The sequence below is a fragment of the Parasteatoda tepidariorum genome, chromosome 2, assembly GCF_982258835.1.
Source record: "Parasteatoda tepidariorum strain Cologne lab strain chromosome 2, Ptep-v5.0, whole genome shotgun sequence".
Taxonomy (NCBI): Eukaryota; Metazoa; Arthropoda; class Arachnida; order Araneae; family Theridiidae; genus Parasteatoda; species Parasteatoda tepidariorum.
This window is the reverse complement of record NC_141756.1, coordinates 64,753,536-65,004,299: the sequence shown is the minus strand read 5'-3', so window position 1 is coordinate 65,004,299 and position 250,764 is coordinate 64,753,536. Positions and strand designations below refer to the sequence as shown.

At 30.3% G+C, this 250,764-nt stretch overlaps 5 protein-coding genes across 7 annotated transcripts; 2 read left to right on the top strand and 3 right to left on the bottom strand.

Moving 5' to 3' along the window:
* Positions 1-12,508: 12,508 nt before the first annotated feature.
* Positions 12,509-14,378, top strand: LOC107451943 (solute carrier family 35 member G1-like). The gene has a single exon (XM_021145315.4). The coding sequence runs from the start codon at positions 12,526-12,528 to the stop codon at positions 13,495-13,497; it is 972 nt and encodes a 323-aa protein (XP_021000974.3). The 5' UTR covers positions 12,509-12,525; the 3' UTR covers positions 13,498-14,378.
* A 25,606-nt stretch (positions 14,379-39,984) lies between these two features.
* On the bottom strand, positions 39,985-141,200 carry LOC107446482 (uncharacterized). 2 transcript variants are annotated; one of them, XM_087157438.1, is made up of 27 exons: positions 140,981-141,200; positions 85,053-85,404; positions 83,380-83,508; positions 82,045-82,166; positions 79,704-79,997; positions 77,591-77,839; positions 75,736-76,128; positions 74,126-74,223; positions 72,791-73,186; positions 70,510-70,783; positions 68,176-68,437; positions 66,458-66,699; positions 64,187-64,387; positions 62,716-63,341; positions 60,657-60,872; positions 59,049-59,319; positions 57,831-58,175; positions 54,891-55,242; positions 53,540-53,855; positions 52,521-52,855; positions 51,299-51,807; positions 49,780-50,043; positions 47,500-47,784; positions 46,167-46,363; positions 45,200-45,501; positions 43,200-43,437; positions 39,985-41,048 (listed from the first exon to the last, which is right to left on the bottom strand). In XM_087157438.1, the coding sequence occupies exons 2-27, from the start codon at positions 85,396-85,398 to the stop codon at positions 41,042-41,044; spliced, it is 7,269 nt and encodes a 2,422-aa protein (XP_087013564.1). In that variant the 5' UTR covers positions 85,399-85,404; positions 140,981-141,200; the 3' UTR covers positions 39,985-41,041. The 2 variants fall into 2 exon arrangements, with proteins under 2 accessions (XP_087013564.1, XP_087013566.1); XM_087157440.1 differs by having other exon boundaries at positions 40,908-41,048; positions 45,227-45,501.
* LOC147815817 (uncharacterized) lies at positions 99,010-107,699 on the bottom strand. The gene is made up of 4 exons (XM_087156596.1): positions 107,349-107,699; positions 105,191-106,070; positions 102,519-105,028; positions 99,010-99,024 (listed from the first exon to the last, which is right to left on the bottom strand). The coding sequence occupies exons 1-4, from the start codon at positions 107,697-107,699 to the stop codon at positions 99,010-99,012; spliced, it is 3,756 nt and encodes a 1,251-aa protein (XP_087012722.1).
* Positions 141,201-190,147: 48,947 nt separating the features above from the next.
* Positions 190,148-227,550, top strand: LOC107455750 (somatomedin-B and thrombospondin type-1 domain-containing protein). The gene is made up of 4 exons (XM_087157437.1): positions 190,148-190,843; positions 216,623-216,817; positions 223,330-223,450; positions 225,613-227,550. Exons 1-4 carry the CDS (start codon positions 190,594-190,596, stop codon positions 225,890-225,892), a joined length of 846 nt encoding a protein of 281 aa, XP_087013563.1. The 5' UTR covers positions 190,148-190,593; the 3' UTR covers positions 225,893-227,550.
* A 6,891-nt stretch (positions 227,551-234,441) lies between these two features.
* Positions 234,442-247,256, bottom strand: LOC107455762 (flotillin-2). 2 transcript variants are annotated; one of them, XM_016073451.5, is made up of 10 exons: positions 247,163-247,256; positions 246,807-246,922; positions 246,414-246,495; positions 243,208-243,422; positions 241,950-242,182; positions 240,163-240,282; positions 239,394-239,608; positions 237,462-237,645; positions 236,227-236,373; positions 234,442-235,648 (listed from the first exon to the last, which is right to left on the bottom strand). In XM_016073451.5, the coding sequence occupies exons 2-10, from the start codon at positions 246,853-246,855 to the stop codon at positions 235,619-235,621; spliced, it is 1,275 nt and encodes a 424-aa protein (XP_015928937.1). In that variant the 5' UTR covers positions 246,856-246,922; positions 247,163-247,256; the 3' UTR covers positions 234,442-235,618. The 2 variants fall into 2 exon arrangements, with proteins under 2 accessions (XP_015928937.1, XP_015928936.1); XM_016073450.5 differs by having other exon boundaries at positions 247,043-247,245.
* Positions 247,257-250,764: the final 3,508 nt, after the last annotated feature.

Here is a 250,764-nt window from a genome sequence, read left to right as displayed (position 1 = left end):
GTACAAACGCACATACATTCTACATATATTTTATGAGCACACTAATATACATTGTATACAGTGGTGCATATGCATGTGTTCAATTACTTATATAGGCATCTACGTTCACAAGTACATGCATACATAAATTTTTATACTATATACAGTATATGCATATACAGAGCGCAAAGGAATAAGCGGACAACCCTGAATAACTTTTGATTCAATAATCGGATTTTCACGTTCGAGAGTGGTCTTAAGTTTGCACTCCTTGATGTTAATTTTAATTTTTGCGTATTTCGCCATATTTCAGGAACTTAAGCAAAATTGAAAAATTTTCGGTCACAATTATAAAATTCGTTTATCCAAAGATAATTCCATGAAAAAATAATAACTTTTTGTAAATATTATTTTTCATTATATGCATGTTACAATGTTATGCAATTAGCATGTTATGCAAGGTGCATGTTACATTTTTCATGGGTGAAAATTCTCTTGTTGGTTGTTGTGGGGAAGTTTGAAGAGAGAGCAACAGTTCGGCAACTGTCCACATCGTCTGACATGGAATGAATTAAAGTGACATTTCTGCCTTCGTTATTAAAAGGTAGAGCCCTAAAAAAGGGGGTTCGGTGCATGGCCATTGTTTAATGGAGTGTGTGCTATGTAATAGCAATGTGTGTATATGAAACGTACCTCTGTATGTGCACATATACAGTGCGCAAAATAAAAAAACGGACCTGAAAATGAATAACTTTTGATTTAATAATCGGATCTTCAAGTTTTAGGACTCTATCTTAATAGGTCAAAGCGGTGACCTCAAATATGTTAATTAATAAGTGCAGACGATATTTTAAGTTACGAAATTAGACACAAAAACGTACTTTCTCTGAATAAACATACCTTTCTTTTTGACAGATTCGGATTTCTAACCCCCAAAATACCCGCAATCTGAGAAGTATGGTCCCAATAGTTTGGTCAGGAGAGCGCTTCAAAGTTTGGACTCCTTCATGTTAATTTGACTTTTTTCGTTTTTCACTATATCTCAAGAACTTTGAAAGATTCGAAAGGTTTTTGCATACAATTATAAATTATGTTTATCCAAAGATAATTTCATGCAAAAAATAATTTTCAGTAAATATTTATTATTTTATTTAATAATGTTTAAAAAATTTTTTTAACCATAAGATATACAAAGTTATGTATTATTCAAAGGAATATAATTTTACAAGGCAAAATACAAAAATTGACAAAAGAAGAAAAATTGAATTTTAAATACCTAACCCTTGTTCCAGAGAAAAATCCAGTTTTATACCTGACTTTTTTCGAAATTCAATTTCTCAGGAACTATTCAACCGATTTAGCTCAAAATTTGTATTTTGCCATGCAAAATTATATTCTTTAAAATGATACAAAAAATTGTATAGCTTACAATTCAAAATTTTTTCAATCATTATTAAATAAAATAACAAAAAATAATAAATGTTTAGTGAAAGTTGTTTTTTGCATGAAATTATCTTTGAATAAACGAACTTTATAATTGTGTGCAAAAATTTTCGATTCGCTTAAAAAGTAATCGACATGTAGCAAAATACGCAAAACGTAAAATTAACATTTAGAAGTCCAAACTTTGAACCACTCTCCTGACCAAACTATTGTGACCATATTTCCCAAATTGCTGCAACCCCTTATATTTTCGGGATCAGATATCCGATTCCGTCAAAAAAAGGTATATTTATTCAGAGAAAGTACGTTTTTGTCGTCTGATTTCGTAACTTAAAATATCGTCTGAACTTAAAAATTAGCATATTTGAAGTCACCCCATCGAGTCATTGAGATTGAGTCCTAGTACATGAAAATCCAATCCTTAGATCAAAAGTTATTCAGTGTGGTCATATTTTTTGGCTCACTGAGCATTCAACTTAACTACTTATGCAAATACAAAGCACCTACGGACGTTTCTACATAGAACATGTCTCCGTATGTAAGTACGTATTTAAATACAGCGTTCGTAAATGTGTTTAAGTATTTTCAATGTGCTTTCGCGTGTATGCACATATAGTCATAAATACGTGTACATACAGTACCCTTGTACATATAATGCGTGTATATATTTTTGTACGTACATTGAATATACGTTTGTATACATAATGTGCGTATAATCAATGTATATATGTATTTATATGCTTATATTCAATATACATGCTATGTGCTCTAAGTTATCATGTTGGAATTTCAAGTTTAAAAACTTAACCTTCAATGATATCTAAACAGATACAGTTGTGATGAGAGCATCGTACGCAATACTGCATCAAACGTCATATTAGAATTCGAGATTATAGAGAAGATAAAGAAGAAGCCTTTTTGCAAAAATGTGCATACATGTGCAATTAATTGAATTCTGAACATTTCAGGTTGATATTCGGGTTTAACACAGAGGATTACCGGTTCGACTGTATCGGCTCTTTGGTACTAGTTTATAGATTGGTTTCACCACAGAATCTTTGGTATTTGATTCTATTTCATAGACTGGGCAATTATAATACCATTTGTTACATTCATTAACGATATAGATTATTCAATTATGGTATATCTGCTTTGCATCAGTTAACTAATGGTTACTTTACCCATAATATTGTATATTTTTATATGCAAAGTACCTAATTCGTAAGGGTATACCTGTTTTATATCATTTGATATTGGTTATTATAACTATAAAAAACTTTTTGTTATTATATATTAACTGAAAATGTTAGGAATGACTGCATTCATTAAACAATTTTTAAAAAAAATATTTTTAATATCATTGTCTTTCCTACATTCATAATATCATACATTTTAAATGTACGAGGGGCTGGTATAGCTTGGATGGTAGGGCGTTTGGCACATGTCCCAGAGGTCGTGAGCCCCGACGACCGAAAATTTCCCGCGCTCAAATGGTAACTGGTGTGCGCTAAAACTGTCAAGGTCACAAAACCCTCCTAGTTTCCATAACAAATCAACACCTCTGGGGGTACTGAATCGGAGATTAATCGTGTTCTGATTCTGGTCACAATTATGATGAGGATGGATGGATGGATGGTGTGTGAATCGGTCCTAGTTGTAAAACGGGGTGTGACGTATGTATGATGTCTCCAGATCATCTGCAGTAATGGTTCCCAGACATTTTCCAACTGCCCATTATGCAGGTCTAGTTTGGCGTAAATAAAAAGTACCGTTATACATTAAATTTAATTTAAATTAACCGTTGCACTTTGATCATTTTGACAAAATAAGAAGATATTAAATATTACTTTTCATTATTATACAAAAAAATTGCTTTAACACTTTTGCTATTGTCAAGAAAAAAAAATTTCATAGAAATTTTATAGACAAAGAGAGGAACACTGACTCTCTTTCTTCTCAGAACAAAAAAGAATCTATTTTTTTATTAATAAAATCGTTAGTAAAAAAAGTAACTATTGCATTTCAATCCATATTTTTACTTAAAATATCACTAAACTTTTTTGCAACAAAGGAACTCACGCTTATTAAAAGGGCTATTTTTTCCCCGGAATAATAAAGCAAATTGATTAAAAAAAGAAAGAGAGCCATAAATAATAGTTCGAGCTATGGTGTCATACAATAATTGAAGTGATGTCACAAAAGCAAATTACATTGTCAACAAAAATCTCATGACAAGGTAAATACTAGCTGAGCTTACAAAACCCTGTGGGAAGAAACCTTATAATTATCTAGATCTAAGGTAACTTTCCTCTTAAGGTTTAAATGAAAAGGTTTTTATAGTTTATTAGATTTATAGTTTAACAATTTATAGTTGAGTATATTAGTTTGCTAGCTGGGAAATTAACATGTGGTTTCAGATGATTTCAGGAATACTAATTTAGTGACGTAATACACGCTCATGCTACCACTTTTACGCTGGTCATTTTATTTTATTTCATAGCCGGAGTTAAATTGCCAATGCAGTTCTGAGTTTACTGTTGCTAATGTTCAACTCCCAAGCCTTGTAATTTTGAACCCAATCCAGAAGACAAGGGAACTCCTGGATCAAGTATTGAGAAAAAAGATTTTTTTCATAGAAGTAACCTACATTTGCGCTATATGGGAAAACCACGAAGACCTCCCTAAGTTAGCCAGATAGCAAAAAAACTAACTCATGATCTGTCTACCACTAATGATATATATATCGTCCTATTACGTCAGCTCTGTGGTCGGTGCAAGTCGGCGGAGGATTTCTTATCGAGAAGCCATCGCTGGGATTCGAACAAGGGGCACCTCACTGGGAGTAGAGAGCTCTATCCCCTGAGCCACAACGGCTCTAGTGTTCATCATTGAGTTCATCTGATATAGACAATAAAAATCCATTAAATTTTTAAAATGCGTGCAATAAATTCTTTATTTTGATTAAATATAACGGGCGAGCTAGTTAAGTATCGTGAGTATTAAAAATAAGCTTATAGTACAAATAAAAACTACACACAACTATTCACAAAGGCGATGTCAGTACACTTAGGCATGCCTCTTGCTCTGGGTCCTATTGTCTAATAAAGTGTCAGTTTGAAATGGTTTGATGTTGATATTGGTTTCAGTAGTCGTATATGTTGCTTCGGTTTAATTACAAAGTCATTTTCAAAAATATCTGCTTCTGTAAAAAATTAACCTGATTTCCACCATAAACCTTTTCAGCAACTGAGCATTTTAATTTGCCCTCATAGACAATTCGTAAACCCAATTAAACTGTTGGCAAGAACAGTGTCCAATCTCTGGAAGTATGGCTAATGATTGCTGTTATTAAAGTACGATGCCATCGTTCTATCGCTCCAGTAGCCTGTGTTTGATGGTAAGTTGTACGTGATATATGAATTCCAAACATGTTTGCTAAAGAGTGGAATAAATCACTTCAAAATCAGCTTCCACAATCAGTAGTGACTGTCTAAGGTACCCAGTACATGGATATCCAACGACTATATAAAGCTCGGGCAATTGTTACTGTTTAGTATCAACTATTGGAATAGTTTCTGGCTACCAAGAAAAGCGATCATACAGACTATACAATGTATAAAACCATTTGATGACAGCATAGGTTAGGTATACGCATCAAATCGATGCTTATATAATTAAAACGTTCATTTGGAAGTTCAGTTTGATTTTGAGAGTGGCGCGAAAAAAAGACGGGCAACCTTGAATAACCTTTAATCTAATAATCGGATTTTTACGTTTCAGGACTCACTTAGTGGCTGAGAGGGGACCTTAAGTATGTTAATGTAGGGGATAACCACAATCTGGGAAATATGGTCCTAATAGATTGGTTAGGAAAGCGCTTTAAAGTTTAGAGTCCTTACCGCTAATTTTACTATTTACGCATTTCGCCATATCTCTAGAATTCTCTAAAGAATTGAAACATTTTTACACACAATTGTAAAATTCGTTTTTATTAAGATAATTTCATGCAAAAAATTACTTTTGGCAAATATGTATTATTTTATTTAACAATAGTAAAAAAAATTGAATTGCAATATTATTTTAAAAAATGTAATTTTACATTGCAAAATACAAAATTTGAGTTAAATCGATCGGATAGTTCCTGAGAAATCAAATTTTTAAAAGAAGTCGTATTTTTAAATGGCTTTTATTATGAGAGCAAACGTGGACATATTGTTATCGCTCTTCTTTCTGACACTTGTTTTCAAAGATATCTCACATAAATATAACACATTGGTGCAAATTTTCTTGGAATTTCTTTTCTTTTGGGGGTAACAGAAAGTTGAACCCTAATTCATCAGATGAATAACCAAGTTTAAAAGACGCTAATAATGTGGATGATATTATCATACCCTCAATTAAATTAATGTCACATTGGCAATGCCACTGACGTGTAATATGATTGTGAAAGTTCTGATTTTACATGTTCTAGTTTCAAACAAAAGTTATTTAATAATAATGTTTCAGGTAAGATGATAATAAATTAATTTCGTAAAAAATAATACTGCAACCTAATTGTTTAAGTGACTTCGAATCGGATTACATGACTCTATTATATAGTAAAATGTATTTGGTTTACGTTGAACTATAACATTGTTCAAATCTGCTGTTACCTAATTAAGATGTGAAGTTTAGTAAGAAGTTGGATATTAATGGAAGTCCAAACCTTCTTTAACACATGATTACAGGACACTATGGTTTAATCTAAATGATTGAATTATTTCGTTTAACACCATATTAAGGTTTAAGCCATTTTCACTATATTACGGTTAACGACCCGACTATTATAGTTCGCTTTTATGCAAATTTTCATGAGAATGAGGCTGTCTGATCATTATTTATTAAATATTGACTAATAACGTTTGAGAAAATTTTATACATACGGTAAAAAATTAAACTTAGAGAAAAAGTGAAGTAATAACTGAAAACACGTACCACGCGCATTAAGTTGTTATCACCAAGTTAATAACGTGCTGTACACATCGGCAGGCGATTATCACAGAAATCAAAAACACTTTTGAAGTTCTTATCATAGATATATAGAAAAGATCACTCCATTTTTTTTAAAGCATCGAGCACTAAACTCCTCGTAAGGGAGTTATACTCACTAGCGCAAATAGTTTTTTTTTTTAAAAAAAGGCAAACATTAAGCATGAAACTGTTAAATGTAGTGATACAATTTTAACTTAACAATTGATCAAATTTTCTGTTATCTCACATTTTTAAAAACTGATCCATAATGACCCATATTATTGTGCAAATTTATTGTAATTTTTGTAACTAAGAAAACAAATTTTACTGAAAAAAATTACGGTTCAAGGCACTACTGTTATAATTAAATTTTGAAAAAAAAAAGTTTTGGGAGAAAGAGGAGGTCTAACCTCAATTTATAAAATAATAGATAGTAATGTTTGGGAAAATTTCATGCATAAACCAAAGTTAGATAAGAAGGGACTTAATAGCTGACATTAGAACGACGTACCACGTACTTCCTGGTTTTAGAGCAGAATTTCTAATGGTGTGCTGTACACGTCATCAGGCAAGTATTACGAAAATCAAAAACACTTTTGAAGTGAAGTTCATATTATAGATACAGAGAAGATCACCCCGATTCTTATAAAGCATGGGACACTAAACTCTTCAAAGAAAGTTATAGTCGATTGATTTGAACTTCGTGTCAGTGGAAATAGTTAAAAAAAAGTATATTGACCAGTAACAGATAGTGAAACTGCTAAATGTGTTAATACAATTTTAACTTATTAAGCAATGTTTCAATTATCTCTCATTGTTAAAGATTGACGCATGAGTCACATTCTAGTGAAAACTTCATGTTAACTTTGTAACTTAGAAAAGAAACTTAGAGCTCTAATACATAAATTTCTGAAAACCACGTATCACTATAAATAATTGTAGTAATTGGTCAAAAATGATAAAAAAAAGTTATATACTACATGAAGCAGTTGCGATTCTGATCGTCTAAAACCTTTTCCGTGAATCATGCAAAACTAAAAATGTTTTTCATTAATAATATTAGAAGAAAAAATTCATTTCATGCTTATTTTTGTTATTTCATACCTTGTTACTTTGTTTAGAAGTTTTGATGGAAATGAAAAAAACCCAACTTATTTTTGATATTGGAAGGCTCAATTTGCGAAGCGATTGTAACCCATGACGTGGCCATTGTGTTAAAAAAGAAGAAAACATTTTTACATTTTTTTTTTGTTGCTCTTACTACATCAACAACAACAAAAAATCACATTACATTATAGATGCCTTGCTACTTCAAAAAATGGTAAGTAATTGAATGGTGGTAATTGAAATATGTATTAAAAACTGTGCGTGTGTTTCTTCTAAATTTTGTAGTGAACCGTATTTGGCAACTAATAAAAAAGTACGATTTGAATATTTTAAAAATTTAAAAAGTTGCAAGCAATTTTCTAAGCAGTTTTTTACTTTTTAAAAAATAAAGCTCAATAAGGGTTTTTTCACTAATTTCATTTTGATTTATTAACAAGTGATAATCCGGTCGACAAAGTTTGATGGTATTAGAATGGTATGTGAAAGAAAAGAGACTTTTATGGGGAAATGATCTCCAACAATGACGGTGTCATTTACAATAAATATTATTTCATAGTATAAAATGGAATTTATGGAAAACACCTTACCATTTTAAGCTCTCTGTTAAAGAGAAAAAAACTACTAAGAAAACTGCTTGAAATTTTATAAATTTTCTTAGATATTCAAATCGGACTTTTTTTTTTATTAGGTGCTAAATACGATTCACTATAAAATTAAGAAGGAAAAAAAATCGAAATTTCTTTCGCTCATGCGCAGTATAAAAGATTTACTTAAATTACTCATATCTGGTGCAGTTTTTATCAGATTTTTCTCATATGTTTAAAGGAATAATTTTGTAATAAATTTCAAATTGATTCAAGAGTTTTGTTCAATTTTATTTAAATATTTTCAAATTTATAGCAAGAAACGTAAGGTAAAAAAATTAGTTTTTAATGAAAAAGAAAAATAAAAAGAACGTCCATATCTCCATAAATATTTAAGCTACGATTACGAAAATTTGTGCAATTTTATTCCATAAAGTATCCAAAATCGTAGTTATCAGTTACAAATTTATTACTAGATTTTGTGGCATAGGGTGTTCAAAAACATTATTTTCCGTTTGTAATTTATTGTCGGTACCTCAAATTTAAAAAAGTTTTAAACACTTCATTGATATGCATGAGAAATTGCGCGATCTAAACATTTCTAAATTTATAAACTGATTCTTTCAACATTTTTTTGAGAAATATAAAAAAATAATTTAATTTCGAAGTGTTTCCATTATTTTGTCCATTGTCATTCTTCCATTATATTGTTAAAGCAATCGTTAATTGCATGCAACATTATTTGCATGCAATTAAAAATGTTCTTTCCATAATTTTTTTTAAAAAAAACAATAATTTTAATTTTTGACACTTCTGTTTACAAATTTGCTTAAAAAATTTATATGTAACGATTTTAATTAATTCAAAATTAAAATTCTTTTGAACTAGTGCATTTTATGTGTCTATATTCAACAATATTTAATGAAAATGTATTTTTTTTTATGTATGCAACATATTTTTGAAAGAAATTTGAGTAAAATTTGTCTAAATATTTTTCGCTACTAAAATTCTTATAAATTTTAAATTGCCTCCAAAAATTTAAAAACAATTGCTTTTTCAGTTAGTTAATTAAAATGCATTTTAACATTTTAATTCTCAACAATAAATTAAAATTGCAAGTGATTGCGTAATTGTTAACCGACGCTTAGGAGCATCGAAAGAGATCCAAAAAAATGGCGAGTTATTGAAAAATAATTCAGCCGAAAATAAAGCTAACCTAGTGTTATTAACATTAAATAATCTGTATGTAGATACAGGACTAAGGAATTCATTGGAAATTAAAGAAAACCTAATAACGTATGTGCCAATGTTTAATGTGGTTGTTGAGTTCGAGATTATTTGAGTAGTTTTTGAGTTTCCTGTTCTGGCAGCCTCTTTTTGCTTTTATATATGTTACCGGCAAAGTATGAAATCCGGCATTGTATAGAATGCCTAGGCATTGTATAGAATGCCTAAAACTAGCCGGCAAAAGTATGAAATGATTTAAATTTCACACATTGCCTAGGCATTCTATAGAATGCCAAATGAGAAACCGGCAAAGTATGAAATAAACGTTCTGATGAGATCATTATGTAAATGATGCGCATGTTACTGTGAATGACCGAAATCGGTGGTTGTTGACTTTCACCGGTGAATGTTGACAACCACATAGTCGCTCTGCTGAATGTCTAAAATATTTATTACATCCTATTTGATATTAATTTATTCGTGGATATAATTACATTTATTCGATATTTCAATTCTTACTGACGATAGATTAGAAGAAACATCAGTGTAGGGCAGAGGTCGCCAAACTTTTTTGATCATCGACCCCTATATAATTTTTCGAAATCTCCATCGACCCCCACAAAAGTAATTTTCTGTTAATTAAAATAAAACTCTATTAAATACTGTGTTTGTACATTTATTTTATGATTTTAAACATTTATTAAAGTAATAGTACATTGTGTAACAATAGTTTTATGAAAAATATATTAATATTGAAATTTAAATATCTTATTATTAAATAATAAGTAATTATGCATAAGTAGATATAATAAGTAAAGTAACTAAAGATTTACTGCTTCTTGATCAATGAGATGGGTGTGCCTGGTGTTTTTTTGTAAGGTTCGCTATACTGGGTTCAAAATTGGTCAATTTTAATTTTCGTCAAAATTTGTCAATTTTGAAATTTTCGTAAAAAAATACTAAGTGTGCTATAGTTTTGTCGCGGGCTGTACTAATCCATATTATTAATGTTTACCTTCTTTTTTGTGCATTGATAATTAAAATTGATATCTAAACTAAGCGAATGGTTTTATCGAAACAATAACTAATTATCCAAAACTATAAAAGTTTTAATAATGGCACTGCTAATATTCAACACAGTTTGCAAAAATAGCTGAAACTGCGTATGATATTTGCATTTGTAACGTCAATGCTTGTCACACGTGACATTTGGACAAGCGCACATATGCATATGACTTATAAACTGCGCTGAGTTCGTGCCACTGCGCGGTAGTACGTATACTTGTTTCACCCCAATAAATATAAGTTCATTAATTTATGTTTTATAAAGAAACTGATATTGAGTCAATTATAAAAAAAAATCAAATTTTACATACTTAATTAGGTATGTGTGATTTGCGTATTGAGAACTGTTTTTTTTTCCGACCCACAATCGACCCTTCCGATTCAGATCGACCCCCATTCTCCCCCCTGTCTCAGATCGACCCCCGCTTTTGTTAAATAGACCCCTGGGGGTCTATATAGACCACTTTGGCGACCTCTGGTGTAGGGTATACCGGGCAAATGTATACCGGGCAATGGCACATGACCTTAAAAAAACATCAGTGTAGGGTTTACCGGGCAGTGGCACTTGACCTTAAAAAAACATCAGTGTAGGGTATACCGGGCAAATATATATTGGGCATTAGCACTTAACTAGACCTAGTATGACTAGACCTTTGGTAAATGTCCGAAATATATACTAGGTCTAGTTAAGTGTCACTGCCCGATATACATTTACCCAGTATACCCTACACTGATGTTTTTTTAAGGTTCAGAGCCACTGCCCGGTATACACTACACTGATATTTTTTTATGGTCAAGTGCCATTGCCCGGTGTATATTTGCCCGATACTCCTAACACTGATGTTTCTTCTTATCTATCGTCAGTAAGTATTAAAATATCGAATAAATTATATCCACGAAGTAATTATATCCACGAATAAATGTAATTATATCCACGAATAAATGTAATTATATCCTCGAATAAATTAATATCAAATCGGATGTAATAAATATTTCGGGCATTCACCAAAGCGACTATGTGATTGTCAACATTCACCGGTGAAAGTCAGCAACCACCGATTTGGATCATTCACAGTAACATGCACATCATTTACATAATGATCTCATCAGGACGTTTATTTCATACTTTGCATTAATAGCATTTGTCATTCTATAGAATGCCTAGGCATTACATACAATGCCTAGGGAAAGTATGTAATAATTCTCACATTTCATACTTAGCCTAAAAACATCCGGCATTCTATACAATGCCCAGGCATTCTATACAATACCGGCGTTTCATATTTTGCCGGTAACATATATATTTTGACGGAAATAAAGTTAAGTTTCAGTTTGTTCCATGTGATACTTTCAGTCTAATTTACTCTCAACAAACCCCATTAGTGGTCGAAGAAAGAATAGTTAAAAATAAATTTTGAAACTCACATGTCGTATAACATTGAATTAGTTTTACACTAGTGTTGGAATAAAAAGTTAAGCGTTACATTTATTGAGAATAGAAATATTTGGATTAGTTTTTTATATATTGAATGAAAATAAATTAACTGATTTATTCCCCAGCAACTATTTCACCTTGGTTCCAGTGTGACTCAATATTGGCTCAATATAGGTCCTATAAGAACATGCACCTAGGGATCCATATCGGGATGTCTAGTTCCTAGAGTTGCCTATATGGGCTGAATAAAAATATCGGGTGAATCTGACAATTCTATATAGGGCTAACATTGGTTGTAAAGTGACTGTAAAATATCGGGTAAGTTGGACAATTCTATATAGGGCCAATATCAGGAAATAACAGTTTTTTAAACCCATATTGAGACAAGATTCGTGAATAATAGTCCTATGAGGCTCAAGTTATTTTGCTGTTAGGGTCAATTTAAAGAGTGATTAGGAAAGATTAAAAATGATTAAATTTCTGATATAAAGGGAATTTACAAGCGTGGAAATATGTATGTATAATACATCGCAATTGCCTATAATGGCATCACAATTTAGCATCTTTATTTGTTCAAGAACAAAATCAGAACATGATATGCAATTTTTAATACATCATATGCAACATCATTGTGTTTTAATATATTTTCCATATTTCAGATGTTCGTTGGTTGACATGAATTTTCGAAAGAAGAAATCTTTTCCTGTTCCGACTTTGGTGCAAAGTGAAGAACAATCAGTAACAGTTACAAAATGTGATTTCTCCATTTTCAAAGGACTCTTTTTGGGAGGGTCGTCAGGTTTGTTTTTCGCTTCTACTGCTTTGCTGGTCAAATACATGTTCAACATTCCCACTCCGCAACTGGTGCTTATCCGCTTTATCGGAATTTTTCTCTTTTCATTACCGGAAGCTGTTAAATTCCAAGGCAATGTTTTCGGACAAAAACATGAAAGACTTACAATTTTTGTCCGATGCATTTTGGGAGCAACCCATATTTTTCTCAGTTACACGTCATTCCGTTTTCTACCTCTTGGAGAAGCCTCAGTCATCATTTTAAGTTATCCTGCATTCGTAGCTTTATTTGCTAAACTACTTCTGAAAGAACCTTGCGGAATCTCTCAAGGTTTGATACTTATCCTCACCATCGTCGGAATATGCTTCGTTGTAAAACTCCTCGCCATTTTCGAAGGAAAAACGATTGCTTATTCCAAAGAAACTACTTACGGCCTCCTCGCCGGTGTTGGGTCAGTGCTTTTAAATACGTTTCAAATAATATTTATTCGAAAGTTGAAGGACGTTCCTCATGCTGTTATGATGTTCAATTTAGGGTGGATAGGAGTCCTAGAAGCAGTTATTGTAATAGCAATTACCGGAACAATCAAATGGCATGACTGTGGAATACAGGGATTTCTAATTATCCTCTTAGCTGTGTTTAACTATGCGAGCCAAATCTTACTAATTCTAGCCTTGCAAGGTGAGTTTGCTGCTCCAGTAACTATTATGAGAGCGAGTATGGATATAATGTTATCGTTCTTCTTTCAGACTTTTATATTTAAGGATATCCCAGATAAATATAGCATCATCGGTGCAGCAATTATTGGAATTTCCTTCGTTTTGAGTGGAATTAAAAAATGGCTTTCTAGGTAATCGTTTGACTACCTAAAAATTAACTTATGGCCTTCTCGCCGGTGTTGGGTCAGTGCTTTTAAATACGTTTCAAATAATAATTATTCGAAAGCTGAAGGACATTCATCATGTTGTTGTGATGTTCAATTTAGGATGGATAGGAATCCTAGTAACAGTTATTATAATAGCAATTACCGGAAAAATCAAATGGCATGACTGTGGAATACAGGGATTTCTAATTATCCTCTTAGCTGTGTTTAACTATGCGAGCCAAATCTTACTAATTCTAGCCTTGCAAGGTGAGTTTGCTGCTCCAGTAACTATTATGAGAGCGAGTATGGATATAATGTTATCGTTCTTCTTTCAGACTTTTATATTTAAGGATATCCCAGATAAATATAGCATCATCGGTTCAACAATTATTGGAATTTCCTTTGTTTTGAGTGGAATTAAAAAATGGATTTCTAGATAATCGTTTGACTACCTAAGAAATTAGCTTATTGCCTCCTAGCTGGTATTGAGTCGATAACTTTAAATGCGAGTCAAATAATTATTATTCGAAGGTTGAAGGTCGTTCATCATGTATTTATGGTGTTCAATTTTGGATTCTGTTATCCTAAAAACAGTTATTATAATAGAAGTTAGCGGATGTATAATGGCATGACTGTAGAATACAGGGATTTTTAATTATGCGCTTAGCTGTCATTAACTATGGAAACCAAATCTTAATGACTCAAGCTTTGCAAGGTGAATTAGCAGCTCTAGTGACTATTATGAGACCATTATGTGGCTATGATGTTATCGTTCGTCTTCCAGATATTTTTCAGAATATTCACCTATAAGGTTGTCATCTATATGATAAGTTTAATTCATTGTCGGGCAATACGAATATAAAAGCGAAACGTGGAAATATTAAAAAATAATGTATTGTAATTGAATGTTTTAAGTAAGTATATAGTATTTTTGACTCAAATAAGTCAAAACTTGATTGGCATAAATTCCCAAATTCGGTTTTAAAGTCAATAAAATCACATCATTTCAATAGTTAACATAGTTAGTATATTCATCAAAATGCATTCTTTGATATAAAATCTTCAAAAATGTCAGATTTTACAGCGTTTTTAAGATTTTGCTTTGTTCTGGTGTTGATAAATTTTGTAATAAAAAATTTGACCACTTTTCCACTAGCTGGAGCTCTCAAATCCCTGCTGGAGTTTTATGCTTGATAAAAAAAACAAATTCCAATAGTTTCTTAACCATTACAAGAGCTATTTATCGCGGTATTATTGATATCGTTATTCTGATTTTCTACTATTTTCAGAATAACTAAAGTTTCAATTGGAGCTCTGTGCTGCATGGCCGCAATATAGGTTTCAATCTTTTTCTGAACAAACCCACTTTATTTCCAGATTCAATTTATCATCACTCGAAATTCAGACCATTTTCTGGAGTGCCAAGGCTATCTGGAGTGCCAAAATATTAGCTGGCACTTTGTATCGGATGATAATTCATATCGAAATTGTTTTCTACACGTTGCAAACAAAATGTATAGTCCGGAAACAAAAACAAGAAAAAAATAATGTAATAAATTATAAAGTTTTCAAAAACTGACTTAAAAGAGAGGAAATAATCCTGTTTTTAGCACACCTAAAATCAAAAACGTTAGGCACATCATTTTTGCTATTAGCTTCTGTTCCTTAAGAAAATCCATCCATGTCTTTTGAAGGAGACGCGTTTTATGTTTTATATACCTTTTCGTTTTAGGTGTGACAAAAAAGAATTATTTTTTCTTTTTTAGGCCCCCTTAAAAACGTCATTTTTTTTAGTTCTTATTTAATTATATTTATTTTAAAACTATAGTTCTGTTCTTTGAGCTTATTTCATTGCAAAAATAATTCTAAAACATTTCAAAATTAAATGTTTATAATTTATGATGTATCAGATTGATCCTCATCTATATTTTTCAAAAAAAAAATTGAAGCATCATAAAAATGATAGCAATATTTATTTTAGTAATGAGTTATAAATAAATGTTTTTGGAACTAGTAAACAAGCTTCATGACATAGCAGTAACCGAAAAAACATAATCAAGCCTCATGACATAGCAGTAACCGAAAATTAAATTAACAGAATATGTAGAATAACAAAATGAAATTAAGACTCAAGTAAATAAATGAAATAAAATGAAAAAAATTAAGTTTTCAATTTAAGAATGAAATAATTGAAATAAAAGAATAAAATAAAAATTCCATCAAATAAATAAAATATGTAGAATAATAAAACAAAAATTTTAAAAATTACGTTTATCAAGTTGACTAACAAAAGAGAAAAAAAAAATTTTATTTTTGTCGAATCTAAAACAAAAAACTTAAACCTATAATTATTAATAATTATAAATCTTAACCGATTCTGAAGAAAGGAAAATGAAGAGCTTTTCCAGGCTCAACCTCTTCGGGACTATACGTAATCATGGGACAGGGTGATTTCTTCCCGTTAAGCCTAATTTAATTTAAAAATTCATATAAAATCATTACTGCAATTAAATACACTGAAAATTTCAGTATATTATCATTGACAGTACCTGAATATACCGTAATAAAATGTCTGCTATAGTTATAAAAGTAAACAAATAAAAAATAATTTAAAAACTGACCTAAAACATACAAAAAACTATCTATTGAGCCCCAAACTGCAAACTACATATCTAAACTAATAAACATTCTGTCTTTTTTTCCACTAAGTCAAAATATAAGCAAAAGCCCAGAGCACAATCTTGCACGTACACAATCCTTTTGAAAGATCAGAACATGCACAATTGTTAACATGATTAAATACAACGGATAAAAGAATAATAAATAACTGGAACCAAAAGCACATATTGAAGGTCAGTTAGAAATCACAATGGAATTCAACTGCCATCTAATTTTGTTTAAAAATTGAAATAAAACTTTCCAAATTGAAATCACGCATGAGCTATGAAGAAAGTATCTCGCCATCATGTGATTACGGTCCTTAAAGGGCTAAGAGCACAAAATGTTACGATAATGAGAGATGGTTCCAAGAATAGTAACAATACGATACTTGTTCAGTAGCGTAAAACGTTAAATAATATTTTAGGAAATGTGCGAAACTTAATAGAAGTACTTTAAGAGTAATGTTCCAGATAGAGCTACTTATTAATACCACAATTTCTATACTATTTCTTGAAAAAGATAGTTTTATTTACTTGGACAGAAAAGCATTTAATATCTTTTCGAAAATTACAATTTTTAAAACATTTCATTATTATTATCATTAATTGCACTCCTGAAGGGCAAGGTAACTACATTTTAAATATAACACACAGATAGAACATTTTGATTAAGAAATAATGTAATACTTTATTATTGTAATACTTTATTATTGTAATACGTAATTCTTACGTAAATTATTACGTCAAATTATAATTTACGTCAAATTATTCATTTACTTGGACAGAAAAGCATTTAAATCTTTTCGAAAATTGCAATTTTTGAAGCATTTTATTATTATAATTATTATTAATTATACTCCTGAAGGGCAAGGTAACTACATTTTAAATGTAACACCCAATTAGAACATTTTGGTTAAAAAATAACGTAACACTTGATTATTGTAATAAGTAATTATTACATAAATTATTACGTCAAATTATTACGTAATACGTAATAATTTGATTTACTTGCACCACTAATCTCAAGATCTCTACTAGGCATCTGGATGCAATGCTTCAAGCTTGGGGTCAGTTTTGGCGTAGAACGAGTTAAGAGAAAACACAGGATACCTAAAAATTCTAGCACTAACGCTGTACTGAACATTCGTTAAAAAATGCGTGACCCAAAAATAAAAGCAGGAGAAGGAACGAGGACACAAAAAGACCCTCTGATTTATTTAAATAAAATGGAAACAATAGCAAATAAAATAACAAATAAAAATTATGCACTATAAGCAGGGATGCATTATCAACATGCTGATTTTGGGTTGTAAGCAGAGATTAAAATAAGGTATGTAAGTATCATGACATTTTGATCGTGAATTTTGATTTTAAAAAAATTATTAATAATAATAAAAAGCCATCGTGTCAATCGCGGTATCTTCAAGAATTGCTGTTATGATTGCTTACAATCTAGACTTACATGAATTATTTAAATCTAAGAGAAACAGTTATCAATCATTGAAATTTCTTTAATTTGCATTATCAACTAATTACTTTAATTTATCAATTATTAATAAATTTACAAAAATGAATGAAAGAAGTTAAAACTCCTTTTTTGGATTTTATATTTTAATATAATTTCCATAATATAAAAGATTTCCTAGTAACTGTTAGACTGTTTTTTGAAATTAAAAAACATCAAAACATAGTTTTGCTTGTGATTGGAGTATCATAAGAAGGTCTATAAATAGAACACCGATTTTCCATCGGCGTCTATGTGTTTAAAGTTTACTTATGAAAAGTAAAGTATAAACTTCAAAATGCTAAGTATTCAAGTTCAACTATCGTTAAACTTTTCACCTTAAAATGAGTACTAAATTCAACAGCAGTTTAAATTTATAATGAATAATGGCAAAATATAGCGTAAGTGCATAACAAAGAAAAAGTGAATTTTGAAACTGAAGTGGTCTATGTTAAAAAGGGTATGTAACAATTTCATGAAATAAGTTTTTTGTTGATTTTGGAATATCATTCACAGATTATCAAATACCGAATAATTTTCTAGACTGCCTAAAGAAAAGAATCTAACAATTTGAAAGCAATTAAAACAATCTTTCCACAATTGAGCCAGTTATATATTTGTTTTAATTGCAAATTTGTAACATTGACCGCTTCAGTTGAAGGAATATGATAAGCCACATTTTCAAATTGTTGATTAGAAAGTTTTTGGTAAAAATTACCGCGATTTTCGTACAATTGTATTGTGCTATTATCTGGTGGAGTTTTCTAGAAACTTGTAAAGTACCTATATGAAAAAACACTTTGAAACAGTTTAATGGAAAAATATTTCACCTGGAAATAGAATGTAGCTTATCAGTATTGCTTAAAGTTCACCTTATTTAAAATTTCATCGCCCTAATAGAACACAACACAAAAATTTAATTGAAGGTATTTTAATATTTATGGTCCCATCTGTCAATCGTATGATACTTAAAGTACATTTTCCTTCGTTATTTGCATTGCAGACTGATACGAAAACATTTAGAAGTGCAATGCAATACTGGTCTGTATTTTTAATTAAAAAAATCTTTTTTACATATTTTTATGATTCATGATTAATAGATAATTTATAAATGAAGAAAAGATTACCTTTGTTTTGTCAAATTTATTCCAGGTGAACTGTTTTTGCTGTCGAATTCTACACTTTAAAACAAAAATATTTTGCTTCAAATGTTACAACTTTTCCATACTTTAGATTTATATACTTCATGCTAAAGAAATGTGCACAAAAACCCATAGTTTCGTAAAAAATTATTCATGTTTCCACTGAATCATCATATATCATTATACACATCATTATATATTTTATTAGTTTGTTTTGTTTATTTGATACAGCATACATTTGCAGGCTTGTGTGTTTATTTGATACAGCATGCATTTGCAGGCTTGTGTGTTCAATTAAGGCTTATAAGCCTTTGTCAAGTAGAAGGGTACACAATACGAGAAGAACAGGACAAAGATTCATCCTCGGCAGAGTTCGAACCCTCTACTTCCAAGTTTGGTGGGTGATACAGCTCGACCAGGGAAGCCCCTTATTTATTTATTTCATTATGGTTGTAAATGTATGTATGTAGGCTCGTGAGTTCATTAAAGTGCTGCTTATAAGTTGGGAACTGATAGAACAAGTTAGAGAAGGATGTCGCAAAGTTTCACAATTGGGATAGTCTGGCTGGTAAGGCGTGAGTTCGATCCTCGCCAGCCGAAGATTCCCTGTGTACAAGATGGTAACTGGCACACGTTCAATGTCCTCCAAGTTCCCATAACAAATCAATATCTTTGGGGGTACTGAATCGGAGATTCGTGCTCTGATTCAGGTCAAAATTGCGATCTGCTGATGAATGGATGGTATGTGAGTGTGTCCTCCTTGTATAACAGGATGTGTGCATATGTATGTTGTCTTTGGATCGTCCTCAGGGATGTTTCCCAGACCATCGCCAATAACCCATTGTGCAGCTCTAGTAGGACGTGAATAAAAAGATATCTAGTACTGCAAAGTTAAAATCAGGATCACCATGAATTCGAACCCCCAACTTTAAGGCTACAGAGTTTAAAGTGAATGGTGTGACCGGTCAGAAAGGGAGGCCCCAATAGCATAGACAAGTCTAATGATATATATGGATCAAGTCCTTAGGCTTGCCTTCTTAATCTCAAAAATTGCTTTGAAATGAAACGTTTAATCAGTGGTTCTCACAAGAAAAATTTCAATGGCATTCGTAAATAGTTACAAAAATTCAAACTCGTATATAATAAATAAACAGATTAAGCTCAAAAGCTGCAAAAAATTGGTGTATATCTCTTTAAATGCTTACCTGAATCCACTTCTAAGCCTCTGGCAGATGCTAAGAATGTAAAAATGACCTTCGTGTCCGAAGGCTATTAATCTTCTAACAATCAATCTGAAGCACAGAAATATCGATTCCGTTTTCCACCGCAATCTGTACTTATATTCGAGATGCCAATCGCGTTACTTTTAGATTTGACAAGAATTTATTCTATTTATTTGAGTACTTAAATGGACTGATCGTAAGCCGTACTTCCCAGTAGATCAACGAAGTCAGGCATCACTGGCTGCGGTCAGTGAGAGGATGAGTGACCACCCATGCTCAGCCTGTGAAAGGCTGGTGTATTCACGGCATCAGTACTCGTTAAGTGTACTCGAATATTAGAAGAATCGAGGATTTGAACGGAGTCGTGCATATATATATATATGACACCGATGAATCGTTAGATTTCGTGAGATAACGCATAGGCCAAGTGACGTGGTCATTGCCTGAACATGATGAAAGGCAAGTAGCCATCAGTGAGATGTTTCTGTTTTTTTGCTTAAGCGGAAATTGTGTGTAAATGTGGGTAGGTGTAAGGATGTGACAATTTTTGCAAAAAGGGACAATTGTGTTTGGAAGCTCCCGTGGTCATACGGTGAATAAACTTGCTGGATTTGTTGGTGTCTTGATGCGTATTGTTCAGCGAGTCTACATGCAGTGGTGTAATACACGTCGTCACGAAAGAAGACGTCAGAATTGTGGTCGGAAAATGATTCTGCATGAAAAAGACCGGAGACGTATTACACGACTTGTCAAGCAAAATCGTGTCCAAACCTGACAGGAAGTGCTTCAGTTTGTTAATGAAGATCCATCCCAACCATAAGTGAGAGAACATTGAGGCGCACTTGCGTACAATGAACATTTGGAGCACCTGGTAAGAGTCCATTGCCCACATGAGCACATAAAGATGCACAACTTCAGTGGTCTTAAATTCACCGAACGTAAACAGTTGCTGACTGGTGGAATTTAATATTGTCTAACGAATCAAGTTTTTGCCTTTATTTAAACGACGCACGTCGTCCAATGCACCGAATACCAGATGAAGCATTTCATTCTGACTGAGTACAAGGTCAGGTTCACGCCGGAGGTTGGTCTGTCATGTTTGTTTTCTTATTATTATTATTATTATGGATTAGGCCCCCTCTTAGGTGGCTACTAACATGAACCAACGTGCTTTTTTGAACATTCTGGATGATCAAGTATTGCCTTTCAGTCAACATCTTCATGAAAAGTATGCCCTTATGTTTCAAGATGACAACAGCAAAGTTCATTGGGCTGGAAGAATATGTGATTGGTTTTTGAACACTCAGACACTCAATTACAAGTCGACTGGCCTGTAAAATCACCTGATTTAAACTCAATTTAAAATTTGTGGGACATCTTAGAACAATGGGTAAAACACCGAAATCGACATCCGCGCAATTTGGTGGGTTTGCGTGATCAAATCCTCAGCGAGTGGCTTAAACTGGACACGACGCACCTGCAAAACCTTGTTTTGTGTAATATAATATTCGCAATTCATTCTATTTATTCATTCTTATTCACTTATCTATTTCATTCTTTTATATTCACAAGTTTAAACATGCGTATAAATATTTGATGATTCTTAATTTTCTCGTCCGCAGTGGACTGATCGTTAAGACACGGTTCCCAGCAGATCACAAAAGTCAAGCATCACTGGCTACGGTCAGTGTGCGGGTGGATGACCACTTGGATCAGTCTGCGTAGGGACCGAGGGTGTGCGGTATTGGTCCTCGTTAAACTGTGCTACCGTAAAGTGCTCGACTTCGCGCGCACGTCGTCGGGCTACCGAAGCGGGGGTGCCATCCCCTCCGCAGAGGATCAAAATTGTGATGGCATGTCTTCGGATCATCCTCCGGGATGTTTCCCAGACCGTCGCCAATAGCCCATTGTGCAGCTCCAGTGCGACGTAAATTAACAACAACAACAACTTAATTTTCTCAGTAGTTTTTTTTTTTTTTTTTTTTTTTTTTTTTTTTTTTTTTTTACTTTTATAAACTTATTGCGAATTTATCTTCTTATTCACCTAGACAGGACATAAACTCTCGGTGATGAACATTTGTTTATTTTAACTATTTCTGATCTTATATATTTTCCGTTTTGTTAACTTTATTTGTTTTGTTAAATCTATTGTGGGCGCTGTAGAAGAATTATTACAGTATCTTCAATTCTTCCCAATACAAGACTCGAATTTTCGTGAAACTTTATTTTGTGCTAACCATATATGGCAGTACTTTTACTTTCGTTACTTGTACCGCCGGTACAAGCAAAAAGTACGTACTTTTACTTGTACTTCATTACCTTTTAAATTTAGTACTTTTACTTGTACTTTCGTTAATTTTTTAGGGAAAAGTACAAGTATATGTAACGGAAATGTCGAATGAAATCGTTACTTTTTTCTGAAACTCGGTAAGCTTTCTAAAAAAAAAAAGATTAAATTAAAAATAAATGCTTATGTTTTTTTTAATTTATAAAATTAATGTGCAATATATATGTATTCACTGCTAACTTCGTGTTTAAATACCTTGACCTTTGAAAATTGTCACTCCTGAAAGGGAAAAGTCTCTTTTGAACTGCGAAAGGTTTTGCGATGTGAAATCGCAGTACGATTTATTGTTTGCTGCAGGTCTGGTACTTAGCATCAAATTTAATTGGTCGAAAGAATAAGCTAGGGAGGAGGCTACAAAAAAAGTTGGAAAGAATTGTCCAAGCTGAACACCCTGCTATAACTAAATACGTAACAGAAAAAACCCCCAGGGAATTTAAATTTTCTAAAGCAGAAAACATCATGCCAATCACCAGCGACAGAAGAATTTATGGCATACATGAGCTCAAATGTCGAAACGGAAAGCATATAAATTTTGAATCGATATCCAATCGCAAAAAAATTATATGTGAAATATAATACTACAGTACCTTCTAGTGTTCCCGTGGAGCCCTTATTCAGCGTGGCTAAGCACGTTCTGAGAAATTCTCGCAGCAGACTCAGTGACACCACTTTCGAAATGCAATTATTTTGCAAAATGAATAAAAATATTAATTAGCAAGTCATTTTCATTAATTTTCGAGTTTTATGCATTTATTTAATACATTTTAAATAAAAAATGTTGGATTTTGTTACTACGTTTTTCAATTTTCTTTTTGAACTCACTAATTTTTGTCTTAATACATTTTTTACTAAATACGTTTTTACCTAGTGCATTTTTTACTAAAATTATGTTTATGCCCGACCTTGTCAAACAAAGCCCAGTCAAATCTCTAAGAACTTCATAACTATTTGTGCTATTGAAAACTATTATAATTACTATTTTAACTCTTGAAAACTCGAGGGTATTAATTTAGCCGCTGATACTAAAATTCGTTTACAAATTTTAATTATTCCGTTAGGCAGAAATTTTCGGAAAATGATTTTCTCGCATGACTTCAGCATTAGGCATTGTTACAAATAAAATTGTAGACTGTTCTGTCTCAACTTATTCTGCACATGCAATTATTTTTTACTAGCTCAAAGATCACAAAGCTATATGAAACCCCGTGTTTGCTTTGCTTATGTTTGTGCTTTTAAAACGCGTTTCTATAGAATAAAACAATTTTAAATCAATGGTGATTTGAATAAATAAAAATAAAAAACTAAAAATTAAAATCAATAGTTAAAATTTCTTTTTCGTGCAAATCCAAAAAAATTTGATATTAAAATTATATTTGATTTTAAAATTGCACTATACGATTATATTATAAAATTATATTATAATATTCATCCGAATTTAAAAATAAATTAATGTCCACAACTTTCAAAATTAAAAATAATTAAATAAATAACAACAATTTTGCAAAAACGTTAAAGAGCATAAGAATAATATTCAATAAAATTATAGGTTACTTTGAATTTTCGATTTCCTAGAAATGTACTTTTAAATCATTTCTTTTTTTGTTTAGTACTTGTACTTTTACTTGTACTTTTTACACGTTCCTTTTTAAAATAAGAACTTTTTACTTCTTACTCGTTACTTTTTTTAAAAATACTTGTACTTTTACTCGTTACTTTTTAAAAGTAACGTTGCCATATATGATCATAAACCAATAAAATTGGGTCTGCTGCTCAACGACGGTTATAAAATAAACCTTATGTTTCACACAGCTATCGCTATTGTATTTCTGCGATCTTGAAGGGAAAAAAAATCTCAGTAGATTTTAATAAAAAACACCTCATGGGGAATATGAAATGGATTGGCTCTGAATCCCCTTTTGTACGCGAAAAAGGAGGAAGTGTTAAGGCGTGAGACATTCTGATTGTCCACAAAGTGTTATGACATTCTGTTTGGCCATGTCACAAAAAATGAAATCTTAAAGAATAACAAACAGTTGTGAAAAAAATATCCCCCAGAGGGTTTTATTTACTTATATTATAATACAATACACTCAAATTTACCATACAATATAATACCATTAATACTATACACTATTTACATTACATATGCGTTTCCTTTGTTTGTTTGTTTGTTTTTTGCTGATAAATCCAATGGTGCTTCTGGATTAAATGGATACTGTCTTTTTCCTACAGTGTTTCACAACTACTCGTAAATCCAATGCCTTCAAAGATTCCGAAAAATTGCTTAAAAAGTATCAGATGTATCCCATTCTTGATCCTCCTTTGGTGCAATGAGTGAAAAATCCACGTTAAAACACACGCATAGGGGCTCTTGAGATTCAACCAACACTTGAGGCATATCAAAGACTATTGATTCAACCAACACTTGAGGCATATTCAACACTTCTGATTAAACCAACACTTGAGGCATATCCAACACTTCTGTTTCATCACAAGGCACTTGGACTTCATTCAACACTTGAAGTTCCTCATCCCCTTGAGGTTCGTCACATGAAGGTTCGTCATTCCCTTGAGTTATATCCGACGCTTGGTCTTACAATCACCGTAACTTACAGTTACAGACCAGGCTTCGACCGCAATCGATGCGAGTCTACGTAACGTTTAGCTTAGCATACACCCCACCCCCACGGATGCTACCGCATTGCAACGTAAAAGCCAAGCTTCAGCTATGGAAGCTACTGCCAGCGTAGCCTCGTATCGACTACAGTTGAAGCTCGGTCTGCAACCTGTAAGTGAAGGGGGCTGTGGAGCCTGGAGTTGATGATCGGCTTGTACGTTACAATTCTGTAACACCCGTGATAGAGGTGGTGGATGCTCGACTCAAGCATTACGTAGCCTCGCAAAGATTTCAACAGGCTGAGCAAACAGCAAGCAATCAATGCGAGGCTACGCAACGTTTGAGCTTAGCATTCACCCCCTCCCCCACAGACGCAACAGCGTTGCAACGTACAAGCTGAGCTTCTTCTCCGGGCGCTACAATCACCGTAACTTACAGTTACAGACCAGGCTTCGACCGCAATCGATGCGAGTCTACGTAACGTTTAGCTTAGCATACACCCCACCCCCACGGATGCTACCGCATTGCAACGTAAAAGCCAAGCTTCAGCTATGGAAGCAACAGCCAGCGTAGCCTCGTATCGACTACAGTTGAAGCTCGGCCTGCAACCTGTAAGTGAAGGGGGCTGTGGAGCCTGGAGTTGATGATCGGCTTGTACGTTACAATTCTGTAACACCCGTGGTAGAGGTGGTGGATGCTCGACTCAAGCATTACGTAGCCTCGCAAAGATTTCAACAGGCTGAGCAAACAGCAAGCAATTAATGCGAGGCTACGCAACGTTTGAGCTTAGCATTCACCCCCTCCCCCACAGACGCAACAGCGTTGCAACGTACAAGCTGAGCTTCTTCTCCGGGCGCTACAATCACCGTAACTTACAGTTACAGACCAGGCTTCGACCGCAATCGATGCGAGTCTACGTAACGTTTAGCTTAGCATACACCCCACCCCCACGGATGCTACCGCATTGCAACGTAAAAGCCAAGCTTCAGCTATGGAAGCAACAGCCAGCGTAGCCTCGTATCGACTACAGTTGAAGCTCGGTCTGCAACCTGTAAGTGAAGGGGGCTGTGGAGCCTGGAGTTGATGATCGGCTTGTACGTTACAATTCTGTAACACCCGTGATAGAGGTGGTGGATGCTCGACTCAAGCATTACGTAGCCTCGCAAAGATTTCAACAGGCTGAGCAAACAGCAAGCAATCAATGCGAGGCTACGCAACGTTTGAGCTTAGCATTCACCCCCTCCCCCACAGACGCAACAGCGTTGCAACGTACAAGCTGAGCTTCTTCTCCGGGCGCTACAATCACCGTAACTTACAGTTACAGACCAGGCTTCGACCGCAATCGATGCGAGTCTACGTAACGTTTAGCTTAGCATACACCCCACCCCCACGGATGCTACCGCATTGCAACGTAAAAGCCAAGCTTCAGCTATGGAAGCAACAGCCAGCGTAGCCTCGTATTGACTACAGTTGAAGCTCGGTCTGCAACCTGTAAGTGAAGGGGGCTGTGGAGCCTGGAGTTGATGATCGGCTTGTACGTTACAATTCTGTAACACCCGTGATAGAGGTGGTGGATGCTCGACTCAAGCATTACGTAGCCTCGCAAAGATTTCAACAGGCTGAGCAAACAGCAAGCAATCAATGCGAGGCTACGCAACGTTTGAGCTTAGCATTCACCCCCTCCCCCACAGACGCAACAGCGTTGCAACGTACAAGCTGAGCTTCTTCTCCGGGCGCTACAATCACCGTAACTTACAGTTACAGACCAGGCTTCGACCGCAATCGATGCGAGTCTACGTAACGTTTAGCTTAGCATACACCCCACCCCCACGGATGCTACCGCATTGCAACGTAAAAGCCAAGCTTCAGCTATGGAAGCTACTGCCAGCGTAGCCTCGTATCGACTACAGTTGAAGCTCGGTCTGCAACCTGTAAGTGAAGGGGGCTGTGGAGCCTGGAGTTGATGATCGGCTTGTACGTTACAATTCTGTAACACCCGTGATAGAGGTGGTGGATGCTCGACTCAAGCATTACGTAGCCTCGCAAAGATTTCAACAGGCTGAGCAAACAGCAAGCAATCAATGCGAGGCTACGCAACGTTTGAGCTTAGCATTCACCCCCTCCCCCACAGACGCAACAGCGTTGCAACGTACAAGCTGAGCTTCTTCTCCGGGCGCTACAATCACCGTAACTTACAGTTACAGACCAGGCTTCGACCGCAATCGATGCGAGTCTACGTAACGTTTAGCTTAGCATACACCCCACCCCCACGGATGCTACCGCATTGCAACGTAAAAGCCAAGCTTCAGCTATGGAAGCAACAGCCAGCGTAGCCTCGTATCGACTACAGTTGAAGCTCGGCCTGCAACCTGTAAGTGAAGGGGGCTGTGGAGCCTGGAGTTGATGATCGGCTTGTACGTTACAATTCTGTAACACCCGTGGTATAGGTGGTGGATGCTCGACTCAAGCATTACGTAGCCTCGCAAAGATTTCAACAGGCTGAGCAAACAGCAAGCAATCAATGCGAGGCTACGCAACGTTTGAGCTTAGCATTCACCCCCTCCCCCACAGACGCAACAGCGTTGCAACGTACAAGCTGAGCTTCTTCTCCGGGCGCTACAATCACCGTAACTTACAGTTACAGACCAGGCTTCGACCGCAATCGATGCGAGTCTACGTAACGTTTAGCTTAGCATACACCCCACCCCCACGGATGCTACCGCATTGCAACGTAAAAGCCAAGCTTCAGCTATGGAAGCAACAGCCAGCGTAGCCTCGTATCGACTACAGTTGAAGCTCGGTCTGCAACCTGTAAGTGAAGGGGGCTGTGGAGCCTGGAGTTGATGATCGGCTTGTACGTTACAATTCTGTAACACCCGTGATAGAGGTGGTGGATGCTCGACTCAAGCATTACGTAGCCTCGCAAAGATTTCAACAGGCTGAGCAAACAGCAAGCAATCAATGCGAGGCTACGCAACGTTTGAGCTTAGCATTCACCCCCTCCCCCACAGACGCAACAGCGTTGCAACGTACAAGCTGAGCTTCTTCTCCGGGCGCTACAATCACCGTAACTTACAGTTACAGACCAGGCTTCGACCGCAATCGATGCGAGTCTACGTAACGTTTAGCTTAGCATACACCCCACCCCCACGGATGCTACCGCATTGCAACGTAAAAGCCAAGCTTCAGCTATGGAAGCAACAGCCAGCGTAGCCTCGTATCGACTACAGTTGAAGCTCGGCCTGCAACCTGTAAGTGAAGGGGGCTGTGGAGCCTGGAGTTGATGATCGGCTTGTACGTTACAATTCTGTAACACCCGTGGTAGAGGTGGTGGATGCTCGACTCAAGCATTACGTAGCCTCGCAGAGACTTCGACAGGCTGAGCAAACAGCAAGCAATCAATGCGATTCTACGCAACATTTGAGCTTAGCATTCACCCCCTCCCCCACAGACGCTACAGCGTTGCAGCGTACAAGCCGAGCTTCTTCTCCGGGCGCTACAGTCACCGTAACTTACAGTTACAGACCAGGGATCAACCGCAATCGATGCGAGACTACGTAACGTTTAGCTGAGCATACACCCCCCACGGATGCTACAGCATTGCAACGTAAAAGCCAAGCTTCAGCTATGGAAGCAACAGCCAGCGTAGCCTCGTATCGACTACAGTTGAAGCTCGGCCTGCAACCTGTAAGTGAAGGGGGCTGTGGAGCCTGGAGTTGATGATCGGCTTGTACGTTACAATTCTGTAACACCCGTGGTAGAGGTGGTGGATGCTCGACTCAAGCATTACGTAGCCTCGCAGAGACTTCGACAGGCTGAGCAAACAGCAAGCAATCAATGCGATTCTACGCAACATTTGAGCTTAGCATTCACCCCCTCCCCCACAGACGCTACAGCGTTGCAGCGTACAAGCCGAGCTTCTTCTCCGGGCGCTACAGTCACCGTAACTTACAGTTACAGACCAGGGATCAACCGCAATCGATGCGAGACTACGTAAAGTTTAGCTGAGCATACCACCCCCACGGATGCTACAGCATTGCAACGTAAAAGCCAAGCTTCAGCTATGGAAGCAACAGCCAGCGTAGCCTCGTATCGACTACAGTTGAAGCTCGGCCTGCAACCTGTAAGTGAAGGGGGCTGTGGAGCCTGGAGTTGATGATCGGCTTGTACGTTACAATTCTGTAACACCCGTGGTAGAGGTGGTGGATGCTCGACTCAAGCATTACGTAGCCTCGCAGAGACTTCGACAGGCTGAGCAAACAGCAAGCAATCAATGCGATTCTACGCAACATTTGAGCTTAGCATTCACCCCCTCCCCCACAGACGCTACAGCGTTGCAGCGTACAAGCCGAGCTTCTTCTCCGGGCGCTACAGTCACCGTAACTTACAGTTACAGACCAGGGATCAACCGCAATCGATGCGAGACTACGTAACGTTTAGCTTAGCATACACCCCACCCCCACGGATGCTACAGCATTGCAACGTAAAAGCCAAGCTTCAGCTATGGAAGCAACAGCCAGCGTAGCCTCGTATCGACTACAGTTGAAGCTCGGCCTGCAACCTGTAAGTGAAGGGGGCTGTGGAGCCTGGAGTTGATGATCGGCTTGTACGTTACAATTCTGTAACACCCGTGGTAGAGGTGGTGGATGCTCGACTCAAGCATTACGTAGCCTCGCAGAGACTTCGACAGGCTGAGCAAACAGCAAGCAATCAATGCGATTCTACGCAACATTTGAGCTTAGCATTCACCCCCTCCCCCACAGACGCTACAGCGTTGCAGCGTACAAGCCGAGCTTCTTCTCCGGGCGCTACAGTCACTGTAACTTACAGTTACAGACCAGGGATCAACCGCAATCGATGCGAGACTACGTAACGTTTAGCTTAGCATACACCCCACCCCCACGGATGCTACAGCATTGCAACGTAAAAGCCAAGCTTCAGCTATGGAAGCAACAGCCAGCGTAGCCTCGTATCGACTACAGTTGAAGCTCGGCCTGTAACTGTAAGTGAAGGGGGCTGTGGAGCCCGGAGTTGATGATCGGCTTGTACGTTACAATTCTGTAACACCCGTGGTAGAGGTGGTGGATGCTCGACTCAAGCATTACGTAGCCTCGCAAAGACTTCAACAGGCTGAGCAAACAGCAAGCAATCAATGCGAAGCTACGCAACGTTTGAGCAGAGATTTTACCACCTTCTCCACAGACGCAACAGCATTGCAACGTACAAGCCGAAGATCTACTCCGGGTGCTACAGTCACCGAAACTTACAGTTACAGACCGAGCTTCAACCGCAATCAGCGCGAGGCTACGTAAAGTTTGATCTGAGCATCCACCACCTCTACCTCAACCCTCCACCTCATCCTCCCTTGACAGAAACTTTCCCATCTATTTGAAAACGCCTACTTCGATGGATTCCCCATTGAACAGTTGACTTGCTACTTGTGACTGCGACATTATCCTCGTCCTGGCTCCTTTTCTTTAACCCATTTTGTCATGGAAACGAAATTGGTTTCATCTATGGAGCTAAAATTCCAAAAATAAATATAAGAATGTGTTTAGTTCATCGTTACATAAAGCTCGGCTGCTATTTTTTTTCTTATTATTTTAAAAATCTAAAATGTTTCATTCGTGTGGTTTTTTCCTTCCAGCTGCTGTCTGCAGCTTATTTTGAAAGGTGATATTTTAGGATAATTTTGCTTCCCATAAAATAAATAATATAATTTCTGAGTTCAAATCTGCTCCATTTCATAACATATTAGTAATATTGAGTTATTCTGATAAGTTTGATGCGTACAATTGTTTTAGATACTTATAGAGAGATTGTTTAAAAAGGTAATATGGTTGCTATATTTAGAAAAAAACGCAATCTTTTTTCAGTTCAAATTTGGCTTAATACTATAAGGGGCTCCTTCTCTGAAAGAGTGGTCCCAATTGTTAAGTAATCAAATTTAGGATAATTTTAAAAGTCAAATTGTTGGATAGAATATTATTTAATATTCTGAGTAACATTATTGAATTTGATATTATGTATTATTGAATATAATATTATGTATTATTGAATATAATATTATGTAGTATTGAATGCAATATTATGTATTATTGATTATAATAATATTTTATGTAATATTATGTATTATTGAATATAATATTCTATGTAATGTTATTGAATATTTCATTAGTTCTTGTATTAGCAGTAATTAAATTATTGCGCATCATGCTGGCTGTTCATACCAAAAAAATTTTCATAGCTTATTTATCAAGCATATAATAATTCGTTAATGTGTCTACTTCTCTATTTGGTTAAAGCTTAAACAGAAAATAAGCATAAGATGCTCGTATATAGCTTATCATGCTTATGCTATATAGACTAGCTTTTTAGCACTTCATGCAGGTTAGCATTGTGAAGCATATAATCTTGCAGACATAAGATTGTAGTCATAACAATACATAGCAGAAACTAGCTCATTCCTGTTGTTACTATTGCTATTTCTAGCACGACACTTTTGACTTGGGAATCCTTAAATTTTATTATTATTAATAATTACCCAATTTATGATCTGTTATGTTATCTGATTTTAAATTTTTATTCTATTATTTTAAACTCTGTTTACTATGCAATTTAAACTTCATTACCTGGTCACTTGATTACCCGATGTCTGCCATATTTTGAAGATAACTGTACTTCGTGTAACTATTTGTGACATGTCATTTAAATCGACTATGATATTGATATGTGATCTTGATTCAATATAAAATGATGGAGTGTTTGGGAAATTTTAATCATGCCCACTATACAACAGAGTTGTTGGGGAAATATGAAAATGATCCCATTATAAAACACTCTTTTTATGCTGGAACATTAATTTGTGACACCTACTTTTTTGCTAAAGAGTTTGTTGTAAGATAATTAATTAGATTTGAAATTTTGAGCCTATTTCATTTGTGAAAACCTTTTTTTTTTTTGCTCTTTTTATTTTAATCAAGCGACTCAGGGGATAGAACACAGGTGATAGGATGGATCATTTAGCCTGGATACCGGACATAGATTCCCTCCGTCAAAAAATTTGGTGGGTTCATTTGACAACTTTTTAATCATTTTTAAGAGGTACTTATTAAGTACTTATTTCCAGTTCTGTTTTCATGGTACGATTAAAACTAGTCAATTTATATCAGTAACTGCAAATACTGTATTGTAAAAATGTGCATTTCTTATTTAATTTTATTTCTTTTTAAATCAATGTTGTTTGGTTAAAGCCATGCAAAAATGCAGGATACTTTTAATGAAATACTGAGCGATAGAATTGCACGTTTTTCAGAAATGATATCGACCCTACTAGCCCATAACTAGGAATTGGGCATATAAAAATCAATGACTGGTTAGTTCAATTGCCTTATATGTAAGTTTTTTTTAATATGAAATATTATAACTTTCGGCCCGTGATCGAACTAATTTATAAGTGAACTAATTATAGGACATACTGGCTATAATTAAGCAAAATGAGAACTTTTTTCAGCTAAAAGCACTTAATTGGTTATAAAGATTCTTAATTTGCACTGCGAAATAAATTAAAGAAAAAATCTTTCAAGTAAGGAATATAGTGCAATTTAAAAATGTGTTCTAATACTGGGACACCAAGGCCGTAGAGGTTAAGTTTTCTTTATTCTATTAAGTGACTTTTATTAATAAGCTGTGAAGAAAAGACGCTTAATTTACAAAAAAGGTAAACGAAAATAAATAAAAATATCATTAAAATAATACTACTTACAATTTTCATGCGAACTTCAATGTTGCCTTCAGTCAAGAATTTTTTTGAGAAGAAATGACAAAGCATTTAATCAATCGAAGTAACAATTGCTTATGGCATATTGTTAAAATAAAAGTTTACATTGTTAAAGCATACGAAAAATGTTACAGCTTGTTTCGATATTTTATGTAAGAATAAATTTTATCGTGTTAGCAACAATGTGTATAATTGTTTTTTTACATTGTTTATTTAATAGTTAATTTAATATAAAAATGGTTTGGGTTAGTCGATTAAAAACAAGATAAATAAAAAAAAGAAAAGGTATGGAAACGGTCAAATACCGCGAGAATACATCGGCACAAAAATCGAAAAATGCACTCGTAATATCATATCAAATGAGAAATTCAATTACAGAGCTTATCCTTTAGATCTCCTCCCTCCCCGGGGGGGGGGGGTTGAGTGGAGTCAACTTCAATATCTTAAAAATAAGCCCCTGTTTTTTTGTCTTTTTTTTTATAGTAGATTAAAATTTTCCGAAAAAGGACGAACCCCGATTTGACTTGCAAAATGTTCTTAGATATCATTATTGTTTTATTTTGCATTATGAGAGGCGTTACAGACCCACCCATTTTTGTATTTATTACTGTCAATGTTTAACTCTGCAGTCTTCTGATTTTGAATCCAGCCACGAAGACAAGTGAACTTCTAGATCAAGCATTGGGATTAACTTGCCTTTCTTATTGCCAATTTCCTCTGGCTTTTTTTTAAAAAAACTCGTCTTTGCATAGCATGCAGAGGAAAGCCACGAGAAAGTCCCACTGTTAGACCAATGGCAAAAGCATTCTAACCCCAAGACTCTGTACGACCACTAGGAATATTTAAAGTGCATTCAAACTGAATTAAAAAAAACACAAAAGCAATAAATTCGGAGATGAGAACGAGACACTAACTGCCAAAATTTTTGCAAGTAAATACATTCCACCAATCAGGTTTACAATCGCATCTCTACTTTTGCTTAGACGAATTTTTCGCATATTGTGTACACGATCCCTTTTGACAGCTTTGTGGTCGGTGCCAGCAGGGAGCGAAACCAGCTAAGGATACTTTTCTGCTCGGTTTTCGGTGCAAACCGGGTGCATTATACAGAAGCATCACCAAAAGATCAAAATTTTCGACGAGTTCCGGGTACCCGAACTTATTTATATTTCATGTAGCTATAAATTACTAAACTTATTTAGTTTTATAAAAAAAAGCTATTAAATTATAAATACCTTTGAAACGACGTTCATTCTAGTAGCTGTCGATTACATCAGAACCAATATAATATGACATCCTAACCAAACGTGAAGAACTTAAAAATGCAATTCAATAGTTTAAAATTTTTTTATAAGTCTATAGTTCGTGATTCGAATTAATTTTCAATAAACTATAGATTCCATATCAACATCACCTTACCTGCACGAGTTTCAGTTACTGCAACTGATTGTGTGGAGAGGATATTTCCAAACAGATAAATTTGCTTCCAATAAAAAAATATATTTAAAAAGAACTCAATTTTTTGGAAATGCCAATTTGGCTTTGATTGACTTAATTATTAATATTTGTTTTTCTTGTGTTCTTACATACGTAAAAGTTAGTATTTAGTTAGAGTATAGCTAGAAAAGGTACATTTTTCAAATTTTTATTTAGATTTAAGTTTCGAAATTTGTATATTGTTGATAAGGTAATCAGTGTTTTTAAAGCTTAGATTTTATTCTAATTTTTAAAGTTTTATTGCTTCTCAAACACCTGTTGTTGCACCAAACAAGTTGAGCTTAATAGTCTCAAAATACAGCGGATAATAACTCTGAAATATAGGTGGTAAAGAGAAAATGCAGCGCTCTCTAGTAAAGAAGACACCAACTTTTCTGGTATAAAATTGCATTGACGAGAAAGGATATTTCATGAAGAGCTTACTGTTTTCTTTCACAAATAAATCTTTATTTATTAATAATGTAAGGTGTTCCTTCCCAAAAAAGTCGTCCCAGTCTTTAAGTAATGAAATGGACAAAAAGTTTAGAAGTCGAAATGTTAGATTGAATATAATTTAATATTACATTAAATCTAATATTATTCGCATTCAAGTTATTTGTAGCACGTAAGGACCTCTTACTAGCACATTATGCCGTTCCTATTTAAAATGTCTTCATAGCCTATTAAATTAAGAAGTATTAAAACGATCAATTATTCATTAAAGTACCTATTCACTCATGTTTGGAAAATCGTGTCCAACAAATTAGCAATTCATACTGACGCATAGAGCGTTATGCAATATCCGCCTAAGCTGCTTGCAAAACATATTACGGTGGCAAGCATTAAAAAGCATACAATAGCACGTTAATGTGTCTCCATGCCTTGGAAGAAGCGCTAACAGCAAATTAGCATAAGATACTTGTATGTACCCGGATGCTACTTGACGGGGGTTGGACGGAGTTAAGTTTTGATAAGATACTTGTATATAACTTATCGTGCTATTGCTATGGTAACTCGATATGCAGAATTTGATGCTAGCTAGCAATGTGCAGTATATAATAGCTTGAATACCTTGCTGACATAGCAAGGTATAGCAAGAAACGAGCCTGTTACGGTTGCTGGTACTAGCATGAATTTTGACTTGGGAATCCTAAAATTTTATTATTAACTATCCAATTTATGATCTGTTTTCTTATCTGATATCAATTTTTTTCTATTATTTTAAACTCTGTTTACTATGTAATTAGTATTTCATTACCTCAGATCCGATGTCTGCCATATGACGAAGACAACTGTACTTAGTGGAACTATTTGCAATTGTTACTATGATATGTGATTTTAGCCCACTATAAGACAACGGAGTGTTTGGAAAATTTTAATGAAGCCCATTATAAGACAGTGTTGTTGAGGCAACATAAATGAGGTCGATGGTCGTATTATAAAACACTCGTTCTGTTGGAGCATTAATTTGTGATATCTACTATTTTGTTTTAGACTTCGGTGTAAAATAATTAATTGGATGTGCACTTTTGGGCCAGTTGTCATGGCAAAAAGTTATGCATTTTTTGGATTTTAGATTAACACCACGGTGGTGGCCTAGCTGGGTCGTTTGACTGGGGAGCCGGACTTGGGAGGTTCAGGAAATTCGGTGAGTTCACTGGATTACTTTTTAAGCATTTTTATGAGGAAATGATTAAATGCGTATGTCTTTACTTTTATACTTCCCGAGTAAGTATAAAAGTTAAACTATGTATGTAACTGCAAATGTTGTAATGCAAAAATTTAAATTTCTTAATTTTTTAGGAAATCCACATTGTTTGGATAAGGCCATGTATAAATTCAAGATACGTTTAATGCAAAGCTGAGCGATACAATTGCAAGTTTTTCAGAAATGTTATATATACTGATATTGACATTTACGTTCCATAACTATGAATTGGGCACGAAGGAAATCAATGACGGGTTAGATACACTGATCTATACAAGTTTCTTTAATATTAAATGTTATAACATTCGGCTAATGATCGATTGATCTAATTGTTGGACACACAAGCTATAATTAAACAAAATGACAGCTTTTTTTCTTTTCAGTTAAAAGTACTGAATTAGTCATTAAGAGACTTAATTTGTACTACATAAAAATTTTTAGATCCAAGAAACTACATATAATAATATTTTAAAAATAACAAGTAGATAAAAGCCGTTTTACTTATTTTGTATGTTGCCATCAATTGAGCGGGTCTCTATTTTTGAACAACGTTATTAGTAGAACGCTAGATTTCGCAGTTAAAAAGATATATATATATAAAATTAAGGAATATACTAATAATAATATAATATACTAAGAATAATATAAAAATGAACAAAGTCCTAATACCTTGACCTCAAGATCGAAAGAGTGAAGTTGTTTATATTACATTCAAATAGTTTTAATAGTATGCTGTGAAGAAAAATCATGTAATTACAACAACAAAAAACTAACATAATTAAAACTATCAGTAAAAGGAAATCACTTACAATTTTCTTGCGAACTTCATTGTCGATTACTATCAAGAAATCCGATGACTAAATGAAAGAGCCGTTAAGATTTAAAAACAAATATTGTCTATATCACTATTAAAATACATGGTTACATTGTTAAAGCATACGAATACTGATACAACTTATTTTGACATTTTAAACAAAAACGAATTCTGGTTGAAAAAAAAGAAGCAACAATGCTTGTTCGTGTTCTTTCACTGTTTAAATAATAGTTAATTTAGCAATAAAATGTGTTGAGGTAGTTGAGTAAAGACAAGGTACAAAAAAAAATATGGAAATGATAAAATACCACAAGAAATACACATCGACTCAAAAATTTAAAAATACACTCGTTAAAATCATTTAAAATGAGGAATTCAAATGCACAGAACGTTCTCCCAATCTCTACCCCGGAGGTAGTGTGGGGTCAACTTCAGAATCTTAAAATTATACCCCTGTTTTTCATTGCAGATTTGAATTTGCTAGAAAAAAACAGAGGTGACTTGCAAAATAAGTAAAAGAATACAAAATATTTAATTCTACGAGTATAATAACAGAACTTTCTTTGAAAAAAACGCGCAAAGCAGCAGAAATTTTCAAAAGAAAAAATAATTGAAGCAATAAAGAAAAAAGAAAAACAATGAAAATAAAAATATGGCCACCGAAGCCGACATCTTCAGGGGGTACCAGCTCCGGAAGCCATAGAACAAAACCTTTTCTGTTTAATTTTTTTAACTCTAAACAACTGAGAAAAACAATGCGAAATTAAAGTCTTAACTGAGCAGCCCCAGTTAAGCATTATATTAATCTGTTTCGCAATACTTAACCTTCCCTATCATTTTTTTCTTCTACTGCGCATTTTAATAGAGGGCGTTGTTTTCTTTTATTTCAAATGTGTCTTTTACATTGAGTGAGTTTCAGAAAATTGCTGTTTGACCAATTTAATGTGAGTTTTCGGTTTTTCATTCTTGTATTATATTTTCAAGATTATTTACGAAATTTCTCTTCTGATTAGATTTTATGTATTGCTTGTATTTTTCCAGGACTTTTGCAAAGCCTTCGGGGTGTTATTTCCATATATGGCAGTACTTTTACTTTCGCTACTTGTACCGCCGGTACAACTAAAAAGTACGCACTTTTACTTGTACTTCGCTACTTTTTAAATTTAGTACTTTTACTTGTACTTTCAGTACTCTTTTAGGGAAAAAGTGCAAGTATTTGTAACGGAAATGTCGAATGAAATCGTTACTTTTTTCTAAAACTCGGTAAGCTTTCTAAAAATAAGAAAAAAATAAAAAATAAATATTTTTTTAAAAAATACTTATGTTTTTTTAAAAAATACTTATGTTTTTTTAATTTTTAAAATTAATGCGCAATATATATGCATCCACAGCTAACTTCGTGTTCAAATACCTTGACCTTTAAAAATTGTCATTCCTGAAAGGGAAAAGACGGCTCTTTTGAACTGCGAAAGGTTTCGCGATGTGAAATCGCAGGACGATTTATTGTTTGCTGCAGGTCTGGTACTTTGCATCAAATTTAATTGGTTTGAAGAAAAAGCTAGGGAGGAGGCTACAAAAAAAATTGGAAAGAATTGTCCAAGCTGAACACCCTGCTATAACTAATAAAGTAACAGAAAAAAAACCCAGGGAATCTTAATTTTCTAAAGCTGAAAACATCATGCCAATCACCAACGACAGAAGAATTTATGGCATACATGAGCTCAAATGTCGAAATGGAAAGCATATCAATTTTGAATCGATATCCAATCGTAAAAGAATTATACGTGAAATATAATACTGCAGTACCTTCTAGTGCTCCCGTGGAGCGCTTATTCATCGTGGCTAAGCACGTTCTAAGAAATTCTCGCAGCAGACTCAGTGACACCACTTTCGAAATGCAATTATTTTGTAAAATGAATAAAAAATATTAATTAGCAAGTTATTTTCAGTCATTTTCGAGTTTTATGCATTTATTCCATACATTTTAAATAAAAAATGTTGGATTTTGTTATTACGTTTTTCAATTTTCTTTTTGAACTCACTAATAATACATTTTTGTCTTAATACATTTTTGTCTTAATACATTTTTTACTAAATACATTTTTACCTAGTACATTTTTTACTAAAATTATATTTATGCCCGACCTTGTCAAACAAAGCCCAGTCAAATCTCTAAGAACTTCAGAACTATTTGTGCTATTGAAAACTATTATAATTACTATTTTAACTCTTGAAAACTCGAAGGTATTAATTTAGTCGCTGATACTAAAATTCGTTTACAAATTTTAATTATTCCGTTAGGCAGAAATTTTCGGAAAATGATTTTCTCGCATGACTTCAGCATTAACCATTGTTACAAATAAAATTGTAGACTGTTCTGTCTCAACTTATACTGCACATGCAATTATTTTTTACTAGCTCAAGATCACAAAGCTATATGAAACACCGTGTTTGCTTTGTTTATGTTTGTGCTTTCAAAACGCGTTTCTATAGAGTAAAACAATTTCGAATCAATGGTAATTTATATAAATAAAAATAATAAACTAAAAATTAAAATCAATAGATAGAATTTCTTTTTCGTGCAAATCCATAAAAAGTTTGATATTAAAATTATATTTGATTTGAAAATTATATTATACGATTATATTATAAAATTATATTATAATATTCTTCCGAATTTAAAAATAAATTAATGTCCATAGCTTTCAAAATTAAAAATAATTAGATAAATAACAACAATTTTGCAAAAACATTAAAGAACGTAAGAATATTATTCAGTAAAATTTTAGGCTACTTTGAATTTTCGATTTCCTAGAAATGTACTTTTAAATCACTACTTTTTTTGTTTAGTACTTGTACTTTTACTTGTACTTTTTACTCGTTCCTTTTTAAAATAAGAACTTTTTACTTTTTACTCGTTACTTTTTTTAAAAATACTTGTACTTTTACTCGTTACTTTTTAAAAGTAACGTTGCCATGTATGGTGCTAACACATTTTTGTGTATAGATTTGAACTCACAGGTTGCAAATAAAGATATAATTACAACTAAAGTTTAATAAAATAAACTTTATTTCTATTACATATAAAATATATAATTTACAACGATTCCCAAAATGTATTTTCAAACTATGTACATTTTAAAAATACTTCACACACTCAATGAAACAGTGAACATTAAATAACACGTGATTTGTAAAAGTGACATACAAATCAAATCATCATTTTTAAGACATTAGTTAAACATTCATACAAAAATATTGAAAGTAATTCTAGTTCCTTTAAATATACTAAAATTACTAATATAATTCATGTAATAAAAAAAGCTATTGCGTATCGCATTATTTCCATGATAAAAAATGATTTAAAAAACAATAACATTCAACAATTAAAAACTAGAATGAAAATATTCAGTTTTAATAGACTTTACTATAGAGGAAAGGTTCTATCTTATAATTAAAAATCATTTAATTAAATTTGTTAAAATAAAAAATGGAGGAATAATAGTTGGTTCTAAGTCACAACTGCACAAAAAATTTTAACAGTGAACCTTATCACAAATTAGAACGTTAACTTTCTTAAATGTTTTATAAGTTTCAGAAATAAATCGTAATTATTAAAATAGAAATAGAAACCAATCTTATAGTAAAAATCTATTTAGAAAAAGCCTATTTCCTTCTGTCTCGACAAAATGTATAGAAAAAAATTTCTGAAGTCTTTTAAAACGAATTGCAAAAATGATTCTAGATAAATCTGTTACAAAAACAAGGAATTATTATGATTGAAGTACAATTTCAAAACCAAAATCATCACAAATGAAACCAAGAATTAATAATATAGTTAAATTTCTATATATCCAAAAACAAAATATTTATTTACAAAAACATTTTCTACAATTAGAAATCTCAATATTTAACAAGGATATAACATTTAGAAACATATAAAACATAACATCTAAATTCCCTGATACCTGCTCAGGAATTCGATTGCGATAATTTTCGAGAAAAATAATCATTTTTAAAGGATATATTTTACAGAGAAAAGGAATTCGACTGTCACGCTATATCAAATGAAACTTTGTACATCTAAGTTGCCCACCAAAATTATGACCTAAGAAAAATTTTAAACTCATGATGAAGATTTTACAGTTTTGTAATGCACAAAATATTGCACGTTAACAAGCATTTTGACTCGTTGTGATTTCATCCAAGTTTGTATCGTGGTAGCTTGTAACCTTTAAAACTGTATAATATATTGGCCGCATTCAAGATCTGTAAAATTTTAAAAAAAAATTTATGAGTAACGATGCATAAATTAATAATTATTAACGAATACGCAATAGGATGTTCCGCATAATTTTATACAGTGTGTACGCTTTTTTTATACAGTGTGTTTCGTATAATCTTCGTTTTTATTTTTAGTGTGTTCCGCATAATCATTTCTCTTATTCTATAATGTTTTCAGTATAATCTTCGTTCTTATTATACAATGTGTTCCGCATAATCATTATTGTTATTATACGGTGTGTTCCATAATAACTACCCTTAAAATTTTTTGGAATAGTTTTAAAAAATGAAATGAAATGAAATTAATATACACGTAATATCTGATAAATTACTGAGGAAAGTGGAATAATATAAAACCAAATTGATTGCTGAAAGAAACAGAAGTTGAAAAGAAATTATAAGAAACACCCTGTTTCATCAGGAAATCAAACTGGCTATTGGCATTTTTAAACCAGACTTTCCTCACTAGTGATTTAAGAGATTAGTGTTTTTTCTTCCTTGTTAAAATATTAATATAATTCAAATTTTTTTTAAATCATATAAAAATATTCATATCATAAGAAACGTTATACAGGAAGTAGTATTTAAGGGAGGACAACAGAGGAGAAGAGAATGGCATCAAAATCTGACAAATAGCAAAACGATTCAGCGTTGCACCAGGAAGGTTGCACCTTCACAAAATGAAATAAAAGTTCCTCCACTTTTTATGAAACGATTTTGGTCAAATTTACGGATAACGAGAATCTCCCGTTTTGGCACTTTTGCACTAAATTATATGACCCGAAATATGCTGCCTGTAACGCTGTGTATTCGTCAGACAAAACCGAATTGCAGGTGCGAGCTTTTATAACCTAGCAACTAGATGCAAAAATGAATAAAGGGGGTAAAACAATAGAAGAACGAAAATCATTCAATGAATCAGCGTATTAGTAAATCGGTGAAGTAGCGAATCAGTTTATAAAAATTGAAAAAGTTTCAAGTTTATAACTTTTGATACGGCAGTAGAACACGATTTGTTATATTTACGCTTACGCCGGCCAGGTGGCCGAGCGATTAGCGTGCTTGACTGCGAAGCCATAGGCTGCGGGTTCGAATCCCGCTCTGGGCATGGATATTACTCTCTCTCTTTGCGTTGTCCTCTGTTGTGTGTGTGTATGATGTGTGAATGTGGCCCACCCTATAAACGGGTTTGTGGCAGTGTGGCGTGGGCAATGTTGCTCGCCTCCGTGACTTTGGTTCACAGGTGCCCACTGGGTAACGCGAATTGAGCAACAATTCTGGCATAGTATAGGCAAGGATTCAAATTCAGTGCCTGCCATTGGAAAAAAAATATTTACGCTTACATTTATTTGTTTACTTGCTATTAAATTTACTTACTGTGAAATTTACCTATTATTTAGTTACTGACCACCTTTAGCGACAAAGATGGTCACCTTTCAAAACTATTTTATAGAAAATATAAATTTTAATGGTAACCATACCAGTAACCAAGCCGAAAGCACAGCACAACTGTATTTAAATATTCTAATGCTCCAACCCCTCCTCAAATTCAAACACCTTAATTAGTTTTAAACAATATGTCGACCAATTCTTTTTCACCATCTACTTATTTCCTACGATTTTTTCTACAAAGAAATACTTCGATTTCAACTTTAACTATTTTTAAGAGATATCCACGATATTGTCTTCTTCTTTATGTATTGAATTTTAGTGATAATTTAAAATATGTCCGACAAATATTTAAATCATGCAGACCACCATACATATGAGTTTGGGACATTTTATCATAGTAGGAAGTAGAAGTATTAAAATTATTTCCATCTCTGTGGTGAGATAAGATAGAAAATTTGTGTCTCTATTGTGTGAAAATTCAATATGCGACATCATATCACTATTTATATTAAGAATTTCAGCTGATAGATAACACATATTAAATATAATAAATAGTACTCATAACGTTATTAGTTAGTTTCAGAAAAAAATTTCTATTCAAAGGCTCCAAAAAGGACATAAATCATATTACTTGAACGCATGGCGAGCCAGAATTTTTTTAAATTACTCTTCGTGTCTTAGGATTGTTTTTAAATTAAACTTTAGAGCTTACAGGTAGTAAGAGAATAAAGAAATATTTTTTACCCAGTGTTGTTTTGTCCTAATTCTTCTAGAACTAAGCTACTTCCTCCAAGCCTGAGAGACGGTGGTTGAAATTGACTGCCACCATCATACATATCCAGAGGGTATAGGTCTGTAGCTTGAACTTGGGTGGATCCAGAGCCACTGTCACTTGTGTTGCCATCCTCTGATGCAATAAGAGCCATTCTAGATGATGGAGCCCTATCTGCTAGCTTGCTACCCAGACCAGACACGCGAGGTCCTGTAACAGTTTCTTTAGATTAAACATTATGTTATTTATACAACTTAATATTCGAAATCAAATGAAAAGTCAATATTTATTTTTTCGAAAATTCATTTATAATATAGTATTAATTTTGAAAGAATATTGTTGAGGGACATAATTATTAATTATGTTCCTCATCAAAACCATAATTATATCAAAATTATCTTTTACATAATTATCAAAATTATCTTTGTTTTCAATGTAAGTTTTAACGTCGGATGGTACGCAATGACAGCTCAAACGAGTCTTGGCGTCGCGATATCCTCCACGATGTCAAATCAGTGATTGTATGTATGTCTTGACATTGTGATATCTTTCACAACGAAAGCTCAGTGATTGTATGCGTAAGCCTTGGTACACAACGGCAGCGCAGCGATTACGGCACTGAGTTGTTGGTGTGTTGGATATTGGATCACTCGTGTTGGAAATTGGATCTATCGACGGAGGGGAGATGATGCCTACCCAGATTCTGATGGGTACCAACTAAGCTAGCTACTGTAAAATTACAAAGGAAGCTACTGTAGCTAATGTAGGTTTTGAAATTTGGGAGCCTTAATCGCTAAGATCGTCTTAGTCAACAAATGGTTATTGTGAGAATGCCTTGATTCACTTAATTAGTTTTAACCATTTCTAATTATTTCTGCAAAACTTTTTTTGCTTCAAATTCGCTTTTTTTATTTTTTAAGATCACTGAAAACATTCTCAGGCCTTTACTAATTTAATTAAGATACATGAACGCGTAATAAAATTTCCTACACAAACAGAAAATCGGCTCAGTTAAGCCATAATATAGGGCAAATTTGATCGTAATTTTAATAAAATGTTGAATGTTAAGTTTAACCATAATTTGTGCACCGAAATTGAGAATTAAGTACGGTCTTATGGTTCGACTTAGCGTTATAACGTTGCAACAAATGTGAACAATATCAGTACGCTCAAAAATTTCCAAACATTCCACCGTTATATTTAAGTTTTATGCATTTCTTTAATTTGAACATTTTAAAATTCTTAAATGTAATTACTTATGAGAGACAAAATCAAAAGTTTGATATAAAAGCAAAACATTATAAGAAAAATCGAACGGGTAACCCGATGCATTGATAGTGCATACCATATTCAGAAGAAAATATTTCCATAATCAGATTGTGCAATCCTTATTCAGAAAAAAAAATTGATCCCAAAAATAAATCTATCTCAAAAGTTGCATTTTATAAACTAAGGTTTTTCCGTTAAATATATAGGTAAAGTTCGTAAAATAACTAAAAGATTTTTATCCTTAGTTTGTTTAATAGAAACTTTATAAAGTCATTGAAGATCATATCGTAATTTTTATACGCTTTGTTTTGATTCTAGCTTTGCCTTGAGAGCAGTTTTGCGAAATTAATTTCTATGTCTGAGTGTTACAACAAAATTGTTAATTATTAATCCTGATTACACATATTCATTAAAAAAGCTCTTCTGTAATTAAGTTATATTTTGTCTTGACGTTTCATCAATTTCGATTATTTATCAGTAAAGCTTACTCTTAAGTTGAAATTTTTACAAATTTAGCCTATTTTTAATCTTTAATTTTTATCAATTTTTTTGCTGCCAAGCTAACAATTGACTATCAATATATTTTAGCTTGACATTTGACTTATCAAAATTTTATTATTATTTAATTATCTTTATGATTTTATGATATAGATTTATTTGACCTAATATGATACAATTTAATTTAGCTTGTTTTTACTCTAACCTGTATGGTAGTTAGATCCGGTCATACCAGGAATTGGCGCTGGTCTTGTCAGAGTGCCATACACATTTTGTGCCACTGGCATTGATGCTGTCTGCTGTAGTTTAGCTTTATTTTCTTCGTCTTTGGTAAGTTTGTTGTAAATGTACACTTTTCTTAGATACATGCAGAGCATAACTATAGACGCGCAGATCAAATTGGCAGCTGATATAGTAAGATCTCGGTACTTGTGGATGATCTGCGTCGATAAAATTGTCCACGTGACCCACACAAGGGAAATAAGGAAGCAGCAGGTGAAAATCCATCTAGAAACAAAACATTAAGGAAAATATTAATTAATAGTTCAGAAATTGAAATAAAATCATTCAATCGCAATAATATGAGTAATATATTGGGTTTTTAAAACTACTGGAAAAAAAATCAAAAATAAGCTTTTCTCTTATTGGGTATACTATAGCCTACGTCACAGGTTGTGTTATTCCTACTAAATTTAATCCATGAACGGCATTTTCTGCGAGCCTAACTTCAAGCCACAAATAAACAAACGAAGTGTTTGATCGTTTAAATAGCTGCTCGCCAGATTTTATTGCATTATAAAGAAAAGTAATTGATATTCGATTTTTGATTAATAATTGATTTATGTGGATAGTGGCATTTATGTGGATAGTGGCATAGAATTTAGCATTGCGTCATGGTAAATGTTATTCCTACTAAGTGGAAGTAGTTGTGTTTTTTTAATATTATACCCAATTACCACCCTTCATATATCTCTCCGAAAAGTGGTGATTGCTTTGAAAGATTTTAAATAGGTATCTAAGTCACATAAATTTTTTAAGAGATGTTAGAATAGTCATGAAAACTGATAGCTGCACCTCATTACTGTAAGCGTTACATGTTTGACGTGTTTCCTATAAATATTTGTTAACACGATAAAAATAAGTATTAATAGTAGAAAATGTTCATTCATAACCTAGATTCTTTGTTGTTATCCTTGCTGGACCATGTAAGTATAGAGAAAAGCATTGTTATGGCGAGCATCAGCATGACATAGACCAAAGATATGACAAGTTCATCTTCAAATGTAGTCGCTGGATGGCATCTCCATTCCCCAGCATGTAGTCCCGTAGTCGGAGGGATTAAAATAAGCCAAGCTGCCGATAGAATCACCTGTAAATAAATAAAAAAAAAAAACAATGTCTCCAGAACATTTAGTTTGCACAAGCAAATTTTGTGGTAAAATTAATTATACTGAAAAAAATTCAAGTTTCATGTTTCATAATATGGGTCATACGATCATCTAGCGCTATCTATGTCCGAAAACCATGAGAGTTGCTTAAAACGAACAATCTCAAGAAAACTAAAACAAAAACTACGTTTGAAAAAAACTTCCTTTGCTTGACTGTTAGAATTGGAAATGGTCGGCATGTTATGAGGATCTAAAACACGAAAGATAAATACGAAAAAAGAAAAGAAAAATCACAATAGCTTATTAAAAATAGAATGGTAAATGGGGAGATTAATAAGAGAAAAACAAAGGATAATCATGGCAGCTAAACAGGAAATCGAAAAGAAAAATCAAGGGATATATCGAGCAAGAGATATCAGGATTTCGATTACTTATCAACTGCTGCAGTATTTTTATTTGAAGGCGTTGGTATAATTTAATTTTGATAACACCACATTTGCTTCTACTCTTGACACAATAGCTCACCATGATGTTGTTTCTTTATCTACACTGATTTTCTAGTAAATGATCTTAATTCTTTCCCGTCCTACATTGTGTATTGAAATTTTCATCCCTCTGATTTGCCTTTTTCTGCCACTCTCAACCCCTCGGCTACCGTGGTTTTCTCTCTTTTTAATTCTTTTTCTTTCTTTTACCATTGTACCTTTCCCTTTTTTTCAATTCTGTTTCGTTTTCATCAATTCCTTGTCCAGAAGAAAAGCGTCATCTTTCGGACACTTCAAAAATGTGCCCAATTTTTTCATTCTTACTAAGAAGCAAAAGAAGTTTTAATTTTAAATACGGATATTAGTTATAGGCAGAATATTTGTTAAAAACTATTAAATACTCGTTAACTCGAATAGTACTCGTATAAAACATATATAAACAATTCCTTCTTAACACTGAAATTGAAATTCCTTTAAGACATATAAAAAGAGATTATTTTTTAGGACTTTAAAAATAATAACCAATTACAATCAATAACTACATTCACTCATACAACAATAGAGCAAAAGCGAGTGTTTCTGGAAGACCAGTTATCTCGTCCGTCTCGATGAAAAAGTTAAAAATAACTTGCCTGTATTATAACAAGTCCCACAGCAACCACTAGCAAGGCAGCAGGATTCGTCATATGGTAAACATCACCGAAGAAATGGTTTCCTCTGTATCCCATCATCCTCCAAATATTCATCACTTTCACCAGCATTCCGGAGAATATTATTGCGTATGAAAGTCCCAAGCCAAACCTTCGAACACCACAAGTTCCTTCAGTGGGAGTTAAGATAAAAGCGAAATTGACAGCGTATAAAAGAAGCAGACCAAAAAGAATCATGTAACCCAAAACTGTAGTCCCTACTGTTACCTGAAAATACAAAGACTTATTATCTTCAACATGCATAAACATCCGCCAAAATCCAGCAACAGATATGCTTTGGAAACAAACTTTCTTGGATTTAAGAATTACACTGAAAATAAAAAATTGCATTATGTACTCAACGAACTGAAATGTTTATACATGCCCTGTGAGGCAGAATTTTTATTTAACATATTTTTCATACTTCTTGCATTATTTAGTATTAATTTAGGTCGAAAGAAGTGGAAAATATTATTGTTCAAAACAGAATACCATTTTCCTTGCCAGAGGACAAACTAGATGGCGCCACTGGATATAGAGCTCTCTCTAGGAACAACAATTTTTGAGAGCTTTTGTGTTACTGGCTAAGGAGAGAGCGTGTTGTTGTTTTTTGCAGTGTTGTTTCGTTAATATACACCTGTTAACTAATTGGAAAGAGTATTTTTTCTTGAGTATGTGGTCATTTCTTTTAATATTTATTTAGATACGAACCGACCCGGGTAGAAGAACCAGGTAAGAAACCTTTTATTGATACCTGTTCTATTGAAGTAGAAAAAGAATTAAGTTTTCTTTTTTGACAATTATATTTAACATATTAATAATTTATGGTATGGAAATACAGAATGAACGATGTCTCTTTCTACATTAAAGATCTTTCAAACACATTCACTTTAAAACAATAATTTTTCAAATTTGCACTTTTTTAGATCTAAGAGAAACAATTATTCCTCATTGAAATTTCCTTAATTTGCAAAATCTTGTATTAATACATTTTTTAATATGAATGAAAGAAATTTTTTAACTATTTTTTTAATAGTTTAGTACAATTATGATTGCGATATAAATAACAATATAAATTAACAATATAAATAATGTTAGTGTGAATTTAGTAAAACTGCCTGAAAAAATAATGGTTTTTGATCACTTTAATAGCCCTAACTTGTCAATTTTTAAAATTATTTCATACGTGAAAATTTTGATAATATCTCTTTCTATATTTTAATTCTTCTAACTACAACTGATTATAATTACTTTCATGATTGAAATTTCTCGTAATAAATTAATGGTGAAATTTGAGGTCAATATGCGTAGTTAAATGTTACAAGAAAGCATTAGGAATAAAATTCATCCTGAAAAAATTTAAACATATACTATATAAAAAAAAAAGGTCAGATACATGGAGAAAAATAATATTTTAAGAAAACTGTAATTTTGTGCATTAAAAAATTTACATAGATTATTGAGATTTCTTTAGATATAGATAATTGTTAAAAAGAACGCTAACTTTGCGTATTAAAGAATTTACATATATTATTAAGATTGTTTCAGATACACAGATAAAAGTAATTGTTTTTTAAAAAGAGTAACATCGTGTCTTAAAGAATTTACATAAATTATTGAGATTGCTTTCCCAGCATAATTTTCTATTTTTTTTTATCGTGTCCATGGACAATTAAATGGCCTCGTGTGCCTTCAAAACTGCATCCGCTAGCTCCAATACATCATTACTGTAGAGGATCTCACCAAGTTCTGAAGCCAGTGGCATCATACCCAGTTGTAAAACATATGGGGTAAGGGTTGGACAATCGAGAATGTGATCCGGGGTAGGTTGGATATTGGTGCAGTTCTTGCAGGGAATATATGTTCTTATTTTGTCAGGAAGAATTTTCATCCCTTTAAAGTGGTTTGTTCTTAGTCTTGTAATTAGAGATCAAAATTGCACTGTCCATGGAAAAGGAGGGTTGCCAGAGCCTCGAAAGGTTGGACTTCTACCTGTTGGTCCGCTGAAAGTATTTTATTTCCCTTCTACCACCCACTGGAAAACCAGTGAAGGCATTCCCCTATCCGCCACCTGGGGAAGCGCTCTCTAGGGGTTACACTGTATTAATTCTATTAATTTTCTGTTAATAGTGGGAAGTTGCAATTTTAAAACGTTGAAGTGTTTCTGTAACACTTAACAGGTTCGGAAACTGAAGAAAAAAAACATTTAAAATATTACTATACCTGAAATGAGATGAGGAAATAGGCGGCACATATAATAACGAGTAGAACACCGAGTAGCGAGACGGCAGTGACGATAACTCCCCATAAGGTTCTAAAATTGGCATAGAGGGATGGTTTTGTCTGATTCAATTCTTCCGGATCTATAACCAGCTGCTCCAAACACTTATCACAATCTCTCTTGCAAGTGGAATCCACTTTAACTCCCCCTATGAACTCCACATCTTCTAACTTGAGTGCAAGCTCCTCATCTTTCCACAAGCCAATCTACGAACATTAATTAAAATCTTTACATAAGGGAACATGTGCTAATAACATTGTCTACCACCAAGTATCATTAAGTATTTCACAGTAATAGAAGGTTCAGTAACAGCAAATTTGAGGTGTAATCCATTAGTTGATATAATCCATTTTTATGTAAATAAATTTTATAATTTTCTATTATAGGGTAAGCCAACCAGTGAAGGAGCACCACCCAGTGAAGGAACATTTTATATATATTGATTAAAAATAAGAATTTGAAACTTTTTCTTTAGATTGATTGGTAACAATAGCTTACTGCCAAACAATAGGAAGTCATCTAGTAATGTTTTGGATTACCTGGTCAAATAGACTTCTCTGGTAAAATTTTTAAACTTGTTATTATCTCTGCAACACCTTGTTTCTTTGAAAAAATTATAAGGTGTGTGTTTGTATTTATATGTTTGAAATGGAATTAATTGCATATAATAGTTTTATTTTTCTCACTGTGAAAAAGAGAACTTAAAATATAGTTATTGAAGTTACGTTTTATTTTTTTAAGGATCATAGTATAATAAAGTACAGAGATAAGGGGGGTGTTTATTCACTGGTTTACCAAACGATGAAAAACCAGTGAAGGAACAAGTGGTCTTTTACTGGGTTTTTTTTCTAAGTTAATGAAAATAAAAGATAAACTTTAATTTTCTTGTACCTTTAGTGATGTTCCGCATCAAAAGTATGTTAAAAATACGAAAAACAACTTCCAACCAGTGAGGAAACAGGCATGTTCCTTTACTGGACATAGATTTCCCAGTGAATGAACAGTATGTGTTAATATGTTGACACTTTAATTTTCAATTCATCATTACAAAAAAAAGTTAACAATTTCCAAGTATTTATATGTTATTATCTCAAGAATAGGCTTGTTTTTAAATATTTGTACAGCTTATAAATTCATAAAGAGCATTAAAAAAATAACCAAAATTAAGTGTTCCTTTACTGGGTGTTCATTCACTGGTAAGAGCTGTTCCTTCACTTTGTCTTCTTGCTACTTGTTATTTGAACCTCCAAAACTTTAAAACAATATTACGTAAGTTCTCTAAAAAAATTTTACATAATTTGCAATTAGTAACAAATATGTTGACACTGTCATTTAACTAAAATTACGAATTTTGAAATTGATATGATTTTTAAAAGGCAAGCGAAGTTTAAGTGTTCCTTCACTGGTTAGTTTACCCTATATAAAAACTTTAACGAAGTAACAAAATTATTGAAAACTAACCTGTTGATATACGTGATGAATTTTGGCTTTCCGTAACTGAAATATCTGATATCCCATGGACATTTTCAGGGGTCCGCAATCACCATCTGCACAGTTCAGAGGAGGGCCTTTCATGAACTTCCTCATTTCTCGCCACAGAATTTGTCGCGCGTCTGCCCCACAATCATCTAAATTGGTGGCAGCGTCCCCGTGGACGCAGTACCTTCTCAAATAATCGTGAAGAGATTCAGCTACACCAGTAACGGCTACAACAGTATGGTAGACGAATGTGTCCAGATTGAGTGGTTTCTGTGACAAGCTCTCTGTACCTGTGCATGGCAGGGGGAACAGTTTCTCCAACGAGGATATGCTTTGTGGAAGATGGCATCTAAAATGGTGCTGCCAGAACTCATCGAACCATAAATCTGGTATGGATTCGTGCTTGTTCAGACTGAAAGTGGTATAGTATTCTAGAAAGCCAGGTACTTCATATGTTTCTGGACGAATGAGAATATAATCGATATCGATACCTGCATTAAAAAAAGAAACAAGATTATTTTGTTATAGGAATTCTAATACAAGATGTTTGGTTTTAAAATCGGCTCAACCCATATTTTTTCGAAATTTTACATTTTGGATTTTTTTAATACGTATTCAACGTAATTGTTTACGGTTTTAAAAAAACAACTGCTATATGTAGTTTTTATTTTTAAAATTTTATTTTGCAAAATTTATTTTCCACAATTTCAAAACGCAAGAACAATAATATAAAAATAAAAAAGCGTCTTTATATTAGTACTATAAACTTGTATTAATCCTACAATAAGAACAAGCATATTAGCTATAGTTAAAAATAGATGCCAAGTTTGATATTTTAAAATTAATTTGAGGAATTTCTTTATTTTGAAGAATTTTGATATTTTAAAGCTAATTTTCGAGTTTTTTTTAGTTAATTTACAAATTTTTGAAATTCTGAAGCTAATTTACATATTTTATTTTTCATATTTAAACTAATCCATAGAGTTTGATATTTTGAATCTAACTAACAGAGTTTCGATATTTTGAAGCTAATTAACAAAATCTTGATATTTTGACTAATCTATAGAATATATATGACTAATGTACAGAATTTTGGTATTTGAGAACAATCTGCAGAGTTTCGAAATTTTGGAGCTGATCTGTAAGATTTTTTATATTTTGAAGCAGATCTAGAGAATATTAATTGATTTTAAAAAGTTTATACCTTGCAGTATTCTGGCAACACTTCGGCCATCTTTCTGTGATTCCATACCAATCCACACAAAGTGTTCCACAAGATCTGTTCTTTTGGCAGCTTCCAAAACCTTCTGGACCAGCTGGTGCTCCTCCAGCAACAAAACAATCACCTTCGATTCCTGCCGAGTGTCCAGCTCCTGTAGAAGGAGAGCAGCGATATCCACAATGTCCATATCTGGTTTTATAACGAGACCTTCTGAAATGCAGATCTTCTTCTCTTTTGACACTTGAATGAAATTCCAGAAAATGTTTCGATCCGATTCAGAGTCGGAGTGAATGAGCGACACAAACCTCCAGTTAAATCTAAGAACAAAATCATCATTTTAAAAATAGCTTCTACATTAATTGACGAACTCACTGTTATTTATTAACTCAAACTAAACCTTATAAACTGTTAATATCATTTAAACTTTGCAAACTAATAAGCTAAAAAACACTTTTTAAATACATGCACACTTTAGAGTGGTTGGAAATAATACACATTGATCCTAAAATATCCAAATCGAGCCTAAACAAAGACTTAAAATGATTTCCAGCTTTTAGTAATTGTTAGTTTTTTTACATGGAACATTGCCAAATGAAAAGTTCTTTTAATTTTTTTTAAATGTTGCGGATGTAAACCTGAGTATTTTGATTTAAATGTATATTTTATGAAAGCAAAGATATTTTATAGCAAGGAAAGCAAAGATATATTGCTCTTGGATAGAGCTGACAAAAAAACCTCAATAGAAGAGGAATCATTAGCCAGCGGGCTTAACATGCGAAGTTTTTTGAGTATCTCTCTTAATATAACACACATTTGGGTTAGTTTTCATTCAAAAAGTCCTATATGAATTCGAATTCGTCGCAATACATGATCCAGTCTGCGTTAAGCTTAAATGTTAATGTATCCACAAATCAAATATAAACTGGCTGTTTAAAGATGGCGATAATAAAAAAAATTATGAATCAATCCTCAAAATTTTGCACACCGGTGAATTTTATTACTTTTTGAGAACATCCACGAGGACACGGACTTCGGGGTTGAGATTGGAGTCGCTTGCAGATCGGGGATTTCTTCGTCTTTGCCATTCGGGAGAATCTGTCAGTGTCGCTGCAGGAGTGGAGATTTGTGGAATGAGAGCTGACTCAAACAGTGGAGACAAGTCATCAGCTACTTGAGGATCATATGTAACAGCAGCTATCATTGCTCTTGACTTCAGATTAGCTTCACTGTACGGAAGAGAGCCATCGCTGGCTATGAAGCTGAAAATTTGCTCTTCGGCTTTTTGTCTGCGCCCACAGTGGTCAAATACAAGAGCACCTGAAAAAGGGTAAAGAAAATTATATTATTTTTGTCAAAAAGACAGATTTTAAAACTGTGGTAAAAATTATTAGTTTTAGCTTTGATTCTCTTTTACAGTGCTTTGTAATTTAATTGCGAAGCACAGCAAAATAATTTTTAAATTCTAAATATAACATGGAATCTATGGAAACAAATGGATCAATGGATCCCGTCCTACGTCGATATCCATGGAAACGAGTTGGCTGACACTCTTGCAAAGGGACTAGACCATCCAGTCCCCTCCACCTCAGAGCTTACATACCTTGAACTTTCCGCAAGGAAAAAGGCCCAGAACAAACAAAAGTGGCTGCTTCCTCCTATTCACTACTGGTATAAAGCAAAAAGACCAGGACTCTCTCTATCTCTTCCTGGTGACAGGCAGACCAACACTTGCTTATCCGGACTGGTCAGTGGACACCTGAAAAGTCTTACATTTTCTGCTAATCAAAAGATCTTTCCTATTTGCCCTAAATGCCAACAAAACCAGGCATCACTTGAGAATATCTTCAACTGTTTAGGGCAGGACTGGAACCATATTCATTCCTTTCCTCGTTTAGTTTCGGACTTCCTATATGTCAACGGGTTTATTGATCTGGTCTGATGGATTCAGACCACATGGGAATTAACAACAACAACATGGAAACAAATTCAATTCAAGTTACAGACCTTTCCTTGTGACCTCGAAATTCGGATTTATCATGATTTGCTTTTATCGTGGTTACGGAGGAGTGTGGAAGAGCTAAGAAATCGTGCAACGTCAACAAGCTGTTTCTATTTAAAAAAACGTATAATTATAAGCCAATGAGTTACATATGAAATTCACTGGTTTTTGGAGGATTTTAATGCCTCTTTTGATCTGTCCAGACATCGAGGATGGTCATTACGGAAAAACTTATGGAGTTACAACTTATACTGTTAGGAAAATATTCTCAAATATGCTCGTTGAAAAAGTTTCCAAATAACCGAGCTACAAAAATCGACTCTCCAAATCTTTAAATTATAAAATTTATTTACCTAGTTGTATTTGCGGAAGAATAGTTTCGTTGGCATTGATTTTATTGAGGGCGTAGCTTAGTGCCATAAGATTCTGAAAAGAGGTCTCTTCCACAGCACGGCTGCAAGTGAAGAAATTGTCTCCTGGTTGATGAATCGGTAACATGACACCAATCACGAACTCTTGGTTTGCTGGGATCTTCATGAAAGGCATGGACATCAGCGTTGCTGCATCCTGCTTCTTGGAGCAGATTTCGCTGTCATTGCAGAATGATTGAATTTCTGAGAGTGGCACCAGGTCACCCTTTTCGTTGTAGCCGCTGGTCATTGATGTATTGATGGCTAGCCCATGATCTTCATGGAAGAGACCAATCTATTGAAGAAAAAAAAGAGAATATTTAAAAATTTAACAATGGAATTTTGTATTTATTTTTAAAGTTTATGAACTGCGCCCCCCAAAATACTATTTTTATCAATGTAAAATAGGTCAAAGCTCCCCGAATACTGATGCATGATCAGTATTGCAATGCAACTGAGATATTGGGTCATCAGAGAATAATGAAGAACCAATCAGAACCAATAGCGGAATTATATTCATTGTTTGAAGATTAAAATTTTCCTCTTTCTTACTTTATAACGAATTTTGTTTCTTCAAAAAATAAACTTTTATGAATAAAATATTTTCTGATTGAACTATGGAGTTGATCGTGAAGTTTAATAAAAACTGTGCCAGAATCATTTATATTGCTCTATAACTTAGACGGTATTGAGAAATCTAGATAAGATAATTTAAATTAAGTGTAGATTTTGATGTCACAAGAGCTCAAATCTACAAAACTGTCGCTAAGCCCTTACGGCATAACGTAACCTAGTAAACTGATTAAACGGTGTCATAAGATAGGCGTGAGGCAAAAAAAAGCAGAAAAAAAGATCACTAGGGCATTCCCTGTGGTAGTGCGTCCTGTGCTTTCCTTTAAAAAAAATAACCTATGAAGAGATAATTAAACTGTTCTTTAAAACTCCCACATTTGACACAAAAGATAGTCAAACGACATTTTGTTAACTAAAGGTCATTTACTATGAATCTGATTATATTACTCGGAACGATTTTTTATCAGTATTTATTGAATCTAATTGAGGTAATAAACCCTCCAATAAGATTTCATATATATGTATTTAATAATAAGATAATGCGTCTTTTTATTATAAATATATAAGAAATCTTCTTAAAACTTAATAAATAAGTTATAATAATCTCACTTATAATTTATGAATCGTTCTTGCCAGGTTCCTAAAATTTAGACAGCAAGTGTTAAAGACAACTTTAGCCTCAAATCCTAAAAATTCATTGAATTTTAACTAATCCATTCATTTGAGACCTGTGATGAAACTAGTTTCTCGCAAAGGATTAGCAGTAATAGATTAACAGATAAAACTGTTGAAATTTACATTGCAGGCATTTTTTTATTTTCAATTATTTAAAAATAGCACCAATGTTTGCACGGTTATAGTCCTATTTGAGGAAAAGCAAGTTTCACTGAGAGTTTATTATGAGTTCTTTTATAATTATGAATCTTTGTTAGGTAAGCACTAGTAAAACCAAGGATTAACGTATAGGATCAACGTCACCGAATTAGTATATTGAAAGCTATCTGAAACCATGGATTCATTAAGAGTGGTAGACATTTAAAAATCAAAGCAATCAGAATTTTTGGTAATTTTGCCAAAATTTTTAAAATGTTAAAAACCTCACCACGAAAGATCTGAAACAAAGTGCATATGAACTTTTAAATCATTTGTATGTTGTGGGGTGGAAAATAAGTTTAAATGAATAAAAAATAATACATTAAAACAAAGACATTACAACCACAAAAATAAATTTTTACAAAAAGCGTTTAAAGTTGGTAGCCCTGTTAATATATATAGAAGAAGTTTGGATTGTGAACTACTTGGTTGGCAAGTATTTTATGAGACAAGCAAAACTTTTAAAGGTATTTTAATTTGATAAAGGACTGATAATTCACTATAAAAATTCGATCTCAATTTTAAGAAAAACATTTATAAGCATTTATAAATTCATGAGTCAAACATGATGCTTTTTTTTTATCTGGAATCGTAATTTTTTGAGCAATTAAAAAATAGTTATATTCTTATAAATATTTTTAAAAAAATTTGAAAATAAACTTTTCATACTATCATAAATTCCTGAGAACTTTTTACCCAAATGCCTGTGGAAATATGAATTTGAACTAAGCTCAGCATTGTGACAGCCCATAGAGGGCCAAGGGGCCTAATGTGCCCATCTCAGTTTTCTTGACCTTGGGCTCTGGGGTGCAAGAGAAGATGTCCCGATTTTATGGTTAGCCGAACGCGAAACTCTCAATGTTTCGTCCCCAAACATGCTTGGTAAGTCTGTTTAAGCTAAGAACTCCTCCCGCCACAAAGTCTGAAGACGTCTGGTGCTATGTAAAAAAAAATGGCGCATTTGAGGGAGGGTAGCTTCACTCTAGAACTAACACAATAGATCGAAGAAAAAGATTCCCTTTCTCACGCCGACCCGAACCGAAGTCACTCCAAAACAGTGATCCCGCACCCCTACTTGAAATAGTCATACCTCGTTACCATACCTGTGGCAACGCACCTGTGGTGGTGACCGCCATAGGTCCAGATGAATATCTGGAGGAGTTCTTATTTTAGACAAACTACACTCATTTTATCAACCCGCAGAAGGGATAAAGGGTTGAGTCAACCTTCCCCAGCCCGAGGATCGAAACAAGGACCAGTGACAAAGAGTGCTAAGAGCTAAGAAATACGAATGATTTATGATTAATGTCAAAAATGGATTCATATTTTTAATTGTAAAAAATAAGCGTTAAATTTAATACAAAAATATATCTTTTAGTGTCTGATCTGCAAAATCAAACTACGTGAGAAACACTGTTAAATAAATCATGTACTCACATTCATGAATGCTCGGACGTCGCCAACGTCTTTGAAGTTGTAGATTCCCAGTTCACCTTTCACATAATTTTTTGCACCAAATACTACAGGCACTCCATCAAGTCCATTGAATCGAACTTTTCTAGCATGGCTGAAAAGCTTATGCCTTACCAACAGTTTGTTTTTCATCATGGAACACCAGTTATTCTTTATTGGACACAACTCTCTCTGGACACCATCCAAACCCAGTGCCAAAGTGAAGAGTGCATTGACAGTGTTGGCGACAGTCTTGTCTTGTATAAATCCAACTTGGTGTAATGTTCGGTGTTGATTGGTCGAACAAGCGCCACCTCTGCAGCTAAACACCTAAATGATAATGTGGAACTTAATGGCTAGGTTGAAAAGTGGAAATTTAAAATCTAAATTATTGAATGCAATCATTGTCATTATGACCAATAACAGAAAGTATCAAATGCATGGGCAGAAAATAAGTAAATCGAAGGCATGATTTAAGAGCTTGTATGCTGATAATGTGAAATTATAATCTTCGAAACTACTTTTAAGTTCGTTGAAATTATGAACCTCGAAATTACTCTAATGTCAGTAACTGTTAGGCTTCGAAAGTTGGCGAAACAAACCATTTACTTTTCTGCAAAATAATAATTTTGATTATTTTGAAATTTAGTGCTTTGAACACAATGACTAATTATTAAATATGGATTAGTACCAACTTTTACAGCTTTAAAATGATGCCGATACTATAGATTATTGGTAAAAAAAACTGATATTTTCGTATCGGATTTTTATTAAACTAAACTTTTAAATAATAGGGTGGCAAATATTTATAATGTTAAAATTCGTTAAAGCTTTTTGATTCACTGGTTTTTTATGGACCCTTACTAAATTTTATACATCAAAAATTTAAATCCATATTGACGCATTCGAAAATAACATAACTCTCACAGACTTAAAAAAAAATAAGTAAAGAAATAAACGAAAACTACATAATTAACTGAAAGTTTAGTTAGATTTGCTATAGATAAGTTAAATACAAGAACTTTATATTTATTAATGGCTGTAACTAATAAAATGTTTTTAAAAAACTATACTCAGATATTATTTTTGTCAAAAGTAATTCCTGTGCGCTTTTGATGCAATTTTTTCCAACCCGTCATTTTGAACAGGATCGTGGAGATTGGTTAGCATGAAGATATCCTTTATTCTTAGAATATACCATACCTGTTCCCAATATTCTTTTAACCAATGATCTTGGCCACTTTCTTTTATATTTAACGAGGTGAAGTAATCTTTGAAGACAGGTATTTCTTCAGATGGAGGTCTCACGACAACGGCCCCCACGGACTGATCTGGGAACATTTGGAAAGGCTCCAGGCTGTCATAGGCCACCCATACAAAATCACCCATGCTGGATCTACCAACATGCTGAAGTCTCTTTACAGCGCTCATTAGGGCGCTTATCAAAGTGGGAGGCAAAAACAGAATAACCACCCTAAAAATAAAATAATTCCATAACTATTTTTATTACTGAAATGTGTAACTTAAAGCTCTCAGAAAAATCGGTGCTAAGTTGAACAATAATATACATATATTGGACTACAATATCCAGTAAATTTTTTGCAATCAAAATAATATTATTAAGTTGAGCCATGTATCCATTAAAATTGAACCCTGATATCATGTAATCAATTTGAATATTATTTAATTTAAGCGATAATACGGTAAGTTGGCACAGTTTCAAAATTATAGCAAATTTTCACGATATTGTGATTGAAAGTAACCCAAAATCTTTAACAGTGTATAAATAATGTTAAGATTCAGAAACCGAAAATTACGGGCTATTTTTGCTTTCAATTTTCGAAATGATTCATAGGAATTTTTATATTATTCTATGGAAATAATATAAATATCAATTTTCTATAGAGCTAAAAAATATGTTCATTAAGTTGCACCACTGCGATACCCATATTTATTAAAATAGTTACACTGTAAAAAATATTTCCCTACTTCAGCTTTAAATACCTCCTACAATCGATGGTAACTATTATTATTAAGTTTTACTCAAATTACCCCAATGATAACCGATAAATGTCTCGATGCATATCATCTTTTATTGTAAACCTGACAAAGAAATTGACAATGGATGAAATATTTAATATCTTCTTAGTTAATATCTTGTACTTTTAAACAAAATCTTGTTATTTAATATCTTGTAGGTTGAAATGTCCCCAAAATAATTTTGATGATAGGAAAAACACTTTATGTCCTTGAAAACATTTATAGTACAGATTTTCATGCATCGTGACTTTCACATGAAAAAATAGTTTAGTTTTAAAAATTAGATGGTGTTTATTGATAATTCATGCTTCCTAAAATATACCCCGTGAAAGACCCAACACTCTACAATTCAAATTAACCATACTAATAAAATAAAGATAAGAGTATATTTAAATTGTACTATTAATTTTAAAATAACTTAAATTATAAATTATAAATGTATGCATAAATTTATGTACGGCTTTTTTTTTATTAAAGGACACAGTTCATTTCTGAATAAATTTTAGTAAAAACTTTCGCTTTTTGTGTTTAAAGGTACTCAAAATTTGCATTCACGTAAATCTAAAGCAGATAAAAACTTTAATAAATACAGAGCGTCTCATATTAATTGATATTAATTTACGTAAAAACTCATTTTATAATCATTTCATGTTTAAATATTTTAAACATGACTTTGAATTAATAGTAAATTGATAAAAATAATTATCATTGACTACTAAAAAAATAACATTAGAAACAAGGTAAGATCATAATGAAATTTTAAAAACTTACTTTGCACCAGCATTTTGTTTTATTTTTAGTCTATGTGCAATAATATCCATAGTGGAAGCAACACTTTCCTCTTCAGTTCCAATACTTTCTTCAAGGGCTAATTCAATGCCATGCTCCTCAATTTGGCGCTTGAATTCCGTTACACCGGCAAGTCCAAACAGAGTGTCTTCATTTCCCTTATTGTAAACAACAGAAACAAACTTCCAATGATAGTGTCTAGAAACAAAATCGAACTCATTATTGTCAAACGAAGAGGGTATTTTTTTTTTGTTGAACAAAGTTAAAATAAGATATTTGTCAAATTACGTCATTTGCCTGCCATTAATCCTGCCATTTGTTCCATTGATGAAGGTGAACCTATGTGACACCGTTACAAGTTTCAGTTTCTTATAAATGTTAATATTTGCCATTTTAAACTTAGTTTTTATTTAATTTTATAAAAAGACACTTTTTAGCGAATAATTTGAGTTTATTGCAGCTATTCATGAATGTTAAGTTATGATTTACCTCTTTTTATCCAATGCGATTTATGAAAATGGTGCGAAATATCAATGGGAATAAAAATATTAATCTTTCAATAGAAATGGTACAAACGACATTTGATTGACTTATTCCACTCTGTGAAACAGCCTCTTGCTTGGAGATCTCTGTTTGACTCTCTTGACCTCTCTCTGTAACATCTCTATCCAAAAAATTCCTCACAGCAAATTAGTATATATAGTTTAAAATTGTAGTTTTACCTTGTGTTTTAGACCGGTAAATGAACTGTAGCTTTTCTATTTTCCTTAGTTTAAAAAAAAAACTTTAAAAAAAAACGTAGGTCACGTGACAAAATTTTTTGCGTTAATGCTAAAATCAAAAGAATGTTTTTGACTCGGATGTCTCAGAAAGTGACGAACTGCATTTAACGTGATTTGTTCCAAGTGTGTTCTTTTTCTTAAATTTCTGATTCAATTTACGTATTTAAATGTTTTTCTAACAGGCAAAGAGAGATAGAAGCTTTCAAATTAGAAAAGTATGTCTGAATTGGTTATTAACTCAAGGTTTTAAATGCAAGGTTTTAATCAATGCAAGGTTAATGTTTTAAATGCAAGGTTAAAATGCAAGGTTTTAATCAACTATATCAAATACAAAAGAAAATCAGCAATGCCAAATGCAAAAAAATAATCAAGTGAGATATTTATAGCAAGAATCGGCAATTTTTCTCTACATAGTTTAGAAAAAAAATGTTATAGCCATTTTCTTGAATTATATTTGGTATTAAAAATTCCAAGTCAAAATGTTTTTTTGAGTAATTCGATTATTTAATTTAAGATAAAAAAATTTAAAAATTAAAAAAAATGGAATGAAGCCATTTCCAAAAGGATGGGTTTAGTTTTATTTAAACTGATATTATAAACTGATTATTATATAACTGACTTTATTATAAACTGATTCTCAAAATCACTCATTTAAACGTATGACTGACTCGCTAATTTTCTATCCTCAGTAATCTCTTCTTTTATTCACTCGCTATATCAGATAAATTTTTGGTAGTAACAATTGCATGATATTAAATGATTTTAATAGTTGTCAGTGTTCTTTCTCCTCAGACTGTGACAGAAATTGAAGCAAATCACTTGACTACCATGATGGAGGCAATTAATTGCTACAATATTGTGGTTGTTAATGGCAACACATTTACACTATTTTTTTATAGATGAAACGCATTCCAAATGGTTTCTATGAGCAATCTTATTTATAGTTTATAAATTTTCAATAGACTGGCAATTAAAATGACGACAACAAAAATAAACTACAGATATACATATTCTATAGACATACAAAATAAATGTAAGCTTAAAAGCTTTGCCATTCATAACGCACATGTGATTACCTCTTTTAAATAATTCGCTTTTTAAACAAACATTTCATAACGTTAAGCAGAAATTTAACATAACTTTATAAGTAAAATAAAAAAAAAAAATAAAAAAAACACGGAAAAATATATAAAGCTATTGATTTACGTTTGAGCATATAGTAGTTTGAATTAAATAATACAAAAAGTTTCTTTTCATACCTTAAGATATAAACCATAGATGAAATTATAACATCACTAGGCATCTTCATTTTCAAAAGATGGTGATACTTCTTTACGTCCCCAAATTCTGGAGCGATTGCTGTCGATGCAACAGTAGTCATTTGCAATGGTTGGGTCAAATCTGCCAGTGGATGCACGATGTCTCCCGCATCATCTACCAAGAAACCCACAACGTCATCTGGTGCAGGTAATTGCTGTTTCTCAGCTATTGTTCCTGTTAAGAAATTCGAAACATCCATGGCAGCCTTCTCTCTGCTATTGCAAGTGTCAAACACGACAAGTCCCAGATCAATGCCCGGCAGAATGGTGGGATCCGAGTTAATGATTTTCAATGCCCACTGAAGTGCCTGGAAATTTTGAAATCCTCGGTTGACTCTGATTGGACCACAAGTTAAGGGATTAGACGTTGATTCGTGGATACCTTGAGCAACAGCAATGTAGATTCCTTGAGTGGATGGAATCGTAAGATAGTTTGGAGATGCTTGTTGGCAACGATAACAGTCTTTGATGCAAGTGGATAGAATGGATTCCATGGGTACTTCACCGCTAGGGGTATAAGCCATCATGTCAGCTAGTTTCGTATATTGTCCTTCGAAAGAGCCAACCTAAAACATTTGTTCATAGTTACTATAAAAAAATACTGTAAAAAATTACTGTAAAAAAATAAACTCGTGGTTTCAGATAACTTTAGGAATACAACTTAGGTGATATAATCTGCTCATGCTACGACGTTGATATCGATCATTGTGTTTCTCTGAGATAGTGAATAAAAAAATAATTAAATATTAAAGTGTCTGCAATAAACTTCTTTTTTTATTAAATAGAGCTATAAACTAGCAAAGATATTGTGCATAAAATATTTGGATAAAGTTTAGGATCTGTAGTTTAATTTAAAACAATGGCTAAACTGCCAACCAATGAGAAAATTCCATTTTCAAGCAGCTTTTCTGAATGACATAATTGAAAGTTTCTAAAGAATTTTGGCATCGGGGGCTAAAATTGTCCCTTGTGACCGCTGTCCAAATTTCAGGACGATAGAACAAACGGTTAAGTTCTAAAACTGACACAAACACAAGCAAACTCTTCATTTTGTAATTATAGATTAATGAAATTAACGTATCATTTATTTATCATTTTGTAATTATAGATTAATGAAATTAACATTTAAATAATCAAGAGAAAACATTCAACAAATTAGTATAAAATAAGATCAGATAATTAACAAATAAGAATACAAGAGATAAACTTTTTGAAGCCGTTAATGCGCACAGTGCGTAGAAAACACTCGATTTTGAACGCTGATCTGCAGATAAACTAGGTAATGCACACATTAACGGTTTTCGAGCTTTTGTAGTAACGGATATTATAATTTAAACTTGAACTAACTTTTATGCGAATGCAGTTTTGATTTAAAATAAGATTATCATGTTATTGATGTAAGTATTCTTACCTTAAGGTAGTTTATATCTCCTCCTGTAACCTTTCTGTAGTTGTATACTTCTATGGGAGTGGCACCAAATCTCCTCTCATTAAATTGAAATGCCTGTCCCGGATGATCTAGGCGAGGTGACTTACTCGTAGCGATATGTTCTCCAACTAAGCGTAAAAGATGTGGATGTCTGATCATTTCAGAACATACTCCAAATTCAATCTAAATAGAACAAAAGGGGGGTAATTAGCAACCAAAGGGGTGACTACATTTTCGTGGACCATCTTAAAAAGATTTTATTTCTGAAACGAATTTTTTTGGGGGGGAATTTTTATTCATGAATGAGTATTATCGAAATCAGAGATCTTTATATAGAATATAGAGTTCTCCATATTCAGAAAACAACGAGTATTTTGCTATAAGAATTTTTAAGTTCAAAAATAAACCAATTCCTGTTACCCAGAAGGTTTGAAATGTGTTCAAGAATTAAAAAAGTAGTTTTGTGATGAAAACGCGAAAATGAAAAAAATGCAAATTGTAAGTCTCCTGGAGAAAGATGTCAATATGGGTGTGGCCACCATGGAGGGCGATGCAAGTTTCTTGACGTCGTGGAAAGCTTTGCACAACGGTATTCAACAGTTGTTGGAGCAATTTGTTCCATTCCTCTGTCAATGCACGGATGAGGGTGTCCTTGTTCATTACCCTGCATTCTTAATTTGCAACACACCTCCCCAAAGCATCCCACATATTTTCAATAAGCCTCAGTACTGGCCATACGAGGCGTTGGATATCATTGCCCTGTACACACTTCTTGGCAGTGACTGTTCGATAACCTGTTACGCTTTGTCGTCCATAAAACAAATTTATCCCCAGCAGCAACACGGAACAAGTGAACATGAGGCCCAAAATATCTTTAATATAGCGTTGGCCAGTCATAGTCCCAGTTAGGCAGGCCGAGCAGTTCACGTGCCTGATCTTCAAAGCCAATGGTGCGGGTTTGAATCCCACTCAGGGTATGGATGTTTCTCTTCGTATGTTGTTGTGTGTGTGGCCCACCCTGTATCTGTGGCAATGTGTCGTGGGTAATGTTGCTCGCCTCCCTGACTTTGGTCACAAGGTGCTCATCTGCAAAATCGTCAATTGATACCCGTTAAACTTTATTTTAAAAAACAACGCTAAATAAGTGACAAATCCTTTATATCTCTTATCAGCGTTGTTACGTGCTAAACCAATTCGACAATCCAAACTTTGCAAACGCAAAACAAGTCTTATTGTATCTCGCAATTATGCTAATTTTCACATTTTCCTACCTTTCCGTAGTTGCTATCGTTGCTAGTATCATCTGTCCTTAGCAATTATCCTGCAGTGTATATATTGTGCTATTAAAGTAAAGCCTTATCGCAACAGACCGTTGTGGGCCAGGAAAATCATAAAGGTTAAGGCTCTACAATTTCGAGACTAACGGCATGATTTAGCAATGTGGTCAGCACTGCTTATCTTCCCAGACAAGTAGGTACCCAATGATCTGATGCTGGGTGGGCTTCAAGCAGCACGGAGAGTCGATCCCCAGTTCTTCACAATGACAATTCAGTGCCTTAACTACTGAGCCATCCCGTCTTTTATCTAGTGGAATTTCCAAACTCTTAAAAAGAGTCTGGGCAAAAGTTAATGCAAAACTGTCGCCTTTCGAAAAATCTCGACTCATCACTAATAGATCTAAGCCTTTCATATAACTAAAAAAAATATAAATTTTAAAGTGTTCAAAAATATATCGTAAAACAGTTTTATTATTCAAAACACAGATTGCGTCCGAAAAAAAATTAAACCGTAAGAAAATTTGATTAAAAAGTTATTGTCACTTGCGTTAAATTTATTCTATTATTGGCATCTGTTTCTCTCATTTTGAAACTCAAATTTTCCTCAATAAAAATAAACACTTTGTACATTTTAAATGAACAAAAAAGTTTATTTAAAACATGTGAAATTTACATGAAATCCTGTAATCAGTATGTAAATACACCTTTATTTTGAATCAAACTATAAATGCTTTTACTAAAATAGAAACAAATCTGAAAGATATACGTTCTGAATCTATAAACGCGATAATTACCCAACATTTTAGTCTGAGAAATAAGCACAAAAATTAAAGTTATAAGATGCATTGCATAATATTCTAAGCAAATTCAAATTTAACTGAAGTTCCCATAGATAATTCTTAGCTCAAGTTAACAATAATTCGTTTTCTTTTTTAAAAATTTTAAAAAAAGTTTGAAACAAAGTAATTGCAAGTACCTGGCAAAGTTGGTTTCTTGTGTCAGCTATACCTGCCACAACTGCTATAAGAGCCTGTATCGTATTTGTTGTAGATTCTGATGATATATAATAGACTGGAGGCATTTTATCACTGATATTTGCCTTGGCGGTCATTTCAGAATGTACTTCTTGTTGATGCCAGAGTTCATCAAACCATGGATTACGGGGATTAAACGTTGGAAGTAACCGTTGGTAATGAGCAGCAAATTCAGACACTTCTCCTACAAATATTTTATAGAAAGAAAACATACATGAGTTACAGAAATACGGAGTTCAACACTTGATGACATTTAGAATAATAGAATTTTCACCGAACGTTAAAATTGATAAATTACTTGATAATACTTAATAATTAGATCTAAAAGAAAAATACTAGGTCCCGGAGTAGCAAAAAATTGCTGTAGCCTGAATATTTGCAATCCTAATGATACACTTTTCATGTACTAAGATATAATTTTTAATGATCTGTGATAATCATTAAATGATAATGAATTAGTGCGTAAGATAAGTTATGAAATCGGAAACAAAAACGTACTCTCCCTGAATTAAATATACCATTTTTTTCAACAAGTTAATAAATCTAACGTATGAGATCGGGGGGGGGGGGGGGTAGCTGCAATCATTGTTTTAATTTCAGAAATCAGTCAAAAGTTAAAAATGTCTTATTTAAACTTTTTGGTAATTTATCCATTAAATCTGGAAATCTAGAATCAAGATCTTGGTTTTGTCCCAATAGGTGATATACCTCTGTGGTTACTTTACGGTACACAAGGTAGCAATGTATACAGAGCAGTAATATTTATCCTTAAAAACACCCGAGTAGAATAAACCAGTCAGGTATGCATTTGTCTGGTATACCCTACACTGATGTTTTTTAATATTAAATGCCACTGCCCGGTATACCGTGCTTAGATGTTTTTTAAGTACCATTGCCCTACAGTGTTTTTTTAAGGTTACAATACTACAATATACCCTATTACAGTACTAAAGTAACTACACAGGTAGATAGCCTAAATGGACTTCACCAAAAACTTTCTAACCCATGCATAGAACCCATTAATCAAAACATAATTTAATTCCAAAATAATGTTTAGTAATTATTAATTATTATTTCTTAATTTTGTAATACTTTAATTTCTAGTCTAATAGTCGTTTACCAATTAAACTAGGAAACACGATTAGACTAGGATAGATGAACTTTATAACACAGGAATTCCTAAACCATACAATTGTTTCATGAAACTAAAAAATAACTTAGTACATTTCTACATTATAACTCGTAAATTTCTAATCTTAATAACTTCTCGATTCAATTAGGAAATCCGTTACACTTCCACTTTCTAAATCGAACATTCTGAATCCTTCTACTTCTCGAATTAAACTAAGAAATAACTCTTTTGCATTCAGTTATTCATTAACTTCTAATCCTAAGAATTATTCCACTTACCAAAAAAAACATAATTGTTACAACTTTTCCTTAGATTTTATAAGTTTTAAGCCAAATATTTTTTACTTTATAACTAAAATTCAAATTCCAATAATTTTTCCATAGAACTAAAAAAAAAACGTCTACCTTACGACTCACGTTTCTTACATGTATAATTTTCTAATTAAAAACAAAAAATTCTAACTTATAACTCATAAATTTCTAACCAAATGATAAGCATATAAAAGTAATAATAAAAGGGGGGAGATACCTCTTTCCTGTTTAAAGATGACTGAGCCAAGAGCTATTCTCTCCAAACCGTCGATTATTTGTGTGCTGTCGTCCCATTCTCCCAGGCCAACTAGGACCAAATCTCCAGGTTGAAGAGCAGAGGCTTCCAGGAATCTTCCAATTCCAGATAGAATCTTCCTAGTCGAGCTTCGACTCGTTAGGGTGACTACTACTGACGAACCTTGCGATTTCGTCTCAACCAATGTTTGAATCAAACGATCAACGTCAGAATCAAGCCAATCCTGTGGAAGTATTAGTAAATAAGTAAGGTAAATATTTTACACAGAGAGGAATGTTGCTATCAATGGGATATCTAAAGAAAATTATTCTTATGTGCTCAACTTACAATTCTGTATGAGTTAATGTTATTGATCCTTACTATGCCACGCAGGTCTAGGCATAGAAGTTATTTTTCTCACGTGCCCACCTGGGGAATGACCCTTCGTCAATACAGGCATATCTGAAGAGCAGATTTGTTGACCACTCTTTAAGTGGCACCATATAAAGTAGGCCAACGTTGCTCTCACAGTAAGGTCAGATAATACAGAGAAAGAAAGAACGTCCATGCCTTGCCTGTGATTCGAACCCAGAACCTTTCTCATGCACGTTAAAGAAATTAAGTGTTAAGTAAATACTGAAAAAATAAAGATAAGTACCATTGGCTCAGTCAATAAAACCAGTCGCTTTTTTTTAAACTGGGGAATTTCTATGAATGAGCTGGTAGTATATTTTATTTATTAATAAAATGTAATGATTCCTTAATGAAGCCTAATAAAGTGTTAAAAATTATGAAACCCATTGTAAAAAGTAGGGCATTATGGACAAGTTTTGGCACAACAGCCCATTATGGACAAGGTTGTCACGGAGTTAAAAGTTCCACAATTCAATATCACGCACAAAGGTATGATAGTGAGTGTGATCAACATTATGCACTGCACTCCCTTAATTCCCAGACAAGCTGGTAGCCATCAATCGGAATCTATGTGGGCTTAATGCCGCCACCAGGTATCGAACCCCAGCTCTTTAATACGACAGCTTAGTGTTTTAACCTCTGGGCCATAGAAGCTTAAGCATTTCCCTCCTAAAGGAATAAAAATTGGATCTTTATTGAGTTAATTACCAATAATGCGTTTGTTTTTAATGTATGTTAGGAGGAGGTTATCTCCTATTGATATATATATGCACTCTATAACAAAAAAAATCTTCGCACCAAGAAGGAGTTGTCCGATTGAAACGAAAATTGGTGGGTAGGAAGACAATGTACAGAATAGTAAATGATTAAAATTTCAGAACAATTGAAAATTTATTGCAGAGTTACAGTAACAAGTTCAATAAGGTGTTGACCCGCCTCTAGCCCGGATATAAGCTGCCACAGGGCATGGCATAGACCGATAAAGCTCCCGGATGGTCTCTTGCGGTATTTCCTGCCAAATTCGATCCAAATATCGAGCGAGGTCATCAACATTCCGTGCCAGATGCAATCGCCTTTCCATCATATCCCAGACATGCTCGATGGGAGAGATATCTGGTGATCTGGCAGGCCAAGGAAGAGTTTGACAAGCTTGCAGACAGTTCATAGCAATACGTGCCGTATGTGGTCTGGCATTGTCCTGCTGAAAAACCAGCTTAGGGTGCTGCAAAAGGAACGGTAGCAAAACAGGTCTTAGGATGTCGTCGACGTACCGCTGTGCAGTAAGTGTACCTCTAATGACGACCAAAGGGGCCCGGCCGTCAAAGGAAATGGCACCCCAGACCATAATGCCTTGTTGAGGGCCGTTGTGGCGTGCAATAGTGAAGGCAGGATCCCCCCTCTGCCCTGTGCGTCTCCAAACACGTCTTCGATGATCGTCAGGACACAGTTGGAAGCGGGATTCGTCACTAAAGACTATACGTCCCCAGTCGGCATCATTCCAGCCGTATCTGTTCAAAACATTCATGCATACGAAATTTCAGAACAATCGGATGATTGCTTCTTGGTGCTTCGATTTGTTTTTGTTATAAAGTGTATACACAGTGGCATTAAGTCGAACAGCTCAAAAATCTTGAAAAATACAATTATGAATTCAGCAGCTCAGGGTGGCTCATTGAAAGCAAGTAGAACTCCGTCGGTATATAATTGTCCATGACTTTGATACTGATCAAATATACATACAATCATTGTATATCTGGATAGATAACATGCAGATCCACAGTTTACACAGTTCTTAATATTATTAGTGAAAACTAAGAAATTATTTATGTATCACAAAGATTTTGTTTACATTGATAAATTAATAGAAAAGTAGAAAACTGGTATCAAACTGGAATAACTCACTTCACTTGGAATTTCAAGTTGTTGTCCTACGCACACTCCTTTTACTTTGGCAACTTTCGATAGTGTTTGCAAAGCCGAAGAATACAAGGGTGTATTTTCGTAAACTACAGTTACAAACTTCCATCCTATGTAATCAAAAGTACCCAGAGCAGCCTCGATCCGGGATTCAATGGGTGCTGTGATCTGAAATAGGTGCGGATGGTGTCCTGATTTTCCTTCCATCTCAAAGAGGGAGGTCACGTCCATTGTCGATACGACACTGATATTAAGAGGTCTAATAATAATACAAAAGAAAAGAAAGGTTAAAATAATGTACATGAATACTTTTAAAATATATTCATAAAACATGTATTCACTTACAAAAAAAGTATTGCAAAAATGAAAAATTAAGTAATGCGCAATAAAAAATAAGGAATTCATCATATGCACCTTATCAATGCGAGTTTTATTCCCAAAACCTATTATGCTACTGCTGTATAACATTAAAAAATTCATATGAGGTTTAATTTTTATGATCTTCGCAAAACTGCTAAAGATAAATGTGAAAGTTGCATTTTAATTTTCATTTTCATTTTAAAAATTATAATAAGAGTTTCTTGAAAATAAATTTTCTGGTACTTATGACTTCAAAATAATTGAAGACTCTAATTACAATCAAATAGCTTCCAGTTACAATTTTAAGTTGATTAAGTTCGAAAAAGTCCTCTATTGTGAAGTGTACAAAGATAATATATAATTTAAAGTATTTGTGATATAAATGATGCAGTCGCTAGCTGTTCCGTCAGTTTCTAATTTTTTATCTAATAGTCTTGCTTTAAAATTTTTAATTACCTATAAAATAGGATTGATTTCAAAAATATCTAGATAAAGAAAGGTTAACTTTGTGCTCACTCTTAAATAATGTTATAATAAAGTTAAAAAATCCCCAAATAATGTCCCATAAAAAAACTCACGACGGTTTCAGTACTATAATGAAGCACCATCAATTGGAACACAGAACACCAAACAAGGTACGAGATTATAGTTTCGAAATGATCAATAATTAGCTTAAAAATTGAATTATTTATATTTTTTCGCTGTTTATAGATTAATTTTATTTCTGAATTTATTTTTGTTTGGTATTTTGAGCAGAAATAATGTTATGTAAACTAATATATTTACAGCAGATTAAAGTCAGATGCCTCAAGAATGACCAATGATTTAAAAAATCAAAGAAAAATGGAAAAAGTTTTTAAAAAATTAGTTGCTGCATTCTTTTTATGAAACTAGATATTTATTCCCACTAAATAAGAAAATTAGCTGGAAAATTTGTCAACAGATGACGCTGATAACTAAAAAAAAGGAAATAAAATAACGTTCACAAAACAAGCACCATTTGTAGCAACAATCAAAAGCAGTGTGAGGACAAATTTTACAGATAGGTGTACAAATTTAGTAAATTATATTACATTTTCAAATCAGTATCATCTGATATGCAACAGAAAGCACTGTTTCGTAGTTTTTAGTGAGTAATGTTATCTATTGATAAAATTAACATCTAATTTTGAAATCTGGTGAAGGCAATTTTCTGGAAGGATAAATTTGGCTGAAAGTTTATAAACAGATAAAACTGATAACTAAAAAAAGATTAAGATAATGTACTCAAAATAACCACCCTTTGAAGAAGTAACGCAGAGTGGTGTGTGGACAATTTTCACACAAACCTGTACAACCTTAATTAATTATATTAAATTTTTCAAACAGAATGGTCTGATATGTAGCACAAAAACATTGATTTGTAGTTTTTAGCGCGCAAAGCCATCTGGTGATAAAATAAATATCTAATTTTGTAACCAAGCAAATTTATCTAATTTCCTAAACAGATTCATAAACATTTCTTTTCTCTTCCATTTTTCTTTAATTGATCTTTCTTATAAACGATCATTTTTTAAACTCTCGGTAATTTTTAAAATTTTCTTTTATAACCATCGTGGAACAGTCAACCCAATTTTGGGTTTACGACTACTAATGTTCAACTCCGTAACCTCGTAATTTTGAACTACTCCAGAAGGCAAGGAAACTCCTGGATCAGTACCCCCAGAGGTATGATTTGTTATGAGAACATGGAGGACTTTGAAACTCGACAGATTTAACGCGCATCAGTCACCAATTACTAGACGGGGAGTCATCGGCCGGCGAGGATCGAACCCACGACCACTTGGACATGGGCCCAGTGCCCTACCAACCAGGCTATCCCGGCCCTAAAAAACACTCGGTAATTGTAACTAGACGAAAAACTTACTTCAAAACAGATGCTGCTGCAAGAGTTTCTTCGGGTGATGCAACAGACACTACTGCTAGGCCAGCCGTCGAATCGAGGTGCGAATTAGTGAAATAAGTTGCAACTTTTTGAGTGGCAAGCAAAGAGGATGAGCAAGTATCAATCACTTTCAATCCCAACCTGGCACCTCCCAAAGAAGCTTTGTCTTCGTTGATTCTATCCACCGTCCACAAAGCCGCTTCTAAATTCTGCACGGCTTCTGCATTGAGGATAGATCCGCATTCGAATGGTGATAATCCCTCTTGGTGGAGCGGAAGAAGTATCGGAATTACGATATCATCCTGTCTTACATCAAACAGCGTTGATTCAGCGCTGTCTAAGTCTTGTAAGCTGTCTTCCAATCGAGATTGTCTAGGTCTAAAACGATAAATAAATATTGCTTTTAATGAAGAAAGATGTGTTTAATCTGAAATAAAAAAGCATTCCAGAATTTTAAAAAATTGAAAATATTTATTTAATAAAAAGTACAACTTACTTTTGTTTTAAGATGTAGCAGAATTACAAAATCAAAGCAATACTAAGCCTATGAATATGCTTATGTAATAAAGTAGATAAAAAAAATGTGTTTGATTTTCACGATTTTTAACATAGACATACTCTCTTTATCAGCAAAATATTTTTTACCTCTTTCATATTTAGAATTTGTAAGATTTTTCCTTTTTCTTTTTAAAGTTTTGTTACCTTAAAAGTAATTTTTTTTTAATTTTGTTGACTTTCCCTTCTGTTCTTTTCTCTGTTCCCTTTTTCATATAAAAACTGATAGTATTTTTGATTTAAAGTAATCCCCCATTTTTCGTAAATAAATCAAAACTAGTCAAGCTGTAAAATTAAAAACATGAACAAAAATAGAATTTTTGAGATTTTTCCTTTTTCTTTTTAAAGTTTTGTTACATTAAAAGTAATTTTTTTTAATTTTATTGGCTTTCCCTTCCGTCCCTTTTTCTGTTCCGTTTTTCATATAAAAGTGAATAATATTTTTGATTTAAGGTAATTCCCCATTTTTCTTTTAATAAATCAAAACTTGCCAAGTTGTAAAATTTAAAAAATGAACAAAACTAAAATTCATAATATTTGCTTATTTACATTTACAACTTATAAAAGCACACAACTTAAAATAAAAAAGTAATTAACAGTAATTCAGAGTTGCTATATTAGTTGAATATGAAAATAAAATTTATAAAATTGGAAAGAATTCATCTAAGTTGTCAGAATTTAACTACGTAAAAGCAACACTAAACCTGGAAAATTTAAGAAAATATAATACCACTTCCAATTTTGCAAGCAAATATATTTTACCTTACACATCCACGACATCCAGCAGGTCCACAAGTAGAAGGCCTGCTTACAAATGTTTTGTCCAGTACTTGAGATCCCTGACTCTCATACACAATGAGCTAAAAATAAAAGCAATAAATTAAAAATGATAAGATGCTTCTGAAAATGATCTGAATTCGGTGATATTTCTGTATCGTGATCTGTCGCGCCAACTACAATCTCCAAAGGGCCAAATAGATTTTAAACTTGAAATTTTTTTAAAAAGAAATATGTAGATGCTTGCCTGGGGCTACATCTACATATTTCTACGCTACGATTAGCTACGAGGTATACCTTTCGAGTTTGTCCCTTTCTGTGATGTTTTGTTTTAGTTTGTCGAGGGTCCACTGCCCGGACGATGCCAAGATTTGGCGATTACTCTGCCACAGTTCAGGATACGGAAATTTCCCCCTCAATCCTTATGCTTATGATTTTGACTATTGTAAAATGTTTCAAACGTGCGAGAGTTTATAAACATGAAATATTTAACAGTATGAAAGTATGCCAACATTTAAAGGTTCGCAAAAACATTCAGAAGTATAATTTTTAGAAGGTACGTAAGAATTAAAAAAAAACAATAAGCATGCAATATTAAAGAATTTCTTCGGTATGCAATATTAAAGAGTTGAGTTTTTTTTCTTCATTTGGCACTACCATGATGATTACCGTTATCAAATTTATAACTTGCATTTCGAGATGGCCGGCGTCTTACTGGTTGCCAAAATTTCCAACGCCAGAAATAAACTCACAGAATCAATGTTGGCGAATTAGCTTTAAAGGTGCAATTACAACGCATCATTCGTAATTATTGTAATCAAAATGATTAAGTTCATAATACCCTTCATACCCTTTCTAATTTCTACCTGATTTTCCAAATAACATTTTTAAAGTTAAAACTAAAAACTCAAGTTTTGTAGCTACGATAGTCCATGAGGCAAAACATTGATATCGTCCACTTTGGTCACGTTAATTTTTTTTAAACTATTTTATATACTTAATTTTACTCAAAATTCCAATGCTCTCAAGATTTTTATATATATATATATATATATATATATATATATATATATATATATATACATATACATATACATATACATATACATATACATATACATATACATATATATATATATATATATATATATATATATATATATATATAAATTAAATAAAATATATTATTACTAATTTTTTTATTTTTTTAAATAAGATGTAGATTTTTAAAATTTTATCTTGTGATTCAATTAATTTAGTTCGATTAAGTTTTTAAAGCGCCATTTAAGTTTCAAAAGAGATAAAGAGGTTAAATGATATAGTTCTAAATTCATTTCAATAATGGCACGTGGCAACTTTTATTAATATATTCTCCTCATATAAATTTAATAACAAATTTATGTGATCACTAACAATGGCAAGCGGAATAATATTTCTAAACATCTTTTGAGACTTCATCTCGTTGTCTATAATGTGAATGAAACTAGACTGTATTGTTTTGATTGGTAACAAATTAAAGAAATCAAAATCCTGTCTTACCCCTATTACAATTTAACTAGTTTTTTACCATAAAGTTCGCTTTAAACTCAATTTACCTGATGGTAAGCAACACCCCTCTCCTTGTCACCCACATATCGAGTCAACGATAGTTTGCTTCCTTCCAATTTCGCATCACGCCTCTGTCTTGGAGCTCTTCTTCTAGTATCACCCAACTCACCACTCTCTCCTCCCACTAAAAACTCCACTGGTTCCAGATATTGGGATACAAACTCCTTCCTCATCATTGTTCTCAGCTCTGGACAGATACCTGGATTGTTGTGGCACTTGGATTCCCAGGCCTTGTGAAAGGCAGTTGCAAGCGTGAAAACAGAAGTGAGAGCGGGCACTGCTCTCGAAGTCCTGTGCAAGACGTCCAGCATGCTTTCTTCCAGTTTGCTGTTCTCACAAAATGGTAGGCCACGATATTTAGGATCAAAGGCACCTTGTAACTGTAACACGTAAGAAAAAGTTATGTTTCGAGAATCAAATTTAACCCTTTGAGGTCGTGTATCTGTTTCCAACCTCCTTATTACTACTAAAAATCAGCAAAAAACAACCACAAGGGGTTCTTAAATTTCTATTCTTAGATTTCGGTGTTGGTTTAAATTACTCTAGCGACAATTTTATTTTGACTCTAGTTTAGCTCAAAATCGGCTCAATATGGGTCCTACATGAACATGCACCTATTGACCATTATTGGGATGTCAAAACTTTATAATACTGATTCTATATAGGTCCAATATCGGCCTTTATGGGGCCAATATGGAGCCTATATTGGCTGAAAATTAATATAAAATATCAGGTGAATCTGACAATTCTATATAGGACCAATATCGGCCTTTATGGGGCCAATATGGAGCCTATATTGGCTGAAAAATTAATATAAAATATCAGGTGAATCTGACAATTCTATATAGGATCAATATAGGCCCTTTGAACCCTTATTGAGCCAAGATTCGTGAATATTGGTCCATTGAGGGCTGAAGTCATTTTGTTGCTATGGTAATGAACTAATCAGTAATGTTGAAAATAAACAAAATAATTACAGAATTAGCTTACTTTATGGCATCATGATATTAAGAATTTTAAAAAAAAATCTATTGTAGTTGTTAAAAAAATATGGTAATCAAATACATTTAAAATAACGCGTAAAAAATAATAACGTGTTTATAAAATAACAATTATAGAATAGTGTTTAGCAATACTACAAACATCAGTTAATTTAGTAAATCATATTAGAGTGTTTAAACAGCAACAAAAATACAGAAGCAAACTGTCTTGCAAAATACAGAATTCGTATCTGCAACGGAACAGCAAGGTTTGAGTTTATACTGCTTAAACTCGATCTTAAAATACTTTAAAGTTTTGACATTCACATATAAGGTGATCGCTAAAATTTGTGGCTTAGATAAATGGAATAAAAATAAATAAGGTGTTAATATGCGTGTTCAGGTGATAGGAGCGATCCACATCACTTCTTGTCACCAGTCAAAAAATTTAGAACGTCAAAAGGTAAAATTCTTCATGTTCACCCAACAATGACTATTTAAATTTTCAAAAATACAAAAGGCAAAAAATTCATAGGGAAGAAATGAAAACTAATCTAATAGGTAAAGAGAGAAAAAACACTAAATTTTCATTGAAAAGGAAAATCAAAAATATATAAAATTTTGTTGAGAGACAGTTACAAAAAACAATGGAGAACTTATAACCAATTAATATTTTTTAAAGTGTGTTGTTTTTCCTTAGATTTCTCACAGAGCACGAATGTTTGCAATTACTTAATACGATTATAAGTTTTGCCAATAAATACTATAAATTACAAAAACAGCATAATATCAATGAAATCGGTTAAAAAAATTTATAGGTTCACTGACATAAAGACCAAGACGAATATTTGTCTGTTCGTACCTTGCAACCTTTTTGGGCCATGAAATATTCGAGAAACCATTTGTCCTCAATGTTTGACAGAGATGTGGACCGCCTCAATCCAGACCAGTAATCCTCGAATTGCTTTATTTTATCAGGATACGGAGCAACCGAATAAACGTTGCTGTTTGGCGACAAATGCCGATTGATTGCAGTCATGGGCGTTGAAGGTGGTATCCAAGAAAACAGCCACTGAATTTCATGGATCAGTTCTGGAAACTCTGCTAAAACCTGAAACAAAAGTCATACACAATAAGATCTTTTGATTCAATTAGAGATAACATTAGAGATAGAACATTAGATATCGATTCTGACTGAATTAGAGAACACATTATAAAGGATGAAGTAAATAGGTGACGAAAGTATGACAATGAAGTTAAATTTCGAGATGCTTAGTATTAAAGTCTTTCATTTATACATAGATATTTGACAGCTTATAATGTATTTGCATAAATAAGCTTGGGGTAATATAATCATAAGCCACATTTTTAAATTGTTCAGGAGAGTGTATTTTAAAAATCATTTTGGTGCATTATTCTGTAATCTGGAAGAAATTATGGATACTTGTAAAATAACTCTTCGCAAAGTAAGAGTTTGGTGTAAAAATGCTACCTTTAAAAATAAGTGTAACTTATCACTATACTGTCACCCAAACACTTCACCACATTTTTTACATTGATAAAGAAGTTAAAGTGATTTTGTTGAAAGTTGGCCAACTAACACTTTCTTTGTATTGGATATTAACTCCTTTTTATTTTTAAATGTTTCAGATTTCCATCATCTCTTTACCCCTTTAAACATTGGGAAATTCAACAAAAAACGCGTTTATTTTTTTAACATTTTTCAGTTTATGACAATGACAATTTCAAAAAAAAAATATTAGCAATGAACTATTTAGACCCAGTTATAATTTTAATTATTGTAAAATAATGCATGGAAAATTTTTAAAAACTTTGACAGAGCAAGCTCTTTTTTCTCTAAGTTAGCAGAGTATTTAAAGACTAAGTCTATGACATAAGAAGCGGAATTGGCTTCACTATACCAAACACGAATAATACGCAATGAAGCGAAATAGAACAGTGTTATATATGTAAGTCTGATAAATAAAAGTGGGAAAGCATACTGCAGATTAGTATGCATATTTTTCGCTAAGCGAAATGATGGAAAATTTTGCAGTTTTTTCCTATTTTACTTGAAAATATGTAGAATTTATCGAAAAATAAGTATAGCATATATATTAAGATAAATGCAAATTTTATCTGAATTTATTAACCAGGTGTTCCAAATAATAACAGACGATATAAATAACAATGAAAGAAGATAGAAATGTACGTTTTGCTGAGTTCTTTAGGAAACCAGATAATTAATCCTCGCTAAATTTCAAAATTCCTTAAGTAGAAAATTAATTTCGTCACCAAAGGTGACTCTTAGCAGAAAAAACTACTAAATGTTTTTAAAATAATTACTTTTTCTTGTAGCAAAGTCCTTCAGTCTGAGGGCAAAATTAAAAGAGGCCCATAAAAATATTTTTGTTGGGATGATCTGACAATGTCAGAATCGGACTTGTGCAGGAATAAACTGCTTTAAGGTATTTTCGCAAGTCAACAGTGATACTTTGTAACTTGTATTTTAAACTTATTTTTGAAACATATAAGAAAAAATCTTCGGTTTCTGAAGCAGAAAGATGCAAACCATTCTTTAATTTCTTTTTTTTTTCTACAGTTCTTCATATCGCTTGTCAGTTTTGGAACATCAAAGCAAATGCTTATATAGTATGTTAAAAAGTTAAATATTCAACATTATCTCTGAAATGAAATGTATAGATTTAGAGATTTTTTGCCTATCAAGAAAAAATAAAAGATATTAATTTATATAATTTTGTAAAATTATTAACTGTATAAAACTTAATAGGCTTCACCGGTATTTGTTTATAACCAGAACAAAGATAATGCCTTTTAATGAGGATGAATTTAAACTCGGGTAACAGTTACCTTAGCTACGTCACAAAAAAAAATTGACTAGTTGTCCATTATCAACAAAATTCTGTACGTAAATCCTATAACTTAATTAAAAATATTTTATCAATAGTTGTCACCTGCAAAAATCTAGTGGCTGTTTCCTCCCTTTTCATGATCACAATCACGGCCGATCCCTCTGCCAATCCAGACGTTGCTGCTCGAAACACTTTTCGAAATGGCCTCAAATCACGCTTATTTGTCTTATAGCTGCTATCCACTTTCGGCAATGAGAAGATGCTGCTTATGCAGATAGCTCTATTGGTGGCGGCACTTTGAGTCAGGTGCTTCGTCACACTTATGCTGTATTCTTCGTCTTCGTGCAGGATGACAATATTGGACCAATGGAGATCGTTAGAGGCGGAGAGAAGGACCTAAAATATCAGACATACTTTTAATATTTTTTAAGTGTACGAATTTTGAGTAATAGCAATTTTTATACAGTATGCATAATTGGTGTTGATATCTGTTACGTGAATAAAGAATAAAAGTTACGAGAAAATACACCGTTAGAATATATGCTTAAATGCCTAACTTTAAGCAGATTTTAAAGTAATTAAAATGAGTAAAAATCTTACTCAATAGCTTTCTTTGCTCCAAAATTATAAAATGATTCCAATAATTTCAAGTATGTATTTTTTTAATTGAAAGTGCATGATATCATCGTCCTTAATATATATGCTGTGAATCCTTATCAAAGTCTAAGAAATTAATTATCGAAAATTAAAATATAATCAAGAAGAAAAAAACAAAAACTTTATAAAATAGCGATGAATTACTAACGAGGAAAGCAAGTTTGAAGACATCAAAACCTGTTTGATTGCCTAAGACTACATACTTATTAAGAATTTGAGTAAAAATACTGCTTAAATGCTCTCTAGTATATTTTAAAACTGCTTCAAAAGTTCCAGTATGGATGCCAACTAGTTTCAAAATCTCTAGCATACTTGAAAAGTGGTATTTAATTTTCCAGTACGATTTTATACTGGTTTCAAATCATCCAGTATATTTTAAATCTAGTATCGAAATTTCCAGTATGGCAGTCCATATTGGTTTTAAAATTTCTAGTATAGTGTCATACCAAGCTTTAAAGTTTCTGGTATGATTTCATACCGGAATTTTAATTTCCAGTATGGTTATACTGATCCTGGTATCATTTTTACTGGTTTTTAATTCTGGTTTCTCAAACTTTTTCCAATACAGTATTTGAATAAATTGAGCAAAAATTTAAGTTTTATGGAAAACAATTTTTAAACGCATCCAAAAGCTTGTTATATAAGTAACTGTATTATAATTAGATAATGTAATAATTTATAACGCATAATAATTTTTATAATTAGGAAATTTTTTAATTATGTTAAACAGGGCACCATTTTTGTATATTGAACCAGAAATAGAGTACTCTGTACTGCAAATTTTATGCTTTATACTTGTTACTATTAAATTTAAATTTAAAACTTGGTTTTTTAAATTAATTATTTATAGATGTTGCGATATTAAATTTGTTTTGGTAATTCTCGATATAAATTTTATGCTGTCAGTTGGTGTGATATAAAATATAATTTAAAAACTTAGTGCTGCAAATTTGATTTGTGTGAATAATCTGAGCTCATATTCTGTTTTGTCTGTGGTGATTTTATTTTGTTTTATAATTTTATAACCGTCTTTGAACAGACGAGCCAATTTTTGGGTTTACGACTACTAATGTTCAACTCCGTAGCCTTGTAATTTTGAATCCAATTCAGAAGACAAGGGAACTCCTGGATCAAATATTGAGAGACATTTGCCTTCGTGGAGGATTTTTTGATAGAAATAACCCGCATTTGCGTTACATGGAGAGGAAGACCACGAGAACCCCCCACAGTTAACCTCACTGAAAGGAACTCAACCCATGATCCGTCTACCCCTGAGGATATTTCACGTCAGTACTGTGGTCGGTGCAAGGCGAATACAGATTTGTATAGAACAGCCTTCACTGGGATTCGAACCCGGTTCACCTCATTGGAAGGCGAACGCTCTATCCCCTGAGCCATCGCGACTCATCTGTGATGATTTGAAGCAAATAAATTGTTTTTTTAATATTCTTCAAGTGGAAATCGGTTAAATTTAATGTGGAAAATATCAATTTTTAGTGAAAAGCGACTCCAATTTTCTAATGAAAAAAATCTGTTTAAGTGAGAGTCTCATAAATTCCTGTATTTTTCTGGTCAACATTTGGTTTTGTTTACTTATTTTTTTAAATATTTACTTTAGTATTACAATTATAGTGAAACATTTTGACTGCAAAATATTGTTTGTTTGTTTTTTTCAAATATCTTCCTTAACGTTTCATAAATTTAATTTCAAGAGAATAGCAACTTTTCTTGATAGAGTGTCATGAATTGAATGTGTATTGTTCATCAATTGTTAACGCGCACTTACTTGTGCCATTCTCTCTGGTGGAATCAACGTCGTCAAAGACAATTCTATGCTTGGAATGAGGTAATCCCTTAAAGATTCTGATACTTGTGGTTGATTACTTGAATCACTCATATCGACCACACCTGTAAACAGAAATTATTACTAATTAGTTAATCAGGAAATAAAGGATCAGAGATTTCTGAGAGAAATCCATTCCAAGAAAACCAACTATGTATTACCTTTTCTCAAAAACTACTGAATCAATTTAAAACTTAAAAACTTTTTTGAATCTTATTCGAGAATATTTAAACAATAGTTTTGGAACTGGAAAATTTAACTTTTGATATTTAAATTTGAAATGTTTTCCAATAAAAACATGCATAATAAGATACGTTAAATGTCAAAAGATTAATAAGATATAAAGCAAAAAAGTATTTTTAAATTCGATTCAGTTTCTAAGAAAAAGCTTCATCTAAATTAGTCATTTGCAATGTTAAAACAAGATACATTGTTATAACATTTAGTGGCCAATAGAAATTAAAAAAAACTACAACATTAATGGCTTGGTAAAACAACAAGGAAAATACAGACTCACAAATTTTTGCTGAGTACCAAATGAAATTAGGAAATAATAATTATATGCATTTACTTAAATGCATTTTAATTAAATTTAATTAAAATGCAAAGGAAGTTTCTCAATGTAATTTTTTTTCTTTTTTTTTTTCTTTTTTTGGTCAGTATTACAGATAAAAACTTAAGTTTTTAATGAGTTAAGCAGTTTACTAACCATTATTTAGGTAGTCAAATATATAATAATGATTGTATGTAAAACCATATTATAATAATTATATTAAAAACAACATTTTGGCTACTTGTGTTTGATTGTAGTAAATATTTGCAGCCAATGTTAACTTTTTTGCATTAAATACGTTGACATATTTTTTATGAGGCCTCATGAAAGTTATTTCATCGAAATTTATTAGACAAATACTATAACGAACTTTATTAACACCTGGAAACGCTAGCGTTGAATCAAAGCTAAGAGAAAATAATGTTTCTCTAAAATTTCAAAAACTCCGTGATATATTTAAATCAACTTTATAAAATCCTCCATTTTTCAAAATACATATTTTCCTACAAAATGGATGAAATAATTTTCCAAAATTAACATATTCTATATTCTAAGCAAATTATGGATACCAAAAATTTTCGTAATTTACATGGTATTTACATTATTAGTTTTCAAATTTTTGTACATAAAGTAAGAATGACCTTGAATTTCATCGAAATATTCAAGCCACAACAAATTAAAAACGATTTTAGAATGAATTACACTTAATAAATTGCACAACTTACCAATAGTTAGAGATGAATTTTTAGCGAAAGAATCGCATGTTTTAGGTCCAGAACGAAGAACAGGAAATAAAGATGTTAAGTGTTCAACAGCCATTGCATTATGACCACAACTATCGTAGACCTTTAATCCTGAAAATAAAATAAATAGAAATGTTTAAAACGGGAATTTCTGCAATATTAGTACATTGAGTAGCCAATTCATTATGACCATTCTTAAATGCCTCGTTTGGGTTTTTAATACAGCCTTTATTTCTAGTGGCCTTTATTTCTAATAGACTAGATGTTCATATGTCTTTTGTGACACATTCCAATATTCGGAGACTCTGGTTGATTGTGGATATAGATGGCAGATATTTCTTTTAAATTCATCCCGCAAATGTTCAATAAGATTGAGATCTGGGGACTGGGATCCAACGCAACAAAGCTAAGCCTCCAACAAGTTTTGAACCTGCTGGTCTAAATTTTAAAATTCTAGCATAAGTGGTAATAAGATCTAGAGGAAGACGCACACAATTCTTTCATTATTATAGATTTCTTTCTTCAAACTTAAAGTTTTGTACTATGACAAGAGTGCCTCTGAGTATTCTTAAATCTGTATTACTGGGAAACACGTAATTTTTAAAATCTGCGCCCTATAAAATAAAAATCTAGCCCTGAAGGCTTTGAAATTAAAAACTGATACATACAGGGAGGATAAATTGCAAAGTGATTTTACCGATAAAGTTAATAGAAAAAACAATTACAAATTTAAAATATATAGCTTTATGCATGCAATATATACATTTCTGTAAAACAGTAAAAAAGAAAGTGGTATACGCTTTCTAACTTCCATTACGTATGGGAAAACGTTTCCCAGCCTTATTAGCATAATTTTTTTAATATAAGTTTAAATGCTTGAGGAAATATAATGAAAGGCCACAATTTTTTCAAATTTGACATTATAACCAAACTGTACCTCAGTGTTATTTCCAGATATGAAATTTTCTAGTTTCTCGAATAGCAATGTACAGAAATATTACAATCACAAACAGAACAATGTACCGAAATATTATATTGTCTACATGGAAATGGTGGTACTTTTAAACACAAAAAAGGCTCTGTTAATAATGTATTAAATGTGGCTTATCATATTAATGGTTCTTCTGTGCTTCATCTACAATGCATTTATGTGGATTTAAAATATAACAATATTCAGATGACCTAACGAAAGATTGCACTTCCATGAATCCGATTAACGCGAAACCTCTGACGTACCTTTAGCTATAAATTATAATCAAGAAGGCTTTTATAAGCACCTCTTGGAAATAACTATCACCACATCCATGGTATCTTAGTGGGAGTCCTGGTTCCTTAATTAGTTTTAAAGCTGACAGGAGGGATTAAATTGCTTTAACTCGACTGCCTGCTGAATATTTAAAAACCCTCAGACATTTCCAGTTTGTACCAAGTGTAGTGAAGCAAGAGATACATCTGATTAACTGAGTTAACTTGGAACTTAAGAACATTCTGAAGAGACCTATGTATGTTTGGGAGATATTTAAGGTGAACGAACTCAAGCATCTGAAGGATAAGTATCATCAGGCTTCTAGCTCTCCAGTTTTTCTTTCTTCTCAACTAAAGTAAATACAAAAATTTAGAAATTCAATTCGAAAAAATGATATTTCAAGTTTTACCTATTTTAACACCAGGAATGAGAGATCCGCCACCACTTCCTCCAGAGTCAGAGATCAGTCCACTTTTCCTGTTGAGGACATCCACTGCCCATCTCATGGCCTCAAACACTTGGACACCATCATGTGTCGGGTTACCACAGCCGTAAACACCCTCACCCTGCTGGTGGATGGGTAGTATCGCCCCTATGGTCACATCAGCCCCTTTCTCAACGTTCACATGATGTACTGTCGCACCACAAGTTTCTAAAGAAAAGTCCTGAGATACAGTTGGGGATATTGTAGCAGCGAATAAATATAGAATGCCGAGTACATAACTGATGGTTGTCTTGGAATGTATGTCCGGCATTTATTCCTGAAAGAGAAGAAAATATGTTCTGAATAATTCAAAAATTTAAAAATTCATCTTTTTTCAATTAAACGTAGTTTTAAACACGATTTTGTGCACACCTATTTCAACCAAAAGAACCAATGGAAAATTTATTTAAAAGTGCATTTCAATAATTTAGCCTTTCTTAGCTACCTTACTCATTTGAGTAAGAAGACAGAAAAATTCTTTTTCTGCGAATTCATAAATCGCAAAATTCAGGATTCAATTGATTACCGCGTTGAATGCCACGCTAATTTTACATGACTTACCCATCTAGCCAAAATGATTTTCTCAGTATGTGTTGCATTAAATTCTTCAAACGATTTTAGTAACCATAATAATATTAAAGAAATTCGAAGCATTAAAAATTTACTCGAATTATGTGCTTCTAATAACCTTGGCTTCGCTCGTTGCCGGTGAACCCCCTGGAGCTACGAACAAACTCAGTGCCGGTCGCCGGTGACCCCCCATGGCATTCAACGTGTTAAGATAAGTAGCCATCTTTATTTTGATCTTTATTAATAGATTAAAAGCTATTCACCCTTTTATATTATGAGAGAAAAGCATTTTTCTTATTTTGAACTTAATAAATAGTTTCGTTACACCTTAGAATGAGATATTTCAAAGAAATAAAGTCTATTTTTAAATATTTTGTTCTCCGTGTTATTGTCCACAAAACATCTTTAAGTAATTAATCAATGAGACTTTATAGATTTTAAATGTACTTTTCCCCTCTATTTAGTACCGATTTCGAGATAGAACGTTCCACAGTTTTTCACCTAGTGGTGTCGTTAGCGGTCTCATCTTGTGCATAACCTCTTTACTACACCAAGACACCAATTTTATAACTATATATTCAAACGCTTGGCAGTTAAGGAGGTGTATAAACATTTCAATGGGTACTCTTTATCTATACACTTATATCGTTTCTCAGATAATAGGATTTGATTGATCTCGCACTTTTAAAGATTCATCGTTGTCTATATTTTTAAAGAATCATCGTTGCCTACATTAAATATGTTGTATAAAAATATTAAAAATAGTTTTAAGTCTCAACACATGAAGAAAAGATATTTTTTAGAATCATTTTATAAGTCTTTTTCAGACAATTTTTAAAAAAAATTATTTTCAGATTACTGCGAGAATTTTTTTATACTTTAATTTATAATATATTTTAATATTTTCCTAAAATTACCTGATCTTTTTTTAATATTTTTAGCCGACTTAGATAGTTTTAATATTTTTTTAGTTGATTTCGAAATTTTTTTTCATTTTTTAATTCACTTTGTATTTTTAACGAGTATTTGATGTTTTTAGTATAAAAAAATATTAGTAATAACGCCTAACAATAAAAACATCTCGTTTTAGTTTCTTTTTCCTTTTACTACAAGTGGATGTGTTACCCAAGTGAGTGATTTCTTATTAATAAAACCAAATTATTGTTTAATGCTTCTTCGGTAACAAAATACTTCCGATTTACTCATATTTTAAGCTAAGAAATGACAATAACATCAACAACTAATCTATCTCGTTCTAAAATGCTTTCTTCCTATTCTTATGTTCTCAAGGAAATATTGCTTTAGAAGAAAAAAAATACAATTTTATCCCTCTTGTCATTTATATCTGTCTGTTTTATCCAAACACGGAAACCGAAACTTAAAACAACGTTATAAAAAAAAAGAGTATTGATCACTTTTAATTTTTGTCTTCGAAGCAAGGAACAAATGAACCCTTTCCTCTAATAGCCATCAGACACAGAAACGTTCCAGATGATTCGCCATTTTGGTTGTTAATCTCCCTGAACTTTAAGATTATTTTTAAATCAGATACGCTCCGTGAAATACAAATTCGAACTAAAGAAAAAGTTTGTATGTTTACATCCAATAATACAAGGAAAATGTTTTGTTTCTCGATAGGTCTTTTTTATTTTCTTTTATAGTTGGCCGTCGGCTATGACAGCATTGTTCTGAAAATTGTACGGCTCCTATTCCTATTAATTGGCTAAGTAAGTTTAGGGATTTTTGGAAAGGTTATTGCCATTCCATTTTTTTTTCTTCACAAAAATTCAACTGTTATTAACTGTTACAAGAATAATGAGAAGTTTGCCCATGGTTATTTAGTGGTATACACACTGAATTTAATAACTTTATAAATAGTTTTTAGCTTTGAAACCAGTGCAAATTAAATTCATTTTTTTATTCACTGATTTTTGTAAATTTTAATAAAATAAATATTTTTTTAAATTTATTGAAAGGATTTTTTTTTTTTTGATAATGATAAGAAAATTTATTGCTGATAATGCATCGCTTTGAAAAACATTCCTTTAGCAGTTTCAATTTTTTGTCTTCTTGTTTAATCATTATTTTGCTTACTATACTCATCAATTTGTTTGTTTGTCTTTTATTTGACACATGATAATGGTCCTTAACTAATAATTTTTTTCTCTGGATATAATTTAGCTTTCTGGGCACAGCTTTTTGTTTTTTATGCTTATCATTTTATTTTCCAGTTTCATACATTTATTTTATCGGCTCATTATTTTTGGAGTCATTATTTTGTTTCCTTGTCTAATAATTTTGTTTGATGAACATTCACTTTTACTAACTTCTAAAAGATCCCTAAAAATACAACACTAAAATTTTATTGAAACATGTCTACACATATTATTTGACAATAAAAGGGACAACTTTAAAAATAAACTGCTTAATTTAACAAAGAAAAAATAGTTGAAACTAAATGTTTAGATGTTTAATTCTATGTTTACTAAACAATGTGTCATAGCATAATCATTAAAAAATTTTTTCTTCAAAAAAGTGTCTCTTTAAGAATAATTATTTTTTCAAAAAACATTACCACTGCCTTATAAGATCAAAAGAAAAAAATGTTGTGCTTTTATCTAGTAATATTTAAATTTTTATTTGTTTCAATACCTTCAACTAGCACATTTAAATACAGTGATAAACCAAAATTAATACGACTCGAACATGAGAGTTGGGTAAGCGAAGCAAGGGAGGTCTAGAATCTCCTAATTCTTAAAACAAATAAACGGATAATAGATTTTAAACAAGCATAAAAAAGAAACTCCTTAATATAATATAAAAACTAGGTAGCTACATTATTTGGATAACCTAAAATGGCATTAAGCTCATATTGTTATCGCGTTACTCAAACAATGGCGTTACCCTGGATTCAATTACAGATGAACTTACGATAAAAAGAAAAACGAATGTCTAATGGAAATGTAATTGCCTAAGCGGCAAAAAAGTCAGAACATTTCTTACAACTATTTAAAATAATGCTTTCCAAGACAAACAATACCAATTATTAGATAATTAAAAGTTCGGCACGCTTATGGTTATATCATACATTGTGTTTACAGTACCAAGGCCAAAATGGAAACGACTTTCACCGATAATGGTTGAACTATCGGCGAAAGTATCTCAGATTGCCGATAAAAAAAATTATGTAAGACTGGGACGTTATTACAATACAATTACTGCATCCGGATACGAAAAGCTAAAACAATGCATTAGAAAATTTCCTAACACATTTCAGGCCATTGCGAAAACGTAACATTTTGTAGCGATTTAAAAAGTACTTTCGTGGAAAAAGTGACAGTGTTTGTTCTTGGAGGAAAAAAATCATATTTTAAACTGAAACTAAAGTTTTAAAATATAGTAATTTCAAAGCAAAATGCAGATATTAGTATTATCAATAAAGTATGACGAACACGAATGCCTTGTTTATCCGAGATGAATTTTGGGAAATAAATAATTTAGTTACTAGTCTTCAACGTTCAAGGGTGCATTAGCCTTTTGTATTAGGGAGACCGGAAAGTAATGTCGTTTCAGTGCACTTGATATTTGTTATCAAATTTTTTTTTTAATCAATAATGTTTTCACCCTCGTTAGCAACAACCTTTCAATGCCGGGTTGAATTGGTTTTTAAGAATGAATTGGTTTTAATGAATTGGTTTTTAAGAACATCGAATATTTAAAGCACCGAAACGGCATTACTTTCCGGTCCCCCTATTAGCATAATTTATTAAAGCTGAAGTACCTTCATGAAAAAATGGCAGGGCTTTATTCTCAGAAAATAATATATTTTAAAGTGCTGGATAACACTGAAGTTTTAAGACATTGTAAATTCACGATTTCTAATCAAATTATAGATATAAATATAATCCATGCATTATGGTGAACACAAATGCCTTGTTCGTAGAAATCGTTAAAATATTTTTTTTTAAGAAATAGTTGAGTTTCTAGTCTTCAAAGTTCAAAGGAGCGTTGGCCCCTTGCACTTATCAGTAATTATTCATTCCAATATTTTATGAATGATGTTTGAAAGATGTAAAAAGAAAACAGAATAATTTCAATAAAGTAGTTTTTAGTAGTTAAATAATTCAATTACATGCCCAATCAATAAAAAGTTTCCAGAAGTAGAATAGTCATAAAAGTAAGGGTTTGAATATCCTGTACCACCGCTCCAAAATAATCGTGTAGATGACGCCTTATTAAAATTTAACATAAAAGCAGAAAACTTTTTAATTCCATAACATGTAAGCACCAAAAATTCAGTCCCGGCTGATCATACGTCATACATTATAAGAAACTAGAGAGATGAAGTACAAAAATGAGAAAGATATATAGTGTATTTTATATTGACGCTTATTTGCATATTCAATTAGCAGAAATATCAAAAACCGTTAAAGCTCTAGAGTAATGTGCTACTCTATCTGAAAAAGAACGTTTTCAATCAATGAGTGTTACACGCAAAAAAAAAAAAAAAAAATTAGGGTTAAAACTACCAAAATGTAGTAAAATTTATCGTATATCTGGCTCTAGGGAAACAGCAAAAAAACTAGGTAATTTTTACCGAAGCGCTTAAAACATTAAAATATGGCTTTATAATATGTGACAAAATTTGTTAAATGTGGTAAATTTTTATCATTATACGTTAAAGCATGGCATAAAAACCATTTATTGGTTAAATTTACAGTTTCGTAATTTTTACTAAATGTGTAGTAATAAGAACTATAATTGTGCAAACCATAATTTTTCGAAAATTCGCTACCTAATGAACAGAAACCGTTACCATATGAATAGTTTAAATAACGCGTATTTTAGTTTTATTACCAGAAATGTCTTTACCTTACAGTAAGGTAATTTTACCAGAATATTTTCACCATGTAGATATCAAGCATTATCGCATTCACGAGTGTTATATAAAGCGCTATGTCACAAAAACTTTTGTGCCTCTAAATTCTACATCCAACCTAAACTCTCAAATACTTTACGAAGAAGTTAGTTTCTAAGCACATCTTGTGCCAATCTAAGGGCCTATCTTGAACCCTATTAAATAAACCAAATATAGGTAAATCCAAAATAATCCATCCAGTTATTTAATCAATTTACATTTTTAGTCATCAATTTTAATTAGAGTCAATCCCGTAGTTTTCAAAGTTCAAGACAATCATGACTTATCATTTCGGACTTCATTTAAGAAAAAGAAGAAAAAGAAAAGAAGAGGTAAATGAGGACACAATCTAAAGTTCAAGCTCAAGAAGTGTGTCAAACGGACTGGGATAAAAGTCAAGAACTTTTCCTCTTGATTTACCTTTCCTACTTAAAGACTAAAATAACTCGTTTTTAAGAAGATATTAATTAAATATGTAATTTTGTTTGGAAGATTACGGGAAATACGATCATCAAAGAGCATTCGTTATTCTTTTCTTTTGAAAATATTGCTACGGTTATTTATAATAGTATTTTGATGCTGAAAATAGCAAAGAAGTAGCACGGTTAATTTAATTATTATATTTAATTTATCTATGAAATAAAAGATTTCCTTATCAAAATGTTCAATTTATTTAGTAAATTGATTTTAATTTTTTTTTCTTGTAAGTAAAATAAATTAGCGCTATAAGAAAGGATTTTTGAAATCAAAGAATCTAAAATAAACTTAGTTACACTTTTTTTAGTTCGGGAAATATTTTAATCTTTCACAATAAGTGTTAAAAATTTAAAATATTTTTAAGTATTTATAGTTCGGAACCACTTAATTATTTCAAATAAAACAAACTTTTGCCAATTAACACTTATTAAGAAAGATTATGAAGTTTTGTATGTTATTATTTATGACTTAACTTACACATTAATTGCTTTACATTTCCTAAATTACCATTGAAATCAGATTTATGACACCCTATCATATGAAATCCATAAAGCCAAATTTAGTCGTACCCTGATTTTACGAATTTTTTAAGATCAGACATTTCAGTCGTTAAATTGGGGTTATTCATAATATAGGGAACAAAAATTTAAAAAAGACAATATGTAATTGATTTATTTAGGAAGATTACAGAATTTATAAACAGTGTAAAATATCAGAAAAATAAAAGTGTTATTGTGAGTTTCACTGTTGATTCCTGCACAAGAATAGTTTAAATAAGCAAATTCGGAAAAGATATATACAGTATTAATTTGAAAAGCAACGAAATATTTTTCGATCATAAACTAAAAGATAAAAAAAAGAAATTTCGTCTTTTGAAATAATTCTGCTTTTTATAAATGATAAGAGTTTTTACCTTCAGTTTAATAGGAGGAAAAGAAAAAAAGTTTTAAATAGCAAAATTTGTTAAATAAAGATTCCTTAAAACAGGATCTGACTGCATTAATTTTACATACAAAGAAGTTAAAAATAAGGACATGCATGACAATTCAACATGAGTTCTTATAATTTTTTGCAGTCTTAAATATCATTAAAATCACATAGTGCTTTTATCCCCACAGTAGAAACCATGTATATTAGCTTCAAATAATAATAATTACGAATTAATATCTATATAAGCCTATATTAATATCTTACTTAAAAAAAAGTAAAGCATTCCTGCAACAACCCCTTGTGAGACAGGTTGCCATGGAGATGAAAGTCAATTTCGTTATAAACAGCAATATATTGGCAATGAGGCAGCATTGCGCACCTGTTGCCTTTACTTTCTTGACAAACTGATATCCATTACCATTAATCTGAAGCTGGATGGGCTACCGGAAATCAAACCTTAGTCTTTTACAATGAAACCTCAATGCCTTGATCATTGTGTTATAGCCTTACTGTTATTACGATTGAAACTTTATTCAGGATATCTTTGTTTAGCCTTGGATGTAGTTATCTTCCTCCTCTGCTGCACTGCAGCTTTCGTGGGCTCAGCGGAGACAAAAATCAAGATTGGGGTACAGGAGTAAGTTTTACCTCGCGGGCAGAGATTATCGAAGCAGAAAACTACTATTGAACTAAATTCTCATTGTTTGTTAGAATATGAATCTTTAGTAAACATATCATAATCTGGACTAAAAATAATTTTTATAACTGTAAAAACCAAAAAATAAGGATAGCTTACAAACAAGAGAGTTCGTGGAAAAGAATACTAGAGATTTGACATAGTAAAACAAACTTATCTTATTTTATTTCATTACAGTCGTTGAACAGCCGACCCAATTTTTGGGTTTACGACTACTAATGTTCATCTCCGTACCCTTGTAATTTTGAACCTAATGCAGAAGACAAGGGAACTCCTGGATCAAGTATAGGGATAAATTTGCCTTCGTGGGAGACTTTTTAATGGAAATGCGTGCCATGGAGAAGAATACCACGAGACCCTCCCACGGTTAGCCTGACGGCAAGGGGCTCTAATCCATGATCCGTCAACCACTGAGAATATTTCTTCTCAGCACTGTGGTCAGTGCAAGCCGGATGCGGAATTTGTATCGACCAGCCATTGTTGGGATTCGAACCCGGTTCACCTCATTGGAATGCGAACGCTTTATCCCCTGAATACACAGACGCCGAAAGTTAATCTACAATCTACACATACCTATACAGACGACGAGAATTAAGCAACAACGGTCCTTCTGGGCAAGTAGAATGAAAATTCGAACGCTAGAAATCAGAACTAATTGACGCCAAAATCGAGATAGCCGGTTTCACCCCATCTCCCCTATATGACTTAATATGTTCAATGGTTTTACAATACTGTAGATTATTGAAAAAAATTGGGTATTGAAAAAAGTGGACTATTGAAAAGAAACTAAATTACTTATATTATATTTTATCAGTCAGTAAAAAAATCAACAATATCGAGTCTTCTCTTGGTTATCGTAAAAAAAATTAACTCTAATTATTACTTACGAGACGCTTAAGAGATACTATGACCTCACATTTAACTCCCGAAAAAATAGTTGTGCTAATGCGAAATAGTGTTTTAAAAAAGAGTTATTTCGCTAAGTCACGAATATGTTATTAACATTTCAAATGATTAGTATTTTAAAAGTAAATTTCTCAATAATAATGCAACTTTTAGATGACGAGATCGCAATCTGTAATTTTATATTCTTTGAAGCTTTGCAGTCGTGAGTCGTGTAACATTCAATCAATAAGATACTGCAATATTTCTCAATAAGAAATCGCATGATTAGAGCGATTGTTCGTCATTGTTTAAGTGTTGACACACTTCTGGTTAATATTTTCTAAGAAAATTACGTTCAATTAGATTTTAAATTGTACAAAATGTATACAAAATTGATGTAAAACGATGTGTAAACATAATAATCTGATATATATTTTATAGATTCAAATAAAAATGATATTTATAACATTTCAGTAATTTAATATATATTTTATTATGTATAATATATATTTTATTGTAATACATATCTATTTTAGCAATTTAATGCATAATATTTTAATAATACTAACTATTTAAATAATATTTAGTTTTTAAAGAATGTTTTACTTGTTTTTTTTTTTTTTTTTTTTTTTTTTTTTTTTTTTTTTTTTACTTGAATTCAACAAAGACGAATGACAATAATCTGCAATTAATTTTATCCCAAATGTAGATTAGAGTGCAACCAATAATTTGGTTCATCTCATTTTAATCGAGAAAAAAATTCACATAAAAACAAAGAGAAAAATATTTCAAAACTGGATTTATTTATTTATTTTGCTTATTTCTTTTATATTTAAGAGTATTGCGAATAAAATAGTTTTATTCCAATATTTCGTACCGTTTTCATGGAAAATGACAGAAATGGAAAACTTTCATTTATTCAATTAAATACTTACAGATTTTACGATTTTTAATTTACACATTTTTCTGCTTTATTTTTTATCACATTTTCCATTCACCTTGAAGTTTTTGGAAAGATAATTAAACTTTCACTGAACTAAAACAGAACAAATAAAGAGAAATGGCGGATAGATTGGAAGATAAATAACATCGCTAAAAAAATCTCTTCCTCATATTTTCAGCATTTTTTTCATAAATATTATCATAGTTACGCTTATTTCCTACCAAGACATTCATAATAGCAACACCTCATATATCATTATAGTACAATTCATGCATAAAAAGCTGTGAGAAAATATTTTCATTCATCGAACCATGACGATAAGTAATAAGATACTCGCGAATCTGGCAATATTGTTATTTCAGATTCTAACGGAAAGTTCAAGTTCGATATCATTTGTCCAAAACTGTTTTCTCGTCTTTAAGAAGTAGTAATCTTTATTTTTTTTTTAACCCTTTAAGTTCTTATTAGTGAAGTTTATTGACCTTCGCGTCTTGAGGAAGAAAGTAATATATTTCAGGATGCGGGATGAAATAAAATATTTTAATTATGCAGAAGGAATTTTTTTATACAATTGATTCAAAAGGTGAATACATTTTAATGAAAATAAAGGGCATAAGAGAGCTCAACAATAATAAAACAAAAAAAAATTAAAGATCACGTCTTTCAAGTGGGCTTAAATGGAAAAGTAATTTTATTTCTGTAATGCACATTGTAAAAAAATTGTTGGGGTGGAAAATAGTTGGTGTTGATGGAAATACATAGCGTAAAATAAAAAAACACAGACCACCTTGAATAACTTTTAATCTAATCTTTTAATCTTCATGCTCTAAGTGTGCAATCATAAAGGTTTAAAGGGGTGACCTCTAATATGCTGCTTAATTACGGACCATATTTCAAGTTACGAAATTAGACACATAAGTGTTCTTTCTCAAAAAAAAAATTAAATAAAATTAAAAAAAATTTAAAAAAACACCTATTTTCGACGGATTTGGAATTTCGACTCCCAAAATATGGCGAAAGGCCCAAATCTGGGTAATATGATCCCAGTAATTTGACCAGAAGAGCTGTCCAAAGTCTGGACACCTTGATGTAAATTTTTCTTGTACTTTTGCGTATTTCACCATATCCCGAGATTTTTTTTTAAGCGAATTAAAATATTTTCGCACACAACTATAAGATCCATTTATCCAAAGATAATTGCATGCAAAGTGCAACTTTTATTAAATATTTATTACTTTTTATTATTTTATTTAATAATAATCGTAAAACTTTTGGAAGGTATAAAAATTTTTTACGTTGTAAAGAATTCATTTTTAAATAGCAAAAAGCGAAATTTGAGTATAATCGGATGAATAGTTCCTGAGAAACCAAATTTTAACAGTGCAACTTTTTCAAAATTCGATTTCTCAGGAACTATTTGACCGATTTCGCTCAAATTCTGCATTTAGCCATTTGAAATTGCTTTCTTTAAAATGAGGCAAAAAATTATCTGCCTTACAATTTAAAAATTTCTTTATTATTAAAAAAATAATTCTTAAAAATTATTTTTTAAAAGTAATTAATATTTTGCAGGGAATTATCTCTGGAAAAGCGAATTTTATATTTGCATGCAAAAACTTATAGCTTAAAAAGTTCCCGAGATTTTGTGGTATTATATATAGTAAAAGTTATTAAATAGGGCTCCTGACCATTGGAACCATATTTCCCTGATTGCTGCTACCCTACATATTTTGGGGATCAGAAATCCGAATCCGTCGAAAAGAAGTATGTCTATTCAGAGAAAGTGCGTTTTTGTGTCTGATATTGAAACTTTATAGTCTGCACTATTAACATATTTGAGATTATCCTTTTGAACCATTAAAATTGAGTCCTAAAACGTGAAGAATCATTAGATCAAACATTATGGAGAATCATTAGATCAAAAGTTATTCAAGAAGATCCGTTTTTTATTTTGCGCACTGTATATTGCAAACGTGATGCGTTTTATTGTCAACGTTTTATGCATGATCTTTTGCTTACTTAAAAAACTCAGATTTTAAAATTTTAATTTGTATTTCAATTTTTTCCTCTTTTCAGTTTTGTGTGTGTTATTCTGTTTAAATTAGAAAGTCAACTAAGATTCAATTGACGAAAAAATTTGCATAAAGTTTGTTTTCAAAATTTAAAAAACCAAGATGTATCATCAAAAACAGAACTGTCAACTTTTACATTCTTTTTAACGGGAAGTTATCTGTGTTCGAGTTGCAAAATCTTCTGTTTTAAAATTTCTATGCTATTTTAATAAACATCAAAATTATTTGCCTTCTACGATCCTCAGATAATTTATATTTACTTCATTATTAATGAAACTAATAATTATTTGTTTAATAATTATTATTTTAATAAATAATAAATTACTGTTAAAGAAGCTTGTCAAAGAAATTATCTAGCACATTATTTTTGAACATAATACAAGATATTAAGGTTGGTTTTAAGACATTATCTCTAGGATAACGTAAAATTCAGATGTTAAGACAAAATTTTAATATTAATTTCAAATTAAAAATTTTGCTTTATTACTCGCATAGCACAATGAATCAAAATTACCTGTTATTAAGGTTAGTTTTTTTATGGTAACATAAAGAGAAACTGCATAAGAACTCAATCGTAATTATGTCAAAATATAATCAGAAAAACTCAATCATCATGATCTTATTGAGTTCTTCAGATCATAATTGGACATAATAGCGATTTCGGGAAATTTCCTTTATTCAAGTATAAACAAGAGTCTCATGACGCCAAGATTCATTAATGAATTGCTTTGTGTTAAATTTAGTTTATAGCACCGTTTTTTATTGGCTTACTAAGAATGCGCAATAGAGTTGCCTCCTGCTCGCTTTGCTGCTCGACCCAGATGATTCCTGCTCAGTTTTCTTTGCTCTCATTGCAAAACAGAAGTTTTTAACGGAAAGCAAAATTTGCTACTACTCGTAGCAGTGTTGGATTACCTATTAGGCCAGACTAAGCCATGGCCTGGGGCCCCCAATGATTAGGGGCCCCCTTAAAATGGATTTTTTGAAAATAAATTTTAAAAAAATTAAGAAAAACAATGATTTAAAAAAAAATCTACTTGAAATACACCGAGGAGCCATTACATTATATGACCACCCTCCATCTATAACAATGGGCTCGCCCAGGTTTTCATGGTTTCTCGCCCAGGAACAATGTTTTCATGGAGCACATTAGGACCCATAATCCTCATAGAACAATCCCTGACGTCTGTAAGCTACTTAAACATAGTTGCAGACCAGGTTCACCCATTCATGGCAACAGTTTTTCCTGCGGGGGATGGTGTTTACCAACAGGATAATGCACTATGTCATACCGGTCGAATCGTCATGGATTGGTGCAAGGAACATTCCAGTGACTTTCAAGTCATGTCTTGGTCCCCGAATTCACCTGACCTTAATCCAATAGAGCATTTGTGGTCCTACTTGGAAAACCAAATTCGTGCTGCCACGCTACCCCCTCGCAATGTGAGGGAATTGCAGGACCAGTTGGTGAGCGCTTGGTACCAGATACCTCAGACTACCTATCAGCACTTTGTGGAATCAATGCCACGGCGGGTGCTAGCAGTTTTGAGGGCTGAAGGTGGTCCTACATGTTATTAGCAGGGTGGTCATAATGTAATGGCTCTTCGGTGTATATATTATTAAAATACAATAATTTTTTTACTTAATCTTATATTTATTACCTATATTAGTTATTTATAAGTATTATTATATAAATAAAAAATATGCGAAATTATATAAGAAAAAAAATTTAATCTAAGGGCCCAAAAATTTGAATGGCCTAGGGCCCAGCGTACGCTTAATCCGGCACTGACTCGTAGTGCAGGGAAGTAGAAAAAATTTAACTGAACATTTTGGAAAAATTTATTTAGCTCTATTTGAACTGCTTTTGGCTGTCGAAATTTTTTCCAAAGTTTAATATGCACAGGCAAAGGTAAACTTAATTACAGATTTTAAGACAGCTAATAAACGGTGATAAGAAAATCTGACAGAAAGATTCGTTGGAAAATCTCCCAAGCTGCAACTGTGACAAAATATGATCTGAAAAGCTGAGTCTACTAATGCAGTTTTTAAATATATTACTATAAAAATAAAAGTAATAAAAATTAGATGCTTTTACGAGTAATTTTAATTCGTGCAAAGCAAGTCATAAAACTGAGTAGTTAAAAGTTTACATTTCATTTACAGAACTAAATGAAAACTATGTGAAATGAATAACAGAATTTTGCCTCGGTACTTAAATTTGATCTAAAAAAAATTATCTGAAAAAATATGATCTGAAAATTTGATTTGATTTAATTTGACAAAAATAAAACTAATAAAAATTAAACGATTTTGCTAATAATTTTAACTCGTTGTGCTATGCGAGTAATAAAACTGATCATTTAAAAATTTTAATTTTAAATATGGAATTAAGCAAAATCTATCTAAAATGAATAACAGAATTTTGTTTCAGTACTTAAATTTGATATGTTATCTTTGAAAATAAATGCCTTAAAAGTAATCTAAATATCATATTATGTTCAAAAATAATGTCGGAAGTCTTGAAATTTTTCATTATTATTCATTTAACAACATCGTTAATAGTAATTTATTACTAAATAAAATATTAATCATTAAAATAATAATAATTATAAAACAAATAATGTATAGTAATTTATGCAATAATTGTAAATAATTATAATTAATGTAACAAATTATTTTTTAAATAAATTATAATTTAAATAATTTAATTTATAATTTATTATTATTTTATATAAATATAAGAATATCACATTCATTTTTCATAATAATAATAATTACTATTAGACAAAGTAATAGAACTGTTTATTTGAAAATTTTATGTTTAAATATATAAAAAAACTAAATCTACCTAAAAATAACAACAGAATTTCGTCTTGGTACTTAAATTTGATATAACCTTGAAAAAAAATGTCTTAAAAGTAATCTAAATATCATCTATTATGTTTTAAAAAATGTTGAAAGTCTCAAATTTTTAATTATTATTCATTTAGTAACATCGCTAACAGTTATTTATTATTAATTAAAATAATAATATAAAACAAATAATGTATAGTTATTTATGCAACAATTAATTATACATAATTTTAATAATTTAATTTAACAAATTATTTTTAAATAGTAAATTATAATTCAAATAATTTCATTCATAATTTATTATTATTTTATATAAATATGACAATATTCCACTCACTTCTTATAATAATAATAATTAGTATTAGAGAAATAATGTATAGTAATTTATGCAATAATTAATTATAAAGAATTATAATTAATTTACTTTAACAAATTATTTATTTTAAATACAAAATATATAATTTACGATCTATAAAATACTATTAATTGATAAATAAATAACGACTCACAGTAATTAATAATAAGTAAATAATCATTTATGTTATTTAAAATAATTTCATTTATAATTTTCCTTTTTTATATAAATACGAAAATATTGCACTTACTTTTTCATTATAATCCAGTGCTTTTATTTAAACAATGTATTTCCTTGTTCATACATAATTTATTCTGCGTCAAAAATTCTAAATTCCTCACGCCTCTTTAAGAACCAAAACCTATTAAGAACCTCAAGACGAAATTTGTACTCTCCCTCCCAAATAAAAAGGAACGCCGAAATGAAATTTAGCGCTGTGTTCTAGACCGCATAATCCCGTTTCACGCGCTACCGAAACACAATGGAAAAAAATGGCGACCCACTTTAAAAGAGTGAAGATATCTCATTAACAAAACTATTCCAGGATGTTATGATTTTCGATGCAATAAGATCATCTTGAGAGTGCGAAAATTGAATTTTTCAATCGATTAATTGAACTTCTTTTTGCGTAATTTATATTGAAAATGAGGTAAAACCGTTTAATGGATCCATTAATTTGAATCAGTATCAAAGCGTGGGAAGTACTTGGAATAGAAGATTTTAATCGTTAAGTTGGAATGAATAGTTTCAACGTTTAGTTCCGCTAGAAATGATCTTGTTAATTTTATGGCATGGACCATGTTTTTGAAAAACATCGTTAAGAAATTTCGAGTTTAAAAGAAAGGTATATAAAATTGGAAGTATCTAAAACAAATAGTTAAAAGGCTTTCGTTATAAAAGGAGTATTTTTTTAAATTGAAAAAACAAATACTTCATCCGTCCCAAATTAGTTACTAAATTTAGGACAAAATTTTTGTCCCAAATTAGTAGTTACATTTAAAGTAGGTGGAATCATAAATAACTCCCAAAGCAATTTAGTAGTTCAACATCAGTAAAACTAATGAATAATTATTAGTTAGAAACTAATATTAATGTGACTACTGGTAGAAGAGTTCTTTGGTTTAAAAGCGTGGTTAAATTGGGCACGGTTTAAAAGCGTGAGAATTGCTGATTTTTTAAACTAATTTGGCACTGATTTAAAGAAAGTATGAAGGGAATGTTTGGTAAATGCTGCTGATTGATAACATAACGCGTTGAAATCTCTGAAAAATGTTCAAACAAAATCCCAAAATCATCAGTATCAATAATAAGTACAAAATTATTCAAATGCAGCAAATAATTTGATACAGGGGGAGTAGTAATTTTAAAAAATTACCGAAATCAACCATTTTTTTAAACAAATCATTACACTGCTAAAAATTTGCACAGATATAAATATTAACGTCATAAAATCACTTTAAATAAGATCTTATTAACTAATAATAATATAGTAAGAATGCATTTTAATAAAAGAAATAAATAAAAATATATTTTTCACACCAACGTTTGTTCACAACATTGATTTTTTGTAAATTGTGCAATAAAAAACATAAATTCTAAAAAAAAATTAAAACTGGTTCTATGACTGATTTTCGGACAGTTGAAAGTCCTTCAGAAACCGTCTTCGCAAATAATAATTTTTAAAATTCAAAAAATACGAAATTGCATACTAATAAAAGATTTTTCCTGTTTATTTAGGGCATGTTTATTCTTTTTTTATTCAAAATATAATCGATTTACCAATTATTAAGTTCCGGACAGATAAATTTTTACAAACAAAAATTGAATCACTTTCCCTGTATTAATTTTATCGTAACACGGAACTGATAGAGTATTACAAGTAAAGTGTAACACCGGAAATTCAGGAAAAATGAAATGAGTGGAAAAAAAATGTCGAAAGTACCACTGTAACAATGGAATATAGGACTTCGGAAGATTTTCGTTTATTCAGTTTTTACCTCTTAATAACCGGGAGAAATCACTCTGTGTTCCGGAACCAGCACCGGATATAACGACGTCCCAATTAAATGAATTCACTAATTTGTTCAGAAAGAGTTAATTGTCAATTTCCTGTGGTCGGGAAAAGTAGGATGCATTCTGACAATAGCTTTATTCAGTTCGACTTTGTGAAGGATGTACAAGACTAAGCTAGAAAATGCTTTCGCTTTTCAACTTAAAGCAATTCTAATAGGGTAAATACACCGAAGATTTATTACTATTATTAGTGAATATAACCTTTTCTCTCGTTTTCTTGATGGCACAGGAAAACTACTCAATAATTACCAAGGGGTAAGTAACAAAAATATATTTAAATCGTTAACATGAGAAATACGGTACAATGGTAGACAATGCTACTACTACATTATAATGTGGCGGTTCTTGCTTTTTACAAAATCTGTTTTTGCAGTTACGGTTACAATCTAATGATAAACTCCGCCATCTATCGGTGGTTCAATAACATGTATTTCTACAAACTCCCCACCATGGACGGGGACGTCCATAATATCTAGTAAGATTAAAGGAAAAATGACAGACAGAAAAAAAAAACATTAAAGTTCAACATGAATCAAATTTTTAAGCATTATTTAAAATTTCAAAAGGATATAACAGTTGAACGGGACGTCTGATCCGACTTCCATTAGTCCTTACGAGACAGCTCCGGACTTTGCCATCCCGTCCAGGGTAGACTTCTTCGATTACTCCAAGGCTCCAAAGTAATTTATTCTTTTGGGTTCCTTCGATCAAGACAACGTCCTGGACTTGAAGGTTCCGTTGATTTTCTGAAGTTGTCAACCGATGCGCAGTTTTTAAGAGAAGAACATACTGTTCTTTCCATTTGGTCCAAAAATTTTGTAAAAGTCTCATCTGGAACAGTTTTCTTTTAATTAAGGAAGAACGATTTGAGTGTTCAAAAAGAGTTCCGGTGTAATATAACGGAAGCTCAATTTTCTTCTGAGGCAATAAAAAATGAGCAGGAGTCAAAGGTTCGGGTTCATTTAAGTCAGAATAAACGAAGCTTAAAGGGCGTTGGTTTAACACTGATTCTATATCTGTTAAGATTGTTGTTAATTCCTCAAAAGTAAGAAGAGATTTAGATAGGGTCTTGCGTAAGCATTCCTTCACTGATTTCACTAATCTCTCATAGAAACCTCCCCACCATGCAGCTCGTTCCATGATAAATTTCCACTTGATCCTTTTATTTGTTATAAAATTTTGAATCTTTGGATCTTGAATCAAGTTAAAAATAAGTTGAAGTTCTTTATTTGCGCTTTTAAAGGTTTTTGCATTATCGCTATACATGGTTTGGACAATTCCTCGTCTGGAAATAAACCTACGCAAGGCTAATATAAATTTTTCTGTACTTAGATTTGAAACTAATTCTAAGTGTAACGCTCTTGTTACTGCGCAAGTAAACAAACATATATAGGCTTTTTCAGGAGTATTCGATGTTTTAGCATATATCGGACCTGCAAAGTCCACCCCGCAAACTGAGAATGGTGGAGATTCTGAAACTCGATCTTTAGGTAGGGGACTGGTTGTTTGTTTAGCAGGTAGAGCTGAATATTTGCGACATATTATGCAATTCTTTATTATTTTCTTTATAAGCTGCCGACCTCTAGCGATCCAAAATCGATTTCTAATTTTAGAAAGGGTGGCAGAAACACCACCATGAAATATTCCTTCGTGTTCATTTCTAATCAACAGTTCCGTAAATTTACATTTATTTGGAAGTAAGATAGGGTGTTTTTGTTCAAGATCAAATTCCGAATTTTCCAATCTGCCTCCTATTCTTAAAACCTTTTTATTATCCAAAAAGGGGGCAAAACTTCTAATGGAAGAATTCTTGTCAATTTCTTTTCCACTTTCTAAGGCCAAAATTTCTGAATGGTACGCTTTTCTTTGCTCAAATTTGATCCAAAACTCTTCTGCTTCTTCAATTTCTGATGATGTGAGTAGTCCCTTAGTGGTAGATTGTTTTCTTATCCTTGAAATAAAACGTCGAATCCATGCTGTTATCCTCAAAAATTTTAAAAAGCAACTATAATTCTCCGGATTAATTCTTAGATCATTGGAAGATGTAGTAAAGCAGAAACTTGGAATTTCCTCGTTCTTCTTTCTGAATTCCAGGAGATTTTCTTTCGGGGATGTTTCAAAAGTCTGAGGCCAACTGTCAACACGTTTTTTGAGGAAAGGGGGTCCTTCCCACCAAAGAGTGTTGTTAATCAATTCGGATGCTTTCAGTCCTCTCGAAACTAAGTCTGCCGGGTTTTCCTTGCCGGGGCAGTGGAACCAATGTTCAGGATCTGTTAATTGTTGAATCTCAACAACGCGGTTTTTTACGAAGGGTTTAAATCTGTTGGGTAAACCTCTAATCCAGAAGTAAGTGATGGATGAATCAGTCCAAAATTTTTGTGTAAGTTTAAACTTTAAGTTTTTTACCAAATTATTGCTTAATCGAGCAGCTAAAAGGGCAGCCATCAATTCAAGTCTGGGTAATGACAGACTTTTGAGGGGAGATACTCTACTTTTGGATGCAACAAATGATGTATATATCTTATCTGAATTTGTAACAATTCTCAAATACGCGACACAGCCGTATGCTTTCAAACTAGCATCAGAAAATATGTGAAGCTGTATATCCTGTATACTATCTCCAAGAGTATCCCTTAAATAGTAACGTGGTATTTCAATGTCTTTTAATTTTTTAACACCATTGCACCAATCCTGAAAATCACGAGCAATTTCTTGAGGGAGTTCTTCATCCCAATCAATTCCAGCGCACCAAACTGCTTGAATTAAACACTTTATGGTTACTACAAAGGGGCTCAAATATCCTATTGGGTCGAATATATGACCAGCAGCTTTCAGCAAAAATCTTTTTGTGTGTCTCCCTTCAGATAAAAATTTGATAAGATGTTTAGTATCAAAATAAAAAATGTCTGTGTCACTATTCCACCCTATCCCAAGTACTTTATGCTCAGAAGGTATTAAATCTGAATTTTCTATGGTGTGATCAATTTGAATGTTATTAGTTTCCCACAAGTCTATAAGAGGTTTCGAATTTGAATTCCATTTTCTAAGTTGCATACCCGCATCTTCAAAAATTTTAATAGCTTCCTGACTGAAACTAAAAGCTTTATCTACATTATCCTCGCATCCTATCACATCGTCCACATACAATGATTCTCTTATAATTTTTATAGTTTGAGGATATGTTTTTTCATAATTCTTCAAATGAAATTTTATAGTTGCCGCAAGAAGGAAGGGACTAGAAGTAAGTCCAAATAAAACACGAGTAAATCGATAAATTTTAATCTTACCTTCATCAAAGGGAGGTTCCATCCAGATAAATCTGGTCGCATCTCGATCTTCCTCCACAATTTCGATATTAAGGAAAGCTTGCTTCAAATCTGCAACAAAAGCTATCTCTTTGTTCCTAAAGTTTATTAGAATATCAAAAATATTATTAGTTAATTTGGGACCAGTGTATAAACAATCATTTAGCGAACAGGATTCAGCTGAGTGAGACGATGCATCATAAACAATGCGGAGTTTTGTAGTTTGTCGCTCTTCTTTAATAACCGCCCTGTGGGGAAGATAAAATATAGTTTTATCATTTGAATATTGTGTGTCAGGAATTTCTTCAATAATACCCTCTGCAAGATATGATTCTATGGTTTGTCTATATTCATTAAGTAACCAAGGGTTCTTTTCGAATTTGTGTACAAGATGATGGAGTCTCTTAAGGGCAACATCATAATTTGATTTTAAGTTGTCAATCAATTCTAATTTCCAGGGCAATTTAATTTTATAACGTTTATCAAATGTAATGGAAGACTCAAACTCTTGAACTATTGTTTCTTCCTCGTTATCAGTAATAGGCGAATCAGGTAAGATCCCAATGGACTCAAGATCAAAAAATTGTCTAATTAAAGTCTCATCACCTCGGTTAACAACTACGTTCATAGCGATTAGACTGTTTATTTTATTTATGTGTCCATAAATACACCAACCGAAGATTGTTTCTACCGCTACCAATTTATTTTCAAGTCTATGGATTCGGCCAGTCACTATATCAAAATAAAAATCCGATCCGATTAAAATCATAACATCTTTAGTTTCGTTTTGAAAATTATCCGCAAGTTGAACTGTTTTTAAAAATTCGTAATCCTTAACAATGTTTTTGTTTGGAGAAGGCAGCTGAGTTGCACAAATAGTGTCAGTTTCTACGGCTTCTATATCTATTTTATAATTAGGATATTCCCTATTTCTTAATCGGATGCTAACTACATTAAACAATTTAGTTTGGGGTTGCTCTGATCCAAAAGAATTAATCGACAATTTTTCTTTTCTAATTACTGGTAAATTTAATCTTTTTACCAATTTATTTGTTATGAAAGTCCGTTGACTTCCATTATCAAGAAAAATTGTAACATTTTCTTGTTTGTTTTTATTTTCCGCAATGATTGAGCAAGTTTGTAATAAAATGGGATTCGAATTTTGTTTATGTTTTAATTTATTCTCGCAAGAAGAAATGGCCGAAACAATTTCTAAATTTTCCTTAGAATCTTCTCTATTGTTTAAAGTTTTTGTTTGTTTATTTTCCTCTAACTTAAAGCAAATCGCTTTTGAGTGTCTCCGATTACAGAAAACACATTTCTTCTTACTGTAACAATCAATTAACCGATGATTTGGTTTTAAGCAAAGAAAGCAGAGTCTCTGCTTAATCAAAATATTTTTTCTTTCTTCAACTGTGAGAGTATCACATTTCTCAGATTCATGGTCACCCCTACAAAATACACATTTATTAATTCTCGCTGCGGTCGCGCATAATTCATGAGCGGATGTTATTTCTTTTTGTGGGTGCGGCCTTGATCTAAATTTATCTTCTTTTTGATTATTCGAACATTTTATATTTGTAATGGCGGTGGTTTTTTCGCGACTTTTTATTTCTTCACTTAAAAATTTTAGAAGGGCTTTTAAATCCCAATTATCCCCCTTCTCTTTCCTACTAAAGTCTAAAGTTATTTCCGATGGGAGTACCTTTAAAATTATCGGCGTTAATAAATTTCCGTAAGATGCCGAATCAATTCCTAGCGATTCTAAATTTCTAATTTCGATTTCTACTCGATCGAATAATTTTCGCAATCCAAAAGTATCAGAGTTATGTTTTATTGGTGTTATATTTAATAATTGGCCTAAATGAGCATTTATAAGCAAGTTTTTCTGTCCAAACCGATCTTTCAACAAATTAAGGGCTGCTTTATAATTATCATCCGTTAAAGAAAATCCCGTAATTGCTTTTGAAGCTGCTCCTCCAACAAAACTTTTTAGATAAATTAGTTTTTCAATATTTGAAAGATACGGATTTTTATCAATTGAATTTTCGAACTGGCCGATAAATTCCAACCATGAATTTGGATCTCCGAAATATTTGTTTACAGTTAATTTTGGTAGTTTTATCGTGCATTTGTTTACTTCTGTTTGATTTACAGTCTGAGAGCTAGTTACACCATTTAAATTAGAACTAGTTGAGGGAGTGGCACTAATTTGTTGAATCTTCTGTTTAATTTTACATTTATAGTTAATCAAATCTTCCACATACGTTTCAGAGGATTCAACTTCCTTTTCGATATCTTTAACATCTAGTTCCTTTATTATCTCTTCATTTATTAATTTTATGTTCAATATTTTCTCACTTAATTGCTCTAAAGATGTTTCTAATTCATATATTGTCAAATTATCAAAGTTTTTATCTAAGTTAGTGAGAAATTTAGTAGTAGAACTTTTCAAAGCTCTTCTTTTCATTTTGAGTTTTTCTATATCCATGATATATTCAAATATAATATATCTCAATCAAAATAAACTTACCCCTTTTTTCTGGCTTTCTTTTATCCACTAAAATTCGATTCTATTCTTATCTTCAGTGCATTGCCTTTCTCGGCATCGATGCACCAGTTTCGCTTTTCAACTTAAAGCAATTCTAATAGGGTAAATACACCGAAGATTTATTACTATTATTAGTGAATATAACCTTTTCTCTCGTTTTCTTGATGGCACAGGAAAACTACTCAATAATTACCAAGGGGTAAGTAACAAAAATATATTTAAATCGTTAACATGAGAAATACGGTACAATGGTAGACAATGCTACTACTACATTATAATGTGGCGGTTCTTGCTTTTTACAAAATCTGTTTTTGCAGTTACGGTTACAATCTAATGATAAACTCCGCCATCTATCGGTGGTTCAATAACATGTATTTCTACAAATGCCTTAATTTCAGAGAAATTTAACAATTTTTATTTATAAATACTTAAGAAAAGTAATTAATGAAGCCAAAAATATAATTAGAATGAAAATTTTTAAAGTAACAAAATTTAAAATTCGCCAATAAAGAACTTTAAGTTATTTTTCTGAAACTGAGCTGGAAACTACAATAAAATAATCTCAGTATTTAAAAAATATTTTCAGTTTTTTATAACTATTATAAATATTATTATAATAATTTGTAATCAAGTAATATAAATTTAAATACCTTCTATTTCATGATTTTTTAACATTAATTTAAATACTCAATTCGATGTATAGGCTATTTTTTTAAAAAAATTATAAATCATTGATTGGAGCTATCAAATTGAATTAAATAAATTATACCATGCAGTTTAAAACATCTTTGAAAATATAAGTTAAAAATAGTTGTTAGAAAAAGAACGTTTTACGTAGATCAAATTTTACAGTTGAAAAGAATTATAAATTTAAAAATCATTGAAATATTTGATAATAAATTTAGTTAACAGAAATTACATTTATAGAACTAGGATTTTTTCTGGATTAAATTACTTTATTGCGTACTTACAACTGCAAAGATACAAAATAAGATTAAAAAATCTGCTCACTCTATACAATTTTATTCATTGCTTCTATATAATAATTATTAAATTCCTAATTAAACTAATTTATGCAATTCTTTGTTAAGGGAAGATATAAATATATAACTATAATCTTTAATAATAGTGTTTTATATATTTTTAAAGATTTAGAATGTATATTTAGTAAGACTATCTAACAAAATTGCTTTACCGAATTACTTAAAGAATGCCACTTTTTTACAATTTTAATTGATAATAATTATGAAAAATTATTTTTATTTAGTTCAGAGGTTATTAAAATCCTATTTTAAAATAATTCTAGCCTTTAATATTATTTTATTGTAAAATTTTATTATATTTGTTTACTTATTTACATAGAAATTAATAATATGCATTTAATTATTGAGAAAACCACAGTTTTATTTTCTGCTATAATTACAAGATGAATTACTTAGTGATAATAATGTTGTGTAAAAATATTGTGTGAAGGTATTTTTAACGTAAGTTGACTGACGATCTAGTTTTTACAACAAAAAAAAATCTTTCAATTCTAAATTTGAATAAAAACCTTTTTGAATCTGTTTCTTTAATAGTTAATATTTTTTGGCAGTCAAACAGTAATAACTGGCTTACATTACACATAATTTAGTTCGTTTAAAATTGTTCATTGTTCCACATTTCATTTAACAATAGGACGGCAGATTTCTTAAAAAGAAACCATCAAGTAAAATATGTCATTCTTTTGTAGATGCTTCTTGTAATTTACTCATCCGTTGCTACGTTACAAGATGAACATTAGTCATCAGAATAAACAAAGGCATCGTTAGTAGAAATACTGAAAGTAATTTTTCTGCATTTAAGGAACAATTAAGAACAAAGAAATCTTTAAGTCTACTCATTGTTTTTGCTATTTCAATGTTAAGAAAAAAATTGAGAAATTCTCAAAACCTTTGATTCGAAAGAATTTCAAAATGCAAAACAATAAATCTGCTTTTGTCGTCGAAATCAAAATCGTGCAAAAAATTTATATTTGAAATTTTTGATTTGTTGAAACTAATATTAGAAAGTCAAATCTCCTTAAACGTTACTGCTATTTAAATATTTATTTCATGCAAAATTGCAAAGGTTCAAAAAATCAATATTACAAATGCTGGTTTCTAAATAAAAATATCTTTAAAAAGGTTGTCAGAAAAGTTCAAATTGTTTCAACTAGTTTTAAAAGTTTTTTTTTATTTTTGATTTTAAGCATATTGTTTAGAACCCCTAACGAACAGGAAAAGAGGTAGACACAAGCTGAGATGGCTGGATTTAGTTGAGACTGATTTCCTTACTCTAAAGGAGAAAAACTGGCGAACAAGTGTCAAAAGTAGAGAGAAATGGATTCGAATTCAAAGGAAGGCACTGGCTCACCCTGGGCTGTCTAGCCAGATATGATGATGATGTTTAGAATAGAAAAAAAGTAAGATTTAAAATACGTAATCATTTCGTATTACACGTACGTATTCGTAATTATTTCGTATACACGTAATTATTTCGTATTCACGTAATCATTTCGTATTATTTATACATTCCTGACCGTTGCAATACATAACAGTTACCAATAACGCCCCCCTCCCCTACAAAAAAATAATAAAATTTAAAAGTAGTGAAAAAAGTGATTTTTATGATACTTTAACAAATCCCTCCTTCACTTTATCTGGTATCGTGTTTTTTGTCATAAACGAACAATAAATATTAAATCGTTAAAAAGTCTTTGCACGAATATTTTAAATTATATCTGAAAACATGTCTGACACCTTTGTAAAAACATACAACATACTATAAGTTTGAAAGATTAGTTGAACACAAATAACTCCTAAAAATATCTCATTTATACTTTTCAGGAACATCCTTTTAGAAAAGTATGAATACATCCTTTAAAGGAAAGTGCATAATATTCTTATGAATACGAAACCTATTACGGGAATTCGCCCTTAGGTTATCACGACAATTAAAAATACGCAGAAACTGATATTTTTGTTTCTTGTTTTGCTTATAAATGGCTATCAAAACTATAAAACTTGAATAATCACTTATGCTTAGTAAATTAAAAATTTGTCTTTAACATTTTGAATTTAAAAATTAATTAAATCGATTTATTTAAATGCTTAATGGATTATACATATAATCTGAATTTCTTTACCTAATTTGAATTTAAAATTAAAGAATGTAAGAAGTTCATAAATAAAATTTGTACTTTATATTTAAAAATTTATTCAAAAAAACTTTTAAAAATTTATTTTAAAAAAACTTTTAAAAATTTATTTTAAAAAAACTTTTAATAAATAGTTTAATTTAGCTGATACGTTGTAAGAAATTTCGGAGAGTGTACTCTACCATTTACTTTGACTATATTATAGTGTTTCTTAAACTTTCAATTCACCATAATACTATGGTTTAATTTGAGTGGTTCAAAATAAATGGAAACATGGTTCAAAATGAATGGTAACATTATTACAAGCAAGTGTGAACAATCAGATGGTTCATATATGAATCATATTATAGCATCGTGTATAAATTCTTGATCTTGATTCTATGACACTATGGTTCAACATGAATTGAAATAGGATACAGTTTTAATGGAAACATGGTTCAGTTTAACACCTTATTAAGGCTAAAACAAGTTTCACCATAATACGATTCAAGTTACTTTTATTATAGATTATATTATCCTGTATGGACCATATCGTGTTACTTAAACTTAACTTGATGATGCTACGATTCAATTTGAATTGAAACATAGTTCAGTTTAACACATTATGTTTTCTGCAACTCTACAATATAGTTCAAGATGCCAGCATTTTTGATGAACCAATTTTTCTAAGAATAAAAACGAAATAAAAAAAGTTAAGGTAACTTTTAAAAAAAAACTAAATTAGAAAGCTAATAGATTTGCATTTATCTTTGTTTCACAAAATAAGGAAAATGTCATTTTGAATCCTTCTCCTTTTTAAAAATACAAAACTGGTTCCTAAAATAATTATTTCCAATATTAACCCTCACTGCAACTGTAAAGTAATGGCCGACATTTAACCTAACAGTTCTAATCAAATCATCCAGGAAGCGTTTAGCAAAGTAAGCGACTATATCAAAGCTTCAAAGTGCGAACTTCATAAACAATCTTCCTCCCATTCATTTTCTACGAAAGAAAAAAAAAAGCCTACGTCTTCAACATCCTTATAAGATCGGTCTATTTTTTCGCTATCCAAAAATACACAGAGTATCAAGAACTACACTAAAAAAAATATGTATATAGAATTGACGATCTTATATGCTACAAGTGGGTCAGTAGAGGTCATAGCACAGCAAGGTGGTACACTCCCGGAAGTTGTAATGCTAAGACGAAAAAAAAGATGCCCGGATCCTAGAGGGCATAACAACTCATCTTCGAATTCTGCATTTCTTTGAGAGCTTAACCTGAAGGTGGATTTTATCATTTCTGGAAGTGATTTGTGTTTATGATTGCTTTGATGTTGATGATCATTTTGCGTGAAAAAGCAAGCGGATTCCTTGAGTTAAGAAGTGTAAAATTGGCGCTTTTACGCCGAAATAATCTTATTAAGTAATCGTTTGGGTGGATATGTGTGGGCAGTTATGGTTATGGAACGGTTCGGTGAATATGGTCGCGTGGACAGACGTACTTCGTTACAGTGGGGGAAGTACAAAACAGAGAACATTGTTGATTTTGAGATTTCTTTTTTTAATAAAATTAGTAAGTGAATGCAGAATTGTGGGAGAAAAAAAGAATTATAGGTTGTAATGATTGTTACTGGAATGTGAGCAAACGAAAGGATTAAAAAGTGTAGATTTTTGAGGAGAAATGTCTAATACAGAAATAATTTTCACTAATAAGAAATGGCTAGTATTAATTATTTTTGAAATCAAAATAGAAAACCATAAATACAGCGTAATTTTGAATATAAACATTAGAAAACTTAGAGAAAGTGTAGAATAACTTTAAACGTGTAAATTAAAAAATTGAGACTAATAAATGTAATATCATTTTAGATATACAGATTAGAAAATATACACTTATAAATATGGAATAATTTTAAATCCACAGATAGAATAATTAACTTTTAAAATATAAAAAATATGTAACAGTTTTAAATTTATTGAATGATAAACAGAGAATGATTTTAAATCAACAGATTAGAAAATTTTGAATTTAAATATATTAATCGGCTAATTTCCAACCTTACTCAATGCACAGAAATTTAAATTTATAAAAAATCGCAAATAAAAATTTATTACTGTAAAACTTTTCTACATACCTCAAATATTGTTTATAACTAAAAAGTGTCGTTTTTGAAACCATTGAAGAAAAGTTTAATTCTAAATATGTTAAAGGGGACCGTTGTTCACAAAACCGTTTAAAAAGATTGAGATGTTACAGAAACATGGAAAATAAATATAATAAATAAGAGTAATAGATATAGAATAATTTTAAATTTATAGAAAAATAAATATGGAAGAATTATATCTATATATATGGAATAATTTTAAATCTCTGTAATAAAACCTTTAAAACAATTTTAAATTTATGGAATATGAAATACAAAATAAATTTATATACGTGGAATTATTTTGAATTGGTAGCTTTCCCAGCTTTTAATTTCATAATATGCTTAGGCTGCTTGAAAGCAAAAAATAAAGACTATGTGAAACCATGGTATAAGCATAAAATTTACTAATAACTTTAGAAATGCTTAATTTTAGATTTATACTGTGAAACAGATTGTAACCTTTTAATTGATATTTTTGTATTTTATCTTCAATAAGCGCAGTTTTTAAACTGCTCTTATTTCTTGAAAATAAAATAATTATGATATGATATAAAATATATTTAAAAAGTAAAATTAGCTTGTACATTAACATAAATTCTAATATTATTCCAAAAGTGAAATTTTATGATGTATAAATTTATATAATGGCTCTCATAATTAGAAAGGCCTAAAAATTATTAATTCATTGGAATTTTTATTATTCATTGAAATTAAAAGTCAAAAATATTTGCCAGAGTTCGGAACTAAATTATTAAGAATATTATCACACATAATAAAAACATCTGTAATTAACATTCAGAAATTTAAAAAAAAATATTATACATTAGAAACAGTAAAAACAATTATTCAAACTAAACAGTTCTCCGATAATTTATTTCAAAACTATTATTATATTTAAATATAATTAATAAATTGCTGTACATACTGACATAAAGTTTTATGAGTATATTTAGGAATGCAGCCATTATTTCAAAACTATTATTATATTTAAATATAATTAATAAATTGCTGTACATACTGACATAAAGTTTTATGAGTATATTTAGGAATGCAGCCATTATTTCAAAACTATTATTATATTTAAATATAATTAATAAATTGCTGTACATACTGACATAAAGTTTTATGAGTATATTTAGGAATGCAGCCGTTGTAAAGTTAATTTCTGAACTTTTTATCCACTTAAAAATAATACGATATTCACTTCATGGAACGAAGCTAATAAAACTACAATATTTCATATTTATTGCTTGAATTTCATTAAGGTCGAATAAAATAACGGGTGTTAAAACAGAATTTTAAGATATAAATTATAATGACAATGTTACTTGTAGAACGGTTAAATTGGAACTTAATAGTAATGATAGCGCGATTGAGATTACAATATATAGAATTAAATTTAACAGCTATGTTATGAAGTAAGAATTAAATTGTACAGGATAAGTAAGAATGTTAAAAACAAAATTATGACTGCAATGTTACAATTTTAGAAATACGTTACACAAGAACAATGTTTTCTATAAAAAGGAAAAATTTTAAAAAAAAAGTGGAAGCATTCTCACAAGAACTCGCTATGTGCCAGGAGGGTCGCAGAGGTTCAATAACGTTGGCATGATTGTGGTAATGTGGTCATCATTACACGCAAACCTCCTTTACTTCCAAGCTGCTATCCATAGATTTCAAGCTTTAGTCCACCTCTTAGATTCGAACCCCAGTCCTCAATGACTGTCCAGTGTCTTTGACTACTGAGCTACAGCAGTTCAATGCAGAAGGTTAATATTAGATCATAATGGCTATGTTTCTAAGTTTGAATTATTTCATAACGTCTATGTTGGAAATTTTGAATTAAGTTATAATGGGAATATAAGAATTAAGTTATAAAAATGCGACGTTAGAGTTATGATGGCATTATTAAAATAAAGTCATGAGGAAATATAAGAATTAAGTCATTAAGTTACAAAGACGAAATTAGATTTAAGTTAATCGCAATAGTTTATTTCGAATGACGAAGTTAGAATCAAGTAATCAATAAAGACAAATAATGTTACTGCAGCATTTTTAAAGTGTTGACCTGATAAAACAAATATATCTAATTAGATATTAAATCTAACAGAATATTAATTCATAAACAGATTAATCGGGATTGTAATTATTTATTCTTTCCTACATGGCAACAACTGACCAAAAACAAAACACCTTTTTAAGGAAAGGAAAGCGAAAGTAGTATAGCTCAACTGGACACATCATTTTACAAGATCAAATAGAGATAAGCAACGGCAGTGACCTGTTAAAAACACAAAGCGCTCTTAATTGATCATTAGAATTCGAAGAAATTAGATCTGCTTTACTCCAGGGTTAACACTTTTTCCTCTACCAATACCTCCTTAGCAGTGAAAGTTGGAGTTAATGTTGTGGGATACGAAGCGTCCCGTTATTTTTACAAGGGAATCACCATGAAGCAAGGATTAAAGATGGTTGCGATTAAGCGAGTTACTGAACCATTGAAAGACCACGTTCATGCTTACTTAGTAATGACACAGATTGATCTAGTTTGCACGATATCTGCGGAGACTGTTTACACTACTTTTTATACAGAGCACATCTTTTCTTCATAAGTTTTTCTTTTATGTTAAACACCCATTCGTTTATCCGTGACATTGATTTGCAATGAGGAGAAAAGCGGAAAAGTTTACAAATAAAACCATTTATGTTTGTTGAAAAAGTATTTTTAGGGAGTGTTTGGGTCATTTACCAGGTAAATGTTTCGAAGTTGAATGTTTAATGTCAACTCATAACACATTTTCTATCTTAATTGGGGTGGGTACAAAATGAAAATGAGTTAAGCAAAACAAGCAAAATAATTACGCTATATTTATTTCAGAATACAAATTGTTTAAAGCGTTTTTTTTTCTTCATTTGTTGCAATCTTACTTCGATGGAAAAAAATCTATTTAAAATTTGCTTATGAAACCTCGTTCATCCGTTTGAATTGTTAATTGAATGTTCAAAACCCAAACTCAAAACTCATTTTCTCTTGTAATTCGACAATGAGAAAATTATTTGTTATTAAATGAAAACGAGATAAACAAAATTGGCAAAGTAATTACGTTTTATTTATATTACAAAAAAAAATTTTAAAGTTTTTTTCATTTGTTGCAATCTGAAAGCAGCTTTTCGTTAAAAAAAAAATTTTTTTAATTTTATTGAAAAATTCATTTAAAACTTACATCAAACGTCGTTTATCCGTTTGAATCTTTAATTGAAGGTTTAATTTCAACTCTAAGCACATTTTCTCTTGTAATTCGACAACGAGAAAATTAATAGTGACGAAATGAAAATGAGATGAGCAAAACTAGCAAATTACGTTTTATTTATTTTAGAAAATAAATTGTTTAAAGTGTTTTTCATTTGTTGCAATCTTAAAGCAGCCTTTCACTAAAAAAAAAAAAAAAAATTAATTTTATTGAAAAATTCACTTAAAACTTACATCAAACGTCGTATATCCGTTTGAATCTTTAATTGAAGGTTTAATTTCAACCTAAGCACATTATCTCTTGTAATTCGACAAAGGAGAAAATTAATAGTGACGAAATGAAAATAAAATGAGCAAAACTAGCAAATTCCGTTTTATTTATTTTAGAAAATAAATTGTTTAAAGTGTTTTTCATTTGTTGCAATCTTAAAGCAGCCTTTCACTAAAAAAAAAAAATTTTTTTAATTTTATTGAAAAATTCACTTAAAACTTACATCAAACGTCGTATATCCGTTTGAATCTTTAATTGAAGGTTTAATTTCAACTCTAAGCACATTTTCTCTTGTAATTCGACAACGAGAAAATTAATAGTGACGAAATGAAAATGAGATGAGCAAAACTAGCAAATTACGTTTTATTTATTTTAGAAAATAAATTGTTTAAAGTGTTTTTCATTTGTTGCAATCTTAAAGCAGCCTTTCACTAAAAAAAAAAAAAAATTTTAATTTTATTGAAAAATTCACTTAAAACTTACATCAAACGTCGTATATCCGTTTGAATCTTTAATTGAAGGTTTAATTTCAACCTAAGCACATTTTCTCTTGTAATTCGACAAAGGAGAAAATTAATAGTGACGAAATGAAAATAAAATGAGCAAAACTAGCAAATTCCGTTTTATTTATTTAAGAAAATAAATTGTTTAAAGTGTTTTTCATTTGTTGCAATCTTAAAGCAGCCTTTCACTAAAAAAAAAAAATTTTTTAATTTTATTGAAAAATTCACTTAAAACTTACATCAAACGTCGTATATCCGTTTGAATCTTTAATTGAAGGTTTAATTTCAACTCTAAGCACATTTTCTCTTGTAATTCGACAAGGAGAAAATTAATAGTGACGAAATGAAAATAAAATGAGCAAAACTAGCAAATTCCGTTTTATTTATTTTAGAAAATAAATTGTTTAAAGTGTTTTTCATTTGTTGCAATCTTAAAGCAGCCTTTCGCTAAAAAAAAATTTTTTAATTTTATTGAAAAATTCATTTAAAATTTACATCAAACGTCGTTTATCCGTTTGAATCTTTAATTGAAGGTTTAATATCAACTCTAAGCACATTTTCTCTTGTAATTCGACAGCGAGAAAATTAATAGTGACGAAATGAAAATAAGATGAGCAAAACTAGCAAATTCCGTTTTATTTATTTTAGAAAATAAATTGTTTGAAGTGTTTTTCATTTGTTGCAATCTTAAAGCAGCCTTTCACTAAAAAAAAAAAAAATTTTAATTTTATTGAAAAATTCACTTAAAACTTACATCAAACGTCGTATATCCGTTTGAATCTTTAATTGAAGGTTTAATTTCAACTCTAAGCACATTTTCTCTTGTAATTCGACAAGGAGAAAATTAATAGTGACGAAATGAAAATAAAATGAGCAAAACTAGCAAATTCCGTTTTATTTATTTTAGAAAATAAATTGTTTAAAGTGTTTTTCATTTGTTGCAATCTTAAAGCAGCCTTTCACTAAAAAAAAAAATTTTTTAATTTTATTGAAAAATTCACTTAAAACTTACATCAAACGTCGTATATCCGTTTGAATCTTTAATTGAAGGTTTAATTTCAACTCTAAGCACATTTTCTCTTGTAATTCGACAACGAGAAAATTAATAGTGACGAAATGAAAATGAGATGAGCAAAACTAGCAAATTACGTTTTATTTATTTTAGAAAATAAATTGTTTAAAGTGTTTTTCATTTGTTGCAATCTTAAAGCAGCCTTTCACTAAAAAAAAAAAAAAAATTTAATTTTATTGAAAAATTCACTTAAAACTTACATCAAACGTCGTATATCCGTTTGAATCTTTAATTGAAGGTTTAATTTCAACCTAAGCACATTATCTCTTGTAATTCGACAAAGGAGAAAATTAATAGTGACGAAATGAAAATAAAATGAGCAAAACTAGCAAATTCCGTTTTATTTATTTTAGAAAATAAATTGTTTAAAGTGTTTTTCATTTGTTGCAATCTTAAAGCAGCCTTTCACTAAAAAAAAAAAATTTTTTTAATTTTATTGAAAAATTCACTTAAAACTTACATCAAACGTCGTATATCCGTTTGAATCTTTAATTGAAGGTTTAATTTCAACTCTAAGCACATTTTCTCTTGTAATTCGACAACGAGAAAATTAATAGTGACGAAATGAAAATGAGATGAGCAAAACTAGCAAATTACGTTTTATTTATTTTAGAAAATAAATTGTTTAAAGTGTTTTTCATTTGTTGCAATCTTAAAGCAGCCTTTCACTAAAAAAAAAAAAAATTTTTAATTTTATTGAAAAATTCACTTAAAACTTACATCAAACGTCGTATATCCGTTTGAATCTTTAATTGAAGGTTTAATTTCAACCTAAGCACATTTTCTCTTGTAATTCGACAAAGGAGAAAATTAATAGTGACGAAATGAAAATAAAATGAGCAAAACTAGCAAATTCCGTTTTATTTATTTAAGAAAATAAATTGTTTAAAGTGTTTTTCATTTGTTGCAATCTTAAAGCAGCCTTTCACTAAAAAAAAAAAAATTTTTAATTTTATTGAAAAATTCACTTAAAACTTACATCAAACGTCGTATATCCGTTTGAATCTTTAATTGAAGGTTTAATTTCAACGCTAAGCACATTTTCTCTTGTAATTCGACAAGGAGAAAATTAATAGTGACGAAATGAAAATAAAATGAGCAAAACTAGCAAATTCCGTTTTATTTATTTTAGAAAATAAATTGTTTAAAGTGTTTTTCATTTGTTGCAATCTTAAAGCAGCCTTTCGCTAAAAAAAAATTTTTTAATTTTATTGAAAAATTCATTTAAAATTTACATCAAACGTCGTTTATCCGTTTGAATCTTTAATTGAAGGTTTAATATCAACTCTAAGCACATTTTCTCTTGTAATTCGACAGCGAGAAAATTAATAGTGACGAAATGAAAATAAGATAAGCAAAACTAGCAAATTCCGTTTTATTTATTTTAGAAAATAAATTGTTTGAAGTGTTTTTCATTTGTTGCAATCTTAAAGCAGCCTTTCACTAAAAAAAAAAAAAAATTTTAATTTTATTGAAAAATTCACTTAAAACTTACATCAAACGTCGTATATCCGTTTGAATCTTTAATTGAAGGTTTAATTTCAACTCTAAGCACATTTTCTCTTGTAATTCGACAAGGAGAAAATTAATAGTGACGAAATGAAAATAAAATGAGCAAAACTAGCAAATTCCGTTTTATTTATTTTAGAAAATAAATTGTTTAAAGTGTTTTTCATTTGTTGCAATCTTAAAGCAGCCTTTCACTAAAAAAAAAATTTTTTTAATTTTATTGAAAAATTCACTTAAAACTTACATCAAACGTCGTATATCCGTTTGAATCTTTAATTGAAGGTTTAATTTCAACTCTAAGCACATTTTCTCTTGTAATGCGACAAGGAGAAAATTAATAGTGACGAAATGAAAATAAAATGAGCAAAACTAGCAAATTCCGTTTTATTTATTTTAGAAAATAAATTGTTTAAAGGGTTTTTCATTTGTTGCAATCTTAAAGCAGCCTTTCACGAAAAAAAATTTTTTTTTTAATTTTATTGGAAAATTCACTTAAAACTTACATCAAACGTCGTATATCCGTTTGAATCTTTAATTGAAGGTTTAATTTCAACTCTAAGCACATTTTCTCTTGTAATTCGACAAGGAGAAAATTAATAGTGACGAAATGAAAATAAAATGAGCAAAACTAGCAAATTCCGTTTTATTTATTTTAGAAAATAAATTTTTTAAAGTGTTTTTCATTTGTTGCAATCTTAAAGCAGCCTTTCGCTAAAAAAAAATTTTTTAATTTTATTGAAAAAGTCATTTAAAATTTACATCAAACGTCGTTTATCCGTTTGAATCTTTAATTGAAGGTTTAATATCAACTCTAAGCACATTTTCTCTTGTAATTCGACAACGAGAAAATTAATAGTGACGAAATGAAAATAAGATGAGCAAAACTAGCAAATTACGTTTTATTTATTTTAGAAAATAAATTGTTTAAAGTGTTTTTCATTTGTTGCAATCTTAAAGCAGCTTTTCGTTTTAAAAAAATTGCTAGAACTTTAGCGAAAAATTACATTAAAATTTGCATAATACCTCGTTTATCCGTATTATCTCAAAAAGCATTAAATATTTTGGGAGTATTTGAAACTGGTAGTTTTATTAACTACATAAATAATAGTTAAATACTTTTTAAGAAAAAGGTTCATCATTGACCCATAATATTAGCACCATTAAAAATAGAATTAATTTGAGTGATAATACGATTCACCTTCGTACCATTACTGCATCATTGATGAGTTGTTAAATTAATACGAGTTTCTGTTCAAACTGAACTCTTGCATCGTATAATCAAGTTTAAAAAATAGTAATATTTGCGATAAGATGAATTAATTTGGCACCATATTTACTACGCCACCTTCATTTGAACTATTTTATCGTATAATCAAATATAGTATCTTATATTAAAACTTAATATTATTTTGTGGGATAATAATGTGGCACCATACTAAGCTTTCATCAGATTTGTACTATATTATAAAATAAACAAAATAGTATTGTCTTATCGTATTTAAGAAAAATTAATCTGTACGATATTATAGTTCCTTTTCACACCATGTTATGGTTGCATCAAATTTGAACAATATTATCGTGTTATCAAAACAAAAATTTTAAAGGATAAATTTAAGTGATTAGTTCTTTTTTGCACTATATTTAAATTGCGTCAAGTTTAAATGATATTATCGTACAATCAAGTTTAAGACGAAAAATAATGTGCGATAAGTTCAACAAAGTTGCATCAAATTTGAAAGATAACGTATAATCAAATTTAAGGCGAAATATAATGTGCGATAAGTTCAACTTGGCACCATATTAAGGTTGCATCAAATTTGAATGATATTGTTGTATAATCAAATTTAAAACGAAATATATTGTGCGATAAGTTCAACTTGGCACCATATTAAGGTTGCATCAAATTTGAATGATATTGTTGTGTAATCAAATTTAAAACGAAATATATTGTGCGATAAGTTCAACTTGGCACCATATTAAGGTTGCATCAAATTTGAATGATATTGTTGTATAATCAAAATTAAAGCGAAATATATTGTGCGATAAGTTCAACTTGGCACCATATTAAGGTTGCATCAAATTTGAATGATATTGTTGTATAATCAAATTTAAAACGAAATATATTGTGCGATAAGTTCAACTTGGCACCATATTAAGGTTGCATCAAATTTGAATGATATTGTTGTGTAATCAAATTTAAAACGAAATATATTGTGCGATAAGTTCAACTTGGCACCATATTAAGGTTGCATCAAATTTGAATGATATTGTTGTGTAATCAAATTTAAAACGAAATATATTGTGCGATAAGTTCAACTTGGCACCATATTAAGGTTGCATCAAATTTGAATGATATTGTTGTGTAATCAAATTTAAAACGAAATATATTGTGCGATAAGTTCAACTTGGCACCATATTAAGGTTGCATCAAATTTGAATGATATTGTTGTGTAATCAAATTTAAAACGAAATATATTGTGCGATAAGTTCAACTTGGCACCATATTAAGGTTGCATCAAATTTGAATGATATTGTTGTATAATCAAATTTAAAACGAAATATATTGTGCGATAAGTTCAACTTGGCACCATATTAAGGTTGCATCAAATTTGAATGATATTGTTGTGTAATCAAATTTAAAACGAAATATATTGTGCGATAAGTTCAACTTGGCACCATATTAAGGTTGCATCAAATTTGAATGATATTGTTGTATAATCAAATTTAAAACGAAATATATTGTGCGATAAGTTCAACTTGGCACCATATTAAGGTTGCATCAAATTTGAATGATATTGTTGTGTAATCAAATTTAAAACGAAATATATTGTGCGATAAGTTCAACTTGGCACCATATTAAGGTTGCATCAAATTTGAATGATATTGTTGTATAATCAAAATTAAAGCGAAATATATTGTGCGATAAGTTCAACTTGGCACCATATTAAGGTTGCATCAAATTTGAATGATATTGTTGTATAATCAAAATTAAAGCGAAATATATTGTGCGATAAGTTCAACTTGGCACCATATTAAGGTTGCAGCAAATTTGAATGATATTGTTGTGTAATCAAATTTAAAACGAAATATATTGTGCGACAAGTTCCTCTTGGCACCATATTAAGGTTGCATCAAATTTGAATGATATTGTTGTATAATCAAATTTGAAACGAAATATATTGTGCGATAAGTTCAACTTGGCACCATATTAAGGTTGCATCAAATTTGAATGATATTGTTGTATAATCAAAATTAAAACGAAATATATTGTGCGATAAGTTCAACTTGGCACCATATTAAGGTTGCATCAAATTTGAATGATATTGTTGTATAATCAAATTTAAAACGAAATATATTGTGCGATAAGTTCAACTTGGCACCATATTAAGGTTGCATCAAATTTGAATGATATTGTTGTATAATCAAAATTAAAGCGAAATATATTGTGCGATAAGTTCAACTTGGCACCATATTAAGGTTGCATCAAATTTGAATGATATTGTTGTATAATCAAAATTAAAACGAAATATATTGTGCGATAAGTTCAACTTGGCACCATATTAAGGTTGCATCAAATTTGAATGATATTGTTGTATAATCAAATTTAAAACGAAATATATTGTGCGATAAGTTCAACTTGGCACCATATTAAGGTTGCATCAAATTTGAATGATATTGTTGTGTAATCAAATTTGAAACGAAATATATTGTGCGATAAGTTCAACTTGGCACCATATTAAGGTTGCATCAAATTTGAATGATATTGTTGTGTAATCAAAATTAAAGCGAAATATATTGTGCGATAAGTTCAACTTGGCACCATATTAAGGTTGCATCAAATTTGAATGATATTGTTGTGTAATCAAATTTAAAACGAAATATATTGTGCGATAAGTTCAACTTGGCACCATATTAAGGTTGCAGCAAATTTGAATGATATTGTTGTGTAATCAAATTTAAAACGAAATATATTGTGCGATAAGTTCAACTTGGCACCATATTAAGGTTGCATCAAATTTGAATGATATTGTTGTATAATCAAAATTAAAGCGAAATATATTGTGCGATAAGTTCAACTTGGCACCATATTAAGGTTGCATCAAATTTGAATGATATTGTTGTATAATCAAAATTAAAACGAAATATATTGTGCGATAAGTTCAACTTGGCACCATATTAAGGTTGCATCAAATTTGAATGATATTGTTGTATAATCAAATTTAAAACGAAATATATTGTGCGATAAGTTCAACTTGGCACCATATTAAGGTTGCATCAAATTTGAATGATATTGTTGTGTAATCAAATTTGAAACGAAATATATTGTGCGATAAGTTCAACTTGGCACCATATTAAGGTTGCATCAAATTTGAATGATATTGTTGTGTAATCAAAATTAAAGCGAAATATATTGTGCGATAAGTTCAACTTGGCACCATATTAAGGTTGCATCAAATTTGAATGATATTGTTGTGTAATCAAATTTAAAACGAAATATATTGTGCGATAAGTTCAACTTGGCACCATATTAAGGTTGCATCAAATTTGAATGATATTGTTGTATAATCAAATTTAAAACGAAATATATTGTGCGATAAGTTCAACTTGGCACCATATTAAGGTTGCATCAAATTTGAATGATATTGTTGTGTAATCAAATTTAAAACGAAATATATTGTGCGATAAGTTCAACTTGGCACCATATTAAGGTTGCATCAAATTTGAATGATATTGTTTTATAATCAAATTTAAAACGAAATATATTGTGCGATAAGTTCAACTTGGCACCATATTAAGGTTGCATCAAATTTGAATGATATTGTTGTGTAATCAAATTTAAAACGAAATATATTGTGCGATAAGTTCAACTTGGCACCATATTAAGGTTGCATCAAATTTGAATGATATTGTTGTATAATCAAAATTAAAGCGAAATATATTGTGCGATAAGTTCAACTTGGCACCATATTAAGGTTGCATCAAATTTGAATGATATTGTTGTATAATCAAATTTAAAACGAAATATATTGTGCGATAAGTTCAACTTGGCACCATATTAAGGTTGCATCAAATTTGAATGATATTGTTGTGTAATCAAATTTAAAACGAAATATATTGTGCGATAAGTTCAACTTGGCACCATATTAAGGTTGCATCAAATTTGAATGATATTGTTGTATAATCAAATTTAAAACGAAATATATTGTGCGATAAGTTCAACTTGGCACCATATTAAGGTTGCATCAAATTTGAATGATATTGTTGTGTAATCAAATTTAAAACGAAATATATTGTGTGATAAGTTCAACTTGGCACCATATTAAGGTTGCATCAAATTTGAATGATATTGTTGTATAATCAAAATTAAAGCGAAATATATTGTGCGATAAGTTCAACTTGGCACCATATTAAGGTTGCAGCAAATTTGAATGATATTGTTGTGTAATCAAATTTAAAACGAAATATATTGTGCGACAAGTTCTTCTTGGCACCATTTTAGGGTTGCATCAAATTTGAATGATATTGTTGTATAATCAAATTTGAAACGAAATATATTGTGCGACAAGTTCTTCTTGGCACCATATTAAGGTTGCAACAAATTTAAGCGATATTATGATTCAACTTGCTCCAAAATTTCTAATGACGTGTATATGGATAGAGGATTGGAGGAAGTTGCGGTTGTATGCCAACACCTATTCTATGGTATTCAAGAATCTTTTGAGAAACAATTGTGAATAAAAACTGTTACATTTATTTAATTTACACGACTGTATATATTTTTATAAAACTCGTTTGCCTGGATATAATTCCAAACACCAAAACAGTTATGAGAATAATTAATTACGCATTATTTTTAATTTAAAAATAGTTTTTTAAATTAGAAGGTAAGAAGATTTTAATTTTAAATTAAACTATCAGATTTTAAATATAAAAACAAATCGACAAAACTTTCCATCGAGAAATAAAAATTTAAAGGAATCATTTCCTTAAAAAAAATTTTTTTTTTTGCAATACCATAACTCGGTAGTAATTAGATTTATTTCATCTTTTAAATTCTGAATGCTGTTCTGCATGATGTATAATTCTTTGCACGTTATAGTCTTCAAATAAAAGTTAGAGGTCTCGGGTTAAATCAGACAAAAAATATATAAATACTTTCTTAAAATTATTTTATAAATTTGGGAAAATAAGTCTTCAAATTGTACGTAAAACCTTTCTTGAAATGTTAACAAAAAGGCAACAAAAAAAATTTACGCACTGTAGAGAGGTAGTGAGGAACTACTGCAGTTAACAAAGCAATGAGCATTCGTATGAATAAAACAAGATTCTAGGGCGTCAAGATGAGCTGAAGTAACTGGGATAATAATAATTTTAGCATAGTCGAAATTGAATTTACGCCCAAGATTCCAACAATGAGCAGCAAGATGATTTCTCGCATTCTTGATAACGGGCATATCTATCGTGTTCGTTAAGTCAAAATTTTTTGAACTGCTTGAAACACGTCGACTGTTATTTCCAATTAGTATATTTTTTAAGCGAATGAAGTTTTTAAATCATATTTTACTGTTTCAGTTTCTAGGTATCTTTTAATTAATGACAAAAGAACTGTTTGAACAATGATTCAGGACGGTTTTGTTCGGATGAAAAACCTTATCTATTTTATCTTTACCAGAGTTCAAATAATTGAACCATATTTATTAACACGATTGTAAAATCAAAAGCTATTTAGGGAGATTTAACTTTTTGTTTACAGTACAATGAAGCAGCGTCCTGAATAGATCAAATAAAAAAACTATGATCAATGAATTATTTTCTTTCTCGAGAAAAGCCCTAACTATTTTTATCTTTACCGGCACAAATAATATTAGCAGTTCTATAAATACTTTTTGTCTTATTAAACTTTATTTAAACAAAATTAGAAGGTTTTCCTGAAAGAAATTAAACGATAAAAAAAAAGCTTAAATCTAGGATTAGATAAACCAGATTTATTATTTCCTATCTACTTCTGTTTTTAGTACAACAATAAATAATCTAATCTTCTTCAACTACTTAAAAGAAATTTATTCGTTTTTAATTCTTCGAATTAAAGAAATCACAAATAGAAAGTTATTGAGGAAATCTACACTTTGAGAAGCTATTGTTTTATTAAAGTATCAGTTTTCAGAATAAATAAATATTCTGATAAACGGTAACTGAAGCATGAAATTATGGGAACTGAAATTGATTTAATTCAGAGTGGGAGAATTAATTCTATATGTGGGAGTTTACGAACGAAGGAAGTTAACTGTGGGAAAACCATAACTCCGTAAAAGCATTTGCATGTCTGAGTTTTTATTATTTAAATTTATATATTTGTGAATCGTAGTTGATCATTTTGTAAAAAAAAAATTAAAAGGTTAGCTTGTATCTTTGAAGTTAACATATAAGAAGAAATATGTTTATGTATCGTTACATTTTACTTATTTATTTTCAAATTCAACACGTAAAATATGAATGTTTTTCAAAAAATCACTAAAATTACATGTTTTTAGAGGTTTTGAAATAACGCTTATTTAAGTCGAAAAAAATCAATGTTTACAACAACGTGATTTTAAGAAAAAGAAAACCGATTTAGTGAATTACTTAAAATTAAGTCCAATAACGTAAAAAAAAATTTAAAAAAGTTACAAAAATGCTAATCTATTTAAAAATAGTTCATTTTAATCAATTTATTTTCGGTTGTTTTTTTTGGAGCACATTAACAAGTTGAATGCCACGCTAATTTTACATGGCTTGCCCGTCTGGCCAAACGGTAAATAACTGCAAACTAAATGTGCAAATATTAGACAGATTTTGCTAGTTTTTTTAAAAGATTTAGCATGGCATATCTGAAAAAAGTGGTAAATTATGTAAGCCAACGAATTGTTTAGAAATAGTAGTGGATAAAAATCTACTAAATTGAATTTATTAAACCAAGAATCGCAATTAATAAACGGCCACTTGAAAATATTTATTCGCTGTCCGGAGCAAGTTGGCATCTCTGTGTATATAAATAAAACTATTTTTGTGTGCTCTATATTGCATTAATTTCTTCAAACCATTTTAGTAACTATAATAATATAAAAAATTAAAAACATTAAAATTTTACTCGAATTAAGTGTTTCTAATAATCTAGGCTTCACCAGTCACCGGTGACCCCGGTAGCGCTACGAACAAACTCAGTGCCGGTCACCGGTGACCCCTACGGCATTCAACGTGTCAAATAGGTTTTTATCTGAGATACCAAGAAATAACTTGTCAATTGAAAGAAAATGTTGCTCTTTTAGTTCCATAAATTCGTTCCATAAGTTCCATAATAAAAATTTCTCTAAACGTTAATAATTCCAACAAACTCGTATTTACTAAAGATAACTATTCTCTCCTTCGTTATAAAAATCAGTAAAGCAAATTAAATTGGTTCGAAATATTATTTATTTTAATGAACTCGTATTTATTAATTTAAAGATAATTTTGCTTATAAATTTTCATGAAGAATGGCGCTAACTAAAGTTGTGAGAAAATAATTCATATTTATAATTCTATTTTTACTCTGAAGGTACTTTTGGTTCATTCGTTCTCAAAATATTTAAAGCAAATTAAAATTGTTCAAAATGTTAGTAATTTCAATGAACTTGTGCATTTAGGATTTAAAGGTTTTCTTGCCAACTTCGTTTCAGATATTAAAATTATTCAAAATATTATTAGTTCTAATAATTCCTATCTTCTTTTTTTTATTTAATAATTACTTTTCTCCTTTCATTCTACAAATCCCTAAAAGAAATTAAAATTGTTCGAAAAGTTATTACTTTCAAAGGACTAGTATTTTCTAATTTAAAGATTATTCCATTCCCTTCTTTCTACAAATTTGCATAAGAAATTAAAATTTTTCGAGATGTTATTAGTTCCAATAAGTTAAAGCGTTTTTTTGAATATTTCATTTAGATGTTTCTTAAATCTGTGAATTAAAAATATTTTTCTTAATTAGAATCTTACTCTTCAAATGTAAATCAGTTTAACACACAAAATAAGTCATTCTGAAAATAGTTTTCAAAGCACGCTTACAACATTTTAAACACCACCGTAGTAAATCAAAGGTTTATGAGAATAATGAACTTCTCGTAAAAAAAAAAGAGAGAGAAAGTTTACTGCTTACCGTCAACTCTTAGGTAAGTTATTATGACTTAACAATCGTCAAAAAGAAAGCTAGAGTTTCCTTTTTTAACTCTTCTAAATTTGTGAAAGATTTTTTTTAAACTTTTTTTATGAGTTACAAGCTTTTACTTGGTGTGTTAAGTTATCCTTCATCTAAAACACCATTTTTATAGGTAAATTATTTAAAATGTTTCAATTAGTTTGTTACTTCATTTATTTAAGTTTGTCTGCAATTACTTTATGAAAAAATTGGTCACTACTTTAGAAAATAAGTTCAAGAAAGTCTTACAGCTCAAACACCATCGAATTATTTTCATTTATTTTAAATGAAAATAAATACCATGACAAATGGATTAGTAGACAGACTTAGTAAGAAGCAGAAATTAACTTATGCTCTCTTTCTCGTTTCTTTAAATAAGTGACAATAGCTTATTTTTATTCATTACAATTACTTTACTTAAGTTGCAATTATTTTATGAAATAAATTTGGACACTTTCGGTCAAAAACCATCTAGGATCACTTTTTGTTTTATTTTAAATTAAAATGATTTCCGTCTCAAATTTAGACAGACTTTGTAAGAAGCAGGAAGTAACTTATGCTCTGTTCTTCGTTTCTTTAAAGAAGTGACAATAGCTTATTTTTATTCATTACAATTACTTTACTTAAGTTGCAATTATTTTATGAAATAAATTTGGACACTTTCGGTCAAAAACCATCTAGGATCACTTTTTGTTTTATTTTAAATTAAAATGATTTCCGTCTCAAATTTAGACAGACTTTGTAAGAAGCAGGAAGTAACTTATGCTCTGTTCTTCGTTTCTTTAAAGAAGTGACAATAGCTTATTTTTATTCATTATAATTACTTTACTTAAGTTGCAATTACTTTATGAAATAAATTTGGACACTTTCGGTCAAAAACCATTTTGGATTACTTTTTGTTTTATTTTAAATTAAAATGATTTCCGTCAAGACTTTAATAGACAGACTTTGTAAGAAGCAGACTGTAGCTTATATTTTGCTCCGTTTCTTTAAAGAATTGAAAATAACTTCTGATAGAAGTTAAAATGTAAAATTGTATAACATTTTAACGTCTTCTAAGATTGCGAACTTTAAATATGTGATTAGTTAAAAATACGAAGACATGGAAAAAATACATTATTTAAACAGAAGAAAAAAAATATTACTAAATAAAAAATTTAAAACAATTTTGAAAAATATTACAAATTTGAAAAACTGGAAAACAAAATAACGAAAAAATATCGCGTCATCAGCTCACACGTTTGTAACCGCAAAAAAGAGTGCTTTCTAATATTGTATTAATACAGCCGAAGCAAAATATATCAATACAATAGTGAAGCATTAAAAAATCACAAATAAAAAAAATAGCACCAAATTTGACGAAAATAGAACATATTAAGCTAAAAATGCAAAATAAAACATATCAAACAAAAAATAGAAAATAAAAATTCAAGAAAATACAAAATAAAACACAAAATCTAATATACAAAGTGAGCAACGAATTCATTCAATTGAACTTGCACTTACATTTGAATTCGTTGTATCATTCAAGAAATGATTTAAAATATTTTCATAATAAAATCATTTTATGGCGCGTTCTTACTGAAGTACAAAAGCGCGTTTGATTTGTTAATTATCTTGGGTAAGCCCGAAACTGGATGCGTGCAAGCTAAAAAATTTTATAACGGATAATTCTAAGTTTATAATAAGATTTCAATTTAGCCATAAAATTTTAATTACTGATGATTTTAGAGAAATTATCTACATTTATTGAAAAAAAAAGTTAACAAAAATTTTTATTTATTAAATATTAAAAGATTTCTAGCCATTGATTTACAGTATTGATTAAGAGTGCTTTGTCTATATTAATAAAATATTAGAAAGCACTCTTTTTTGCTGATACAATCGTGTGAGCTGATGATGTGTGAGCGACATGATATCCTTATTTTGCTTTCCCGCTTTTTTTAGTATTCTATTTAGTAATACTTTTTTATCTTCTTTTCTTTAAAAAAAATATTATTTCCATGTCTTCTTCGTATATTTAACTTATTTTATGGGTCAGACAAAATTGTGAATGGCTACCTTAAACTATACTTAAGCATACTTCTTTTCATAGCTATTTAAAAAAGTCGAATAACATGAAAGAATTTCATTTGTGATTCTTAAAAAAATAAGTAAAAGTTAAAATATTAAATTTTATATGTATGCCGAATGACCAGACAATATTTGCCGAATAGTTAAAATCTTTGGGAGGTTCCAGTGTCCTACCGAAACCTCCCACCTCGGCGACCCTGCTTGTACAGGGTACAGAAAAAACTTGTAAAAAACCTGTAAGAAGTGAAAATTAACCATAAGAATTAACCAATTCTTACAGCTTATATTTTTAATAACTCTGTTCGTGTCAAAAACTTCGGATTAGCAAATTATCTCTGTGCAATTTATTTGCCAAGTTCTCTTGAAGAAAATTTTGGTCTTATAAAGCCTTCAGTAAAAAAAAAAGGAAAAAGAAAAGAAGAAAAAAAAGAAAGAAAAAATACTAAATGTACTAAACGTGGGAGGTTTCATGAATTAATATAAAGTTTTGTTTTCACTTTGTTGACCATAGACATTCTACCAACATCGAAGCACACAAATTGCTGCATGAATACCTCCCACATCATCTTGCCCAGAAGGTCTTAGTAAAGAATAGGTGCGGTGTAAACAACCTTAATTCCTAAAAGAGATTATGCTGAATTTACAAATGACTTTTCACGAGACTTTCATAATTCCGTCAATGAAATAAATTCTTTGTATAAGTTTAGTCTGTTCAAAAAGTTCTCTCAACAAGTTAGTCTGTTCTCTTTTCTTTTAATTTTGACACTTGCTTCGAAATATTTAAAAAGAAAATCTCAGAAACACTTAAAGTCAAATTAAAATAAGGTTCACGGAGCAAGTTAGGTACATCTACAAGCAATTAAAGTGCATAAAGTACAAAGAAAAACAAATTTGTGTACAAATTAATAAACATATTTTTATCAAAAGATAATAGTTTATAAAAAATAATTGCTTGTAAAAAAATTTAACTGTAGCCTGCAAATGTGAATAGAAATTATTTTCCTAAAATTTAATATATAACACTTGGCATTTGTTATATTCTTCTGAATTATAAAATTTTATTATAAATTTAGTGCAAGGGTTCTGAAATATAAATTTAGATTAATGTAAATTATTAATAGATGAAAATCTAAATTATAAAATATTTTAAATTCAAATACGCATTTTAGAATAATGTAAATTATTAATAGATGAAAATCTAAATTATAAAATATTTTAAATTCAAATACGCATTTTAGAATAATGTAAATTATCATTAAATGAAAATCTAAACTGTTTTATTTTTTTATTTAGGAGCTGAAAACGTGCAGAATTTGTATACTATTCCTTTTGCCTTCCTCTTTTGCTATTTGACTTGAAAATCTTCGTTTTATTTTACCTTATTTTCATAAACGACTATTTAATTTTTTCTATTTTTTATACACTTTATGAAATGGCTGTATTTTGCATACGTAATGAAATTGCAGTTGTGTGTACGACCTAAGTCTAAATATTATAACTTATTCTTACTTCATGTCATTTTATTATTGGTCTAAAAACCTATGTCATTCTATAAAGTGATTTAAGAGAGCCTCACGTGATATTTTTCAGGAATCAGTAGCACAACACTGTAACAATTGTAACTATAACAATCTTTCATTAGGGAAATGATTAACAATATATCAAATAAATAGGTGAATGAATAAGTGAGTGAATAAGAGGATGAATGGATAAAAAGGAACAAGGACGATAATTAATGTAGTAATTCGTAAGTAAGTAAAAAATGATTTTATTAATAAACTTATTTAACTAAATGTAATTATAATGTTATCATTATTATTAAACTTATAATTTGTGGCATGGCAACAGGTACAGTTTTTTACTTATTTAATTATTCTATTATTATTATTAGTATTAAATCTAACTTATGATGTGATCAACAGACCATAATTTGGCCGTCATGCATAAACGAGTTTGACTTGCCTTCCTTAATTATGCACATGCCAATACCTTGACGACTATAGGAAGCAAATAATGTCAACTTCTGACCATGATATTTATGAAAAAAGCTAAAAGCCACTTCATTATCAACCAATTTATGCACATTCAACATTCCTTAAGCAAAAGATCATAACTAATTCCCTTAGCAAACACCATTACAACATTCGAAATCGCTTTCGATTTGGAATAAATAAACCTCATTTGCGCCATTTTTATTTCTTCTTTAAGAAGATATATGAAGTTCCTGTTTACTTTTTACCGTTGCATCCTTTTAGACCAACGATGCATGGCCAAGACCAAGGATTCAACTGCATAGAATATTAGGATGGAATGAGCATTAAATTTAAATATGAAAGGATTAAAAAGAGTATTCGAAAATTGGTTTCGCTATTTAGAGCGTAGAGAAGAATTCTAAGCACTTTTGGAAGATGCTACAATTGTTGTTTATGTTTTTACTAAAAGCTTAGTGATGACAGGTGTTCGCTCTGCTTGCTTTGCCTGCCCGAAACAAATGGATATTTTTCGAACAAAAACAATTTGAACATGCGAGATATTATTCATTCTAACAGTCGTTTTTTGTTTCTCAAATGTATCGCGTAACTTTTTGAAATGAAAACCCTTTTACAAGAATTCAAAATTAAATTTTTGTTTAAAAATATTTTTTACTCAATTTATCTGCTGCAGTGCCTCAGTATTATAGTTAAGGACATAGTTTTTTTTCTTATAATGTTTTGTAAGACAAAACAATGGTATGATTCAAAAGGTGGAAGCTAAACTCACTCTCTCATTGAAGATTTTTAGAAAGTTGTCCTCTAAGTCAAAGCATCTAATATATTTAACAAAAATTTCACTAAAAATGATTATTTAAATATTATTTTTTTATTTGAATGCCTTTATAAAGCAATTTTTTGTGTAGAAATTTTAATGAATTCACCCTTGTTAATCGGAGGTTTTGATTACCTTGAAAAATCATTCAAAAGGGAAGAAATTCGATTCTAGTAACTTTTCAGTTTGTTTTACGGTACATATTATTTGTGTCTTAGTAAGTTTTCTTTCTTGATCAAAATGAGATGAAATACATTATGAAAATATCATACAAAATGCGAAGTTTATGTAGTAATTGAAAATAGCTACAAAAAATAATTCCAGAAAAAGTACATAAACATGTTTCATGCCCCATTCTAGAATAGCATTATTCCATGAACTAGACCTGAAATAATCACTCGCCACGTGGTGAGTCAATGAAAAAAAAGTGAAGACTGAAATAATATAACCAACCGGTCACTTTTACCAACCTTTTTTTTTTTTTTTTTTTTTTTTTTTTGGCATCGATTTTTCTTGCACAGTGAAGTGAAGTCAGTATGTTTAGTTAAATTTTGTCACCTGTTTATATTTTTATTGCTGAATTGTCAAATAAATTTTTCATAGCCATAGATTATTTCTAATATGGACTTTTTTAAAACTATAATATAATTTCATCAAAATAAAAAGCGAAAAGTGAATATTAAATTAATAGGATCGATCGGTATTGGTCATCAGCTCATTAGATTTGAGAAAAAAGTGGCTACTAAGCTATTAGAGTCTACCGGCCACTGGCTACTAACTGACAATTTAAATTTTCAGGTCTACCTTGAAATGTAAGCTTAACAATAATATAACTACGTAAATGAATATTTTTCTGCTCAATTCTTTTCAATTGAATGAAAAGAAGACCACAACAAAAGATCTATTCTATTGACTACAGTTAAACTGTTATTCTATTAAGCATCAGTATTTCACCAAAAATTCTATTCTTAAAAAAACCTAGCGACACATCATCATTCTTTTTGACCCTATAACCGACACAATTCGAATTCGCATAATGTTTAACATTCTTTATCTACACTAATTGCCGTCTTATTACGGCTCTGCAACCCACTTACGAGACTATTAACAACACGAAACCTTCGCGAACACACTTTCTCGATTCATTTTTCACGATTACTTCACAACATCGTGAAGCATAGCCTCAAAATAATAGAAATAATCGTTCCATCAGACGAAAAAGACCTTTTACATCAAAAAAGAAGAAAAAAACATTGGATTCCTGGTGTGGGTCAGGTGAGATTCAGGGTGTAGGAGTGATTCGAAAAAAAAAATGTTCGGTTGGGGAGGATCGTGACCGAGATATTGGGGAGGGAGGACGCACTTGAAAGGTCGAGACACGTTCGAAGGTCAAAGACACGTTGAACAAATATAGAATTTAAATATTTCTACAGTATAAAATTTTTTTATGCATAATGACCTTCTTAATATGCATAGCACTAAGTTAATGCGGTACAATACTTTTTAAACACCTTATTTTTTTTTGTAGCAAAGTATTATTTTTTTTAGTCTTTGTTGCTATTTGCCTGACATTTAATTTAGAAAATTTCCCATAGTTTGCGAAATTTTTTATGTGAATAATCTATTTTGTTTGTTTAGATCATTTATTTATTTTGAAAGCTTTATTCGTAATATTATTTAAATAAGCTTTGTTTTCTCTCAACATCGAAATTTTTAATATGAAAAATACATTAGGTTCAGTCATAAGTAACTGTTTTAAATCTCAAAAATATAACAGATGGAGTCTTGAGTAACTTTTTATAACTTCAAAAATATAATAGGTTGAAACATAAATAATTATTTTTAATATATATTGAGTCAAAGTAACTTTTAAAAGTGCCAAAATTAGATTAGATTGAGTTATAACTTTCAGTAATTTCTATAACTCGCTATTGATTTTGAAGAAAACTTTTTAAACTATTTTAAACTGTACTTAATACTAATTATTGCTTAATAATACTAATAATTGCAATGCTAATTAATTGCTACATCAACGCACCATTACCTTTGCACCCACATCCACCCATCCACAAGTATCCTTGCCTTTATCAACAACTCTTTCTGAAATGGTCCAGTTTTTAAATCAGTAAATGCAATTAAATGTTGTTTTTCATCATTATAACTTAATGATAAGTGTAATAAAATTATTAATTTTTCTACATCCTTAAAAATAGTAAAGAAATCTTTATCAAGATGTTATGCTTATATTCTATTGTATCAAATCTTGTGAAATATAATAATACTTTATAAAATACCTTATCATATAAATCTATTATATGTAGATTTAAGTGTAGAAGATACTAGGCTGCACTAAACTTATGGTAAACATATTTAGTATATTATGATAATACGATTGTACGATCGAAGCAAAATGGTGCTATAAACTGTTCTGACAAAATAGATAAAGCGGAAAAAGCATTTGCGGAATCAGTAAAAAATGAAGAAAGGTTTCTAGCCCCTCAGTGTCATTGTATCCAATTTTATTTGAAAAGATTAATCTCATTAAAGTTATATTGTAATTTGACTTGCCATCATTTAAAAGTTTTCAATGGAGCTATTCCCCAGGGAAAATAAAAAAAAGCACTATTCAAGTTGTAGTGTGTCTACCACTACAAAAATACAATTCCAATTCAATAGTATATAAGACATGTTAACTCGATTCTATGTTGGGGTATCTTTTCATAGATGAAGATTGACATTGAAGAAAATAACTCTCCCCACATTGGTGACCCGGACGTGACGTGAACATGCTTCCCTTGACAGACTCTCTCACTTCGATATGAACACACCTATCTTGACAGTAACGCCCACTTCGATCTGAACACGCCTACTTCGATGGACGGTCCACATTGAACAGTTGACTTGCTACATGTGACTGCGTCGTTATCCACCTCCTCACGCTGTTGCTACTCAGTCTCAATCACGCGATCACAGACAACGTCGGCCTGTATACACCCGACCTCTAATGGCAACACAGGAGCTACCACGACTGTGAACTTAATACAGCTCTCACAATCAGCACTCAAAATTACTGTGATCTTAATGCAACTCTCCCGGCTCCTCGCAGAGCAGCAATAAATCAACAATAGGTATCCGTTCATTGAATTCTATCGCAGATAAAATTGTCTGGACTTCATAACCGACAAAAAGCTTAAATATTTAAAAAAGAAAGTTTTATATTTAAAAAAAAAATCTCCAATATGTTTCTCCGCAGGTTTTTTCACGTCGATTTAAATAATTTAAATAAATGAATTAGTCCAAATTTTTCAATGTATTCATAAGCCTAAAGTATGCAACATTGTTGCAACTTATTAGATATTAAAAAAGTAGGTGGCAAACCTTTTTCACAGAACTATGAGAGGGGTCAATCATGAATTATTCTTACAAAATCATAAAATAAAAAAATTAGCATATTATTTAAGTTCAAAGGCATTATTTCGTATGATGACAAGGTCTTCAAACAACATCTTTATTTAAAAAAAAAAATACTTCAAAGTATTAAAGCGCATTTGATAAATACTTAAATTCAACACGGAGCGCGTTAAAATAAAACTCAGAAGTGAACTAAACAAAAAGTTCTCAACGTTTCAAAGCAATTTTAACATCCATTGAAATAATACAACAAAAAAGAAATATTTGGCTCTATTTGTTGAATTCATATCCTTAAAGAAACATCACGGTATTGGATAGACGATTTACGATGCCTTTCAGAATTGAGTTCTGCCTAGTCTTGAGCATTCCAACCGTTTAGAAATTTCCGTCGCGGATGGTCGTCTGTTTGTCGAATCTTCCAGAAAAAAACTTTTTTTACGATTCTTTTTAAGGTGTTAATCAAAAGTGCCGTCCTTTCTGAGAAGTTTTAAGATGAAACAACTATAAAATATAGCTGACTGCCTCCGTTAAGGTCAAAGACATTGCGTGTCCGTAATTGGTAAGTCGCAGCTCTCACTGAAGAAAACTAAGTTTATCTGAGAACATTTGTCTAAGTATGTAAAAAAAGGAAATGTTTTCTAAGTATCAATTCGTCAATGAGTTTTTAAATCTGGACACAACTTGAAATGCATGTTTACAAAAATGGACACAGCTCAAATTGAGTGCTCACGAAAATGGACACAGCTTGAAATGAGTGTTTACGGAAATGGACAAAGCTCAAGTTGAGTGTTAACGAAAATGGACGCTGCTTGAAACACGTGTTTACAAAAATAGTCATAGCTCAAATTGAGTGTTCACAAAAATGGACATAGCTTGAAATAAGTGTTCACGAAAATGGACATAGCTTGAAATGAGTGATCACGAAAATGGACACAGTTTGAAATGCGTGTTTACGAGAATTGCCGAAATGCGTGTTTGACCTTCTGACGCAGATGGGACACCTGCGTCTCTTTTAAATATTTTTTTCTGATGTTCTGATTTAAAGCAAAAATATATTTTGATATTTTTTTAATTGTAAAAAGTATTTACTAGTGACTAAAAAAATTTTTTGATAACTATTCTGGCACTGGAACTACTTCTAAAATCATTTGTACTAAAACATTAAGTCCAAAAAAGGAGTCTGAAAAAAAAATTTTCATTCATATTTGAAAAGTTATCAATTGATTTTGTAAATTAAAGAAATTTCAATGAGGAATAAAATTATCTTAGATCTAAATAAGTGCAAATTTGAAATAATATTGTTTAGAAGCGAGCCATGTTTGGAAGATTTCAACGCAGAAAACGAAGCCGGTATTTCATACTGTATTTCAAACCATAAATTATTAAAACGCTAAATATAATATTTTTTACTTATTTTGATCTAATTTAATACAAAATAAGGAAAAAAGTATTAAAAAAGTATGTTCAATAATTATTCTGCGGCAAAGAAAATGGGCATACCTTTTGATTTGATATTTCTAAATTCTTTTATGAACATTTTTTTCACAAAGCAAACTAAAGAATCCAAATTAATTAGTAATATGACATCTTCCATTTGCATAAATCACCCGGTGCATTTTATTAAGTTGGTCTTTTTTTTTGAAAAAATAAAATAATAATAAAAAGACTTTAAAAGTCAACAGTAGTTTTTACAAGAATGTCACGGGTACTGCAAAATTTATAATAGTAGTTATAAATTTACGTTGTTGGAATTTACAGATTTAAAAATAACTCAGTTCAGAGTTCTCAATATGAAGAGACCTCTTGAAAAGTTACCCCACCCCTATTAGTTACAAATCTGCATTATACCCGGCCACTCTATGTTTAGTCACGGACTTCAAAGATTTTGAATAAGTAAAGAAAAGTAATCCTGTCATTCCCCGTTTAGTTTCGTAAACAAGCATTTCAAGTTGTGTTCATTTTCATAAACCAGCATTCAGAGATATATTTCCTTAAACACGCAGTTAGAGATGTGTCCATTTCTTTAAACATGCATTTAGAGATGTGTCCATTTTCTGAAACATGCTTTTTGAGGTATGACCATTTTCGTAAGCTGTGTCCAGCTTTAAAAACTCTCCAACGAATTGTTAAAAAGGAATTTTGTCAAAGTATCCTATGTTATGGGGAAAGTTTGTCAAAGTATCCCTTGTTATAGGAAAATTTGACAAAACAATTGTTAAGGGGAAAAGGTTTTATGCGATTTTCTCTGCTATTTAAAAAGAGCTTATTAAAATCCTTCGTTTTTCCTCATCGATACCAAATTTTTAGCATGGTTATTAAACAGTTGAATTGTCTGCGAAGAAATTTACCCTAAACATTGTAGAGTGTTCCCTTTTCAATGTACAGTTTAATAAAACGAATCGCTAAAGTGATTCGAATCAAGTATTTCAAAATCATGACTAAGAATATCTATTTATTTGTTAACATCAACAGGTAGAAATTTCTATGAACAAAGTTTGAATTAACTTATTTGAAATAAGTTTGATTTTACGTAATGATCGAATAAATTAATTTGAATGCATTCCAATGAATGTTCTGAAATTAAATTATTAGAATTTCTGAATCCGCATATTTGAATAAACGAATTCTATTCCATCATTCGGATTGGAATTAATAGATTCGCTTTTCAAAACATATTATCTGCATCAACTTATTCGAATCTTTAAATCAATAGTTTCAAAGCAAAATCTTCAGATAAATCCCGGATTGATTTAATAAATTGTAAACGAGTTACTGAAATTGAGATGTCCGAAATTGAGTTAATAATTGAAGAGATTTTCTCTTTATATATATTTTTTGTAGCTTGTTATTGCTAAGCGTTAAGCATTTCCTTTAACAAACTGTACAAGGTGGTCTGAAATTGCCTATTTGAAATAAATCCGTCACCGTTAAGGTCAAATATGATTCTTTAAATGCGAAATAAAGAAATAAATTTTAAAAAATCAGACAAAATATGCTGTCGAATTAAAATCACCAAACCTATTTTATTTGTTAAGAGAAACCTGAATTCGGTACAACTGATTTTCTATTCAGTAAGATAATTTAAGAGAATGAGTTACCAATTATTTACAGATTTACACTTTAAGATCATTATTAATATCATGAATATATATTAAGATCACACTATTAATATCACAAAATAAGGTCTGTGTGCTGAATCAAGTTTACTCAGGAATTCTTAAGTCTTTTGGGTTGATCTCAATATTACAGAGTTTAACACAACATAATATTTTACTGTTATTATGATTTTTCTACAATTTTCCAGAAACACAATTGTAATAATTTTTATTTACTAAATAATTTTACATTTTATTAAAAATTTATTAAGAATTTATTAAAAATTTTAATATTTTTTGCACTAAACATTTAACAAAATATCAACTAAATTAAAATTTAAATATTTCATTATTATTTATGCAAACACTATACTCTTAACAATATAATTTTGTGTTTAAAAATAATCAGCTGTTAAAATTTGAAGACTGGTACTTGTTTAATACTTGTGTTAAAATTTATGTTCACACAAAAAAAAAATACAGATTTCATCAGATTCAACTATTAAAGTTATTACAGAAGAAAATATTGAAAAGTTTTAAATTATTTTTAGAAATCATCTACTTTAAAACTACAATCTATTCTGAGTTGAGATTTCCAATATACAAATGAAAACATTTAAATTATATAGCTCACAAACAAGATTAAATCTTATGTATTAACTCTTAATAACTAAATCACATCAAGAACTTCAAATCATATTGAACTTACCCTTTTTAAAATCCAAATTAGTAATAAAACACCTAAAAAACACAGCTAAATCACAAAATTTTCTTGCATTGCATTCCTAATGTTTAATTTGTGTTGATATGTATATTCCCAGTGCACTTTCAAAACACCGCTAAACAAACAAAACGGTCGGGACTGAGATGTTTTCTTGCTTGATCGAATACGCGGTTCTTTCCAATTCCACTCTTCAGTGATGAATGAAAGGATAACTGGGAAAAGGGTTTTTAGAGAATGTTTGGGATGGATGAAAGAAGCAGTCACACCAGTTAGAAAGAAGAACTGTTCGGCAGCGGACTATTTAAAAGTCATTTCTGGTGTTAACGGTTCGTTGCGAATTCCAAACATTTCGGAACACAATTAGAATGGCTTATAAGTAAAGCACATATTCAAATTATGAATTCGAACTGTGTAGAATTCCAATTTGAATTTTGGATTGAAATTATGTATGATGACAATTGAAACTATGAATTAGAATCTTGTAGAAATTCGATTTAAATTATGAATTGAAATTGTGTATGAGGACATTGCGCACTATGAATTAGAATCTTGTAGAAGTTCGATTTAAATTTTGAATTGATATTAGGCATGATAACAATTTAAACTATGAATTAGAATCTTCCAGAATTTCGATTTAAATTATGAATTGAAATTGTGTATGATGACAATTCAAACTATGAATCAAAATCTTGCAGAAGTTCGATTTAAATTATGATTTGAAATAGTGTATGAGGACATTTCACACTATGAATTAGAATCTTGTAGTAGTTCGATTTTAAATTTTGAATTGATATTAGGTATGATAACAATCTAAACTATGAATTAGAATTTCGTGAAAGAATAGAAATTGTGTAGAATTTCAATTTATTTTTTGAATTAGAATTGTGCGTGATATCAATTTAAACTGCGAATTGGAATCGTGTAAAACTTCAGTTCAAATTTTTAATTTAAATTATTTGAACTTAAATTAGGAATTGGAATTGAGTAGAATTCTGACTACCACATTTTTAAGCTGTTCAAAACAATCTAATAATTCAAGTACGTAATATTATGATAAGAAATCGGCCCCAAATGGACTAGAGGAACACAGAAGCCTAGCATCATTGGATGTCGTCGATGAGCGGGTGGTGACCATTTTGATTAGCCTGCAAAGGGACAGAGGGTGCGTGGTATTGGTCCTCAATGAACTATTCTACCGTATAATGCTCGACTTCTTTCGCAGGTCTTCAGGCTACCAAAGCAAGAGAGCTATCCTCGCTGCAGTGAGTCAAAATTGTGATGATATTTCTTGGCATTCCTCAGGGATGTTTCCCAGACTGTCACCAACTGCACATTGCGCAGCTCTAGTGCAATGCAAATAAAGTATTACTACTATAATCAGGACTTAGATTTTCCTAAAAACATTTAGAAATTTGAATGTCCTCAGTAAACTGATCATAAATTTCATTAGATCACTGAAGTCAAGCATCACTGGTAGCGGTCAGAGAGCGAATGGGTGACCACCTTGCGAAACATGTGCGTCGCTAACGTCCAATCTTTTAGGAGTACCAAAAATACATGGTCACACTAGTTCTCTGAATTTCACACATAAAAAAATTATTCTTTAATTTTCTAAACATCTGAAAAAAGATTGATCTCTTTCTTGATTTTACCCTTCATGAGCTTAAATCGAGGATAATTCATGAAAATTCTCTCTATATATCTGAAATAGTAATATTGAAGGACCTTAAGAGATTTCTAATTATAGAGTTGGACCCATACCCACCATCCCTCCACCACCAACGCCCATGCTGCGAAGGGACCAAGGGTGCGTGACATCAGTTCTCGTTAAACTGTTCCGCCGTAAAGCGTGAATTTCGAGCATCTACCAAAGTCGGGGATCCATCCCCTTTGCTGAGGATCAAAATTGTGACAGCGTATCTTCGGATCATCCTCAGAGATGCTTCTCGGAACGTCGCCAATAGCCCATAGCGCAGCTCTAGTGCTGCGTAATTAAAATACCACTACTATAAGGTAGGTATATTTACTTCGGTAGGTATTTACTTCGCACTAGAGCTCCACAATGGGCTATTGCCGACGGTCTGGGAAACATCACCAATGATGATACAATGACATACCATCACAATTTTGATCCTCTGCAGAAGGAATCTCATTTGTGAGGCCACTTCCTTAATTTAGACATAGATGTGAAGTGGAGGGAAATTTTCTCCAGGTCCCTGTACTCATAAATATTGGCGCATTTTAATTTGATAAAACATGCATTTATCAATATTTACTTTTTTCGTAATTTGGCATTTTGTTAATTGTAAACAATTATGGCACACTATCATTGTTGCTAAATTGTTTTATGCTAATTACGATAAAAACCCAAATTGTACCTACTGTGGGGACAATCAGACAATCGAACACTTGATCTTGAACTGCCCACACTTCCAGACACTCCGTGGAAACCAGTTTGCAGGACAAAATTTGCACCAATGCTTTGCTAAGTTGGTCTGTAGAAACATCGTTAAAAAAATTATAAAGGTAACATTGGAGGACACTCTGAACCACATTTAACTATGCTCGGAGCCTGCGAACACTATTGCTGGTGTCTTGTGTATCTATCTAATTTCATTTTAAACTTCTCTACGTTTTAACTTGTATTGTTTTTATAAATTTTTAATTTAACAAGCATTGTTTTTATCAACTTTTAACTGATTGTTTTGATTCTTAACTTGTTCTGCCTTTTAACCTCTTTATCGATTTTTAACTTCTATATTTTATCACTGCTTTGCATGTTCCTGCAAAGTTTTAACATTTATTGGTTTTTGGGTGATTTTGTGTTTGTTTTTTTTTTTAACCTTTTTACTACTTTATTATTTTATTTGGTTTTAACTTGTTTTATAGAATTGTACTGAACATTATTTTAGATATTCAGATTTTTATATTCACTGTTGATGTAACTTTTAGAGATTTACGTATTTTTAATGTATCATTTGTGTATGTATCAACTCTCGTATGCCCTAAAATAGGGCGGGGTGAGATAAGAATAAACTATAATTATGCTAATTACGAACATTGAAATTCTTTAATAACTTAGATACGAATCTGGAGCTATTGCTACAGTATGGCAGCAATGACTGCAGGAAGAATACCACCCTATCCTCGAGATCAATGTTTCAAATGCTACTTAAGAGTTTTAAAACTGAATGCTTTTAATCAAACGTTCTTAGGGGCCTGAACCTAAAAGCTTCGGTGTCACAATTTCGAATTTTAATTTGGTCTCACTGTTCAATTGTATTTCTACATATTTTTAAATGCTTATTTCTTACTATAAATAAAATGTTTGTATGCATGTATTAAGAGTGGTTTATAATCCTCTGTCAATTTGAAAGTCATAATTACATCAGAAAGAGTTAAATAAAAAAATCGCTTAGGGTTATAAATCTTCAACATTCAAATTTCAATAGATTGGTTAAAACTAATGGTTACACTACGTTTAAGTTTTCCGAAGATTCAAGGTGCAGTACAGTCATACCGGTTCCATCTAAAACAATTCACGTGATCCAGTTTCCTACGTTCACAGTTCACGAAATTCTTCATTTTTACCAGCAGATCACCGAAGTCAAGCATCACTCGCTGCAGTCAGTGTGCTGGTGGGTGACCACTTAGATCAATCTGCGTAGGAACCGAGGGTGTGCGGTAGTGGTCCACATTAAACTCTTCTACCGTAAACTGCTCGACTTCGCGAGCGGGACGTCGGGCTACCGAAGTGGGTGTGCCATCACCTCTGCAGAGTATCAAAATTGTGATGGCATGTCTTCGGATCATCCTCAGGGATGTTTCACAGACCGTCACCAATAGCCCATTGTGCAGCTCTAGTGCGACGTGAAAGAACTACAACAGCATCTTCATTTTTAATTATCAATATTATTATTCTGATTTATGAACTCATTACAAACTACAGCTTATAAATCCTTGTCGTCCCGCAGTGGACTGATCGTTAAAACGCGGTTCCCAGCAGATCACCGAAGTCAAGCATCCCTGGCTGCGGTCAGTGTGCAGGTGGGTGACCACTTTGATCAGCTTACGTAGGGACCGAGGGTGTGTGGTATTGGTCCTCGTGAAATTGTTCTACCGTAAAGTGCTCAACTTCGCGTGCAGGTCGTCGGGCTACCGAAGCAGGGGTGCCATCCCCTCTGTAGAGATCAAAACTGTGACGGCATGTCTTCGGATCATCCTCAGGGATGTTTCACAGACCGTCACCAATAGCCCATTGTGCAGCTCTAGTGCGACGTGAAAGAACTACAACAGCATCTTCATTTTTAATTATCAATATTATTATTCTGATTTATGAACTCATTACAAACTACAGCTTATAAATCCTTGTCGTCCCGCAGTGGACTGATCGTTAAAACGCGGTTCCCAGCAGATCACCGAAGTCAAGCATCCCTGGCTGCGGTCAGTGTGCAGGTGGGTGACCACTTTGATCAGCTTACGTAGGGACCGAGGGTGTGTGGTATTGGTCCTCGTGAAATTGTTCTACCGTAAAGTGCTCAACTTCGCGTGCAGGTCGTCGGGCTACCGAAGCAGGGGTGCCATCCCCTCTGTAGAGATCAAAACTGTGACGGCATGTCTTCGGATCATCCTCAGGGATGTTTCCCAGACCATCGCCAATAGCCCATTGTGCAGCTCTAGTGCGACGTGAAAGAACTACAACAACAAGAACAATAAATCCTTGTCAAGTGGTTGAGCAGAAAGCACTATTTATGGAATCGCTTCACACAAATATAACTAGTGTTGTGATAAGATACGAACTTGCTACCTCTGCACCACAGAACATTTGTTAGAATGGTATACCTCTCACTCGGGGAGGTTTCTCATATTTTTGTTTAACGCAATCAAAATTAATGCAATTGTTGTGAATGTAATGTAAAATTAAGAGTACTGTAATAAAGTTCTTAGATTCGTTTCACAAAAAAAAAAAACATTAGCATGGTCGTGGTGACCGATCTAATTTTCAGATTTAATACTATATAGAAGAATCCCGGATGTCATTCTCCAAATTCACGGTAAAGCGTAAGCGCGTGTCCTCGATGTGATATTCTGTGATTACTCAAAACCGCGAACCTATGACCTTCTCTGTCAGAGCCCTTACGGAACCTTAGTAAATAGGCAAAAAAGATAAATGTAGGTGATAAAAATCGGGTTCATAAATACGAAGAAAACCTAGTGGTCTTGCTGATTTGCCAAACGCTCTGTAGGATGGAGGTAGCTGGTTTAAATCTACGAAATCTCACGAAGACAATTTTAAAACTTTCCCAAAATCGACTTTTTTCTTATTTTGCATAAGCTTATCTATATTTTTCTAAAAGCTTATCGTGAATAAAATAATGATTTAAAAGCATTGAAAAACTGAAGTGAATTTTGTCAACTTCAATACAGAATTTTGTCAACTTCAACTTATGATTTATATTCCATATCAAGTAATTAAAGTATTTCTAAATGAATAACCATTAATATCTCATAATTTCATTTTTTACGATTACTGTAAAAGAATTAATTACATTTGTAATGTTTAAGGAGCTCCATTCCCTGCTCACTGTCACTCATCAACCACCGAAACCACGGCCTCTTCGCAATCTGAACTAGCTGCTTACTCTTTTTCTCTTTGAGTCTCGTTTAATACCTTAGTTGTTATACCTTAATATCGTTTATAGTTAATTTTAAATAAAGTTGCGCCCTCTGCTTTTAATCATCAGAATTAATTGTTCAGTTTTCTTCTGAACACTTCATTTACTTTTTTCAACTGTACAACTCGCCATGGGAAAAATTGGCTATCAAGCAGCAAACCAATCGAAATATTGGAGTATTTCGAGATTTCGAGATTTTAATATTTTATTACTTTTTTTATGACGATATTATTTTATTACTTCGTATAAATTAAAAATTTAAACAAAGATATATTGTCCTCATCAGACCTTATAACTACAAAAAAAAATCATTCCTTCGCTATTAGTTTTCTCTAAGCTAAATTACGTGGTCAAAGTCTTTCACGTTTGGCATATTATAAAAAACTAAGATTCTCTAATTTAAATAGCACTAAAGGCTACATCCCCGCACGGTAACCATCGTTCGCCAAAACTCGTAAGTCCTTGTGCATTTCTTTTCAGATCATTTTGCTTGCTCATCTCACCTAAACTAAAATTAAAATGATGTTCAATTGCTTACAAATTCAAAATAAATAATTAAAAGGAAATTAAAATCGTTATTTTTATTTCTTCAGTTATTTTAACTTTTTCAGTTATTTTAACTTTTTTCAGTTATTTAAACTTTTTTTTTTACTATGAATAAGTTTTATATTATGTAACGCAATCTCGGAGAAAATTAAATTAGATAAGAATAAAAATTCAAATCGAAAAATTTTAAGATTTATTTATTTTATTTATTTATTTTTTTATTTATTCATTTATTTTATTTTTATTTATTTATTTATTTATTTATTTATTTATTTATTTTGATTTTTACCCGATAATATATACTGAACCTTTTTATAATACTCTTAAATTATAAAAAGCAACGTGAGAAAACACAATTTTAAGCAACATATGTTTAAAAGTTTTGATTGTTAAAATTTAAATTGGAAAATAATTCCTTGCAAATCTATAGACATCAGTAGGAGGGGGGGGGGATAGTCTGACATCACAAATACGTCACATCAGCGAGAAAGGAGGAAAAAAGACACCTAACGAATTGCCTTTTTAAACATTATTTTACGACATTTACGACATTATTTTGTAGAAATAACATGGAGCCCCATAATTAAAATAAGCCAAGTTTTTATTATTTTCTTTTAATGAAAGGAGAATATTTTGATTTTGGTTCTGGCAAAAGACAGAGAGAAAAACATTTTTGTTAATTTTTCAAAATAATAAAAAATATCAATTGTTTGGTATTAAACTCTAAAGCTAATACAAAATTTTTAAAAAGGTCAAAAGGTTTTTTTTTCTACTTTACTTTACTTATTAAATATTTGTACATTTCTCTAAAAATGTGCAAAATGTCATTCCTTTTTCTTTTCCTTTTTTCATTTGTTAGTTTTTGAGTTATGACAGTGAGAAACACGTTCCGAAAAATTTTTCTGAAATACTGATAACGGTGGCTGTAACTTTTTTTTTAATACAGAGAGAAACCATGAACTTATTTGTATTCTATTGAATATAAAATTATTCCTAACAGTAATTTATTTCATATCTTATTTTTACACTTTTCTGACATATCACTGCTCTTTTTATCTCACTTGACCTGAAGATATAATAGGGGGAAGAAAAAAAAAGAAAACGAACTAACATAAATGAAAACGATATAAACTCATACTTTAATTGAAATCGTTTGGTTTAATATCTGTTCTTTATCAAGTTATTATTAGAATAATCCTATTCTAAATTCACAGGAGATCTAATGGAATATTTGAAACATGAAGATAATCCGAAAAAAATAGGCCAATCTCATTTGGCAAAAAAGATGCAGCATCACACATTAATGAGAAGAATAAGAAAAAGACAAATAAGAATACCGGCTTGAGGTAGATGATGATGCCGGTAGCATTTTTAAGAGGACCTCGAAGATATGCTATTCATTGCTGCAAATTAGGTTAGTTGTACCAAGACGGTGGAAGAACGAGACTCGAATATTTTTCTTTTCTTCGTTTTTTGCTCGACCGCTATGTTCTGATAACGTCGAATAAATAACAAAAATGTTGGAATATCTAAACAGTTTGGATTTTTCTTTGCGTTGAAAATAGTTGGAATATAATAATAATTATTTAAATAATTAGCATGATAATTTCGTTAATTTCTTTTCGTTACCGAGCCTTTTCACTGTCATTAACATAAACTCAAATTTCAAAAAATAAACTGTAGAATGGGTTTTTAACCTAAAGGCAGCTATGTTTGGGTAGCATAGTTTTTATATGGGCCACCAAAGAATTTTTTTTTTTTGAATAAATCTAAATGACAAAAATGTTGGAATTGCTAAACAGTTGGGATTTTGTCTTTGAACTGAATATTTAAAAAAATTTTATTACATTGAATTTGAATTTTTTTCAGTACATTAACAGTAATTTAAATGTTTAAACCTATGAATTAAAATTTATGAGTGGCACTTTTTCTAGCATTGATTTTTGGAATTACAAGTTTTGTAGAATTTATGATTGTATTTCTGTCATGACAGTATTTGTCAGTCAGTACATAAATTAGAGTGAATTAGACATAGAATTTGTTGGATCACAAGAGTCGTATGCGGTTATACTGCACCAATTTCAAGGTAAAAATCCTTTAGTTCTTTAAGAAGCGCTATTTTACTAATTTGCCTTTTCATGGGTTTATAAATGCATTTCAGTATATAATAAAAAGATAGTGACTTTAACTATTACCATTTATCAATCAACAACATTTGATAATTTTTTTATGAATTCTCGATACACCTATTAAAATAACGATTGGAAGAAAAAAATTAAGAAAATTGTTAAACCAGTATTTCATATTAATTCATGGAATTTATAAGCCTATAATTCGCAGAATGTCAGTAAAGGACTATTTTTTTTAATAAAATTTTAAAGTTTAATATTGAAGTTTTCTTTAATTGTTTTAAAGAAATTTAATTATTTTTAATCAGTTGCTTTAAAATGCTATGCGTAGCAACAAAACTTCGTTTTTCGCAACAGCGATACCGAATATTGTCGAATATTGTCTACTAAAGCTCATTAATTTGAAATTAAGTAGATAGGATGACATTGAAGTTACTATTGCAGGTGTATTGTGAACTGATTCTTAAATAAATTAGCTTAATATACATCACTATGTTTTTTATACTTTAAGATACCAGAATTTTCTCCCATGTGATCATTAATAAGGTAAAATATTTCGTTATAATTTAAGAGGTGAAGGGATAAATGTAGCATATAATTAAGGTTCACGCCAGTATGACGACATGACAACAATCGTCGCCAAAATACCCTACAAATGCAGGTCTAATGAGAGAATAGAAGGGCTTGTTCACTCCTTTGAAGAAACTCTCTCCAATTTTCCCTTGTGACGTCACGGCGGCGCCGAGCTTGAACTTTTAATTCAAGAACGGAGCATTCGGTCTAACTAGCTTTAACTAATATTGGAGCATTCCTTTTTTGTGATATATTCCAAGACATAGAGCCGCAATGGTCTCAGGGGACAGAGCCTTCGCTTTCCAATGAGGTGAACCGGGTTCGAATCCCAGTCGATACAAATTCCGCATCCGGCTTGCACCGATCACACTGCTGGCGTGAAATATCCTCTGTGGTAGATGGATCATAGGTTGGAGTCCCCTAGCCGTCAGGCTAACCGTGGGAGGTTCTCGTGATCTTCCTCTCCATGTAACGCAAATAAGGGTTAGCTCCATCAAAAAGGGCAAATTTCTCCAAATGCTCGATCCAGGAGTTCCCTTGTCTTCTGGATTGGGTTCAAAATTACAAGGCTACGGAGTTGAACATCAGTAGTCGTAAACCCATAAAATTGGGTCGGTTGTTCAACGACGGTTATAAAATTAAATAAAATATTCCAAGACATTTGTTGTCTTCTATAATGGTTTTACTCAGTTTTTTGTAGTGAATTACAAAAATTTTAAATTATTAACGAAATGACCGTTTGCGCGATTGCAATTTGCAAAAATTCTGATCGAAACACAAAAGGGAAAAATATAATTTTCCACGTCTGAACTAAATGAACGACTACGTAAAGAATGATTTCAACGTTGCAAACTAAATGACCCAGTTAACATAAAATATGCACGAATATGCAGCAAGCATTTCTGGAAAGAAGATGATATGAGAAATCATTTGTTTGGATAGCCAATTAGAATGGGTTTTAAAATCTACTGCAATACCCAAAGTAAATTTTCCATTTTCTTCCTTACAAACAAGTTCTTCTCGGCCAAAAATATTATTGTTATCGAACAATAAGCGCAGTTGTGGTTCATGAATTGAACAAATTTAAAACTCTAAGCTAGGGGTGCTCAACCTGCGGCCCGCGGGCCAAATGCGGCCCGCCAACCCTCCATGTGCGGCCCGCGGCCGCAATCTGAACAAAATGAAAAAAAAATTAAATATTTGTTTTTGAAAAATAATAAAAAAAATTCGGTAATTTAAATTTACACTTTTAAGTTTTTGACGCACCCAATCTCAATCAATGTAGTTTTTCGATGGTTAACGCTACGGATTTCAGCATACGGATTTCAGCATTACGATTTAGGAATTTTAATTACCACTTTTGACGCCTTTCGTATGTGCCGATTCCAATGACTTTTCGGTAGTTATTGCTACCCATTTTCAAGTAGTTTCTGAAATAGCGATTTTTGAAAGTTATGAAACGCTTTATTTGTGCAAACTTCATGGAAAATCTAAATGACTTTAGAACCTTTCTTCAACAGTTATTGCTGCACATTTCCACCCGGTTTTTAAAACTTCGATATTTTAGCACGATATTATCACGAAACGCGAGTAAAGAATCGCTCATTTAGATAACCATTTTTTGACACGGCTTAATTGTAACGATTTTATCGCAAATCAAATTATTTTTCAATCGTTATTCTAGAAATTATTGCTACACATTTCTACAAGGTTTTGAAAGTACCGATATTTTTTATACGCTATTGCGACATTTTAATTTCAAATCCCGCATTTAAATTACATAAAATTTTGATGGACTTTATTTACTCCAATTTCATCTGAAATATAAAAGTATTTTGGCTATTGTTTTAGTAGTTATTACGTTTTCCCCGTGATTTAAAAAGATTATGATATTTTTAATACTATGGTTTGACAGCAAGCGAGTTTTGAATCGCGCATTAAAATAATTATTTTTTACGTGCTCTGTTTGTGCCGATTTTATCATTTGCGTTGTACCGATTTTAACACGCATTTTTTAAGAGGTTTTTTCGAGCGTGTTTTTTCTTCTTTCCCGTTATTGCTGCATTTTTATTTGTGATTTAGAATATACCTGATATTTTCACACAATATTACAACTCGTGAAATTCGATTCAGTTTTAATTTTTTTTCGTAACTTAAAAAGTAATTACGTATCTTAGCCAAATCAGCACCTTCCCAGGAAAAAAAAACGAGATGTGTTTATATTAAACGCGGTCCGTTTTGCAAAAAAAATAATTCAAAACACTGCATAATTCTTTAGTCCCATGAACACGTGCAAGTTTAACAACACACATCGAACCTATTCTTTTTGTTGTCACTTGTAATTTAAAAGTCATACATTGTAATTTGTATTTACGCTATCTGAAAATTGCCCGTCGCATTTCGTATTAACATTAACGAGATTTAAAAATAATCCATCGCGTTTCGTATTTACGGGATTTAAAATCACATATCGCGATTCGTGTTCTGACGTTTAAAATATCATCCGTTGCTACTTTTCTCACAATTCATATGCACGCGTTTTAAAAACCATATATCGCGATTCATATTCATGCATTTTAAAAATCAAGTGTTGTGAGTAGTCCTTTCGCAATTTAAAAGCCACAAGATTCGTATTCACGCGATTTGAAAAACAAGCATCGAGTTTTTTATTTAAGCAATTTAAAAATCACACATGGAAATTCGTATTCAAGCAATTAAAAAATAACGCATAGCAATACGTATTCAAGCAATTAAAAAATAACACATCGATATTTGTATTTCCCCGATTTAAAAACCCAGAAAGGAAGAACACCATCTAGGACAAATTCCAAAACTGATGATGTTATTTGCTCTAAGTTTAATACTACCCACAACAACAGCTTCTGTCAAAAGACTGTTTTCCAGAATGAATTTGGCCTGTTCAAAATTACAGAGTAGTCTTTAAATACAATCATAACATTTTCATTTAATGGCTCAAAAAATATCACATGATCAAGTAGATAAAATTATCACAATATTCAAAAATTTTGCAAATTACAGTATAACCATTAAGAAATTTTTTAAACCATTTTCTACCTTCTTGTAGCATTTTATATCATTTATGATTATATGCTGGGAAATGATTTGTATATCATAAAATTTTAACTGTATAAAAAAAGATAAGTTTCGTAAAGTAATGTAAATTTTATTGATTGTAAATAATAAGTGTCATGTTAAAAATATATTCGTCATAAAAAGTTTTAAACAAGTATCTTAATAGTTTTTTATTATTAAGGAATATAGTTCCTTAAAATTTAATGTGTTTTCTTTCTTTCTTTTTCTTCCCTCTCTCAGCCTCTTATAATTTAAAATAAAAATGTCTGAAAGTTAAAGTACATTCCCTAATAAATGCTAAATCTTATTTTCCACTTAAGGGGTTTTGTTTTAATCATTTTTAACCCTATAAACTTTCTTTAAATTAAAGTATTTAACTTGAATTTATATTAATAACTAGAATATTTATTTATTTGAAATTTAATTCTATGAAGAAAAAATTTAACGTTAAAATCTATGTTTAAATGGACTTTTGTATTTTGTAATGTGATAAAAAAAAATTTCAATTTTTCCATAGTTTTTAAATTATTTCAATTTATCTAAATTTTTTCTGATAAATTGATTCTGATTTTCGAATTCTGTTTTCTTTCTTAAGTAATCAGTTTTGCATTTTCTAATTTTAAACGTTTTAAAGTATTGTATTTTCTGCAAAGAGATTACAAGGTTAAGCGATAAAAAGAATTTAGTGTTATATAAACAATGATGTTTATATAACAATCACCACCAACAATTGCTTTCAATATGTAACATATCATCTAATAATCTAAACACTTTGGCATGCGGCCCTTCATTGGTCAATCTGCTGTGCATGTGGCCCTTCACTGAAAAAGGTTGTGCACCCCTACTCTAAGCCCAAAGTAAATCAATTTAAATACAATGAATAAAAAAATTTTAAGAACAGCAAATTGTGTGCTACAAACAAAAACCGAAGTTAAAGTATTGAAAGAAAGAGAGAATTGAAACTTTAGAAAAGGATTTGAAAAACAAAAATAATGAAGAAATAAAGTTTAAAAAATATCAATTCAGCTCATGAACGGTGTAACGCATGCAGAAAACAAATTCTGAGAAAAAAAATTATGAGCGAAGAAGGGAATTGCTGAAATTAGAACAAGCTTAAATAATAAAAAGCTATAAATAATTAATAGTTAAAATTCTCCTAATTTCATAACATATTTTTTAATGTAGTTATTCCAAATATTTTTTTTTTCAATTATATTCTCTTAAATTTAAATATCTATATTAAATTGCAAAATTTATATTATTATGTACCTAAATTATTATTTCGTTCCAGTAATTAGCGTTTAAGGTTGTTGTTTCCTAATGATTAAAAATAAACAAATTGCCATTAACAGTAAATTTTGAAATCAGGGTTCTAAATGTAACCCTACTTTAGAAATTATTGTTATCGAACAATATGTAGCTAAAAAGTGTCGGTATGCTTTAAATTTTTTTAATAATAAAAGTTGAAATTGAAAATTTTAAAATAAAGTATTTATAGTGTCATTCACGACAACTAGTAAATTATTTTTATTAATTTAAAATGGTATTTTTTATTTATATTATGTTCAAGAAAAATTTTTTTAGAGAAAATAATGTGCTAATTGTGTAAAGTGGGAAAGCTAATATCAAGAAAAAGTCGAACTTATATTTAGAGAGAGAATGATGCATAGTTTTCATACTATCTTTGCTTGCGATCTCCGTGATCTGTGTGCGGCGTGACGTCATGAGGAGGGAAATCGTAGTTTAAGCTCTAAGAGAGGAATGAACCAGCCCTTCTCTACAAATATCGCTAAAATCATACACATTGGCGACAAAGTTGTCCCCTTAAAATATGTTTGGAATAATTTTTTAATAAAATTAATTATATAAAATAATTTTGTAATAATTTTTTTAATGCATTTGGAATAAAAAAAATTTGCGTCAAATTTCATGCATTTCAAAAAAAAAAAAAAAATTAGTGAACTTATTTTATTGTTCTTCAACACGTGGAATGTGATTTAGATGCGTGGTATAGATTCAAAAACTGAAAGTGTCAGGTACAAAAAATTTTAAAATTAAGTTTTGAAATTTCAAAATTACATGTAGTGCTGTGCTTTGCTTTCATGTACTGCAATATAATTGTCCATCAATGAAGTAATATTTTTTGTTCTATTTCAATTGACTTTATTTAAAACTTTATATTTTTTAGATAATTAATTCTTAGTACAATATTTTGTTCTTACGTTCTCTGTTCTCTTCATTTATTTACTTATTTATCTGGCTTCAGAATTTTAATCTCTATGTTGAATCTGTTAATTAATATTATTTCACCCTTTTTTATTAAATAAATACTAATCTTTAATCATTATGGGGTAATGAACCTAATTAGCTTTAGGGTACTATTGACGGCAATAAATAATTTTTGATGTGTAATTTTTGATTTTTGTTGTAATATGAATAATATAATCGTGAACTTTTTTTCGAAGTTTTACAACCATATTGAGTTTTTTACCCCTAAATAAATACATGTGAGGTCCTATTGTACCACTAAATTGCAGTCTTCATATCATGTTTAAAAAAAATTCTCCAGAATTATTATTAAATATGTTACTACGACCAAAATTTCATTTCATATAATTTTATACTTATTTAAAGGAGATGTGAGTTGGCCTTGTTAATACCTGAACAGAATAGAATTGCTTTAAAGCATGATCGTAAATGATGCTATAGTGTTATATAGAGGTTAAGTATTAATACAAGAATTTAAAGTTAATCATTTATTTTTATTTATTTTTTTCTTCGGGAAACATGCTTCTTACATGCATTCACTCATCTACTTCCTTTTTGTTGTGATCGTCTTGTTTCGCTCAAAAGGAAATATGTACACTTTTACAAAAAAATTTCTTGCATTCAGAAATTTAATTGAATCGGTTACTATTTAATTAGAATTGCTTCACTCTGCTAACGATTTTAAGCTGTTTTTTAAAACAACTTTTCAATTTCTTTATAATTTGTTAATTTGATATAATTAACTTAAATATAAATGCGTGATGGATTAAAAAAAAGGTTGCATTAAAGTGTTCTATTTATTTATTTTTGTATTTTCTTTAGTTAATTTAGAGTATTTGATTTAGAAAACTTAATCATTTATCAAAAGTGAATTTTATTTATTTATTGTTTTAAATTTTTTGTTTCAATTAGTAGCTTGGAAAAGTTTTCAAAATATGGAAAATATTTCTTTCGATTATATTTTTCCATTTACTAGTACAATGATATAATTATTGCTTATTAACACACGCTCTGACAATTAGGCAGATTGCAACCAAATTGAAATCGCACAAGAAGTTATCGAATCTAATTTTTTCCCAATAAAATAAGTTAAATAAAATCATTTTCTGCATTTCACTTATTTTGCAACTAAAGTATACATAGAGTGCAATTTAGACATTTCTCCAAGTGTTTCCAAAAATTTCATTGTCGATTCAATTTGAAACAAATTTCAATAGAATTTCCTATATTATGTATTTTCCATTATTTTCTGTCTTTCAGCATTTTATTCATTTTTATGTAGAAATTGACGAAATTCTCTTTTTCATTAAAAAAAGAAGAAACGTAGACGAATTTTTCGGTACAATTTAATTTTCCGGGAACAGAATATATCAAATCAGAATTTACAAGTTATGTTGGTGATGGGGATTAGTTCCAATACTAAGTTAATAATGCAGCGATCAACAATTTCAAGAATAAGTTAAAGTTACTTTTCCTCAATTATTTTTAGTTATACTTTTCCTTATGGACACTTGACAACTTTTTTTCTTATATTAATTTACTTCGAAGCAATTCAGTTTAAACTCGAACTTACACATGAAGAGAAAGAATTTATTTAGAAAGTATTTATTTTAAGTGAATCAAACAAAATGTTTTTGAAGATCGGAATGAAATCGTAGTGCTGCCATCTAGTGGCTAATTTTACAATAAATAAAGATGTCGAAGTTTGGAAAGTTTCCTGTTTAGTTATTTAGCAAAGAAAAAGTTTTTGGATGCGAAAAACAAAAAAAGAAAAAAAACATGAAGCTTGGTAAATACACTGTTTGCATCACGCTTAAAAGTATGAAATTCAACAACGTTTATACTTTCGTGAAAAAAAGAACAATACCAATCTGTTGCGAATAAGTTTAGAAATTCTATTTCGTATCGCCATCTAGTTTCAATCGGTAGTGATACTATTGAGTAGAGAAAAAGAATTATTGAAGGCCACCCGTCTTCTAGATTCGAGAAGACAGTAGCTTAAGCCCTGAAAACGCAAACAAATTGGAGGCCTTCTCATAAATAGCCTAACCTTAAAAATTAAACGAATAAAATACTAATGCAATCCACACAAAGAGAGGTACTAAGAGGTGCTTTTTATTTTCAAACTTAAATAGCTTAAACTCACGAAACACATTCACAATATTATTTGTGTTCAATAGTTGTAGTTTCTAAGAAAAAATTTTTTACTTGGGTCAAATTTTCAACTTATCATTTCCGTATGGTAATCAAACCCCCCTCCCTCCACTGGTTAACCTTACCTCACCTCAATATGTTAACCATCAACCTCAAGCTGTCAGATAAGGAACCTGAGCTATTTCGTAATTTGTTTTCCGTTATAGATTACAACAATCTTTTTTGTCATTTATAATTTTATCTTCAAGAAAAAAAAATTTTCGCCTTTTTTGCTCAGGAAAGAAATTTTTTTTTCATAAAAACTTGATTCCAAACCTAAATTAATTTTAGATTCATATGCGTTTTTCTCCTTCTGTTCTTTAAACACTAAGCAACTGAATCCGAAACTGTAAATATAGCTATAAATAATAACGTTAATAATGCTTACATTACCTGCGAATTTGTAATAAGACCCGTTATATGAACCTAACATTATTTTCCAGTTTAAAAAAAAAAATGCGTTAAAAGAAATGCAGAAGAGTATGTAAATTGCGTTGAATAGGTAATATAATTTAAACCTTAAAACGAAAATTCTTTTCATTCAGAAAAATATATTTGACTTGATGTAAATGTAAATAGTCAAATGAAACTTTCTTTTAATTAAGAAGATGCCACTGCACAAAAATTTACATAGTTCCATCTTTTTAAAATTATTTGAAAACACATTTTTTAAAAAAAAATTTAAATTATTTTTTACTATATTTTTAAAATATTTATTTTTTAATTTATGTTCTCAGATTTTTTTAATTTTAATTATTTTAATTCGTTATAAAATTATGTTAAGTTTTTATTTAATCTACTGACCATTCTGCAAATAAAAAGTGGTATTTTAACCTACCGTTTCTCCGCATAGCAAAACCGATTTTTCCATGTTATTAGATAGGGAAGTAGTGAATAGGAGAGAAACATTCTCCCAATTTTGTCCCTTTGCTAGGCCTCCAGTGGATTAAGTTCACATAGGTTTTAGTTTTGAGAGAACGTTGTACAATACAATATTGCATTTGTATAGTATACAAGGTAATATTGGCTATTGCTGATGATTTAGGTATTATCGCTAGAACGCAGACAGCACTAACACAATCCTTTTTATGTCTGGAGAAGGAAGCCATTAAGATGGGATTCAGAATCAATGAAAATAAAACTAAATATATGCCCTGCACAAAAGCTGGCTATAAAGAATTTTAAATTGGAGCATACAAAAATTGGAGCATACACAGTTTGAAATTGGAGCATACAAATTCGAGGCCGTTGATCGCTTCACCTATTTGGGGTCTAAGATTAACAACAAGAACGACACTACACAAGAAATACACACGAGAATCACGATGGCCAATAAGTGTTTTTATGGTCTAAGAAAATATCTTAAGTCAAGCCTAATAAAATGAAAAACAAAAGTGTTACTCTATAAATGTCTTATACGATCAGTGCTTACATACGCATGTGAGTCCTGGACAATGACCCGTGGAGATGAAAATATGATAGCTAGATTTGAGAGAAAAGTACTGCGGAGCATTTTTGGTGGAATAAGTAAAAACGGTACCTGGTTTAGAAGATCAAACGCGGAACTTTACAAAGCATATAAAGAACCTGATTTCATTAAATTTATCGAAATTCAAAGGATTAAATGGGCTGGCCATATTATGAGAATGGAGGATAGCAGGACAACCAAAAAAGTTGTCTGTGCCAGGCCAACAGGTACAAGAAAAAGAGAACGACCAAATCTAAGATTTTTAGACTGCCTTGAAAAGGGCCTACAAATTTTAAAGATAATAAACTGGAGAACCTTGCCTAAGGGAAGAATGTCTTGGCATAGGCTTGTTGAGAAGGCCAAGGCCCATCCTTGGCTGTCGTGCCAATCAGAAGAAGAAGAAGTATACAAGGTGCTCTTAAAAGCAAATAGTAAACTGCAAGGAGTGACTATATTTACATAGAGTTACAAAATTCGACCGAAAAAATAAGAATGGCGGTAAAACACACAAAGATTTAAAAAAAATTACTATGTAGCATAGGATCGCAAAACTCGATAAAAAGAAGAATATCGCAAAAAAATTTCAGGTAAGTTTCGACGGCCAGGTTAGAAAATAATTGAAAAAGAAACTAAAACCTTGTAAACTAAAAGGTTTATTTATTTATTAACAGAGTTATTCAAGGTGGTACCCACTGTCATTGAACAATCTACGAGGATTTGAAAAAGATTCCGGACTCGCTTTGTTGTTGAAGCGACGACAAACCACGATATTAGATCCTCCGATATTTTAAAATTATGAAACTGCGTGCGTCTTTTACTGATTTTCACTCTTTCAACGTGATTTGCATCCCCATGTTTTGTGCTAAGTTTACATCTTTTGATATCTTTTATCATCCCTCTGAATTTTTCGGTAGAATTTTAAAACTGAACCAAAAAAACGGAAAATTTAAAAGACTCTATACGAGATACTTTTCTTTAAAAATATATGTATGTTCAATAAACTGCTCCCTGTTGTTTTTATACAGTCAAACGCATCTTTTTACAAATTACACTAAAACATGCTTTTTTATTAAGCTTTTTTCTCTTAATATGTTCTTTTATCAAATTGTTATTAAGCCTATTCTTTTATCAAACTTTTTTTAAGCATATACTTTTACCCAACTGTTACCTTTTAATATTTTTACTAAGTTCCTGTCACTTGAACTAGGTTCCTTTACTAAGTTGTTATTACTTAGCATGTTTTTTTTAAATTAATCTATTATTATTTGATGTATTCTTTTACTATGCTCTAGTCACAAAACATGTTCTTTTACTGAGCTATTATTACTTATCATGTTCTTTTACTACACTCTCAGTTCTTAACATGTTAATTTACTCAGTGATTTGTTTGTTTTTGTAATTGCTTTTTTACTAATTTGACCTAGTTTCTACACCATTTTATAAAATAAACAGTCATCAATTCACGTCCTATTTTAATTTTAATTTTCATTATATTATTTACGATACAATTTCTCTGTCACAAAAATTAACTTATTTAGTACATTACTTCCGTATTTTCATTATATATATTTTTTTTTAATCGCAAGTGCCTACGTAAATTATATTTGAAAGCAACAACAAAATAAACTAAACATCATTTAAACACAAATTAACATATCCTTTTACTAAGCTGTTGTCACTTAGCATGTTTTTTTAATTAAGCTTTTACTATTATTTGCGACATTCTTTTACCAAACTCTTGTCAGAAAACATGTTTCTTTACAGTTAGGAGTATTATTTGCTTAGTTCTTTTACTATGCTCTTAATTCTTAACATGCTCATTTACTAAGCGATTTGTTTGTTTTTGTAATTGTTTTTCTACTTACTTGGCCTAATTTCCTTATTTTACTACATAAACACTAATCAAAGACGCCATATTTTAAGTTTCATTACATTATTTACAACACATATCTCCTCTATCACAAAAATTAATTTATTTAGTACATTACTCTCATAATTTATTTTTTTTAATTGCAAATGGCCTACGTAAATTATAGTTGAAAGCAACAACAAAATAGAAAAATCACTTCGCTTTTGTATTAATTATATTTCAGCAAATAAGTGAATTACTAGACTCGGAGGTTAACGCTTTAATTTTCGCCTCATAAAAGTCCTCTCCCAAGAGCCTCAGTAAATGAAATTAACGACCTTAACACCAAATAGAGCCTCCTTGTCAAGAGATGTTAATAACTCGAAATGTTTCCGGTCCTTAACTGACAATAAAAGTAATGTCATTCGGCTCTTACTGAACCTTAAATGAATCTTAAGGCTGAGAAATAAATTCCGAGTTAAGGATAAGACGTGAGTTTTTAACTTTCCAAGTCCCTACTACATTAGTTTGTCTTCCAACTTGCGGTTCTGTAGCTTCGCGGGGAGTAAAAATTGTTTCCGATGTATTTATTTTTTTCAATAAATAAATAGTTTTTTATTTGATTTTATAGCTGGCGTTGAACAATTGACCCAATTCTTAGTTTACGACTGTCACTTTTCAATTCCGTAGCCTTATAATTTTGAACCCATCCCAGATGACAAGGGGACTCCTGAGTCAATCATTGGGAGAAATTAGCCTTCTTGGAAGCCTTATTGATGGAACTAACCCACATTTGCGTTACACGGAGAAGAAAACTACGAAAACATCTCACGATCCGTCCGACACTGGGGATATTTTACGTCAGCACTGTGGTTAATGCGAGCCGGGAGTAATAATCATATCGACCAACCACGCCAGTGTTTCTCAAAGTGTAATACGCGTACCCCCCAGGGTTACAGGAACAGTTTAGCGGGGATACGCGTTCCAATGCGAAATATCTTGCAACAAACGAAATTTCAAAATATTTTATTTACAAACAAGGCTAGCCATGAAAATTTACGATTATGTATTTTTTGATTGGCTATTTTTGGCAGAGTTAACAGTTAATAATTAGTGGTGTCAACAACCAGTTGTGACTTTTAACTTTTGTGCAATTTTTTCTTAGTAAAAAATACATTCATTTTTTTATTAGTGGTACAGAGCGTTACGAAAAATTTAGAAAGGGTTCACAAAAGTCAAAGTCACAGCGGCAACATCTAACATTTGATAACATAACTGACATTAAATTGAATATTTAGAGTAAGGTCATAAGCGTAAAATATTTTGTACCTAAGCTTTTGATGAAACCACCAAGGAAATAAAAATCAAGTAATTCTTTTTTCTTTTTTTTCCAAGGTTTACGTATTTATATAATACTTATATTTTGAAAATCTTTCATAAACCTTGCAACTTGCATGTTCACAGTATTTGAAGCTTTTGGTAAGCAACCAGTCTACCAGAAAAATAAAAACTGATTAATTATTTTTCATGGATTAATCTAATTATAAAAAAATTATTTCGAAGATTTTGTTGAAGGAATTCGTCTTACAATTTTTAGGGGGAGCATTTTTCGAAAGTGCCAAGTAAATAATTATTCTTTAAAGTTCTTATCCTTCATAGTTTAAGTAATTTTGAAGTGTTTTCATCAATAATGAAAAGCATGTTTCCGAATAGCTGAATGTATTCTAATAAAATACTTGCTTAATAATTACATATTAGTTTTAATTCACATTTTTCCAAAAGTAAAAGAAATACTCAGTACCAAATTACTTAATTTTTATCAATAATTAAAACTAGGAACATTACTGTTATAATCTAGTATTTTTACTCTCGTACTTATTTAATTTAAAATACTCCTAGAAATTTTTAATTGAATGAAAAATAACAAAAATTAAATCTGAAATTACAGATACTTTTTAATGACTGAATCTAATCTACAGAAAAGAAAAACGACAATGATACGTAATAAACTATAACGACGTCTTTCATTCATTATATCAGACTATCATATTAGTTTACCTCTCTCCGAAAACACTGAGTCTTCAGTTTTTCCTCTATATTCCGTGGGTCAGTATCATTTCAATGAAGTAATAACAACAGTCTTCTTGTAGCTGAGGAAATAAATTGTAAACTAGCCGAGGTGGTATCATTTAGCTTTAGTTTTCGTGGTCAAAGCAGTAACAATGGAACAGTTGTCTGAAGGTCAAAAAATACAAATATTTATTAATTAATTTATTGTTTTTCTTTTTGGAGGTTTTTAATGAAAAGAAAATGATCTTTGACGTCACACAAACATAGCTTGAATTACATTCACTTCATGTTCTTTTTTTTTCTCGTTTTTATAACGAATTTTGCATCGGTTTCAATATTTTTATTACAAAATGCAAACGATTATTGGTTAAAATTGGGTATAATATGAAAAAAACACAACTACTTCGATTTAGTAGGAACAACATATGACGCAATGCTAAAGGAATGGAATTTAGTTGTTGTTTATTTAGTTATTGTTATTAGCAGTTGTTGTTATTTGTTTTAGTTGTTGTTGTTTATTTAGTTGTATTTAGTTTCAATAACTTTTCTTTATAATACAATAAAATCTGGCGAGCAGCTATTTAAACGATCGAACACTTCGTTTGTTTATTGGTGGCTTGAAGTTAGGCTCGCAGAAAATGCCGTTCATGGGTTAAATTTAGTAGGAACAACACAACCTGTGACGTAGGATATATTCAGGGCCGGATTTACGTATAAGCTGTAGCTTGGGGCCCCGAGATGGCAAGGGCCCCCAGATTAATTTCAAGGCATCCCACTTTTGAAAAAAAAGTTTTATTTGGAGCTGGGGCCCCCTGAAGCCTTAAATACGTTTTCTTTTTCACATTGCTTTTTGCTTTTCAAAATCTAATCAAAGTGTTTACAAATAAAAAATAATTGTTACTCTTCACTTTCCTTACCAAAGAGCAATGCATTCATTTTTATCCTTGCAGCGATTAATTGCTTTTCTATTCTCGGTATAGTTTTTTCATTTAACATGGCTTATTTTTTGCCAGTACATCATTGCTAATTGATTATTATTTATTATCTCATGCATCAGAGAAAGAGAAAATTTATTGATTGAAAATTGTACCAAAATCATTCATAAATATATATAAAAAACTTCTTTTCAAAAAAAAATACACTTTTTATGTTAATAAAATGTAAGGTATTAATTTCTAATTGCTTACTATTTCTAAATTCATAGCATCGAAATATATGTTTTAATATACAGAAGAAAATTCAATAAATTTGATATACTTAGTTTAATTGCATTGTTTTTTTAAAATAATTTATCCGCAACATTTATATTTAAAGTAAATGTAGAGTGTAAAAAATAGCCTTTGTTGAAGATTGACATAGTAGCAGACGATTTTTTTCAAAGACATAGTAGCAGACGATTATTTTCAAAGACATAATAGCAGACGATTATTTTTAAAAAACAGAATTTAAATTGCTGTTGAAGGTATTAACCAGGTTGGCAACAAGCATGAAATTAAAGAAGGACATATTGTATTGGCTGTTCACCCTTTCTCTTTGCTTTTTTAGAAAGATAAAGTCGAACATTTTTTTCTTCCATTTTGTTCCATTTTGTTCCAAGTTTCTTCTTGTGTTTTTTCTCTCAAGGTGAGATTTTTTCGTTAAATTAAACAATACAATTTTATTTGCTTATTGTTTTGAAATATTTTTCTGTGCTACATTTAGTTTATTTATTTAGTAGTTTAGATAAAAGATTCTCTTATTTTGGTAACTGCCTTATTTCCAAAATAGGATTTGACATTCAATGATAGGGTTCAGTTTTAGTATTTATGTCTAAATAATTAGTGCAGAAGTAGTAGAACAGAAAATAACGCACGGAGAAATAGTTACGAGGAAAAAAATTGTAACAAAACCAAAATATATGGTATTTAAACCATTCAATTGGTATTTTTTTCCGTTCGCATTATATTTTTGGCAAAAAGTTGATAATTCTCTAATTATCGAATGTTCATTTTTTAAAATTTAATCTTTATCCCTGTACACTTTTCTATACATCTAATTTCAAGTTTCTAAATCTTACATTTTTTGAACAGTAAATAATAGATCGGGGTTATAAAGCAAAGAGCAATGCTAAGGTGAACCCTCATTGTTTTTAAAATCAAAGCATTTTCTGGAATTAAAAAAATTATTTAATTTAAAAAATTTAAAACGATTCTAATGTTATTTTTAAATTTCACTTTATTGAAACTTTCTACTTCAATTATTTATTCTTTTAAATAAAATAAAAAAATTTCCATTAAAATGAATTATTTTATAAAATTTATAAAAATACTCTTTAATTTTTATTTATTACAATTAATTCTATTAGTTATAAACAATATTTTTCGTGTTTTATTCAATATTTTTACTTATATTTAATAAAGAAATAAGGATTTTTTTCCTTGAGAATTACTTATTTTTTAAACATTTTGCAGAAATTAAAAAATATTAAATTAATAGTTCTTTTATTTGAAAAAATGATTTCAATTCACAAGATTAAATTAAACATTTATAATTTTTTTTTAAATTAAAGATTCAATTTGAAAATGAATATGCTTTTTAATCTATATATTTCTAAAACATTTTTTTCAGTATTAAGAATTAAAAAATTAATACTGTCATTAGCTAGGGTAGAACCAGAATTGCCCCTGCTTTGAATTTAATTCGTTTATTTTCGTATTTTATTTATTTACTCATTTACTTGATTAATTGATTTAGGATGTTTTAGCTTTAAATGAAATTGAAGTAAATGAATATTTAGTAACGAATTTATAAATACACAAATAGTAACACTTGCTTTAATTATTTTTTAATATTTTTTTTAACACTTTTATTTGGTAGAATGATTTACTTTTTGTTTCATGTTAGAATTTACACCAGTAATTAAACAGTAATTGGGTATAATATAGCCTACGTCACAGGTTGTGTTGTTCCTACTAAATTTAACCCATGAACGGCATTTTCTGCGAGCCTAACTTCAAGCCACAAATAAACAAACGAAATGTTTGATCGTTTAAATAGCTGCTTGCCAGATTTTATTGCATTATAAAGAAAAGTTATTGAAACTAAATACAACTAAATAAACAACAACAACTAAAACAAATAACAACAACGACTAATAACAATAACTAAATAAACAACAACTAAATTCCATTCGTTTAGCATTGCGTCATATGTTGTTCCTACTAAATCGAAGTAGTTGTGTTTTTTTCATATTATACCCAATTAAAAATAATAAATTCGTTAGATTTCAATATTGGTACTGTTTTTTCGTTGATTAAATGTTAAACATTAACAGATATTTGTCTTTTAAAACATTTCATTCTGTAATAAGATAATTATTCTGCAATTGTAATTATCTAAAACTAATTGCTAATTGATATAAACCTTCAGTGTGTTCCATTAATATGTTGAATGCTCGTTTTGGCTGGATGCCCGGGACAGTTGCTCTTTCACATCCTAGCCACTATACACGATCAAGAGCAGAGCTGATACTTTAAACCCGTATGACATTTATTCTCTCTGATATTTAATAGACCCTTTAATAAATCCATAAAAATATAAGCCGAAAATTTACTTAAATAATGACAATTTTTTTTTCTTGCACTAAAACTTAACAAATGTACTTAAAATAATTAAGAAAAAAGCAAAAATAGTGAAGAAATATTTTCAGTATGAACATCAATTAAATAATATCAGCTAACGAAATGTTCTTCTTATTTTTACAAACAGTATTAATATAACGGCCCTCACCTGCTCCAGGGACTGCTGGATTGGGTTCAAAATGTCAAGGCTACGGAGTTGAATATTAGTAGTTGTTAACTCGAATTTGGGTTGGCTGTGCAAAGACTGTTATAAAATAAACTAATAAATTTGGCCGGGATAGCCTGGTTGATAGGGCGTTAGACTCGTGTTCGTGAGAATGGGATTTTGAATCCAGCCGGCAGAAGAATACCCATGTATAAAATGGTGACTGGTGCATGTTAAATCTGTCGGGGCCACAAAGTCCTCCAAGTTCTCATAACAAATTAAATACCTCTAGGTACTAATCTGGCAGTTTCCTTGTCTTCTGGATTGGATTCAAAATTACAAGGCTACGGAGTTGAATATTAGTAGTCGTAAACTCGAATTTGGGTTTGCTGTGCAAAGACTGTTATAAAATAAACTAATAAATTTGGCCGGGATAGCCTGGTTGATAGGGAGTTGGACTCGTGTTCGTGAGAATGGGATTTTGAATCCAGCCCGCAGAAGAATACCCATGTATAAAATGGTGACTGGTGCATGTTAAATCTGTTAGAGTCACAAAGTCCTCCAAGTTCTCATAACAAATTAAATACCTCTACGTACTAATCTGGCAGTTCCCTTGTCTTCTGGATTGGTATAGAAATGGAATTATACTTATAAGGGCCCCATCATTTTCAGTAGCTTAGGGCCGCACCAAGCTTAAATCCGGCCCTGGATATATTATACCCAATTAAGTGAATATCTAGAAACTGAGTAAAGAATCGTACGAAACTCTCAATAACCTTACACAATTTTAGAACATTTAACAAATTTCAATGTTTTATAAAACAGTATCGACAATATTTCTTTTAAATCCATATAGATAAAAAGCATTTCTTGCATCTATACAAAAACTTCTTTTATTTTAAATACTTATCAATAACTAAAACTTACAGTTTAGAACAAAATTATAAGAGAAAATGTTTTTGTTCAGTATTTAATAGCATATTATTTAAAAAAATAATAATTTTCTGTTCTGAAAGTTAAAAATACTCTATTTAGTATTAATTCTTTAAAATATTTGAAATTTTTTTTTCTGAATGTGAATGAATATTCGCAATCGCAACGAACTATAGGGGTCGTTGCTTTATGAGACGAATACCTGCGATTTCTATATGAGCAGTCATTCAGTTACTCTGGAGGCATCTTTAATGTAGCGTTTAGCATTGTAACGTTCCTGCTTTATTATGGCTTATTAAATTTAAAAACGAAAAATGTTTGATATTCTTTCTTATGCAAACGAAAACAAAATGTTATCTTTTTTTTTTTTTTTTTTTTTTAGAGAAGGAACATACAAAACACATCGGAAAAATATTTGTAAATAAGCAGGAAAAAAAAATATGTATCTTCTTATTAGAGTTAAAACCTAATGCCTGAGAAATAGTTTTACTAAATTTAAAGATGTAACATGAAAGGCCTATTTAAACTTTACATTCCATAGTTTTAAGAATCATATTACTTCAAGCATTAAAATAAACAAAAAGTATACATAAGCCTCATAATTTTATGTAATTTAATTTTGCAAAAAAAGTTTTTTGACCCAATTTTTATGAAAAAATTTCAAGTTTGAATAAAAATCATTATTTAGAAACTAAATAAAGTAAAATAAAGAATGCTTACGAAAAAAAAACTAAAAATTCCTCACATTAAAATAAAAAAACTTTCATGTTTTTTGTGTGTGTGTTTTTTTTTTAACTGTAATCAGTATTTATTTTTTTTTTCAATTTATTTACAGGGAAGGGATTATTTATCAAGAAAGGAAATCGATTGAAAAATTTAAATCTGTGTCTCATATTAGATAACATAGGAGACTAATAAGAGATCATAATATTTTTAAATCGTTAAAGAAATACGAAATTGCGAATCATGTTTCAAATAAACCCTTAACATATTGAATTAGTTGGAAAAGTCCGAAATCGCAATATGTTCAGATATAGCCAAAAAAAAATATTGTTTCAGTAAAAAATCTAAACTATAATGTATTTTTGTTGTTTGATGAAAGGGGATGGCTCGATCTATATTTGTAGGATAGCCTTCGGGGGAAATGGGCACCTTAAGAAGAATTGAACACTCTCTCAAGAAAGTTAGTTCAATTTGATAGATATTATGGTTCAAATTAACAGTATATTAAGGTTTCAGAAATATAAAAGATATTATGGTTCACTTTAGCACTTTCTTAAGTTTGCTGAAATTTAAACGATATTATGGTTCAGTTTAGATCTAGACTAAAATTACCGAAATTTAAACGACATAGTCAATTTTCAAGATTGCAGAAATTCGATCGATACTATGATTCAATTTAGCCCTATACTAAAGTTGCAGAAAAATGAACGATATTATGGTTCAATTTAACACCACATTAAGGATAGATAACTTTTGAAGATATGTTCGATTGTGCACGATATTAAAGTTGCAGAAATTTGATCGATATGATAGTTCAACACGATCAAAAGTTTTCTACGAAGTTATAAAAAAAATTTCTGCATAAGTAATAACGAATATAATAAGCCATCAATTCAAAATATGACATTTGTTTTTCGTTCTTTCTTTTCATAAATGCAAAATTAAAATAAATTACTTTACAGTTCAATGTAATATAAACTAATGACTATTTTGCGCCAATCGTTCCTACATTTATTTTTAAAGATTCATGTTAAGATTTTTTGTTGTAGTCATAATTACATCAGGGTGTCATTTACGTTCCAGACAGTCGGTGTTCTTCTCTTTAATTTGCATTTTATTTTTGTGTCCTCTTGCCGGAAACGAAAGTCATCTTTAGAGGGAAAAAAATGCAAAAAAAACTACAAATAAACTCTTTCCCGAAATAATGAGGTTTTCATTTCCGTCGCAAGCATGGTGAACTCTTATGATAGATTCCCCCACCTACAGCGACTTATGTTTCCTCACAAAGTTTTAATTAACATGTAAATCTGCAAAAAAAGCAAAACATATCATGTTTTCGAATGACTTTTCACCGACATATATTATGATTTTACTTACTTTAAAATTGCCATATTCTTTTATAAGAAAAGGTGCTTGAGATTCGCATTTGGAGATGAATCCATTAATTTATAAATTATTCTGATTGAGCAAATAACTATAGCCGTATATTTTACTTAAATTAAAATCTTCAATAAATATTAAATGCCTACATTGTTAGTTACGAGGGTTGCTATTTATATTTCTGGCCTAATAATGAAAAAACAAACATGTAGGATCGAAATTGGTTTTATTGTTTTTCAAAATATTCTCCATGATGATCAATACACTTTTGCATGCGTTTGAACCAATTTTCAAAGCACTTTTTCCAGTCCGATTGAGGTAACTCCAAAACATGCGTTTTGAATGCATCAATCGCTTCTTCGGGGGTCGAAAATCGTTGTCCACGTAATTCATTTTTGATGTGTGGGAATGAGAAGAAGTCATTGGGTGCCAAATCAGGGCTGTACGGCGGATGACCCATCAGTTCGATCTTTCGCTCCGTCAGAAATGCCTTTGTTTGAGTCGATGTGTGAGAGCTCGCATTGTCATGATGAAGAATGATTCGCCTGTTCTTCTGCTTTTTTCGAATTTTTCAGATGACTTCTGGCAAACAAATGGTCGTGTACCATTCAGAATTGACCGTCCTGCGTTGCTCTAAAGCCACTGTTGCAACATGACCGCTAATGCCGAAGAAGCAGGCAATCATTTGTTTCGATGTGCTTCTTCCTCGAACAAATTTTGTTGGTCTTGCCTCGCCTTGGAAGACCCATACAGTTGATTGCTTTTTTGTTTCCTGGCTCATATGCATAGATCCATGATTCGTCACCTGTGTAGATGTTATACACAGCCTTTGATGTACCTTGAACGTATTTTTCCAACATTTCCTTGCACCAATCGACACGAGCCTTTTTTTGAGCGTTTGTCAGATTATGCGGGATTCAACGCGAACAATTTTTTTTTACGCTCAAATGCTCATGCAATATTTTATTGATGCTAGTCATACTAATGTCCAAAGACGCCTCTATCTAACGGTATGTCACATGACGATCTTGCTTTATCAGTTCACTCACAGCATCGATCTTTTCTGGCACAACAACGGATTTTGGACGACCTGCACGGGATTCGTCCTGGATCGAACATTGGCCACGATTAAATTTGTTATACCAATTTTTTACAGTGATGTAGGATAGCGCTTTATCGCGGAATAAAGAATTAAGTTCATCGAAGCACTCTTGTCTTGACAATCCACGTCGAAAGTTATGAAAAATAATGGCAGGAAAATGTTCACGATTCAATTCCATTTTTTGAAAGAGAAGAACTTTTCAGTTTACTGTCAACAACACAAATGAAGCTATAATGGTTAATCGTCTGCTGAATTTATGGTTAAAAATATCAAACTTTCATTAAAATCGTCTGCGGTCGCCTAGCAACACTTACTGTTGCCAAGGCCAGAAATATAAATAGCAACCCTCGTATTTAAGAGCAGTGTTCCCCAACCCCCGGTCCGCGGATCAAATGATACCGGACCTCCCATTTCATTGAAACTGAATTTAAATTCCTAGGTTTATACCCCAAATTAAAAATATCTGTGCCCCATTAAAATTTTATTTATTTAAAAAAAGGGGTCCCCCGAAGATAGTGACATAAATTTTTTAATGTTTGTAATGTATCATTGTCTCCGATTACCCCCAGATGGAACCGTCTCATTGCAAAGAAACAAGCTCAGGGTTCTCATTGATTTAACGTTCTAGTAAGTTAAAATGTTAAATCACTTTATATTTATTTTTTGGTGTAACTCTATTTTATTTTGAAGGCATGGTTAAATACAATTAAATTAAAATTAATAAACCAAAATAATCCAAAATATAAACAATCAACGCCCCCCCCCCCACACCCCAGCGGGCCGCGAAGAAATTATCAAACATTGTCAGGTCCGCTGTGATAAAAAGGTTGGGGAACACTTTTAGAGCATATCGAACCATATTCTTACTATGGTGCACCGTTGAACCTTATTATTGCACTTCTTAAACTTGATTGCATAGTTTAACTTGAAAGCATGGTTCAGTTTAACGTCTTATTAAATTTGCTGAAAATTTACACCGTACAGCGTAGCCTTTAAACAGAGTTTTTTGAGAGTTAGCAAATATAAGAGCTCTGTAAACATCCCTTACATTTATCTAAGTAGGGTTCTCTTTATGGTAACAAATAATTAACTAAATCAAAATCAATTAAAAACAGACAGCAGCCGCTTCGGTCCAATGAACTTTTAGCATTATTATCATTTTTATTTTCAGACCTGACTAAGAATTAGGTACTGTAGATACGAAAATAAAATTATATTTTTACATACTACACCTAGAAGTAACGTTTCACTCTGAGCTACTCTAACAATTAACGTTTAATTCTTTGATATTCAACCTACAAATAAAGTGTGAGTTACACAAACAAAAAATAATTTTATTCAAAATGATTAATCATTTGTCTACAATTCCTGATCTCCACAATTAACGATCTCTGAGACGCGGTGGCTCAGGAAGTAGAGCGTTCACCTCCCAATGAGATAACCCATGTTCGAATCCCAGCTGAGGATGGCTGATATGAATTTTGCTCTAGGTTCGCACCGACCTCACTGTTGAAGTAAAATATCCTCAGGGGTAGACGGATCATCAGTAAGGATCCCCTAGCCATTGGTCATACCTTGGAAAAGTTTCGTGGTTTTCCTCCCGATGTAACTCAAATACGGGTTAGTTCCGTCAGAAAATCCTCTTCGAAAGCTAGTTTGCCTGAATGCTTGATCCAAGGGTCCCCTTGTCTTGTGGGTTGGGTTCAAAACTACAAGGCTACGGAGTTAAACATTGATAGTCATAAACTCAGAATCGGATCGACTCTTAAATGCCGGTTAAGAATTAAAATAAAATTAACGATCTCTCTTAAACACAAGTTCAAGTTTCTCCTGAAAATCTTTATAAAGTTTCAGAATCTTGTATTTAATTTTAAAAAAAGTGTGCATTTATAAAACAAGTAAGTATTATAATTACAATATATATCAACTTCTAAGTTTAACGAGCACTTATTTCTTTGAGTAAAAACTTCTCCTAACAACGCCATTTTGTTAAATAATTCATACTGCAGACAGTACCGCTTTCATAACACCCCGCCTTCTAATTGTAAACGGAAATTCTTTTATAATAAGACGTTTGAAACTCAGAAATAAAGAATTTCGGCTTATCGAGAATTTGTTCTCGAAACTAAGACCATAGACCCCATTGAAGATTGTTAAAGCTTGTCTTCAAATTTATGCTCCTGATTGCTTTGTTCTGATAAAAATCGTCTGACTCACTACGGGTGTGAAAATGAGTAGGCAGTATGGGCGCCCCTTTTTTTTTTCTAAACCACAGAGGACGTCACCCAGTTTCTATTCCAAACGACATTTACTGAATTTTTGGTTTTTTTCTGAAAAAATAAAAACTGCCTTTTGTCCGTAAATCATCTATCCAGAGTTCTAATGTCGTTTGAAAAGGTTCTTATTCTTCGAATTAATTCATCTGTATCCTGAAGGCAACTTCTTTGTAAATTTGGTGAAACAACCTTTGAGGGTTTAATAGGAGCTTAAATGCTGCGGCGAGGAAAAAAAATCGATTAAGTTGAAATAATGCTAGCGCCATTTGGCGCGACAATAATAACCGAATAAAAAATCTTAATTTAACTTGCATTACCATGACTTCTGCTGATTAATGCAATATTAAATACGTCAATTTATATTTAGCTTCCATAATTCTATTACAATAAAACTAAAATTACACCAATAAAATTACTATTTAATAATACTGTGTAATATTAGTGCAAACTTGTTTATGATTGATTTATGACTATACCTATACTTGATAGAACTTTTTTTTTTAATTTTATTGCACAAATATGTTAACATAAAAAATTATTTTTTAAAAAAAAATTTAAAAAAATTTCAATAAATATAATTATTTATTATCATTGATATTTTTCTTTGATAATAAGTTATTTGATCTATATTATTATACTTATCATTGACGTTAACAATGGCTTCATTACTGTTTTTATTATTTTATTTCCTCTGAGGAATTCAATTTTGGAGTTTCATTTCGTTTTACTTCCTCCTAATATTTGTATAATTTGGAAATTAAATTTATATTATGATTAAAAGAATCTTTAACATTCTCCGTCAAAGCCCACTTGACTGCTTAATTCAGACACTAGAATACAGCCACCTTAAGTTAATTTTTCAATTCTTACTATTAATTCACACTCTCCCTATATCTTGTTCAAATTTTTAATCGTTCATGAAATACTTTTTATTCAAGTTCAAATACAACTGCATTAACTTGATGTTAATGCAGTTTTTTTCAAATATTAATTAATTAATTAAATTAAATTAATTAATTTTATTTTTTTATGGAAGAAAAAATTATAGTTATTTAATAAAAAGTGACGCCCGGTGGCTGAGCGGTAGCGCTTCGCTCTGTCGTGCCACAGGTCCCTGGTTCGATCCTCGGGCCGGGCAAGGTTGACTCAGCCTTTCATCCCTTCAGTGGGTCGATAAATGAGTACCAAGAATGCTTGGGAACTAAACACTGGGGGTTCCGCGTTCGGCTGACCACCTGACCGGAACATCTGCTCCCGCACCCCAGAGCCTAAGGTCAAGAAAACTGAGATGGGTACAGTAGGCCTTGACCCTCTATGGGCTGTCGCGCCGCTGAGTTTAGTTTAGTATTTAATAAAAAGTAACTAAAAAAATTATTATCTGTTTCTTTTCAACTAATTCGTTAAAATCTATAATTTTTTTTAATTTGATTGACTGATTTTACTATTTTTTTTCACATTATTAAATTATTTCAAAATTAAGATTTTTTTTTTTTCCTTTTAAAATTTTGCTCATGCTGTTAAAAGTCAGTCCTCCTCTGAATCCACAAGACACAAGAAATCCACAAGAAAGTCCATAGACAAGAAATCCACAAGACACGGTTCCCAGAAGATCACCAAACTCATGTATATATCTGCGGTCTGTGAGCGGGTAGGTGACCACTTTGATCAGCATACGAAGTATCCGAGGATGCAACGAATCGGTCATCGTAAAACTGTTCTACTTTAAAGTGCTAGAATTCGAGCGCAGTTTGATAGTCTACTAAAGTGGTTGAGCCATTCACTCTGCAGAGGATCAAAATTATGAAGCTTCTTCGGATAATTATTAGGAATGTTTCCCAGACCACTAACCAATATCGTGCAGCTTTAGTGCAACGTAGAGAAAATTCTACTACCCTGAACCTTAAATTTTTTTTCAACTCGCTGTCATGGAATAGTTAAGTGTAACTAACCTGGATCTGCGTGGTATTGGAAAGGAAACCATGAAAAAACTTCATGGTTCCATGAAAAAACTTCAGCTAGACTATAGGTATTTTACTTATCTATGCAGATAATTTTATGTCATCCCTTTAGTCAATTAAAAAAAATTATGTATATATTATAAAAGTTATATAAATTAGCTTACGCTACAGGTATATCACGACTATAAAGCCTTCAAATTAAGGTCGTATGCAAAAATAATGATAATCCACGTTTTCAAATTCATTAGGAGAACAATTTTTGAGAAGCATTTTTTCGTAAGAAAAAAAAATCTAAATTTATATTTAATCCACTACACGTGTATTTTGCTATTTTCCTGTAGAAAATTCCTAAAACTTCTTACGCACATCTCCAAAAACTATTTACAACACAATTTGATAAAAAAATGTCACCTTAGAAAAAAAAATGTGGCTTGTCGGCACAAAGCCTTTTTTACATAGCCCTATGTTTCGCATGCCACGATTGAATTGTTCTTTAAATAACACCATCAGATTATAACAATTGGAATTCATATTTCAGGAGTACTTTCAAATCTATTCTGATTTATGCTACGTTCTTTAGAGAAACTTAACAAACAATTGAAAAATTAGGGTCCTAAATGGTTCTGTCATTCCATTAGTTCCTGACATTAGTGAATTCTATTAAGCAACGTAGAGGCAATTTGAAACTCAACACACTCGAGCTCTTTGGATTACTTCAATCCATTTTTAGCGCTAACGAATGAGCCTTTTCAACAACTTGAATATTCTTCAATATTCTGCAATTCTTCAATTGTTCTTCGATAACACCACCAGATTCTAAAAATCGGAATTCACTCTTCACGTCTACTTTCAAATCTATCCTAATTCATGTTACGTTTTTTTTTTTTTTTTTTTTTTTTTTTTTTTTGAGAAATTTGACAAACATTTGAAAAATTAGAATCCTAAATGGTTCTGTCATTCCATTAATTCCTGACATTAGTGAATACCATTCAAGCAACGGAGGAGGCAATTTGAAACTAAACACACTTCCAGCGTTTTGGATTACTTCAATCCATTTTGAACACTAAAGAATGTGCCTTTTCAACAACTTACTAAAAAACATCCAAGGTCCCAATCTGTCTAGTTATTATTTACAAAAAATAAGTAAATAAAATAAATAAATAAATAAATAAAATAAAGAAAAAAAATACCATTAACTTTCGACCTCCTCTATCAACAACATTGCTGGATCTTAAAAAAAAGGAAAAAAATTCACCCCCTCCCCTCCTTCTCATTTTCTCTTATCCTCTACAACGATCCAAGATTGCTGCGATTTATTCATTTTTATTTAATGGCATGTCTGCAAAAGCTATTATTACGTTCGTCGAAAATTTAATTTCAATGCAATTTTTGAGTAGAATCCTGGTTTGAAATATTGCAATTATGCATAGATGCACTGCATTTCAATTTATATAATTTAAAGTTAGTTTTGAACACTATGCACTTAGCTTTCTTTTTTAATGTTTTTATTGTTAGTGACTTATCTTTTAAAATGGATCGTCCCATTAAAGTAACGGTAAACCTTTAACGTTTGATGTAAAAAATTTTTTCAAAACTCGAAATGTTAGATTTAAGGAGTAGAGGTTAAAACGTAATTGAAAGATCGACATGCAATATTCAAAGAAGTAAATAAATAAATAAATATTTTTTTTCATTTATTATAATTGTAATTAAAAAAGAATTTTTTAATTTTAAAATAAAAAAAACCTTTGTCTAAGTTAATTTCAAGCATTTAAAAAAAATTCTAAGTATTTACTGTTATTTAATTAAAATAAATTTTTAAGAGCATAAAAATTGAGTTTCGATAATAATAGTTTTAAAAAGATTTAAGAGTAAATTTCTGCTTTTGATTCAGTAATACCTCATGAAAATATCAAATACCTCCACAATGCATAACAAAATCGTTAATTTTAAAAAACATAAAGAAATATGATGGCTTATTTCTATAATTAATGTTGTTTATCAATTTAGTTAACAATACTAGCCACCTCCTGCAAACAGCTGGATAGCTTTTAAAATGTACCTCGGAGCATTAACACTTAAAAGAAAAAATCCTATAGCGTGCAAAGAATGCTTTTAAAAGTTGCTTTTTTAATAAAGAGTATAGGATAGAGGTATTTTTACTTGATACACGTCTGTTAGAGTAAATGACTTAGCAGTACTATAAACATAAATCATTTGTGAAAGTACTTGAAGTAAGCTAGAAAACGTTTATCACGGACTAGTTATCATTTTTAACCACTTCTTTTCTTCTATTCTTGGTACAATTTCTTCTTCCTTCTAATAACTACAGCACAATATCAATTATTATTCATTCTCACCTTAAAATCAATTATGATTTGTTTTAGGTTAAACTAAGACAAATGAAAACATATGTTAAAAAATTTCAACATCCTCGTATAATTTTGAAAATGGTGTAAGATTTCGATGTTTGGCAAGAACATATTCAAGAAGGTTTTCTTAGTGAAATTTTTTATATGAATTACGAGTTTGCAAAAGATTTTGCTATATGGATAAGACATTTACTAAATATATACCGTCAGGATGCGTCTGTGCAAAGCATTTCCGATATTATTGCCTTTATTGTAATTATGCCCTTATTGTAAATAAAATACCTGCATTTTTTTTTTTTAAATAATTAACTTCTCCTCTAATACATATACTTAAATTAAAACGAAATTGCACCCTTATAACGTAAAATAATGTTTAAAAAAACACTTAACTATATTACCATTATTTTAAGGAAGTCTTTTTCTTTTTCCCTGTTGCTTAGATTAGTGATTCCCAATTTCATTTCTTTTATTCCGACTGTCAAACCATAAAGGATAGAACTTCTTTTGGCTGAACCCGGCTCGAATCTGAGCGATGGCTGGTCGATTCCACACCCGGCTTGCAATCGACCAAAGAGCTGATATAAAATATCCTCAGGGGTAGACGGATGATTGGTTAGTCTCCTGTATCATTAGTTAGTCCCCTTGCCGTCAAGCTAATTGTGGTAGGTTTTCGTGGTTTTCCTCACCATGCAACGCTAATGCGAGTTAGTTTCATCAAAAGTCCTCCACGAGGACAAATTTTTTCCCAATACTTAATCCAGGAGTTCTCTTGTCTTCTCGAATAGGTTCAAAATTACAAGGCTATGGAATTGAGCATTGGTAGTCATAAATTCAAAATTAGGTCGGTTTTTCAACGACTGTTTAAAAAAAAAAAGATTTTTTTTAAATTATGAATTTGCTCATGGTGTATGCATACGTTGAAAGTTAATTAAGCTGAATTACGGTTTTTCAAAAAAGAACAGTTATTGACATTGTAAATAACTTTCAGAGAAACGTAATTCTTAAATTAAGTTATTTTATTTTTAATTGGAAAGTTCGATGAGAAATTCCTTTTAGAATTTTTTATAAATGCATGAATTATTGATTGGATATAAATGTAATATCCTAATTTTTGGAAACCTGTAATCCTTCCATAGATCCCTACGGTTCCGTGGAACACCTTTTGAAAATCGTTTGATTAGATCACTTAAATTCGTATAACTAATCTTTGAATTCTGGTTTGTACCATTTTAGACCAAATTCACCTTGTTTAGTGATGAAATTTTTTCATTGGAATTAGCCACATTATTAACCACATTCACCTTCATAAGCGTCAAAGCTGGAGCTCTACATAATTGTAAATTCGCCATCAAAAGTGGTGACAAAATTTTTTTTGACAAAATGACAAAATTTTGACAAATCATGGCAAAATTTTTGTTTAAAAGTCGCTAAGATAAGTAAGTGGGTATATTTTTTCATTATATATTTGTGAACAGATTAATAAAAATATCTGCAGGTTTATCTATTGAAATAAAGTAGATAAAGCATACGTGCTTTGCATCGAATTTGTTTTGTATGTAACTGATACGTTACTAAACAAAATGAATACAGAGATAGAGAAAGTTTTTATTTTTTGTTAAGAGCTACAGTTAAATTTTATTTAAAGAATATAAAAATAAAAATCAATTAAAAACTAAAAAATGCATCTTTTCTTAAATTTTTAAAAATTGTTTACTACTTTATTAGCAATATCCTTTGGAATGCTTAAACCCTAAATTAGACTACACTAAAAACTTTCAGGTAGTTGTTGCCGCAGCTAAGTAATATTACAATTTAATCTGTATTTTAAAAACAAACTATGAAAGACTGTTTAAACTTCTATCAAGTAGTAAATAAAAAATAAATAACGCTTTATTTCACGTGTATCTTAAAGCACTTCTCGACCAATGATTTTGAAATATTTTTTATGTGTTTAAGATTTGATAACTAATACTTTTGACATGCTTGAAATGAAATGTTTAAGTATAGTAAAAATTGCGTATTCTTTCAAGTAAGGTTTTTTCAATGTTACTTAAAAATCGAATACTATTTTATTTCCTTTGTCTCCAAATTGAATTAGTAAATACGCATTAATTTCTTTCTTAATTGAATTCACAACACCTATTATGAGTCATGATGGTACAATGGTCATTTTTTATGCATTACTGTTCACTGCGTACTTTGAATTTAAAACCACTTGATGACGATTTTAATTTATTCAATTTTGAAATTAAATGCGCACTAGAAAACCGCTATTTGTTTATTTGTTCGATGTAATGTAATATTTGACATTGATAAGCTTTATGGTTCAATCAGATAGCAAATCTACTCAAAATAAATCTTGATCAAATCCGATATTTTTGTTATGCCAAAAATACAACTTAGGCGAAAAAAAATATGAAATTCGATGATATAAAGAGAAGAGTATATTGAGCGCTTGCTTTTATACAAATTAGTTTTATAATTATGCACTGACAGTTTCTATCAAGTTAATAGAGTTTAATCTGTCAAATAGGGAAGAAGCGCAGCAAAATGAATATTTTAAATAACTAGCATTTGCTTTATGATTTTGCGTTTTAATCAAGGTCGAGATGTCAACGACTTCCGGCTTTATTTTGATGTTTATTTATTCAGATTGATAAAATATTCACTTGAAATAAGTGAATAGTGACGCGAATAAGTTACTTATAAAAATTCAACAGATGTTGCCTTCCTAATTTGTATAAGGCGTAATATTACTCTTATTTCTGCCCTCGTAAACTAAGATTTTTTTTTTTTTTGAAAAATAATTTCAGGTGTATCACATTAAGGATACTAAACTACTATGAATTGTGTGTTCTTATTTTTATATTATACATCAACATAAAAAGTTTAAAATTAAAAATTAGAAAACGATCATTGAATGAAATATCTTGCTGAAATAATTATTTCAGCAAACGATTCTATAAATCCGTAAATTCGTTTGATCTGAAATCTAATAAAACCATTTAAATCTTCTGCGTTTTAAACTTCATAACATCACAGTGAGAACCAACGTCGATTGTTTCATTCTAAATTTCACTACACAATATGTATGCATTTTTTTAAGTAACTGACATTTTGTATGGAGAGGCTACCCACTCCATAGTAAAATTGTTCTTTCTTTTTCAAAGAAATAAGTTTTGAAAAATTTTCACAGTCTCGTAAAATCTATTACTGTAAGTATTTTTGCAATCCAAGCCTGTCCTAATTAACCTTATTTTATTCAAATATATTAATATATCTTGCTTTATTAAAATTTCTTAATATTTCTTTATTCGTTATTAAAATTGAATTGAACATGCTGGTCACCGGTAGTGGCTAGTTTTATTTAAAACTCTTAATTTGTTTAATTTCATTAAACGTCTCACTTTATTAAAATGTCATAATATTTTTTGTTTTCATTAAACTATCTTTATACCTCTTACTATGTAAATATTTAAATAGTTCCTGATTTTATAAAAAAATTCTTTTACTACCGCCTAAAATGTAAAATTTGAAAAGTATTCTGAAATCATTATGTTAAATTAATACTGTTTCTTATTTAACCCTGTCATCAAAACGTCTTAGTTCGTTCTTTATCGTTGGGTGTGCGAAATAATTATTAGCAAAAATATTCAAATCAACTTTTACCATCAATGTCGACAGTTTAAATTTAAAAAAAACCTGTTACAATTAATTAAATTTTTCTGACATTCCCTAAAGCTACTATGTAAATGTCAGCATTTAATAAATTCTATCATACACAGTAGCATACATAAGACAACACTTAAAACAGGCTATATTGTATTCCATTTTCACCTTTATTCTATGCCTAAGATTAAATAACTTACAGTTTTAAATGAAAAATAATTTTATAATTAAATTATAAAACTATTTGATAACAAAGTAAGCATAGCAACCGATAACGTGTCACACATTTCTCATCTTTAAACAATATCTTTCTCCTTAGTTCGATTTGTTTGGAGTTTGTTCAGATTACGGCAAGTGTTACAACAATAAGCTACTCCGGTTCAACACAGTAACACATATATAACTGAAAACAAAATTTAAGGCAAAATATTCCAAAGTTGAATGATTCTTTTGAGTCAAGCGTGATTTGAGGTAGAAAAATAAAACTTGGTCATTATTTTATTATTTTAATTTTTTTTTAAAAATATAAAATACAAAGTAAACATAACAACCGATAAGGTGTCACAAATTTCTCATCTTACACAACATCTTTCTTCTCAGTTCGATTTGTCTGGGGTTTGTTTAGATTACAGCAAGTGTTAAGAAAACTATGCAAGGACAAAAAAAAATCTCTCCACCTTCTTATCAAAAGTTTTTTTTTTTTACTCCCCAGGGCAGTGAAATTTTTTTTATCATTATTTTTTTCTTCATCTTTTTCTTTGTGAGAGCCTCCCATTATATTTCTTGTTTAGTTGTTTGATGTGTGTGTACACACGGAGATATGCTCACGCGCATTGACAGTAATCAAGTCCTTTTTCTGCATCACGTGTGTTCAGAAATCCAGATGAAGGGAACTCCAAGAGCGAAGTTCAAGCAACCTCAGGCGAAGGTTGCATTGATGGAGGGAAGAAAATTTTCAATGCCAAATTATCGCCAAGAGACAGAAATCTTTACAGTCTGGTTTTCCTTTATTATTTGTTATAATTATTATTAGAGATTTTTTTTTTTTAAATAATGCAAGAAAAATAATTAATGCTTAAATATCTTTCTCTTTATTGAAAATTAGAATTCTACTTGCATATAAGGAAAGTTAGTTGCCACTTAATAATCCCCAGAAACTGAAGAATTTACTTGAAAATGTATTACTTCATTTGCTTCAAAAATCATTATGGTGGAAGTAGTCTACATGTTTCGAGCGCTCAAAAATACGCGCTCATTCTCACGACTCCCCCTGACGTGACTGAGGAAAACATATTTAAAATAGAAATCGGAATGACAGAGAAATAAAGCTTCAGAAACAAAACTAGAAAAACCACAGTATCTGAACGATATAAATCATGCCAGTTGCATTTCTCAGCACTATGGAGAGGTGGTGAAGAACTTTTGTCGTTAACTAGGGCATCAGCATTCATATAAATGAAACAAGATTCCAGGACGTCAAGATGAACTGATGTGACAGGAGGGGAAAGAATTTTTGTATTATCGAAATTATATTTATGCTCAAGGTTCGAATAATGTGCGGCAATAAATGATTTATTGAATTTTTAATGGCGAACATATTTGTCTTGTTCCTTTCATGTAAGTTTTAGAGTAGTTCTGGCTCGTCCGATGTATTCAGGATAGCATTGGCAAGGTATCTGGCAAATGCTTCTTGCGATTTTCAATGCTGAAAGGATCTTTGAGAGATTCAAATTTAATTTTGTTAACAGTCCTGAAATGGACTTAAAAACTTAAACGGAATGGTATATTAACTATGTTGCAGTAAACGGAGGAGAAAACGTAAAATAACGTAATTAGGTACCACGTTTGGAACTAAATCATTAATTTGTGTTAGAAAAGCATGTATTAATTAATTTCCATCAAAATTATTACGGATCGAAATCTGCGTTAAAAAAATCCCTCATTTATAAACAAAAAAAAATATTTCTTTTTAATCTGTTTTTATCCCAATTTATTGGTGGTAAACTTTTTTTAGAAATTTTGGTATGAAAACAGACGTATGGCAAAATTAAAAAAAATTAAAACTCCAGCTGACTACGTAAATTACTTACATTTAAATTGAAAACATTATTTAGTGTAATATTTTTTCTACTAATAAATATATTCCGATATGCAGTCCAACCTTGTTAATTTGAAGTCAGAGTAGCAAAACTCTGATAAAACCATCCGTATAAAATGTTATAAACCGATTCGAATTCACAAGAATTCGTGTATGAACAAACTGATATAACAGCAAAAGTTATCTAGATTGATTTTAAAAAACAGAGCACTTAAGCAGAGAATACAAATTTAAATGACAGATATAATGAAATTTTTTATGGCCATTCTAAATTATGCAAAGTTATATTTTTTTATGCAAGGAGTTACCCTTCTAGTATGATCCTAGAATACAAGTTCATATTAAAGAATGCAACTATATTTTCCTCAGATAATGCTTAAGTCTACGAAGGTCATTGGCTTATAAAAGATTGCTTATAAAATATGCTTATAAAGGATTGATGGATTGATCTAATTGATTTATTGAGACTAAAGGAAATAATTAGCAATTAAGTTTCGCTTCGAATTATGGAACGTAACTTATAAACAGCTCTCACAAAAATATTGTTTTATGTATCATATTGTTTTGAGGCAATTAAATGAAATTGCGTGGAAACACTAATGTGCTTTTTCTTTCTTTTCTTTTTTTTCATTACAACTATGGAACAAATTTTTTTGTTGCGTATATACAATGTACTTTATGTACATATGTACTTAATCTTACCTAAGTTGTATGTGAGAATTTAAAAGCTAAAATTAGTTTTGTTCGAAGGGCTACAAATATTTTACAAAATGGTATTTTTATTTTAGTTTATTTTTGTTTGAATGTCTAAGCTTATAAGAAACGCATAGGTTTATATACATACGTATACACTTGTCTGATCTTTTAAAAATATCACTTAAGACACAAAAAAAACTAATGACCTTAACGTATCGCATCACAAACTGAAATGTATTATGCCCTTCTTCCTACAACGCCTTACGTAGCAGAGAAGTGGGTACATTATATTCACCTGAGTGAATTTAAAAAATCATGGTTACGAATATTTTTATTAAAATGCATGCAAACCATAGCTTATTAATAGACACAGATTGCAATTTTGAAATTAGTGGGCACGAAAATATTTGAAATCCATTCAAAAATCTCTTGCAACAAAAAAAAAAATTCCCAGCATTATTCATAAAGAATATTTACGTTCAAAGTCTTTTTTATACTTTGAACTTGTTATGAATTTAGTCGTAAAAATGATTGACTTTCTCCGGTTCAAATATAATGTTAAATTTACAATAAAATGAAAAAAATTCAGCAATTTACACTCAAATGAACACTATTACTCACTATTCCTGACTATTATCCGCAAAATATTTTCGAAAAACATCAATTCATCTCTTCCAAGAATAACATTTATTTTAAATTTATAATAAAATTAGGAAAACTTCAAATTAGCAATTTCCACAAAATTTAACTATTACCCTTAACTACCAAATTTCTTCATACCTACATTTGTACGTGTGCCCTCCCCCCGAGATTTTCGGAATTTATTGTGCCGTTCCTCCAGCATAAAAGGATCAAGACCCGTACTCTAGGTGGTCCTGTTGCTTATATTACTATAAATTTTAATTTTTAGAAACAATTTTGAATTTTAATATTGTACAATTCTTAAATTTAAAAAAAAATAGTAATATAATAATGCATAATATTGTTATATAATAGTAAATAGTGAAATGGTTTTAAAATGAGGTTTATTAAAAAAAATTAAGCTCATTTCTAACAGGTAGTCTTTTATCTTTTAAATCTTCTTATAATTTCCCACAAGGTCACACAAGCCTTTAAGGTTTCTTTTTTGCTATCTTCTCAAAGTGCAATTGAGTAAATGATCGCTATCTAAATCTTCCATAGTCTTCTACGCAAAATATTACAGAAAATTATCATTTCTCTTAGATGAAAAATTATCGTCGAAGACAAGGATATAAAAAGAAATTCTATAATATCGTCTAGTACAGATTAAAAGAACTTATATTCCTGATATGCAGTGATCAAAGTGATAGCCCCTATTTATATTCAAGGAATATACTAACCTCATTTTTCATTATAGTTTACAGTCATTATGTTTTTTCTCTACATGCTAATCGTAGAGCTAAAGGTACTCTATCTTCATTCGAACAACAGCTTTGATAGCTTCAGGTAAAATATAATAAAATAAAGAAAATGTTTTATAATTGTCTCATTTAATGCACTACAGCATTAGCAACAGCGGCGATAAGACGATTTTGGGAAAAAAAAACTTGAAGGATCAGCTTTTTAAATTACGTAATACATGCATGCCTTATTTATTGGTTGATTTTAGTGATAAAAGAGTCAAAAGTGGCTTTCCTGAGCCAAACAAAAACCACATTAAGTTCTCCATCTCACAAAATTAAATGGTGTTATAAACTAAGTCTGGCACAAATTAAAATGAGGATTGCTGATTAGGCTGTCTTCAAAGCTGTTTTGTATTTCTTTTACCAAACTTGAGGCTAATACAAGAGAAGTTTAAAGATTTTGCATTTAATTTCAAAGATATGAACTAAAATGTGAAAACTGAAATATTAAAAGTAACTTTACGCCTTTGGTATTTTAACTTGTCACCTTACTAAATGGAATCTTTTTGTCATATTCTCTAATTTAGACTGCCCCCTCCTATTTAAATACAACCAAAATTTAATACTAGAAGATGCATTTTTGCATAATGCTCAAAATAAAAAATGATTTTTTTAAAGCTCGACTAAAGATACGACTTTTTTTAAAGTTAGATTTCTCAGAAACTATTCTTCCGATTTTGTTAAAGTTTTATAATTTGCTAGAAAAAAAATACATTCTTTAAAATGATATAAAAATTTGTATACCTCACAATTCAATATTTAAGACGATAGATCAAGGAGGGCGAACCAATGGCACGCGCGACACAATATTTTGGGCACACTACCGATCACATTAAATATTAAATTAAAATTCACAAAAAACAAACAATGATTGACAGAAGAATTAACAATTAATGCCAAAAAAAGCAATTAATAACCATAAAAAACAAGCTAACAATAAATGACTATCAAAAAAAATTAACAGTCCTTCCTAAGCTAACATCTTACAATCTAATATAAGTTATTTGTCATCTAATCTGCAATACCAGAGCAGTAACACTGATGTTACTTTAAGTTGAATTACGCGTAAAACTGAGACAGTGCAAAATGTATTTTTTTTCTCAGTAAATAAGGAGTTTTGAGTTGACACTATTTTGTATTATTATTTTCCCAATAATCACGAAGTCAAAATTATTTGACGGCACTTCTATGACCTCATTAAACAATTTTTTAGGAAAAATTGCGCGTTGGTGCATAGTGGTTCGCCACCCCTGCGATAGATATTCGTAACTATTCTAACAATTCTAAATTTTTTCGACTATTTATTAAAATAAAATATAATAAATAATTATTAGAACTTTTTTTTGCACGGAAGTATCTTTGAATAAACGAAATATACATTATTATACGCTAAAACTTTTCTATTCGCTACAAAACTTATCGATATAAGGAGAAAATTCACAAAAAAGTAAAATTAATTTCATGGGTTCAAAATTGAGACCGCTCTCCTGACCTAACTATTCGTATCATATTTTGCAGATTGCGTCTGTCTTCTACACTTTGGGGGTCAGGAATCATAATCCATTCCGTCGAAAAAAAGACATGTTTAATCAAAGAAAGTACGTTTTTGTGTCTGATTTCATTATTAAAATATTTTCTGCACTAACTAATGAGCTAAGTTGAGGCCACCCCCTCGAACCATCAAAATTGAGTTCAAGTACATAACAAGCCGAATATTAGATTAAAAGTTATTCGGGGAGATAAGATTATTTTGTGCATTGTACTTTATTATTTAGCTTAATTGTCAGTGTCATTAATTAACCCTTTGATGCAGATGGGACGCCGGTATCCCTTTTATATATAGTTTCTCTGACTCTCCAATTACAAGCAAAAATGTATTATGGTATTTTTAATTTTAAAAAAAATAATCTAATAGTTAATGAAAAAATCTGTCGGATTCTTAAATGTATGTACTTAAAAATAAAATCCTAAAAAAAGTAGTTAGAATTTTTTTTTACATTTTTACTCGAAATCTTATTAATAATTGATTTTGCAAATTGAATAAATTTCAATGATGGATAACTATTTCTCTTAGATCTAAATAACAGCAAATAAGGGCGAATTTGAAAAATTATTATTTTAAAGCTTTTGACACAGAAGAAAACACCGATGTTTCATGCTGTATTGTCAGCATAAAACATATTATATTTAGCATTTTAACAACCTTAAGTAATTAAAATGCTAAATATAATATTTTTCACCTTATTTGACCTAAATTATAGCGAAATTATGAAGAAAGTATGAAAAATGTGTTTAATAAAATGTCTGTGTCAAGGGGTTAAGGAAGCATAAGAATAATGAAAATTTTAATTGAGAAATTCTTCACACATTTTCTTAAATTAAATGCATTTAAGTTTATGTAATAATGAAGTATGTCAGGATAATTAGAAACTATTGGAGACATTTATAATTAGACAGGCGCATCGCATAATTCAGGTGACAAGAAGTCGGAATTTTCAAATAGTTGACATCTGTACAATTAAAAATTATTTTTACTCAATACAAATACTTTGAACTCATTGGAAAAGCCACGAAAAAAAGTGTTCTACTTTAAATAAATTTATTTAACAATAAAATAAATGTTTCACATTTAAAAATACACGCATGAAAAAATAATATCGATTAGACATATAAAATGGATTTGCCCCAATTAACATTTACGAATGCATATATTTTAATTATCTGTAAAAAAAAGTATTCCACTGTAATTCAAGTTTGTTCAGTATAAAAATAAATAATTTTTAATTAAAAACATGACACCCACATTAAAAATATCTCTCATATCACAATTAAACATGCGACTTTGCTCTAAAAAGCAATTAGATTTATTAAGTTGTAATTATTTTTAAGGGGTCTTAACTTTTTGTAAAACATTCGCATCACTAAAAATAACTTGAACTCATAAAGAGGGTTTTTTATGCAAAAAAAAAAATTTATTTTACTATAAACAAATTTAATAACATTAAAATAAATATTTTACATTTTGAAACTAAAATATAAGTTTGAAATACATTATCAATGCAGCACTCTGCATTACAAAACTGATTTGCACTTAAATATATTTTTAAACTCATTAATGGCGTAAGTAGGTATTTATATTTCATTTAGTATAATATTGACATCACTAAAATAATAAATGAGCCCAAAATAAATATTTTTTCACGAAAAAGAAGAATTATTAGTTAAACAATTTATAAAAAAAATACCTTGCATTTAACATTAGATACAAGCATGAAAAATATCACTTTGCACCTTAAAAGTTAAAACAAACTTGCACTACATTTATAAGTGGTAATTATTTGTACATAGCTTATGATTCGTAACAATAATTATTTGACTCAAAGCAAATAGTTTGATTTCACAGCAAATATTATAATTTAAACTTACAACTAATTATCAGAATTTCTATCAAACAATTCGAACTCATAATAATTAATTTGAACTCATAGCATAGCTTTGCAAGTAAAAAAGTATTACTGTAAATCAAATTTATTTAATTTGAAAATAAATATTTTGCAGTTAAAATATGACACACGCATGAAAAATACCGCTTTTAGCAGTTTAGCGGCGTGAAACGGATATTTTGCATTAAAAAATTAATGCTTTCTTTCCAGAGAAAATTGAAACCAACATCTAATATATATAATTCTCTAACGTGGCTCCCAAATTTTGGCTGTATTTCTTTTCCGCCGGTGGCAACGTTTGCTTTGTTTTGTTTACGTTACTATTTCTCTTTCACGGCGAATCGACCAATGATTGTCGCTAAAAATGCCACATGCCAAATCTAGCTGAGGTGGCTCAACATATAGTGCTTTTAAAAACGGAAACTGAAATAACCAGAGAGCATCAGCTGCGGCAATCTCATACTATTAAGCTAGGCAGAAGTGAGTAGTCTTTGCCGATAGATCTCTATTTTAGTATTTTGTCGAAAGCGCTTTTTTTCACGAATTTATATATTACGAATTTATTTGACGATTTTTGATTTATATCACGAATTATACTATAGTACATTTCTAATATGTTTAACGAATTACATGTCATTTATTTGAATTCAAATTTATTTTAATGACTTAGTATTTACTAAAAAGATGTAATTTTTTTTTTTAAAAAAAGAAGTTTTTATATGGATTTGAATGATTGTTTTGAATTCTTAGAATTTTGTGCATTTGAAATGTACCTAAGTTAGTAGCGAGGGAAGCGAGCTTGGTTTGCGAAGCAAACCATATAATATTGCGTAGCAATTTTCGGGGGTTGGCGAGCGTTAGCGAGCAGGGGGCACAGCCCACTAGTTTATGGTAATTTTATTTATTAACAGCAATTAAACAGAGGATAAAACCAGATACTTTTTTTTCACATATTATAGAGGAAGAGTTATTTACGAAGCATAATGCTATTAAGTTAACTGCGCAACTTTAAAATACTCAGGCTAAACTACTTAGCGAAATACTCAAAAATCGAAGTAATGAATAAGTGCCTCTTTTTTCTACTTTGAGTTTTCTTTTCAATTTTTACCGTTTTATATAGAGAAGAAAATTTTCCTTTAACTTAAATTGTAGAAGTCATTTAAAGCTTTAAACAATAATGAATGGTGTTTGTATAATTTCTTCCATTTAATCAGATATTTAAGCGCCCTTTTTCCTATTGTCCTATATCTATGTTATTCCTTAAATATCTATGATAAAAAAAAGTCACCAAGATAATCACGCACTAATTATTCTCGGTATTTAGCGCAATGCCATTCGCAAGCAAATAAGCTCCAGAGCTAATTAATATCAAATTCACTAGCGTTATCGAACGTGCCAAACTGGCGATAAAAGCAACAATCTGTTATTCCAAAATGGAGCCAAGTCCCACCCGTCATCACTGTTTCTTCCAAATTCATTGGCCGCGGATCATATTCCTTTCTTTATTTTTATTTTTACTCTCGCTCTCTCGTTCTTGAATCATCTGGGGGCCTTGTTTTTACTCTTCTTTTTCTATAAACCTTCGCACTCCATTTCTCTTTCAACCCTACACCCCCTGCTCCCACTCACCCTGATACCGAACTATTTTATACACCCGACACAGCTAAACAAATTTTAAATGCAACTCAGGCCTCTCGAAAGCCAGCAATACATTCAATAAGTTCTCTTACCTATATATTACCTTAATTCGAACATAATTTGTTTATGATTATTCGATGAAAACATTAATCAATCTTAATTTATGAAATGCGTTGTTAATTTATTTAATTTTTGTGTAAGTCGCTAATCTATTTTTAATTAGTTTTTTTTTTTTTTTTTAAGAGAACCTTATCATTATGTTTTGGGTGGCTTTTGCAACCTTGCTGGCTTTCGGGTCCTGCCATATGAACCAGCCCTCGAAAGGTCCCGGGGCGGGATCGTGTCTGCGAGCGGGGCTTTGTTGCCCGGGCAGGGACAGCACGTGTGTAGTTCAGGAAGCGCCCCTTAATGCCATTATCGAAGATTTGAGTGACAAGCCCTGTTATTGTGATCACGCCTGTCTAAAAGTGGGTGATTGTTGTCATGATTTTAAGGAAGCTTGTGAAGGTATGTCGTCTTGTGTTTTTTTTCCCTTTGTCTACTCTTTTTTTCTTTCTTTTTTTTTCTAAGGTGTTAATTGTTGCATATATAATACATCTCTTCACCATTTAATCTTTGCATGTTTCAAGCAAATAAAAATATAGAAAAAAAATTTCGTATTACTTTTCTTTATACATGATATTTTTTAAGGTTTAACAAAGATTTATGTTGAAAGAATTTTTTGAATAAGCTTTGTACCATCGTACCAAGATGGAATAGTGAATTATTTTACTTTTTTTCAGAATTTTTATTTTAAAAGCAAAAATGTATAAAAAAAAATTTTTTTAATTTTATGTATTTTATACTTACGTGAGAATGTAGTCCTATAGATTTGGGAAAAGCAAATTATATGCTCGTTTTCCAGCATTTCCTTACATTGATTTTTAAAAAGAAAACCTTTAAAAAAACTTTTTTTCTTCAATTTTACATATTCTGGCAGTTCATTATTTGTGAAATCATTGTTCTAAAAGTTTAAATTCATAATACGAAAGAGCCTATTGACTTGATAGATGAAATAAACCTAATAGAAGACCTAATAAACCTAATAGAAATAAACCTTATAGATGAAATAAACCTAAGCAAGCTAGTGTTTTCTCCATTCAACCATTTTATACTAAACTCCTATAACTTAGACACAATAACTCCTTTATTTTCCACCCGATTCATTCTTAAACTTCGCAGCATGCATAAAAATTATGCTAACTTCCTTGAAAAAAGGATTTTGTTCTTATTATATTTCCAATTTTTGATTAGGGAGTTAAGCCATAACTTTAAGAAAAGACAAAAGTTGGGAGTTGTGTCCGTATCTATTGTTCTCAGGTGCCTCAATATGGGAGCCATACAATATCGGTCTAGTGGCCATTTTGTCTTCTATGCTTTATATTATCAACCAGTTTAGATTTACTTTAAAATATACAAATTAATGCAAAAATGAATGTGAACGTTTTTGTTTACTTTACGATTTTAAATTCACTGGGGGAAAAAACATCTTTCTTTTATACTATCACGGTGTTCTTCTCTTTAAGAACTGCAAGAGTTGTAAATCAAATGAACTCTTGAATTAAATAATTGACTTTACTAATGAAATTGCTTTTATATACGAAATAAGCGTAGATATTAGGTTGAAATACGACTTCGATATTTTAAGAGAAACAAAGTATTTACAGAACTTTTTTTCCCACCTATAATAATATGGATAATAATAGTAATAAGGATAATATAATAATAATAAGGAATGTAGTTAATTAAAAGTTAACAATGTTATTAACAGTTTTTTTTAAATTTGGTTTGCGGTAAATATAAAATTAATAAATATTATTTTTTTTTTTTTTGCATTAAAATAGTTTTAAGAAATATGATTTGGGTACAATGTTGTCTTATCATTAAAAGTATTCATAAAGTATAAAATGGGGTTATTTTAAATTTTATGCAAAGTCATGATGACTATTACCGACCACCTTCTCACTATATTAAAATAAATTCAATTTCAATTTCATTTAATTTCTTATGTAAAAGTAAAAAAATTCTTCATATGCTCATTCATTCTTCTTATTATCTTATAGCAAAAGTCTTCTTTATTCAAGTTAAAGATTTTAATCTAAATTTATTTCTTGCACAATTTAAACTAAGCTTTTAAAATTCGAATAATCTTTGATTTTTAATTGCTAAAATAAAAAATAAAATTTTCGACACGTTAAAATATAATCTTCAATTTTATTTACTTAATTGACTCTAATTTCAATAAGGAATCTACTTATTTTAACTTTGAATCTAGTTATATGAAGAAAGATTAAGCTTCTAATCAGGTATTTATGTTATAAACACTGCAAATTACATGAAATAAATAAGTCTTAATTGCAGGGAAATATTATTAATTATTCTTATATTTTGGTATGTGAGTACATGTAGTATGATTATCACAAAAATTAATGATTTATTCTTAATTTTTTTTCTTTTAAATTTTAAAGTTCTATGAGAAATGCTGATGCAATAATTCGTTAATGCATATCGTTTAGCAATTTATTTAGTGTATTGATATTAAAAAAATTATATTTTAAAATCTCACATTTTATTACAATTGTACAAAAATAATTTCATAAAAATAACCTAGTATTAAGTAAATAATGGATTATTGGTGGAGCCTATTATTCCAGTCCAGTACAGTCCATCAATTGCAAAATAAAAAACGAACCACTTGGAATAACTTTTGATCTAATGATTGGATCTTTGCGTTCTAGGACTCATTCTTAATGATTCAAGGGGGTGACCTCAAACATGCTAATTAATTAGTGCAGACGATATATTAAGTTACGGAATCAAACACAAAACGCACTTTCTATGAATAAACATACCCTTTTTTTCGACGTATTCAGATTACTGATCTCCAAAATATAGGGGGGTAGCCGCAATCTTGGAAATATGGCCCTCATAGTTTGGTCAAGAGAGCTGTCCAAAATTTAGACCCCCTAATGTTAATTTTAATTTTTGCGTATTTCCATACATCTCGAGAACTTTTTAAGAGAACTGAAAAATGTTAGCATGAAATTATGAAACTCGTTTATCCAAAGATAATTCCATGCAAAAAATAACTTTAAGTAAATATTTATTTATTTTGTATTACTTTATTTAATAACAGTCGAAAATATTTTGCGTTGTAAAGTATACAATTCTTTAGATCATTTCAAAGGATGTAATTTTACATGGAAAAATACAAAATGTGAGCAACATCTGTTGAATAGTTCTTAAGAAAATGAATTTTCAAAACACGAATCTTTTAATAATAATGAATAATTAATTAGTATATTTCAGGTCACCCCCTCGAACCATTCAGATTGAGTGCAAAAATTTTAAGATCCGATCATTAGATCAAAAGTAATTCAATGTGATCCGTTTTTCTTTTATTTTGGGCGCTGTACGTGGTAACTTAAACGAAAAACTGACATGCTAACACAACGGTTTATAAACCATCGATGCCGAAAATATCGCAATGAGCCTGAAGAATGCGTTTGTTAAACATTTGGTGCCCTAAATTAATGTGAGACTAAAAAAATTTTTACCTTCGGTTGTGGAAAAAAAAACTTAGTATCGTTTTTTTTTTTTTTTTAATTGTGTTTAACCTTATTTTCAAATATACAAGTATTAATAAGTATGTGCTTATCCAGAATAAAAAGAAATGCGATATTAGAATATTTTGTTTCAGAGGAAGGTATTTCATACTAGTTTTCATAGACCTTAATAATTTTATAATGTTTAGAATTGTATGCTTATAATTTATATAAAATATTTCCATATTATAAAATATAATAAATTTTCATAATGTGTAAATCTTTTTTTCACAGAAAAAGCATTAGTTTAAAAAAAAATCATTGATGTATTTCAAAAATTATTTTACAATTTCCGTTAGTATTGCGGGGTTAGTTTTCACAAATCTATATAAAACTATTCCTTAAAGCACGAAACAAAGCAAGATTTAGAGAATAATATTACCTTTTCTAACTTTTTATGAACATTATTTACATTATACATACAGTCGAAACTTTTAAAATAAGGAGAGTAATTTTTGTTCGATTTTTTAATCAACTCAGAGAGAATTGAGTTAGCATTTAACTTACTTTTTCCGGATAATTTTTCTTTAAAAATCACAAAAAAGGTCGTATTCGTAAATTATAATCGAATGCAAAACGCATCCTATCCAAATTGTTGAGAAAGCAGTTTTCAAAAATGAACGGCTATTTTTAATACCCTGTTAAATTAAGAACCTTAAGATTGTTTGGATATCTTCCGTTTATAAATTACTTCAATTCATGAAACTCTCCAAATGCATTCAATGCTTTAAAAATAATTTTAAAGAACCTGAGGAATTATCTTATTTTAAATGCTATGCCACATCTATACAAAATGGAATATGCTTTTTTTTTTTTTTTTTTTTTTTTTTAATTTTCAATAGTTGCCAGTCTCATTTGCATAAGGTAAGTATTAAAAAATAAATAAACTCTTTAATACTTTTAGCGAGTAACCGACAAAATTTATTCAATGCATTTTTAAAATCAAGCTTTTTCTCAAAGAAAAATGAATGTGGACCGTTATATTCTAATTTACTATAATAATTAAAAAATTATCGGAATTGAAATATTCGTTCAAAATATTTTTAGCTACAATAAGTAAATCATAAATACGAGGACTGAAATAAAATGTGTTTTCGTTTTGTGAAAATATTTGTTTCATTTTCGTAATAAACAATTAAACATTAATCATGCTAATATTGTTGCTGTCCGTATTTCTATTTTCAGAAAGGAAATATAAAACACTTTTTATATTTCTTTATATGATAAAGATATATTCTAAAAATATATCTTTGTTATATATAAAGAATCGCTGGAAATATTTTTATGTGATAATTTTTACACAATAATATTGACACAAATTGTTTTTAATTTCTTTTAAATTAATAAAAAGTGCTCAAGCTCTAAAAAGTGTTTACTTAATAATGTTGCATTTTCTTATTTTTTTAATTCTGATCCGAATTAAGTTTTTTTGTTACATCAAGAAAAGAAGTTTATGATTCGTTTAATTGTTGGCTCATCAGCAAGACCCGACGATCTCGCCAACTTAGAGCCAGATAGCTTTTAATTTAACTGCCTTTAAATGAATGAAATGAACAATTAAAAACTCTCAGTGTCTCACAATTTAAATAATTACATATAAATCATATTACATTGTAAATGTTGTAAATACTACACTTAAATTCAAGAAGATACAATGGCTGATGGCCAGTCATTAAAATATTAAATTACTTATTATTTTAAAAAATATTAAATTATTACTTTATAACAAAATTTGAATGCAGTAAATAGTAAATTAAATTCAGTTTTCTTTAAAAATAATTTTAGATTTAATTACTTTTTGCTATTTTGCATACCGGTATTAAATTTTGGAGATTTTTAACTTTTTTTATAAAAAAAAAAAGAGGAAGATTTTAAAGAAACATTACATTTAACATTTTTATACAAAATAGTATTCCAGATTATGATCTGGATACAAGAAAAATAATGTAAGAAAATTTCAGAATATTTAGTTTATTTTTCTGAAGTAATTTTTTCAAGCATTTTTAATTTCTATTGTTAATAATATTTCTTTAAGACATTAATTTTTTGATTTTAAAATGCGCAGCTTTAATTTTGTTAAAAATTCAATGCCTGCAAATATCAAAAAAGTCAACTCAAAGGTAAAAATTACAGTTTTTCTTTCGTATACAGTTATCGGGTAAAAAAAAACGTTGAAACAAATTGCATGCGTTCCATAAAATTTTATAAATTTCATTACTTTTATTGGGATGAAACTTATGAAATGTGAATAGGATATTTTTAAATTTCGTTTCTTCATTTTTTTTCTTCATTAACTAACATTTCCTTCGTTTCTTTTTAATTTTAGTGTCATTTTCCATTAAAATCCATCATTTTCCTCTTTAATGTGTTTCAAGTGACGCTATTATTGACATTTTAGCTCATTACTTTCCTGCTAGACGCAAGGAAACAATTTTCATGGAAAAAAATGTCAAAAACTCTTACGTCATTCTTTTTACCTAAGGTAAATAAATTATACTAAATATGTATTTAGTGACGGCAAAAGTAGAAAGAAAATATTTTAAGTTTAATAGAAATACAAGCGTTAAGTTTTTTTATTGTTTTGTAACACGTATGTATAAAAATTCAAGTTCGGACGCAGCACATTAATTCTTGAGTAATTCTAAAGCATAATTATCTAAATAATTTTCAAGTTGTTTTGTTCAGCGTTCGTTAGGCGACAATGAATTTAGTTTTTATGTTAATTGATAATAATTCAATTTTTACTTGGTGTAATAAAAACAATATTAATTTAGCATAAAAATTAAAACCTAAAAGTATAGGAAATAAACATAATATTTAACAAGTATAAGATTAGTGTTTCTAAATAAAAATAAATAAATAAATGAAGTTTTGCACACTTTGTCTTCTTTTAAAATAATAAAATTACAGCAGATTTTTAACTTTTACTGCGGAAATAATAATTTTATATTTTTTAACTTATATTGGGGAAAAAATAATTTTACATATATCTCTAAAAATCTTATTCATTTTTAAATTTTAAACAAATATTTTGACTGCATTTGTTTCAATGTGTATTTGTTATAAAAAAAAGTTAAATGAAAACATAATTTTCTCAGAAGATTCCAAGATATAAACGTTTTTGTGTAGATATTGTCCAATTTTGAGTCGAATATTGTCCCATTCAAGGAAGGCTACATTTGGTTCCCAAGCTGCAAATTGTTCACCCCCAACGAAAGAATATAAGAAGGAAAAAATAACGATGAATAAAAATAATAAAATCTCATAAGTGATATATATACCCCTCCAAAATTATTATTCACAAAATTTATGAACGGGATGTTTATTTGAAACACGATATTTTCTCGTTCCTTCCATAATTTTTAACAGCATTCCACCACCAACCCTTTAGTTTTCAGAGAACCTGACCCCATTGTGTCTTCTACTGTTAATTGTTCCCTCTCATTTGGGTTGCTGTTTCTTTGTGCAGCTGTTTCTTTTTCGATCATTGCATTCTATTAATTGGACATATTTTTAACTCCCCTTCCGACATCTGATGATTGAAAGTAATTGAGACACGTGATTAGGTAATTTAAGGTTATCAAATCATTTAGCGTTACTTTGGAAAGAAACAGTTTCTTGATCTTATTTGGAAATTACTGAGAACTGATTTTCTAGTCTTGATATTGATCGTAGCTTTTCTAGAACTAAATTAACGAGTTCTACAATGTGAGAAAAGACATAATCAGCCTAGTTCTAGTTTTTTTTTTTTCTTTTTTAAAGAAAAAAAGAAAAGACAAAATAAACAGATAAAGGATTTATTTGGATAAACCTGGGAAATACTTAAAGAACTTCGTTAAACATATCTGATTTTTTTAGGACTATTATGCCAACCATTCAGAAGCTTGCTATTTCCATTATATTTGTTAGATATTTTCGAGGTTTAAAAAACCTGGTAACTTGGAAAGTAATTAAATAACTTTTTAGATTTTTAGGACTATTAAGCCAACCATTCATAAGCTTGCTATTTCCATTATATTTGTTAGATATTTTAGAGGTTTAAAAAACCTGGTAACTTGGAAAGTAATTAAATAACTTTTTAGATTATTGGGACAATTAAGCCAACCATTCATAAGCTTGCTATTTCCATTATATTGGTTAGATATTTTAGAGGTTTAGAAAACATGGTAATTTGGAAAGCAATTAAAGGACTTTATAACATGTCTGATTTTTTAGGACTTTTAAAGCCAACCGTTCATAAGCTTGCTATTTCCATTATATTTGTTACATATTTTAGAGGTTTAGAAAACATGGTAATTTGGAAAGCAATTAAAGGACTTTATAACATGTCTGATTTTTTAGGACTTTTAAAGCCAACCGTTCATAAGCTTGCTATTTCCATTATATTTGTTAGATATTTTAGAGGTTTAGAAAACATGGTAATTTGGAAAGCAATTAAAGGACTTTATAACATGTCTGATTTTTAAGAACTTTTAAAGCCAACCGTTCATAAGCTTGCTATTTCCATTATATTTGTTGCATATTTAAAAGGTTCAAAAAACGTGGTAAAGTAAATCGAAGACTTTTATAGCATGCCAGACTTTTTAGAACTATTATGCGAATCATTCATAAGCTGGCCATTATCTTTATATTTGTAATATATTTTAAAGTTTCAAAATTTGATATTTTAAAAAAAAACTCATTAACATCATTTTTAAGTTAGCTCTCCCTCTCAAGACATTGCACTTGAATATTGTAATATCAATAAAAATACTGACCATAACATCAATAAAATATTATAAATGTATACATGTCAGTAAAAATATAACCTATAACTATTAAATATTATTTGGGAGAAATAATTAAGTTACATTAAATTCTCTCATTTAATTTTTTTTCAGTGCTTTAATAAACTATAAAATAATTTCATCAAAATGAATTATTATGTAATTTTTTTATTTATTCCAAATTGTATACACAAATCGTTTTCCTAAAAACTACCAACCATCAAGATAAAAAAAAAATTATGAATACAGATACATAACCTGTTTCGTGTAAGCATGCTTTTAGAGATAATAGCTCGCCTTTGAGGGTGTGTCTGTGAAAAAATTTCTGAATTTTATTTTGTTATTTTAATCAGAATTTTTTTCCATCCTAAAAGCTTTCTAATTTGATTTACAGGTTATCAGAAACATTGGCAACACCCCTAGAATCATTTTTTTAATCTCTTCGTCTTCTGCTCTTAAGGATTAAGAAGGTTTTTTAGGTTAATCCTTAATCCTATCAGTCATTTCGAAATAAACGTACATCTAAAATACTGCATTAAATGTTCTTCAACTATTTTTTTATCTAAGTAGTTAACGAATATTTTAAAAACGTTTTTGCAAACGTTATTTATCCTGTTAATATATCTTTGTGATTGAAACAAAAAATTACTTTATAATATAAAATGAGTCTTAAATTTATTCCAAATGTAACTTCTATCAATCTAAGGTATAAGGAAAACAGTAAAACCTGAATTAATCTTTTTTTCCCTCTTTCTTTTCTTTTTACTCTCACAAATTGAAAAATCATGTTTTCTCCCTTGTTTTGGGCGTAAGAGGAAAATAACAATTTTTTTTCCTTTTTATTTCAATAAAAGAGATTTAAAAAATTATCCTCTAAAACGAATACTATGTTCTACAATATTTTGCATGATTGCGCTTGTGATTTCTAGCGTGCAATATATAATTTTTTTTTAATTCGAAATCAATGGCAGGGGAGAATATAGAGTTTTTAATTTTTTCTTTTCTTTTCTTACACCCAGACCTATGATAGCTTATGTTTAAATATTTCTTAGTTTTTTCTCTATTTTTAAATAGCTTTTGACTATTTGACAGGTCGATAATTAATTCGAAACTTGTTTAATCCATTATGAATAAACTGCCGGCCAGGTGGCCGAGTGGTTGGCGTGTTTGACTGCGGAGCCAATGGCCGCGGGTTCAAATCCCGCTCTGGGCATGGATGTTTCTCTCTCTGTGTTGTCTTCTGTTGTGTGAATGAGTGAATGTGGCCCACCCTATGAACGGGTTTGTGGCAGTATGGCGTGGGTAACGTTGCTCGCCTCCGTGACTTTGGTTCACAGGTGCCCACTGGGTAACGCTAAATGAGTAACAATTCCGGCATCTTCTATGGCGAAGAACGAAAAGTTCAGTGCCTGCCGTTATAAAAAAAAAAATTAAAAAAAAAAAAAAAAAAAAAAAAAAAAAAAAAAAATTATGAATAAACTGAACTTCATCAATTCCTCTTCTTTAAGGTGTATAAATTGGATTTTATTTTCATATACATTTACCCAAATAACCTTTTTTTAAGCAAACACTGCTGCAAGATGGATAGATATGGCATTTCTTAAGTAAATTGTAAATTTTTTTGTGTTTGAAATTCTATGTCAGCTTGTGTAAAGAGAATATGGATTAGCAATCATCATTTCATGCATTTTATTGATAGCGCTCGCAACTGCAATCGTTACCCTGAATGATTCTTAATATGCGAGTAAATAAAGGATGAAAAAAAGGAGGGACGAATTGACAACTATCTGCTAGTATTAGTGTATCAGTGTGTCTGCGTATGTGAGTGAACGAATTAATGAATCAAGGAATCAGAAAATAAAAGGAAGACAGAAATCAGTTAGTTGGTCTAGTGATGAATCGGCGAATCAGTTTGTGAATATTTAAAAGTGTATTGGGTCATTTCAAATTTGAGAATTGTGGGAACATCTTAATAAATTACTCTTTATTTGCTAGCAATGCCCCTGTTCTGAAATTTACTTTTTTTTCTTAATATTAAAGTAGCTTGAGCTAATTTTGTCTAATCTTGGCCCCCCAGTAGGACTTAAAATTGGCTCATCATGGATCCTACAAGAATATAAGGTTCAGAATATAAGGTCATGGGGTGTTAAGAGTTTGCATTATTGGTCCTAGAATGGCTTTCAATATTGGACCATGATTAATTTATATCTAGGACTAGTATTACAAAATATAGTGTTGGCCTTATCTGGAAGAAATTAAACTTAACCCATTACTGAAAGCCATTCTGGTACAATTTGGAATCTAAACATTTGTTATCTTTTTCTGACTAACTTATTAGAAAACTGTTATATAATTCTATTAAACTGCATCTTCCAAATTAAATAGGCCTGAATCCAGTTAAGTTTCCAAGCTATATGTATTCCACTTAGAAAAAAAAAAAGACTGCAGTATTTTTGTCTTCTCGATTACGACGAAACCATGGCTCTCAACTGTTTTACTACCTGAAGAAGAATTTTTACAACAGTAGCGAAACAAGAGATAAATTGACGCTACAATTCACATAGGAACCTCAATTGTACACCTGGAACCTCCCGAGTAAAGATATATTGAGATGCCCCGTTGAATTTCATAGTTCAAAGTCTGACAATATTGTAATGTGTGATAATTGTCGGAGTACTACGTTTCAAATACTAATTGCCGCATTACAGTAGATATATTAGTCTGTTTCAAAATCAGGCAACACCTTAAACAATAATTATTCATGTCCCGATAGGAACCATACATTTCCTCCCTTATTACCCGTTGAGAAAGCAATAGCTTTACTTCCAAATCTCCCTCAAAACTACATCTTTTTTGGATACTAACGGGAAAGAAATATGGTAGGAAACCAGAAAAAGATTTGTGAAGAGTAATAATCGTAATTTATATTGCCTAAAAAAAAGGAGAGAGAAAAAAAACTGTAAGAGGGCGACGACGTGCATCAAATAGGTTTCAAGACGTGGGCGCTGACGTTCATTTACTGTGGATCTGAATTAAGAGTTTCCGGATCTTAAGTCTTCTTTGAACTTTTGAGGAAATTTCCATCCGCGGGTTGTAAATATTATTTTCACTGTATAAAAAGGCCCCTTTTGTACTCCTTTTTATTAACAGATCATAAGGAAAAGAAATTGCAACATTCGTCAAATTTGCAAAAAGAAGAAAGACACAAGAGTTTGCCCATCTGTTATTGTTTTGATTGGCTTTGTCGTTGTTAAAAACTAAAAATACTCTACTTGAACACTCTAGAATAGAAGAATATTGAAGATAATCTCTTGAATACTCTTAAATAGGATTTTAAAAAATACTCTAGAATAGAAGAATATCTCGTGAATACTCTTAAATAAGATTAAAAAAAAAACAATACTCTAGAATAGAGAAATATTGAAGATAATCTCTTGAATACTCTTAAATAGGATTAAAAAAAATACTCTAGACTAGAAGAATATTGACGATAATCTCTTGAATACTCTTAAATAGGATTTTAAAAAAATACTCTAGAATAGAAGAATATTGAAGATAATCTCTTGAATACTCTTAAATAGGATAAAAAAACAATACTCTAGAATGGAAGAATATTGAAGAATATCTCTTGAATACTCTTAAATAGGATTTAAAAAAATACTCTAGAATAGACGAATATTGAAGATGATCTCTTGAATACTCTTAAATAGGATAAAAAACAATACTCTAGAATCGAAGAATATTGAAGATAATCTCTTGAATACTCTTAAATAAGATTAAAAATAATACTCTAGAATAGAAGAATATTGAAGATAATCTCTTGAATACTCTTAAATAGGATTTTAAAAAAATACTCCAGAGTAGAAAAATATTGAAGATAATCTTTTGAATACTCTTAAATATGATTAAAAAAACAATACTCTAGAATAGAAGAATATTGAAGATAATCTCTTGAATGCTCTTAAATAGGATTTTAAAAAAATACTCTAGAATAGAAGAATATTGAAGATAATCTCTTGAATACTCTTAAATAGAATTAAAAAAATACTCTTAAATAGAATTAAAAAAATACTCTAGAATAAAAGAATATTGAAGATATCTCTTGAATACTCTTAAATAGGATTTTAAAAAAATACTCTAGAATAGAAGAATATTGAAGATAATCTCTTGAATACTCTTAAATAGGATAAAAAAAAGAATACTCTAGAATGGAAGAATATTGAAGAATATCTCTTGAATACTCTTAAATAGGATTTAAAAAAATACTCTAGAATAGAAGAATATTGAAGATGATCTCTTGAATACTCTTAAATAGGATAAAAAACAATACTCTAGAATAGAAGAATATTGAAGATAATCTCTTGAATGCTCTTAAATAGGATTTTAAAAAAATACTCTAGAATAGAAGAATATTGAAGATAATCTCTTGAATACTCTTAAATAGAATTAAAAAAATACTCTAGAATAAAAGAATATTGAAGATATCTCTTGAATACTCTTAAATAGGATTTTAAAAAAATACTCTAGAATAGAAGAATATTCTTTTTAAAAACTAAGAATCTTGAAGTTTATAGAACTTTTATTACTCAGGACTATCTATTACTCAAGACTATTACTCAAGAACTTATTACTCAAAACTACCTTTTAAATTAATATCTGGTTCTTAAGATAGTCTATTATTATGCTAGTCAGAAATTGTAAAATAATTAACTGACGCGCTGTAAGAAATTCCGGATCAAATTGCGGTAAAAAGTACTGGAACTCAAGAGTGCCGGTACTTATTACGGCAAAATATATTTTTACCGGAACATGCTACGGAACAAAAAATCTGATAAATTGTAATTTTTAGAGTAATAATTGCGTAAAATCACAGAATCACGCTCATTAAGTAAATATCACTGCAAAGATTATGCTATAATATTTTACTGCAAAAATGGATGTTTTAGTAACCGTTGATGCTGTAAAAGTACCCATAATTCACACCATAATGTAATCCGGATTTTTTTTACAGTGAACGCTTTCGAGATTTGTTAAATTATATGATTTTTGTGACAACGCATCTTTTAGAATTCGCAAAATTAAATTTTTTTTCTCACATTCAAAAAGATATTGTAGTTAAAAACTCTGTAATTGGTCGTAATTAGACTGTAATCGTCATAAATTAAATGGTTTTATATTTTTTTTTAAACTTATTCGTTTTATTAATGACTAAGCCGCTTTCAGTTAAAGTAAATCTACTAATTTCTTTACATTTCAACAAAGATCTTTTAGTTAAAAATCTGTAATTATACAAAATAGCAATCATAATTTAAAGGTGTGCTAAATTATTTTTTTTTTTGTGTACATATGAAATATTTTTATATGTTTATGAATCTTTCCTTTCACGTAACTCAACTACATTTTTTAACGTTAACTAAGATCTATTACACCCGTCGTTGAACAGTTGACCCAATTTTTTGGGTTTGCGACTACTAATGTTCAACTCTGTAGCCTTGTGATTTTGAACCCAATCCAGAAGACAAGGGAACTCCTGGATCAAGTATTGGGAGAAATTGCCTTCGTGGAGAACTTTTTGATGGAACTAACCGGAATTTGCGTTACATGGAAAGGAAAACCTGCCACGGTTAGCCTGACGACAAGGAGACTCTAACTCATGATACGTCTACCACTGAGGGTATTTTACGTCAGCACTGTGGTCGGTGAAAGCCGGATGCGGAATTCGTTCAAATCCCGGTTCACCTCATTGAAGGCGAACGCTCTATCCCCAGAGCCGTCACGGCTATTAGCTAAGATCTATGATCTTATGTTATTTAATAACCATCGTTGAACAGCCGACCCAATTTTTTGGGTTTACGACAACTAATGTTGAACTCCGTAGCCTTGCAATTTCGAACCCAATCCAGAAGACGAGAGAACTTTCGGATCAAGTATAGGAAGAAATTTGCCTTCGTGAAGGACCTTTTGATGGAACTAACCCGCATTTGTGTTACATGGAGAGGAAGACCACAAGAACTTCCCACGGTTAGCCTGTCAGCAAAGGAACTAACTAAGATCTAGTAAAAAAAAAATTGTCAAGTAAGATATATTAGTTAACAATAATCTATAATTATTCACAATTTATCATTTCACGCTCATGTATCCTATATATATTATATAAAATTCATATAGTACATATAGGATACATTTTTAGCATTCAATTTATATTATAAATTGGATGTTAAATATTTTTTATAAAATATTAATGGATGTGCCACTTTTCTACTTTTTTTAAAAATAATGAAAAAAAAAAGGATTTATATTACATTTTTTATGACTCAAATAGGTTTTTTATGCTAAGAATAATTATGATATAAAATATAAAGTACTTTCAATGACCCCGAGTAAATTATCAACTGTCAATGGTTTTTCAAAAATGTTTCTCGTCTAATAATGAAAAACTATATCTCTAACATACTGTTCTTTATCTTACCCCTGCCGTTTCATGTCAATGTCAATAAATCCGATCTCTTCATTTATGGGAACTGCCATTGGAGTCCCACTGATATCTTTTAAATTTAATTGGTGACTTGACTCTGTAATGTTGCACGAATCAAAAGACTTCTTTCATTAAAGTACCACTAAAAAACTTAAGACGATTGAATTGAAGAAGTAGTTTTGCACCTGCATTAATGATGTTAAAAAGAAATGATCTCTGATTTTCAGAAATCTAGTACTAGCCTAATCTAATTTAAACTATATTTAAACGAATTTTCTTTCAAATCATGTTGTTTTATGATGAATAAAAAAAAACTATCTGGGGCATTGGTTTTAATAATTCTGAAATGGCAAACATCTCATTATAATGTTTATAGAAATTACGACGAAAACATCCGTTTTGTAGTGGAGCGTAACTATTTTATTATGGAATATATTGGTTTTATCGGAGAAATTATTCATGAAAATATACGTTTTACAGTGGAACGTATCCATTTTATAGTGGAATATATCGATTTTATTGTAGAGAATATATGTGTTAATGGTACAATGAATAGATTTTATAGTGGAATGTATACGTTTTACAGTGGAACGTATCCATTTTATAGTGGAATATATCGATTTTATTGTAGAGAATATATGTGTTAATGGTACAATGAATAGATTTTATAGTGGAATGTATACGTTTTATAGTGGAACGTAACAATTTTATTGTAGAATGCGTATCCATTTTAGAGGGGAATATAAAATTTGTGGACAATATTCATGAATTCTTGAAAATATAGCAAAAAAGAGGGTATGTCCCAATTTGAGATCTACTTTATTTAACAGTGTAGTTGCTTTACGGATCGATAGGTGGCGCTAATTAAATTTTTATAAATATAATTTTTTAAAAATGCAATACATATTAAATAAAATAATAAATTAAAAAAGAAAAAAAAACTGAAGAATTATTTTTTCATTTTATCATTTTTTTAGTTATATATGTGTACTTCCCGACGCTATATAGTTAGATATAGCATCGCTATATAGTTGTCACACCATATAGTTAGAAAGTATAAAATGATCGGAGATAGATAAAATGACGGAAGAAAAAAATTTGTAAAAACGATTCTTATGGCTCCACTTATATCCATCCGTAAAATAAATTCACGCTTAAATATATATCGTATATTGGAATGATATAAAAAATAATCCGTTTTATAATGCACAAAACTAGTGCGAGTTAATCTATTTTTGTTGTGTCCGTGATATTTTCTACATTCTTATTTTCAGTGTTAGAAAACTTAATTGTAGTGGAATGTTTCATTTTTATATGTGTAATGTATCGATTAGTAGCTAATATTATTTTATTTAATAAATGAATATGCTTCAAGCTATAGTACAAATACTTACCATTCATTTTTTTATTACTTCACTTTGCTGAGACTCTGGAAACAATCACAAAAGAGGTAATTCTCAAGGTCATTAATGTTATGATTTTTTTTCCCCTTACATTGCCAAGTTCATCTAAACTAGCTTTTTTTATAGCAACCATGAATCATTCTGATCTGGCTCTTTTTTTTTTCTTTTAAAACGACGCTCATAAATTTAACTGGAGAGTTGCCCACTTGTTGAGCATCTGCTTGTAATAGATCCCAGCGATTAAAATCGCAGCTAAAAACAGCTGCAAACACGTATAATTGTGGCCGTTTTAGATATGACATTTACAATAATAGTTCCACTTTTAATGCCCGTGCTTCAAGGTGGGTTATAAAAGTTGGATAATTGGATGTTCTGAGAACTTTTTATTCGTCAATTGTTTGCAGAACTGGATTTGCATAAATCTAATCTCATTGTCAAGTTTGTGCAGAGCTCTGAAATAAGGTTTGATAATTAATTGTGTTGTTCTAGATTTTAGCGTGCACACAAATAAACGGGTTGTCTGACCAATCATAATATTTCAAGTGATAATTGTGTTAAGAATAATGGCAACGTTTCATTTGAAAAATGTTCGTCGTTCAGGCTCTTGTAAATGAGTCAAAAAGAACAATTTATATTCGTTTATTTTTAAGTATGCATCCGGTATTTTTGTCTTTTTCTGATAACCCAGAAATTATGTAGGATTAACATGCAATAGTAAAATAATATTTTTCTGTCACGCCAAATATTATGCGAGGTCTTTTAAAACATGGCTAAAATATTTGATAGCCTACTATATTTGATATATTCAATATGGTAATTCGGATTCAATTTACCTAACCACGATAAGTGCAAACACTTTACAATAGCATCTTAATTGTTATCAATAGCACATGTCACAAACTCGAATATTCCGATAGGACAATGATAGCGCAAAAAAGATTTTCCCACTATTTTTAGTTTAAAATAATATTGTGAATTTCATTCCATTTACCTAACCACAATAGTAAAAGCAAACATTTTATTCTAGCATTTTAATTATTTTCAATAGCATATATTACATACTCAAATATTCCGATGTGGCAATAAAGCCGCCATTTAAAATTTTTCCACTATATTTATTTTTAAATAACATTGTGATTCGTATTCCATTTGCTTGATATAAAATGGTAAATTTAAACGCTTCATAATAGCATTTCGGAGCTTTTCAAATATTCCGATGAAACTAAAATGCATCTTTTTAAAAAAATTTCTACGATATTTAGTTTAAAATAATACTGTGATTCGCATTCCATTTATTTAATATAAAATGGTAGGTGCAGGCGCTTCATAACAGCATGTTGACTTTTTTTCAATAGCATATACACCGAAGAGCCATTACATTATAACCACCCTGCTAATAACATGTAGGACCACCTTTAGCCCTCAAAACTGCTAGTACCCGCCGTGGCATTGATTCCACAAGGTGCTGATAGGTAGTCTGAGGTATCTGGTACCAAGCGCTCACCAACTGGTCCTGCAATTCCCTCACATTGCGAGGGGGTAGCGTGGCAGCACGAATTTGGTTTTCCAAGTAGGACCACAAATGTTCTATTAGATTAAGGTCACGTGAATTTGGGGGCCAAGACATGACTTAAAAGTCATTGGAATGTTCCTCGACGATTCGACCCTTATGACATGGTGCATTATTCTGTTGGTAAACACCATCCCCCGCAGGAAAAACTGTTGTCATGAATGGGTGAACCTGGTCTGCAACTATTTTCAAGTAGCTTACAGACGTCAGGGATTGTTCTATGAGGATTATGGGTCCTAATGTGCCCTATGAAAACATTGTTCCTGGGCGAGAAACCATGAAAACCTGGGCGAGCCCATTGTTATAGACGAAGGGTGGTCATAATGTAATGGCTCTTCGGTGTATATTAAACTTCAATAGCATATATATTCCAATAATAATAAGGGCAATAACATAAGGCTGCCGTGTTGATTTTTCTCACTATATTTCGAAAATAATATTGTGATTCACGTTCCAATTACCCAAACAAAATATGATAAATGCAAATACTTCACAATAATATTTAAATTGCCTTCAATAGCATTTATCACATACTTACTTATTCCGATGTGGCAATAATACCAGCATTTTATCACTCATTTTTCACCGACTCAGCTAAATTGATCTGAAGTGGTGCCATTCAAATAATAAAGGTGAAGTGGCCCTTACATCGAACTATTCAAATAATAAATGTCTATCACTTTCCAAGTATTTCATAATGCTAAAATAACCTCTGTTTTATTTTTATTTTTTTTTCTTATCACATTTCTCAAATAATAGATCTTCACACTCATAGAGCGCGAAGTGTTGATGTGTTTAGTGTTTTGGGTTATACAAACCTTTTCCTTATTAAATCTGTTATCTAAGCACATGCCGCGCTTGATAATCTATCCTTGCCGAAAAGTAAATTCGCTGAAAAGTGAGGCTTCAATATCAAAACAAGCCCGCTAGGTCAACAACCCAGTTGTTATGATGCAGCCAGTGTTTGTTATTCCACAACAAATTTATTGTGTTATTTATTCCTATGTATATTACGATCACCTTGGAAGATATATAAATGAACTCAGATTCTAGATGGAGAAAAAAATTTATTTTGGTGCTGTTGGGAGCATCGGAGTTAAAATACAAAAGTATATTTTTCGAAAGTCGAAAGTATTATTTTTGAAGGCTGAAAATTTCGCTGGAAACCGGCCAAAACTTAAAATACTTTTTTCTTTCTTTTTTTGTTAAAAAAAAAACAATGCTTTTGAAATATTGAGACTCAAAATTGAGAACACCGTGTTTCACGGTTTAAAAATTTATTTTTTCTGGAAGCTATTAATTTTAAAAAAGTTGGATATTCGCCATTTTTTTTTTTTTTTTTTTACATTCTTAAAGGTAATTTAAAGGGGGTTTAAAATTCTTCTTATTGTTATTGAAATACGTTATTTACTCATAATATCATTGCTATTCTTCTTGAAATCTAGTTTTATATTATCAACTGGGTCCTGATTTCATTTAATTTTTTTTTATTTACTTAACTTACTTTACTTTTCTTTTTTACTTACTGACTTACTTGAATAAACTAAAGTCATACCCAAACTGGTTTTAAAGAGCCAGAATAGTTTTTTTTTTCAATTAATTGGACATCTGAGAGGGGGAAAAACACAATTACATTATTATTTTTAAATATATTTATTATTTAGAATGTTACTGTAATTCATGTTATTTCATTGGTACATTTTTAACTGATCCATTCGCAAAAGTAGACTTGAGTTCGTTGAAAAATTTATGTTTGTTTAATGTATGTTTTTATTTAATCCAACTAAATGTTTAAACTAAAATTTAACAGAAAGAATGTACTGGTTCAGTGTTATGTTTTTAATTAATCCAATCGTAAAATTAAACTTGAAATCGATCAAAAAATTAATGTAAAATCTTAAAACTTATGCCCGAATTCTATTAAAAGAAAAATATTATTTCAATGTTGTGTTTATTAATTAATCTTTTCTCAAAACTGGGCTTGTATTCAGTCAAAAAAATGCTTATTGATTCAAAATATGTTTCCATTTTATCGGTATAAAAAGTCAAACTTGAATTTAAATTTAAAGATAAACAAAAAGAGTGCTATTTCAATGTTATTTTTTTTTGTAAATGATTCTATAGAAATAAAGCAGAATGTTTATATTTATGTGTATATACCTTATACAAATCCGCAATTCTGAACCGATCCGCACTAAATTTGGTGTTCGAAATCGATATTACTATCTACTTTATAACTCCTTCCGACCACCAGTTCGTAAAGGGAAAGTTTTCCGTAGTATTAGGAGAGCTCCGAAGGATTATTTCTGGGGGTACTGATCCAGGAGGAGTTTCCGTGTCTTCTGGATTGGGTTCAAAATTAAGGTTACGGAGTTGAACATTGGTTGTCGTAAACTCAAAATTGGGTCGACTGTTCAACGACGGTTATAAAATAAAATAAAATATTTCATATGAGCCGTGGTGGCTCAGAGGATAAAGCGTTCGCTTTCCAATGACGTGAACCGGGTTCGAATCCAATCGATGACTAGTCGATACGAATTCCGTACCCGTTTCGCACCGACCACAGTGCTACGTAAAATATCCACACTGGTAGACGGATCACAGGTTTAAGCCCCCTTTGCCGTGAGAGGTTTTTGTGGTTTTCCTCTCCGTGTAATGCCGGTGAGTTCCATCAAAAATTCCAGCGCGAAAGCAAAATTTTTCCCAATACTTGATCCTAGGCCAGGATAGCCTGGTCGGTAGGGCGTGTGTTTGATCCCTGCCAGCCAAAGACTCCCCGTGTAGTAAATGGTGACTGACGCACGTTAAATCTGTCGAGTCGCAAAGTCCTCCATGTTCCCATAACAAATAAATACCTCTGGGGGTACTGCTCCATCTGGATTAGTTCAAAATTGCAAGGCTACGGAGTTGAACATTAATAGTCGTAAACCTAAAAACTGGGTCGGCTGTTCAACGATGGATATTTAAAAATATATATTAAATATTTGAATAAGTCTACACATAAAACTACATAGCAGCTTTATATACCCATTTATTAAACATTCATAATTCCAGACAAACATTTAGACAGTATGAAAAAATGAGCGCCAAAACTTTCATCTCGTGAACGACGCAATGAATTACGTTTTTGTTTTCAGTACTGGATGACCTTTTAGATTAACTCGCGTGTTTGTGTACTCTGTGTTCCCCTACAAAACTTTGATTTTAGCGCCAAGACTTAAATAATCTATCTCTTTGATAAAACCGCTTATCACGCAATTCTTTGTTCGCCCTATCTTGGGAGCTACTCAAATAGTTCGTTTACACACACTTAACGAGTTCAAAATTGATTACAGTGAGAAATAGTTACTAAATGTGATGATGACTAAATTCTTTCGAGATAGATAATGAGCTTGAGAATCAGCATAAGCATCGAATTAGTCTCTTAGTCGAATTAGCAACAAAAACCTATATTTGTGATAAGATCGTTTTCTTTTTTATACACCATTTAAATCTAATTTTAACACGCTTTATCACTAACTTCTTATGCTGAGAGGCTACTTTATTTTGCCAATAGAGAGATTTAGCACTTTCACGTGACATCCTGCACGTCACGTATTTAAACTATACGCCAGCTGTTGAGAATCGATATTTTTGTGCCGGACAGTTCACGTAGCGATGTATACCATACGCAGCGCAATTACTAGAGAACAATCTCGGCTCTCAGCAGAGCTTATTAGAGAGAGATTTAGAATTTTCTTGTTAGGTAGTATCTGGCAAACTCGCGTATGTTCTATGCTACGTATTTCTACGGAACAACATTGTTTCTCGTGCAGAGTTCGAGCAGAACTTATGTACGTCGACGTGCGAGATACTACGTATAAAGTACTAAATCTTTTTATCTAGTAGAGAAATTTGTAGACTAGTAGAATCTACCCTCTCAAATTTTTCCTTATCGTTTTTTAGAAGACTTTGTTTTAATATGAAATAACGTTTTTTTAGCGAATAATTTGTTATTTTCATAACTTCTGTGAGTTTACAACAGTTACTAAATCGTTTGCAGTTGGTACTACTTTATCATGCGCATTTGGCGATATTTTGTCTTTCGTCAATTTAGGCTTCTTGAAGTCAAAACCGCTAACAGCCATCGAAATTCTCTGTTCACTTCCTACCTCACTTCTCATAAATGACATCAGACCATCAAGTCTATCTTTCGGAGTGTCGCCAATTTTCGACTGTCTTTGCCACACTCTAAGAAGCTCCTCGGGATACATGACTCCACTACAATGAACTGAATACATGACTCCACTAACGGGAATAAAATTGCATCATACATTTTAGTGGTTATACCTAATAATTCTAAAGCCCTTAATTGTGATTCTATTATCTAAAGTGAAAAAACCATTTGTGATTTTGTATGACTAAAGATAGAAGTTCTCTAATGTAAAACTCAACTAAAACATCATCTTTGCCAAATCGAGATGTGAAGCTTTCTATGACGTTTGAATAATTTTCGGCTGTTGCCGGATAACTTAAAACAAGTTCTCTAGCACGAGAATTGTCAACCGTACACTGTATAAGATACTGAAATTTATCACCAGGATCTAGAGATAAATCTTCATCTATTTTTTTAAACAATGACCAAAATGATAACCAGCCTTTTATACTACCGTCATATTTGGCAAGCTCTATTTTAGGAAGTTTGAATTTACGCTTCGGCTGTTCTAAGTTTATCGATGAATTTTCTTCATTAAGCTCTTTAAAATATTCATCAAAAATTGTTTCAACTTCATAATAAAAATTACAATAATTATAAATCTACTTACTTTCATTTTCAATTTCTTCTTCTGTAATATCATCGGACTGCAGCATAAGTTCCAATAATTCGTTATCCAACTTTTGAAGTTCTTCTTTCTTTATTTTCAACGTTTTAAATTTAGCTTTAACGTGTACCAAATTTTTGGTTTCGGCTGATTTCATTTCATTTAAAATCTGATTACTTAACCGAGTGAAGGAGCTTCGAACAATCTTCCGTTGTTTTTGAATTTTATCCATCGTATTATTGAAAATACTTCATATGCAAGTTCGGATTACTTCTTAATATCACGTCAGGGTCACCAAAATGTTACGAGACTCTATCAGAAAGTAAAATATTCTGTCGTTCTCTACTTCTAATCTAAATAATAAATCTGACTCCAACTTTTAGTAAAAAAGAACAATATTTTATTAGTATATAATTTTCAGACGATTATTTCTTGTTCCACGAAAAGACGAATAAAAACGTTGCCATGACAACTCGGCAGTTTTAACAGAAAACAAAAGTTAGCTTTTAGCTTACATAAAAAGTAATTACCAACTTTTAACCAAGTTAAGCCTATCAACGTCAATGTGGTGAAAAGTCTCAGTTTTGATAGTCTTAACATTTAACAGTCTATTTTTTGACATTTAAAAACTTAATCCAATACTGCATAATCTGATATAATAAAAATTTGCTAAAAAAAAGAGAATAATGCTGCGATTTTGATAATTTTCATCTAGGTGCGAAAATATCGCCTAATTAGTGATTTTTGAAACAGTATGATAACTTTTAAAGTGTTTAAGTTATTTATCATTTCTAAAGACCACAGATAATTCTTCACAACAAGTTGATATATACATCGAAGAGCCATTACATTATGACCACCCTGCTAATAACATGTAGGACCACCTTTAGCCCTCAAAACTGCTAGCACCCGCCGTGGCATTGATTCCACAAGGTGCTGGTCTGAGGTATCTGGTATCAAGCACTCACCAACTGGGGGTAGCGTGGCAGCACGAATTTGGTTTTCCAAGTAGGACCACAAATGCTCTATTGGATTAAGGTCAGGTGAATTTGGGGGACAAGACATGACTTGAAAGTCACTGGAATGTTCCTCGAACATTCCAGTGACGGTTCGATGGTTCCATGTCGATTCGACCCTTATGACATGGTGCATTATCCTATTGGTAAACACCATCCCCCGCATGAAAAACTGTTGCCATGAATGGGTGAACCTGGTCTGCAACTATGTTCAAGTAGCTTACAGATGTCGGGGATTGTTAAATGAGGATTATGAGTCCTAATGTGCCCCATGAAAACATTGTTCCTGGGCGCGAAACCATGAAAACCTGGGCGAGCCCATCGTTATAGATGGAGGGTGGTCATAATGTAATGGCTCTTCGGTAAAAGCGTAAGGCACTTAAACTATGGCTCTTTTATTTTCCTTGGCTATAAAGCTTCGAAAAACCATCTTAAGTGGTATCAAGAAGTCAACCGTCAGAATAGATGCAAAATATCAACATACTTGGTAACCTTTTGTCTTTGGTGCATCATAAATTCTTCTTGGAGTAGACTATGAAATGTTGAAAGGTCGTTTAGGACAGGAATCATGCTTGACGAATAGCATTCTTCAATAGTATGAGACTCGATGGTTGAGGTTCTAAATGTCGAATGGCTCTTACACCTTCATCGCAGAAATGCTGCATAAGATTGAGATGTGGAGATGATAGGGGCATATGAAACAAAATGAAATCCCCACTGTACCCTACTATACTATAAATGAAATCCCCACACCCAAACCAACCAATCCTTTACAAGATCCTCACATGATTATACACACTCAATAAGATGCGTCCAGCAAGTATGGCAGGAAGCATCTTATTGAATGTGCCGTTGCCGACTCAGGGGATAGAGCTTTCGCTTTCCAATGGCGTGAGACGGGTTCGAATCTTAGCGTGGTCCATTATTGATACGAACTCCGCACCCGACTCGTACCGACCACAGTGCTGCCGTAAAATATCCTCTGTGGTAGACTGATAGTAGGTAAAAATCCCCTTGTCATTGGGTCTTACCGTGGGAAGTTTCGTAGTTTTCCCCTCCATGTAATGCAAATATGGGTTTGTTTCGTCAATAAGAAGTTCTTTTCGTCCGCCACGAAGGCAAATTTCTCCCAATACTTGATCCGGGAGTCCCCTTGTCTTCTGGATTGGGTTCAAAATTACAGGGCTACGAAGTCGTAAACCCAAAAACTTGGGCCTACTGCTCAACGACGGTAATAATATCTATTAGCAAAATTAATTGTATATCAGTGGCCTGGTAACTTTTTACGCTTTTCCTAAACGAATTAGAACCATTTCTCCATTAATGTTGCTTTTTAGTATAATGCTTCTTGCCTTATTTTAATTAGTACCAATTGCTAAACTCAAGCATCAAAAATAGTTGGCGAGTTTTTACTTATTTCCAAAACGAAACGAATTAGTATTATTTCTCCTTTAAGTTGGAATTTTAGTACGTAGCTTTTTCTTTGTTTTAATTAGAAAATATTAGCAAAATTAATAGACAACAATAATAGTGTGACGATTTACTACGCGTCTCCTAAATAAATTAGCATAATTGCTCCATTAATTTTGCTCTTTAGTACGTAGTAATAAAAAGCAAATAATTTTTTATGTTTATACACATTCTAAAAATGCTTTTTATAAACGTCAAAAATATCATTTACTACTTTCACTTCATTAAGTTCTCCGATTGTGTTTGAGTACCAAGCATGTGAAGTTTGTATATTAATTTTTTAACGTTGAATAAATTCCCCTCTAGTCATAATTGGTAATGATTTTTACCAGATATTTTTTTTCGACTTCTTTACATTGAGAATAATTGTAACAAAATCAAAATGATTACAAAAAATTCTTCTTCACAGGGCATGTACAAAAACCACACTTCAACAGTGTCCAACTACATTTGCATTTTCGTCTTTTTAATCATAAATTAAATATTAAATAAACAAACCCAAGAAACTGAGAGGGAAAAATATACTTGATAATATAAAATCTTTATAATTTACTTAAGTTATTAAGTGGAAAAAGTCTACATTTTTCGAGCACTCAAAAATAAGTGCCCATTCTAAAGACTCGCCAGATTTGAATGAAAAAAACGAAAAGAGATTTGAAGCAAAAAACGTAAACTTGCCAACAATTATGTTTCATTCTGTGCATGTCAATTTATTTGTAAACGACATGGGTTCTTCACGACATCCATAAAGCGTGGAAGTGCATTCGGCCCTGATTTCCCTCTCTTAACCACTGTATTTTCTGCTTCAATCTCAGCTACTGCGGATTTCCTAAATTTGTTTTTAATCTTTATTTTATGCTTTTTTATTGGTAACCTTACGTTCTCTGTTTAAAATCTCTTTTGTTTTCTTAATCACGTCTGGCGAGTCTTTAGAATGGGCGCCTATTTTTGAGCGCTCGAAGCATATTTACTTTTATTATAACTTTTGAAGCCAATGGTGTTTTTATATTATCAAGCATTAATGAAAGATATAGATTCAAATTTTAGAAAATTTAAAGATATGTATATAAGTTGTTTGCACATTTGTTACTGTTTATCGATTCCTGTATATCGATTAATCTTTTTCATTTGTCCTACTAGTTATCGATTGCGAGGTTTCTGGTTGGGGACACTGGTCCGATTGCAGCTCGAATTGTGGTGCCGGACAAATGGTTCGAGAAAGGTCTATCCTGAGAGCACCAAGAAATGGTGGCACTCCATGTCCTGACCAAATGCAGACCAGAGGGTGCTATGGTAACCGCTGTGAAGTTAAATCCATTGCTAAAGCTAAGAGGGGTGAGTAAACTATCGTTTCATCAACTAGTATAATTCAATGAGTTTTCTTAAGGTCACACTACTACTACTTTTGAAATTTTTAATAATTTTCTTTATTTTCAATTTAAGATATTTTTTTGTTACCTGAATTTTATGCCATATATTTAAAAACTCATAATCCTAAATTTCAAATATTGATTTCTTACTTTTTACACCGTATTATTCAATTAAGTTTTAAAACTTTTAATAGAACTTGTAAAGTGTATTTAAAAACAAAAAAAAGCGCTATCAAAATCTAATGAATGACTACTAAGAAGGATGGGACCGAGACAATCAAAACCTGTTTTGTCACTGGAGAAAACAAAGAAATAGAAAGATCTCACTTTCTTCAGTAGTGATTCCTTAAATTTCCATCGTGTTTTTGCAGTTAAACTTAGAATTACGCATGTAGCTTACCAGTGTATTTATACACCGATGTTTATTCCTACCATAAATATCGAATTCTAAATAATTAAACTTGTTTTAATACTAAAAGGAAACAATAAAATTTTAAAATCCTAAATAGATAAAACTTCTTTGAAAAAAACGCGTTAAAAAACAGCAGAAATTTCAAAAAAAGAATAAAAGTAGCAATAAAGGAAACGAAGGAAATAAAAATATGACCACCGAAGCAGATGTCTTCAGGGGGTACCGGCCCCGGTAGCCATAAAACAAAACCATTTCTATTCAGGGAGAAGCAAATGCCTAAATTAACTCCCTCAGTACCCCGATGATTTTGTATAGAAGTCCAGGAAAAAAACATGAAATACATTGGTTAGAAATAAATTGGTGTTATACATGAAAAATTGGTGTTGCTAAATTTGTTTTAATATATTTTTATTCGATGCCTTTTTTTTTCTTCATTTCCAGCAAGCTTATATGTTAGGCTAAAACATACCAGGGCTAAAAACTAAACTCTAGAAAAAGCGATGAAAAATTAAGAGCTATTGCAAAGTATAAAAAGCACTATTTTGAAACAGTTCTCTTTAAAAATCTGCGTAAACCTGTTTCATCCATATGAAACAAAGCGCAAAATGAAATGATCAAGCGCTTATGAAATCTCTTACTCAATTTTGTGAAATTAGATATCCTATAAACATGTGCATGGTGTCAATTTCTAAAATCTAAATGAGCCATGAAACAGAACTTTCCACACGGGGTCGTCGTCCTTTCATTCCACAGAAACCCCCAACTGATGCCACAAAATTTCAATGAATAATATTTCCTTTTTCATAACGCTTTTCTTCGCTGTATGTGCTTGCTTAATGATTTCAACGTGTCGTTGAATACAAGGTTGTTTTCGTTAGTCTTAATTACTGCCGGCATGATGCTAACTAAATTAATCCTCGCAGAAAACGAAATATTTTAATTAAAATTTTCTGCATTTAGAATTAATCAAGTCTAGAGGTTTCTAAGAATTGTTTTGTAATTTTAAATTTATCTTACACAAACGCATAATTTCTCACATAATACATCCATCAACAAAATCTATACTAATAATAATAAAAAGGTGCACGCGTGTATGTCTTTAACTCCAGAACAATTTTTGTTAGGGTTTTGAAATATGAATACTAAGTGAAAGGGGCAATTTTAGCCCCAGATCCTAAAAATCGTTTTAAAATTTTTGTTAGTCCGTTTCGGAGGGATGTTTCAAAAATGAGATTTTGTTATTGATTTAAAATAAACATGGTTATAAATTAAAACGATTTTTTTAACATAGGGTTATTCATAATCGAAACGTTATAGTAAAAAAACGAAGACGAATATGGCGAAAAAGAACATATGAAATTATTCCGAAAGTATTCAAGTTTTAATTTAAGCAGTTGCCGGTAGATGGCAGTAACATGTACCGCTGAAGCCAGTTGTAGTAAAGATAAATGGCGTTTACAGGCGGAGGGAATTATGAATAACCCTGTATATTTAACGGAAAACATCAATAATTGCTAGCTTAAAACTCTGTTTAATGAAAAAAGAGTTTATTATGCGCTATTTAATATGTCAATATTTTTTTTTCTTTATTCTTTATGTCGGGTGAGTTCAAGCATCAATGTAGATAGCATGTGAAGGCTACATCTTCGAATTAGTATTTTTTAAGTTGTCTGAAACCTCATGATTATTTTGTTTATAGTAGTTATGCTTTTGGGGTTTATACTAAAGCAAATAATTTTAAATCAGCGGTATTTAAAATTTAAAAAAAAGCTGCTCACACAAAAAAAAATGATTTTAAAATGCTAAATTTGATTTTCATTTAGAACTCGTGAAACAGTATTTTTTGACTGGTGGTTATTTTATTTTGACAAATGGCTATTTTATCATATTGTAAAACTAATACAAGCTGTGAGCTTAATAAAAATGTATGAAACTACTCGAAATTAGAAATTTATAACAGGCTTGTGTAACACTAATATAACATAATCTTGTGTAACATAATGGAAATGTTAAACTAATGACGAACCTGATAAAAATACATAACACTAATCTAAGCTAATGGCTTTCGTTTTGCCTAGTGTAAAACGATAAAATATGTGTAATAATGGCATGAAACTAATTTCTATCTTAATAAAAAATATATTACCCCGCCTAAATTAATAACTTTTACTAAATCTTATATTTTATGGTGTACTAATGTGTCTATGATAATCGTAATGTAACACTAATGACTAATGCGTCATTATTATTGTAATGTAAAACTTATGACAATAATAATTAAAAATATATTGCACAGTTAAAAACTAATTTTAAAGGTATTCGTAAGACAAATAACTAATGTGTTAATATAACTTAAAACGTGAAACAAATGTCGATTTCAATTGAAATATTCAACACCGGTCAAAACTTTTATTAAAAACTTAACGACGCTTTATGTTTCAAAAATATTTTATACGAATTTATTTTTTTTTATAAGTTACAAAATTTGAAACATGTGTCAACACATTAAACCTGGTTCCATCCCAGTTTGTATTACACCAAGGCTGTTTTACATATTAAATAACATTTATGTGAGGAGAACTTAGCGATAAAGTAATCAATAACACTTAAAAACTAAAAGAAAAATGATACCATAAATTTTGAAACTGAAAAAAGAAACTTGACAAAATTTTTTCATCTCCGAGGCAAAGTGGAGTTGGATTTCGAACCAATATGTCTTTTCCCACATCCACAACTCCACTGTCATAAATAAGATAGCGCATCATTTGATCTCTTGGGGTTGTGGTACTCGAGATAAAGAATTCTGAAAGATGCTGAATGAAAATTCTATTTCAAAAACTTTTTTTTCTTCCACCGAGGATCCCTTTCGTACCCATCTTTCTTCATCGAAATCCTTGTTCTCTTTCTTTCTCAGAGGAATCTTTGATCATCTTCAAGGTCACTAAAGAAAACAAAAGTGAGGACACACATTGGAACAAATGCTAATGTATTCTAATCAGCTGAAAATCGGCAGTCATTCCTCTCAGATCTAATAGGAGATGCAAGGTTGTTCTTTTTTCTTTCTCCAAACCTTTGCATCGTGTTACAGATGCAAAAAAAAAAAAAGAAAAGGGTTGTAATTTGTGTTCTTTGACCTCTTCTGAATTCATCTCGCTGGAGAACTGCGTCGGAAGTTTGCCAGCAATAAAAAAGGTTGTTATAATTTGAATTTATTTTTTTCCAACTTGGATACCAGGAATGACAAGGACCATACGAACTAAGTTCTTTTTGTTGGCATGCAAAATTTAGGGGGAATTGTCGATATCAGTTGCCAATTTTCTTCGCCTATGAAAACCTAAATGGTCGACCTTTTTTATTCGAAACCCCCAACCTTATTAATATAAAGACATTTGTTAAAATATTAACCAATAAAAACTTCAATATTTTTCACTTATAAGAGGAATTATAAGTGAAAATAATGATCTCATTGGCCTTTTCATCGTTTTATCATTTATAAGGGTTTCATAACCGTTAGTTGAATTCGCACTCCTTATAGTTTAGTTCAGAATTTCTTTCTGGGAATATACGTAAGCTGAAAATAAAATAAGCTGAATTACGGTCTTCGTAGAATTAAAAGCTAAAAAGTACTGTCAAAAATGGTTATTAGAGAAAGATATTGCTTTATTAGAGAATTTAGTCATTTTATTTTGATTTAACACTAGATTGCCCAAGTAAGTCATTATGACTGCTTTTTAATTTCAATTAGAAAAATAATGATGCATATAATGACTCAATTTCTTAGAATTTTGTGACTTTATGAACAACATATAATTTTTTTATTGTTAATATTTACTAACAACTTGCTATATAACTGAAAATAATATAAAAAATATTAAAAAATAATTTTAAACAAATTTCTTTGTAGATTAGTTATTCTTACACAATGCAGTCATTTTGACTGCTTTTAGGCAATATAGGTACATACCAAGTTTCAGTCTTTTTAGTGTTAAGAAGAGTGATGGAAATACTAATGCAACTTTTATAAATGCATGCGCTTTTCATAGTTTAATTGAGATATTATTGTAAGAAAAATTAAAAAATTTTAAAAATAAATTCGTGCATGTCTTTTTGATATTTTACTCAAAATAATTTCGTACATACTATCAAAATATTAAATAAATAAAGGATTATTGATTGGAATAGTATAAATAAAACATAAATATAGATTTCAAAAATCATTACTGGTTAAAATAAAACGTCTAACTCTCGGAACCCTTTTAATCATTCTATGGAATCCTAGGGCTCCGCGAAATACCATTTGGGAACCGCTTGTCTATATAACATTCTTAAAAGAGAAGGTTAAAGGATCTCAATAAATATAAATCAAATATTGAACAAATTTTATTTCCAGTAATACTTGATATCCCTTCAAATATGTCGCTAATATAATTTAGAATTAAAAAAATAATAATAAATAAATAAAGTTTAGGTCTATACTGAACTAAGTGATTCGCGGCGTCACAAAGAACACACGTTAACAAAAAGTTACGTCTTCTCAAAGAAAAATTTCATCGACTTTCAGTAAAACTATGTATGCATTCATTTAAATATGTCGCACACATAATTTGTTCATTAGAAGAATTTTTTTCTTTTTGAAAAGAGATGTTAAATACAATATATTTACGTCGATAATTATATTATTTGATCCACCTGAAATAAATAAATGAATAAGCAAATTTTCAAACATATAAATGCAGCTCGACATGAATGTAACATTAATAAGTTTTTTTTTTAAATTCATTAAAACGCGGCATTTAAGTACCTTATTTAAGTCAAGCATTATCAGGCAGATTAAAAAAAATGGCTCACAACATAGTGTTTAATTATGTCGATCATTATTAGGTAAATAATATGCAAAAATAGAGGGGCTCATAACACAGAGTTCAGACATTTTATTTAAAACAAAGCGACTCCTAAAGATGAAACTACTCAGATGAGAGCTGGGTTTTAAGACATTTAATTACGCTGGATTTTTGTGAAAAGAACTTAAAAGTTTAACTTTGGACAATTGTTGAGGACTTAAGTATTTCAATTGCAAAGAAGTCTACCTCCAAAAAATATTAGCACAAATGGATAAACTAAGAAAAGAATGGAGCTTATTTGTAAATGCTTGAGAAGACGTTCCCTGGTTAAACTGTGTATGCACATGCATTTTATATTAAAAATATTCAAAAAATAAAAAGATCTTGTTTCAAGTAGCTTCAAAGGTTTCAAGTAGCCTGAAAAAAAACTGGTTTCAAAATCTCCAATTCAAATTAATACTGGTTTCAAAATTTCCATTTTTTTACCTCACTGGTTAAGAAATTTCTAGTGTGGTGACATACATTTCAAAATGTCTATTATAGCTTCATATCAGTTTTAAAATCCCAGTTTGTTTATACCGGTTCCAGTATCATTTTGATACGGACTTATTGAACTTTTTTCATACCATACATGTATGGTGTCTGTTGTTACGACAAAACCTTCATCTAGGATGTGTTCCCATACACCTATGATATTACAATGTGATTACCATATGAATGGCATATACGTATGGAGTGTTACCCTTTGCTTTCCATATGTGCATGGTACTTCATAATAACTATCATCATAAATAGTGTGTCCCCATAATGTCATGTGTATGGTATATTGCAGTGCAAAATACCATGAAAATTGCTATGGTTTCAATAGGTTTATCTATTGCAAAACGGAAATTAATTCAATACAAATGAAATATTACTTTATTGAATATAAACTGAAGATTAGAAGAGATATTTCTTTTTTATCAACTTAAACGGCAAGTATGACAGAACAAAATAATTAGGGAATGATCCACTGTAATGAATAAAACTGATACTAATATTCCAAATGGTACGCCCAATTAAATTTCAGAATATTTTCTTCCTTATAATATTAAAAAATAATATTTTCTTAATTAACATACTATAACATAACATACCATAACTAAGAGTAGCGGCTCTAATACTTTTTTTATTTGTTTCGTCTCCATAGGTGGTATTTAAAAATATAATTGTTTTTTCTTTCAGAGGTAGCTTTGCTTTTGCCTGGAAAATTCTCACAAGCACGAGCTATCAACGACAGTGCAGATATAAGGAAAAACCTAAGGCTGAAGTACCCAAAAAATCCCGCCAAAGAAGGCAGTAAAGAGTAAGTGAGTTTTGCTGACAAAATAAAATTAGTGATAGAAGTTATATTTTTTAAAATCACTGCTACCTTATCACTGTTAAATTAAAATGTTTTGAAAACAAACATTTAATTTTTATACAAAGTATTTTCCGACGCAGTACCGACAGTATTTTTTATGGTTCCTTTTTTTATCAAAGTAAAACTTCTTATGAAATAAGACATTTCGAATGTTTTTTTTTTTTTTTTTTTTTTTTCAAATGGCAGGCATTGAACATTATTATTCGCCTAAGAAGATGCCAGAGGTGTTACTCATTTCACGTTACCCAGTGGGCACCTGTGAACCAAAGTCACGGAGGCAAGCAACATTACCCACGCCACAAACCCGTTTATAGGGTGGGCCACATTCACACATCACAGGAGAAAGAAACATCCATGTCCAGAGCGGGATTCGAACCCACAGCCATTGGCTTCGCAGTCAGGCGCACTAACTGCTCGGCCATCTGGCCGGCAGACATTTCGAATTTGATTGGTGCATTTCACGCAAAGCGAGCAAATCATATTCTGAAGTTTTTAAAAATTGTGAACTGTATTATTCTTAAAATTTTGACTTTTTTTCATTATAGGTTGTTCTTCTGATAGAAATCTTTGAAATATTGATGAAAAAATTCTTATAAAATAAAGAATAATAACATCCTGTGAAAACTAGGAACTGAATAGTTTGATAAGTCGTCGAACTATTGTTTGCTTTTCAAAAGTTGAAACGAGTTTAAAGTGAGCTCCTTAAAGCTCCGTGTCGCATGACTGATCGATCCAATAATAATTTTTTAAGCGCTGTAGACAGTATTATTCATACTCGGTATTCTTTCACTAGTGAAGAATAACAGGTTCGTTGGCTAATAAATGTTTTAGCTCATGATAAAGTTTTTAGATGCTTTCTTTCTTGTTATCTCAAATTAAAACAGATGTATAAAAATGATATGGTTCAATTATTAAGCATGAACAATTAGTAATATCAAACATTTTAAGTAATCTCAAATGATGTATCTCTCTGCGATTACAGGCCTCATATCTTTTCAGAAATTTGGCTCAAAAAAATATTCTGATCGATCTTAGGCTCGGCTGAATTAGAGCCCATCTCTAGTGCATGAAATTCGTTCTTTTCAACATTAACCCTTTCACCTATATTGCGCAAGTCATAATTCCAAACGTATTCTATTTTTTGCCTGGAGGTAGAAAGAATAACAATTTATCCATAATAAGTGAACTGGAATTACCCAATCCGTTTTTCTCTTAACTTCTTCAGCAAGACCACAAGGTTTTTTTTCTGCTATTAGAATATTTGTACCGTTAATGGTCATATTGGCCTTGAAATTGTGATTTTTCTTTTATATTTTTAATAAATCATTTAAACCTTTTTATACCATTTTTGTAACTATTATTAAGTGCAATTTTATGTTTCAAATAGAAAAATTTAGTTACTTGCAAATTATTTAAGTTAAAACTACTAAGATGATTTTAAAAATAAACCTAAACACACATTTTTTTTAATATTTTAAAATTCTTTTAAAAGATTGATTGACGAGGAACTGCAGAAAAAGGTTTGCAAAACAAAAATTATGTACAAGGTGTTTCATAGTGGCTATCCTTAATATTAATTTTTATAATCTTATCCTATTAGAAATAAAGTGAACATTATACACATTTAAAGGGTCTCAAACAAAATGCTACAATAAAGTTATTAAAATTTGCAAAAAATATATATAATTATTAAAATTTTCAACCATAAGTTATGATTTAACATATTAATGTTAAATCTTAACTTAATATGCAGAACAAAACTTGTTGAAACATATTGTCAAAAGAAATTAACACTAAAATTAGAATATCAGAAGATGTTCTCATTAATTCCTGTTTGCGAAAAATAATTAAGAAAAAAAGAATTAACACGTTAAAAATAGAAAGAATTTTGCAATATACGAAGGACTTTTTTTTCTTTTACGAATATATCGAAGAATGGAGCTTATTAAGTTTTAATTTAAAATAGAAGAAAAATTTAAAATTCCAAATCAATTCAGAATTTTTTTTTTTATTAAATTTAATAATTCCCTTACATTCAAGCCCTATTTATAAACACAATTCCTTATTCTATTTTGTTTTTGAGAACCATTTTCGAAATATTTCAGGTACTGTGTCATGTTTGAAGTGACAAAAATCCGAAAAGCTTGCGAAAGCATCATTGCAGACAATGTTTCTACCCTACTCGTAAAAGGTGCCCACCTCTGCATCAGCTGTGAAGATGCTGCCATGCGGGGTCACTTAGGTTACAGATGTAATGGTCACGGAGTAGATGGTAAAGCAACCAGGTGGACATTCGTACCTAACCCGAGATGTAATGGTCGCTGGACAAGAGTTGAAACAAGAGACAAGTGCAAGGCCGAAAAACCAGACTTCATCTTTGTTTAAGTAATGGTCGTGATGATACGTTTCTTTTAATTATTGTACGTGGAGACAAGCTTTCTGGTGTGGTATAGCTACTTCTATAAATGTGTGCATGCATGAAGCAGACACAATAGACGCTGTGAAGTACAAAAACTGATTTTGTGCCAGTCATTAGAATCATTGATGAAAAGACGATTGCAGTTTCATAAATCCATCATCTGCCCATAAAACACTTATTAATTTTAGTATTTTATTTGAGTAGTAAAAAAAAATATTTTTCCACAAATTTCTAATTACATCAATCTTGGTTTTATTGATACTATTCTGTTTCAAATTAAGTTATGCCCATGCGCTTTTTCTCCAAGATTTAAACATACCAAATATTTTACAAAATCAGAACATACGGAATAATTTTTTTTACAAAATCAGAACATACAGAATATTTTTTTTAAAGCAAAATTAGAACATACTGATTTTTTTATTTACAAAATCAGAACGTACGGAATATTTTTTTTTACAAGATTAGAATATACGGATTTTTTTTTTTTTTTTTTTGTAGAAAATCAGAACATAGGGAATAATTTTCTTTTTTTACAAGCTCAGAACATACAGAATAATTATTCCGGTTAACAGCATCATCAATTTTTAATTTGTTATTACTATACCCTGTTTATTTAATATCTGAACTAGGCATGAAGTATTTTTGTTTTTTGTAAAAGACATTATACATTAATCTTGCTTTTATAGATTCAATTCCATTTCAAATTAAGTTGCGTTTCAACATTTTGTTTTGTATCACATTCTAAATAATATATTGTCTGAGTCATTAGCACAATAAATATCATATCCAATATAAACTATTTGTTTTAACTAGACATGTTAGATATTGATTACTAGTGAAACTATGTTTAATATACTAAGACCAATATGTATAATAATGTTTATCACCCTTTTTTGTTATAAAATATTAAAGAACTTGTTTGTTCTTTCAAGCTATTTGACTAGTTTAATTTTGAGTCTATGTCAAAACAAAGATAGCAGTTTACGACATAAAAGCTTTAGTTATCTTTCCAATTATTGTCTGTTATTTAGACTTCTCAAGACACTATATTGTATAAACTTCCAGTAGTCCCATCCAGATTTATTTTTATCTTAGTTAAGTAAGAAAAGTAGTTTCTTCTGTTTCAGATTTAATTTACGACTCTGTTACAAACAGGTAACTTATTAAAAATAACATTTGTTTAGGAAGTTATTTTTGCTTAAAGTAAAAATAATTTGGTTAATATAAAGTTTTTGCAATAAGATAACTCGTATATTGGCTACCTCTGAAAATATCGTTGTTGCTAAACAGTTTCACTGAAAAATGAATATCAAAACATGAGAATATTTGTCATAAAGATTTCATATTCCTAAAATGTAAATATTAATTACATGAAAATAAAAAATAAACATATTGGCAGCTAGTTTTGAATATCATGTTTTTATATTTTTGAAAATGTTTTTCTATCTAGTGTTCATGTTAGAAATCTTCAGTAATTTGTCAATATGCATAAGTTAGTATCTGACGCAAATATACATTTTACAAATGTTTGTGTTTTTGATGTTCTGTACTTTTCATATTTGCAATTCTTTTATGTTAAGTCAAATGTATTTTGCATTTTAAATAAAGAAAAGCTATACAACTTAGTAAATAATTCCTACATTCAAACCATACGTAAGAAATATGGTTTCGTAGTTATGTTTAAATGCTTACTATTGATATAGATGTATATTTTTGTGACAATAAACATTTTACACAAAATATCATCAAGAGCTAATACAAATAGTTTAACATCAGTTTTATTTGCAATAAAAAATACTTTGGTACACCTGTGTATCAAGCAAAATAGAGAAATAAAGAGAAAAATCACACAAATAATACAGACGGTATAAAAGCTTTAAAGGCACTGTACATGATAATGAAAGATAATGCTTTGTTTTGCAAATGAGTTTTGCAATATCATTTAGATAATTGCTGCTTCGCTGAGAATCATAATCTAAATGAGTTTTGCAATATCATTTAGATAATTGCTGCTTCGCTGAGAATCATAAGTCATGCAATGTGCTACATAGTACTAAGCTTCCTACTTTGTAAAAGTGCTTAACTTTTCCTATTTTGCGCGATGAGTTTAAGAATCTAATTCGAGCTTATGGAGAAAAAAATATGTATAGAAATTAAAGATAGATAATTTCATATGCTTAAAAACTATCAAAAAGTGAGTACTAAAAAGAAATATACAAGCAGTACAATATATATTTTATATTTACAGTGAAAATGCACTACTAAAAATAGATTAAACCCAAAAGTGAGGTCTCAAAAATATGAGTATGGGGTTATTCAAATATTATGCAAGTACCTAAAGGGTTGCCTATTATTTATTTTTGCTGACAAGGCGGGATGAGAAATATGAGCAATGCTTACATAAGGCACTATCCCTTTACTTTAAATTTTCTTTTAAAATGAAGGGAGGAAAAGTACCACTCAGAATTTTTTTTAATTGAATTTGATTTTAATTTCTAATTTTGTATGAGATTTTTGGCAACATAATGTTTGTGACTTCTCCATTCCATATAATGGAGCTGATTATAGTCAAGTAATGAAATTAGGTAAATGATTTTAATATGCAGGAAGTGTTACACTGATCAAAATTCATCAATTCACAAAACCAAGGACATCAAAAATACCATAAATGATATAAAAAAACTTTCCTACCAAACGATTCAGCAAGTACTGTAGAGATTTTGTTGGTCGAATTGACATTGTTATGTTAGAATGGGGCTTCATCTACCATACTGTTTGCCAAAGTTGGAAGTTACATCTTGTGACTACAATTCGTTTTTCAACTGAAAGAACATTTAACTGGGACATGACAATTAAGTTCAATACTTTTTCAAAGGCATAGAAGTGAGCTGGTATAACAAAAACCTGCCCACAAAATATTTTATTTTTATAACTGGGATGGAACAGCCGAACTGTTTCTGAATTTACGATTGTCAAAGTTCTCCATGGTCCCGTAATTTTGAATCCAAAGCGAAAGACAAGGGAACTCCAGGATCAAGCATAGGGAGGAACTAGCCTGCATGACGAACTTGCCCACAAAGTATTAAATAGTTTACAATCCCAAATGCTATTGCATATTAAATGGCAACAATTCCTGTTAAAACACATTCAACACCCTTCAGATAGTAAGCTTAGCAACTCGTTGGAGAATAATTTAAACATTTTATTATTTTTAATTGAATTTATGAAATTTGCAGTAATCTATTGGTTATCTGAAAATGCTTAGATGTTAAATGATAAATGTTATAAGAGATGAAAGTTTTACGGTTTGATTAAAATATTTTCCTTTTATTTTTTCATGTACTTTAATATATTTACATACTTGAACATGCACTACTAATTGTTTTAAATGAATCAAAGAATAAAAATTTACATTATTTCTTTTACTTAGTACATAATTGCTTTTCAAGAAACTATCAAGAAAAAAACTTTTTTTTCTCTCTGTTCTTAGTAATAACAGAACTAAATAAAAAAGAAGTAATAATTCAAAATACACAAAATTATAAATTATTTAGTATTTTAATATTACCTTTCCTTTAACAGTTGCGAGAATGCTTTATTGTGACCTTGATAGAAAAAAAATTAGTAAAATGTGATACGTCACAGTGAAGTGTCTGCATTATTTATCTATGGGATGCCTGAATTGTTGCAGTGTCTGAGAAAGTGTATATTGATCAAATAAACAATTGCATAGAAAATTTTAAAAAATTTCCAATCCGTAAAATGAAACCATAAAATCCATTTTACGGTTTATCAGATCTAATTTTTTGTGGTTTTTCTTAAAAGAGACCTTACTTTTGAGATTAACCTCAATTATATAAATAAAAATGTTCAAGATTACAGTAAAACTAATGCAAACTATACATTGAATAAAACATAATTTTTCCTTTGATTAAGTAATATCATATAAAGTAAAAAAGGCAAATGTCAACGAGTTCAAAATTTTTATACTTTCCTTGATCATATTATTTCTGTAGAATTCTTTTTTAAGTAATAAAACCTAGTATTTTTAAAAATACATTTGAATGATTTTAAAAGTTTTAAATTTTTTTATATAAAAATGAGCACAAACTAATGACAACTGTGCTATGTCAATCATATAAACTTATGTGATTAACATTAAATGATGTTGTGTAACATGTGATGTGCAACATTATGTAATGCTAATCATTTAACATTTAATTTTTGCAATGAAGATTAATCACAAGACATGCATAACAGGATTATGTGTTTACAAAAATTATTGGTGCGGTTAACACAAATCCTTTCTTCACAATGAAAAGATTATGGGATTAAACAACTCAAGGATTTTGGATAAAAATTTTATTTGTATGCATAACCAAAAACAAGTTATTTTTAACCAAACCTAATAACTGCAGACGCTGCTAGTTGGATTGTAATTTCTTCAAGAAGAAAAGCTTCATCAGAAAAAAAACTCAACCGCAACATCTTGTTTTATATTTGTAAAATTTAATTTTTAAGGTTAACTAGTTGTAATATGGACTTTTTTCAGAATTTAAAGTTATTCCATGGCCTTGCTTTCTATGGTCTGGTAGAAAAAAAAAACTCAATTTTTTTTTTCTACTGAGAGTGGACTAACACTTTAAAAAAGCAATTACAATCCATTACTATTATTTACCTTACCTTGTTAACAGTAACTTTCACAATCTAGTACATAAAAGTTTCATAACTAAGTACACAGACGCACACAAACTACGTAGAAATTTAGAAAGCATTATAAATCTACATACATTAATAAAGGCAGTGTTGAAAGGCAGGCTTTATTTATCCAAAAATCGCACCATCAAAAATGCAATCACTAAATAACTAATGATTGTCTTGTATCCTTAAAGACAGAAACTATGACAATCTTGTTGCATTTTTTGTAAATTAAAAGGAAAAAAACCTGATTATGCTACAGTTTAAGCACATCAAATTTAAAATATATAAAAACAAATTAACATGAAAATCACAAAATTAAATAGGGTACAACTGGTATAAGCTTGGTGCTTACAGTCAGTAATCCTAGTCTTAATCTCAGATTTAAACTTGATTGACTTAAGCCATTTAATATTAAAGGCAGCCTTTTTATGCAAAAAAGAAAAATATAAAAATTACAGAGTGTATGACCTACCTAATAAGAGACCTTAAAAAAATTTTGTTTTTCCTTGCCAAAATCAAGTAAAAAATGTACAACATAAAATTATACAAATTATTTAAATGGGAAAAAAACACTAACATAATTAAAACTAGACAAATTATTATCAAAATTATATGGAAAAGCTGGATTAAAAGAAACAAAACTAGTTTGATTATCAAATGAAAGTCAAAGGTGTTTTTAACAATTGCCTAACACCTCTTTTCAATTTCATCTAACGAACTAATTTCGTAACTGCCAATACTGCTTTAATTGCAATATTAAAATGCCTTATTTTTTAAAAAAAAATTCCTCCTTATTTAAGCTTTTGCAATCTCAAATGTGCATAATTAAGGTGAGTTATAATTAAATGTAATAAAATAATTAATAACTGTCGAAATGTTAAAGGATGCGCCTACCTTTTTTAATGAATATTTATAATAAAATATAAAAAAATAAAATAATGACATTTTAATAAAATAATAAATTTTGAAGATTATAATAAACATATAAATGTTTTTTAAATAAAAATTACTGTGGAAGTATATTAGCTGTTGGTATCCCAAAACTTACTGTAACCCATAAAAGTTGCATACTATGATAAATTATAAATATTACAACTTAAATTGCAGAACAATCTGTCAAAAATAAAAACTGTGTCTATAGGAAAAGTTAGTTTAGATTTTCGTAAACAATTTGTAACTTTTCCTCAAGAACTAAATATAATTTACAAATTAGCCTCAAAACTACCATTGAAAGCTAAACTTTTTTATGCTTATTATTAACAGTGCATATTTTATCTTTATAAAAAAAAAGTATACATAGAACAAAACATGTTTAAATAATAGGATAATATTGAGCATATGTTTTAAGAAAATTCATTCTTCTAAATAATATTTAATATCAGTCATGAAAAATATCAAAAATTTATAAAGTGTCATATAAATTAAAGTACAAGAACTAGTAAAGAAAAATGTTTGCTGTTTATAAGTTTATAAAAGAATATACAAGTTTCATTAATAGCACAAGTTTTTTGTAAAATTTCCAAAAATGTAAATATATAACTTTAAGATTACGATTATTATTGGAGTGTTTCAGCTAGGCAAATTTTGTAGTGGGTAACATGGACCGTGTATTTTTGCTGGTTGTGGTGAAAATTTACTCTTATATTATTAAATACTTCAATAATCAATTACTTTTAGTATTTTTTCAGATGAAAGGAGAAAAATAAATTAATATCAAATGTGTATATTTTAACCATTGAGCATTTAAACCATGAAATGTGAGTCTTAAAGTATTTTAAAAATGACAAATTTATATTTAACCTAAAATATTTTATGAAGAAATGTTTAGAATGTTTTAAACTCTTCACACACATTTTCAAAATACTAATGAATTATCAAAATGATAAAGATAAGTCGAGCAGAATTATGTTATACATAAAAATTTCACAACACAACTTTACATAAAAATGAAAGCAAAATAAATCATGAAAATCTCTCAAAAACAAAGTTTAAAAATGATAACAAAATATAATCTAGCAAAATGAAAAAAAAAAAAAAAAAAAAAAAAAGAAAGACTAGAATATGCTATAAAATTTAGTAAGGAAAAATTTGATTTCCTAAGTAAATAAAATATAAATATTTAACTAACTTGACACTTTTAAAATTGCTCATAAAATAGATTGAATTGACTAGACACAAAAAATTGGAAATTTTAAAATTTAGAGAAAAACTTACACAATATGGAAAAAATACAAAGGTTGAAACTTTTATAGTGGTAACAATGCTCTAGAGATTACATGCAGAATTGAATAATGTCGCTTATGCTTGCAACAGCATCAGGTACATCACAGTAATGGGGGTTTAATATCCAAGAGAAATGATCATGATGTTCTTGAAACAGGAATAATCAAGTTTAAAAAAGATTGAATACGTCAGAGATCTTAGAGCACAGCTGCTTCATAAAAGGTTTTTACAGAACCTGCATTGCCTTATGGAACACAGGCGAGATTATGGGTAATAACCTTCATCAAGAAACACCAATATACTGCAGACAGACGAGGCTGCTGGTGTCAGTGATGAAAAAAACAAAAAGATAAATGGAATAAAGAAGTGCTTTATCATCAAACATACTACTCGGACTTTGTGACCTGATATCACAAAACCGTTCTGTAGCATTTGCTTTAAAAATGTTTTAGAGATTCTTCAAACTGCAAAATACTGCATCCAAATTATCAGCACTGCTTTAAATGTATCTTGCGACTATGAATACTACTTGCAACGTTTAGTATCTTATACCAGTATCTCAGAGTGATCCTATCAAATATTCTTTGACTGTGGGCAATCAGTTATATTTGGTGAGTGCATCGAAGTAAGATAATAAAATGTGATAACATATATCTTTTGTAACAGTAGTACAAAAATAGTTACCACTATTAAAGTTTCGACTTTCATGTTTTAAATTGGAACAGAAAAAAATAGAAAAATTGGAACATACATTGTAATGCATGATTTATACATTTTTCATTTATATATTGTTACAAAACAGCTCTGATTTTCTTGTAAACTTTATCATAATAAAGTGATGAAATAATGTGGAGAAATATGCCAATTTCTTTTCTAACAACACAAATTTTTAATGCCCCAGTTATTTCTTTTAATAATCAACTGTTTTTCATAAATTTCTTAGTATACTTCTTGCACAATATTCTACTTCTTAATTTAAAACAAACATAGATCGTATTAGAATGCATATGAAATTTATTACATAATAAATAAATGTTAAGCTTTAAACTCTCAAAATTTTCTTATTTTTTAAATTTAAATGCTTTGCAGTAATTTATGGCACTGTTTTAAAAATATTGATATAACTGTTATATAAATAATTACATATTTATTGTATTAATAGCAATAAATTTGAAATAATAAATATTGTTTGTTAAAATATAAGTTATGTGTCCTTTTATATACAGGTTTTTTATGCCAATTACCTGAAGGACATATAAATGGTGCTTTACTGTACATTTAAAATCATGCACACACATTAAAATGATATAATTGCTTCTTAATGTAATATTATATCAGATTTGTAATAAATATAATGTAGAATTACATTAGAAAACCTTATTTTTTAACACAAATAATTATTTTATGTATTTGAACCTTATTCCTCAGTGAAATTATAATAATAAGAACCTAAACAAAACTTTAAAAAATAAAATTTTCATAACGTCAAAAAGCTAATATAATAAACACATTGCTAAAATAATAGCCTACTTAATATGGTTTAAAAATATGCACATATTTCGTGAAACGTAAAATCAAAATGTTCTTAAACCCTAAAACTTGAATAATTTAGAATTTTCTTTTAAATCAATGTGAAATAAGATTATAAAATACAACTAATTGTGCACACCATTATAAGTGCTGCAATGGATTTCAACTTAATTAAGGTGATATGCACCAAATCATCAGAAACCAACAAAAAATGTTCTAAAATGAGTTACACATTAAAAAAAAAAATTTTTAAAAAGTAAAATAGGATGTCTCTCCAGTAAGCCCATAATACCACTTTTTTTTTCTTTAAAAAAGTTTTTTTCCATATAAATATGTGTATTTTAAAAAATATTTTAATAACCTGTACTTTAGTAACCTGAACACTTTTTCAGTATGTATAAATATAGAACATTTTTTCAATTGTTTTAAAACTTGTTAGTGTGGGCTTAATAGAATTTGACATGAAACCTTTAGAGCTTTGTAGAAAAAAAAACTTTTTGAGAAAGATCTTATTTAAGCCTTATTTAATTATAAAACATCAATTTATTTTGTCAAGTTTTTAATTTTTGCAGATCTCAGTATATAAAAGTATGAAGTGACAATCGAGTGCTTTCATTTTTGGTAAGATATTTAAAATCATAAAAAAAAACTACGTAAATTTTTTCTAAAAAATCAAAATCAAAGAAATAGACTCCTAACAGCACTGCCAAAATATATTTGAAATCATATTCAATTATAAAACAGCCTTTTAAAAACAATTTCTATAAAAAAAAAGATGCACAGATCTTAATTTCAAAATGAAATGGGTAAAATGAGAATTTCAGTATACAATAATCAGAGAAATATTTTAACACTCAGCATTGCCGATTTAAGGACATAAAAAGCTTCAAAAATACTCAATATTGGGCTCAATTTTGACAAGACAAAAAAAAAATTATTTACTCACTTTTGAATACATGGGTTCATCAATTTTTCGAATTTTTCAAAAAAAATTTTAAAACTATTTTGCAAATGCCCCTTGAAGCTTTATTTTTCGACACATTTCAAGCAACTTAAGTTTTTATATAATAAAATATTCAAGATTTCAGTTGATTGAAGTTCAAATAACCAATTCAAGCATAAAAACCTTGAGTATATATTTACAAAAGACAGGCAATAAAAATACATTATGCAAAGTAGATACTTCAGTACACTTGGGTGCATTATAAATATTTACGAGTCTTCATTAAAGCTTTTCATTTAGAGGAAATTACTTTATTAACCACCTAAAAATAAAAGTAATATATCATTCATATATAACCTGAAATTTATAAATACAATTTATATATTTCTAGAAATCTGTAAATGCAGTTATTTATTAAATCAGAAAAAAATAAAGTTGTAATTCAAGTCTCTTTATTTGATAATATTAATTTAGAAAAACTAATGCAAATGACTATATTACAGTAGATCAAAAATAGTGAATGTCAGCATTCAAAAAGTGTGTCTGAAACATTTCTATGGTGACAGTTGGATATAAGTTTTTGTTAGGAAAAAAGAAGGAAAGAAATCATGATTTTTTTTTCCCTTTCTAAATCATTATGGCATTTATAAAGGCTGACCAGATATGCTAGCAGTCAGCCTTTGTAAATACCCAGAGTAACAAAGATATGTGCTACTGTATATCTTAAAGTTTACTAACAATTCCTGTTAGCTTATTATTAGGTAGATAGAAAACAAAAATTTCTAAACAAATTTAAAATGCATTTTTTCTATAAATTGAAATTTCAGAAGTTTTTTCTTTTTTTTTTTTAGCAATTTCAATGAAATTTAATCCAGTTGACAGAAACCAATAAATACTTACTTTAGTCAAATCCACTCCTGTTATAGCTTGTACACTCGGAGGTAACTGACTTAGTAACTTTGTGACTTCTCCTGTAATCTTATCATCACCACCAAGTAATACTATTTCATCTGTTTTAGCAAGAGGAGCAGCAATTTCAGCAGCAATCTAATATACACGAAAAAGAAATCAAATATAAAAAGTAAGTGATAATGAACACAGAGTAAGTAAAAATCAACAAAAAGTATTAATGAAATAAATCAATTTAAATTAAATACATATCATTGAAATACAATTAACTCTTTCACTCGGGGAGCAATCAGTAGCTAACAAAAATTGCATTTTAGACATTTTCTGACTAATGCAAATTCACATTTTAATAAAATATAAAAGATTAAGATTATAAATGATCATTTTTAAAAAATTACGACTTTTCTTATAATTAAATTAAATGTTAAAATTTATACACTGTGAAATGCATTTTTTTGTAGTCTTATCCTCTGGTTCTTATTGAATAATATATTAACTTAGGAATAGAACATTGCATGTACATTACAATGAAAAATATTTCTGTGTTTCCATTCAAAATAAAAAAATAAATATTTAAAGCCATTGTGTTTTTAAGCTTGGCAGCTTTCTTTTGTGGCCAGTATTTGTGAGGTACTACATTTGGCTCCAGTAGTATACCACATTGTTACTTTTACACATGTGACATAGTGAAAAACAGTAACTTTTTGGTTCACCACTTCCCAGTCATAGGGAGAAAGAATTCAGGGAGTAATACACCCTCAATATGTTCCAAATAAATAGACATTAGTATAAAAAAATAAATAAAAGTCACTGCACAAATCATTAAAAGGTTTCTGTTTTAAGACAAATTTTCAAATATTTTGCAGTTAGGTAAATTCCAAGTTATGCAAACTAAATAAATACTATTTAATATTAAGATGGCCATGGTTAGGAAAAGTTTTTGCTTTAGATGGAATACTGCTTTATATAGTTTCTGTCTTAAACTAAGTTTCAAGTATATAATATAAAATTTCATAATTTCTTGTCTTAAAACAAAAAGTTTTCAGGAAAAAATTTTCTTAAAAATTTTTTTATATTGTATACAATTTATCTTCAGATGGGATAAAAATACAGAAAACATTTTTTTTGTTTATATGTATTTTAATATTTTTGTTGGAATTAAGTTATAATTAACAATAACACATTTATTAAAAAAAATGTAAACAAAAAGTGTAAGGTTTAGTTACTTTAGGCAAAGAATCTAACACTAAACTCATGATGGCAGCGTCACCATATTGCTTATAAGCTGCAGCTTTCATTCTCATTTGTTCAGCTTCTGCTTTTCCTACAGCTTCAATGGCATAAGCTTCAGCTGCACCTAACATTTTAATTTTTTCTGCTTCGGCTCTAGCTTGATCCATCGTTTGTGTCCTAAATATTTCAATAAATGTGCATAAAAATAATATAACATAAAATTAAATGAGGTTCTAATTGAACAAACAAATCACATGACCAGATTCTTGATAGTTAAAGAAAAACCAGTTATGTTCAGCTTAGATAATAGTAGTTCCAAAACTTTTATAGGACACATCAGCATATAATTAATAAAAGTTTTTAAGTAGGTTACTATTATTTTAGTTTGTTATTTATAAAGTTTTAAAATAAGTTGCTAGTCTTTATCACCTTAAACTGTAGCAATATTTTCTTGCAGTTATTACATCTTTGATATTGTTAGACGGATTACAAAGAAGTGAAAAAGACACAAAATAAAAAACAAGTGGAAAAGAAAAGTTCGAAAAAGAATGAAAGATTATTTCATATGATTTTAAATTTATCGCATTGACTAATGATATTTTCATTTAAATGCTGTGCTTCATAGGTAAGAAATAAAGCTGATATTGTATAATAATAAAGTTTGAAAAGTGCATGATAAAAAAAGTTTTGATAGCATGGTAATTTTTCAGCTTCCTCAGAAATATAATGAAAAATTAGAAAAATGATCGGTAATAAAAAAAAATATATATATATTGCAGATTCAAAGAAGAATATAATGCCTTTTTTGTGTATTAGTCAAGATTTAAACATAAATAAATAGTGGGAATGGAGTCTATTTATTACTTTAGATAATACTACAATATTAGATTATGGATAATCCTTTAACAGAGAGATAATACGATAAACTTTGTTAATACACTATTTAACAATTATTAAATTCCCAACCATTAATAGGATGTTCTTCGTAAATAAATAAAACTACATTTTAATACATTTTTTAAAGCTTAGTTCTGTAAGCAAATGATTACATTATTAAAATGTATATAAAATAAGTTCATTTTAATACATTATTATTATTGCAATTTTGTCAAATATTTTTATTTATTTATTTTATTTTGCATTAAGTTGCAACCATATGTTCCCTATTCGGTAAACGAAATTATCAAACAATGACTGTGAATGCAACAAATTTGATTTAACTGAAATGATTTACATTATTTCATTGATTTACATTATTTCACCCAAGTCATAACCAATGGGAAAAGGATTTCAGCTTATGATGAGATTGAATAGAATAAAAAAAATGTTTGAAGGGGTGAAAAGAAAGTTAATAATTTAATTTTCTTTAATAATTTAATTTGAAGAAATTGATTAACAAAAATGATTAACAAGCAATCAAGGAAGTTGGGGAGCTGCCGTTCATAATCATTAAAATCTTTGCCCAGCAATCATTAGAAAATTTTAAATCATCTTTGCTTGGTAATCATAACTCTTAAACCAAGTAAAATCAAATTCAAAGTTAAAATTCCATCAAAATTTAACTAAATAAGATTTTCAAAATAAATAAAAAGACATTACAATTACGAAAAAAATCAACTAAACAACGATATAGAGTATTAAAATAATTGCTGCCAACAATTTAAAATCTTAGTTGTTATATATCTTTTTTTTCAATGTGGGTTTTGCTTAACTATAAAAAATAAATTGCAATTTGGGAATTTATCATCTGATTAAGTTAAATTATAAAACACAATAGAAAATACTTTTTATAAAGTTATAAAATAATTTGTATATAATGCAAAAATTAGAACAGCTAAAAAAGTCCTAAGTTAATAATGAACCTGGTATCTGGTTCCAAGTTAATAGTATAAATTAATTGCCAAAATAACTATATGTTCAATTACCTTTTGCCCTGGGCAATCATTTCAACTCGGAAGGCTTCAGCTTCAGCTGGTAATCGGACAGTAGCACTCAGTTCTTTCTCTTTACGAAGAATCTCTTTTTCTTGTATAGATATCTGCTTTCTTCTCTCAACAACCTCAATTTCTATTTCTTCACTACGAATTTTTTGTTTCATTTTAGCTGCCTGTAGTTCATATGCCAACTGAGCTTCAGCTTTCTGTAATACAAACAACAGAATAAGCAACACAAATATTAATAAACTGTTATTTATTATTTAAACAAAATAATACTAATTTCTAATTCAAATAATTGACAAATAAATTACTCCATACTATTATTGAATCACGGAATCTGAATTCTTTAATTTTTTCTTAAAATAAATTATTATTGACAAAATAATATTGCATAAAACTACAATAATTGTATATTTTGTTCTAAAGTTATATTCTTTGCTTTCATGGAAAATTTTGACTTTTAAGAAAAAAACAATGATGAATAAGAAATACTTATATGGGTTGATGAGTCAAGCCTCCTTGTATAGCAAAAAGGGATTAAATATAAGATTAATTTAAAATCAGGCAAAGCTTTTGTTTTTTGCATTTATTTATTTATGGTAATTTAAATAAAAACATGTGACAAATTTTTAAATTTAACCATGCTACAATGCTAAATATTTTCAATCAATAAAAAGAATTCCCACAATAATTAGAGCATAATAAATATTATCAAAATCTTCTTTAACACAATATTCAGAAAAAGAAAATTTTTTACCTTAGTATTAACTTCTGCATCAAAGTTGGACTTTTGCAGTTGATACATTCTATGAGAATCCTCAACTTTGGTGTTGGTATTATACTTCACATCCATGGCAGACTTTTCACATTCAGCTTCCTGCAAGAAATATTGCATGCTTAGAACTTCAACAACAAAAAATATATCATTTCAAATACAAATAAAATAGTAACTACACCCAATATCAGATTCTCTAGGTCGAGTGTAATAACCTGGTAAATACAATTCTATTGTATTTATTGAAATACATTGTTCTCATAGGTTAGAACACAACACTTGCAACACTTGTCACACACAACACTTGTCTCTTTAGCTTCAAAATTTATAATGAATACTAAGATGAACTGTTTTATTTAATATATAATTGTTTTGAATTCATGACATCATTTAAAATAACTTCATATTTCAATTAAATCAGTGGTGCACAGCATAAAACATGTAACCAAAGAATTGAACTATTGCAATTCAAATTTAAGAGTTGGTAAACACAAAATATCAAATTTAAAAGTTAACACAAGTTTTTTTCAGAAATGGAAAAAAAAATTCAATGTAAATATTTTTCTGAAAACTATGATCAGAACAAATAGTCATCAATGAGTCAGACACTTGGACTTAGAACCAAAAATATAAAAAGTTACTAATTACTTGACTAAGAAAATCTTGAAAGTCATTTTTAGACCAGTGAGAATAGATGGTGGATCGAAGAAATAATTGGACAACAATATTCAAAAATTTTAGAGAAGAAAATTATAAACAATTTAAAATCAAAAAGAACCCAATAGTTATCCAAGGCCCTACTTAAGAGGGGAGAAGATAGGGTCAATTGGCTCAAGGACCAAGACTGCAGTCGGCCAGGTCTAAATTCTTCAATCATATATATATATATATACCTGTTTGTATACACACACTATTTTAGTTCTGAGGAAGAGGCCCTGAAATAAATTTATTCTTGAGTCAGTAAAACCTGTATCCAGCCTAGGTGGGAACGCATGATGAGGATAAGTGACAACTGATGCACAAAAAAAAAATCTTTAAAGGTATATTCCAAGGTCAGCAAAAATGAGGAAGAGAGAGACAGACAAGGATGCCCTAAGATCAAAAAAATAAAGAATTTCTCAAAAATAAGAAAACTAAGTTATGAGACAGATTACTTCGTAGTTGAAGATTGAGCTGTTAGAGAGGTTGCGGTCCAACATGAACTGTTATACTCAGGATTTTGAAATTATCCACCATTATCTAAAAATTGAATTATAGAAATCTGACTGCTGCATGGGCTGTATAAATTTTGCAGCTGTTAAAAAATATAGAGGTACAATTTTATTTCTTTATGCATACAGAATTTGTACATGCTACAACAGTCTGAATTTAAATAAATTTCACTGGCTGCAGTCAGTTAGCGGGTAGGTGACCACTTTGATCAGCCTGCGTAGGGATAAAGGGTGCACGGTATCAGTCCTCGTTAAATTGTTCTACCATAAAGTGCTCGACTTTGTGCGCAGATCGTTAGGCTACGAAAGCAGGGGAGCCATCCCCTCTATAGAGGATCAAAATTGTGAAGGCATGTCTTCAAATCATCCTCGGGAATGTTTCCCAGACCGTCGCCTATAGCCCATTGTGCAAATCCTGCATGTCGAAAGTAAAGTACCTACCTGAATTTCAATATGCTGCAACTAATACAAGTTTTTTTCAGAGACTGATAACAACAACATAGCAATGCACCTTAAAAAATGAATAACTCTCAAACAGAGTAAATAAAATGTAGTTACTCTGATTCCAGCATCTCTTTCAGCTTGTGCAACGCCTACATCTGCATCCCTTTTGACAGCAGCCGTCCTGGCCTTTCCAAGTGAAGACAAATATTCAACCTGGTCAAATACATCTTTGATGGTGAAGCTCAGAATCTCAATACCCATCCTACCTACATCTGGTGCAGCGACTTCTCTCACCAGAGATGCAAATTGATCCCTATCTCTGTAAACCTCCTCAACAGTCAGAGTACCTAATTTAACAACATAAAACACTTAACACTAACACTTAAAACGCAAAAAAAAATATTAAACATGTATCATTGCACAAAATTTTGACTCGTCAGTTCACCATTCAAGATCAAATAGTTAAGGCTGGCCAGTAAATTTTATATTTTAAAATGAAATTAGATATGCTTAGGTTATCGTGCCTTAAGGAAGCAGAGTATGGAAGTGTTTTAAAATGAAACAATGGTATTTTCTTATATTTTGAACGAAAAAAGCTGGTTTACTTACTTCTTATCTTTGAAATTACTTCTAGAAGCATTTAAACCTAATGACAACCATATTTTATAAAACATTACTATTGTAATAAATATATTTCACACTTTTAAATTTCTACATTTGTTTTCTTCCTACGTTTTTATCATTTTTTTATATTTGATTTTTTTTATACAACGAAAAAAATAGGCATTAAGATTTAAATTTTTCTTTTTATATTTTTCGTGAATATTAAATGGTGGTGAGCAAGAATTTCAGTTCATTTAGTATCTTTATAAATGAAATTCCACACCCCGACATGCGTCATGAACATTGAAAAAATACCCAATCCACATTTAATTTATACTAGCAGCTTTTGACGACTAGATTGGTCAATTATTTTGCAATGAACAATTGTGAATAATTGTTTTGTAATCTGAAAACTACAATATTGTATCACAAATCACAAGTTGCAAAAGGTTTTAAAATCAAATCTTAAAATATTATTAAAGGATACATTTTAATAAAATGAAATTACATCAAATAAGAAAATGACTTGAAAAAACAATTTATATCCTCAAGTTGATTTTAAAAATAAAAAAATCAAGCTTGTATTAGTCATTATTATTATTTTACAAATTGCTTATTCATATTTACTACTAAATTTAAAAAAATAACAGAATTAATACAAAAAATTATTTAAATGCAATTTTAGTATCAATGCAAATTATGAAATTTTAAAAAATATAATAAATGTAGAATATTATTTGTACAGCAGAGAAACTAAAGCTTGTTTTACCTAAAATTGCTCTAAGATGACCTTCCAAAGTTTGAAGTATGACAGACTTTATATGATCAACCCTTTTACCAAGAAACTGTTCAGCAGCTGTTGATAAAAACTCTTTTTCAGTCATGACTTTACACTGTGCAACACCAGTCACTGTGAGTGGAACACCTTGAGCAGTCTCAACATGCTCGCATTTAGGCATCAAAGTCATCACCTCAAGAGAAAGTCTAAAAAATAATTTTTAAACTAAGCATAAATTCACAGAAATCGAATTATTAAGTAGAAGTACATATTCAATGAAAAAGTTATAAGTGAACTGTAAGTCTCTTAAATTAAAATGTGTTTTTCAATGGCAAGGAAGGATAACAAATATAGAAATGTTTAGTAGTAGAACATGTTCAATAAAAATGCGTTAAGTAAACAAGTTAAAAAGAGGCGCTCAGTTATGAAGAAAGTTTAGACAGCTTTCTCTTATTTTTATACACATTAAAGCTGATTTTCTCCAGTTCACTTCACAAAAATATCACATAACATGTTCATCCATCAAGCTCTTCAATTAATTAACAAATCAGTTAAATAAATCACTTTAAAGATAACTTTAGCCTAGACGTGTACTAGACGAATACTTTACCAAGACGAATACTTTAGACTAGACATGTCGACGGCAATTATGTTAATTTCATAAATGTCAGTTTTTCAGAAACAATTCCTTTTAATAGACAACTTAGTAAAATATTTGTATGAAATTAAATTCTTTTAAATAATTAATAATCCTTTTTTTAACTTAATTCTTTTTTATTTATTCCTTTCATTGGTCAACTTAGTAATATATTTGCATAAATTAAATTCACTTAAATGCAAAAAAAAAATCATTCAAAACTAAAAAATACCAAAATACCAAAACTAAAAAATACCAATTTTTTTTTTTCTTCTTCTTATCAAAAAACAGATTTGTTGAAAAAAATATGAAGATATCGTTTTTTATCATATCCCATAGCACAAAAGTTTATTTTAAAATAAATTAACTCTAATGTTCCTGAATGAAAGTAAAAAATAAAAAATAGATAAATATTTTATTGAGTAACACAATAGCAAATTAAATATATTAATTAAAAAAATAGCATGAGGTCTAAAATGATTTAAAATAAAACAAACGCATTCTAGCTCTAAATGAGATTCAACATTCAGTTGAGATTCAGTTCATTTTGAGCTTTAGAATATTTATGTTTAGTGAATTACACGAGATTTTATGAATGTTAAATCTTAAAATGGTCTTTTTTAACATTAAGTTACAAAAAATTAGAAAAAGTTCAAAAACAGTTTAAAAAACCCACGTTTTCATTTTGTGTGTTACAATAATACAGGATTCCGAATATCGAGATTTAAAAAGTGTGGAATAACTGATAGCAACTAAAAATACATTATACATTGACAATGAAATTGGCACAAATGAAACATGTCAACAGTGATGATTAAAATGCCTGATTTGAAAATCGAAAGCCATTATAATACCGGATGAAAAATATCAGGATTTTTGAAACCTAAGAAAAAGCCTAGCAATTACTGTTGAAAGAACAAACAACAGCAACAAAAAAGTCCCTTAGGTTTGTGATGCAATCATCACAAATAAAGCGCACATTTAAATGCACGATTCGAGTCTCATAGTAATATATATTCAGGATTTACATAACCATGTGGAAATGTGGTAATAATAAGTGATTGAAAATAGAAAAAAATTCTTAGAGATACAATATTTAGAAAAACAAGTAACAGTCAAAACCTAGTTACCAGTTAAACTTATATAAACATACTTAGAGAAATAACACCTAGAAAGAGAGTACTGAGAAAATAGTATGATAATATTGACACAAATAAAGTGCATCAAAAATGATTACTATTTGTAGAAACTCGCAAGTCATAATTATGTATGTATGGAAAAGATCAGGATTTTGAGTACCCATGAAAACACTGTCAGAAAGTCACTTGGATTAACTATAAACTGAACAACAAAAAAAAAGTTTCAAAAATTCCAGAATGAACTTTTTTATTTGTGTCCAGAAACTGAACACAAATAAAAAGTTTCAAAAATTACTAAAATTTGAAATTCATGCATCGTAATTTTATCGAATTAAAGATATTTGAATTTTTAAAACTTTGGAAATTTGTAGCGATTACTACCAAAAACAGCGTTTGAAAAACTACATTAATTCAGATTTGGTGAGTTAAAAACTTAAATGTGCAATTTAGAATTTCTGATACTTTTTCATTTTCTAAAATAATATAATATCCTCCCTATCATAGTGTATTATTTCTGTATCCTGCACCTTCAAACCTCAGGCCCCAATGGATAATGCAGTAATGAATGTGCATAATGCAATAATTCCTGATCTCTATAAAAAAAAAACACATCACTAACTAAGAATAGAAGTCTTGCACCTACAATGTACTAAGATTCTGAGCATATCTCTTCAAAATTAATTTTATCATTCTTAACCTATCTGGGCATTGTATAAGGATTGAAAAAAATGCTTAACAAATCGTTTCTTTTCTTTTTTTCATAGTAATTTAAACATTTTTTGTGTGACTATTATGAACTTTTACTATGCATATACTAGATTCTTTTATTATAATATACAAAAATTACATTTATATAAATTACACAAATTATAAGGAGTCATTATAGGAGCTTAATACAAATTTTAAACGATTATTACGATATTGTATCAAACAACATTATTAATTACAATTTCTACACATAATACAAATTATACTTACATAAATAATACAAAAATATATTTACATAAACAATACATTTTCAAAAATAAGAAATATGTTCAGTATCACTGCCATTCAAAAAAGAGCTAAGCTTTAAACTTTACCTTGTTAGTATAATTGGCAAAAGTAAATAGCACTGTTTGTACACAAAGTCAGTTGGAATAGGTTTTAAAATATTTCCAAAGATAATACAGTAAGAAGAAATTCTATTTACTGAGATCTTTTTAATACAATTTCTATAGATTCACAAATTAAGTAAGTAAATCATAGGAACAGTGTCATACACACAGGCTATTACTTATTAAAAAACTTTGAAAAGAATTTTAAAAACTTATTTAGTATCATTTTTAAATTATATGCTAATATTACATTTCTATAGATGTAATATGAATAAGATAAGTTTTTTTATAAATTTGCTATAAAAAAGATCACACAATACTCACCGCTGTATATCAGTAACTAACCACCAGGCCCATGCCCAACCGCCTACAACTGTTCGTTTATCTAAAGATCCACAACAACCTCCTACAAGCAAAAAAATTTATTTTAAATGTGTAACTTGCATTCAGTTTGTTCTACAAATTTACTTTACTAAGCAACTCCATATTACAAATAAAATCGTCAAAATAAAAATACAAAAAAGCATAAATGCAATTTGAAATTTTAAAATAGAAAAGTATACACCGATAAAATCTAAAGAAAAAATTCAAATATTCACGATTATTAAATTCTTCTAAATAAGCTTAAAACAGAAATTAATAAGAAAAAATTTAAAGTACTAAAAACATCCCTGGACTAAAAATTACTGAAAATAATATAAAAATTTAATACAATACCTGATACAATTAGGGCTTCATTAGGTCCAACAGTGTAAATATTGCCCATTTTGAATGCCTAGAGAAGTGTTCACTTGTACTTTAAGTTACACAGGAAAAACTCTTCTAAAGCATATCTAAAAATAATACCGAAATAAATAAATATTAGTACAAATACGCTGCATTAATAAAAAACGAGCAATAACAATTTTGAGCAAAATATCTCGATCAAAAGTTTAATGTCAAAGAGAACTTGCCAATCGATAATTATGAAGAAATTGATGCGATAAGAAGTCGAACGAAGAGCGTATAAATGTGGTAATCGTTTAATTCGTAATTATTTTATAAAATTACTATATTTCAGTGAAATGCCTCACCCCCTTTAATTGTTATTTCACTAACGTCAAGTCAGATTGCGAAACCAAACAATAACAAACATTTAATGAAACTTGATATTCTTAACTCTTAACCGTAATAAATTTTCACTACAAATTGAAAGTGACTGAAAAATTTTGAAAAGAAAATTTCGAAAATATTTCTGTAATCTTTTTTTATTTATTTCTTCTTCAAATCATTGATAAGTGAAAATTAATTTTATTTTAATAACGTTTGTAAATTTACAACTTTTAATTGTAATCGAAAATAACTAAAATTGCTGGTACCTCCATCTAACGATTTAAGTTGAAACTAATTGTGAAATGGAAAATTATTAGTTCGCAAAGTATTTTGAAATTAAATAATACCATACAGAAAGAAAGTGTAAAATAAAATGAATTGCTTCTTAGAAATTATAAACGTTTTCTACGAACTCAATTAAATAATCACCAAAGATTGATCGTCTTTTCATAAATTACATTTTCAATATCCTGAAAAGTACTAAACCCCAAGAACTTTCAGAGAACTTTACCTCAAGAGAGACACTTCAAGTCAAATTTATATCGAAAATTTTTTTAAATTTTCTCATTCTTTAATTAAGTTATGGTTTTTGACCGTTGAACTCGTTCTGCTTTCTACGCTATTTTTTTTTTTTTTTTTTTTTTTTTTTTTGATTTTTTTTATGTGTTGCGTGATAATATTAAATATGTGAATGCACAGAGATATTAACAAATATTTTTTATTACCTCTAAATTCTTTTTAATTTAAATTACAATCAACTAAGAAATTTTTCTTACTTATTTTGTGCTTGTTTTGTCAATTACTTTTGTGTATTTTTGTAAGATTAATTAATAATAACATTCAACCCGCAGGACATTGCGGATTGCAAGTCAATCTGAATAAATGCTAGAGAAATTAAATTTCCTGTCATAAATTTTTTTTTTAGACGTATCGCATTAGAAGTTGAATTATCAACCTAATTTACGTGCAGCATAGATTGAAATTATACATTCATTAGTCTCTATATTTTTAAGAGTACAGTTTAGAATTAAAAGAAAATGAATGAATAAATAAAATTTAAAAAAGAAAAAATGAAACTTTTAAAGTTTCGCATTTTTACGGATTTTTGACCCCTGGATAGTTTACAACAGCAATTTCTAGTTATATCTGATATATCTATCTCAGTTTGAGTCACTGTTAAAAAATATTTTGTAAAATGTTATTTTCAGAAGACTAAGACAGCAATGCGAAATTGGCTCAAAAAGTGGTTCCCTTTAAAAATTACATCAATTTAAGGACCAATTCGGTTCAGATCGGTGAGAACAAATATTATGTAATTAAACATTTATACAAATATAAATAGATATTTTTTAAAAAAGCTAATTTATATACAGGGATTAATTTGAAGTATGTGAAAAGAAATTTTTAAACTTTTATATTTTTTTTAATTATATATCTCCTGAGATAGCATATTGCCATATATTATGTATCAATTAACAGTATTTTTTCAGGATGTTAATCTTCAGGTTAGTTGAAAATATTTTTAAAAAAAATTTAAATATTTCATTAATTTGCATATATTTTTTTAAAAAAATAATAAATAATTTTTAAATAATAAAAATTGAAACATGTTTGGAATTTATAAAATAATAACGAAAATTAGTTTTAAGCATCGAATTCCATGCATTTAAAAAAAAATTTTTTTTTACTAATTTAGTTGTTCTCCGTGTGGTTTTAACGATGAAATTTCAAATTTATATCTTGTGCTCCGCTTTGAATTCATGTATTATTAATCATCATGTATAATTATTGCTAATTAGGCATTATATAAAATAATATTTTTTGCTCTTTTGCAACTGACTTTATTTCAAATTTTATAATTTTTAGATAATTAATTTTTAATTTAATATTTTGTCAGGTCTTATTTTCTCTGTTTTCCTCATTTATTTATTTATTTGGATTTGGCCTCAACATTCATTCTAATCTCCATGTTGGATCTATTTACTAATATTATTTTAGCTTTCTTTATACCTAATTTTAATAAATACTAATCTTCAATTTTTATGGGCTAATGAACCTAATTAGTTTTAGAATGTTATAAATGGCAATTAATAAATTTTGATGTGTAGCATAACATGAATTGAGTAATTCAAATGTTCATAGTTTTTTCTCAAGTTTGTCTACCTTTAATAAACTTTTGGACCACTAAATGAATACCTAAGTGGTCCAAATGAACCACTAAATTTTCTCTGCTGGTACTAAATAAAATTTCCATTGCCTTCGTATAACATTACGATTAGTGTTAGAAAGTTTTTGAAGCTCATATAAGAAAATGAAAAAGTATTAAAAATATGAAATGGGAAAAGTTCTAACTTTCCACAAACTTCTAACTAATGCTTATATATTAATTAATTTTAAAAATATTATTAAATGTATCCATCAGTGTTTAATTAATTAACATAATACCTAATTAATTCGTAATATTTTATTAATTCTGGTTCAATTTTGCGTTGCAGTGTCTTTTCAGTTTTTCATAATGCTTTATTTTCTTTTGATTTTTTTCGGGTTGTTTTGCTGGTGCTTTTTTTTTGTTTGTTTCCTGTTAGAATATTAATTCACAAGCAAGACGGAGGATTTTTTTTTCTTCCTTTTTTAAGTTTAATTTTGCTTAATGCCCCTTCTGTAGAACAAATTGCAACAGTAACCCGAAACATACCCAAAATGCATAATTACAGTAGGGAACCGATTATCCGGAACGATCGGGACCATCGTTATTCCGGATAACTGATTTTTCCGGTTTTCTGAATCGCTTCAAAAAGCCGTTTTTTTATTGTTAAACCCCACTACAAAAAAATAAATATTTGGAAATAATCTTAAAAAGAAGAAAAAATGATGAAGTAATACACTAATAATTATTTCCAAAATGATGGTAAGGTAAACATCTTTCAAAAAAGAGAGAAAAATCCTAAAATCTAAAGAGCAAAAAAAAAAAAAAAAAAATTTTTAAAAATTGCGGGAAAATTTATCAATTTTCGTTCCGGTTTTTTGGTTTTCCAATTTCCGGATAACGGGTTCTGTATTGTACTATCTTCTTAGGAAGAAGACTTGTTAAGAGAACGCTGAAACTTTTCAGTGCAAATTCTTTTTCACCTCCATCAGTATAGAAAAAGTATACTTAAAGTATAGAAAAAGTTAGTTCAGTCAATCCTTTTACTTAGGATTACGGAATGGGGAAATTTTCTTCCAATAATTTATTTGCATTTTAATGTTTTGGAATTCTTTTTTCACCAATTGAAACTTCGTGGCTTACTCAAGGTTTGCCTGTACTCAGTTTTTCTACACTTTTAATTTTAAATTAGCTATGGAGGGGCAATAGAATTTGTAATGAATAGTTTCTCCAGTCGTATAGCAACAATTACAACTTTTATTCAAAAACCTTTGATATCTAAAACTTAATAAAGTATGTTATTTAGTTTAATTTATTTATTTACTTTCCAACGAAACAATGAATTGTTTTGAGGTTTTTTTTTTTTAATGTTCTTTGGTAACTTTTAATTTAAATAGCTTTCTTTAATAGTGATTCACTAAATTGTGAAAACGTTTT

Coding starts and splice junctions, on each gene's coding strand:
- LOC107451943 (XM_021145315.4), top strand. CDS start 12,526: ATGAATTTTCGAAAGAAGAAATCTTTTCCTGTTCCGACTTTGGTGCAA.
- LOC147815817 (XM_087156596.1), bottom strand. CDS start 107,699: ATGGATATAGAAAAACTCAAAATGAAAAGAAGAGCTTTGAAAAGTTCT. Junction 106,071..107,348: donor AGACTGTAAATCAAACAGAA/GTAAACAAATGC, acceptor TGTGCAACTCAG/CTGCCTTCTCCAAACAAAAA. Junction 105,029..105,190: donor GGAACCTCCCTTTGATGAAG/GTAAGATTAAAA, acceptor ACGATGTGATAG/GATGCGAGGATAATGTAGAT.
- LOC107455762 (XM_016073451.5), bottom strand. CDS start 246,855: ATGGGCAATATTTACACTGTTGGACCTAATGAAGCCCTAATTGTATCA. Junction 239,609..240,162: donor ATGCAGAAGTTAATACTAAG/GTAAAAAATTTT, acceptor TTTGTATTACAG/AAAGCTGAAGCTCAGTTGGC. Junction 236,374..237,461: donor TGTTAGATTCTTTGCCTAAA/GTAACTAAACCT, acceptor CGTGTATATTAG/ATTGCTGCTGAAATTGCTGC.
- LOC107446482 (XM_087157438.1), bottom strand. CDS start 85,398: ATGCCGGACATACATTCCAAGACAACCATCAGTTATGTACTCGGCATT. Junction 68,438..70,509: donor AACTTGAAATTCCAAGTGAA/GTGAGTTATTCC, acceptor ATACTTCCACAG/GATTGGCTTGATTCTGACGT. Junction 64,388..66,457: donor CAAGAAACCAACTTTGCCAG/GTACTTGCAATT, acceptor TGTTCTATTTAG/ATTGAATTTGGAGTATGTTC.
- LOC107455750 (XM_087157437.1), top strand. CDS start 190,594: ATGTTTTGGGTGGCTTTTGCAACCTTGCTGGCTTTCGGGTCCTGCCAT. Junction 190,844..216,622: donor TTTTAAGGAAGCTTGTGAAG/GTATGTCGTCTT, acceptor TTGTCCTACTAG/TTATCGATTGCGAGGTTTCT. Junction 216,818..223,329: donor CATTGCTAAAGCTAAGAGGG/GTGAGTAAACTA, acceptor TTTTTCTTTCAG/AGGTAGCTTTGCTTTTGCCT.